The 288,358-nt window shown below is 43.3% G+C and overlaps 3 protein-coding genes across 3 annotated transcripts; 2 read left to right on the forward strand and 1 right to left on the reverse strand.

Annotated features, from left to right (window-relative positions):
- Positions 1–35,236: 35,236 nt before the first annotated feature.
- PEPD (peptidase D) lies at positions 35,237–204,172 on the forward strand (the record flags this gene model as incomplete). Its single annotated transcript, XM_079541307.1, has 16 exons — positions 35,237–35,334; positions 84,959–85,111; positions 88,948–89,131; positions 90,378–90,505; positions 102,360–102,423; positions 104,712–104,759; positions 106,397–106,458; positions 112,645–112,689; positions 118,053–118,128; positions 119,348–119,394; positions 151,311–151,379; positions 157,398–157,475; positions 172,494–172,642; positions 186,209–186,393; positions 196,855–197,046; positions 204,023–204,172. The coding sequence occupies 16 exons, from the start codon at positions 35,237–35,239 to the stop codon at positions 204,170–204,172; spliced, it is 1,728 nt and encodes a 575-aa protein (XP_079397433.1).
- Positions 204,173–209,685: 5,513 nt separating this feature from the next.
- On the reverse strand, positions 209,686–210,138 carry CEBPG (CCAAT enhancer binding protein gamma; the record flags this gene model as incomplete). Its single annotated transcript, XM_079541555.1, has 1 exon — positions 209,686–210,138. The coding sequence occupies one exon, from the start codon at positions 210,136–210,138 to the stop codon at positions 209,686–209,688; it is 453 nt and encodes a 150-aa protein (XP_079397681.1).
- A 17,290-nt stretch (positions 210,139–227,428) lies between these two features.
- CEBPA (CCAAT enhancer binding protein alpha) lies at positions 227,429–228,397 on the forward strand (the record flags this gene model as incomplete). The annotated part of the gene is made up of 1 exon (XM_079541600.1): positions 227,429–228,397. One exon carries the CDS (start codon positions 227,429–227,431, stop codon positions 228,395–228,397), a length of 969 nt encoding a protein of 322 aa, XP_079397726.1.
- Positions 228,398–288,358: the final 59,961 nt, after the last annotated feature.

Below are 288,358 nucleotides of genomic sequence, written 5' to 3' on the forward strand. Positions count from 1 at the left end.
TGTTCTTCTTGTGCAATCACAAAAAGTAAATATTTTGAAGAAGGATAAAGTAAGAATTTTTAAGTTGAATCCAGAAGGCTCTGGTAAATTGTTGGATATCAGGGAAGGGAGGTGGCTCAGCCTTCCAACCTCTGCAACACCAGCTTCTCTATGCGGTCTGATGCTGAGTCCCTGCCCCCATGGCTCTGCTGGGCTCACTCTGAGCAGCCAGCCAGTGCGGCCAGATGCACAGATCCATTTAAGCAGTTTGATTTTAAAGAAAAGAAGGCATAACCTGCCTTGTGTGATTTCATGCAGCATTACTTTAAGCTCTCAGTCTTCCTAAGAACTGCTTGCAGAGGAACTGGTGCTTGGGTGAGTCAGACCTACTGACCTGCCTGATGAGCTGGCTCCAGTTCTTCTCTGCAACTTAATTAGTGTCCCCTGTGTCTCAGCCAGCCGGAATGAGTGCACACACTGAGCTGACCACCTATGTTATGTGCCACCTGGTGCACACCAGTCTTTGTAGGAAATTAGGCAGAAATTATTGACTTTTAACAGCTCTGTTCCCCAGTTACTGATGTCATAATGCGTTCCAGCTTTCAGCATCTCCTCTAATTATGCAGAATGGGGATTTCTTGATACGAAGGGAATCCTGAAAATTGCAGGACCCTTTTTTGCTCACATATGCATGAACCCATATTCTGCAAAAAGTGGGGGAAAGGGAGTTCAGCAGGCTTTCTCTTATTTTAGAGGAAGTGTAGTTTGTCAGGTATTAGTGGGCCAATTTCTGTTCTGTTATGTCTACCAGTTTCGTCCTTAGGATGTGTGCATCACTAGAAGGCATACTATCCCACATAACATGCTAAAACCTGAATTTTGGAAAAATTGCAAAAAGCTGTGAAATTGTTTTATGTCAGAGCAATAGCACGTGACCCTTTTTGCTGATTCACAACCCCCTGGCAAAGCTGCTCTTCTCATCCCCTCCACACACTGCAGTGCGAAGCAAGCAGGTACTTCTGGTTTCCACTTTCATCTACAATTTAAGACCAAAAAAGACAGCGCTCAGTAAACAGCCAAAATAATCCTTTCAAAGTCAAGAAGATTTCATTCCTATCTTTCTGGGTGCAAATCATAGCAGAGTCATGTGTTACTAATCCCCTCAGTACTGCAGTAGGTCTGTAGCAAGATAATACACACCTCTCTAAGGTCCTGGAGGGGTTATAACACTATTCCTAGGCTAAAATATAATCTCCAAAGCAGTTTGATTCGAAATGAAAAAAGTCTTCTTTGCTTTGTTTCAAATTAACATCTCACAGGAGCCATACGGTGGAAGTGCAAATAGTGAGTGTAACTTGTTCAGATCTCTTCTGCACTGGCGTGGAAAGAACACGAGGCAGCAGATCCCCACGCCTAGGGCCCCGTTGTCCCACCTGCAACATTTCATTACAATTCATTACATTATACTTCTACTGAATGCAGTGAACTCGAGTCTAAAATACAGAGGAGAGGTGCCCAGGCTTTCAGATGCCCACTTCGCTCCAGTTACTCTGATCAGAAATGCTTCCCTCTCCCTCTACTAGCCTCTTCTATTTAAAGCAATTGTCACATTAATCAAAAGGTTCCTTTAGATGATCATCATTTAGTTAACTGCACAACTGTATGACAATGATGAGTGCAACTCTCTGATATAATTTTCTTCAGTTGTCCTAAGGTTCCTTCATTTGTCTCTTCCATAGGTTTCCTGGCTACTACAAATAAAAACACCTTCTTTCAGAAGATTCAGAGCAACTGCAGTGAGCTGGACTTCCAGAAGTACCAAACAGGTAACTGCCTGAGCAAATTCCCTCCTTTATGTCAGTGTGAAGCAAATGTATGTTGGATTTTGCATTCATAAATTATTTTTTTCTGTTCGGTTTTAGATGTGTTAAGGAGAGAAAGATGAGCGCTTTAAGCTTAAATATATGCATTTTATATATATGCATTCCTAGCCATTGGGTAAAAATTTTATTCACATGGCAAACGTCAAATTTTAAACACTTTCTACAACAGGGCTTTTGAGTGGTTTTGTGTACAGGTGTGGGGCTGTGTCCTCCAACATCACAGCCTAACTTTGTGCCATATTCAAGGTTCATGTAATGCACTGTGGAGGTTCGTGATTCCTTTATGTTAGTTCCATTTCCTAAAACTATATGAAGATTCTTTGTCTGAGAGTCATAAGGAGGCAAGAAAAACACACAAGCTGTAAAATGGTCCCTGTAAGTTAGGAATTAAAAACTGTAGTTATATGTGAGGGTGGATTTAATTCTGCACTTGAGGAAACAACAGGCAACAAAATTTCTGCAAAAGCAGAAAGAAAACAACCTCCTGGCTTGCTCTGTGTCTAGTTCATTGCAATGCTACTATGCTTATTTCAGGAAGAAGAAAATAGCCTTCATAACCTTGAAACGGAACATTTTGCTGTGGCAATTGAGTGGGTTCCTTTGTTGACTCAAGCAGTTCTCATAAGTGTGTACATCTGATTATTTTCACCCAATACTGGCTCCTTTAATCCTTCTGGCCTTGGTGACTAATTTGTTTCTTATTGCAGTATTACAAATGCTTTCTTTCTAACGAGAGATCACCATCTGTTGAGTCAAGGTACTTTGTCACTTTGCCCGTATGTCACAGATAAGTTATTTCTTGTTGGTTTTGATTTGGGCAGTTGAAACACAACGGCTCATTGAAAGGAGATACTCTGCAAAAAGATGTAGTTAGAAAACTATGTTGTTTTGGTTTTTTTTTTCCTTCTAAAATGCCTGTTACATTTACTTTCCAGTTGCAAATTTTCTCCCAGGATAAATGGTAAACTGAAATATTTGCATTTTATTTTGAAGAGCAAATTTCTAAATGAAATGAAATAGAATTTTTGTTTTGAATTCAACTGTAGTGTTATGGCAGTGTGTAAAGGAAAGCTGTTCTAACTGTTGGTGTGGATGTACAGAGACATTTCACCAAGGCCAGCTTCTCCCCAGGAGTAACAAGAAAGCGAGAGATTTATAAGTTGAACCTTTCTGCTGATGTGGTTTGCCAAATGGCCCCACAATTCCTCAGCCTCACCTGGCCAAGCAGCAATGCAAGGTATGGAGGGCAGGAAGACATGACGGGGCACAGAAATACACATGTGGGTGGTGGGGCTGGGGCTGGGCTTCCCCCCCTACACAAGGAAAGGCTGTTGGAAGCACAAGCTCCTGGGCAGAAAGGGAGAGATGTCCGAACCATCCTGGTCCATAATGTGTGACCAGGAGTTACTGGCATGGCACAGATGCAGCTCTCCTCTGGTGTTGGTTCAGGACGAGCTTTCTGGCAAGGGATGACAGGTCCCTATTTACATAGGGGAGCAGAGGCGTGACAGTTACTGCACAAGTGAGATGTGCCAACATGGGATGCATATCTTCTCTATCTGTATGCTACTGTGCACCAGAATTTCAGACATTCTACATTTCAGAGAGTCAGAGGAAACACGGATTTTAGAGCAACTACTCAGCCTTTGAATCCGGAGAGGATTTTCAATAGTGAACTGTAATGAGAATCCTGAGTGGGCATGAACTCTCTTTAAAATCTGTGATGCTAGTAGAGTGGAAGAGAATATTACTATTTGGTTTGCTGTTATTCAATTATTTTTAAGCACCTTTTGTCAGATTTGTAATAAGAAAAGATAAGGCAACTAGCTGTTAGGCATACTTTGGTGCTGTAAGTATCGGAGATCATTAAATGTCACTGGGAAAGTCCTGTTGTTACACTGATACTCTTAAGGAACGGATATACTCTATTGACAGGATGCATTTCACATCAGATGCAGTTTGTAACTCATCTGCATTCAGTGAGGAGAAGGCAGACAGCCTCCAAACTTCCGTCCTTGTCTTTAAGCTATAATGTAGGTGGGCACAGTGGGGTCTGCTCCAGAAGCAGTAAGTGTTTGTGACACAGAGGAATCTTCCTGGGGAAGAGAAAAGCATATTCTGATATTCCCCTCCACAGCACCAATGCTCTGGCTGTACTGCTGAGACCTCTACCAGCATGTTAGCAATGGTGAATTAGGCTCATCTGAGTAAACACCAAAGATACCATCAGATTTGGCTGTGTGCTGTGCTTACCCTGTATCAGGCAGGGTTATTCTAATGCTGGAGGCCAGCACTGGTGTCTCTCATTCCTTTGCTAAGTGCTGTCTTCTGGCTGCAGGCTGGGGGGTGTTACTGCAAGGCAGCAATATCAGCATTTGTTACTCAAGTTGAGGACTTTGCTTCCAAAGAGCCTGACTGAAGCTCAGAGAAATGAATGCTAGTTTTCCAATGTCACTCACATTTAATGGTGCTGTAAAAAGAATCTGAATTAAGATTTCACTGTTCATCCTGTGGTAAATGTCAAAAGCAATAAAGAAAGGTTGAGGCTAAATAGGTGCAGAGATTACTTGCCTGAATGTTTCTGGGTGAGACTGATTTCAGGGGGATTCTGCATACACCAAAACATAAGTACTTATCCTGATACAGACGATACACAGCAAAGTATATCTTGTTGTCTTGTTGGTTTGTATTTATAGTTCCCTTCAATGTAATATTTGTGTGCCTCACAATCATCAGTGTTTCCCCTTACAACACTTGTTGGAAGGAAAGCAGTAATTGCATTCATTTTTATGTTATTATTTTACACACGGATGCATTTTTGCACAGGGAGGTGTCATGTGATTTGCAAGAAGTCATTCAGGATAGTTCTTATGAAAGCAGTAGTTGGTGCTGGTTTTCTCATGCCAAAGACAAAGATTGTAATAATGAATTCATTAGTGACAGATGAAATTAAACAATAATTTTATGCACTATTTTTTCCCCAAAGAGTTGTTCAAATATTTTGTTTTTTATAGAACCCATATGGAACAAAATGGGTAACTGAGGGGGTATCTCCTACTAGTAATATTACTAGAGTAGTGTCACATATACTCTCAACTCCATAAAGCTTCATGAGACTTGCTTTTAAAATAAAAGGAAAAAGAAATGCCATTTTAGTGCAGAAGGCGACCTGTGAAAAGTCAAGGCTCAAGTCGAGAGACTTCTATATGCTGTAGGTCTTGTTCCACAGCTGCAATCCTCTGAGCACTGCAGCTTTTGTCTGTCTAATTCTTCTCCTTTCTGCACACATAGGCAGAGGTACGGTTCACATTAGTGTGGCTGCTGAGTTTTGGATTTCATTGGCTACATCACTGCAATATCCCTTTTGGTTTTTAATTTTCCAAAGGTAGCACACTGCTAAATGGTTTTCTTGCTCTGTTGTACTCTGTGACTTCACTGAGGTTGCTTAGAGCAACAGCATGGTGTGCAGCCCTACTGCTCTGGGCCTGGAGTTCCTAGGGCTGTACAAGTTTATTGACATACGTGCTCAGTTTGATAGAGAAAAATCAAAAACCTCCCATTCGGTATCTAAGGGGGGCTATAAGAAAGGAAGGGGACTGAATCTTTAGCATGGTCTGCTGGGACAGGACGAGGGGAAATGGTTTCAAAGTGAAAGAGGGCAAGATTTAGCTTGGATATAAGGATGTTTTTTACAATAACGGTGGTGAGGCACTGGAATAAGTTGCCTAGAGAGGTGCTGGATGCCTCATCCCTGGAAATGCTCAAGGTCAGGCTGGACCAGACTGAGCACTCAAAGGAGCTGTAGGTGTCCCTGACCATTGCAGGGGAGTTGGACTAGATGGCTTTCAAAGGTCCCTTCCAACTCAAATGATTCCATGATTCTGTGTTTTCAAGTCTAGGCTTTTGTTAAGCTTTCATTAAAATTAGGTGGCAGCTGTTCATGATTACAAACTGAAGATCATAGAAAATAGTGCCAGAGGGGCTGAGCATTGCTGGTCTGCCTGCAGTGGAAGTTATCCCCAAGATAAACTAAATCAGCTGTGCTTAACCAGTGCTAAAAGATGCTTAGCAAATCTGTCCATAGAAATAGCCAACCATCAAAGCTCCATGGTCTGTCAGGACTTTTAAAAGAAATGACCATTTTTATAATAATTTCTGCTTTTATCACCCTGCAATTTTCTCCTGATGAGGATACCTGGTGTGCCTCAGCCGGGAGCTGAGCAGACCTCTGGGCTGCCCACAGTGCGTCAGCAGCAGCTCTGCCATTCGGAACAGGATGACAGAGGGACAAAGTTTAACTCCTGGTTCCATCACACTCATTTTAATATTAAACTCCATGCATCCGGAAAGCAAACCCAAGCCTGAAGCCTGGCAGCTTCTTCAATCTTTCTCTTTCAAAAAAATTTCCTACAAAACCACAAGCCTGTACATTTACAAGCTGATTACACTCCCCTACCCTCAACTCTGGTGCTGACAAAATCCTCTGAAGCTTAATTCTGATTATTTGCACTTCCTGAGCCATCCGTGAGTGCTCTGTGGTTTCGCTTCACGTGCTCTCAAGAAGCCACAGACACAGTGTTCTGCAGTGAAGCAGATGGGAACGTTTCCATTTGCTGCTCCGAGACTCTCCTTCACTCCAGTTCTTGAGAATTAACCTTGCCTAATCCATGGGAGCACATTTTACTGCGTGCCATCCCACCACTGAGAACCTGTGTAGCCCATGGTGTGTAAATATTTGTATTAAGCTATCCAAATTTAAAATCAAGACCCTAAAAATAAAATAGCTACTGACCTTTCAGCTCATATATAATTAAAACCAGTTCTAATGTTGTGCATATAAATAATAGATAGCTGTTTTCACAGATCAATGCCTTCTCCTGCTTTATAAGGAACATTTTTAAGTATAATTATTGCGGCTTTAAGTTTAATACAAAAATTTGATGTGTTAGCAACTACGGGTTGATCTCTGTACATTTTTCAATTGTAAATTGCACTTTAAAAATGCAAACAATTATTAATATTGATTTGGACTAAAACAATATTGAATTTCAATATATTTCTGGCTCTTTTATGAATTACTGAGCACAGCCGGCATGATTATGATGAAAGAGTATTTGCACGCTCAATTTCCTTTCAGCAAGAAACCTTGAGGAGTGCTAGTTGTGTTCAGGCTAATAATGATACCCATACATTCAAGGAAAATAAGGCTACCTTAAAATCTCAACTGAAGCGTAGTGAGTGAATATTTCATCCTATACATGCATTTCTTGCATCATGCTAGCTGAACTTTTGTTAGGAACAAATATTGATAACACAGAATACAGCTCTGTGCCTGAGCCCTCTGTTTTGGCTGCGCATGGCATGCAGTTACAAAATGATGTCAATCCATCACTACAATTTCCTGTGACTAAGTAAAGAGACGAATATATTCTCATCCCTGAATGCCGTAATACAAAAATGCCAATTTATTTAAGTGTCATTAAAACCACTTTTATTCTGCAGCTGGAACAAACATTTCATAGCTCCGCTGGCCGACGTGCCGAGCTTCTCCTCAGATGCCGGCTGCAGTTTCAGGGCTGTTCTGATTGCATACACAGGGATCCCCATCTCGGGTGCTGCAGCCGAGGTCAGTCCAGCACAGTGCCCTCACTGCAGGCACGGAGCAGTGGGTGGCAGCGCTCCACTGAAAGCCCAGGTATGTGGGCAGTGCTGGGAAACAGAAAGCTGTGCCTCCAGGGACAAGAGGTGTGTACTCAGTCAGAACAAAATGTCAAAGTGAGATCTTTGCAGAAATGGATTTTCAGAAAAATTAATTTATTGGGGTCTTAAGTGAGCTTTGCATCACGCCTGGCTGGATGTTGCGCAGAAGAGCGCTGATCTGCTGAGGGTTTCCAGGCACCCACTGGGCTTCGGTTCTCCCTTCGCAGCCCCCTCCCTCCCCGCAGTGCCCACACACTGGCAGGGTGCGGAGCCGGGGCTCAGCCTCAACAGCTGCCTGCACAGCCGCTCTTCAGTTCACCTTCTGCCAGAAGTGGAATTGAGCAGTGTGAGGTGGGCAGCAGCCGCAGGAGCCATCGCTTTTCATTTCCCAGTGAAAAATGTTTTTTCCCAAACTTTCTGTTTTCACACAGAAAATTTCAGATCTGTGAAAAGGGCATTTTCTTTCTGAAAATCCTTCTGCTGTAGAATTCCCCAACTAGCTCTTTTTCTGGAACTTATTCCCACATAGACTGAAAATAACCCAAACTCGGGCACTTCCCAGTTGTGTTACAAAAGCTGTAGGGTTCTGCTGGAGTCTCTGGGTACAGCTGAGCTGCGCTGCTTCTGTTAGGAAGGGGCAAGGTAGTCAAGCGAGGGCCTGTAGGGCTGTTCTGAGTGCTGCTGGGCCTTAATTCAATTGTCTGTAATGAATGATTAATGACATTAAGGCACTTAACCTTGAATAGAGTTGTAATTATCTTGATTATAAAATAAAATCCAGAAAGCATTTATGGCCTTTGCTAAATTTAGACCTTGTTATTCTGGAAAGCGTGATTCAAGAATTTTGAACGCTTGAAATCAGTACAGCAGAGAAATGAAACGAAGCATGATTTTTCTTTATGGTACCTGGCATAGGTGTTCTCCAGAATGATTTCACCCTTCTATGAGTAGAGTAGTGGCTATGTAACAGCAAATGCCTGTGTTCCTTCATTTCACGGGTAATCTTGTTTCACAGTTTTATGCTCAGGTCCCCATAAAATTATTGTCACCTCTCTCTGCTATTGCAGATTGTAATACCGCTGGAGCTTTGATTAGAACCAGTCAATTTTCTTTGCCAAAATGGCTTTTTAGCAAAACAGTGCCTTGCAGAAAATCTCGTCTCTGGTCATAATCTTGTGATGAAAAAGATGTGTTCCTTGAAAAAGCTTTCTGTGTCCCATATTGCCAATACTAATACTGTGGATATCACTATAATTTTATAACATATACTTGTTGCATGACTTACAGGATATTGATACAAAATCCTCTTAGGGACTCCAGTCTCCAGGACAAAAAAAACAACCGAATCCGTATCAGTTTTATGTGGTAAACACAAGTCCCAGTGCCTGTCAGCAGACAGAAGTCCAGGTTTTAATAAGGAAGGAAATTGTTCTCATTAATTTCTCCTCAGATTAATCCTGGTCCTGCCTGGTCACTACATACTCTTTAGCTAGATGAATTTTGGATAGGCAACAGAGTCTGTACCTTCCAGTCTTAACAACTGTAGCTCACAGCTAATTCTCTGTGGCCTGAGAACAGGCATAATGCAATGGCTACAGAGGATCCGCTGCGGGGTGTCTTCACTGAACAGGAAGAAGCCTGCTAGCTGTCAGGTGAGGGGGACTACTGCACTGTAAGGATGTGCTGCTACTAGCTGTACATTCTGCTTTTGCTATGTTGTATTTCTCAAGAAATTCCTTTCATCTTGATTTTAGACTAGAAATTTTAATATTCTCTATCCTCACTGCTTCGTGTCACCCACGGGACATCTCCTAACATCCTAAGGTCATATCAAAACTCTTACTTAAGTTCAGCAAAAGCAATGTCTGGCTCCTCAGCTCATTTCTGTCCAGACTAATGCCTCTGCTCATCCTACCGGGAGGCAAATATCCAGAGCCTGCATCTACCTGTTAGTTGTTACTGTATGCCCTGCTACCTCATCAGATGGCAACTCATGGTTTATAGTGTGACTCCAATAAAAAAAAAGCACTGTGGGATTTGAGGAAAAAATATTTTTTGAGTGAAATCAGGCTGCACATTATGACTGTTGCACTTGCTATTGGCAGTGCGTGGGCTGATCGCTAGTAGTGAGCTGTGGTTAGAGCTGAGCTGTAGCTTTGCTGCTCTGGGTGTTGCACGTTGCTGTAAAAGTTCAATCTAACGAACTAGAGAAGCTATTAGAGGAACTCCTGTGGTTCAGATAGCAATGTTTCAGCTCTGCAGCCCTCTTCAGGGCTAGCAATGACTGGAGTTTATGTATCTTCACCACAGTGAAAATTATAGCTTAGACCATACGCTAACTTTCTGTGTGGACCACAGCATTAGATCTCCCAAATACCCAGGTATAACAGGGGTTAAGATTTTCCCAGCTTCCAACTAGCCCTCTCAATTACTTTTTTATTATTTATAATTTACTTTTATTTGGTTTTACACATGAATTTTGCATCCCTTTTCAGGAGCTTCATGGCTGTTTGATGACATGTTGCATTGCAACACATAGAGGATCTGAGACCTCTATAAGCCCCGAGCTCTGGTTTAAACGTGCTCCCAGCACACACTGTGTGAAAAAGCACAGCAGATTCTTAACTACATATGTATACTGTAGCTGCTCTAATATCATAATTGTATGCAATTATTAGAGATCAGTAAGACATAATGAACTGATAGCACTAACTCTCATTACCAGCCTGAACACTAACAGATGTAAACTGTGCATCTGATGGTTAAAGGATACGATGTATTTGTGTTTTAGAGACCTACTCAAACATTAAAAAAGCTATTTTGGCTTACTCCACTAATGGAAATTTCTTTGCTGCCTCCATTTATCTTTTTCTCCTTCTTGCTTCATCCTCTTTCTCTATTCTGCTGAAGTATAATGAGCAACTTCCTGTTCAAGTGTTTTAATGTCAAAGACATTAAAGTGGTAACCCAGGGGAGCTGGAGGAAGACACAAACAGTAACCGTAAGCAGAGAACAGTGACTGTGAGGTGGAGGAATTTTCAAGCTGAATGCAAGTGTACTATTTCCAAACTGTTCTGAAAAGTATCTAAGAAAAGCAGCCTTACTGCCATAGACTTATTCTTCTATTCAAGGATTCAGAAAAATCCAAACTGAAGACCTGTCTGAGGTGTGAAATGGCTGAGCCACACCAGCACCATCACCTGACGCTCACTGCCACAGCTCTTCTCAGTTCAGTTACAGAAGATGGTGAAGTTGGGCAAACAGATCCCTGTCTGCTAAATGGGTCTTGTATTATTTACCTGACCAAGACTAGAATGGTAATTCCTATATGATCAACAGTATTTCTTCACTTCATGCTACATTATAAAATTGAAATAATCAGAGAAGAAATTCACAGTACTGCAAATGAGATGCTGAAGCATATGGTGGCAGAGAGTGTAAGTAGAGCACGATCCTCTCTGAGCAGGTGGGCTGTTGCTTGGGTGAGATGCCTTAGAGTAACTAGTGACTGCATCTTGCAGAATTAGCAACTGTTTTTCTCCTACGTTGTGCTGCTAACTGTGGTTCTGCTGCCCTTCAAAATGTTATGACTAATGCATTAAGGGCTGCTCCTCTCCAGACACTCTACTTTTCACTAGCTAGAGACTTAAAAAAAAAAAGAAAAGGAAAAAAGAGGCATGAATCTGTCTTTGGCTGTTGGTCTCCAGGCACGTAACCTTTACTGTATATGCCATGCTGGCATTCATTGTCTCGTCTGCACCGTGTTTGTCAGCTTCACTTCCTTGCTGTGTGCTCTGCAGTCTCATAGATCCTTCTGTATTTACTCTTTACCCTCCTCCTCCATAACTACAGAACTAAATGGGAACAGAATCTCTTGCTGAAACAACCCAAAAGGGTCTAGGCAATATTTTCAGCTGAATTTCTCTCCTTGGACCTTTATATGTCATTGGTGTATCTTTCAAGATGCCTCTGGGGTTTTGAAACTAATTTTCCATCATCATTAGTGAAAAACTTTGTGCTTCCTTTCATTAATGTCTGGTACAGGAAGGAGAAGAGCTGCTGTATATGCACACTCTTTTTAACTTGATGCCATATGCAAATAATTAAACGAGGCATGGAAGCAATGGTTAAAAATTCTGCAAAACTTCCTCATTAAACTAAGCAATTATCTGCAAGAAGAGAGAGATCTGAACTCTCTTGCTCCACATCCATGATAAAATCTCCACATCTTGCAGATTTTGCCCAGGAGGAGAATAATCACATTTAATTACTATGAGGGGTGAGGACAACAAAGTGGGTGCATAGATGGTGACATTCAGTTGGTGTCCGTCAGTGAGGTGGCTGTGATTTGGCACGTGATCTGTTTGGATATGGTATGCAAGGTCACAGCTCCATGCAGAACTGGTGGAAATGTTAATTGAGTTCCAGTGATGTCACATGCTGCAAAAAAAAATAACGATTCGTGAAACTCTAGGGCCATGACTGGCTCATTAGTACAACCCAAGCAGTTCGTACTTCAGCCGTCTCATCCTGCCTGCTGCATTACCTTGGCATAATGTCTGAGCTGGGCTGTGAAGTGAACTGCGGAAACTGATTCAGCTGAGAATTAGTCTGTCAAAAAAGGATGCACTGAAAGAAAGTCATATTCGTGGAGATAAATGTATTTTCAATGCACTAAATCAGAGTAAACCCCTTTGTGTTCTAGTCCTGCACTACAGTTTATCTAGTTAGTCATCTGCACAGTCCTTGTCACTTTAATAGCCGAATCTTCCACAACCTGTAGTTGTGAAAACAGGGTTGTTCCTGTTTTACAAATAAGAAGCAGAGGTAGAGAAAGCTGAAGAACTTGTCTAGAGAAGTGGGAAATCAGGAGACAAAAAGAGGTTGAGTTTGGATTTTCCACAGCTCAGGTTAGTATTCCAACTATTGAATCATCCCTCCTTCTCTTAGTTACTGAAGAATAATGAAAAAAGTAAAATGTTTATTTTTTACATAAGAGGAAATTGAATATGCAGATCTAAAAACGGGAGTAGAATTTGTAAGCTTACAGGCTGAAGTTGTGTAAACCTGCCAAGAACTTCAGTTAAGGAATTGTTTTGCACTAGATAGGATGTAGGTTAGTGGTTTCAGCAAATACACAGATGATTAACTGAAAATTCCTTTGTTCTAGTTGACAGCATAAAAGAAATGCAAAGAAAGAGGAAAAAAATCACTTGGGAGCAGTGTAGCATCCTTCAGGGTTTCCAGTGAGATACACACAGGCTTATATTTGTGAGGTTTTCTAGTGCTAATGAAGAGGTGTCAGACTGGGAACACCAAAATCTAGCAAGTTTGCTGAAAAAGCTCAATACGAAAGGAGTAGCTCCAATCTCCTCCTGGCCCAGCGAAGTGTTGTACAGGGAAGACCACATCCATTTAGTCTTTTTTCCCTTCCATCAGTGGTACAGCAGGCGGCTGCAGAGAGGAGGGTGGGCAGAGAGCAGGTTCTGAGGTGCTGCTAGGCTGTGCCACAGAAAGCAGTTTACCTGTTAGCAAGGGAATCAGGGAACAGTAAAACACTTCTACCACTTCCATCTAGCCAACACGTCACTGCTGCCCCTGTGATGTTTCCATGCAGGTCTCAGTGTGCACAGAGAGCATCTGCTCAGTGAGGACTGTAAGATAAGGGAGTTCCAGGCTCCTCTTCTCCTCACTCCCTCCAACAGATGACAGCAGATTAGCAAGGCACCCTGTTCATTTACATTTATTACAGCAGTGGTTAGTGGGATATGAATTAGTGCAGCATCTCCCAGAAAACAGAAAGTATCTAAACTCAGCTTCTCTCTCTGCTGCATCACATTGCTTTACTAATGAAGTTATTAATTTTAGTTAGCTTTTTTAACGGCAGAGTCAGAAGTATTATTTATATAAGAAAAAGAAGTTTTATAACCAAACAAGCAATGAGCAAGTTCACCAGCTAGATGTGTGGGGTGCTCAGCAACTTTCTTAGATTAGTTCCCAGTAGGTGTTGTATGAAGAGCAAGGTTAGCACTGCAGGATAAATGCAGTGCTGAAGTTTCTGGAGGGAGCTGGGAAGTAGGTGCAAAGTGTGTTTAACTGGCAGCAACAATCACAACACCACCACTGGCAAAAGAACTTGCTGAGGTGTCTGTTGCTGCAGCCTTGTTTGCCAAATTAGTTGTCTGTAAACTCTGCCATCATTAAAATTCTCTGCGGTGATAACAGCACTTTCCCTGGAACATTTTGTTGGAGCTGGCAAATGGAATTATCTGCTATGACTGCTCTTTTGAGCAGTGTACGTCTTCAACAACAGTCCTAAATAAACCTGTGACATACAGTACATGGAACACCTATTTGTATAAATATCTCTGCAGAGGAATGCTAGAGGTAAGAAGAATAAATTGCAAGTGAGAAAATGGCATTGTGAAATGTACTCTAACCCTGTTTGCTCACCATCTCTCCCTGCACTGCTTCACATCAGCTTAGCCCCAGCCTGTAGAAAGGCAAAGGTCACAGCTTTTATTTACATAACACAAAGTTTCTAAATAACAAGCATTAAAGAAGTAAACCTTTGCAGGGGGAAAAAAAGAGGTGTGAACAGGAAATAATAATTTAGCCTCTGTGACCAGACAGGTATCTGTGCTAGGAAATAATATGCCATTTTCACAGAAGTGCACACACCGATGTATGGCAGAAACACCAGCTTCCCTGTTGGGGAAATGATATCCTATTTCAGTGGAGGGGCACCAAATTACTCTCTGTTTCGTTCTGAGTGCTCAGTACTCGGCACCTCACCATGCTCAGAACAATTGTGTTTCTGCTTAGGCTACGACTGCTCCTCTGAAATCTGAAACAACTGCCATGAATTTCTGTGCAATCCCAGGTATGGAGTACTTCTTACTCTAATCCTCAATTACTTTGGCATACAAATGTCCAGAGCTGAATTTAGAAAGAAATGTTCAGGCTTGGTGCTTTCAGCACATCTGTCAGTTTACAGCCCAGCCAGGCAGCAGAGTTCAGGCCATCTAGAAAGAACCAGAAAGCTTCACCACTCCCCACTGCTGTAATTCAAGAGTCTGCTCCACTTTGCAGCAAGTATAGGACCAAAGAGCAGGTGTTACTCTCCTTCGTCCCCTGAGCTCCAATCATCTCTTTCTAGCACTGCTCATTTTGGTCAGTTTTTGGAAGAATGAACCTGGTCAGGCAAAAGCCCCTATAAAGTGGGATAGTGCTGGTTCAGGTGTGTTGTTACAGAGCTGCTAACAAATGTAATAGGTCTTAGCCAGAAGAAACAGTTGCATTATATTGTCCAAACGAGATTCATAACTGCAATGCAGAATGGAAGGTGCAGTGCTGCTGCACCGAGTCAGCCGATAAAACTTGTTATGCTATGCTCTTGTATCTTTAACTAATGCAGAGCAGGTATGATAAATCCAGTCAGGTGTTATGGAGCTTGTATCATTTTCTACCCATTTGGAAGACGACTTTTGTCACCCTTGTGATATAACTCCAGTGAAGCTGTTATGACAGCCACATGCACACCTGGCAGGGGAAAATTTTTTTTAGATATCAGCTATGGTGAAGAATGATTGGGGAGAAATACAAAATTCATTTTCAGGATCATTTTCTACACACAGCAAATGAGAGGTGCAAATGGATGTTCTCATTTTTCACAATATTCTGCAATCCCATGTGGCCCAGGTCTCATTATAGTGTCAATGCAACAGTCTGTTGGCGTTCATTACACCAGAACTAGAGCAAGGAAATCCTGAAGACCTCAAGGAAAACACATTTGGTTTGTCATGCTCAAGAGAAACTTTGCAAAAATCCCAAGCATGGGAAAAAAAAAAAGAAGAATAATTTTTTTTTACTTTCAATGAGCCATATCTGCACATGCACATTTCTGTGGTACCATATTTTAGAAGGGCTTTTGAAACTGATGAGACATGGCCAGTCCCCGTGGTTTCCTAGCAATGTGGTGGAACTCTGTTCCTCTCTCATAATTCGGGGCTATAGAAATAACACTTGCATTATACACACACACCATTAAATTACTCTTCCCAGAGGCAGTACCCTCAACCTGCTCCTGTGGGTCCCAGGGTGCTAAAAATGCTGTCTGTGAGAGAACAGGTGAAGAAGATTCTGGTCCACACAGTCCTTAGAAGTCCCAGCTGGAATCTATCGCTATTATCAAGAACATTCAAACTCTTTGCAATGAGGGTAGCGTTGCTTTCTTGTCTGCGATATAGGTTTCCTATAGCAAGTGTTTCTTGTTTATCTCTGGGGCCCTACGGTGGAGACAGCAGCCCAGAGACCAGGAAGGAGATACAGCTGGGACCAGTGAAACGTGCTGCAGAAGGGACCAACTCATCCTGGAGGAGTTGGGAAGGGCAAGTGGGAGCTGCTGGACAGAGGATGCAGGAGCATTATAGAGAAGAGGCAGCTAAGGACAGGCAATATGAATAGCAAAAACATAAAAGAAGGCTGAGTAGTAAAATGGATGCTGAGTTTGAGAGATAGCTCCTGGATAGTAAAGCCAGTGAGAGCAGCAACAAAGGGAGACGTGGGACTCTTGCAACAGAAGAGGCTCCAGTGGTTTGATGACAAAGGGAGAGAAAACTATGGATTTTGTGTCCTTACTGTGTCCTACTCAGGTAAATCATACTTTTTCCTCTCCATTGCACGTGGTGAGTGATATGGCAGTCTCTGCTCCCTGCTTGTACAGCTCCTGGGAGCTCTGTATTACCAGAACGTTGTTGTATGATGTCTCTAAGGTGCCTGCCTTCCTGTGATGGATGTGATCTCTGCTAACAGGCACACTGCCCTCTTTGGTTCAGAAATGTTTTGCAATCTTTGGGGTTAATAGGTGCAACACTCGTGTATCATTATCTGCTAAAACAATATACCTGAGGAATAATCAATAGTGTAGACCCAGCATGTCACTCCTCACATGGGAAACGCTTGGATTCTGCCCAGTGTTTGTAAAGCATGTGCAAATTAATGAACGTATTCATTATTAATAGTGACATAAACATGTGAAAGCCTTTTAAATAAATACTTTGAAGAGTGCTAAGCCTGCTACTAGAATAAAGGCTAGGGGTTTTCAGCTGCAAAATACAGTAGAAAACTATGGCTGAAAGGATCAGATGTTTAAAATTGATGCTTTCAGATTGGTGAGCTACAGTATAGCTCCCATACCTACAAACAATACATAGACTGACTTTCAATAGCACAACTCTCTAATACAACTATACAAGTAACCTTGTTTTTGATCAGCGAGGCTTATTCTGTTTATTAGATCCATAAGTGTAGAGCCCATAGACTGTTTTAGTTATCAGCTGTTTCCAAATGAATATCCCAAGAATTTCTAATCACAGCCATCTGATTTCCATTATTTTGACTTCCTTCCTCTTTGTCTGGATCAATAATGTCTGATGTAATAATTTATTAACATATACTGGGGAAATAATATTGATTCTACCTGTGCATGTTAGATGGGAGAAAAATATGTCAAGCTCTCTCTTTAGTCCAAATGCCTTTCCAGATTTTAATGAAGCTGTATTTGGTATTTGTACGAAGGATATTAGCACAGTGTGTAAAACAAATGGCTGTAGCTGAAATGGATATTTTACTTGCCCCAGTTCCACTAATACATTTATGGCACCCATCACCACAATATCTGTTTCTCATACTCAATTGCTTTGTGAAATCTCTCGCTCCCCCTCTGCCTCCCACCCCTGTGCATTACACAGCAAACTGCACTGCAGCCCAATGCTTTTCATCTTGTCTCATGGGGAGGCTGAACTTGAGGCCAACTGGTGATTTTATTTAGTTGAGAGCTGTGCTGTATACATAGAAAGCTCTCACATAAATCCTGGGTGTTCACAGAATGATCAAAAGCTTATGTGTCTAATGTGGAATGGGGTAGGATTACTATTGGGCCATGATCACGTTCTGAGGCGTGAGGTTCATTGGTGAAAACAGTATTTGAAAGTAGACAAAAAAGCATGTTACAATGTGTTATATATTCTAACAGTACTATGCCTGAGAACAATGTATCACAATCAATTTGCAGAAATCAAAGACATGGAAATCTGGCTAATTTTGTTTCTTAACAGCTCCGTACTAATAGTACCTTGGGGGAAGGAAAGTCAAATTACAAAAAGAAGTGCTGAGTCATTAAGTGGAACTAACTCGCCCTCCTCCAACTGTAACTTGTCATCAAATTACTTACCATGCATATGTTGTAATAGCTAACTGTAGTTCCTTTTCCATATCCTATTGTTTCGGGAGGAGATGAATCGACTTAAAAATTGCAAATGTTTTTCCCCTTAGATGCAAGAGCATAAATCACTAGTAATACTGAGCTCTCTGCCTCATATTGATTCTTTTGTGAACTAAGCCAGATGGGTTCAGATATGAGCATGATCTAATATTCCCCTTAGCTTGATTTATAGATTTCTTTGTGCATTACCTGACCATAAATGAGTCTTGCATTATTTCTTGTGTGCCTGTCAAATTAAAGAAAAATATTCTTGTTGACCTTTAAACCTGGGAGGGGAAAAAAAAAAGTCAGAGACATTTTACTGCATGTATTACAGTGATCTTAGTGCTTACATGCCAATTAAGGGCGTGTGATTATGAAAGAGGTCTAGTAATTTGTGTTGTGTGTAATGATTTCATTTTCCTGTAAAGCACGCAATAGACATACAGACTGTGGCATAAGCTACATTGCAAATAATCCTGGAAGAGAGAAAAAGAGGAGAACGATTTGGCACAAGTCATTCCTTAATTTACAAAAATGAGCACTGATTGCACGAACCGAAATGTTTTTCTGGAAGAAAATCATTCTTTAAAATGCAGGCACAGCAAGGAGAAATGCAGAATGACTGCCACATGAGGTGTTAATACCATTAAGGGCAATGAGCATCATGAGCCTGCTGACCCCAGAGACCTCTTCTGTCAACAAAATGAGTTTAATATGTATGAAAAATATTGAGCAGTGTATCATAAGCCTATCGTTAGGGCCCAACTCTGTGCTTGGGACTTGCAAACCAGAATCAGGTGGGAGGCACTAAGTTTTTTCTGAGCAAAACGCTCATGCATAAATTGCAGGGACGGATTACAAAACAACCCAGGACCTTCTCTGCCTGTTCTCAAGAATGTCTCCATAGCCTAATGAGCCTACTGTCCCCTCGGTAATTAATGTAATTAATGCTCAGAGGTATCATATACAGGCATTAAAAAGTATAGATTCAATCTTTGCTATTCTTTGGTTTTTTGACCAGATGAAGTAAAGCACATATGCTCTGAAACTGCTTAGTAGACCAGATCCCTGTCACATTTCTTTGCAGGTTGTATCTCTACTCCATCTCTGACAGAAGATGACATTTTCAGCAAGAGCGTAATTTTAGCTTCTGTTTTCTAAGAAAGGTGGTTGTTGTTGTTTGTTTGTTTGTTTTTAATCTTTCCATGGCCTGTGGGCATGCAGCAAATCCTGGCAGATAGCCCTGGCCTGTGCTCTTTTAGGAACAGGCAGACAGACTGATTTGTGTTCTCAGCTCTGTATCCAGAAACACCTCCACATGTCCATATAACTAGAAAAATTCCTTATTAGTTTCTGTCTATCTTGGATATGTTCACACTAGCCAACCCTTTCCTACAACTGAAAAACAGGGGTTTGAGCACATTAAAGCTCTTGATAAGGCCACTGAGCTGTTCAGTACCCATTACATAGACTGCATTCTTTGCTGTTGTGTACCCAAATGGCTCTATTTCAGCAAGAAAGCTGCTTTCTTCTTGTTGGCCAAAGACTAAAGCATATCCAGTGTTTTACACCTGTCCAGGGATGCCCCCAAACAGGCTATCTGTTTTGGGTGCCCATGTATTCATGAGAAAAGGTCCTAAGTACAGATTTCCATTGGTTTGAGCGCTGTATCTTAATTTGAATGACTGACCAAATTTGTTTTGTTATCATTATTATAGTAAGCTTCTAGTTCCTGGCAGTGGGGTTCTGTGGTGCTCAAGATACTTTTATTATATATGAGACTTCAAGTGATAGCCTTTGCCCTGAGGAGCTCACAATAAAAATAGACAGAGAGATAAAGGACATGATTCAGCATCAGATGTAATTTGCTGTATGAAGCTGATTCAATTGTATTCAAAAGATTTATTTTACAGATGAAGAAACTTAGGCACAGTGAAATTAAATGACATGCAGAAAATACCACAGAAGTAGGAACTAAAACTCTGATTGCCCGTAGCTCCCAGGACAGTCCTCTCCTTTGAAGGAGTGGGAACTATTTATACCTTACGTGAACACGACTACACATGCTGTACATCCCAATCTGGAGAAATTATACAGCCCTACATAGTTATGCTACCCAGCAGATTTTTTATTCCTCTACTGTGCATCAGTCTGGCACTATCTCTTCTCTCTTCTGTGAGTAGTTTTACTGAGATGCTCTTTTGACTTCTAGTACAAATGGTACTTTAAGGAGAGATGTTTGCTGCATAAAGAAATAGAAAAGATACCTCATTTCCCTCTTCTGGTCAGTATATTTATATGAAAAGTATTGTGGCAATAAATCAAAATGCAGTGATTGCCGTTCCCCTTCCTGTGGTGATTTATAATTGTGGATTTACATCTGGCTAAAAGACACTGTTCAGATTGCTTAACTTGCATGATAATAACAGCAAGCTCTCTATTTCCTTTTAGTATGGCAATGGACACTGAAAGCCCCTTCATTTTAAACAATTCAATGAACATATAATATGAGAGTCAAAACCTTTTGGAGAATACAAAATTAATAAAGTACGATCAGTGAAACCCTAAATCATGGTGACAATGTGATCCAGTGTCTGCTAGAGACACTCCCTGACTGCAGCAAGGTTTAAGTGAAGCATTTATCTACGTAGTAAACAAAAAAGAAGAATAAAAGAGAAAAGAGGCAGGGAGATATTCAGTAATTTCTTAATAGAATTGAGAGGCTAACTGCAAAGGAAAGCCATTTGCCTGCTGGTACTACGGACTTTTACTTCACGTTTTTTTTTTAAAAAAAAAAAAAAAAAAAAAAAAAAAAAAAAAAAAGGATGCTGTAGGATCGTGACATCTTGTTCCCTTTAACAACATTTCTGTCTGAGCAGTATAAACACCCACGAGTCACCTTCACATTTATAAACTATAAATGTAATTATCTTCAGTCCCTTTTGTTAAACCTTCTCAGAAGTTGTTGTTTTTCTTCAGTTGCCCAGAAAAAGCAGCTACACAAGGCTGGTAGCTTGCTGTCAGTGAGGGCTGGACTTGTACTCTTGTCCGAGAAGCAAAACAACAGATTGACCCGTAAGACCTTTACTATATAATGAATAGGATCTTAATAATAGGCTGTTCAGAGAAGGATTTTTCTGCTGGCATCAGGAGTTCAGCTAACGCCCTTTCCGGAGATCTGCAGAGAGCAGGCTGTGAACATGCCTGAGGCAGCCCTTGGGTTGGAAGGGAAATCCTGCACCCCGTGCTTTTCCCCAAAGCTCTCCTTATTTTAACGCTTACTGAGCCATATGGACAGACAGTGCTAGGGATTCATTCTTGACAGAAACGTCTGACAAAGCCTCAAGATAAGGAATGAAAGACAAAATTACCCTCTGAGTTCACACAGATACCAACACCTCAGCCAACCAAGCCAAGCAGCTTTGCGGGCCCTGACATCCTTCAGGAAAATGCTGTGCTCTATAGATCAGCTGTGCACAGAAGATAAATATCACTATTTTGCTGGGTATGCCAGCCTGCCCCTTACAGGGCTGTGCAGAGATGAACTAAGCTGGGCTCTTTGGTAGTATCTGTCACTACAGTCAAAGTGCTGAATCCCTCTCCTTGTCCTGTGCTTTATTCCATAATAGAAACATAGACAGTGGTGACAGAGAAAATCACTCGGGTCATCTGGTTTATCCCTTGCCTTGAGATTGCTTCTTGCATTTGTTGTCTTTATAGATAGTACCTCACCCAAAATTACCACCTGACCTAGAGTCTGACAGAGAAATAGAATATTACTAAGACAAACCATGCTGGGAAACCTTGTTTATTGTTTGTGTAGCAGCAGACAATGAGATCAAGGCTTGGTTTGCAAGATGAAGAGAAAGGATTGTAAACCTTTCTCCTTCCCAGGGGAGATTCTAAGGGAAGGAACAGGAGGAAATAGTGCTGTGCATCTCTGAGCTGTAGTTTCCTAAGGGAGCAGTAATCTCTGAAAGCTGCTGGGAATCACTGGGAAAGGAATAAATAAATACCGCAGTGGTCTCAGCTGGATCCTGAGGGGCTCTTCTCCCCCAGTCCAGGGGATTCTCTGGGAAAGGACTTTATTTCCCTAATCCTTTCCCCTGTAGGACTCAGGAAAGAAGTCATGCTACAGTATTGATCCCTATTCTCTCAGAAGAGCAGGGAGGAGAGAAAGAGGCAGTTTTGTTCCATAAGGCTCTGTGCAGCAGCTGGAGGACACAGTTGCTCCTTAGCACCAGCCACTGCAAGACTTTGCGATGTCAGCAGCGTTTTTTCAGGGCCTTGTGTACACTCTTAGACCACGGGTTACCATTTGCTTTCCAGCAGGTGTTTGCTTTCACAACATTTGAGAAGACTAGAACAAGGCCTAGGGCAGTGAAAAGAAAAAGCAAGGCTGCAGGATGACGTGGACTTCGTGTTCCTTGTGCAAGATGGGCCTGGGCTGGCCAGTCATTTAAACACTAACTTCAGAAAACAGTGATAGATGCAGCCAAATAGTGTGGAGATAAGAGGTTCTTGTTCTTAGGGATGGACAGGAAATACTGCTTTCTGAACAACTTTACTGATGTTTCCTCTCAGGATCTACCTTCCCTCTCTGAATGCTGTCAGCATTCATGGACTAAAGGCATTTTGGTGTACTGCTGTATTTAGAACAGCCACAGAAAATTAGGATCCAAATCAAATCCAAGGTATTGTGATTGCACAGCAAACTTTCATGGCTAGAAATGCTCGGTGCCACGCTCAGCTCCTGACAGAACTCTCACAAGCACTGAGAGCGATGAGCTGCTATTCGGGAGCTAACAAATTTGTGTGGATCAATGATTATTAAAAAGAAAATGTCATTAAAAAGGACAGTTTAGTGCAGTATCATCCAGGAGCTGTCAATGTCTCTGCTGGGAAAATTAAAATAATGTCATCTTACAATGCATATTTCAAAACATTTTGAATTTAATAATTAACTAAAAGCAGAAGCAGAACTAAATTTCCAGAGTGCATTTTGGTGTCTATTAAAAACATGGGTCCTCCGAGAGGCAGATCGTAGCTTCTTGTCATTCGTACTTAACTCTGCTGAAATCTTTTATTTACAAAAATGAACGAATGAAACTTTTTTTAAACAAGGATGGCTACTAACCATTTTACACATTGCTCTAAACTTAAAAAAAAAAAAAACAAATTATTTTTTGATTATTTGATACTTTTTTTAAAAAATATATACTTTTATCTGAAATGACTTTTAATTTTGAAGACTTTAGCTGCAGGGAAACACTCACTTGTCTTTGGGGCACCCCTGAAGTAATTATTTCCCCCACTAGTTTTGGTTCAATCTCTGAACATAAAAATTAATTATTCAGTTAGGTTGATTCTGGCATGAATGAGCCCTGCAGATGGCTGTAATCTGTCTAATATTGTTGTATGAAGTCTGACTGGGCAGGTGAAATTGTAGTAAAATTGTCACATTGCTAAGAGTAAATGCTTGTACAGCTTGATGATAGAAGATCTTTTAGAAAGCTTGTCATGTCTAATGTGATGGCAGTCCTTGTAGCCGTTGCAGTTAGTTACTGGGGGTTCTTTTTTATCTTTAGTAAACTTAGAACTAAGAACTAGTTATTTTCAACACAATATTATTGGTAAGGTACTTTTCATAATCCTTCAGAATTAAGACACTGTTTGCAATTTAGTAGAAGCCCAGGGCCAAAAGTCAGCTCTATTTCCAAAAGCAGAGCTAAGTGAAAATAGAGGGCTGGTACAGAGGGATGGAAAGTACATGGGAGAAGTGGGAGAGCACTGGTTAGTGTGATAGATCGTTCTGTCCTACAAGGGACATCATGACTGTCAGGTTCTGCAGAGGAATCAGAGTGAATGGAGATGTGCAGAAATCTAATCTGGGCACATGCACACAGGGACACTTGCTATGGTATAGAAGGCTTTTTCTATTTTCCATTACTTTGATTTTCTTAAAAATCTTATAACAGTCTAACTTCACAAACGTAGGTTCAGATTTCTCTCTTCATCTCTCCCCTTCCATTGCACTGGGGGAGCTGTGATTCTTTCCACATACAAAGCTCTTGCTCCCAGGCATAGTTTCCTTTGCCACAACGTGACACAACCTTTTCCTGAGGCTTTTTGCTTTGTGGATTTGTTACAAACTTTTTTGGGGGGGAAAAAGAGACAGTAAGGTGAAAAGAGACTTCTCTGCTTTGTAGGCCCCAGCAGCCAGCTGAGCTGTGGGGTTGGCTGAGGACAGCCTGGGGCTGGATGAGCCAGGAGTGGCTGCTCCTGTGTGGCTCAAGCAGGACCAGCTGAATGCAGGGTTATGGGGGCAGGTCCAGCAGTGCCACCAGGTCAAAGATTCCAGGGGAGATCAAAATCATCAAGACAGAACACTTCTTTCTCAAAATTGCATTTCATTCCCGAGAATTTTGTATTCCATGGCAAGATTTAAAATTGAGGCTTTCAATCTTTAATGCAACCAAAATCAGAATTTTGAATAGGGTGTAATTTCTCTTTCAGCAATAAAGCTGAGGGAACCATGCTCAGTGGAGAAACGGAGTGCCTTGGGCCAGGTAGCTGATGTTACTATGACAGGAAGGTGCAGCCAGTGGGCAAGGCACAGTCCTGAGGGTAACTCTTCCTCCCAGGGGCAGCTGACCAGTGCAGAAGGCTGCACCTCACTCAGGCAAGGTTTTTGCTTCCAACAGAGGCTGACCCCAGGAGTCTTTGCTGTCAGATGCATTCGTTAGCCTTGCTTCTTTCTGCTTACACCTCGGCAGCAGAATGGAGAGTTATACGAAATATTTTCATTTACAAAATTACATTTGGTGAAAAGCAATATTTCATAAAGTCAAGAACATTTAAAAAAATAGTGCTTCTCAGTAACATAATATAGATAATGAGGAACTGTGTATGAATCTTATAAGCAGTGGCTGTGCAAAACCACGATGCTGTGTATTGCTGGTTACCAGCCTTCAAAAGAAGATGAAAACAAAGGAGGGCAATGTTACATGGATTAGAGAACATAACATGCGAAGAGGCTGAGATAGCTAAATTCAGAGTCTGGTGAAAGAGAAGGCTCAGGGGGAACATGATCACAGTCTATAAATACCTTCAAGGTAACAATAGAAACGAAGGGAGGGAATTATTCACAGTCTCAGAAAAATTGTAGGCCAGGGAGCAATGGCCTGAAGCTAAGAAAGAAAAAGTCTAGGTGAGATATTAGGGGGGGAAAGAAGCCCTGACAAAAGAAAGCAACAGAGCAGTTTAATAGCTGAGTAGGGAAGAGTGCCCAGCGTAGCACTGCTGCCAGGTCTGTGTGACAGTGAGATGGCAGATCCCTGGAAAAACGAATAGAAAGGAGGTGGGGGCTTTAATCACGTGCACAAGAGCCAGATGAGATGACAGGAGTGCCTCGTGGTCGGGCAGCCTGCTCTGGCTGTGCTGTACAGCACTAGGTGCAACGCTGGGCAGGGCTGCACCAGCTGCTTCCTCTGCCACACTCCCTTGTGTGCATCCATCGTGTGCACCTCCCATGCAAGTGTGAGCCTCTGCATCTAGTACAGAAACAGTATTGTAGCAGCAACACTGTATATGAATCAATCTCATACAGTTCTGAGAGTTTACATTTGTTATTAGTAAAAGTGAAAAACCTGATGAGCCTATGCTGATATCCTACAGTTGAGGTTCACTGGTGTTAAGACAGCTCCAGGCAGAGATGAATGCTTTGCCAGGGGTGTCTCAGTGATGAGCATCTTGCAGAGGAAGTTTTTTGGACTCACTGGTTTCTTGTTTACAAAAAACTACTTAATGTAATGATTCTCTGATGGCTTCACAATAGAAAAAGCCTTTCAAAAAGGATCTATGTAAAGAATGACTGGATTACAGAGGAGGTCTATTTCTGGTAATGCAAACTGCTGATAATATCAGACACAATACTTGGAAGACAAAGCCAGGACAAGTTTTGCTATTCTATGGTTTTAAAGCTAATTCTGTATTGCTTGCTGTGCAGAAAATCTAGTAATTATTGGTGAATAAACAAATCTAAAATAATTTAAGGTAATTTTAAAAGTTACTTCTTTTTTTAAAGTATTCTCCATCATAAGGAATCTAGATAGAAAAGTACAAGTATTTACAAGTATTTCTCCTTGAAAAATCTGGACAAAGAGAAGCCCAGAAAAGCAGCAGGGGTCTGCCAGACTTTCACCAAAGTTGCCTTCCTTCAGTAATTTTATAAAACAATCTGCAGTTACATACATAAGCTTGAACAATTGTATTCCTGAATAGCTATTTAAATGAGAGAAACTACAGACATTCTCAAGACATATCTCTGTTACATTCTATAATGAATGTAATCTTCAAGGGGCAATAACTTCTCTGAATTACACAATTTTTCTGTTATAAATGTCATATGTTACAATCTCAGTTACCAGCTCCTCTGGCTGTGGGCACGCTTTTCCCAGTAAGGCATCTCAGGCACACACAGCACACTGTAACTACAAAGAGTAATGAGTCAGAACTTTTCTGGAAATCTCATGTTAATAACCTTTCAAGTTATTGTTTCCCACGTGAATACAAAGGGCACAGCGCCTGTTTGGAGATCGGCGATTATCGCTCTCTTCTAGCTATCTATATGGAAAATGTTTTTGGCTAATATAATTTAAGCCTCTTCTGTAAATTCATTTCATGCTTTGAAGTTAGCTAACAATCTCTGTCATTGAAGACCAACGCTCAGCAATCACTGGTATGAGCGGGAGGGATGTTGGCCCAGAGGTGTTACCCACTGCCTGCACTGCGCTCTTCCCTGCTGTGGGGCTGCCGAGGTGCAGGGCAGGGCTGACAGCTCCCACACAGACTGTGAGCAGTGGGGGAGCTTCAGCCACGTGCCCAGGTAGGTCCCAAGGTCACCAGGAATCGGGAAGGAGAGCTATAAATTACAGAGCACTGGGCTGCAGCCAAGCTCCCAGGAAGCTGCATTTAGCATATCATTCTCTGAGCAGCAGGATGAAACCTTAACTCCCTTTCAGACAGAATTTGAATGGAATTTGTTATAAGAACTGATTGAAGTATCACCACCTGACTTTCTGCTATGACTCCAAGACAGATTGCGATCACTGGAGGGAGAAGAGGGGTGTCAGCAAGCCCAAAGTGATGATCAGGATGACGATAGAACTCTATCAAATATTTATGGAAACCAGATTAATTTCTCTGCTAGCAACATGCCAACGTTATAGGAGACTTCAGATAAACTCTTGATGTTAACCTTAGTTTCTTCTCGGTATCAACCAAAGCGCTGATTTCCAGACTGCCATCAGCGCTGCAGATCCCCTATGTAAGGTGCAGGATTAGAAGACCCTCACATGAGATCTCAGCTCCGGCTGCTGGCTCCCATTATGTTACATGCAGTATCTAAAGCTCTGGGGACACACCGACACTCCAGAGTTTGCAGCGTAGAGAAAGCAACATAGCTGTTCTATTGCAAAGCATTAAAAAAATCATTTGTACGAAGAAAGGAGAAAATAGTTATTTTAAGGTTAGGAAAGTTAGTTTAGAACAAAGGTGTTGGGAAAAAAATAAAAAAGAAACAATCCATGTAAATATTCTGTATCATAAACATAAAACCTCTGCATCTAGCTACTGCACCATTAACTCTGAGACTCTGTTTAAGATGTGCTATGTGATTATTGACAGTCTGTGGGCGAAGGGGCAGCTTGAAAGGAAATCCCCTCTCCTCATCCACGAAGGAAGAGCAGATGCATTAGGTGCTGGGCAGCTCCTTCTGTGCTGGCACTGAGCTGGGGGTGGAAGGTGTGGAGAGATGCAAGAGCTGGGTGAGGGCTGGATGTAGGCAAGAGAGAGCAATCATCTGGTAGGCAGCAGCTCACTCAGTTATCTCACATTTGTAACATAACAAGTAGAGGTGAACCATTCTGCTTGTGAGTTATAAGCTTCCTTCAAGTGAAGTGAGTTATAAGGTTATATGTTAAAGGTTATATGTGAGTTATAAGGTTCCTTCAAGCACCATCCCAGGCTAACAGGCAGGGTCTGGTTGGCAGGGAAGGCCAGCAGTGTGGCTGATCAGAATAGCTCATGTGAAGAAAATCTAGAAACAAATTAGCTTTTGTTGGAGAGTTGAGGATTTTTAGATACAGGTGTGCTGAAGTTTACTTTTGGGGAAAGCTGGAGGAATACAAGTCTTTATAAAACATGGTAGAGATGGAAGGGAATGAAGCTTCCTTAGAACAAGACTGTGTTGGATGGAGTAAGTTCTCCCGTGGGAAGACATGAAATAGCATCTGGTCGTGCTCTGTTACCTACCCACATTCCAATACTAGGGTCACCTCCCTGAGTGGCTTTCAGTCACTGCAGACTGGGACAAGACTATCATTTCTCCTATGCGAGAAACCAGACCAATACACTTCTGCCATGAGAAACAAGGGCTGTGTTCTGTGAGCATTCCTTTCTGTGAGCCTTTGGCACCCACTGAAATGAAGAAAATAACTGCTATTTTGAACTGCAAGACAAGGAGGAGATTCATGGCATCCTTCCTTGCATGTGCCTCCAGATTCCACAGTGATACTTTCACAATTTCTTCTTTTATTCCATAGATTTCTTCACAAATGGATTTTGTGATTCCTCAGAAATGAGATGCTCAAAGGATCAGGAACCAGAAATTATTTTGTTCTTTGCCAAATGAAAGAGCAATATTTTTTTAATCCCTTCTTACATACTAGTCTAACTTCTGGTGCAGTCTTAAATTTCTGAAACTATTTTACTAATTCAGCTCATATTGATTTATATTTTTTAAGTAGATCAAGCAGGTCGTGCAAAAAAAAACTTTAGAAGTCTATTATGTAATTAAGTAGCATCTCCCATTAAAGAACTTAAAAGCAACAGAAAAATTAATTCATCTTTAAGTTCAGTAGTATCCCCATTTCAGGATGTAAAAATGAAAGTGTTCAAACATGGCTGTCTGAAGTCAGTGATCCACATCCATGCATTGCTAGCTAACTGCTGCTTTAATTCTCTGAACTCGGAAGGGATCATTTGTGCATTGGAACAGAAAGAAAAGCCAGCATTTCTCAAACTATATATGAGCAGGCTTTAAAGGAATTAAAAGGGACCCAAATTTAAATACCAGGATGTTCTGTAGCCTTTGTCTCAAACTCTGAATTGCTAAAAAATAAAGTGACTTTCACTTAACTCCTACCTATAGGTGGATGTCAGCTTGCAGGCATTCAATTCAGAAACCGCTCTAAAAGTTTATGTAACTGATCCGGCAACCTTCACCAGTGTGAATAATTAGTGCTCTCTCAATGAGTGTCATTGACAGCAGGTAGCTGACTTCCACCAGGTTGGTTCCTGGGGCCAGAAGGTTGGCCCCGCTGAGGGCTGTGGTGGTCACACCGCATTGTGTGCAGCCTCCAGCCCCACTCCCAGGGTGAGGATGGCACCTCCGCGGAGCCAGGCTGCTCTCTGATGAAGAGCAAAAGGCCATTTGTGCATGCTGTGATGTACATCTCAAATTAAGTATTTTAAGGGAGGTGCAATCATTGTCAGGTCTGCATATTTAATGGACCTTGAGCTATAAACATGCTCAGAAAAGTGCCTAGTTAATATCAGTTTGACAGTGAATTGGCACAGTGCTGAGCTCCGATGCATCAAATTAGCATCGATCCACAAAATGTTACTGAAAAGCTTCTTAAATCTGCCAAGTTTAAAAAAAAAATCAATTCCAGAGAAGAGGGCTTCTCCCCATCCCCTGCCTTTTTTTTTTAAAGTCCTTTCTAATTCCTTACCCAGAGTCCAAGGGCATTCCTTTAGAAATGCTAATTCTTTTCAAACTTTGTCTTCCCATCCTTGTTCAATAGTGATCAATTCCTCTTAGGTTGTTTCTTCTGTGTGCAGTTTTAATCCTCCCTCTGGGTCAGGAGCAGTGCAGCTGAGGTACGGCTGGCCACTGCATGCTTGATGCACATACCCTGTTCTGGGATGCAGGTGCTCCTCTGCCTCCTGTGGCTGGGTAATAACTTCCCGGTGGGACTTGAAGGAACTGGCACTGCCCTATTACACTCCTCCATGGCTTTAGTTCTGGCAACTTCAACAGCTTTTGCTCTCCCTGCATGACATTATTACAGCTGCGCTCAGCAGACCTGACTTTGCTGGAATGCCCTCAATAAACACAGGAAAGCTGGCACACACTTCTCTCCAAGGGGTTTGTGGCTCTGCTTCACTTTGAGCTCAGCCTGCCAGCGATGGGGTTTGTTAACCTCCCGGCAGCCTGAGAACCACCCGGCTCCAGGCACTCCAGCAGGGCTGCCCCATGGTCTGCTGGGAAGAGGAAGGTTTTGGTGGAGACTGATGGTGCTTGAGGAGGTGTTCTCTGGTTGGTATTAGCTCACTTTGCTTGCATTTTGCTCTATGGATTTTCAATAACTGTGATAGAAGAGCATATGTTGAAAAAGCAGAATTAAGACACAGTAGTGACATTTTTCTCCATTATTTTTTATCTCGGTCTAAGCAGGGATACAAATGGTAGCAGAAGGTTTTAGTACTTAATAACACAGCTTTCCTTGAAAACGTTCTGTAACAGCTATTGAAATGTTTTGCTAACAGAAGTCATGCAGCAGCACCTGTGAGGCTTCTGACATTAGTCTTCATCCTTTGAAGGAAGGGAAATTGGGTTGGTTTTGGAAGAAAACCATGGCGTGGGCTATTAGAGGGCTGCCTGCTGGGAGGGATATGTGCTGTAGCATCGCTACTGCATGAGAGCACAGGCCAGCACCAAACAGTCCCCAAAGCAGCCTGCCAGCTCTGGAAGGTTGTCCCCAGCATGGCAGCTACTGTCCTGCAAGTGTCCCTCTTGCTCCAGCCTCTCTCAGCTGCCCTCCCACTGTGCTGCTCACCTGCGAGGTCATGGTGTGAAGGCAGGGCTCTTGACATGGCACGTGCCCATTGCTGCACTGGGAGCAGAGGTGGTGCCTGCAGAGCCTCTCCTTACTGAATGGCTGTTGCAGTGCTACTGGGACTGCTGAGCTTGTGCCCCAGTCCAAAATCTCCCAAAAAGATGTACAAAGGACTCTTTCGGAGGTTGTCCTCACCTGATCCCAGTACCATACAAGCAGGAAGAGGCTGAAGGTGTTACTTCCCTGAAGCCAAGGAGAAGTGTCAGGTGCCATGTGATGACTAAGGCTCACACACTCATTACTTCTATCAGTTAGAGCTCTTAATCATTTTGTGCTGTTTCATTTTGTAACGTGAATTCACTTCAAGCTGTGAAATTCACCATTTTTGCCATGACTAATTTGTGAAATCTGCCACCTTCTTTTATGATTTGCTTTGTGCCCTAGTTAGGCATCATCTGTCTGAATAGGGAAATCTGTTATTTGCTTCTTGCAGTCGAGCCAATACAATTTTATTCCCTTCCTTTCTCCTCTCCACTCTCAACTGTGATTTCATCATTTCTGCCTTTCCATGGGAACAGAGCAGCGTGGAAGCCATCTTTGCTGGGATCGCACGTGGTGAGCCTGCCTTTCTTCTTTTGCGTAAGGTGTGGGCTGGGCTCAGTCTTGCATGGACTGAAACCAATCTGAAGATCTACCCTGACTTTGGCTAAAGCCACTTACGTCTATTATTTCATGTTTACTATCTAAAGGCATTTCTTCCCGCCTGGTTAGTGCAATATTTTGGAAGTCATTTCCCACTTGCCTTGCTAGTGCCTTGTTTCACAATGCGTTCATCTGTTACTCTTTATACTGAGCGTTGCTGGCATTACTAAATGCTATAAATATACCCAGTATACCATAAAAATACACAAGCAGCTGACTGGCCCTGCCTGCTAGAGATACTATTAATCTTTCATTTTTCACATGCTCTGGGCAAGATCCAGAGGGTGCTTGAGAAACATTTAACAGAACTGGGTCCTAAATTTTGATTTTCTCAATGATTGGTTAATGTCTAACAATATTTCCCCATGCTCTTAATGTCTTAATTGGTCTTTGAAGAAGTGGACAATCCATTTGTCCTTCTACCCATAATTTACACCCTTTTACAAACCCAGTGAAATGCTATTTTGGTATTTCTATCACTGAACTACAGTGATAAATTGCCTTGGTGTAAGATCAGTAGGAGCAGCGTAACGGATGTGCAGGAGACTGCATTACTGACTTGCTCTTGCCAAAATGGAGCCCTGCCATGAAGTTCAGAGGGATCACGAGCTGCCCGGGATATCCCCATGCTTCCAACAGTCCGTCAGTGCTAACAGGGTTTTGGAACACAGTGCGTCAGGAGATGATGACAGGAGAGAGCAAAAGGAAACTTCCCTCCTTGCTCTGCTCGTTCTCACCACAACTCTCCTTTCCACCCCTCTCTTCCTGTAGTCCACTTTTCTTTGTCCCCACCAGTTCCACACACACTGAGTTAGTCATCTCCCTATCCAAAACGCAGTCATGTAAATAAGATCAGCAGCACCATTTCTGTTAACAGACGTGTAAATGGGAAAGTCTGTGCAAATCCCTGCCGGTAGTTAACCCTTCATTAGAGGCCAGGAGGAGGTTCAGGAAAATTCCAGTGCATGTTCACTACTTCCATCCAGCTATCAGAAAACCTGCGGGCCGGCTCCTGCTCAGCACCCCAAGCTCTCTTCTACACCCACCACACTCAGCGCAGGCGCTCAGCAGCACTGCCAGCCCCAGCTATTTACTCAGCACCACCGTGGACTAATCAGATGGCAGTAAAAGCTTTTACTGTGCCATCCTGTTTGTGATCAGCAGAAACATAAAAAGCATGTTAGCAAATTGATTTTTGGCATTAATTGTGAGCAAAGAGCATTATCCCGGGTACCGATACTTCTTTTTTTCAGGCAGAAAAATTCTATTTTAGTATTTCTGAAGTGCTTCTGGAAGATGCCGAGATAAGCCCAGCGGACACACTTTTCAAATACCATAAGGCAAAGAGTAGTTACTGAATCTCATCAGTATTATTAGCTTACATAAACATAAAAATTTGAATAATGTTGAAAAAGCTAAATTCTCCAGATAATCCGTAATCAGTAAGCGTTCATTACCGAGACGCAGCAGATATGCACGAGATTTCCCCAGTGATGTTCTGCTTACAGGACTTGAACGGGGCAGCAGAGCCGCTCCGCACAGCCCGGGCACAGCGGCTGTGGGCACCTTCCCAGCCCCACTCGGCGCGGGGCACCAGGGCTCACTGCCTCACTGCACAGCTCTGGAGGTTCATAAAGAAATCAGCCCTGTGCAGTGATTGATGGCTCCATATAAATAATTAAGTCTTGACCTTATGTTATGACACTTTTTGGTGCTTGGAAGCAACGCTCAGAAAACATCCCTGATGCTGGATAAATAAGGGTGGGATGAGATTCGGGGGGAGTGGAGATGGATTTTTGTTTGCACTCATTTTGTTCTGTTTGATTCCATCAGCTAATTGACGATGATGATTATTAATCTCTGTTGCTGTCTGCGCTACGGATTTAATTCCTATCGGTGATTGCTGTTGGAAGTTTGCTCCATCAGAGCCACAGTTTGATTAGGTTTCAGCAGCCCCAGTTTCAGAGCTCCACATATTGGGTGCTGTGACCCGGGCACTTGACCCCAATTTTTGTTCCCGATTTACTTCGCCCAGTAGTAGCGCTCCAGCAGCCCCCTGCTGCTGTCCCCATGCTGGAGCAGGGCAGGTAGCAGGTGTCAGCTGAAGTTTCATTTGGAAGCTCACGAATTCAAAAGGAGAGCTTAGCGGTTATCCCCAACACAGAGCTGCTGTGGCCTGCTCCTGGAAAGGAGAAATCCCGGGGACATGGAAGGAATTGAAGAGATGCCAGGCAGCTGGCGGGGTGAAACCTTCCCGGGATGAGCTGAGGACAGCCCTCATCACATGGCAGCACCGTTAACAAACAAAAGGGATTAGAGGCTCTAATTCCCATCTTCACTTATGAGACTGCGCACGTTTCCCATTCATCCCTCTCTGGTACTGTGCCTATTCTCTGAAGAGCTGCAACTTTTAAATCTGGCAATAAAATATGAGCGGTTTGGGGTAAGCTTCTAACATAAACAGAACAAAAAGAGAGCATCTCTGGTTTTTGCAAGCATGTAATCTGCACACAGCACAGATCGGCCGCAGACAAAGCAGTATCCATTGGATAAGGCTTTCCTAACCGCTCCAACCGCGCACACACACGGGGCTCCGGCGGGTCCCGCTGTGTCCCCGGCTGCTCGCGCACTGCGGCCGGGCAGCCCCAACCGCGGATGGGCCGGGACCGCCCCGCCCCGCCCCGCCGGCGGTCGTGCCTCCGGGTGCCCGGTTTTCCAGCGGAGGGGCGCGGGGCCGCCGGGACGCACCGACCGGGACCGGAGACCGACCCGCAGCCCCGTTCCCCTGCGCGGTAACTCCCGGCACAAACAGCGCATCAGTGCCCCTTTCTCTGATGCACAACGTGAACTCCAGGCGAACTGCATTTCCAAGGCACTGAGCTGCCGCCGTTCACAAACTAGTTTCTTTCGCATACCTACGGAAAACGACCCGGACCCGGTCGGAGGAGGCACGTACCCAGAGCAGCACCGGCTCCGGCCCCACCCCGCTCCCACCGCCCCAGGTTGCGCTCCCGGTGCGGCCGCTCCGAGCCCCGAGCCCGCACCCGTCTGGCCGCCGCTCTCCGCGCAGCCCCCGACGTCGTCATCCGCGGCCCCGAGACGGGGGTCCGGGCGACCCCGCCGCAAGTTCGGGCACTTTCCCGAAGTGACGCGGGGAAAAGTTGGGGCGCGGGTGGGGGGGACCCGAGCGGGGAGCGAGCCACTCACCTGCGCCGCCCTCAGCGCATCCTCCGCTCCGCGCGGCCGCGGCTCGGCGCTGCTCCGCGGGCGGGAGGAGGCAGCGCGGCGGGACGAGCTCCCGCAGCTCCGGCAGCCGCCGCCCCGCCCCGCCCCCGCGCCGCCGCGCCCGGCCCCCGCCCCGCCGCGCACCTCGGGAGCCGGGCGGCCGCGCTGCCTCGGCCCTTCTCCGCGGGCGGGGCCGGGCGGGCCCGCGGGTCTGGGGCGAGCTCGGGGCGCCGCGCCCCTGCGGCCGTCAGCGGGGTCTGAAGGGTAAAGCGGGGGTGGGAGGGCTGCGCGCGGTCTCCCCGGAAAGTTACCGGCCGGGGGATCCCGAGCCGGGGAAGCCGCCGGGATGCTGCTTTCCGAGAGGGAGCCGGCGAGGAGGTTCCGCGTAGCTGTGTGTAGGTGCGAGCTGCCTGCCGGTCATGTCCTCCTCCGATCTGCGGTTCAGCGACGGGATTGAAAATAGATGGATTTGCGGAACGGCAGGGGAGAGCGGTCCTGCGCGGGTGGGAGCGCGGCGCCGGGTGGCAGCGGGGCTGGGGCGGCTGGGTGGGCGCCGCGCGGCGGTGCCGGTGGTGGCGATGGCGGTGACCTTGGACGGTGAACCTGAGCTGCTGGGGCAGCTGGGGCGCAGCGGGGCCAAGGTGTCACGTCTGGGAGTTGGGCTGCAAACTGTGCGGTAAGTGCGCAGACGGGGCCTCTTGCACTCTCTGCTGGCTGTCTTCCATCCTAAAATATTGGGAGGCTTTTCCTTCACGAGGGTGCAGTGGAATAAACAGCCTGGTAATGGCAGAACCCGGGTGAGGAGGTAACCCCGGAGCATCCTGTGCAGTGGTAGCTGGCTGTGACCGCGTGGCTGTGAACTGACCTGTAGGAGCCCGGCGGTGGGACCTGGTGATGCCCAGCAGGCCTGACTGTTGTGCTGGCATCCCTGCCATTGTCCTTAACAAAGCGCTGCACGCATACGGTGCTAACTGCGTGTCGTATCTGCCACCCTCTACATAGTTGCAGGCGTGTCTTATAAATAATCTATGACATTTATCCTTTGTCCAGACTAGCAGAAATACATTACGCTTAGTCTGATGCCTGGCAATCAATTATTCCAATTAAGTAGGTGTTATATTAAAGTATTGATTAGGGACCCGATCCTGTAGGTAGTGCTTTGCTGATGAATGGAGTGTTTGGCTGAGAGTTTTGAGATCTGACTTCATGCAGTTCTGTTGTAACAGCAAAATGAAGTGCACACAGTACAGCTTTTTGGGGAACTGCATTCATTCTGCTTGGGAGTTCAGAGGCAGAATAGAACACATTCCTTCCACAAAAACCTTCACTTCAGCTACTGTCATATTCTTCCTGTGATGCAGAATGCATGGGTTGTAACAGCGTGAGGAAGTCAGGCTAACTGGGGCAGGTGTGTTGAGTTACAGACCGGAATTTAAGCTTGTCCTGATGTCTGTGGCTATGGTAGGTGAGCAGGAGAGTGCTGTGGGTTGACTCTGCTCTGCATCAAGACACTTTTCCTGCTGCATTGGCAGAACAGAGTAAGCAAATGGGGATTCTCTTTCTGCCCAGCTCGTGTTATGATAAAGGCATTAAATGGGTGATCTTGGCACCAAGCCCTGAGTCCTGGCTCTAGGTGTGGTGTTGGGGAGTTGTTGCCCCTCACTTTGAAGGGTTTGTGGTCAGGTTTTGTTCGGTTCTGTCTCCATTACTACCAAAGCATTACTGGAAATTTGAAATGGTGTCTTGAAGCTACTATTTCTTGAGTTAATTTTTGTGTTTAGGAGGTTTGTTGTTTTTTTCTTTTTTTTTTTTTTCTTTCCCTTCTTTCTTTGTCTCTAATGAAACAGAAGGTACCATGAATCCCTTTTGTTTACTTCTTTGTTTCTGCTCTTGACTGCCTAATAATGTGAGCAGATACGTGTGTGGCTCTGGATGCAGTCTGGTTTTAGTTAGTGACTATTGTGAAGTTAGGAGGAAGAGCAAAAATCAGACAGCCTTGATTTGAGAGGGTAGATTAAGGAACTGGGGAAAACAAAAATATTCAGGAGTTTGTAAGAAGAGTGCACTTAAGTGCATGAGTTGTAACAGTGAAAGCTTTTCATGTATTTATCGAAAATGAAACTTCTTCTTTCTTTAAGACTAAAACATGCTAAAGCCAATGCAAGGTTTACTGAAGGGAGCCACTGGTCTTAGCAGGTATGCCAACTTGTGCACTGGGTGTGTAAGGAAACACCCGCACACACAGTGCTGGCTCTGGCAGTACTGGCAGCTGCTTGTGGTCGAGCTTGTTGGCTGTCTTGGAGTACAGACTGGCATGTAGTTAATGGGATTATATACAGCATTCTTTAAAATTGGTGGAGTTCCTAACCTTTGTTTAGTCATAAACAGTGTCTGGTTTTGGAATTTTTACTGTGAAAGACTGAAAGGCATTAGGAAGAGAGTGAAATTTAATTATGAAACTGCTTTTGGTGCTCAGATGCATTTAAAATCTTTCCCATATAAATTATTTCTCTCAGTGATTTGGAGCCTGATATTTATAGTAATGTCATCCGAATGCTTTAGAAAAAACAGCATTTCCCCCAATCCTGCCAATTATGTGTAAAAAATCATGTTTTTTTAATATTGTTTATTACTGGAAAGTTCATCTTACACTGAGACTTTATCCCTCTCTCATAAAATAGCACAGAGAAAAATGAAGAGAACATATGGTGTCTTCTATCAGTCAGTCATCATTACTGCTTCTTCACACTGTGTCATCACCCCACAAATAGCAAATGAGTGTGAATTTCTCCCTGCAGAAAGAGAAAGGAGCAAACTGGTTAGTGCAGCCAAGTAAAGAAAAATTAATAAATATTACAATAACCATCAATTGGAAGGTTATATAAAATATTAAAGACAATGAGAATGCAGAGGGGAAAAAAGAAACTAAACTGCCAAACAATCATATCAAACCTGCAAATGTTGATCTGGAGCAGGACTCCTGACTTTCTCTTGATTTGATAACCAAGCTTGAAATATTGATGGGACACAGTCTCTCTTGCCCATTTTTTATGAATGATTCTGTGCTATTTGAGGTGCTCAAATAGACAGTGCTCAGATAAGAACTGTGAGGAGTGTAATGTAATAGTTTGTCTCTGGGGCATCCATAAAATCCTGCATTTCCTCTTTAAGCAGACATCTAGGAAAAATATAATTTTATTTAATTCCCTGATGTTCCTATTACACTTCTGGTGTAAAGGTTGCAATTCAAATCTTTATCTGCAAAGCCTCTCTGCCATGCTTAAATCTCCTGCAAAGAGATATATGACAAAGCAGCCTTGGAGATAGCTGCCATAGGAAATTAATAAGCCCCAATTGCAAACATCCATCCCAGCTTTGAAAGGGATATTTCAGAATCTAACCCCCTAGAAGCAGCAAAGGCAGTTGAGGATTGTGGGTGAAAAAACATGCATATGCAGGCAGGAGAATGGGATGGTGTCTGCTGGGGATTGTGAAAGAGGAAGAAGCACAATGGTAGTAATGCTTGGGTACAAGAAAACAGGGTTAATGTTTGGTCTCTGAGAGTAAGAGTAAATCTGGGGGAATTTCTTATATTTTCGTATTTTTTAATGTTTCCATGCACTCTTCCTCTGGAGGAGAAACACCTGTGTGTGTAGCACCTGAAATGCCCGTGTGGCAAGGCTCACGGGGGAGCCAGTATCTTTATTAGCCTGAGCAATGCCAATTGGGCAAACTGTTGAGTATATAAGGAGTTCTTTGGGAACAAATAAAAATCTCAGGAAAAATTCTGAAAACCTCAGAAAACAGAGTTGAAAGACAAGTATGAGATCATATGGTTCATCCTTTGGTAGCAGCAGCTAATTGTCCTCTAGAGACAGTGGACATCAGATATTTCATAAAATACAGCCAAAAGGCCAAGAAGGATCAGTGTGGTTTAGACAGGGAAGCCTGAGAAGCATTTGATTTAGTCCAAGTGAAAGCAGCCAGACTTACCAGCCTGAAAATCCAAAGATCTTGCTCAAAAGTACTGTTCAGGAGTGGAGTCAATAGGCTGGGGTAACCAGCTGGGCACTGCAGCCTTTGTCACAGCAGGAACATGCTGGGGAGGAGCACAGAGGGGTTCCTTCAGCAGGATGCACAAAGGTGTGTGGAGGCACTTCCCACGAGAGCAGGTAAAAGCAGAAGCATCTGAAGCGTTTTACTGTCCTTGCATTGTTCATCCCGTGTAATTTCCTTTGGCCCTTTGAAAGATTGAATCAAAGGGTTGGTTGTGTAGGATAACAGTGCTCTCCAAGGCATAATTTGTTGTGAGTGGAATGATTTCCTGTTCTAACTTAGATCTCCACTGGCTGTATTCAGATCCCATCCAGTTCTGGCATCGCGAGCTTGGGTCTCCATAGGAATTGTCAGCTGGCCTGGATAGATCTGCTTTGTCATTTCCAGAGACAGTTAGTCAGGGACAGAATTTGTATGCACTTTCTTGTTGTCTGTGTTTGGGCAAGAAATTGAACCCCGATCTATCAGTATGGTGATGGACTTCGCTGTGCAAGCAGATGAGATGACCCTGAGCATATTTTTTCAAGTGGATGAGTGGAATGAATCATACTGGGAAGATAAATTGGAGAAAAACATGCTTAATGCTTGCCAGCAAAAGTGATCCTCTGCACCTACTGGGATCATTCTATCACTGAAGTAAAGCCACCACTCTTTCATAGGTGACACTAACAAGTTCCTTTTTAGGTTGCAAGGAACAGGGGCAGATCTCTTGACACCTGGATTCATTCTTCTTGATTTTTATGTGCTCTGTAAGTCAGTGGAATGAGTCAGCAGAGGAGGCACAGAGCAGGCGTGAGTCTGCTTCTGAAGAAAGTCTGAGGACCGGCCTAAGCAAAATTTATAAACCAGAATACAATAAATAATGCTTTTCCTATCTCAGGTTCAGTTTTGTTCCTGCTTCCCTTACCATCGCCCTTCTCTCCCCTCCGCCTGCCCTGCCTTCTGCTCTTTGCTGGAGGGAAACCCCTCTGCCAGGAGCGTGCCCCTGCACTGTGCCTCCAGCCCATACATGTGCCTCTGCCCAGCTTTCCCTTGTAGCCCTTCTCTTTTCTTTTGTTGCTTCTTTCATTTCTCTCTCATGTTACTAGTACTAGTTCTACTTATGTTGCTGTTGGTTGTTTTTTTTTTTTTCACATATAATTAAGGAATTGATTTTGCACATGGCTCATGTGGGGGGCCGAGTCTGTGAAAGAAGCCAATATTTCTTGTTCTTCCTTCTACCATTCTTTTGCATCTGTCATGCTGTTTTCAATAAACAATTAAAATAAGTACAAGTATTGCAGCCAACTGGGATTTCACCTAGTCTGCTTGCTTGAACGTCTGTTGTGTGAGATGGGAATGTCTTGCTCTGGAACTGTTACACAATATGCAGTTTCATTACATGACACCGTTCCTCATGTACGTTCACTAGCTAAAATAACAAGAGGAGAAAAATGGGGTGAAGTGGAAGCCGTGGATTTAGTTCAGGTTTTGCATCATCTCATTGGCTGGGTTTTGTTTGCAAACCCAACGGTGCTTGAGATTCAGGTCACTTCTCTCAATCCCCCTGCAGTGGTAGGCGTGTGTGTGAATGCATCAGAGAGGAGAGATAAATGACTCACATTATGATCCATCTTTATTTCAAACAGTGCTCAGCAAAAGTGAGAGGGTGGCTTTTGTGTTGCAAACCTCATTGATTTAATTTTTATTTTGCAGAGCCAGGTGTGGTTGGGGTAGAGAAGCTATACAGGCATCTTAACACTGAGATGCTGAGAATGGCACAGACCTGTGGTTTCACTTCGGCCAACTTCTGCAAGCAAAGCTAGCAGATGAATTATGGGGAAAAAAGTAAACTGTCTTAAGCCTCTATGTTTTTCCCTGATTCTTCCCTCAGTTTTCGTTTCTTAACAGGCATCGTCATTTTATCTTGTTATAGGTAATAGAATCTGAAGGATAAGAAGGCAAAAATCCTCACTATTGACATATGTGATTCAAACTAGCTCTCATTTCCTTTGTAAATTGGGGATTGTGGAATACTGCAGCAGATGTCTCGTCAGCTGGGGAAAGTCTGCTGTTGTCCTTTAAAAATCAGCTGCTGTCTAGGTGCACTGGCTTTCTTTACAGCTGAAACAGGGATGCTTCCAGAATCTGGCTTATGATCTTTCCTGAATTTTGAATCACAAGAGGATCTCCAAGGTCACTTTCTAGAATACCTTTGGATTTTCATCACTTCTGGCCATCTGGACTGGATGAGCGAGGTGATAGCAATGAAGTCCTTTGTGAACAACTGCCCTTGTGACAAAGGGAAGAATGCCTTTAAACGTTGTAAAATGGGGAGGCAAAAGCTCAGGGCTGAATCAGGATTTCAGTTTTATTTTCAACTGAGCAATGTAACCTTTCAAATTCACAAAGCATTGTCAGTTCTTGTAATACTTTATTTAGTCTGCTTGGGTTTGATTTCTGTTTGTATTTTTATTATCCATGGAGAAACAGATTCTGGCATCCTTTAGTCTGAACACTGTCAACTCTTACTGTAAGAATAAGGTAAGTAAGAATTACTTTTGTGAGCAAGATTTAATTGTCAGGACACTTAGAGAACAACAACAACAACAGAATACCTGTATATTTTGATTCAAGCACTTGGTCCATTCTGGAAATAAAAGAAAGAGCACAGGCAGCTGCATGGGTATGACTGTACTAAAATAGCAGCTTGTGTTTACATTTTAACTTTCCATTATGAGGCTGCTGTCTGTGTAGCTGGACACGCACATTCAGGAGGTGGGAAATTCCTGTTTTGTGGGCCCTGTTATGGTGACCCAAACACCAAGGCGACCTTCTGCAGCGAGTGCCAGCTTCTGGGGTGAAGGCTTATGACACTGGGAATTTCATTTTGTCATTGTAAGTGCCAGAAGAGAATGCTTAGAAATAAGAGATGCAAACAATATTTTCTCTGCCTCTCTGAGATTGATTTTCCTTACACAGTGAAAGTGGTCAGCAGCTCTTTTAATGTGCCAGCGTTAAGTCTGCTTAGCGTGGACACTTTCTTTATATCATCCAGGGCCAGATCCTGCCCTTACATTCATTTTAGATGGTTTCTTAGTATGCCAAATGTCTCATTAGTCTGCAAGTGCGATATGATGAAGCACGAAGCAATATTTTATAGCATGGCAGACTTGAAGTACTGACTGCAGTGTGAATGCTCTCGGTCTTTTATTTAATTCATTTGCACTGATCCGTAATAAAGGTGATCCCCTGCATGGCTTCCCCAAATGCTGGTGGTGAAAGTACAGTCATGTAGTGGAGATTCAAATGACCTTTTCCTTTTTAATAATTCATATCTAGTTATGAAACTGTACTCAAGGACTGGGGGAGCTCCCCTCCTCCTGCTCCCATTCCTTCCCCCTGATTTTTTAGAGAGACTAAATAAAGATCTTAGCTTAGGTTCTCATTTTGCAAGTCAAGCGGTTTCCTAATCAGCACATCACCCAATTATTTGACCTTTTGCACCTTAAAAAAGCAATGACACAGATCGCTGATAGGAATTCAGTGATGATATGTCAACCCTTCTTCATTAAGCCTGCCAGCTCGCTTTGCAACCTCTCCCGCTGCTGCTGTCAGAATACTGTAAACTTTGTTTGATCCCACTGGGTCCTTGAGGTTTATTTCATTAAGGAGTATAATATCTCCTAATGGAAGCTAGGTAATAGTAATACCGAGAACTAGCAAACAGGAGACTTTGTGTCAAAAGAGAATTCAATTTTAATTAATCTTTTCAAAGTAATTCAATTGAGTCTTTAGGAGGAACCTATTTCTGCTTTTTCCCCATAGTTTCCTGCACTGATTCTGCATATTTAAAATCTGTAACTCAGTATTCTGAGAGAGCATCTAAATAGGAAACAAGAGATGCATGTCAGACCACATCTTTGGAGATCTGCTTGTGCACAACAATTGAATCTTTTTGTATTAGCAGGGCTACTGCATTGTGGTGGCAGTAGGAAGATCTTTGTTTTCTGCTGTGTCTCTTTCTCCCTCTTTCCTTCTCACAGTTTGTGTGTGTATATGTGTGTATCTTTGTGTAGTCAAGTATAAACATTCATAAGTGAAAATATATATTCTTATTCTTGCACTGGGAAGAGGATTTTCCTCTTCTGACTTTCAATTTAAATGTGAGAGACACATTCTATTGTTGCTTTCTCTGCATCCATTTAGCAGTGCAAGAAAGAATTATGTGTCAGTGTGTATGAGTGTGGTATATGTGTGTTTAGTCTCTGTCTATATCTACAGCCTACTGAGCCTGATGTAATAATTCATGCAGAGGTGACAGCCAGATTAGAAATGATCCTCTAGAAAATGGGAAAAGAAAAAAAAAAAACAACCACAAAGAACATATAAACTTGTAGTATTATCCCTTTTTAGTTAGTTCATTTCCACCCTCCCAACCAAGGCTTTCTACATTTTTATTCTGATCATCCTCAGGGATGAGATAATGATCTCTTGGTGTTGCTGATTTATTTTCTGATGTTGCTTTAATTAAAGCCCTTTTATTACACAGACAATATTGTATTGATTATGATGCGAGTGTATAGCACCCTGATGTGCTCTGCCCCTGATCCTCCCCTCACTAGGCATTGGAGAGTGTGTCCTAACTGGAAGGTAGGGCAGGATACCCTTGTGTTAGGTGCGAAAGGCAGGAAGTCAGTAATCTCAGAGCAGCAGCTGTTTATTGACACGTGCTTTGCGGGTGCTGTGAAAGCGAGGGGCTGATCAGCGAAGTGTGCTGGAAAATATGGTCTGGTTTTGGGCAACACATGGCTCTGAACAGGGACCAGAGAACCCCACTCTTGTTATTGTCATCTTTGGAAGAATGGGTAATGTGCAGTCAAGTTGAGATCCCTCTGCAGAGCAGGAGCCTGATGGGAGGTGGGCTGCCCTGCTGGAGAGAGAGCAGCTGAGAGCTCTGCAGTCTGGCATCTAGTGCCCTGTTTGTTTTCCATTTAGTTCTCTCCTTAGTTTTATTTAAGATTGTTTTGAGAACAGGAGGCTTCTGCATTTGGGAATTTAGCAGAGGGAGGAGAGAACACTAAGGTTATGTATTGCTCTTTCTTTAAGTATATATAGTACAACTTGAATTCAGATGCACCGCTTCCCCTCACTGCAGCAGGTAATACATCTAGCTGGAGAGCTTCAGTGGGATGGGGCAGAGCTGATAGGAGAAGTAACGAGTTGAAGGGAAGAGGGAGAAGAGAGAAATGATAGCTAGAAAAGTGGGAAAAAATAGTAAGAGTTAGGAGTAGTGAACAAGAATGAAGGAATAGAGTATATTAGGAAAAAAAAAAAAAGAAGGGGAAACACAAAGTGGCTTGAGAATGGCAGGGAATCTCATCCTTCCCATAAACTATAGTCTCCAGAAACCAAAACAAGAAATGGTGATAGAGCGTTACCTTATGACTGGTCAAAGGAAGGAGCTAGAACAAAAGCCTGGAAGTGAAGGAGGGGGAATAAGGGGAGTGCATCTGAACATGGTGCAGCAGGGAACAGAGATGTGTGGTGCTGTACTGGCACGCAGAGGTGCTGGTAGATATGTCACTGAGCACTGTACTGGATAGAAACGTGGGGCTAGACCATCCATGAGAACTCCCAGTTTTCTGATAGATATGTTAAAAGATCTTGACTATATTGTATTTATGGGCTATTTATTTGACATGATGTAGAAATTTGCTTTTCATTAAGTGAAGAGAGAAAGTGAATCTGAGATAATAGTCTAATTTATAAAACAAAGCATCTTTTCCTTGGCATGCTTAATGAAGAAGTCAAGCTAATGCAGGAAGGCAGCAGAAGGCAGCTGCAATAAGCATCCCAGCAAGCCAGCACCATGCCCTGCACGGGGTAACAGTGGCACTAGGTCAGCAAATGGCTGTCAGTTCTTGTTTTGGGGCATGTTGCAGGGGGTTGTCCCTTCCCCTCCCAAAGGTGGAATGGCAGCAGGAGGCTTTGCATTTAGGGACCGTTGACATCACATTTGTCACATTGCCCTGTCCTCACACAATCCCTCACCCTCTGTCTGCGCACACTGCCATGCCGCACCATGAATTGAGCCACAGAGTGATTAGGGGAAGGCAGAGCTGATGTCTGCCTGAAGCAGCATGAGGGATGGAGCCGTGGTAAGGAGCAGAGGTCAAGAGTTGTCATCTGCTGACAGAGCCATGTCTCTCTGGAAGCAAAACAGATCAATGCTGGTGAGGATCATGTGCTTTAATTCCTGTGAGAATGCTGGGATTTGAAAACTGGAGAAGAAGAATAAAAACTCAGGGAAGTTCATGGATGGTCCTTGGGAAGTGTGCTTAGAAGTATGCTTAGAAAAAAAGACAAACAGTGTAGAACACAAAAGAAAGCTCCCATCCTATTTGTGCAGAATCCCACTGTTTGTCTGTCCGGCTCTGGGCCCAGTACTATGTGACCATCCCAGAGGGCCAGGAGTGCTGGGCATGGTGCCTGGCTGCTGCAGCACAGGAGCGAGGCGACCAGCTGAGGTCTGACACTCAGTAAGTGAATGGAACAACAGATAAAAGGTCTGAAACTAAATGTTCTAGATCAGAACCTGTGACTGGGTGCACCCTTTTCCTGCATCAGCATTAGTTTCTCTCTTGCTCCCTTTTTTTCCTTTCTTCAGCCAGATTTACTGTGAGTTTTCAGTACGTTCTTTAATCTTAGGGGCTGTGATATAAAATGATATAATTTAATTATAAGTACTTAAAATCCCCGCCTCTGTAATTTGCCCTGCATTGACAGTGCCTGACAGATCCCTTGCTGAAGGTGCTGCAGCACAGCCCCATCACCGCACAGCCCCCAGCACATGGCACAGAGCAAACTCCCTGACAGATAGCTGTTGCTGTCCCTGCCATAGCAGTGTGGTATAAGGCTCAGCTGGGGCTCTGCCATTGCAAGCATTCCCCTGTTGCAACCGGCAGAGCTGCTGCCGAAAAGGCGAGTGAGGAAAGGAAATGATGTGAGCTCAAATAACTTACAGGGTTGTATTTGGAAAGTCCAAAGGGACTGACTGTACAGCTGCCAAGAAAAGGTTCGGCCTGGCTCTGCATCTTTTTACCATGCAGGCAGGCAGCATGTGTGAGTGGCTTTGAAGCACGTTTCAAGTGGAAATGTCTTTGCTATTACTTGATAATTGCTGCATCATATCCCGTACTGCATTCAAATCTATGCAGTGCTTTACAGAAGGCTTTGCAAAGCATAGCACTGATGTGATGCAGCTCCATGTGTCTTGTGATAGGGAAGTACAGGGCTGGGGGCTCTTGGGGCCAGCTGCAGCCTAGGGTGATGCTCCCGAGCTTGTGTGTGATGGCTTGTGTTGAGTCATCTGTTGTCTGCTGGATGCAGGAAATAACTGACTCCAGCACAGCTGGCAAGAGAACAGGTCCAGAGAAAGCAGCCTGTGGGGCATTGCTGGAACACACTGGAACAGTCTGCCCAGAGAAAGTGTTCTACTTTGAAGATACTCAAAACCCACCTGGTTTTCCTGTTCCAGGGATCCTGCTTCAGCAGTAGGTTGGACTTGATGACTTCCAGAGGTCCCTTCCCACCCCTGTACAATTCTGTGTTCCTGTGGTTGAATGCAGTGGGCGTGCTGCAGGATGGTTATTGCTGCTGCTGGCTGTGCAACCTACCTGCATGCCATGGGATTATTCAGAGCTTCTGGAGTTTACATTTTCTCTACCCATGTCTGTATTTTACTGAAAAGCAACATGTGAAATGTAGATTAAGATGGATCAAACCCAACCAGTTCAGGGAGCATTGACTTAGATGTGAATGCTTGAATTTTGTCAAGCTTGAGGATATCTCCCTGAGCAAAGGAGAGCTGCCAAGCCAGTGAAGAAGGTTAAGCACAAGGGAGAAATAATTTCTTTGTTCAACTGCTGCCAAACGACAGATACTTAACAAAGTGTGCATCTAAACAAACATCTTTGCTATTTTTCTGGCTGTGTATTAGAGCTATTGCTCTTGAGACTAGTTTTGTTCTGAAGGACAGACGTGCCAAATTCCTTGGTAAACACCATAGGAAACTTCAGGGCTTGAAATGATTCACTAACCTCTCTCCAAGCCCCTCTGTGTCCCCCACCCAAACCCATTCCCCTGTATGTCTTGTCCCCTCAGCCCCCCAGCCACAGGGAAGCAGCAGCTCCTGCCTGTGCTGCACTGCCAGAGGCTCACGTAGATGCAGTGCCTGCGTGGAAGGGATAAATGCACCTGCACAGTCAGTGACACCAAGAGCACACCATACACTGAGTGCTCTGGACAAAAGTAGCTGCAGTGCGTTAGCAAATGACCATATCCTGTGCTAAGTGGGCCCCAGCAAGCAAGCATTAACTTCACCAATGGTAACAGATGCCTTGGGTTTGCATTGGCATCATCACAGGTGGAACTGGGATTTGAGAGGCTGCAATGGAAGCGTACATCTCCTGTTGGGCTGAGGGCACTTGGGCAGCCCAGATCACCGCAGCTGGGCACCATTTTCCTCTTGCTTCATGCTTAATAACTCCGGCTTTTAGCACTTCCACTTGTTATTGCAGTGGCTGACAGGGGACCTAGAGGAAAATCCAGTCTTATTGATACTGAAAAGGTCAGTTTTGTTGAGTGTTTCCATGGTGAAAATAATAAATTAAATATATTCAGACTTTTCAGGCTATTCAAATCTGCGGGTTGAGCTGACCAAGATTTTCCTGTGAGCTGTTTGAATGGTATCTCTTTGCACAGCTTTTATGAGCGAGGTGGGTTTTTTTCACTTAGGAAAAAAAGCTTTTTCTCTTTGTTAAGATGAATTCTTCAGTCACTGCAGTGCTGTCAGTGCACAGACCGTAACTGAGACACCCACAGTGGGGTCTTAACGCAGCAAGGAAGGCATGTGGCAGAGTCACCCTTCCAATGCAGCCATTTCTGTCCCATTGCAAAGTTCTGCTTTGCTTCCACTTCACTCCAGTAGGTGTACTCACATTGCCTGACCCAGTGATACATGTTTTGAACAAATATTCCTTCCTTTCCCTCTGGCACATACCTCTGAGAACTTATCCATCTCCCACTGGTGTCAGTGAGGTCTCTGTGAGTCCCCAGAGGGATTTGTGCTACTAGAACCCCAACCGACGCCGGTTGATTTCTGAGGTATGATCTCTCTCTCATTTCTTAAGCACTGGGTGGTTAAGAGCTGGCCTCCTGTCAGCAGCACATGCCACAGAGAGCTGCAGCCCCAGCCAGCATGTGCTGGAGTGAGGGGCTTGTCTGTGCCCTCGCCTCCTTGTGTGGCTTCTAGGATGCAGCAACCAGTGCGTATCTCATTCACTGGTTGTAGTTAAATGCCCAGTCCTGTTCTATGAATTTTCGAATAATTTCTCATCAGGATCACGTACTTCCTACATTTCTTTTCCTCTCTGCTTGTTACTGGTATGCCATAGACATGAAAGTAAGGTCTTCCCTTTTTCAGAGTTCATCTTCTCCTACTACTCACTGCTAATTGGTTCTTTCTTCCGGTAATTTTGATAAAACTCCCTCAGCCCCAGGCATGGTGGTACCTACCACAGAGTTCCCCGGCTCCTGCAGTGTGTAGTTCCAGAGCTGTGGGGCTGTGCTGCACATTGGTGGAGGTTCCCAGCAAACACCAGCACCAAGGTGATTTTGCTTTAAAATGTATTTGGCATGCAGGTTTGTACCTGGAGATACTCTCTGACTAGGCAAGTGGGTGCTGAGGAATCAGTCTTGGGCATTTTGGCTGCAATATGCTGATCCCACATGTATCTTGGAAAATGCTGCCCTGGCAGGCAAGCTACCAACCAACCTGCTCTCCTAGCATGGGCTGAGCCCAGCCTGTCTCACCCATCAGGGCCCTGAGCATGCATGTTAACTTAAGAGCAGGTTCTGTGCCCTTTGCTGCCTCTTCCTCCAGCCTTCTCCTTCTATCCCAGCTTCTTCTCCTGCTCATGTCTCTGCTTGCCCTTGTGTGACCTTAAGAGCGTGGCTTTTCTCCTGGAATCACAAGGAGCTGGGAATGTCTGAATCTTCTGTTTCGCTTGCAAGACACAACTGTATGTAAATTGAAGGAATTTGCATTGGTTGCTTTTTTCTTCTCTCTTTATTTCTCTCTATCTCTATTTTTTTTTTAATGTGTAATATTGTAATCCTCGTATAATATCCTCACAGTTTTTATAGTTCCCAGTCTTCCCATCTCCTTATACCTGGCAGTTTCTGCTTGCGATACCAGCCTCCATATGGCAGTGTGTGGCTGGCAGGAGGCTGTGCATCACTCCCTGTCTCTCCTGCCCTCCTACCCTCACTAGCTCTGGTGCTTTGCTCTGTAGACCCTCTCTGGTGAGTTTTTCCCACATTGCACAAATATTAAGTACTCCCAGCCTCACAGCTTTTAGCTGTTTTCGCTTCCTTCAGAGACATTCTTCAGTCTGTGCAGCTCAGACCAGTTTCATTTTGCATTCACTGCAGCATGAATTGAAGACCGAGGAACTGGAAAACAAGTAGATTGCAACTTTTGGTTATCCACTGCTGCTCTGAGTTTTTATTCACCTTGTGCTGCACACACATGTGCACATACTTGCTTAGGCATTCACGCGGTTGGGTTGTTCATTTCTCAGCACAGACAGTTTTGCTGTTAACATCTACAGAAATTTTTATTTTTGAAAACAGATGAGCACCTGCTAGCTGGTGTACATGGCTTTGTTCTGTTCCATTTCCCAGTGACTCAGAACAGAAGAGACCAAACATCTTTGTGATCAAAATGAAGACCCAGCAAGTCGCTGTTTTGGTCTTGGTTTCTTAGGGAATAGGGTGAACTCTGCAGAATTATTCATTTACTACCCAAATGAAATAAAACGGGTCCTTGCCCCTTTCTCCTACAGCATAAATCCAATCCGCTATGACAGAATTTTACTGTGATGTATGATATTGTAGGAAGCAATCATGGAAATGGAAAGAAAGAAGAAATGCTCAAAAAAATGTTACTATCAGTCATTGTGCACCTTATTGCTGAACTAGAGGGCCTGCTTTTACTCAGTAAAAATATACATGCTCCCAGGAAAGGCAACACAGCCAATAGGGGGTGGAAGGAATAGGAATTTTCTGCACCACAAGGGTAAAGAAGTGAGGAATGCGGATGGTAGGGAAGTACCACAGCTAGTGCAGGGAATCCATGGCAGAGCTGGATCTCACTGCAGCAGTGTCTTATCTGGAATATCATCTTTCCTCTTATTAATAACGAATACAATCTTTCAATAGGATTTTATGTACGTTTAAATTTAATAACTCATCCTTCAGGAAGAACTCAGTCCTGCCAGGTACTACATCCGATTTGGGTTGGCTTAGGTCTGTTGGGAACTGAGGTTGCTCCTCTTTTCCTGAATCAAGCCCTTAGTGAAGCTGGAGCTATTGACAGATTACCATTCATAGCTCTTTATTGCTTACTGTAGGTTTATTGCAGCCTCCTTTCCCACTTAGCTCTCCTTCCCTGTCTCTGAGCAAACATAATGTACAGCCCATGTAAATATAAAACATTAAGCAATTACTGGGTTATTTCAGATGCAGCGCTAATAATACATCATTTCTGAAAACCACAGCTTCAAATGTAGGGCATGCTGTACCAGTCATCTCACACGATGCTCACTGGAAAGCGAGCTCAGCCATTACTGTTCTATCTCTGAATTATTACTCACTCACCCCAGGAAACAAAGGGGAGTCCCTGAGGTTAATGTGGTTAGTAAAGCAATTTGAGGAAGCTGAGCTTATATCTGCTTACACAGTGTACAGAAGATATTTAAACAGCAGACTTCAATCCCCCACTCTTTTCCGCCAGCTCTTACATCCGTGTCTTTCTTTTCTAATGACTGCGAGTGTTCTGCTGAAATAAGAAATGGTGAATTTGAGAATTTGCTATGTGCAAAGTCCCTAAGGCAAATTGCCTGGCACCAGCTTTCTGAGAAAAATAGGAGTTTCTTGCAGAAAATGAAGACTCCCACATTTGTTTGACCTTCGTGCTTCACATCTCCCCATTTCTGCCCCACTCAGCCCTGGACCGTGTCCTGTAAGTAGCTGGGTGCTGCCGATAGGGATGAGGGGCAGGGACAGTGCCTGGCTCCCACTACCTGGCTCCAGGAGGCCATGTCTCACATTGCCCTTCTGCATCTTGGTGCTTCGCGTCTCAGCATGTGGGAAGGAAATGTCATTGCCTTCCTTAGGACAGGAATGTTGCCCCAGCTGTGGCAGTAGGTCCTTCTCCATGGCAAGGGGCTTGCAGTGCTCTCAGTCTTTGATGCAAAGAACTGCTCTAAGACATTCTTTGGGGCAATGGCATCCCTACACCTCTGCCACTGGCCCTGTGTGCTTATATGAGAGTGGCAGGGCAGTAAGGGCACTTGGGATGTCAGCCTGCAGCTGCTTGGCACTGGTGCAGAGCAGCCCCTGAGATGCAGAGCTGCTGGCTGGGGATGTGGTGCTTTGCCCTAGCTCCCTTTGCAGTGCTTACAAGACGTCTGAGGGTGTTAAATTTTTTAATAAGTGCCAAAGGCACATAGATAGGGCAGTCTCAGAGAAGTTTGTGCTGCCTGTGTTGTGCCTGTTTGGTGGGTAAACAGCAGAACGAATCTCCAGAGCTGTCAATCCGAAGCCTCTACCAGCACTGAAGTCCCTGGAAAAGATGTTTTTAAAGAAAGGTACAGATGCTTTTTGCTTCCTTGGAGTAGAGAGTCAAAGACAGTTAGGATGTGCTCAAAAAAACCTCCTTACTGCTATTTATAGGCGCCCTCCCTGCACCAAATAATCTGTCTTCTGAATTTCATTTGGTAAAACATTAAAATCCCACATTGTAGGTTCTCACTGTGCAGCAGGCTCAGAGTGACTCATAGCACGCTGACCTCCAAGCTCTGCAAATTGCCGTGCTCTGCACTGATTATTTCTGCTTTAATAGAGCTTGTTTTGCACAGAAGCATCGTGGTGGCCAGGCAGAGGCAGGTCTCCATGCACCGCACAGCCCCGGCCCCTTGGGGAAGGTGCACCCAGCCTCATGCACGCTGGCTGGTGTGATAGCTCTGCTCTGTGCTTCAGCTGCAATAAATGAGGTTTTACTGATGGATTTTTGGCTGGCCTCTCCCAGGCATCTGGCTTACAGCTCAGCTAGTTGTCATGGCAGTAATGGGACTGCCCATGATCTTGATAAGGGTCAGCTGGCTGACGGATTATCTTGCCCTTTCTTTTTCACTTTAAATGTGAAAAATGCACTTCTTATGTTTTCTTGAAAATAAGTGATCTGCGATTCCCATTTGGGACCCTTGGTATTTGGATGCTCATGTGGAAATGTTGGTGGGCTATGAGGAGATTAAATCATAGGAGAGGGATGGGATTTCAGTCTTTGAACTGTATTAAATTTAGAGTATTATAGGGCATCTCACTGGTTCAGTGTCCAGATTTAATTTGTGGATGCGTAGGAATAAGCAGTGCTCACTTATCACTGCATCATTTACCAATAACCTAAACAGCATCTGTAATTATGATTCATTTATTTAGGTTTTCTCTTATGGGATTTCTTTGAGGACAGATTTGGAGAGAATGAAAAGAACATGACTTGGTTATCAGCAAGGCTTTATCCAGGCTTGCTCAGACTGCCTGTGATTCCTGTTTGATTTCAGCATGTGAGTGCAGTGGCTACAGTCTAATTCCTTATCAGCACAATAAAAATCCTCAGTTTGGATGGCCCTGGTTGTAATCTATAGCATGTTTGAATGAGGAAAAATAGCTAAACCTGGGGCATTGTGAGGAAGCTTCTTCAAGCCGTGCCTGTAATGCACTTGTCTTGTGAGCGTACAGAAGTTTCCCGTGTCGAGCCTGTGCTTTTGTTAAATTCAGAACTTCAACGCGTTTAAGAAGCACTGATCAATAGTTCTTCACATCTTTCTCTCTTTCTGATGTACAAAATTTGCTGAGCGTGGATGAGAGGCGCAGCTGTGAGTAACAGGCCTGCGATTCATTCCTCTGGGACACGCTGGCCTGGTTTGGTAAAATGAGTGTTTTTTGGAAGAAAAATTCTGATTTCTCATAGAAGCCTTAGGAAGCTGCAAAAATAAATGTTTTCAGTTCAGAACTGGAGAAAATGAAAATGTTTTCAGCTTTTCCATACAAAGGTGGACCTCCTCAGAAAGAGAGAAAAGAAAACACATTTCTAGCATTTCTTGTTCTGTACCTCACCCCTCAAACATCCTCCATGTACAGTCCCCAAGGCATTCATAAAAGAAAATTAGATGGAAAAACTTCCAGCAACCTTGTTATTTACAAAGGGAATTTTTATCAGCTCTCAGTTTGCAGAAGAAAATCTCATTCCTCCAGAAGAAGAATCCCAGATATATCTCTTTTAATGAATTTCAACCACAAGCATCGCTTTGTGATTTATTGGCCAAACTTTAGTTAAGACTCGGATATTGATAACAGTGCAAACAGAGGAGAGATTGGCAGATAACGTTTCTCACATTTTGCAGAATAAATGATAGATTCTTACTATTTATTATCCTTAAATGACTTGCCATGGCCCAAGGCTACCCTGTGCACTTAGCCAAAGCTCACTGTAGCCTACAATAATTTATGGAGTTTGCAATTTAATCTGAGAACTGTGACAGAGCAATGTACTGGTATATGAATACTGAGCATCTATAATTATGGCAGCCTCTTCAACCACAAAATTTTTTGAGACCTTGAGCAAGCTTTTGTTGGTATTTTTTGTATGTAGGACATCTGGACTAATAGCTTGTGAGCAGGGATTTGAATTTGGGTTTCCCAAACCCCAGGGAATGCTGCAGTCACAAGGTTAGTAGCTGTTTGCTTTCTCCCAATCTCTCTTGTCAGAGATATTTGAATTTGCTGCTCTTCTGAATGTGGAGAGCCAGCTGGGGTCACAAAATGGTTAATTATTCCATAAATAGCACACATGGCAAAGTGAAGCTCTGCTGGGAGCTCCCTCAGCTAGGAGAGCCTGGGCACCTCCCAGTGCCACTGCCATCTCAGTGCTGGTGGAGCTCAGGCTCTTCTGTTCTGCCCACAAATGCCGTGCTGGCACTGAGATGCTGCTCAGCCAATGTTTCAGCAGAAGAGAGAAATTCACCCTTCTTGGGAAGGTAGGGGAAGCTGATTAATTGACGTTTTCTGACAAAATATGTTTTGCCAGAAAATCCCTATTCAGTTCTAATTAGGATGCTGTATCTGGCCTGCGTGTTTTAGGCTCATAAGTCTGTTTGGAGATCAGATGGTGAATTTTTACCACTGAGAGCAATTTCCTAAAAATCTGCTTAGTATTCTGGCAGTTTGCAATATAGAAAAAAATAATAAAAAAAATTGCTTGGGGGCAGAATTTCTGCTTGGTGCACAGGGATTTGTAATGCAATAATTGCAGATGGGTGGGTAACTCATTGCACTGGAAATGTACTCCTTAATGTCTCTAGGAAGTAAGGTGAGGTGGTTTTCTATGTAAACCTTGAGTTTTTGCCACTTTAGATGCCAACTTCCTCTTAGTTACAAAGTTGGTGAAGTTTGTGAGGCAAAGAGAGGGGGAATGTGCACTGTTGCTTTAATCAATCCCAGCTGAAACAGCTCAGGTAGATTTCTGCTGGTTGGCAATGTTACTGTTTCTTAAAATTCATGTGGTAATTGAATCTAATGTTTGTGCTGGAAGCTGAATGCATTTCAAATGTGAATTAGACCTATGTAATGTAGAGCAGTGGTGCATAATTAAGGAATTTCATAAGTGAGATTTAGATTTGCATTATATCTGATTTTCAAGATATCTACAACTTTCTTTGCAAAATGAACCTAATTCCATTAGAAAATAGGTGCCATTTCATCACACATAATATTTGCATCGAGGAATTATGAAAATGAATGCAAAAGGGAAAACCTGATTCATACATATTTATGCAAGCCCTATGAAGGAATTTTGCAAGGATTTGAGATGGAGAAGTGGAGAAGGTACAACTTCATCACGAGGGTTGGTGTAGGGGCAGTGCTGTGCCCTGAGGTGAGCCATCTGATTGTCTGGTCTGGTGCTCAGCAGGACACTGGGATCAGAACTTCTCTGTGGGCCTCAAGTTTATTTTTGAGTGTACCAAATAATTTTTCTTTTCAGACCACTTTGATCCCTAGAGGAAAGGAAAAAATTGTTGTAGGTGATCAAGCTAAGTCTAACCCAGATGAAATCCACAATCAACACATGCTGGAGATGTGAGAGGTCTCAGCATCCGCTGCTTTCATCTCCTGTCCCTTTCCAATTGAACTGAATTACTTGCTGTTGGGAATGCTGCCGAAACCATCTGTGTGTCCCTTGATTTTCTGCTTGTTTCACACTGGGTAGGTTTCTTGGTGGGCATAAAACCAGTCTGAAGGCAGCTCTGAATTTCTGTAATGAATAACAGCCTCTAGGAGAGCCCCATGGGCAGCAGAACCCCAACTATTGGGTCTACAAAGCTGAGTGGTGTGACAGCAAAGCCTGTCATACAAAGCAGTGCTGAGAGAAAGTTCAGCTTTTGCTCTGCCAAGGCTAGGAGGAATTAAATTCTGGCTCAGTCTCCAAAATGCTCCTAATTAGAGCCGACTGGAAGATCTGATATACTTTAGAGGTTTTGACAGTGAATGGGACTTGAATAACTTGGGGTGAGATTTTTTGTTAACTTTGACTTTCAGATTGCTCCTGGCAGCACTAGTAAGCATGTGCGATAAGGCATTAATTTTAGTTTCAAATGTTCTCAGTTTTCCACGAGCTTTTATCCTATTTTTAAGTTTCCTCCTGTTCAGCTTGTATTACTGAGAGTATAGATGTATTAATTTTAAAATCTCTCTAGCTCTTAGGATATTTCTTAAACCATCCTCATCTGCCAACCTAAATGCAAACACAAATAATTTGCCAGTACTGCACTCGAAATGTAAAGAAAATGCTAAGAACCCAATTAGCTTTTCCCTATCACCATTAAATTTGCATGAAGGCATAAAAGTCACGCTAAAAAACTTATTATTTAATTGATTGTGTAAGCTGGAGAAGTTCTTCCTAACCAGCACTCACAGAACACAATCCTCTCTTTGCACAGAGAATTATCAAAGAACAGAGAAGCAGAACAAAATGTTACTGAGCGTTCTGTAAAATGCATGTTTCACATTGTAAGGGCTGCTGCAATAATTTTCTTCTGATTCTGACCTTTGGGAGTTTAACATTGCAGTGCTGTGACTGGAGCTTTGGATTCAGCTGGAGACCAAAAAAAAAGACTAAAAATAAACCTAATTTGTTCTAAGACAGAAACCCAAGGACCATGTAACTCTAACATGCAATTACAGGTGTGCTCAGGTTCACTCAGCCAATTCCTATAGAAATTCAGTTGATACACTTGCAGTGTTAATTTAAAGCTAGTAGCAGGAGCTGCCAGAAGGCAAATCAGGCCGGTTTCCTGCAGCTTTGTATTTCTTCAGAAGCCTTCTTCCAAATGAGTAGTTTTCTCTTACTGCTGATTCATTAATGTTGCAGTGTTGTGCATTGCTTTTGGAATAGGATGTGGGACTTTTTCTGTGGTGAATGTTACCATTATGGCTATAAGTGGCAAAAAACAACATGGCTGTGAGACCAATGTCATAAGGTTTCTGCTAGAGATGGATTTGATGCATTGAGATTGGGTCTCTGTGGTTTGGTGTGGCTCCTGACTTGCAAAGGCAGGGCTGGGTGTGAGGCTGTGCTTTGCTGGCTTGGAGCTAGGTCGCAGTGGCTGCGTACTTCAACTAAATAGACAGGATTCTCACAGTGCTTCACCTTGCTGCTAGTTTGCAGGAATTGGCGGGGTTTGGGGTGGTGATGAAGAACTCCCTGCTATTGCCTGGACTTCATGAAATTGTGGGGTAAGCTGAGCTAGCAGAAAGGCTTTGGGCTGAACTGCAATCCTAAGGATGGAAAACTAGATGATAAGAGGTGAGCATTAACTGATAGATCTCCAGGAAGGGAGCATTTTAAGTACAATTGCACAGGACTGTATGACCCTGAAATCTGATTAAGAACAAATAAAATTATATTGCTGGGCAGACAGAACTTCTCTGAGATCACTTTAAGCCCTTGCCTAGGGCAATTTATCAGTATTCAGTATGATGACCTCTCTGATAATATTGCAATCACCCAAATGTACAAAATCATGTTGTGTTTTTTTTTAATCCTTAAAGTAGGATGTTATTCATTATTTTTCCCCTTGATTGATTGGCACACTTTGAACTGAACTCCTCAGGAGTTAGCACTCCCTAATTGTTGTATGCTGATCTTGGCCTTGCCTTTCTTATCACATGGTTGATTATTTGACGTCTGAAGTACTGGCATGAGCACCTGTTAAACTGCTTTCAGATTATATGTGTGTTTTTGGCTTTTTCCTTTAACAAAAAAATCATCTTCACCCTGTCTGTTAACTAGCTCAGCCGTCTCTCTCTCTGTGGTTTCCAGTGGAGGATCTCACTAGGTGCTGCCAATGTCCCCTCTGGAGGAGTTCCCAGCCCAGCCCATGTGGGCACAGGGGCCAGTCTTTAAGACTTCCAGTGTCTCTTTCAGTGTTTAATAGTTCACTGTTCTGAGAGTTAGAACATTTTTTTTTCTGATATCTAACATGAATCACTTTTGCTGCCATTAAAACATACTGCCTCCTATTTTATCTACCATAGACAAAGAAAGCATTTGATTTCTTGTGGCTCGGCAAGAACGCATGAGGCTAAACAAAACTGTTCATTCATAGTGTCCTTGTAGGCCCATTTCCTGGACCTTGACCATTCTTGCTGCTCTCCTTCAGACTCCAGTCAATTGTCCAAGTCTCTCCTGAGAAACTGACTTCGTTTCTCCGACAGAAGCCTTGTCAGCCTTGGGAAGAATTGCTCTGCACAACTTGCAGACTGTCCCTTTATTTACGCATACATGTTTGCCTCTTTCAAAATTGTGGCATTCTTGATTCACACTCTGTAATTTACTATAATTGTTAGATCCTTTTCTAAAGAACTTCTAACTAATCAATTTTTCCTCGCTGTATTTGCGCTGTTGATTATTTTTGCATGCTCTAATTGAAATGCACCCCATTGTTTGTGCTAGGTCTCCAGCCTGTTAGGACCATTTGCAATTCTGATCCTCTCCTTACCGCATATGCAGTTCATTCTATTTGGGGGTCATTTGCAAATGTACAGAGAATACTCTGTATTCTGTCTTCAGAGGACTAATACAGCATTCAACAAAACTGGCTCAGGACAAATCCACAAGGAATACCTTTGTTCTGTGCATCCTTCCACTTTGACAGTAAACAATCGATAACTCCTCCCCAGCTTTAGTCACCTTGTCTGTCGTGCATCCACCTACAGCAGTTGTGTTTACATTGTGTATCTCTGGCACGTATAAAAACATCATGTGAAATGGTGTCAGAGACTCACTAGGTGAAGTATGACATCTGCCCTTCTCCCTTATTCACAAGGTCTGTTGCAAAATTAAATTATATTGTTTTTGACATTACTTTTACGTGACAAATTCATCTGTAGTGCTGTTCATCCCTTTCGTGTCTTCCATGGGCTTACAAATCACTTGTTTATTCATTCCAGTATTCTTGGCTGCCCTTTAATTCCCTAGCTCTGCCTTCCTCTCCTGTGTTAAACATAGTCACTGTCGTTCTCCGATTGTCCTGTGCCTCCTCCATGACTTCTCGAAGGTTAACTCCTTCCCAGGGGCTCCTAATGACGTCCCTGACTGGTTCAGCCTAATAACCTACAGGCTCTATACCTCAAGAACTAATTGGCTGAAGCAGCTAGGAAGATTTAACTTACTGAAGTACCCTTGAGACTTTAAAACATTTTTTTCTTCCGTTAATGTAGATGGTGATAGATACTTCCATCAGAGGTCTTAACTGTTAGTTATCTATACAGAGTTGACCTTTTGATGGAGATTATTGCTGGAAAGAAAGCCTTGCGATCATCAGCATTCATAACTGCAGAGCTGCTTGATGGCACTCTTCCTGGATTTCACCTTGTTATTCAGTTACACTCACAATTTCGTAGTTGTACCATGTTTTATGATTTCTGTTCACTGACTTTGTCCCAGCCAACTCTGCACTTTGTTAATGTCTGCCCTGACAGAGTCAGGAGCTTCATAGAGCCCGTCATGCCAGAGGAGAGGATCCAACCTGTGGTGTGGTCAGCCAGAGGTCTGCTATGAACGGCCCTTCTGCTCACCCGGAGCTGCTCAGTGGCCAAAAAGTGTTCTAAGTCTCTGCTGAGTCAGTGTAGACTAATTAGATCATCTGACCCTCATTCTACCATTTAGAAGACAGAAGCAACTGGTAAATATCACAGACAATCCTTGTCTTCATGTGTAACTACACTATTGCATTTCTGCCTTTCTTGGCTGTGTACAATGGAGCCAAAGAAAAGCAGCCGGGAGGAAACAGCAGACAATGAAAGTCCTCCGGCCCAAGTGCTCATTGTGATGTATGGAAGAATTGTGTTAATTTATATGAAGTGGCTTTTGCTAGGGCTGCTTCTGCTTGAATTTGATTTTGAAAAGAAAAAATTGTTCTTCCTTCTTACTGCAGACTTCATAATGCCTTTTGTATTCTTTGGGCAGGTCACTCGGTACCTGAAGCATCCTGCACCTTCCCTACTGCAGATAAATACTGCCTTTTGTTTTCACTTGCCCAGGCCTGACCCCTGTTTGCCTTGCCATCCTCATCTCTCCCATGTCTCAATTTTCGTGGGCTCAGCTGGTGAACGAGGAAACCGTTGTGGAGAATTTAAAGGAGGCAATCTTGTGTTTGTTGACATTCTCCTCTTTGGACTCTGACAGTGGTTTAGTGTTTCGGTCCAGTTCTGCCCCATTTCAGCCTGATTAATCTTCCTTTCATCGGACTTGCAGTGGGAGTCCTCTCACCCTCAGCATGAGGCCCTTGCATTCCTAGGGGTCCCAGTCCCCATCCTCCCTGAGTACTGATGGTGCTGGGGAAGTTCAGCCTGAAGGACGTGAGCCACCCTCAGGGTTACAGCTGATTCCCACAGGAGTCTGCCCTTTTGTATCCCAAGAGTGCCACGGTCCTTTGGATCAGCTCTTTACAGGACAACCCAGAGCTCAGCACTGGGCCATTGTGACTCAGTACTGATATGAGGCAGGAGGGAGGCTGATCTTGGTCCACCAAGTGTGGCCTCCTTGGGGAGGCTCTGCCTGCAGCAGCTGCCCCTGGTCAGAGTGTGGTTGGCTGCAGCAAGACGTGACTCCTCCCTGGGGCAGTGTCATCTCCTCTCTTTGGGAAATACAATTTTCTTCCTCCTCTGGACTTCCCAGCTCTTTTGACCAAGATCCAACCCCCAGGTCTTGACTTCTGCTTCACTACTTTATTACAACTCGGTACCTAAGTGGAAAAAAAACTAATAAACCCTTCACAGCTAATAAAGCATTGCTGCTCTCACTCTGTGCTTTTCTCCCTGTACCGCTGTTGTATCTTCTTTACTTCTAACCCCTCCACCTCACTTTCTGTATTATTACTCCTCTCATACTTGTCACTCACCCATTTTAAGACTTTTCTGAACCTGACAGATCTGGTAAATGAGAATTGGATTCCTAGTAATTAGATAAAGTTCTGACTCCTGTGTGAAGACGGGGTTAAAAAGGTCAATCCCAGGTAGTTTTGAAGGAAACTCATAGGAGCTAATGTATAAATCAGAGAGATGATAATTTTCTATCTAGTATTTTTTAACATATTATGAGTGCATGAAACACTACTTTTGTATTTGAAATGTGATGTTCATTGGAAAAGGAGTGAGGCATTTATTTATGTGCCTGAAGAGAACTAACAGGGAAGATTTAATAAAGAGAAGGTATTTCTAAGATGTATATTTGAGATAGATTTTTTATATAGACATTTATACAAGCACCCTGAAACATCCCTTCACCTCCAGGTCTGTGCACATGGACACAAATATACCTGCACACATTTACTAAAGAGGCGTTTTCTCCTATTGCTTTGTTTTAATATTGCACATCAATATTTTTGTCACTATTTTGTTTTTCATTACCTCTTTAAAGCTGATGTTAACTAGTAAATTAGATCCAAAACCACCTATAAAAACTGTCAGTGACTGGCGTGGAATAGCTTGGTTATTGAATGGAAATAACCACAACTATTGCAGCAATAGCATTGGCAATAGAGTAATAAAACTAAGCACATCTCTCGAGGGCTCTACATACTGAATGATCTAAGCCTTGTAAATCTTCTGCCATGCAGCAAAATACCAGTATAACTCATCTACAATAGACAAACTAAGGTAGAGAATGTGAGTCAGTCTCCAAGAGTCAAAGCAGACCCTCAGCAGATGTGGAAGACAGCTGAGGGTCAATGGTTGGCTGCATCGCATGGATGCGCAGGGTCTGCACATTGCAGAAGCTTCATCTGAGGTGAATGAGTGCTGCACACTGAGGCAGAGGTGGGAAGTTGCAAAGGGAGGGCTGCTTGGCAGAGCCTCTGCTCCACAGTCTGTGCAGCCTGGCAGCAGAACAGCCAGCCCATCGTGAAACCTAGGCTTTGCCTGCACAGGTATCCGCATCAGTAATGTCAGAGGAATAGATATCATTGTAAGTCTTTGATAGATGACTACAGCAAATAAGGGGCAGATAAGATGCTGTGATAAAAAGATAAATAGGTTACACAAGATGCACTAGAAAGAAAACATGTTAGCTTTATCAATCACACTGAGGAGCTTTGTCGTAGAAAACTTTGCTCTTTGCCAGAGGGGCTAATGGGAGGTATCCCAGATCAGGAGAGCAGGACAGTGGTAAATTAGAAGCTACATTTCAGGAGAGCTGCTAGGATTACAGGACACTGTTATCGTTCCATCAGCACAGCACTTAGAGCTGGCTGGTGTCTATCCTTCCACTCTTGTCAGAGACTTCAGTTTACAGAAGAACAGAAATGTTCACAAAGGACTTGGGGTTCCCAAAAACGCCTCCTGGTGATATTGGTGCTCTGTGGAGTAGATCCGAGATCTTGATTGTTTTCACTGTCAGTGCTGTGTGCTGCTTCATCTCCCTGCACCAGGTATCACACCTCACACTGGAAAAGTAGTGTCGGGGATTTCATCTGCTTCCAGGCAAAAGAGTGCTTTGCACAGCTCCATCCGTAAGGCAGAGGAGTAAGAATGTGGGCAGGATCCTTATCTGCAGGGATGTGGGGGCAGACAAGCCAGGAGCTAAGTGGGGGTGTTGTCAGGATTTCTGCAATTCCCTCTGGTGCTGCTGTGTTTCATCCTGTTTTATAATCTTCTTGAGCTAAATGACACATTGATAAACTGTCGAGGATAAATAGTGTTTTCCAGACATTACCAGACAGTGGGGACTTTTTCAATGATCCTTTGTCACTGGTTAAGATCAAAAAGGTTTGTAACCACTGAAATGGGAGGAAGAAAAAGCTTCTTGATATTGCAGAGAGCATTTAGGTATTGTATTGTTTAGTTAACATGTTTTGACAGATGTGGTTTCAAGATGCATAAAAATCTAAAAAAAATACCTATATAAACCTCATCAGCTGAGGATTGGAATTTAAATTTACTTCTCACTGAATGGCACTATTGTGTTGTTCCATGAAGCCAGTGGAAAGGCATAGCCGTAACAGTGCCTGGATTTAAGACACTGTATACCAGGTGGACTTGCATGGAGTGATCAGAATACTAAGTGTCACCAGTGGTTTACAGTGAGACTGAGAGATTATTTGTTTTAGGAAGAAAGATGAGCAGGTCTGCTGTAAGAACATGAGGAATGTCTGATTGGGGGACATACGGTGTACGGCTATCATATTTCACTATGATTAAACAGTATCAAATGCAAAAGTTGGCTTGCTCATTCTGGTTGTGCTGTTGCTCCTGTGTCTCACAGCAAGTTAATCTATGCCTCTGTCTGAGCAGTAGCTGAAGGTTACATTTTGGCCTTTGGAGCATATTTTATCACTTGTTGCCCTTCTCAGATTCCTTTATTTTAAATAGGGCCAGTGTGTGAAAACAGTCAGTCTGAGCTTTGATCCACATCAGGATTTGATGCACCATCACTGTAATTTCTGCCATGCAGAACTGAAGGCTTTAAAAAGGATGTGGCTCAATCTTCACTAATTTTGGTAAGGTTTGTCCTTTGGTAAGGTTTGTGCTGCTGTTTACTTTGCAGCATCCCCTAAGCTTCTGCTTGTAGTGTCTGAGGTACTTGGCTTCGGGGGTGAATCACTGGGGACTTCACCTGTTGCTGAAGTTTCAGCTTCTGTGCTGATCCTCACCTTCCTCCCTGCAGAGAAAAGGTGATGTGCAGCCATGTGACTTACATAGGAATTCATTGTTTTCAGACTTTCATAAGCAGAGCAGACTTCCTAGCATGCAGCGAACAGAAGCAGTAAAATGAGAGGTTTGGGCTTCCCAGCACATCCCTCCTTATGGGCCAGCAGGGCTCTCCGGAAGGCTGACTGGCCTTGGCTGCAGCTGCATGCTGCTGCTATGTGCTTTTGGCAGAAAACTGCACTTGGAAAAGCAGACACAACTGCTGATTTGGATGTAGTTACACTTCCTTACACTTGCAGTGGTTTGATCCACAACTTTGTAGCATCGTTCAGTTTCCTGCTGCTTTGCTGTGTCTGCTGTGTTCTGAGGCCACCCGCATGCGGGGACCATGCTGCTTCCTCTCGGTGCTTTTGGTAGTCTTGTCAGTTAGGGTTTCCTAGGGTGTTTGTTTTTTCCCCCATGTATACCTCAGCAACTAGTAGCATGATGCTCAGCTTTACCAAGCCAACAGTAAAGGAACTGAGCGCAACAAGAACAGCAGGAAAAATACAGCAAAAATGTTGGGGATTAAGTGAACATGCATCTTATCTCACCAGCAGAGTGTTCACTGACATGTCTTTACAGAATTTTATGGATTCTGATTTTACAGAGTAACATTAAAAATAAACACAAAGTGTTAAGCATCCTAGAATTCCAGTCACTGGAATACTTCAGGCTGTGGCAGTATGAAATTATACCCTTGTTCCCAAGACTGTAGTGGGTAATTTGGTATTCTTAAGGTAAAAGAGCACTGGTCCTGATGGGTGGAGTCAGTGTTGCCACTGGTACTGTAAGTCCTCTCCTTGCTGCTGAGGATGAGGTGCTCGCTGCTGTTGTTCCTAATGGAGAAGGATGAGCTGTCCCTGAGGCTCTGATTCCTGTGCTCCTGGTCCTCTGTAATTCTCAGTGAAGAGGAAAGACTTGAGCAAGAAAACATAAACTGCACTGAGCTGTGTGGTGCAGTTGACATGCCTGAAAGACAGGAGGCCACCCGGAGAGACCTAGACAGGCTCATGCAGTAGGCCCAGGAGAACCTCATGAGGCTCAATAAGGGCAGATGCAAGGTCTTGCACCTGGGTCATGGCAATCCCTGCCATCTGTACAAGCTGGGGGACGTAAGGATGGAGCACAGCCCTGCCAAAAAGGACTTCATAGTACCAGTGGTTGGCAAGCTGGACATGAGCCAGCGATGTGCCCTCACAGTCCACAGAGCCAACTGTATCCTGAGTGCATGAAATGAAGCGTGCTCAGCAGGTCAAGGGAGGCAATCCTGCTCCTCTGCTCTGCACTGGTGAAGCCTCACCTGGAGTAATGCATCCAGATGTGGAGTCCTCAGTACAGGAGAGACATGGAGCTATTGGAGCACATCCAGAAGAGGGCCATAAAAATGACCCAAGGGGTGGAACATCTCTCCTATGAGGACAGGCTGAGAGAGCTGGGGCTGTTCAGCCTGGAGGAGAGAAGGCTTCAGGGAGACCTGAGAGCAGCCTGTCAGTATTCAGAGAGGCTATGCAAAAGAAGGAGACAGACTCTTGAATAAGGTCTGTTGTGATAGGACAAGGGGAAATGGTTTCAAACTAAAACAGGGGAGATTTATATAATGAAAAAAAAATTAAGGGTGGTTAACCACTGGCACAGGTTGCCCAGGGAGCAGGTGGATGCCCCATCCTTGGAGACACCCAAGGTCAGCCGGGACCAGGCTCTGAGCACCTGATGGAGCTGTGGGTGTCCCTGTTCATTGCAGAGGACTGGATGGCCTTCCAACTCAAGCAATTCTATAATTCTATGAAAAATGTAAAAATATTGTTTATACATTATATATATATTCATATATATACATATAATTTTTTAAAAATTGATCTAATACATATTCATTGAGTCTATTCACTAGTCATTTATGCTGCTCTGGAAACTGAAAATAAAGATGGGAAGGAGGAAGGTGAATCATTTTACACCTTATTCCAAATAAATCAAAAGAGTCACATCAGTTTTTTGTCAAATATGAATCAAGCAATTTTTTTGCCCTTTGTGGCAGTGTAGCAGAGCACTACACCTCATTCACATTACCTTGGCTCACCAGCGCATCTTGTCAGGACCTTGAAATTATGTAGGCCAAATTATTAAGCTGCTCAGATTCTTCATGACTTTGTTTGCTCATTTTGAACGTGCGTTGCTAGACATCCAAACAGATGTATGTCACTGCTGGTTTTACTCCTGAAGGGTTTACCTTATGCCCTTGGCAGATCCTTCACAGCAAACTGCTGAACAATAATTTCTGTTAAGATCTTCTCATTTACTTCCATTAACTGTAGATGAAGCCATGAAGATCTCTATTCCTTTACCTACTTGTTGCCCACTTTGGTTTAGTAAATGTTCCTGAGAACTTAAAAATCTTGTCCAGGTTTATCAGTGGCTAATTATTACTAGAAATAGCTTTTCAGAATTCATTTGTATGTTTAGTTGATATGTTCTGCCTTGTTCATAAGAGTTCACGTGTGCTCTAATTTGAGGAAAAGACTGATTCTTCAATCTGTACCCAAATGCTAGCATACTAACTGACAGCATCTCCTTGCTTTTCTTTCCATTTTAATACACAGCATTAAGATCCAAACCAGAGAAAATTACTCATTGACTCCTTAATTATTAGCTTTGGTAAAAGCTTTGCTGAACAAGGATGGAAGGTTTAGGTAGTTATCAGTGGTGATACTGCAGAAATTCTGAAGGATGGCATCTCTTATCTCCAGTGCCTCAGACAAGCATGAGGGAGGGCATTAGATGAAGAGATGCAGATGCCAGGAATCTCAGGAGCAGAGATGGGCAAAGAGGCTGCAGGGTACAGAAAGGGAATATGTACAGATTTGGTGAGGAATACTGGAATATAGAAATAGAAAGGAAAGTTTGAGAAAACAGAGAATTCCTTCTAATACTTTGTACCCACGGTATTATCTTCTTTAGAGACAGTTTCTTTTTTCACTTGACTTTCTCAGAATTTAGACCCATGTACATGTAATATTTGATGACTTAGGCAGAAATAACTCTATTTTAAAAGCTAATCTTTGCATTACACATTGAATCCTTTATAGAGTCTGTTCTACTTTAATGAAAAGCCTTAGTGAATGGATTAAACAAGAACAACTTATATCATAAATTTGACTGAGGCAGTTGCCTAAAAATTAGCATGAACGTGTCGCAGTAAATACTGCCCCAATCAAATAAATAGTAATGCTCAGTAGAACTGTTCAAAGGACTTAGTATGAGTGAAAGTGTACTTTTAGAGACGTAAGTGTATTCTGCATTATATGGCATTTTGTGTGCCATTTTAAGGGACAATATTTCCACAGCACTTAACAGACACTCCGTGTTTTTCTGTGTCATAGGACAGAAGAGTGACTCCTACTTAAGCATCGTACTGAGACCAAGAATTTATGGCTTGTTTTTAAGACAAAAAAATGTAGTTCTTCTATGGAAGAAATATGGAACTAAGACATAAAGTACATCCTCTGTGACTTACACAACTGCATACATGCTTCCAAATATTCCGTCCTCAGAAGGAACTACTAAAGAATGTATCCCCACAGTTTTTGTCGTTGTTGCATGTATAGGAAAAGAAAAAAAAAGGGCATGATCCTATCTTCATGCAGTCTTTGCAGTGTGAAAGAGCAGTAGTTTAGAATGAAGTCCCCTATTGTAAAAGCGAATGACTGTCAAACAGATTGAAATAATTGGGTCAGGGCTGTGATTACAGTGAAGTTCTGCTTTGCTAGTGAAGGTAGTATTTTATTCTCCAAAATTCAAAAATCTTGGACTTGTAAAGAAATGAACAAACTGAACAGCAAGCATAGTAAATCTAAACCTACTCTATGAATCATTTTTCTATTTTATTTTCTTTCCCAGGGTTCACTGGGCTGTACAAATGTTGCCTTGTTGTCACTACTGCAGCCAATACAATTTTCCTGCTTGGTAAGAGAACAAGCCTTTTCACTTGCTTTGAGCATGCTGTTCTCACAGGTGAAGTTTTTATTTATTTATAGGACAAATGGGAAGCTACTTAGGGGAGATCAAGTATGTAGAATGAAATGGCAGGGTTTTCTTTCACATCACAAATGGAAGTGATTCACTGTCATCCCTCATTTGGCAGATCCTCTGTGTTGTGCATGTCCTGACCCATCTATCCCACGCAGTGTATCCTGGCCTGCGCTGTCGCGGGTACCCATGCTTATGCATGAACTCTGTTCAAACAGAGCCTAAGCAATCACGACCATACATAGAGAAAAATTCTCTTTTCATCTCAAGAGCTGAATTTGTGCTCACATTCCTCTTGTTCACTGCAGAAGCTTATTGCTCAAATGCAGTAATATGGAACCAAATATCAAGAGAGCTGCAGCTTTCGAGTTGTGTCGAAAAGACACATTTTTTCCAGAGGAGGGATATCCTGCAGTAGACTGGGTGAATTAAGGAAACAGGGACCCCCAGGCACTTTGGTCCTTCTTCTCGATTGCTCTAACACTCATGACAGTGACCAGAAAATACCGACTTACCATCTATCATCTGGCTGCTGCTACTCTCCTCCTTGCTGAAGTAGAAGCAGCAGATGGGAACTATATCAATACAAAAAAAAAAAAAAAGATTGAAGCTTACTGCTCCCCCACTCCACCTACCCTATAGATGTTTCCCAGCCCATGGCCCGTGGATTCCCAATTTTTGATGGAAAACACAGGCTGATCTTGAAATGTGACAGCGATTCAGAGGGAGGAAAGAGAGACTGCCAGATGGCTCTGCTTTGTACCTTCTTCAGTTTGCAGGATAACACTTTGTGATTTGCCGAACATTTATCATTTTCCCCAGTCTTTGTGCTATGGAATGAAGTTGAACTTATAGCCTCTTGGCCTCATTTGTCCGCAGAAGTAACAAGATGATGGAGCATTGTGGAGGGAGAGTGAAGAAAATGTATGTTTTTTGTATGCACTAGTGCAAAGGAGGAGAGAAAATGGGGGTGGGGGTGTTGTGGAAAAAAAAGAAAGAATCTCATAAAGAGTGTAAGTAGCAGAACTGGAAACACCCCCTCACTGCCCACAGTGAGCATCTCATTCCTCTGAGAGTCTGCCTGGAGGAGTCTTAAATCCATGAGAAACCAGAAGGAAGTATTTATTCTTATGATCATCATCCAAAGCAGAATTATAGCTGGAATTCATGAACATTTGAGGTACAGTGTTTACTAGAATACAAATTCAAATGGTGCTTTCTTCCCTAATTTTCTTTGCTCTCTTCCTCCTATTGCAGTGCAAAACTGCAGAGCAATTCCACTGGGGCATGGTGGGCCACTAATCTTCATGCAGAGAGACAGCAGGATGTGCTGTGCTTTCAGATCTGTGTTTCATCGTCCTCCTCTGTCCTCCTTATGGGATCTCTTCAAAGCTTCCTTGGAGAAAATTGTAACCATGTTGTTACTCACTTTTCACACTCTGAGATGGGGATAACGTCATATCATGAGATTTTTTTTGTGTGTCACTTTACACTTACATAAAGGACTAAACAGTAATAAGACTGTAAACACCTGTTTCGTGACTTTAGTACAAGCTTTCTGGTTTATGGAACTATCAATTTTCTTGCATGATAATCTGTGCAAATATCATACATATAGCAGAATCGGAGTTAGAAATTTGTTGTTGGGAGCTCTAATTTTCCAAATTGAACAGATAGTTCAGCACAGAAAACATGTCAGTAATAGGCTGTTGGAGCATGTGTTGCTTTTGCATAGAAACTCAGTTTTAAGCATGTAATTTACATATTCTGATAGAATTCTCAACTAGGCTTTTAAAATTATAGTCCTAAACTTTGAAGTGATGCTTCAGCATTTCCAAGTTCAAATCTATTTAGCAGAACAGCATGGCTCTATCACCAGCAGGCTGAGAATACAGCTCACTTCAGCTTTGGTTCCCAGCATTGTGTGTTCTTAACAGAAGTCTCTTTGTGTCACTGGCAGAAAGAGAAGTCAGGCTCCAGAGGAATCTGCAGCCCAGTGCTCAGCTCAGATGCTGCCCTGCTGCAGCAGAGTGGATGCTGCACAGGGTCCTACAGCCACATGGTAGTGCCTCAGATTTACCTCCAGCAGCCACCCCTACACCCTGCAGGTCCTCTTGTCTCCCTTATTTGTGCCTTCCCATAATTTTGGTACCTATGCAGCACGACAGCACACAGAATGAAGTGTTCTGTTCCCAAGGACGATGAATTTTTTGCACAGCCCAGTTTTTTGTCCATGTTTCAGAGGGAAAAAAAACCAACATCTATATGCAGTTCTTTAGCCATCACATTCAGGCAAGTTGTGCAGTTGCAGCAAGAGACCAGGGGTTTGATGTTGGCAATTGCCTGAACACTTAACAACACTTAGTATTTTCGATGTGATGCTCTTTATAAATAAATCAAAAACTGCATATCCATTGGCTTAGCATTCTGAAATCTATACAGCTTTTTAATATAACTTTATCTCAGATGGCTTCTTAATGAGAAGACTGCCATAACAACTTGCCCTATAATACAGCATGAGTGCACATAATTCAGTATTTGCTAATGTTTCAGATACAGATGTCTCAAACATGTTTCTTTGTTCAGAACTTTGGCTTAGGCATAGTGGCATTTGCTATATATTTGCAGGCAAATTAGTGTCTAGTCAGGAATGCATCTAAGCACTGCTTTGCAAGCAATTATATGCACAGAATTTTTGTTTTCTCAAGAGAGAAATGTGTGAACATGCAGACTAGGTAAGAATAATTAAATCTTTTATGTCTGTTCCTATTTTAAAAGTTCTCCATGCTGCTGCAGTGGCTACAAGGGCAAAGCTGCTTTTGCTACAGAGCATATCTAAATGGAAATAGAGCTAGTTACAAGGATAGGTACTGTGCTGCAGATGCCAGCTCTGGTCAGAATAATAGCTTTAATATGAGAACGCATGCTTTCTCAACAGCTCCTGCTATGCTTTTGGTAGCTTGACAAGGACTGTAGGCATTGAGAACAAATTCCTTTTCTATCCAGAAACCAATTCAAATGAAAATCACAACAAACACAACAGCTATTATTTAAAATAATTGAGCATGTTTTCAGAGGAGAACCTGACCTTAATAAAGCATTGATCATAGTCACATTTGTCACCTCTAAAACAGTCTTTGTTGCAAAGCAAAAACTGTCTCCAGAAGGTCTGGTTTAGGCAGTAAAACATGATGAGAAAGTTCCCTATTTTCCAGACCTCACATTTTGTGGGGAAAATTCTATTAAGTCTATATTCAAATGGAAATAAAACAGGAAGAGAGCACTGAAAATAAGCATCATTTTCAATCAGCTAAGACTTTTATAATACTTTATTTATTTATTTATTTATTTAACAAGACCTGGAGGTAAATCTGCTAGGACTTGAAATTCACAGTTTTCACAAAAAGAAGCTCTGCTCTTTAAAAACTCATTCTCCAAAGTGTTTTTGGTCCCTGGCGTGAGTTGAAACCTTTTGTTGTTTTTGATTGCATTTGTTATCACTAGGGGCAGCATGTCAGGAGAATCAGTGTGATAGGTGGGCTTAGCTCCCAGCTGACAACTTGCTGCCCCTGCCAGGGCACAGTAGTGAGCTCTTTTCTGGTCAGCGCCTCCTGAAGCCACAGTTGCCAGGTCTTAGAGGTAAATAAAGCACTGCTATCTGTGCACGTGTGCACCCCTTACCTCTCCATCAGTTAATGATGAGAAATGGTGGCAGTGCATAGCCCAGCCATCAGAACGCCCTTATGACACCTGCAAGTTCTCCTGTTCACTTTAACACAGGTGTGTCATGTTACTGCTCAGAATTAACAAGGAATCACTACCAACCGAGATACAGCTGAAATGTTTTTTTTTTTTTTTCCAGATGTGAGGACATTTAGGCAGGGTTTTCAGATACATTGGCTCAAGGTAGGCCCCAGTTAGTGTACGTGGGGACGGGTTGGGCTTGGAGCAGAAGGCCATGTCTGCAAGGAGCTCTGTTGCTACAAGTTGTCCATGTAAAAATGCTGTCCATTTGATTTTTATTTTATTTCCTGTGAAGTGGTGTTGGCCAGAAGGCCAGGGAATGCCTCACCTCAAAAAGGGGTTCAACTTCTCACCTTCTGGCTGAAGCACGTAAGATTGGGGTCTTCTTGTAAGCTGGTGTTTTCCAGTTAGCCACTTCTCAGCAGGTTTCATACTATTTTTGTATTACTATAATAATAGTATTTCATACTATTTTTGAACGTACAAATGCCCTGCTCAAATTCAAGCTCCCAAAGCTAGCATGTGGCAGATAGGTTGTTCTCCATTCCCCACAAAGGCTTGCTCTGGGCTCTGGCACATACTGTGGCAGGAGGGCTCTGCGGACCCCACCACCAATCTGTCAGGAGACTTCTCAGTTTCAACGGATGCTGTTGAATAGCATAAACTTTCCTTTGTTTGCAAATGGCCTAAGTTTGGAAATCACACTCTGTTCTTGTGAAAAACAGATCAACATTTAATTCTTCTTAATCATCTCTGTAAGTGAACAAAAGGATGGCACACTGTAGCTAAAAGAGTCTGGTGAGTGTGATCTTTTTCTTGTTGGCTATGAGAACAGATTTAACATTGCCTTTCATTAAGGTTTCACAGCACAGGCCTGTGACAGTAATGCCCAATCATACTATGACCAATATTGATTGTTCCAGGACAACACAAGGTAGGAGCTGTTGCAAATACTTTGATCATTTTACTTCTCCGCAGCATATACGTGGCTTTTATGGATTTTTTAGAAAATCCACAATAAATAGTTTCAATTGAAGGCACATGGGTGAGAGAGACAGCCATGGCTGTGTGCGTGTAGGCGAGAACAGAAGTTCTGCACCTGGTGTGGGGAGGCTTCTGTGTTCCTATCACCCATCCCGTCTGTTTATCAATATTATGATCACTCAGGAAAAACTTTGCATTTTTAAACCCTCAGTTTTGATTTTCATAGTTTTGTCAGCAATTTATATATGATTGGCAGAACTTTGGATATGAAAGCCTCTTGGAAGCCCAGAAACATTAGATTCAATCATGAGATTTTATAACTGCTGCATCTGGATCTGTTTCGCTTGCTGCCGAATGCTGAGACACTGGGGATTCCCACTTGCATCTTGCTGTGCTAACATGGTGTCTAAAAATATCTTACATAAAGAGCTACACTGTGTTTGGGTACTTCCCCATACACTTTGTGTTAACCTGATTCCACATATGGTCTTCACGAAGAGCACAAATACTGCCAGATGTATAGTCATGAATGCTGCATTTGCAGGGTGGATGCGAACAGCTGAATTAGCACTGCTCAGTGAGGGAGCTGGTCTGCTTGCTTCCATGTGCTCCTGCTTGCTGTCAGTGGGGAGTCATCTGCGGCAGCCTAACCTCCCTGGGTGGAATATCCTGATTTAGTCTTGACTCTTCCATGTGATAGCAGAGGTTTGACACTGTCTGAGGACGCCCTTAATTATATTACTCTTCCACAGCTCACTACTGGAATAATGAAAATATTTTTTCATTTCAGTGATTGAAGTCTGTGACATCTAACCAGTGACTCAGACAATAAAACTGCCGGTCCTTTTATCTTTCCATTATTCCTTAAGCAATCTGATTCTATATTTTTCATTTCGTATGTACATTGGCTGAAAACCTTAACAATATTACAACGGTAAGTTTTATCCATTTTGTGAGGTAGATTGCTCCAGTGCCTTTCCAAATAATAGATATTTCTTCTTCAGGTTCTTTGCTTGAAGACTTTAAGTCTTCATATATCTGCAATTACCATCTGTTAATCCCAGAGTATAATCAATCTAACGCCTCCATTGTATTAGAAATGATTCTTATGCTTCTTCAAATTTAATCTCATCTGCAAAATTTGAATCGTAGCTTCCAACTCCATGTCATTTGTATATATGACAGTACAGTGGAAAGATTGAGTTCAAAAGTTCAGGCAGGTTAACTTCTTTCTAAGTTCTTGCTGGGTTACACGTTACTTATGCTTTCTGCTTAGCTCTTCTCTTAAAAACCCACTTTGAAATTCTGTCCTACTTTTTTTTTTCCCTCTAAAAATGATTTTTAGCAACAGTTTGTGGTCTTTCGTGATTTTGTCTTTTTGTTTTTTGTTTTGTTGTTGTTTTTTTTTGTTTGTTTGTTTGTTTCAGTATTTCTCCCCAGAAGAATAACACAGCGGTTCAGTTCTCAGAAACGTAATCTCTGCTGTGATGCACTGTGTTACTATTTCTTCCCAGGGATGGTGTCTGGTTGCTTTCAAATCAATATTCAGCATGGTTTGACTTCCCGCTCAAGAGAGGGCCGAGCCATTCAGGATTGGGGGAAAGTATCAGAGGTGGGTCTGGAGTGAGCTGGAGCCATCTCAGCCATAGACATAATTCCTGTGGAGCACAAATAATACTGGTTTAATTACTGAACTGGTAGAAAGTGCCCTATTTTAAAGAACAGTCTGAATATTCTTGTGATTGCAGCTTCTGAAATACACAGCAGCATTAGAATTAAAATTGTCATACGTGTATTTCACAGCCTCCTGGTAATGGAAGAAATTCTGATACAAGGATCAGCAAAAACCTTGGGAGTCTTTAAGTGAACTTCAATCATTTTGGGATCGGGTCCTGAAAAAGGTGGATAGAAGTAACCAAGGTGTCAGCTCGGTATTTGGGGGCAAAGAGCCAGGATGGAAGAAAGCAAGACAAAATTCACTAGCTGCTTTTCCTCCAGTGCTGTATGGATAGGTGTATTCATAGAATGTGATTTAAAATACTGCTGTAGCATTTGAAACACTCGGTATCCTTATATTCTGTCATCAAGATATTAATCTCCAATTCAGTAAGCCTAAAATGTTCACTTGGAGATTTTGATAATTAGATTTTTTGAAGAATTTAACATAATTAAATAGCATCTATTGCCTATCTTTTATTTTGGTTTTCTCATCTGAATTAATCTTTCTTTAGCCAGCTCGCTGCTTCCTTTGGAGTCTACACGTTCTTGGGAGGAACCATCTAACCATCTGCTGACACATTTGTTTTAATACAGGGAAATACATGGAACATCCCTGAATCCCTTTCATCTGCAGGTACTGCAGCAGTCTCATACCAGGTGCTTCGCTGGAGGCCTACTGGACACCTACACAGTGCTTACTGCTTTTTCCCAAGTTTGTAAGGAAAGGGTAAAGTCAGATTAAAGTTTGGCTAAGATCATACAGCTTCAGCCAGAAAAGCAATGATATTCGTGTTCCATTTCCTGGGAGCAGCTGGGAATGCCTGTTTGAACAGAAAATACTGTCTGTGCAAAAGCCATCTCCCGCATGGGGTTGGCTGAGAGCTGTTGCTGCCACCAAATGCTCTCCAAGAGGGGAGGATGGGAAGGAGGGAGGCACACTGCCTGTTTGTGGTTTCCCAGCCAGGTGTAAGTGCTGCCTTGTTTGAGGGAGAGGGCTTGGAAAAAGGAAAGATGGAAAGGACTCTCCTAAGCTGCTGAGGAATTGAGACTACATTTGACAACCAAAGGCTATGTCACTCCACATTCCCACTGGTTTTGCTGAAGTCACTGGAACCTCTCAAGGACCCAGCTGGCTGCTCAGGCACAACTAATTGCCTGAACAGGATTGAACCCAGATGGTTATATTTGAAATTGTCTTTAAAATGATTCACACATTTTCTGAATGTCCATCATGTTAGAAGAAATCTACTATCTTTATCAAATCTATTATTTCGTGTGATCCTGGCTTCAGAAGAGAGCTTGTTAAACTTTTATTTGTGCTGCTCGTGCCATCAAGGTTACTTATCATTGTTGCACAAGAAAAGGAAACATATCAAATGAAAAAATCAGTTTTATCTTTGGCAAATGCCTGTATTTTGTCTTTGTGTGATATGTTGTCATTCATCATCTAACCTTGGGGAAATCACGGGCACTCTAACGATGTAAGAGGCCAATAAAAAAAGAAAATGATTTCAGTAAAATTGTAGCTAGGGATATGTAAAAGAGAAAAGCCCCCGGGTAATAAAAATTACCCAGGCATAATGACTGTGACTGCATCGAGAAGACATGCTGTGTACGGCGTGCTGCACCAACTCACATACAGGACGTCCCTATCACCAGGCTCAGATTTACATTGGTGAAGGGAGAAGAAAAAGAAAGTCGGGGTCAGGCCCAAAGGAAAGGGCTAAAAAGCCAAATACCCAGTAACTGCTCCTCTGTCTTTACCTATCTCTTCTGCCTCTTTGTTAGAGCTGTCTCTTTTGATCTTGCCTTTCTCATTATTGCCTCTGCTACAGAATTGGGCTCAGTTCCAAGGTCGAGGTCTGCTCCTGCTGAACGTCTCCCATATCCTTCCTCTGTTAGTCAGGCTGTATCATTAGAGTCTGGAAGGTCTGCACAGTGCCTTTGGCAATGGTATTCCTCATTCTTTCTTCAGTGCACTTTTGTGACTACTTCTCTTCAGTTAACATTTGGATAATATTTTCTACTGTCGTCCCCTTTAGTCTTGGTCGGCACAGCTTTAGGAGGCTTCTTAATGTACAGATCTTTGGTCTTCACTTTACTTTTTTGAAGACCTAGCGCTGATCATGCCTTAGTAATGACCCATGGTCCTAAATACTCTCAAAAAAAGCAGCCTTTTGCAAGAAACTGCTTTCCTCAGCAAGTTCTGTTTTGACAGATTGCTGTCTCAGCAAGCAGTGCTACTTGTGGTAGAGATTTAAAGTGTACTGGGTGTTTTTATTTTATATTTTACATTTTTGTTTATTGCACTTTTTAAACTTGCTGATGCTCATACTGGTGGGAAGAAGGAATCTAAAAATAAATCTGAGATTAGGATTAGGTCATTAGGTTAGTTTGGTGGGGCCGTGTCTTTCCTTGCAGCAAGAAGTTATCACACCGTGAGCACTCTACTGCCTTGGGTGATTTAATTGCCTGTTCTGCTTGTCTGACCAGCTCCTAACAAGCAAGAGTGACATGAATAAAACAAGTAACTGTTGATCAGAAGTTATTACACATAAAGGGTTTTTTTTCTGCCAGCTAGCCTGGCTGATGTCACTGAGGTCTCTGAACTTTGGCTCTGAAGTTAAGAAAGTCTTCCACAAGCAGTCAGGCTGAGCTCTCACAGCACATTAAGTTCTCTGCAGATAAAGAAGTCCAGATATAATATAATCCATCCTTTTCTTCTACTGCACTTCACCCAGTGACTCTTTACTAATAGGAGTCTCCTTCTTTTCCATGTGACATTTTCCATTTGCAGTGACATAAAGGATGCACAGTGAGGGCTGGACCCCTCCCCACAGCCATTGTATTTGCTGGCTCACTGCCTCCCCGTTGTCCACCACTGCAGATTGAAGCTCCCTGTCTCCATCTCTGCAGACTGTCACAGCTCCTATTGTGAGCTACTGTGAGTTTTCTCTATGAATCAAACTGCTGCTGAATCAAGTCCTTTGTATCTCCTTGTTCTGGTTTTAAAAGAGTTTTGCTAATCCTGTTGGCGCAAACATTGAAGCCAAGAAGCTGGGCAAGTGAATCCACGATGATCTGGGTGCTGCTGTAGCTGACTTCCTGTAGTACGAAGCTAGGTGGTTTCAAATCAGTTGGGGTGTCAAAATGCTGCAGCGCAGTCATTTCTGTGCCTGAAGCAGACATGCCCAGAGAGCCTGAATTAGTAACAACTTGGCTGATTTTATTCCAGCTGCACCAGCGGTTTGTTTATGTGGAGAGTCAAACAGCAAACACCCACAGAGCTGTTAACTCTGCAAATCTTCACTAAGTATTTTCTGAACTACTGCTGACAAATTTCTGACGAGGCCTTAATCTCTGCACAATCTATTGGGTGTTGTCAAAGCAGCATTAGTCAGCTGTCATCAGGCAGGCGTTGCGGGTGTGACTCAGGGGTTTGCATTCCTGTACTCACTGCAGAAAAGCCACGTTGGGAAAACCTCCCACACAGCCGGAGCCCCTGCCGAGGTGGGGACCCTGCGTGGGACGTGAAGCTGAGGTCTGTGCCTGGAGAGGTTTCTCCTCCACAGTTTACACCTGGAAACAAGTGAGAATCACCTCTCTTCTCATTCTTGGGACAGCAGCAAATGCTATTGCTTTTCTGCCACTGCTCAGTAGAACGCAAAGGGTGATGCTGTGAAGAGAAATGGCCGCTGCACAGTTAAGGCGTGCAATTAGTAGTAAGTAAAACAGTGAATAAAGTCAGGTCCTAAATTAGCGCTGCTGTGTTTAATACTGGAGCTGTTCCAGTTATCAGGTGCCTGGTACATCTTGCTACTCAGGGTAAGGCCGCAATCCCTTCCTTGGAAGGGGAGAGGGCAGGGAGGAGCGCAGGCTGCGCACCACAGCCTGCCCATGTGCGGGGACAGCGCCTGCACTTTGCTGCTCCTTGGCATCACTTCTCTTCTCAAACTCAGTGAGAACCCATGTTATTTTCTGAAGCCAAATTCTTTATCTCTGACCCTCCTCTGATGCCAGTCAGGACTAGAAGATTTCTTGCTGTCAGTGGTAACGGTAGTAAAAAAATTACCACATCTTTTGAAAAAGAAAAGAAAAGAAAACAAAAAATCACCTCTCCTGCCAGCATAAAAAGCAAGGACACCAGGCAACAGTTCAAACAGAGCCCCTGCATACAAACAAACAAAGATGCCTGTCAGGGCTTAAGGGGAAAAAAAAAGGGCACAGCTGTAGCAGCACATTAATTAAATTGTATGAGCCTTTTTATTTTCAAGGATGCAGACAGATGCCACCTGAAACACGGGATGCTTGGAAGTGACACACACACAATTAAGCCACACACGTTCTTTGAGCTCCCTTTCTGAATCTCCAGAGCACAGATTGAATTAACACTACAAATGCCAAGTGAAAGTGTTCTCACAACAGCTTAAACTTGTACAGAACTAAGGGATAGATGAGTGAAATTTAGTTTTTGAATGAGCAAATTAGTATCTCACCGAAATTACTTCTGTGTTTGAGGCTGTGAAGTTAAAGCCAGGCAATTAAACTTGAAGTTGCAGGCTAGGCAGTAAAGGAAGGTGATTGTGGTTATTATTTTTGATGTCGAATTTTTTTGAGCCTAATTCTCATGCAGCTATTTGTAAATATCCATGCCCAGAATAAGCTGTGCAGGGCGGCTGCCAGCGAGAGCAGCAGCTGTGCCCAGAACCCAGCAGGTACGCCTTCTGGGAAGGGAGGCTGTGTCTCTGAAATAAACACGGTCTTGTGCTCTTATCAAACTGGTGCTCTTTGAAAAATGTCTCTAAATATGACCTGTTTTTTAAATAAATGCTAGTCAGTTGATTCATTAACAGGCAAGGAGGCATAGTGCAGATAGGATGTGCTTTGTACATCTGGCACAGTTTCCAGTGCCTGAGAGAAAGGCTGTATTTTGTCTTTGGGGATAGAGCAGTTGTGTAGAATAGCCATTTTTACAGTTCAAAAGATAATTGAATTCCCTGATTCACAAGCTCTCATTTTTTATCTTCTCTGTCTTCTAGCATATTCTTGCCCAATCTTCATTCCCCCCCAGCTGCCATGTTAAAATGTTCTCATGGGAATGCGGTTGGGGTACTGGGGAGCAAAACTGGGCTCACCAAACTGAATCATTGCTGTAGTCATAGGGCATAAAATACGATTAGATAATCTGATAGGCCAGTCGCTTAGTACTTCGTTCTTAAGTTGAATCCAAGAGCCAAGTGGGTTAAATACTCAGTCTGATGCAGAGGTCATGAGATGAGCAGTTTGCATGGACAGGGAGTCGTAGATCTCTGCGTCAGCGGTTGGCACTGAGGATGAACTCTCGTGTTTCAGTCAGGAAGCTGCAGGAAGCAGTCTGTGTGCTGTGGCAGGTGTGGCCCCAGGACAGCACTGCAGTCCTGCTGTCACAGCCCCGCACAATGGGATGATGTGAGTTGGGCAGAGCTGAAGGATGAATGCGCTGCTCCACCCATCAGAGGGCAGCATCAGCAGAAGCAGGTCTTTCTTTCCTGGCAAGGAGGGTAGGGCTGATTAAAGTAGAAAAAGAAAGTGTTATCCATGCAAAGTCTGAAAGAATGTATTCACTCATTTCAGATTAGCTGCCGCTCTTAGTAGTCAGGTCTAATCTGTCTGTGCAAGAGAGCAATTTCTTCATCATCAACAAAATATACATCTTGATAAGCCAGCGGCTTAAAATTTTAATGCAGTACCTCAGAGTGGAAAACAATTTCCATATAAACAGTAGATAATTAAAGAGAGGATTTTTCTTACAAAAAAAGTGGGAAATGTGACTTAAGTGTGAAGATATGAATCATAATCTGCAAAAACCTGGAGGCATTAATCTCTTGAGAAAATATTTACATAAGCATATTATAAGTTTGTTTCAGGATTTGTTACACATTGGGTGGGGAGTATATTATGCAGACAGTAATGAAAGAAAAATTAAGATTTGTAAACGTGTTCTGTATTATAACTGTGCAATGTATTGCTAGAGTTCAGGTAAATTTGTGGTATCAAAGGGAACTTGTGTGGGAAATGATACCTTCCCCTTGTACAAATGGACAGACATTCATAAATGCTGGCTGACAGTTCTCTGTCACAGCGTGTGGTGACGTCCTCTGCTTCTTCCCACACTTCACTCAGGTGGCAGTGCAAAGCCCCTCTGCCTGCTGACGGTGCCACTTCAGGTTTGCCCCTCAAAGCACGGCCAACTTGCCACTGCTCTGCAGAGAAGGCTGAAAATGAGAAGTGCTGAGAGAATAAATTGTGGGTAATGTGAAGTCATTTTTTATTTAGATGTGTCTACAATAACATTTGTAACACTGTGAGCGTAACAGCTGCAGTAATACTGCATTCACGTCTGACAACCAGTTTTGTAAAATACTTACTTCAGATAAACAAAGATGTCTGCACTAATTGGTAACAAGAAAAAAAAAGAAAGCAGAGGATAGTGGCTTGTGCCTCACACCTGGCCCTTAGCTATTACTGACCCGTGCTGACATCACATAGCACAGTTTCAATGTAGGTAGCATCAGAGAGCACAGCTTAGAAAAACAAAGACAGAGAAAAATCAGGACATACGGTGCTGTGCAAAGGGCACAAAGAGAAATGTAAACAATGTCTTCATGGCTATGGGTCAGCAAAGCCAATATATGAACAGACTGAAAATCATCCAGAAGTCTTCTTTCACTGAAGCAAAACAATATGTTGCAATACCCCAAAACTGATTCTTTCAAGCCGCCAGAGACACTAGAGAAACATTACTGAGATGATCAAGTTGGCCACTGATCCCTAGGAAAACAAAACAAAACAAAACGGCCTAATCAAACCCCCACTTAAAAGAAGTCTTCTGCGCAGTTTTGCTAGTGCTGTTGTAATACGTGCTTTATGAGAGAAGATTGTGGCAGTAACTTACAGACACAGAGAGCAGACTGACTTAAATGGAGTAATTTAAGGAACAGCAAAAAAAAAAAAAAAGTTATCTCCAAATAAAATCATAATAATTTATAAAAATCAGTCAAGGTACTGCAAAGTTACCTTGGACTGGTCAGACCTCAGTGGGCACATTTTGATTATACTGGATTTACTTACAATGAAGTGAAAGTCAACAGGGAGAGTAATGAGGCACTGTAATGCTTTACCTTTCTTGTCTTTTATAATAATTTAGTTCAAGCAGGCTTTGGGAAAATCACGCTTTTATTTCAAGATCCAAAAAATCAATATAGCAGTCTACATTTAGTGCTTGAGGGAAAATTTACTCAAAATTGTTTCATAATGAAAATGCCGAAGGCAGATGCTTTTGTTCAATCTGTTACTTTGAAGGGACCTTGTAATCTTAATTCCAAGTTAAAGACTTATGGCCGTTGTATCAAACAAAGGCAGAGCAAGTACCTCTTCAAGTGAGGAAATGTTAGGGATGTGTGTATAGTAATTCAATTAAAAACAAAATAAAATAAACCAAACAGTATTAGCACACTTTAGCATAGGAAATCATAAATACTTTGGACTAACTGCTGACTGTACAATACATAAAATACTTTCACTAATTTATCTACAAGCTTTATCTGCTCTTCTTTGCTTAACTAGTGCCTTTCCATCTGGACATACAAGGTCATGGAGCATCTCAGCCAGCAATGCTCTAGCTTCCAAAAATTTGGGGGAATAATCAATGGAAAACAGATCAAGCTGATCTATGGAAAAAAATTGTGCACAGATAAATCAACATTTACTTTTAATTTTTGTGATGGCATGTATAAAACTGAATTTCTTCAGATATTTAGAAGGTAGCAGAAACTTGTGCTGAAATAATATATTCAAGTAAGGATCTTAGACCAGTTCATGTCATGACAACGGTGGGTCAGAATCGTAGTAAGCTACAATATGATGTTCTCATTGCTGCCCTGTGCCTCTCATGGCAGCCCCAGATGATCAGGTCTCTCACCAACTACTTTTTCCCAAAGCAGGAGAGAAGCTCAAGCACTATGCAGCAGTCAGAGTGTATTTACCTCTTCCTTTGACACTTGGCCAGAGCTGGAGGGCAGAAAGGAGAGGACATGCTCATGTAGCACATGCTGTCATTACAGGTACGGTGTCCTTTCATTTTTCCCAGTTTGTATCTGGACTGCATCTGCCCTTGCTAAAGTTGAATTTTCATCTACTGTACCATTAAACCAGGGGAAAATTTATAACAACGGTTATATAAATTTCGCATTATGAAAATAAATTTATAAACCTAACACCGTTTCTTTTCATATAGTGCAGTAGAAGCTATGAGTACGCTCAGTGATGCTGCTGAGACACTAAGGTGAGCTCTAAGATCCTGCCTGAACAGCAGAACAAAAATCCTTAGTTAACAGGGATGAACAGCAATGCACAGAAAAGTGAAAAATCCTGGTACCAATATATCAGTGCTTTTTTTTGTCTAAGTGTGAAGTGACCAGTTGTTACAGGAATATTGCCGTTAATATTTCTAAAGACTTTTCTGCCAAGTGTAAAAAAATATGAGACATCTTAAATCATTACAAGAGTAAAAAGAACTTAGAATCATAGAATGGTTTGGGTTGGAAGGGATTCCAAGGATCATCAAGTTCCAACCCCTCCTGCCACAGGCAGGACCACCAACCTCCAGATCTGGTCTAGTATCACGCAGTGTAGTTAGTTTTGGCTATCTGGCAAAGCCTGGGGAGAGGTAAGGTCCTGCGAGATGAAAGAGCTACCAAAGAGTCATTGTTTTAAAACACTTTGAACAAAGTCAGAAATCCACTAGGCTGGGCTGGGCTGGCCAGGCAGAAGAGCTGCATTTGTTGACTCACAGCAGTGCGCTCAGAACAGGCAGTACCTCGTCTGCTGACATTTACTGACGTTGCTGTACTGTTGTTGTTAGGCAAACGCGCTGGGACACAAGGGACCCTCGTGGTTCCTCCTTTCCCGGGAGACCCAAATGTGCTCCTGAGCAGAGGGTGCAGATTGGGCAGAAGGGAAGTGCAGCTCTGCAAACTGGAGCTGGAAGGAGATACACAACTGAGTCCCAGGGCGACGGAAAGGGAATCTTCCTAGGGATCCTCAGGGACTGTCTGCAGCTTGATTCAGAGAGACCCTGCCTGGACTCAGAGCAAGACTGCAGAATGGCTGTTCCTCCTCCACTAGCTCTTCAAGGACACAACAGACTGGGGCATACTTATGTTCAAATCTTTGTTTTGTCTCATTCTGCAGATTATAATTTTCCCTATTTAAGAAGTACGTCATTATTCTCATGTACACCCAAACTGCTGTGGCAATTTCGAAGACACCAAAAATGCAAAATCAGGCCTTCAGTGTGAGAGAGAACATTCTTTACCATGCAGGCGAACCAGTAGTGGGAGGTACGTAACAGTAAAGGTCATTTTAATCTTGTTATAGAGGAAAATGCTCTAAACAAGTCATGGAGATATTAAGGCCTACCATCGCATTATCTCAGTTACAGAGTGAAAAGCAGCAGAAAGAAAAAAATCAGAATTATCTGTTTGCTATAAGGCTGGTCTTGCACCCAGTCTGTTCTCAGTATAATTTCTATGGTTGGCTTTTCAACTGGCTGCCTGTACAACTACCTTGCAAATGAGTTTAATTTGTGCATATAGTGGGAGTTGCATTCTGTCGTGTCATGAGACAGAAAAACAGCATGTTTTAGGTAACAAACAGTATAAAGTAATTTTTCTTTTTCCCTAAGGAATGAAGAAATAGAGTCTTATTTTCCCTGAGATTTAATACGGTACAGGTAACTCTTTTAACTCTTGCAGTTGTTTTGGGAAAGAGAGTAAAGTAACTAAGGGTAAGAGATGAGGGAAATAAGATAAACTGGAGTAAGAGACCTAGAAAACCTGTTTTAGAAAGTAGATACATGAAGGCAGGAGACCTTTTCTGGACAAGAGGACAAGAGGTACCAGAAGCCATTCATTACATTTTTTGGAAGTATAGGGAAACTGCTAGGTTGGGGCTTGAACTGATGATGAAGGACCTGGTGAAGGGCTGTGGCTGGGCATGGGCAAATTGCATGCACCTGTGCTCCCTGCTTGACCAGAAGGGGTGGACCCAAGGTGGAGCCACGCTGGGCTCCAATAAAGGCCAGCCACGGGAGGGAGAACATCTCTCAGATCCAAACTGCTTCCTGAGAAAAAGTGCTGTACTGCCAGAAAACCCCTTCATCAGCTGGGTGAGTTCTATCCTTTTTGTATATGATTGTTGGTCTGCCTGCAAGTAGTTTGCCTGGTATCACCAAGAACCTGTCAGAAGCAATTTTGGTTCTTTGTGAGAACAGGAAAACTATCTTGAGGGCTTTCTTTTTTTTCCCCTTCTATATTTCTGTCAGAAGAAAAGGAGACGGTGAGCTTCCTTGTCTCCTTCCTCTCTGCCTAAGTTTACACAGAAAGGATTCCCTCTAGGGACTCACAATAATGTAATATTTTACTTTAGTTCACATTAAAGATCTTCTTCAGTGTTTACATCAACAGAAGGAAGTTCCTTGCAACTGAACAGCCTATCAATAATAATGTCTAAAATGGGCCTGTCTCTGTTTATCTGAACCAAAAATAAATATTTGTTTCTTGTCAGATGGGAAGTCCATGGAAGAAACTTCATTATATATTTTGTAGTATGGGTCCGTGACCCTTGGGCATAAAACCATAAAGCACTGGAGGATGACTACTTGACTCTTCCAATTTTCTTATTATACACACTCCTCTCCAGACTTCTGCAATCAATCTTTCCCTTTGATTGCTCTGCAGCTTTCAGACTCCACTTCAAAGCCAGCTATGCAGGAATAGCTGTGTTTTTCTCCTCCAACCTGGTGGTCAATTTCACCAACTGAAGAAGGCTTTTAATTATGTACATTTCTTAATAAGAGTGTACGGATCTGTTAAATATGAACTTCAGGCTCTGTGTAAAATATTTTGTGAACCTCTGTACAAGTCTGCAACCTACCTATTTCTCGACTTCTGAAACGTTAAAAATTGCTCGTCAGTAATCGGGTGAAGAGCTGTGACATCCTTGAACCCACTGCTGCAATATTCAGCTTTCCATTTGTTTCTTGTGAATGGAAAAACACAACTATATACATACCAAACGTGTAACATTGAATGTTCACACGTCCGAATAGTTGAGAAGTTTAACTGATCAACTGCGTACTCAGGTTGTGCGTCAGCAGGAGCGGAGTTCGGAGCACCGAACTGAGTTGGCCGAACGCGGCGCGCCGCGTAGGAGCGGCTGTAAATCCCTTGGTTTTAAACACGCTCCTCGTGCCGATGGTCTGGGCACCCCGCGGCCACGTCGGGCACTGAGGGAAGCCCGGCGGGGGCACGAGCGGCGCCCCGGGACCGGAGACCGCGTGCCGCCTGCTTTTAAAAACGATCACGTCCTGTTTGTTTTTGTAGTTTCCGCCGCTTCGCTTCGCCTCGTGCCGCTCAGCTCCCGCCTTCTCGCCCCTCGGAGGAGCCGCCCCGCCCCGCGCCTCCTCGGCGGCCCGCCCGGCCCCGCCGTCACGTGACAGCCGAAGTCCGGCGAGGCAACATGGCCGCGGCGGCGGGGTAAGCGTCGCTGCTCGGCCGCGGGCGCCGCCCGGCACCGTGAGGGGCGGCGCGCGGCAGCCGCGCCGTGCCCGGGCCGGAGGGGCCCGCGGGATTCGGGGTTCTTCGCTGGGCGGCTCGGGCGGGGCCGGCTCCCGCGCCGAGCTGTGGGAGGCCGGGCCCCGCGCGCTGAAGGCGAGCCGCTCCCTGGCGCAACCGCGGCGGGAGTGCTGTGTAGGGCTGCGCGGAGCGGGCGGGCGCCTGGCTGAGGCGGGCGGCGGAGCTGCCGCGGGAAGGCGGCGCTGCGGGTTGCCCAGCGGGGGGCTGCTCTTCGTGCAGGTGAACTCGGCTGGCTTGTCAGCGTTTTGAGACCGTTCCATTAGAGACATCCCAGAACGGGGGGAGGGGGGGACGACGGACTTCTCGTGGTCTCCAGAGGTCCCCGGGGACTGAACTCTTAATTTCGCTGCCCGTTTGTTGTGGGAGCGGCATAAAAACTGGCTGGAGCTCAGGCTGCTGTTCATGGTTGTGTCTTTTGCTCGAGGCAAACAAATAAGGCCCAGTTAAATAAATGTCAACTGCTGGAAAAGTAGTGGTTTCTTACCTGCACTGAGAACTGGATCCTGTCTTTGTGATCTCAGCAGAAAAAAATGTGGCAGGCCCTGGGTTTTATTTTGAACAGGTAGAGAGGATGGAATTCCTGGTTATCAGAATGTTGTGGTTGTCACATCAAAGCAGAACCAAACGTCAAATGGATCATACAGTAACGAAACAGAACTCCTCTGAAAATAATGATAGTAAAACCCTTCTGGAATAAGCTAAAGCCAACAGTTCCAAGCAAAAAAAGAAGTGTCCTTTAAAGAAGCAGATGTACTTTAATGTTTTCAGCTGCCTATTACTTCCAGTATAATAAAATAAAGGAGGTCTTAGATGGTCTTTTGACTAAGTGATCATAAAATGGTGTGTGGCAGGCAGCAGGGCAGCTGCTGTGTGAGGCTTTTACTGGACTGAGGAATGGTTCTGGGGCAGGCTGGTAAAAAATGAGGGAGCTGAGCTTCAGGTGCAAGGAGCCCTGACTGTTGTGTAGTTACAGAAGCTTGCACAGGTTCAAAGATGCGTGTTCCCCAAAGCAGTGCTTACATTAAATACACTGCATTCCTAATTGTCCAGCATGTGGCTCTGCATCACAGCTGGGAGATGAGTTTGTGGCAGTAGGCCCCAGGGCGCCTGTGTCAGTAGAAGAATCGGCCCTTGGAGGAGCAGCCAGGAATCGCGCTAGTTATAGTGGTGTTTGTGTCTTGTGTGTTGCAAGTGAGTGACTGGTCAGAGATCACAAACCAGAACAGAATGCTTGTATCCTCGTAGGGAAGGAACTTTTACATTGTATAGTTAGGTGGCAAATTCGCAGTTTTATGTTGATGTAATTGTATCTGTATTTGATACATGTGTGAGGCAGTTATATATTGGTACACCCAGCTTACTGTGCGTGGTCAGTCCAGAGCATTAACTGATGTATGAACGGAGAACCCAGGGAGCTGAGTGTGATTTGCAAGTAAGCCCAGCCCTACCACTTCCTGCAGATGTGGCCATAGGGTCTGGCACATGAAGCTGTTCTCAGTCTTAACATAGAGACCAAGACTATGCCTATGGAAAAAATGTGCAAATCCTAACCAACTGAATAGAATCAAATGATTAACATTGTGGCATCAAATTCAAGCAGGGAGAGTAGCATCTGTTATATGTAGGAGGAGGAAGAATTTTACAATGGGATTAACTAAAAATTGCAGATAAGTCATTTTAAATTATGATGCCTTTCAACTTGAGTGTTAAGATACAATAAAAAGCACTCCTGAAGTGGTTCATGGAGATTACCAGTGAGAAGTCTTGCCTGAGTTGTTTATTTCTCCTTCGGTCTCCTTTTGCTTGTCAAAAGTTTTAAGTGCAGTAAAAAAATTACCAGTAAAGGTTGTGCTAAAACCTCTATGTTTTTGGTTTTGTTTTCTTATTAGCATACCAAGATTTGAGAGTGACCTGTGGCGTAAGGGTATCTGATTGTTCTCTTTCCTTTTATATGTGCAATAATGTGAGCATGAAGATAGTCAAGGGATGATCTTACTTGGTTTTCAGCTTCTTCAGTAACGCCAAGTTGCTGAGCCACTGCTTTGCACCTGACAAGTCTTGCTCTTAACTTATTGAAGGTTTGGTATCTGATTTAAAACTTGCAGTAGCGTTTGCTAGAGTTGTTTGAAAAAATTGCTGTGTTTTGCTAGAGGCTGGGATACTCCAACACAAATGCTGTGCTTCCACGCTATGATAGTGTTCTGCAACAGGTACTCTGTAGCCCTTGGAATTATTGCTGCTGTACTGCTGGGTTATCAAGGGTGTGTGGGAAGTAATACAGATAAACGCTTTGGTTTTGTGCACCATCAGCTGCAGTCCTGGGCAGATCATATGAAAACTGGATTAGTAGGAGCAATCTTTCACCTTCTAAAATGACTTGCACTGTTAAATCAAGTAGTTATAAACAAGTAAAATAAAATATTTTATTAGCTCTTTTATGCTGTGTGCGCAGTGCAAGATTACAGGGTTTACTTTTCTGATGCTGATAATGCCTTTCAGGAGGTTATTTTATGCAGCTATAAATGAAAGGTTACTTTCCAGATTGCCTGTGAAAACTATGTCATAATTAAGGTGTGGAGCTCTGCTTCTCCAAGGTTAAGCCCATTGGTGGTTTGTTCCTGTCATTTTAGCGCAGTAACAGTTTAATTGTAGCTTTCTGTCATCTCAGCTGGAAGTATATCTGATTTAAAAAGGAAAAAAAGACTCATCAGCCATTCAGAAAAATAGCTTCAATAAGCTGAAAGAAGCTGTGGCTGAGGGGCACTTCCATCCTAGGTCTTATTGGTAAACTAGCATTTCTCTGTCTTACGGAAGCTTTCAAGTATAACTTTGGTGTGTTAAAAACTAAGGGAAATAAGAGGAGGCGTACCCTTAGATTCTTTTTTCCTTATCCAAAAACTTCACACCAAGTCCTCAGTGTTTCTGTAGTTACGCTCCAGAAAACGTGAGTGCAGACCTATGGCAAATGGGACTGAATCAGCAGTATCTTTCTGTAGCATTTTAAGCATTAGAATTTATTAATAACCTTCTTATTTTAACATAAAAGCTCATTACCTCTCTTCCCCGAAGGTAGCTTCTGTTGAGTACAATCCTGTAGAAATGTCTTCAGCTCTTTGCAGTGCTTGTGCTGCCTGAATGTGGTAGGAGGTGGCTGCTGTGCACTGGCTGTGCATCAGCTCAGCCTCTTGCTGAAGCTGCTTCTGTGTGTCCAAGAGTGATGTACATACAGCAGAAACTCACAGACCGTATCCCAGCATGGAGAACTCACTCTGTGCCTGCTGTCTCCCTTCTTTTCTCTGCAATCTGCTTTTGCTACTGCAGCACTTCCCAGGAGGCCACAGTGAAGTTTTGCAGGGCAATGAGGCCTTTCACTTCTGTTTTCAGTAACGCAGGACTTGCTTTCTTTCCTTCTCTTTTACCCTTACTCAGCTGGACGGCAGTGTCATCGCTTTAGCGTCTGCTTTTTGTGTTACTGTGTAATGTGCTGCTCTGTGGCCGTAGCTCCAAGGTACCAGTGTGAGCAATGTCTGCTTGCAGCTAGGACTGCATATACACTGGTGTATACAGCATCTCTTTCCTTTGAGCACTTAGAATCTTGTTTGTTTAGTGGAGAAGAGGAAGTTGAATTAAAGCAACAAGTGCGGTGTGTCCAAATTGTGCTGACTACTCTGCCTTCCATTAACTTTTAATTAAAAAAAAAATATATATATATATATATATATATATGTCTTTTCTAGACCTTCTTTTTGGCTGGGAAATGAGACCTTGAAGGTGCCTGTAGCACTCTTTGCATTGAATAGAAGACGACTGTGTGATCGCCTGCGACAGAATAAGGATGTCCAGAAGAATTCAGTTGTTCTGCTTCAGGGTGGAGAGGAAACCCAGAGATACTGCACTGATACTGGTATTGTGTTTCGCCAGGTGAGAGCTGAATCAAAGCTTCAAATCAAGAAACTGCCTCTTGAGCTGCATGAATTTTAAACTATGCTTCGTTGTTCTTCCCTATCTCAGATGTTTGCATTGCTTTGGCTCACTGAAACAGGCTTCTTTGTAACGTTGCCTCTTCATCTTAGGAACTCTCTCAAGGCTTTGCTATATGGGCTCCTTACGTGACATGGAGGGGCTTAAGCCTGTTCCAGACCCTACTGTCTAATGTTTAGCATGATATTAAAGGCAGTAACTGAATATATCTTTCTTTTTTTGTCTTGTCTGTCACAAAACAACAACAACAAAGAGCTGCCTTCTTTCTGTAATGAAATGTGTTGCAATGGTCTAAACTGAATTAATTCATAGAATAGTGTATTCAGCACATGTTCACTATTTTGCAGGTAGTTTTTTCCACGTACCAGGGTATATCTCAGAATTTACATGTCTTCTCTAATTCGGCTCTTTTCTAAATACCAATGTGTTCTCCTGTTGCTGAGAGGACTTAATGTGTTAATGTCATGCTGAGCACAGTCTTTGGAAAAGTTGCCCTTCCAGTGCTTTGGTGATACATACCACTGGAAAGCTTTCTGCTTTGCATGGCTGCAGCAGTACTTATTCTTTTTGTTTTACTAATTTTAGCAGTTCTATGTTTTAAAGAAACAAAACCACCAAGTTCTAACATAGATAGCATCTTAATTCACTATTAGTCTGCTTTTAGAGGAGTTGCAGTGCAGTTGAGTGTATGCCTGTCGTCATCCAGACTCATCTCTGTATTGTTTGGCATCTTGTTGTTTGATTGTTTTTAAAATAACCCTTGGCTAAGGGCTGTTCCTATTGAAGCTCCATTCCCTTGGAGAGATCGGGTCTTTGCTTCAGGACTCCGTCATTACAGCCCAATGAGTCTGCACTCTGATTTTGCCTGGTGACATGATTATTTCTTCCCAATACTTAATTCTTTAGTTTTAGACTGGAAGACTGTGTTTTATCGTGCCGAGTTAACTGTTGTGTATTTCTTATGGTAGCTTATTAATCTCTGACTGTTTCCAGAGAAAGATTTATTAAAACTTAAAACTAATTGGTCTGAAAAGATTTAAACCTAAACCACTTCCTTCTGCTCCAGAAGTAAAATAGATCTCCCTAAAAATGTGGAAGTACAGATGGGTATGCACTGTGGTGTATTTCTTGTTTGTAGAAGCAAGTACTTTGTTTTTTTTAAAAAATGTATTTTGTCTTAACCTAGGAATCTTACTTTCACTGGACTTTTGGAGTAACTGAAGCAGGCTGCTTTGGAACAGTAGATGTTGATACTGGAAGATCCATGCTTTTTGTTCCTCTGCTCCCTGAAAGTTATGCAGTTTGGATGGGAAAGTAAGGCATACCTTTTAACTGTGTTAAGATGCGTCTGTGTGTTTAATGCAACTGTCTGCAGAGCTCAAATGCTGTCTGGTTTTAATCAGATGGTGTGAACTGCAACGACATGTCTATGTGATACAAAATGTGATCTTTTGATATTGATCACATGATGTCAAATAATCCACCACTGTTCAGGAGAGAGTATATATGGAATTGCAACCCGCAAATCTCGTGGTATCGATGGAAGGAAACTGAACCATAAAGAAGTGTGTAAGTTTTCTCTTAAGACAGAAGAAATTAATTAATGAAGTAGGCTATTTGAGATGCTTTAGCAATATGCAGCCTTGTTAGTTAACGAGGCTTTTTGAATGAGAGGAGATAATTTAGGCTCTTTGGCATTTTGACTCTGAATTTTTCTTTTTTTGATGAACAAACTGACTGGGGAATGTGACTTTTTTTAATGTATGTTTTTCTACCTACATAGTAAATGTGCTCAGTGCTGTAGTAGTGAGAGAATTAATTTACGTGTATGTTCATTTCCTTTCTGAATCTTAATTGTATTTATATTAACAAACTGGAATTTTGTCTGTGTGTGTGTCTGCATGGACTCAGACTATTGGATTACTTCTAATTTAATATTTTGAGCTCAGATTACTTTTAATTGAAGCTATCAGTTACGTTTTAATGCTAATTTTGGGAAGAGGAAAACAATTGTAACCAGTGCCATATGCTGAACTGTGTTAGACCATATGGTAGGGCATGGCTGCTGTCTTCTCAGAGAGTTTCTATGAATATCACTGCCTTAGACCTGCCTTGGAACTTACATTGTTTATGATCATTTTGAAATGCAAATACTACTCCCTGAAATACTTCAGCTAAAAGCTGCACCTGTATGGGAGGGTGAGTTCTGTTTAACTCCCACCTGTGCTCTAAACTCCATTCCCTAGTGGAGGTTGTTCCCATTTGCAGACAAGGCTTTTTCCTCCTCGTCGGTTCTTTGCTGTTAGTTTCATACCCAGCTGTTTCATACCCATGTGCTCTTGAAATTCAATCACGTTATTTTGTATTTCTAAGTAACTTGTGTTGTTTGTATATGGTAACCTTTTTGATTTGTTGCATGGCACTCGTTATTGATTCATTTACGGAATTATTGGTTTGGGTGAAAATGGCTTATTGTCACTGTGTCATTTCTTCTGGATTATAATGATCATTTTCCAGCATCTTTCTAAAGATGCCTGTTCTAAATTCCCCTCTTTGCCTTTCCTGCATCCCTCTGTTTGGATTTCATTTTTCTTTGGTCAGCTGTGACCGTGACATTTTGCTGCTTGTCAGAAGGATGTATGGATAACTCATCTGTGGGGCAGTAGCAGTTCTGCTTTAGAAGTTAGTTGGCAGGGAGCGCTGCACACAGCTTGGGGTTGTGTTCCTTCCCAGAAGAATCAGTTTTAAGTCAAAAGTAGCAGTGGAGGAATAATGTTTGCCTTCCGTGCTCTGTTGATCTACTGCCATTTCCTTACAGGTGCTTTCTCTGTGCATGTGGAAGGTACTGTGTGCCTGTTGAAGAAGCTTTCATTTTTACATCAATGAAGCATGGATCTGTGCAATGCCCTGTATGATATTGGCAAGGCTGCTATTTTAGTGGGGCCTGCAGCTTTCTTCTAATGCAGAGTGGGGTTGATTTGTCCGATGTCTGCGTTGCATTCTGTTTCAGACTGTTGTGGGAATCTGCTACTTGAGTTTAAGCAGAAATACATGGATTCTCTTCATGTGAGCACAGAAAGTGCTGTATTATTGGTACTGTATTACTGAGCGTATTGTGTGGTGTACCCTTGTGTTTTCACTTCTGAAGGATGTACCTTTGGGCTGTGTCACTAAGGTACTGTGACAGTCAGAAAGGTGAACCTTTCTACCACTGAATATTGAAGAAGTGGAGCTTCTTTCAAATTGCAGTGTTAGTTTGGCCAAAACCAATGGAGTGCCAGTGAGAACATTTGGTTGGATGTGAGGTGACTTGTAAACTATAAGTGAAACTGTGAACAATGGAATTATTTTAGCCTCACCAGTTGCTCTAGTTTTTACCAGCGAAGGCAGCTTTGTATGCTGATGTGGTGTCTGAGAACTCTCACCAGCACAGTTGGTGAGGGCAGAGGAGGCAATGGCACTGCTGGGCTGCACTCTGCCAGGGCTCCTGGTGCAGTGCTGAGGGTAACCAGCACTTGGGAGGTGTTGTTCCTCTGTGGGATCTCTTTAGAGCATCTGCAGTCAGATCTGCAAATAGCTGTACAGGTACCTTTAGAAGACCTTCATGCTAAAATTACCTCTGCAGTTTTAAAAGGAAGGAGAGATTTAACTCAACAGTTTGACAGCACATATTCTCAAAAAAAAAAAAAAAAAAAAAAAAATCCAAGCCCAAGCAAATAAATGTCTCTTAAAGTTGCAATTGCAGAATCATTGTGAGGATATGCATTTGACTGATGGCTTACTTTCACGTTTGGAAGGAATAATGAAAGTCAGCTGTTCTTAAATGCTGAGCATGGGCAGTTCTCCTAGTGGCAGACAAGCCCAGTTCTAGTTGCAGAGATTTTCCAGCTAACAACTAAGAGAGGCATTTTGCACGCATACTGATTTTTACTTCTGCACACAATCCTGCCTATTGTTTACAGCAGGCTTTGGCAGGGATGGCTCACAGGATAAGGCTTTGCTGTTCTGAAATATTTTTCTTAATTTTGGAGGAAGAGTTGAAGAAATTAAAGTGGTAAAACGAGGCCATAAAGGCTTCGGAAGCGTAACTGTATTGTGGATGCCCCTTTTTGCACAGCCTTACCTAGCTAGGTTTGTGGTACAAAGCTGTTAGCAGTTGTTTTGATTCCTCGGAAGCACTGAGTTGGTATTACTGCATGTCTTGCACAGAGACTTCAATTTCACTAATTAATGCTGCACCTGCCATTTACCACCTTAATTATAAATGACAGAACTAGTCAGTGTGCTGATTAAAGATATTTTATAAAGTAAAACATACTGTACAGCAGCTGCTTTATGTGGAGTGGATGCCAAAATAACTTAATTGCCCTGCCATGTAAAGAATATTTTTAACAGAAAAATACTTAACACCTTCATGCTCAAACTTTAGAAATACATATTACATAGGACAGGGCAATCTTTGTATGCAGTTTCTTGTGTTTTCTTTGAAGCCCTGCTGGCTAATTGATAAATATAACAACATCAATCTAATGTTGCATTGGTTGTAAGTATAGTTTTCCATACAGTTGATTGGAAACTACCTTTATATGACAAATTGAACCTTGGCACTTTGGGGTTGCAATGAAGCACTATGTAAAGCTTTAACAATGTTAGTATTTCCCCAGTGGCCTCATGAAGATGTTTCTCAAACTTTGTCATCATTTAGGAAGTAGATTATAATCCAAATCAACCCCTTGCTTTTGGTGATTAGACTTGACTGAGTTCAGCAAAGCTGTAAGTTGTGCTGCTTGTTGGAAAAAGTGCTTAAGTGTGCATTTAATTTTTCCTGAGTGTTTTGTAAAAATGTTTTTCAGCTTGCCTGAGCTTTACAGTTTTTTTTCCTGAAGACTGTATGTTATCATGAAATGTTGAAGCTTAGATTTTAAGAAGCTTTCTCCATCTTTTTCTGCATGAGGATGTCTGAAATTTTGTGGTGTCTGTATTTTGAATAACTGTGAGTATGGAATTGTGCAGCATGCCGTGGTTATCTAGCTGTATCATGGTGGCTGGGGCTGATGCATTAATTAGCCCTAGCTTTCACTACAAGAAGCTCGATCTGTGCCAGGTGAAACTCTGGAAAGGTAGAGGGCTGTATGTGGGAGCTGTAGGGACAAACTAACCCACTGTAATGGTGCCTCTAGGTGCAGGTTTTGCAGGAATGAGGGGCATTTGCTGGATGTTTTAATGCTGCTCTGTACACTGACCCCTTTCTCAGTAACGTGCTCTGAAGCTGTGTACTACGTAGTGTACTCTCAGAAGGGTTTTGCATTTTATTCTCTGAACAGCCCTGCCATGTCATCCCGTTTTTTTTTTTTTCTTGCCGTTTTTTCTCTAAATTAAAATATATTTGATGTTTTCATTTTCCATGTCTTATAAGTGTGATCATTCCCCACCTTTTATCCCTTTTCATTACTCATTAAATTTTTATTTTGCAATTTAAAAAACAAAATCCCTCTAGGTCATCTTATTCCCTCTTCACACCAACTAGCAATTGCAATTTACCTGCAGGGTTTGTTGCCACCTGCAAATGCCATCTGTGGATCTCATGAACGCATTCAGTCCTGCTTCTGAGTCCCGTCACAACTGATTTCAGCCTTTGCGGTGTCTCACTGATGAAGACTTGCAGGCTGTTGCTGTTTATTGCTGTAACTTCTGAGAACTTCAGTCTAGATTCATACGACACTTTTCAGTGCTGTAGTTGGAGGGTTTCCTGGCTCATCTTTTTATTTATTTTGATTTAGACATTTCAAGTTTTTAATATAAACAGTCTTTGGCTCTGAGGTCACATTATAGTGCTCCAGCCAAAGCCAATCTGAGTTGATTTTGGAGTGCAAGAGCCTTTAGAGTGACTTTTATCAAATGCGTTGCTGTAATTCAGGCAGTACATCTGGTGCTTTACCTTTCAGTCCTCGCAGAACTCTGTTCAGTAAAGCTGCCTGCTTTTGACTGACAAGCCTAACTTGTGTAATTTCCCATGCTGCTTTTTTTCCGTGGTTCCATTTCTCTCCATAGTATAGTGATTTCCATTTCTTGCCTCCTGTTCATTTATTATGGTATTTCTCTGTGGATAAAAAATTACTTCTGTAGAGTAATTAGTGTCTGGATTGTGCTTGCCACTTCACTGATGATTGTTTTTCTCTAAATAGTGCTGCTCCAGTGCTCTGACTTCTCAAATTATCAGTTTAGCCATTGTCTCAGTGTTCAGTTCTCTACAAGCCTTGTTAGTCCTGGATAAATGTGTCCTGTTTTTAGCACTTTTACTGCAGTAATTATTTTTGAAAAGCTTTGCTATGTAGATGTCTGTGTTTATTTGTATATCTTGCTGAGAATGCCTTAGAAAAGTAACAGTAATTTAAATCAGTCCATTGATGTGCAGTCTTGATCAGGGTGCACCTTTGACTGGGTGCGCAAGATAGTGATGTAGTATTTGTTAAAGTGCTTCTTTGTTTTCTTTTTCGTTTAGGTATACTGAGAAATAGAACAAGCTCTAAGTAAATCTGCTTAAAAAACTGTTCTGGAGATTTTTAGATGTGGCTTTAAACCTCAGCATGAGAGAGTAAAGTCTTGCCTATGCACTTTTCATGCCAGTGGTAAGAGGGAAAATGTCAGTAACCCTCAGCATGCATCTCTTATTTTATATTTCATTAATGCATTAGCAGGAGTATCAAGTTCAGTGGTATAAAGTCATGATAACACTTTGAGATATCAGAGAATTCAAGTTCTCTTTTGATGAGCCATCTATTTTTTCCCCAAGGATTTGGACGCTGCTGGCAGCAAGGTAAACTGCAGGAAAAGAAATGCCCTTAGGGAATGTGCAGCCGTGCTCCAACAAGGCTCTGCAGCTCCACTGCATCTTCTGCTGTGCAGCAGCTCGGTTTGAGCGTGGAGCTCTTGGCTTCTTCTTGGCCAGGATTTGAGGAAGCAAAAAAACCTCAGTTAAAATATCTACAGTGCTGCTTCTATTCCTGCACTTTCAAAATTGTGTTCCCAGCTGTTGCTGTTAATGGTTCTCTGTCTGGTTTGTATGTGCTGCCAGCCTTGATGTGTCTGTCTCTGCAAGCCCGCTCTGTCTTTGAGGCAGAACTTTGGAAGAGCCTCATCTATGTTGAGCTTTGTCAGGAGAAAGGGTACAGAAAGTGAAAAAACCAACCAACCAAACCAACTCTTTTGTAAAATAAGATGGGGGGAAGTGTAATGAACATTGATGTTAAGAGCTAAATGTGAGTGAAAAGAGTTCTATTTGCTCTGTTTTATTTGCTGTGTACCCCTTTTCCTGTGCAGCGTGCTGGAGCTCTGAGTGTCAGAATCCTTGGCCTTGGTGCTGCTGCCGGGGGCATCAGAAACTTCTTTGTTAATTTCTTTTAAATTCCTCTTTTTTTCAAAATCCGTCTTGCTCTGTGCTGTATACAGAGGTAGCAAGGACAAGAAGGCTGCATGTATGCAGATACTTCTGTATTTCAAAGCATAAAACTGAAATGTAGGTAAATGTGGGAAGGGACTAACCGTCACTGCTGCTCTCATTCATACCTCACTTCATGTCTTTTAATCTTCTCGTTTGCAGTAGAGGAATTCCTTTGGCATGTAGAGGTGATTGCATTTTTTTGGACAAAGTCAGGGACATCTGCTTGTATCTTGCAGAGCCTCCTGTGTTCTTTCTAGCAGTTCTTGACACCCTCTTGTTTGGTTAATGTTTTGCCATCTGTTAATGTGATGATATTGTTATGAGGAGGGAACCTGTTGAAATTCTGACAGCATGAAAACACTGCTTTTGTATTCCTTTTCCTCCTTCACCTTTACTTTGTTTACTTTGCTGATGCATTTCTATTTGTCTTAACCTTTTTATGGAGTTTTCTTGAAACTTTCACTTTGTTTTACTTCCTTTCTAGTAAGGACTGAGAAATTGTCTTTAGTCTGACTTGTATTGCTTTGTGTCAGTGTTTACTGACTTCCCCTTTGAGATGCTAAGAGATCCTCACAAAATGGTTACTGACATTAGCATCTTTCTTTTGCATTGGAGCCAACTTTAGTGTATATCTGTTGCTTTCATTTGTGATGTGATGGTGCAGTAAGATGCTGTTCTTTCAGAATAGCTTCAGAACAAAGACAATGCCAGTTGTGAGAAGTAAGGAACTCTGTAAAACCATTCAAATCTTCATATTGAATGTTCATCGTAACTTGTGTAGATGTGAAGCACATAGAAAGGTGGAAGCAATTTTTGTAATTGATAAATAAGCATATAACTTCTAACGCTGATGGTTCTGCTGGTGTAGACAAACTGAAGAAGAGAACAAATAGGGAGCTCTGAATGATCCTGAGTGGGTGAGGTGACAATGGACAGGGCAAGGGATTGATACCGAATGGAAGAGGAAGAACTGGCAGTTGTCATTCAGACATATATTTGTCATTCAGACAATTGCTAATGAATAGAAATGGTGCAGCTGCTGCTTCTGCAGCGTTATGTCTGCAGGTGTTCAGTAAGGTATTTTCTTTCTTTCTGGCTTTGAGAAAAACAAGTGTAGAATCACAAAGCTGTGGTGATTAACTATTTTCTCTTCCACTAATGAAGCCTGAAGAAAGTTGAATTGGTCCTAAAGGTAATGTTTTTGTCCAGGTGTTTTAAAAGAGCTAACTGTGGGGCTCTCCAGCTTGTTATAAGAATGGGAATAGGGAACAGAGAGAAGATCTCGCTGGCACAGTCCAACAGCAGGGTATGTAACAATATCAGATGCCTGAAAATCAAACCTTCTAGAAATCACACTGAAATCAAAAGTGTACTTATTCTGATCTCTCCTGCCTTTTATAGTCTGAGTTGCTTGCAGGCTCATTAGGAAGTGTAAGGTACGTGAAAATAGCCATGGCATTAAGACAGTAGTGTGAAAGGGACCGTACAGTTCAGTGGACTCTGTAGAATGAAAAGAATCAAGTATTTGTGTCAGCCTGTTGTGGTTGCTGTACCCACAAAGGAATTCAGACATAGCCAGATTCTCTATTGGTTTATGCACCATAAATTTGGTTACAGCCTTAATACAAGGAAGAAAACAAAAAACCACCCACATTACTCAGCCTCTATGCACTAAATGTGGTAGAATACAGTTAATATTTTCAGAAAAACAAACATGGATGGTTACAAGTAAAAATTCCTTTGCATCCCAATTTCAAATTTTCTATTCTTTGTAAAATATATGTCTCTGTAGAAAACATTCTGAAGTTGTCCCCAGCTAGAATTTCTCACCTTTTTGCAATGAATGTACTATTTGTCATGGGGAAAAAAGTGTTCTTAATCTCTTGTCCTACTCTCTGAAAAGAGATAATCAGTCTTGAATTAGAATTCCAACTGAAATGATAAGTTAAATTGAGTCACTTCAGAAAAATCTGAATTTCCTTTTGGAGCTGATCTGCTGTAGAAGAGCACTGAAAACATGTCCTAAAGCATGCAAAAAATCTGAATAAAAGCAATCAGTAAGAAAAAGCTGTTGTCTATTAAATATCGTCTGGAAGAATATTTAGATGTGAAAGAGAAGAAATGTGAATGTATAAGTTACAAATCTCTTAGCAGTTGCTTTTTGTGCCGTTCTTTCAGGATCACTTATCAGCCATTACAAATTCTACTCACAGTTTTTGTTTGGTATTTGTGATGTAGATCATCTCATTTGTACCTCTCTTCTGAAGGCAGTTCGGAAAACTAAAACTCTTTTATTGTGTTGGTGTTGTGCTCCCGAGTCATTGGAATCCTAGCAGTGGCATCAAATGTGTAGAGTCTTAACATTTGCTGCCATGAATTACTGTGCAGTGTAATGAACAACAGACGTAAAACAGTTTTAGACAACATGACCGAGTTGTTGTTGGCTGGAAAGACAGTTTGGTTAACAAAACGTTACTAAAAAATTGAGGTTTGAATTTTGTCCAAAAGTATAAAAGGTTAAAAATATATGTTCTGTTTTTATTTATAGATAAGCTGTCAGAGCTGTTTATCTTACTGGTGGATAAACAGAGGAGTCAGTATTTCTTTCCAAAGGATTGTGTTGAAAGGGAGCCAGTCATAACACTGCGGTCTGTCACGCTGGCAGCTCAGCCTGCACTGACGTGATTTGCTGGTGACTGTTTGAGCGTCTTGGTGTTTAAGCCACGGAATCACAGGATGGCCTGGGTTGAAAAGGACCACAACGATCATCTCATTTAAAACCCCCTGCCATGTGCAGGGTTGCCAGCCACCAGACCAGGCTGCCCAGAGCCACATCCAGCCTGACCTTGAATGCCTCCAGGGATTGGGCATCCACAGCCTCCTTGGGCAACCTGTTCCTGTGTGCCACCACCCTCTGTGTGAAACACTTCCTCCTGATATCTAACTAAACCATGTTCCATACTGCTGTGAATGTAGCTGAACCAAATGGCAAAGTTTAGAATAAACTTGAAGTCTCTGAAGTGATTCTTCCTTTCTGACTGTCCCAGGCTATGAGAAGCCAAATTTTTGGGTGGCTCCTTGTGTGGCAGGTACGTGGGCATGGTGTGCTTTGAGAAGTTTGGAATTTTGTATTTCTATGTGACATGAAATGGTGATTTCTGCTGTTCTGGAGGCCAACTATTGAGATTTGTAATGAACATGAGTATTTGGAGGCTGGAGTTATAAAAGTACAGTAAAAATAAATGTTTTTACACACTTTTGTCCCCCAGAATTCTGCAAAAAATAGGGTAGTACTTCAGCTCACGTCACGTTACAAAAGTTAATTTTTTTTTAATAGGCAATGAAATATGTGATTCAGTAATATTTGGGATCGTGTCTTCCACTTGGGTAATTCTTTCTAATTAATTTATGACTTCTGTAGAGTTTTTGCTTGTAGTCTCTGCAGTGATTAATCAGAATTTTGAAAGTGGCAGCCCATAGCAGTGTTACAAAAGACAAAACCAAATGGAAAAATTGTAACAAATTAACTTATCCTACCTGCCTGAAAGTCATTTTTAGAGGCAAGTGCTCCTAATCTTTGTAAAGCATCAAATGTACTTGCAATTATCAAAATTGAGTATACTCTCCAATTTTTCACGAGGCCAGTGGTCATTCTGCGGAAGGTATCATCCCTTGTAACAGTGGTGGTCAGTGATGAACTCAAACCTATTGTGCATTTAAATTGTGTGGAAAAATGAATACTGGACCTTGTCTCTGCTAAGAAGCTGCACCAGTTCATTTTTACGGTGGTGCATAAGGGATTCTCCTAGATTCTTACCCAGCTGGGAACCAACTTGTGTTGCTCATCATTACAGTTACCCTGGTAGAAATTGCCTTTGAGCTGAGCGTGCCTGTGTGCAACGTGAGCTGTGTGTGTGAAGCAAGGAGTGGAGAAGGTTTTAGAAACTAAACTGCAGGAAGAGATAGTAAGGAGTCCCAGTGTTGGGACAGAAAGCAGCAGCACATGAGATGAAATAGAGTGCAGAAAGGGCTCAGTGGAGATCATCTTTGCTCCCCTTTCTCCACAGGCAAAACAAGTCGTCTTCCCCGCTTTTCCGTGTGACAGTGCAGGCTTTTTTTTTTTTTTTTTTTTTCACTTAAACACAAGCTTCCATGTGTATTTGTTTCATTCTGCCAGTCTAATTCTGCAAAAGGTGGCTCTCAGCAAGCTTCCCAGTGACCCATGGGGAGATGTGCCTTCATTGCTGCAGCATGGTGGCTCCCATGGGGTGAGTGGAGGATGGCAGTCTGTGGGAAGTGTATGTGAATTTGTTTTACCATCTAGTCAGAGGTGCTAAATGGGTGAAGAGAGAAGCGAGGCAAAGCCTTAAGTGCTTCAGAGAAGAGCTGAAAAATCTCTGTGGTTCCTACTAAAAGTTTGCTGTCTTCTGCTTTGAGGCAGCAGGAAGACCAGCAAGGGGGTACGTATCTGAGAGAGACTTGGTTGTGTATCAGTAGGTGCAGTGGAGGCATCAGTAGCTGACCTGGTGGATAAACAGAGGCTCAGAGCAGCGTGGGAAGTTGTTGTTTTCTTTGTCTCAAAGTACTGAAAAATTTCTTAGCCTTGAAAGGATGATGAGCTACTTGTGTTCCTTGAAATAATGATGGTGCTCGTAAGAAGAGTCTTTGGAGGGATCACAGCTGGAATGGGATCAATAATGCTTTAATACTAAACATAAGCAAAGAAATAAACTAGTAGCAGTTTACTATAGAGCACATAATTAGAGGAGGCAACAAACTAAGGAAAGGAGTTTTAAAACATTTGGTGAAAAAGGCAGAAGCGTTATTATTGGCATCATGGAAGTGAGACCTATTCTTACACAAACAGCATTAAGTGAAGTGAGTAAAATCTAACACATCTGTGGGCATACTTTTTACTAATACTTGATTGACAAGAAACAGTTCTCAGATTCAGACTTCACAGGTAATTGCAAATAGCACTTCAGAAGTATGTCTCTATAGAACACACAGTACCATAAATTGGCTGTAAATTAGGTGGTTTTACAGTTGGGATCCTTCTGATACCAGATAAATGGGTTGAAACTGAAAGAGAACAAAAATAGGAAGTGCTAAATCTGTTCATGATGTTTCTGGGATATTAAAGTCACACATGCCTGGAGCTCTGGGGTGCTGGGGAGGAAAGGCTGCAGAGCACTTCCTGGTGGTCCTCAGGCTGCCTCGTGCTCATGTTGGTGGGCTTGCAGCAGGGAAGAAGCTCCTGCTCCACCAGAGCAGAAGGTGAATATTTTGTTCATTCTTCAAATATAACACAAGGTGAGCTGGCTTGTTGCTGTTTTTCAGCATCCTTCCACCATCTGGTGGGTTGGAAGACTGCAAACAAATGGCATGGTAAAACTCTTCTAACAAAACTGTCTTCTGTGGAGCAAATAGGTGGATGTAGGGGAGGAAAAAAAGCCCACAGTGTTTACTTCAGGAGGAGATGGTTGGAATATGAGTATCAAGCATGGACAGAGTTAAAGCACAGTGATTTTGTAACTGTGGTAACTTTATCTGCAATCTACTCTTTTGAGAAATTGAATCAAGGATAAGAACATTAAAGTATTCCTTATATGTGATCTAATGTTCTGATAGTAGAGGGCTTTTTTTTTTTTTTTTTTTTTTCCCCATCTGTGGCCTTGAATATTAAATGTAACAAAATGAAATGTTTCTTTCTCTTGTTTCCCAAAGGATTCACCCCACTGAACACTTCAAGGAAAAGTATGCTGTGGATGAAGTCCACTATGTGAATGAGGTGAGTTGTCTGCATCTATGAATACAGAGTTAATATGTGGCAGTGATTTTGCTGCACTGCTTACTGCGTATCTCCTGACCTGTGAGGCTGTGGTGTTTTGGTTTTTTTTTTTTTTTTTTTTTGTGTGTGTGTTTTTTGCTTTTAAATTACTGGGAAGTGTCCTTCATTCTTACGAAGCATTCACACATTTTAAAAGAAAGGGAGAAGGGGCTGCCAATTTGGGCTGAACTCCATGGTCTTAATCCAAAGACTGTCTCACAGACACGTGGGCTTCATGCAAACTGTCAGTTTGTATCTTTATCTAACAGAAACATTTGCTAAGTACACTTTTTTCAATACCTTGAAGGTTTGAAGGAGATTGCTGTTATTAAGATCGTGTGTCCTAACTCTGACTGAGAGCCTCCAAAGAGCTATGAGGAATGGCTGCCAGCTTTGCTCTTAATTTATGTTGAATTATTCTAATATTTGAATAAACAGCTATATTTTTAATTTTAAATGCAAGTGAGGCTCTCTTAATCAGATTTCTCACTTTATTTTTGAGCAGATGTTTATATACTTAGGTACCTGGCCAGGCATCTTTTTTTTTTTTCTGGTAGGCAGGCTCAGCAGGATGAGGGCAGGATGAGGGCGGTATTCCTGCCAGCTCTGTGGTTGATTTTCATGGCGTGTGGCTTGAAAAAGAAGAATCTGATATTTCTGTCCCTGCAGAACACTGACTAACTCACAAGATACAAAACTCTGCTCTAATCAGCTGTGGGGATGCTTCCTTTCATTTTCATAATGATTCTGGTTATGAAGTGAAGTTTGAGGTTGAGGAAGCTGTGCAGAAGTTGCTTTGTGTTGCGAGTTGTAATTGCGTGTAGAGTAGACACCCCTCTGCCATACAGTGAAAATGGCCAGTGGAAAATGCATGTCTTCCTTGAAAAGAAACAAACCCACATCTGCAACATTAATTTTGGGTCACTTCAGTTGTTTTCCATCAACAAATGCTTAGACAGCTTGTTGATGAGAAAAAGAATTCATTATGTGAACAGGTAAGTTAGTAGCTTATAGGCCTTTTTTCACCTGGGCTGTGTGGATTGAAGTTAGAAGCAGCTGAAGCCTGCTTAACTGTTTAGCTACCTAAGGTTCTGTCTTGCTTTTGCCTGATTTGCAAAGGAAATGGTTTTCCACCGTCAGAACACTAGGGACATTTTTAGAGGATGATTTTATGTCAACAAGTAACCCATCTGTGTAAGTATGTAATCCTCACATTCCATTTTGAAAAGAAATAAAATATGGAAATGTTATTTTTATATCTCAATGCAATATGCTTTATTTTATTACTACAATTAGTATGCTGTTCAGCCATTCTAAAGTTAGTGGAACTGTGCTGTATGGAATTATGTCATCTGTTCATTGTCTGAAGAGATGTATAATTCATTGCCCACCTTTCTACAGCAGCTTTGGAAGCCCAGCTCTTCACAATCCCAAGGATTTTAATCCAGAGGATTAGAGCAGGAATCAATTTTTATTTTTCTTTTTTTTAACCTTACAGTTATATATTATATTTTTTTATTTCTATCTAAATGTAGTTGCAACCAAAAGACAAAGTGTTTAAAAATACTGATATTTTTATGAACAAAGAGCCAAGAGCCATTAAGATTAAAGAATTTTAATTTATACTGAGTGTTTATTGGTTTTAAAAATGATAGAACAGCAAACACTGAAGATATCTGCACATCTGTTTAATAGCACTGCTGTACAATATTTCAGATCTTCTTGTGCATTTAAATTTTCTTTCTCCAGAGAAGAGGCCAAGTTAGTTACCTCGTGAGTACTGCACATTCCTCATTAGTTCTCTGACATTTGAGGAGATTAAACTGTTAAAAAAAAGTTCTCTAGCCTTGGAAACAAACCCAAAACTTCAATAAGTACTTTGAAGAGACCAGTTTTTTGTGTTGCTAATGGTGTGGCATGGAATACTGAAGGAGGAAAAATGCTAATTGAATGCAATTGAGTTATTTTCTGATTGGAATAACTTTTTTGATAGAGCAACCTTAAGATACAGTTGTTGTTTATGTATTTGAAGGGCACCAGAAGCATAAGTAACGTCTGTTCTCAAAATATTTTGTCATCTACTGGCTCTTATTGCAAGTGTTGTGTATAAGTACAATATATGAGAAGTATCAAAACAGTTTTGTATTTCCTAATCGTTTAGTCTCACACAGAGAATTTTGATGAAATAGTTAGCAGTGATTGTGAAGAAGAAAAATAAAAAATGACAGCAATCTCAAACTTGCTTTTAGATATCCAGTGTCTTGGCTTCGAAGAAACCTTCTGTGCTGCTTACTTTGGTGAGTAGCAGTATTCTGAAGATTGATTATCATTACCTTCAACAAAGGGGATCACATTAAGTATTTCTTTACTCTGACATTCCCCCTATATGTTTCCTTCCTCATACTTGTGAAATTTGAGGCTGTCCGTCCATTTTAAACTATTCTGGCTCCACCATACCTTGTGGTTTTTTTTGACTTGTGTCTTTCCAGCCTATAGTCTGGAAAGCTTTGCCTGTGTTCTGGTGAAACTTGACAATCTTGCCCAGAGTTGGCCTTGCTATCTTTTAGCCTTTATAGAATGACTCTGAACTCTGTGTCTTTCTGCTGTTGCTCTGGCCGCGTCGGGCTTTTCTGTGGGAATTCTGTAAAAGGGGATTCTTCATGGGATGGTTTGGTAAAAACAAATTCTGCAAGGAGGATGTGATTGAATGCCTGCCAACTGGAGGTTGCTCTGGAAGTAAAATCAGCTTGCAGGCTTTACCTCCGCTTGTTGATTCTTCCCTGTCACCTCTTTCCCAGCTTCTTTTTGTGACAAATATTTTGTAGACCTCTCTCATTGCTAACAGTATCTGCTTTGTTGTCTCCAGTCTATGTAAGAAATGATTTGCAGACATTGAGCTTTCCTTACAGCAAATGCAGTGGCAGCTCCTGGATTTCTTGTTTTCCCATGATAGTTGCCAGATGAGTCTTAAAAAATATTCTTCCTTACACAGTCACATAGCGTGAGATCTCATCTTTTTATCCATTTTGGTCCTAAGTATAATCCTCAGTCTTTCTTTCATTGTTAATATAAATATTAAAAAGATGAAACAATAGCTTTCTTTTATAATGTTTCAGAGGAATGACTGAAAAGGGCTTATTTGTTCATCTTGGACTCTTTATGTGCATTTCCGCACGTCAAGTTGTTAATTAGTTGTCTCTCTGTGAGTAGTCCATTGTAACAGGGAATTTTAACAAATTTTTTGGCTGGGAGAATGGAGCTGTGATGCTTTCACATTCCTCCCACTGCTATGATGAAATTTACAGAGAAGGAAAGAGCACTTCTCTGAATGTTGGCTGAAGGGAGGCTGGGTCCTCTCCTCCTGTGGTTTCATTCTAAATACAGAACTGTAATGCTGCTCCACAGGGTTTCCCATATGCATGTCAGAAATGTTCATCTGCTGTATAGCAGCCAAAATCCTCATGCTTATGCTACTTGCTTGAATGGAAAACTATGGGGAGACAGCAGCATGCTGATTTAAATAGTAAGCATTGCCAAGGCATTGCAGAATCATTTCTTTTAAAATTAAACTACTTTAGAAGAAACCTTGGTTCGTTGTTATTCTCTTGCCCTTTGTTGTTATGTAGGTCTCTCAGCTCCTTTCAAAACTAAAGGGAACTGGAAATCCAGGCCTACCATTTTCCTAAGCAGCAGATCCTAGCCTGAGTTATATGTTGGTCTCCTTTGAAATGAATATATTTCTTATATTGGTCTGCATTTAAACAAATAGGCTATCTTTTTTTTTTTTTTTTTTCCTTTTTTGTAATAGTGATTCAAGTAACCATATATGTTTTCCCAGAGATTTACTGCTGTTAGGCTTCCTGCATGATTTAACTTGTAAATACTTGTATTTGACTGACAATCACAGTCATTTTAATTTTTTTTCCCCTTCCAGCGTGGTGTTAACACTGATAGTGGGAGTATCTCCAAAGAAGCTTCATTTGAGGGAATTAGCCAGTAAGTAAATTTTTTTAGGGTTTTTTTTTTTTTGTTTTTTTTTTTTTTAGGTTATGTTGAATTCATCTTATGTTTCACATTAAATGATATTTTTCATAGTGGCAGGATGTTGAATGGCAAATTGAACTTTTGACATGCTTCTAATGATCTGAAATACAGTTGGGTGGAGGGGGGGAGAGATTGGAGAACTCTTTTGCAACTGAGATGATCCAGTGTTTTCCTTCCTTGATGTTTGGCCTAAGTTACTACAACCACGCAGACTGCGACTTTTATTCCCACTTTCAGAGATGGAATACTCGATTTTCAGATTTCAGAAAATGGGATTTTTATGAGCAGCCTCTTTCTTTTAGTGATTTCCTTCAGGTAGATATTAGGAATTCTGGTATGTACATTTTTCTAGGAAGTTGTAACAAATGCAACATAAAAGATGCCTTGACATGTCCTTGGAGTGTCCCTTGATATTGTATTTTTATGAAGCTTGGTTACTGGTCCATCTACCGAAAGTATTTTGAAAAGGCTGTTAATAAAAATGCGTTACAGACTGCTCTGAGAAGCAGGATGGTAGCCTTAATTTTGAAGGAAATGCAACTGGTGTTTTGTTTTAATGTCCTAAAATGAAATCATTTTCCATTAAATCTCAAGCATATGGTAGGAAAGAAACAAACTTCTCATTGAAAAACCTGCTGAAAGGAGTACATGTGCTGAGATGTTAAGTGGCCTTTCTTGTAGTCCTTGACTCACGGTCACCCTGCTGTATTTTTCTCCATCCACCTCTGCCCACAGCACATTAATTCTGCACAGATAATTGCAGAACACAGAATGTATTACAGTTCTTAGCAGTCATTTGTGTAGTCAGATAGCATGTGTTCTCAAATAGTGCTTTCTCTGTCATGTGAAGTGAAATCTGATCTCACAATTACTTTGTTTTCCCCTCCACAACCTAAATGGAAACTTTCTGATTGTGAAGGTTATTGGAGACCATGCTAGCAGACATTTAAGTATCTTTTGCTGCCCAATCAGTAAAATCCGAACTACTTCAAAACGGAATCGAGTCATTTTGAATTAATATTTGGTGCCCTTTCTTTTCTGTTGCTTTGATCAAGTAGATACTCATTTATCTTATGCTCTCTATGTGCAAATGAACTCCAGAATAGACGTGGAGAGATGCCTTCAGTTTTATTTGAGAAATCTCCATGTGCAATATAAACACTTGATAGCCCTAGAAGTAACTATTTAAGGAATGATGATTAAAGGTCTGCATTCCTTTTTCCTTCTGAATTCTACTGAAACACTGGAGCTTTATTATTAACATGTTGTATTACTATCAGCATTAACACAGAAAGTCATTCAGTTTGATACGTTGTTGATTGACTTGTGATATTGATACAGTGTATGTCCCACAGCACTTGAAGGGATTCATGATATTTTCTCAGTAGTTTGTGGTGAACACATTTGGTTTGCTCTGACTGGAGTGCAGCTACGCTTGTAAGGGAGCCTTCTAGCAGTTCAGCAGAGAATTCCTTAGAGAGAGAGGATATGCTCGCCCTCTCCACCCCTGGGCATCGGTTTTTTCCTTTTGCTGTTTTTGACAGATCTGCTTAATGTCTTTGTCTCTCCTACCATACCCCAGTGTCAAAGAGCACTTGTTGATTTTGTTGTTGAACGTGCTAGAGATGCACTCCTTCTCAACTCTTTTGACATGCTTCGTGCCCTCGAACCACTTGTCTCTCCAGCCTTCTCATCTCCCCAGCTCATAATTCTGGGGGCCGTCAGCTCTGTGGTTACAATGGGCTGTGGGCCCACAGCAGGCAGTGAAGGGAGTCTGGCTGGCGGGGGCAGGGAGGAGGGGTGAGCTGCTGTGTGAAGTCTGATCTCCTTAGAGCTTTGTAATTGTATATAAATCAACCAGTTTTTGTTTGGTTTTGACACAGACTCTAACTTCAGCATTTATTTCTTCCCCTCTCTTGTATCAAGTTTATTCAAACTTGTGTTTTTCTAATACATTGATTTCTTCCAGGTTGAGCTTGTACCAAACTACGTTTTTCTAAGCCGTGCTACTTTGTGTTTGGCAGTGACTACACCTTGCCCACTTCTTTGCTTGGCCAGACTCGGGTTCAGCCATTAAGTTATTTCATTCTTTTGCTAGTTTCCATTTTCTGGTTACCTCCTGAAGATGTATCTGCTTGCTACAGTCTCTGTTTCTCCTGCTCCCATTTGTTTTATTTCTCCTGGACTGAGTGTGTTCCACTGTAGATGCTTTCCCCTCCCCCCCCACTTTTTTTTTTTCCCAGTATGGATAATAATGAAAATAAATGCATCATTTCCTGAACAAGCTGAAGCTTGCTCTGTTTGGAGGCTGTTCTGCTCCTCTCAGAAGCCACCTTTTCCTTGCCCTAATCATGTTGCTACCTTGCCTTACTTTTTGAACCTTTTGAACTTCTTATGGAACATAATTATCCAAACTATTTTGTTATTTTTCCACTATACTGAATAGTCATTTGAGGCAAAATGGCTGCTGTGTGTTATTTGCATGCTTCCTCAGAACATCACCCAAGTTGTTTTTGTTCTGCTGTAAATGATCAATCTGGTTTGTATGCAGATAATAGAACCCATCATAACAAATCATGGTACAGTTGTTTCCGTAGATTACATATAGCTCTCTTTTGGATGGCAAAATGTGTCATACATTTGAGTTCTTAAAGAAAAAAAAATATGCATTTTAAAGTAAAAAGTGGGCATGTTGCTTGCTTCAGATTCAACTGAATGCAGGGCCAAGACCAGTTTGGTTTTGTGTATTGAGGTCAACCGTTATAAGAGATTCTCCATATTAAAGAAAATTTTAACATGTATAAATGTTTTAGATTTGTCATCATATACATATTTTGTAAACTGACAAAAAAGTCTCATTATAGAGGAGCTGTGGATTTCTAGCCTTTTTTTAAACTAATGAAATTTCCTCACATGTTGAAGGACAACTGAGTGTGAAATCAATTTGAACATGCCATTCACTGTAATATTTCTTAGTTCTGTGTTGATTAAATGGGAGCATTAACACATTAGATTGCAACAATAGCAAAATGTCATTTGTTTTCTTCCTTGAGACCACGTATCTCATCAAGTATTGTCAATTTGCAGATTGCAGTGAAACATAGAATTGGATTGCTCTGCATGATCCTCTTAGCATTAGGGCAGTCCATGGTTTTTAAGAGTAAGTTGATTATTGTCTAGCAGGATCTAAACTTGCTTAAAAGATAAGGTAGGGTTATTTAATTAGAAATTCCTGCACAAGTGACATGAATTAATCAGTATTTGTGTGCTCTGTTTAGTGGTGACTAGCTCTTCTTAAGTGTACTGTTTAACCAGTGACTTTTAGAATGTGGCTTGTTTAGCTGCCTTGTTCCTAATTAAATATAATTTGAGTCACTAACTTTGGATGTCCAACAATCATAACTCTGGTCTTGGGGCCACTCACACAGGACCCACAAGCTAAGCAGAATTGAGACAGTTCAATCCTTAATCATTGGCTTCTTTGAAAAAACTATGTAGAGTAGATCAGAATCTCTTCCAAATATGAGTTGATGCTGTGTTCCGGAGCCCCAAGATCTTGTTTCATTCTTAATGATATATCAGAGTCTGCTCTTCAGATGAGAGAGAGAGAACTGCAGTTCTGCTCATGATCTTCTGCCTCCTCTCCATGACCCCAGCACTGCTTTGTTTTACTCTTACAGCCTTTCGTTGTGTTTAATTGGTTTTCTAAACTGACAGCGGTGAGCTGCTGTGTGGTAAGTGGTCACAGCCAGTGTGTAGAACTGGAGTTTCTGGCAACACAAAGGCTGTTCAGGAGGAACTGTTGGGGTTGGAAAAGCACAAGCTGGGGACTGTGAAAGAGGTAATAGTACATCTTTGAAAACTTGTCAGTGCACAGTTGTTCCCCAACCCGTTTTATTTATTTTTAACAGATGGACACAGTCTGCTTATTGTGAGCTTCGTAGTTTTACCATTTGACTTATGATGCACTTTTGGCTTTGTCTGTGCTTGTGATTAAAGAGGTGTGTGAATTATCAGATTGTCAGTCTTCATCTGTATCAGCACCTCCCTGCCCTTAATTTTCTTTTATTACTTTGTGGTGACTACAGTTTATATATTGTATTCACAGAGCTAGCGTTGGAGCGTTCTGCATTGCTGCAGTTTCTCCTTACACTTGGATTCATTGATCTATTTTTTTGTTCTGACATACCGTGACTATTATTGAAAGTCCTTTGTCTGTTGTTGCAGTTGCAGCTTAATTCTTCTCTGTCTAGTCTTTCTGTGGTACTGCTTGCTTGTTTCCAGCCAAGTAGTAGTGGGGAGCTCAGGATTTTGTGGCTTTTCTAGTATTTTTTCTAAATTGATGTGTACTGCATCATTCAAAGGTTTTCCTCTGTATAAACTTGTGTTTAACTGGCTCTTCCATTCCAGAATTATTTCCACATTGAACTAGCTAGATAGTAGCTGTTGGATGGGAATGACTAAATATGAAATGTAGCTTTTCTGGGTATTACAAGACTTTCTTGTTTCCAGGTGACAAACTTTATTGTGCAGTGATGCAGTATTCTGAGACTTTTGGCTTTTGTCTTGTGTTGGTTTTCCTGTGGTTTCTAATTGATACATGTAATATTGAATACTGTACAGCCTGTCCTTGTTAAATGTTCTGATAAATTGTTGTTTTCTATCTTGGAGTAGGAACACAAAGCTTTTAACCTTCACCTCGTTAGGATTTTATATGTTTATGAGCACGTGTCCTTGAAAAAGACATGTTTTTTTTTTTTTTTTCCTCCTATCTAAGGATGCAGGAAGACACTGGTACAATTAGAAGTGGCTTTTAAATATTTTTTTAAATTGAATTTATCCTTTAGTTAGTCCCCTCTGAGATATTGCAAATCACCATTAACCTGAAGTAGATTTATTTTTTTCCTCCCAAAATTGTGAGAAAATTAATTATTGCCTTCCAACATTCTTCTGAAGGTCTGATGGGAGCCTTGGAGCATTTTAATTCTTATACTCCCTAACTGAAGAACCAATGGTTTTGAGCCAGACAAAAGCATCTTTGATGCAGAATACTCCTTAGGCATTTAAATTGTAAGCAAAAAAACCCTTGAACAATGCTTGAAAATCCATTTGTGCTCCACTTAATTACTCGAGTTCTTATTCTATTGGCCACTGTAATGTTATTGTTTAGAGAGCCTCAAAACAGTTCCAAGGAGATGTGAATTGTTAATGCAGAAAATGAATGGAAAGAAGTTTTTGAGGCTGAGGTGGAAGCTTTGCCTTGTCTGTAGATAACAGATGAGAAGTTATCTCTTTTTCAGTCTTCCTCTTAAGTGATCTTGTTTATCATATGCACACAGAAACTGGAATGTGTTAAATAAATAAATAAATTAGAGTTCAAATCGTAAAAACATTTTGGTTGGGAGAAATCTCTGGAGATTGATCTGGTCCACCCCACACTCATAGCAGTGAATTGGCAACTTAAGATTTTACGTTTGTTAGAAGCAAGTTTTGTAAGTGTGTCCTGAATGTGCTCTTACTCTGCTCTCTGCGTGTTCTCAGAATGTGCCTGGTTTAATTTCATGTGTTTTAACATGAACTCCTTGCCTCCCAGTGAAGATGAACGTGTGCTTTCTCTGTTCTGTGATGTACTCTGATCCACACTAACTTCAGATCTTACATTTGGGAGACCTCATTCTGACCTTCCAATATTTAAAGGGAGATTATGAATAGGAGAGAAAATAACTTTTAACATGTAGATACTGATAGGACAAGGGGGATGATTTTAAGTTAATGGAGGGAAGATTAAGATTAGGTAAATTTTTCACTGAGATGGTGAGGTAGAACAGATGGCCCAGGGATGTGGTGGATGCCCCATCCCTGGAGATGTTTAAGGCCAGGTTGGATGGGGTGCTGGGCAGCCTGAGCTGGTGCTTGATTGGTTGGCAGCTTTGCACATAGCAGGGAGTTGGAACTAGATGACCCTTCAGGTCACTTCCAACCTGAGCCATTCTATGATTTGCCTTTGCAAGTTTTCACAGCCACAAGGAAGGCACTTTTTTAAAAAGGAAAAAAAAAAAAAAAAACAAAAAACCCCAAACAAACAGAACAAAATTTGCCTGGCTGCTTGTTGATGTTTGTATTGTTTGCTTTTTGTAGATTTAATGTGAACAACAAAATCCTTCATCCTGAAATTGCAGAATGGTGAGTAGCAAGAAGTCTTTCTATTTTAGTAGTTGAACGTGCCTATATTCTGATCTGTCGCTTCAGAGGCATTCTCTCAGTGGAATGTCCTACTTAGTTAAGGATATGTTTTAATTTTAGGCTGATTTCACGTCATGGGCTGGAAATAAGGCTTGAAGGTAAAAATATGGTTAAGTAACAGCATTGAGAAGTTAAGAATTTATGTAACATTCCTTAAGCCTCAAGTCTGGATAAAAATTGTAATAGGATATGTTTGGAACTAAGTCACGTTTACGTAAATGTGAATTTGTATGAATAACATACAATTCAGGATAATTCATATTCTAGCAATGCAAATCAAAGGTAGGTGAAAACTAAGTCCAAACATATAATATTTAATAAGGTGTTATTACTTTCCTAGGATTTATTTTAACTTACTAATTTTGGCAAATTATTATTCATGTAGCTGCACTTTTTAATTCTAGGAGGATTGTACTGCAGCCTGTCTTGAATAGTAAAAGTTAGTCTGTGTGACTTAGTGTATTAGGAGCTTGTAAAGCTTCTGCATTGATAGGAGAGGTCTAGAAATCTTCACTTGTGCTCTGAAACCCCTGATATCCTACTCTGTTGAAATGGTATAAGCTGTTTAGAAGTTCTTTATGAGGTCTTATTTACCTGCAGTGATATGGCTGTTGTGTTAGCTATCTGGTTTGATGTAGGTTGTGAGCTTTCTGCTGGTCAGACACAGGGAACTTTCAGCCTCGATCCCACGTCATGGTGGTGAGTGTTTCTCCAAGAGACCTGGCAAGCTGGGGAAGGGAGCTACATCTTTGTGTGTCCTGCTGCTTGCTTACCTTCTTGTAGTCTTGTTAGCAGAGAATGATAAGGAACAGGAAAGGGAACGTGAAGAGAGCCATATTTCCAAGCTTAGATTTCTAAGTACAAGTGCACTGCAGGAAGGGAGATAATTTTAACTGCAGAGGGTTTTGCTTTAGAGCTACAAGCTTGTTCCCAAATCAGCTTTCCTGGTAACATTCACCTTATGAAGGTGTCATGCCATGAGCTGCTGTTCTGTGTGGTTTGGCATAGATGAGGGTCTTGATCTTTTTACAGGAAGCTCAGAACGGGCTCACTTGAGGTCTGTGCCCCAAGGTTGTACTGAGATAGACTTAGCAATGAGGCAATACAAAGGCAGCACTTAAGAGTTGTTTGTTTTGGTGAATGCTAATCCAGAACTCTGGTTGTGCCTACTCTGTGATCTTAGGCGGGAAGCAGTACTTGAAATACTTAGTATGCACCTTCTCTGTGCCTGCCTATGAAGAAAACAGCTTTAAGTGAAGCTGAAGTTCATGCTTGCAGTCAAGAGTGTCTTAAAGTATTTAATCAAGTTTGGTGGCTTTTGTTTATGGTTAAAGTATGCTAAAGACCACTTGAATGTTAAGTATCTGGTGAAATTAATATTTGAATGACAGACTCCATATATTAAACCCTCCTAAGTTAGTGTTTCCTTGGAATCTCAGACTATTCCCCAAGAAGCTCTCTTTGGAAAGCTATAACATTTCTAGACTTAAGAACATTTTCATTTTAGGAAGGTGGAACTTTGGATGGTTATTTTAGATATTCTCTAGGGTAGGAAATTCCTTCATTTGCACTGTATACTTCCATTATTTACATAATTTCAAATTCAACAAGCTCTGGACTTTTCTGTCTTACGTTGATAATTGTCAGAAAAATTCTGTTTTCTTAAAAATTTCAATAGGAGGTGAAATGGCTGAGCTTTCTGAACCAGCCAGAATCACAGAATCACAGAATCGCAAGGTTGGAAACGACCTGCAAGATCATCTAGTCCAACCACCCTCCCATTCCTATTAGTACCAGAAGCTACTAACCCATATCTCGTAGCTCCTCATCCAGGTGCCTCTTGAACACTGCCAGGGACGGCAGCTGCACCACCTCCCTGGGCAGCCATTCCAGTGCCTGACCACCCTTTGAGAGAAAAAGATTCTCCTAATGTCCAACCTAAACCTCCTCTGGTATAACTTCTGGCCGTTTCCTCGGGTCCTACTATTTGCCTGGGAGAAGAGGCCAGACCCTTTTGCACCACAGCCTCCCTTCAGGAAGTTGTACAGTGCAATGAGGTCTCCCCTGAGCCTCCTCTTCTGCAGACTGAACAATCCCAGCTCCCTCAGCCGCTCCTCATAAGACTTGTGCTCCAGACCCCTCACCAGTTTCGTTGTCCTTCTCTGGACATGCTCCAGGGCCTCAATGTCTTTCCTGTAGTGAGGGGCCCAAAACTGAGCACAGCACTCAAGGTGCGGCCTCACCAGTGCTGAGTAGAGGGGGATGATCACCTCCCTGCTCCTGCTGGCCACACCATTTCTAATGCAGGCCAGGATGCCGTTGGCCCTCTTGGCCACCTGGGCACACTGCTGGCTCGTGTTCAGCCAAGCATCAACCAACACCCCCAGGTCCCTTTCCTCTTCACAGTCATCCAACCACTCATCCCCAGGCCTGTAACGCTGCATGGGGTTGTTGTGGCCAAAATGCAGAACCCGACACTTGGCCTTGTTAAACCTCACCCATTCACCTCAGCCCAGCGATCCAGCTTATCTAGATCCCTCTGCAGGGCCTCCCTGCCCTCAGGCAGATCGACACCACCTCCCAACTTGGTGCCATCTGCAAACTTACTCAGGGTACACTCAATCCCTTCATCTAAGTCATCAATGAAGATATTAAACAGGATAGGCCCCAGCACCGACCCCTGGGAGACAGCCAGGAAGAACTGTAGGCTGCAAAAGTCATGTTTACTATTCCTTACTCTTGTAATGAAAAAAAAAGAAAAAAAAAAAGTGTTTCAATGCTGAAAGGGGAGAGTGTTTGTGGTTGAGGATCTGTTGCCTCCCTTTTTAAATCCATCCTTTTCCAAGTTCACAGTGTTTCATGACTTACCATGAATCTTGTTTTCATTGAGTGGCTTGCCACTTCTAATCTAAGAACTGTGTTATGTGCTGAATCTGTACATTTTTGCAGTTGCATTAGCTGGAGCCTGCAAGTGATTTGTTCCTGCTGAAATGCTAATGAATATATTCAACATATAACTGGTCCAAGAGCTGTTCTTAGAACATTGAAGTTAATGTTACTAAACAAAGGTGGGACTTTCTTCTAGTGATAACTTGGAAGTGGGGGGAGGGGAAATAATAAAAAACTGAGTCATTCATCACCCATGGGGTTACCGTGTAGTACTAACAAAAGTGCTTGGCTCTCAACATCTCAAGCCCAGTTTGGGAGTCATTGCTTTTTGTTATTGCAATTGAGGAGAAGGTGCTGAAATACCCTTCTGCTGCACAAACATGCTGCTGGGAGCTCCATCAGCAATACCAGTGCAGTCAGCATAGGAGCACAGTGAGTTTTCTTTGGAGATCTGCTTGATCTCCCCTACTAACAGTTGGCTGGTGATTTCTGTTGCTCTTGGAATGAATAAATGCTTTCTGTAAAATGTTTTGGTGCTTGACCTGGTGCAAATGAAGGTGATTAATTCCATAAAAAGGCTAAAGCTAAATATTCATTTGGATATGCAGAAAGATACCAGAGAAGTTATGATCTAGAATAAATACCTTGACCCGGAAGCCTTATGATCTAGTCAAGTAAAAGAGATACTGTTTGCACTTGTAGTTGAGCAGTTATTAACTTGTATTCCTCCCAGATCCCAATAAAGAGATGAGACATCTGAATTATGGAACAGCATATTTTTCAGGCACTTGCAGAGCGTGGATATGTACTATATATTGAAAGTAATATAAAGGCACATCAAACAAGTATTAAATTACCCTGCTAGCACATGCAGTCTTCTGAACAGGATTTAAAACAAAATAATCTTCAAGCCTTTGCTACCTCATTCTAACATGAATATATTGGAGCTGCTGTTGTTTATCTTAGTGAAAAATCAAAAGCAGAAGTTTGTTTCCTCATCCATGGTGAGGAGCTTACGCTACTCCAGTGTAATTTTATCACCTCGGTGTTCATTTTAAAATCTAGTATTTCTCATTCTCAGTGTGCATCATGATTATTGTCATGATATTCCAATTCACTAAGAATGTCTAATTCCTTCCTCTTTGCTATTTTTCTGTTAAAACATTTTGATATCACCGTTTTTTAAAAAGGTATCTTTACTCTGGCCAGAAAAATTCTCTTTGGGTGGGAGTGTCTGTGCCACACAGCAGTACAGCTGCCATCAGAGGCAGTGAGGGCTGAGTAACCCTCGTCTGGACTCATTAAAACAAACTGCAGGAGCAGAAACGTAACAAATAGTTTTCTACAGCAGCATGAGTAGCAGTTGTAATAATAATTAAAAAAAGGTGCCCTGGTGGCAGTTTTGAAATATCTCAGTTATGGTACTTTATACCTGCTGCAAGCTCTGGAATGGAACTGGAAAACACAATTCATGCATTTTCACCAAATTCAATAGATGCAGTTCTGTTCTTTGTAAGCAGTAACTGTGGTGTTTGCGGCATCCTTTGAGGTGGATGTGAGAAATATTAAGAAATCAGTATGTGTAGCAGTAGGAAGAGTAGGTGGTGTTCAATAGAGAGTAGGAACTATCTCCACTTCCTGTTCGTGTTCATAGAAAATAGCTGCTTTTATTTGAACTAGGCAATAGAAAGCAGTGCAAGTAGATAAAAATTTAATGTTAAATTTTTTAGTTGAGTTCAGAACAGAATATCAAGGCTCATGAATAAATGCAAGTTCAGCATTTCATAAGGCATGAAGAATAGGGTGTTATTTTTTATTGTGTTTTCTGAATACAGGAAGGAAAGTGGACGTTGTGGCTGTAATTACTGCCTCTGTGGTTTCTGAACTTCATGGTTTGGATTTTAAATACTAAACAGATGCAGCTTTTGTTCCATCTGTTCCCCCGAGGTATTGCAGATAGGTAGGAGTTGGGATTGTGCTGAATTAGAAATTTTGGAGCTCTGGAAATTTCATTATGTAAACTAGTTTCAAATTGTGTTTAAAAAGTAACTCAAGTATGCCTGTACAAATTTTCCACTGGTACTGTTGAGCAACGACAAATACAGAACTCCACTGCCTTTGTTCCAAATGTGCTGTAAAATGAGTTGAAAAAAGGTTGATTGGACCACTTGTTTATTCATCTCAAAATAATGCAGGCTGATGTTTGGAATGCCTGTGACGTTCTTTTGTAAGATTGATTTGCTAGTGGTGAATCAATGCCAACGGAACTTTGCTGTCACAAATACTTCAATAAGGCTCTGTTCTTGAGGTACTGGTTGTATTTTACTGTAGGCGATACATGTTGTTTTCAGGTTATTTTGTATTCTTAAGCTAAGAAGCAAACCTAACCAAAATCTGTTCTACTTTTCTTTAAGTCGTGTGATTAAGACAGACATGGAATTGGAAGTTCTGCGCTACACCAATAAAATCTCCAGTGAAGCTCATAAAGAGGTAATGGATCCTTTACTGTTAATAATTTTTGCTCTTAGTGTAACAGTAGTACTCAGAAAACGTTCCCAGCAACCCTGAATTGCTTAGTAATAAAATAATGGAAAGGCTGGATAGAAATAAGAGGGTAATATCCCTTCTATTACAGCCCAGTAATATACCTTGTATTGTCCTTGAACTCACTGGTGCATTTGCAGTGTGTGAGAAATGAAGTGTGGTTTTGGATAAAAGCTGGAGCCTCAGCAGAAGGTGACCTGCCTGCAGTCTGTCTGCTCTCTTTGCGCAAATACCTGTACAGCAATGGAGAATGAGATGAAGATTTTTCATCTGGCCCACATCTGTGCAGCTCTAGAAAGTTTTGCTCTGGCAGTTTACTCAAGCCAGTCCCTTATAAACTGTGGGAGTTGTGATATTGGTGATATGGACCTTAGGCGTCAATCCTGTACTCTATAAAGTGACTCAGATGCCGTGAGTTCTGAGCAAAGACCAGGGGGAGCTTAGTGAAAAGCATCTGAAGAAGTTACCAATTAACTGTTGACTTTGCCCCTGTTCTACACATTTCTGAACTGTGAAGCATGAAAATATTGTGAAGTGCATATTGTAGAAAGTCTATGCATTTGCATTCATTCTCCTCAGTCATTTGTAATCCTTAAATAATGTCATCCCATCTGAGGAAACTCTTACTGTTAGGAGCTGCTGTTTAGTAGAACTTCCATAATACAGAAGCAGGCAGAAGAATAACACTGGTGCACATTCTCAGCAAACCTGAGAATGAAATTCAGACATGAGGTGTAACATGGTGTTAACTCTAGCAGTGTTCTGTTGATTCAGATTACAAAGTACAAAAGAGGATCTTCCTTTGTAGCATATTCCAGTTCACAGTTTTGTTTTGCTGGTGTTTCATAAAACAAAAGGACTTGCTGCCAAGTTCACCAGAGCTTTCAAAATTTAGCGTTGGTATTTTGATGAGCTGCAATTCATTAGGATATACTTTGGCAATTAAGCTTGCTTTATTGCTGGAAACTGCAGGCATTTTAAAAGATTAAGATGTTTGATTTCTAATATAGTTTTGAAGTACATATACTGATGTAAATTTAAATGAAGTACAGATTATATTTTTGTAATATAGGTTTCTCTGGAGATGCTCAGTTATAAGTCATAAATTCATAAATATGCGATTCCCTCCTGCTAAGAATGTCCCATGTTAATATGTATCTTACAGGTAATGAAGGCAGTAAAAGCTGGTATGAAAGAATACGAGCTGGAGAGGTAAGAATTATTTCAATAAATGTAATAAAAAAGGAAGGGTCTGTTTGTATTAGGAGTCGATGCAATAGCTGTGGCACAGCAGTAGCATTGATTCAGTAGAGAGCTCTTTTGAAGACTGTTTTAAGCATTATTTTGTTATTTTGAGATAGTGGCACTTCATCAGTTTCAGACGTGTATTTGATGATGGTTGATTATATTTTCCTGATGGTGTAGTGCAGTTTAATTTTTCTGGAGTTGTAGTATTTATAGAAGCTTTAGGAAATAACTGTTCTTGTTTGAAGGCATCCAGTAAAATGGTGTTTATGGATAAACATCGCCCTTAAGCTTGTTATGCTCAGAAGTCTACAGTAGGAGTGTTTAAGAACCTTATAAAAGACAGTGTTCAATTACATCTTGCCTGCAATTACAAGTTGATATTGCCTGTACAAGGAGCTTGTCTCACAAATGTGGTGGGTATTACTACAGCTGTTAAGAAGTCAAAAAGAACACCACACGTTTCTGTTGAAGAAAATGTGCTACACGAACATGTGTAGAAGGGGTTGGCTGCTGGTGATTGATACAGTAAGTGATGTGTCTAGATATGAGGAGAACATTGCTTCCTCTTTTAAATCAGTATTTACATTAGACCGTTTTATAAAACATGGTTTTGATCACCAAGTCCATTTATTTTTATCTCACATACAGAATTCTCAGTTTTTGAAGTATTACACAGTAAAGAAATAGAAAATAGTGGTGATATCTCAGATACTGTTGTTGTTTCTTGACAGTCATTTTTGAAATGTTAGCAAGCAGACTAATTAGATGCCCTGTGTGGAGATGAGAAAAGTGACCCTGGTGTTTGTTATCAGATTTTAAGTTCCAAATGTTCATACAAGAGATTGCTCTGATTTAAATATGTCCCTTTAGAAGATAATTTGGTTAAATCAGTGCAACTTCTGGGTATAGACAAGCCCAATGTAAAAGCCTGTAGTATTAAGTACAGGGGAAAGGGAATGTACTTGTAGGTCCTGCAGAGCAGAGTAGAATTCTATGAAACAAGCATTTATGTTATGCTGGCTTTTACCTTCTCCCAGTTTAACACGGGATCATGCTATGTGCAGTGAGTAATACCTTTAGAACGTGTGCTATACAGAAAAATTGGTGTTACGCTTAAAAGAACTTAGATTTCTACAGACTCTATAGACTCATGCTCAATAGATTACTTCGAAATGTAGTTATATATATCACCAGGCAACAGGGAAAAAGTGTTGCATGCGTTCTCCTATTCTCCCATTAACTTTACTAATGCTCTTTCTATTTGTGTTTGTTTTACTTGCTGCCCATGTTGTGTATGCTGATATTGGCTCTGGAAGTCAATGGTAATAAAAATTGCCATGGAGCAGGGTTTGCTCAGAAAGTGCTTTTGAATGTCAGGAGCCTGGCAGTTTCATGTGAATGTCATGCAACAAATGCATAAGCTCTTCTGTAAGTCTGTGCGGTATGTCATGTAGTTCCAGGACATCCATTCTTCAGTCAGCTTTTGCTGTTCTCAGGAACCTTTTGAAATGATTGTTTGTGTCTTTGGAAAAACAAACAAACAAAAAACAGTGGGCAAGTGTCTGTTAAACCTGTTTAGAATTGCCTTCTGTTCTTCCATATGTCTTGATAGGTTACACTTCTTGACAGAGTCTGAGGTTATTTCACTAATGAAAGAGGTCTCGGCAGACTGTAGCGCCTGCCATTGGGCCTATAAATAGAACCGAAGTTTCAGTTGCTGTGTGAAATTCATCCTTGCACCAGTTTCTGTTGCCTTATTGCTTAAAGGAGAAAGGTCCTAAAATGCAAAACTGCAATTTCCATATCTTGCTGTAAAGTGGGTAGCTGCAATGTTTAAAAATCAATTCAGAAGCAGTCTCAGAAGTGTGTGTTCTGTATACAAATATACACCTATGTAGTCTAAGAAGGAACCTTCAGGAAACTTTCAAAGACCTGAGAAAAGGTAACATCTAAAAACTGACAACTTCTGTTGAAACCATAGTAATTTTTCAGTTGTTTTCTCACTGGCAGGCTAGATAGCTTGCTTTCTGCAGATTTGACATATCTAGAATCTCGGAGTGCAGAGAACTGAAACTCTTAATTTATATTGGTTTATTAAAATATTCCCACTTATCTTTCAGAGATCAATTAAATGTTAACGAAGTTTTTTCTCTTTCTGCTGTTCCACGATTTTCTTGTGAAAGCTTTTGAATTGTGTGCCCCACCTCCCCAGGTGCATCTGCAGTTTCTGCTGCTGTGAAATCATGAATTTTTGAAATGAATGAAGATCTCTTGACATGCAGCCAGTAACACTTGCTTCATATTGCTTTCATTCTCTGACATTCTGCAATATAGCACATGTTTTTGTGTAGAAAGCTGATCTGGCCTTGTTTACTAGGAGGAATAGTGCCAGGGATCCCAAAAGCAATTAAAATATCCATTACCACATTGAGAGCGTGAGAGTTGCCTTTTCTTTGTTCATTTCATTAAGCGGTCTTCCTACAAAAAAACTCGCGTCACTTCAGCCCTATAATGCGGCAAAACCCGTCTAAAGTACTCTTGGAAATACATCCAAGAGCCAACAATACAAAAAGCTGGTTGTATTTCTGGGTTTCTGAGGACTGACTGGAAGGAAATTAGAGAAATCTCTAGATAACAATCTCCTTTGTTTTGAGGTTTGAAAGCTAGCTTCAAAAACTTGTTAGAAGTGTTCTGTATGTGTTAGTGTTCAGTGGTGAACGATTTTGAACCAGTAATGAGTTAATATTGAGGCATATAAAAATGAATGCAATTAACTGCAATCCAATCAATCTTAATGTGTTTTGGGGTTTTTTTGGTTTGGTGTTATTTAATGTGGTCAGTTGACTTTAAGGAGGCAGCCAAACCAGTTATCTACAAACAGTAATTCTCAGCGCCTGTAATTGCATATAAAGTCATTTTGGTAGGTCAGAGTCAGGATTTTCTTTGATGTAGTTTCTTTAGCATTTGTGCTTATCTCATGGTTAATTAATGTTCTGTTTAATTAAAGGCTTTTAATTATGAAACTGCTCCATGGTGAATATACTGTTAAAATACAGCAAAAAGATAAATGTCTTTAGCTTGAGAAGTATGTGGGGGAAAAAAAGCCTTATTTCAGCTGGTTTAGCACGTATATAAAATGCATGTATTTACAAAAGATTTTTGTTTGTGTACATTTGTGAACATGTGTGTGTATTTATGTCCACATGCTCCCTGAAAGTACTAATTAAAGTAGTATCTGTTTTATGATGCTCCACACTGCTGGAAAGATGTCCTCTAAATGAGACATCCTCTAAATCAGTGTCAATTTTTAGAGTGATGTCTTTCATCTGCTCATCATTTACCAAATGAAGTTTTGATTCTTCTGTGCGTTTTCTCACTTGTTCTCTTTTTTATTTGGGAAAATAATGTTAAGGTCGGGATGGCTACTTGTAATTGCTTATGTGTTTGGAGAATGACGGGAAGATGCATATTACAGTGAGAGAAGAAGTGAGAGGAGGGCAGCGTGCTGCAGGTATGGTATTGGGCACTTGGCAGGTTCCTAGTCCTGTCCCTAATAGCACTGGAAGCCCTGTAGTGGGAGTGCGAACATGTTCCAGGATGCACTGAACTATGCAGTACTCCTCTTTGCCCCATGATGCTGGCAGCACAAAGCCTTTGAACAGATGGGAACTTGGCTAGTGTAAGGACAGGCTGCATGGTTGTGGTGTGCTGGGAGTTTGGGGAAGTTGTTCCATGTTGCTCTCTTCAAAAGAGCAACCCCAAATTGCTTTGTGTTGTGATTCCATCGATAAAAGTGGCGAAGAAAAGAGGATCTGACCAGACCTGCTCAGGGAACGTGTAACTCAGTAGCTCCTAGGCGTTGGTCTGGTACTGTTGTTACAATTGACTCGCTGCTTTTTCTTGGTGTATCAGCTTTCCTTTGCCAGAACTGTCTGCGTTTTGGTGGTACATCTTCAGCACTTTGTGCTCTGAGTGGTACAAGTGATGCAGGGCAATGCTCCAGCAGCCCACTGGAGGAGTTCCTGGCTGTGACACTGTTCCCAACTGTTGTGGGGGCCACTCAGAGCGCACCAGCCCCAGCAAGAATTTATCCCATGGGGTGGATGCGACCCCACTTCGCTGCCTGTTACGCAGTGTCTCTCTTAGGTCCATGCAACCATACAGATAATTGGAGTGATTTTGTGATAGTTGATGGTTAACTTTAACTCCTCTGTGCTCTTACAGCAACAACTTAAGGAATAATATGGCAAGAAGGCAGCTACAGTGCTTTTTGCTTCTTGGTTTACAATGTGTGCAGACTATTTTTACTCTTTGCATCTTACCAGCTAAGACTGATAGAAGTTCTTTATCCTTATTCTTCTCAGTGCTGTCCCTGATTCCAAAGCAGAGCTTAGACTGAGATGAGTTCCTGTCATATCTGTCAATGTTAAATTTCACTATCTGTGGAAGCCTAAGAGTGCTCTCATGGATTATGGCTCTCATCTTTCGTTTATCTCTCTCTCCTCTGCTCCAGTGGAACAAACTGCGAATAAAGCATACTTGTTATTTCACTAGAAAATAGCCAGAATCACTTTATTTTCTGTTAGGTATTTCCTTTTAGTGAAATGCTTATTATTTTGGCTAATCTGGATTTGCCACTTCATGTCTCTTGATAGATTTTGCTCTTTGAATGTCCTTGAGAAAGCTGCTGACTGCTGCAGTAAACCATCTTTAAAAAAATGTTTTGGTTTTCTTTTTCATGCTTGATCCACTTTTTGCATTTAGAATTTCAGTTCAAGCATGGTCTTTCTAAGTCCTTTAAGTGTATGTGGATAGCAAATGAAAATGACTGCTGCAACTGACAAAAATGTGCAAGTAGATTCTTCACAGTTACTTTCTGACTTGGGAGTGATGCTGAATTGTTCCACAACTCTCACTAGTGTTTCTGCAGAGCTGCCAAGAGGCTAGCAGTCTCAAACAGTCTGCTCAGTTACCCCAAAACAATTTATTTTACTATAATTTTAATGGTTGGTACCATTGGGTAGCTGAAAGGTGTTTGACTACTTTGTTTACCAAAGCTGCTACACCATTAGACAAGATAAGATTTTTTTGTTGGTTACTGTTATCAAAAGGGTGGAATGAAACCTTTAGAAAATCTGGAGGGGGGAAAAAAAAAAAAAAAAAAACAACCTGAAGAAGAGGATGAAGGTGGCCTTTATCCACATTTGGGGGTGAGAAATCCCAACAAAACAGTTTGGTTTTCCTTTGTTTTTCTTTGCATATGTGTATATACTGTCCGGGCAGTGTTTTCATACTAAGACAATCCCATACCTAGTATTTTTTGTTTGCCTTTGTATCTATATCCTTTATATTTGAAAGTGTTTAAGGAAAAAATGGATCAGCAGCAATTTCTGTTTTACCAACTGCTGGCACTGCACAGTAATCAAAGTGCTCCTGTTCAGAGGGCACTGGGGGGGACCCTGCTGCCTGAGCCAGGTATGAGGTGGCCTCTCAGGTGATCCAGAGCTTCCTAAAAGCAGTGATGTGGAGCCACTTGCAGTGGTCCAGGACCAGGTCAGCACTCCTGGTTGCAGGGAATACCAAAGCTATTTTGAATGGGTAGGGAATGCAAGCAGGTTATTTTAATACAGCATGTTTGTGTGTTTTGTTTTTTTTTTTTTTAATGTGGATGTCTGTAGCTTTTGTTTCAGGTGCCTTTAAGAAAATCTGTACATCTCAGTGGTAATTGCTTGCTTCCACTATCAGTGCCCATAAAGCACAAAGGAAACTCAAGTACCTCTAGCTCAATGCAGAGCTGACAGCATGTGTCAGGCAGCTGCTAATGGCCAGGGTGGTTTAGTCATTGCATTTCAGGAGCCCAGACTCCCAGAGAGGAGTCAAGTGAAATATCATTCCAGAGAACAGCTGGATTCAGAGCAACACCTCCATTCAGTCTTCTATCCAGTCTTGCAGGAAAGCATACTGTGGATCTGCTGGCTGGCTCCAGCAGTAAGCTTACCTCAGCTGCAGTACCATAAGCTTTAGTTCTCATATTGCAGTTGCACAGTGAATTTACTTCCACTCGCTTCCTTCTGTCTTCAGCTTAAGTTCATGGATTTTCAGTTGTTTTGTGTGATGCTTGTTACTCAGTTTTCAGGTCTTAACTTTGCAGTCACTGAACTCAAGATAAGGGATATGAACATCTTTTAAAGCGTAAAACAAAGATTTGATTCTGACCCTGACTCACCCCAAGGCTTGGCTGAACTCAGTGGGATGAGCTGGGAAGCATGTACAGGTATAGCTGCTCTGTTAATGCTTTAAATTAGGTAGGCCCAGTTTCCTAATTCAGATGAATTAGGAATTAATCCTAAAATCTGAATTTAAAAATTGATTTAAAAGAAAAGCCCTGAGCACTGTTCCTGTTCTATGTCACAGAGGCATAAAAGCAGGTGCATGCACACACACATGCACATAATTCAGCAGGAGGGATTACTCTTCAGCATGGAAACCTCTGCCAGGACCTCATCTGCCTTAGGGGAGAGGCTCTTTGCTGTAGTGAAGTCCACTGTGAAAAGCTCCAGCTGCCCCTGCCCTGGCAAATGCTGCTCATTTCCAGTTGCCCTGCTCTCTTCTCCCCAGCTGCTGGGAAAATGTTGGGGGCAGAACCCCCTAAGAAGGGAAGTGTAACTTGCAACAGAACCTCCAGGAGCTGGTTGGGTTGAACTGCTGGGCTGTGTTGGGGAGAATCCTTAAATTGCTGGCGAGGAGCGGAGCAGTTCCAGCGAATTCCCAGCAACCTCTCAGCTTTTCCCCTTTTCAGGAGGTCTTGTTCACTTTCGGTAGAGGACAGCTTGGTTCACCGTCTGGACATCACTTTAATTAGCTCTTTGTATAGAGGAAAGATGTTTAATTGCAGAGGTCTCTTCTGTGACTTGTGATTGAAGTTCCACATAATTGGGTTTTATCTTCTGTGAAAAAATCCTGGAATTGGACCATGTGAGTACTTAAAAATAAAATCTTCTATCAACCCACAAATGACAAAGAACAATTACCATGCTGGTAATTAGCAATTGGCTCCCTCCCTTCAGAGGGAGAGCAGTAGAAGGATGTAGGCAGCATGCATGGAACTGGGTTTGATTGCATGGCAATTTTAAATACTCTGTCATTGTGTGTCCTTACAGAGTTGTTAGCACGGTTTATGCAGTGATAATCCATAATTACCCTTCTGATATTTTTTTTGAAATCAAAAGGTAGTCACAATTCTTATTTACAGTTTCAGTCTGATTTCTGTCAGTGTTTCTTTGAGTGATGATTAGTTACATCAGGGCAAGAACATTTTCTTATCAAATTAGCACTGGTTTCAGTTTTTACTGAATCTAGCACAGTATTGAGATAGTTAACTAATTGTCATTACTAATGACAAGCTTGGGTTGCAGAGAAGTGAAATGGAACTCATAAAAGACAGTAGGCTGAACTGATTGTTATTTGCTGTTCATGCTTGTTCAGACAAGTGAAAAGTAAAGGTTCTACCGTATGTGAGGCTTCGATGAACTTTTATTCAGTAATTTTTGCTAATTGCTGTAGAAGCAGGGAGATCAGGATTTGGTTAGTTGTTCTCTTCTGATAACCACGACAGCAATGTAATTGTACTCAGATTGGAAGCCCAAGAATTTGAAGGAAATGTACAAAATGCTGAGATGATCCATTAATAACAGGATGTCACATATTGACCTTCTGAAAATCAAAAACATTTTAGACAGATGAAAAGAAAATGAGCAGATTCTGTTCTGTGCTGCCACCATACCCTCTGTATAAATTCTCTTCCAAATGGGTTCTTAGAGAATCCTCATTGCTGTTGTGTGCCAGTGCTGCCTTCCAGTGTCTGTCACAGTGGTTCTTTTGCGTTTATTAGTTGTGTTGGGTTTTTTTTTCCCGATCTCTCTAGGGGCAGAATTGAGTAAATCTGTGTCCTGTTTTGGCAGCATGTAGTGGTTTAGTGTACCTGTTACCAATGGCATTGAAAAACACATGATCAAGATTGTAATTACACATGAAAGTTGGTGTTAGTTTGCTTTTCTGTGCATGTGAGCTTGGTCTTCTTTACAGGTTGTTTTTTCTTCCCCTCGGCTGTTGTAATTTTTCTTTTCCTTAGGTCTTGGTCACAGAGCTTTCAGTATCGCTCAGAGGTGGTGGACTTAGGTGGCTCAGTCTGCAACTAATCTGTTGTTTTGTTTGGAAATGAAAATAATATTCAAAAGTTGGCTTCCTAATCTTTGGAAAGTTTGGGTGGTTTTTAGAGATATTTGTGCTCTTTTCTGAAAGTAAAGAGATTCTGCTTCAAATCAGCCTCAGCCCCGTGGTTTGAGCACTCATGTATTGCCATGCTGGGAAGACAGGTTGGAGTCTGCATGTACGTGACTCAGGGCTGAGATCTCTTGAGTCCTGGAGGGAGCTGCTGTTGGTGAGGGGGAAGACGTCTGGTTTTGATCAGAAGCTGTCCTTGCAAAAATGTAAGCAGTGTTATATAGCAGGAGACACCAGAGGAAGGACCTGACCAACAGAGGTTCATCTGCTGCTGCAGGTCAAAGAGGCTTGTATTCATAAGGACTTCATACGAGGTCAAGGATTTACTTGGTCAGGATTTTCCAAACTCAAGGAATATGAGTGGGGTTGGTAACTTGGGGCTGCTGGGGCAAGGAGGACTGTTATTTGGGAGAATTCCTGCATGAGTTTAGGGAATTCTTGCTGATATTGTCTGTACCACTTTGTGCTTCATTTCCACCTGCTTCTAACACTTGGGATCAGCATGGTGACTTTACTTGCTTGGGGCTAGAATTGGCAGCTTCAGAAAGACTGTCTGCTGTTCTCTGGTACCCTCATGTACTTCAGGATGCGTATTGGAAGTTAATTGATTCTTACATTTCAGCCCATTAGTCTGCCATTATCTGCTCATTTCCACTGATGGTATTGAGTCTCTCTGCCCTTCCCTTCAGCCAGTTTGGCTGTTGGTAGGAAGCTCTGGAGGGAAAAGGAGTAGCAGAGCTGGAGTCTGAAAGCTGAGGCCAGTGAGCAGAGTGATGGAGCCACTGCTTGTTCCTGAATCGCCTGGGGACATGCAGGTTTTGTGACTTGCCTACAGGGCACCTGTGCACTTGTGTTGTCCCTGCATTAGGAAAGAAGGGTTGAAATGCTCTCAGTAATTAGGTGTCATAGGTACACGTAGTTGCAAAAATGATCCTGCATCTTCACTCAGAGGATGGAGTCTTGCTGCTTCAGGTTGTTGTCCCAGAAAAATTCTGAATTCTGCAGCTTACTAAGTCTGTTTCAGACCTTGGCATCAGAAATTGAGTGTTGTAATCTTTTAGTATCCTCAAGGCAGTAGGCTTACATACCCCATATAACAAATTATGGCATTATTGTCTAAGAATAGCTCAAGTATTCAAAAAAGCACTGAGAGCAAATTAAGCTCTACAGTGGGACCTCAGCCTATTTTAATCTCAGCCCTTACTGTGCTCCTGCTTATACCGTGTTGTTGAACTGAAATTCAAACTTCAAATATTCAATTTGAAACTGAAAGGAAGATGGTGAAGCAGTGGTGGTTGTTTGCGTTCTGTGCCACTGAATAGCACTTGTGTGTTACGTGCTGTGTGGGTGGCTGTGTATTTGCTAAGAAGCATAACTGAAGATGAAAGTTTAATTATTTCTTCAAGGCAAATCCTCTCTCCCATGGACTTAAGCTTGCATAAGAAAAATGAAAATTCATAACAAGTGTAAAAATTGGCTAAAATTAAAAACCATTTATTTTTACCCTATTTATTCTTCTGAATAATAAAACTTCCCCGTGGGTTTTTGGAACATGTGTGGAATAATTACACTGCAGAAGTGGCACTTTAGTTCAGCTTCTAGAGCTAGGGCAAACATTGTGATTACGCTTCAAGCTTAAGTCTAGGTTTTATAGAAAATCTCATTCTTGAAGCTCTGTTGCCGTCAAGTGTGAAAAACTGTGACCCATGGATTGGTCCCTGTGGGAGCAATTATTCTTTGCAGAGATTTTTTTTTTCCAGCACTGAATATTATAGATGTCAGAAAAAAGTTTAACCCCCAGTAACTCTGAAAGAATGTTTCCATACCTGCTGGCAAAGGATATCTATTTCCGCTTGTATTTGCAAGCAATTTATATCTAAGCCAGGATTTAATAAAAAAAAAAGAACAAGTTTATTATCAACTCTGAAGTATCAGTGCTCTTAGTTGCACTTTGCATGTCTCAGTGAAGAGAAACAGCTGAGGCTGCTGATGCTGCCTAATACAGTGCTGCACCTGAGACGTATGATGCTCTCACATTGGACACAGCAGGAGCTGATGGTGAGAGTTTGTGTTACTGCTGGCAGACGGGAGAATGTGGAGAGAGAGTGGTGTTGCTTAGGAACGTGGGTTGGCACCTGATACTCGGTGTGGATGAGAGAATTGTTTTGTTTGACAAGTAGAATGTGTTCACCTCACAGCCATTGGTCACCGGGAGGCAGTGGGTAGAACAGAGAGTAAAGTCTAATGCTTGCCTTCAGCAGAATCTTTCTTTTTGAAGAGTGCATTTTATGTGCTTAATTTGGCTTTTTTGTCTTTATTTTAATACACATCAATCATCTCTCAAAGTATATGCATTACTCCCTCCAATTAAAATAATGCACTTCTATTACTGGTTTGGGATCAGCTATTTTAAGTAAGTTTCCTGTCCCTAGCCCTCTCTGTTTTCTCTTGTATCTTCTTAGGTGCTGCGCACGGTTTGGTCATTAACTATGACAAAGCTGTGATGAAATCCGTGGAACTTGAATAGTGTTGAAAGGCTTTTGCAAAGTGGAGCTTGTTCTGAGATGCTAGGAGGGATGTTGCAGTATCTGTCTGCAACTCATCAGAGGTGGGCTGGAGCATCTTTATTTCACTGTAATTACTGCACTGAGACATAAGAGAAAAAACAATCCCAAATGCATCAGCCTTAGGACTGGCTTTTCTCTAGCAAGAACCTGAGTGAAAGGCTGAGTGCTGTTGCCTGTTGAAGGAAGGAGTGGGAAAGAGAAGTGGCCTGTTTGAGCAATACCCTCCAGCAAAAATGTGAAGAACAGGCTTGATCTTTACTGGTATTTGAGAGATTCAGAAAAAAGAAAGAAAACTTCCCATGCCATCTTTCTTACATGATGATGAAATTTAAAGGCTGATGGGGATGAGCAGGGAGCATATCTTTTATGTATTTTGCCTTGCTGGAGAATGGTAGTTGCAGCAATAACTAAATGATCTTTAATTTTCAGTAGAAAAAAAGAACACTGCATCTCTTATTTCATTAGATGGAACACAGGCCATCACAGCTGTGCATGGTGGTCTACTGATGTAGACCATGCACTCCATTTTCTTGTAAGCAGGAGTTACTCCTACATGGTTCTACATATATTTTATTTCTACCAGTCAACTATTTTGAGGCTGTGAATCACTTATCTTAGCAGTACTCTTTGGAACCAGGAGAAGTAGAAATTCATCTAGCTGCTGAAAAGGGAGCTGGAAAAAAAACCAATCTGCTGCCATGATCAGTAGTGTGCTTGTAGACATTGCCAGTGGCTTGGAGATCAAAGAGCAGAGAAATAGCTTCACAGTAAGAGCCCAGGAAATCCGAAGTAGGGAATGAGTAGTGCCTTTTCTTTATTTATGGCATGGGGTGGCTTTGCAATCAATCTATGAAGCTTTGAAGAGAAAAAAATAAAGCTCTGAGGGAAAGGGAAGGACTGTACAATTAGTTGCTACTGTCTGCTGACTTGTCTTCTCTAATTCCAAGGATGTGTGCTGAAAATGAGTGATAGTGTGCAAAATCTAAACTACTGCCCAATTCCTTTGTAGATGCTCGCTGGCTCTTGGAGGATATTCGGTTTCATCTTAACTGTAGATTATGTGTAGGCTGCTGTAGCTGGTAGAATTTAACAAGGGTCGTAACTTTCAGCTCTTGTACATCAAATTCCTGCTCTGATCTCCTCTTCTTTCATCTCTGCTGTGTGTCTTTCATTAAAGAATTGGCTGGTGAAGCCTGTGATAGTTCAGAGTGTTTTCAGAACCACGTGTAGGAGTATCTTTTTACTCAAGTAAATCAGTATGATTTAGAAAATTTAGGAATGCTGCACCGGAATTTGGATTTGGAAATTCAGTTTGTAATTGTAGAGACAGTATTTGGGTTGAGACTGATTGTCCATTAACTTATGTGAGATGGACATTTGACCTGAAAGGCTGATAACTGCCTCTGGGCATTGCTCAGTTTTAAATCGATCTGTTTCAGAGTTTGGGCGTACTGTGACTGTGGATGCACTGCGTTACTTTTTTGGTTAGTGGGCAGTGCTGTTGTGTGGGGATCTGGGGATTTACTGCCCACGTGCATTAGTAATAACTTGGACATAATGAAGAGTAGATTTTTCTGATCTCAAAGTTTTAGCCTGTTTTATGGCAGCACATTGTACTGTACAAAACCATTTATTTACTATTAAAATCCAGGAAACTTGTGTTTTAGTGATGTGAGAAATCAAAAGAATTGTTCAGAAGTACAAGTTTAATTCTTGTAGTGCATGCAGAGTGCTGTCAGTGTCATTGCTGCTCTATTAACATGCACATCATCTCAGGTTTTTGATTTCTGATAGGAAACAGATGTGACTTAACTTAGGATCTGTGGAGGACTTTTTACAGTGTGGCTGCTGACGTTATATATATGGTGTTTATTTCCAGAAGTAGTAATTTGCAAACTCATGCAAGGTTTTCATCGTAACAATCTAGCTAGTGTTACTTTTCATATTTCCTACTTCAAACTCATCAATTCTGATTTATTCATAAAATTGTTTCTCAATGTACATAGGAATATTAACTTTAATGTAAAAGGTAGAGTAGGCACAAATGAATCTATTTCTGCATTGTTGTTTGTTTTCAATGCTTCCTTGCTTCTATCCATTCATTATTTCACTATCAGGACTACATGAAACTTGGTGCATAAACAGTGAAATGTTTGTGCTCCATCTTTTACACAGTTAATAAACGTATCAGATCCCCAAAGTGTAAATCAAATTACGTAGCCTCTTATGCTTTACATAGGAGAAACAAAATATGAAATATTTCACAATACAGAAAACTGTGTGTGAATCAAACTTCTTTATTGTTCCTAAGAGATACAATTTTGACAATATTACAAGTTTGCAATTTATTTGCAGAGGGAGTTGGCACATGGTTTCGATGAAAGTAATATTCCTCCAATATTCTGCTTATAAGAACACTTTAAAAGTTGCTGTTGCTGATTTGTGCTGCTATAAGAGAGTATCTGTTCAAGCTCTCTGTAAGTGTGCCTCTCCACCTCGCACCCTGTGCTAATGCTTACAGACTCTGTGTGGTAATGCTGGCTTGAGTTTGTACTTCAGTCTATGCTGAGGAAAATTCTTAGAGAATACATTTAAAAAGAAAAAAGCTATTAAGGACTGAGAAGGAAAAGAAAGTATTTTTTTCAATACAGACCTGATCTTGACTTGCAAAAAACGTTGGCCTTGATGTCCTTATGCTATCTCTTGCTTTAAAAGAATGGCCTTATGTGACTGTCCAATGAGTTTTGTTGTTAGGAATTAGATTCTCTTAAGTAAACCCTTCAAAATACTGTTCTGTGAGACATTGTTCTAAAAATGTTAAATAACATAGCACACAAGTCAGAATATATTTTATTCAAAATTAATGTGAGAAATATAATTCAATATGGCTTTGGATGTACATGCTACATGCTGCTGCTTTTCAGAATGGGTTTTACAGAAGAGGTAATGGAATTCTGCCCCAATTATGATTGTGTTTCCAACTGCTGACCTTGGGTTTGAAGCAGAGTGTAGAGCTCTTCTACAAGTACGCAGCAAAGAATTGTGGCTGAAGTAACAGGTTTTTTTGCTTTCCAGACTTAAAGTGGCATTAAACATCATTCCAAGTTTTCATTTGCATTTTTAACATTTGTTTTTAGTATCTTGTTTCTCTAGCCAGGTTTGATGTATGTATAATTAAAATACCATTTATATGTACTTTGTTTTATGGAGCATGTATGTACATATGTGTGCACGCTTAATGTAACTGTACGTACGCTGTGCTGGAGCACAAGGTGTTGGGCATTGAGAGTTTGAGGAGGTGCAATTACAGGTAAGAAACATGTTTCTTCTAGAAGGCTGTTGGAGTGGCAGTGCCCTTTGGATTTACTGATGGCTTCTGACAGTCCTTGCAGTCCCTGTCCTACACTTGCAGTTTTGAGGAGGACACATGAACTTTGCCAATTTTTTCCTCAACAAGATCCATTGGTTCTTATTTATCCCTCCTGATCTACATTCAAGCTGGCAAAGGGCTAAGCAAAATCTTAAACACCTGCAGTTTATCTGCAGAGATGAGGAGGAAAATACCAATCTGTCTTGCCTTTATGATCACTGGTTAAAATTCAACTCAGCCTGCTCTTTCTAGAAGCTAACTTGGCTTTTCCTCTTTGTTAGAGCAAAGCATTGACTTGAAGCAGTGTTTCACCAGCACTTTCCCTCTTCTCAGCTGAATGGTGACATCTGAGAGGAGGGAGGAGGCTTGTCCTTCTAACAGCAGTCCTGGGTTCACAGAATCATAGAATCATTTGAGTTGGAAGGGGCCTGTAAAGGTTATCTAGTCCAGCTCCCCTGCAATGAAAAGAGACATCTACAGCTCGATGGGTTGCTCAGAGCCTGGTCGAGCCTGACCTTGAATGTCTCCAGGGATGGGATGTCCACCACATCTCTGATACATATTGCAGTTTTCTAGGGATTACTAATTGCATTAAGAATTACCTAGATTTCCTGATGCCTCAATTAATTTTAATGTTCCCCACAAGGTTTAGATAGTCTGAATTGCAGCCTGTGAAGCTTAAATTTGTACTGTGAAATAGAGCAGCATTGATTCCTGTTAGTTTGTTCAAAGCTGGGAGAAACAATGCCAAAAGTGACATTATAAAGGTTGCTCTTGTTGTCTTAAATTGCATAAGTAGCTATCAGAAGGCAAGCCATGGCTGCTAATTGCATGCTGCTACAAGGAAGCAGAAGCCGGTACCGTGGAAATGGTGACATGGGCATTTTATAAGCGTGTCCCTGGATGTTAGCTAATTATATTATTTGTAGGTACGTTGGGAATTGAATGAGATATTAAAAGGCCTTTGCCACGGTACTGCAGTCTCACCCTAGAATTTGTTACATATGCCTTTAGTCTGCAAAAAAAAAAACACTTATGCCACCTACAGCCCATGGTCACTGAGTTATAGCACAATGGTTATGGCTGCTGCAGTGACGAAAAGCAGACATCATGGCCTTGTTCAGGAGAAACAAATACAAATGGGAACAGTATATGGCAGGAAAATGCCTTGGCAGCATGTAAAGATTTAGTGGGGATTTGGTGTGCGTGGTGCTCATCTGTTGAATTAGAAATCTAGGCAATAAAGAAAACAGAATCTGTAATGACATTCAGAGGTCTTGATTTTCAGAGTGATTAGAGGGAGTGAATGCTCGGCGAAGTTGGAGTGAAGAATTAAGAAGAGGCTTTGCTTGAATGATACAGAAGCCCAAAGGGATTAGGGGAGAGAGATGCTTACAAGATTACTAAACCTAGTAGCTAGTAGGAGAAAATATAGACATGATCTTTAGCCTGCAAAAAATCTTTATAAATTCCACATGAATTCAGATACTGGAAAGCTTCAGTGGAGCATAAATCAAGAAGCTGTAAAAACAAACCCAAATCCCTCACGTTAATGGGGTTCTTGGGAGCGGAGAGTGAGGAATGGGAAGCACAAAAGTGACTTCTTGTTTCTGACAGTGGGAAGCAGCTAAGATTTTGTGGGGTTTGTACACAGTTATTTGCTTGTTTACTCCTCAGTAGTCAAAGAAGGTTCACAGAGAAGTGATTTGGTAGTTGTAGGTAGCAAACTCAGAAGCTGGACATGCCTGATCTTATGGATAGATTATATTTATTCTGATAAAAATAGGTAGCTTGTAGAATATTTTATACTTTATCTTTTTGCAAGTAAGAACAGTATCTGATTTTTTTTTTGTGTGGGCTGTAGTGGTATTCCTGTTTAAGGATTCACTGCACTCAAGAGTCCCCAGTAAATGAACTGTACCTTGGCCTAAACACATGCTTTCCTCTGAGGCTAAGGGCTGTTCTGTGATGAGTGTGTCAGGACATTGGTGCTGCTGTGACACGTTGCCTTATGGAGGCTATATCCTTCCATATACATCCTGTGGCATGAAAATAAGCATTTATTAATAGTTAATTCATTAATGGCAGTAGATGAACCTGCACAGCTGTATTGTTTCCAGTGAAGACTGGTAGAAACCAGTTGTTGGAAGAAGCGTGGAGGAGCAGGGTTTTCTCAAGGACAGCTGGGTGAGCGCTGGCAGCTGTGAGCTCACCTGGTGCACGAGGAGCTGTGAGAGAAATAGATCCATCTGTTCTCATTGTCCAGGCTAGCAGGGAAGGGAAAGAGTGGCTAGAGAGCAGAAAGTATATTGGATTTCTTTCAGCTTAAATTATCAGAGTGCTGCTGCTAATGTAAGGAAAGACACTGGTTTCAATTTTCAAAAGCGCTGTAGTCCCACTTCTGTAGTGCCTTTTCAGAAGAATTTAAACTTTTAAGGCCAGGTTTTTGAGGGCAGCTCTGTCCTATTGGATGCTCTAGGAATTAGTGCTTTGGTATTTTGGAAATGTGGGCTTAAATTTCCAGGATTTTTAGATACTTTCTGAAATGACCTTGAATATTCTAAGCCGATCTTGATTTAAAAGCTTGTCTAATAATCCAGGAGGGGCAGGAAGAGATTCCACCTCTCAGAAATGAGTGGCAGCAGCCTGTGCAATCTGTTTGCCATCCTCTGAGCAGCCCTGCAGTGCCCCCATGCAGGTTCATCATGCAAGCTGCTGTTCTGCAGTGTGATGGAGAAGCTGCTCCGGCCTCCTGTCCTGTGCAAGCTCTGTGCCTAGAAGGACACTGCATAAAATAGTATCTGTTGAAGTTCACAGAGGTAATTAAGATAAGAGTCTGAAATACTTGAGTAAAAGTGCTCCCATTGCTTGTACTTGTTAAACAAAATTGAGACTGATGCATAACATCTTGGTTGTAAAGTTTTGCTTTGGTTCCATTCTTGATATGAATAATAATGGCGTTGTCTTTGGTTTGTGAAAACTAGGTATGTACCCTTCGTGCTTTATCTGTCATGAAACTGGGTTATCTGTCCGGTTTAAAAAAAAAAAAAAAAAAAAGTTTCAACTACTGGTCCATTTTATATGCGATGGCATAAAAATGAAGATCAATTTTGTAGGACAGGGAGCAAGCAGAAATTGTGATTTAAAAGCCAGCACTGTCTGTTGCAAAATGTTCCCGTACGTTCTTATTTCCTGTAGTGATTTTCTGATTAGTTCTATGTCAAGCAATCTCCTTTCCCTCACTCATTCTTGTAGACCTTTGCTCAAGTACCTGTATTAAGTAATTTGAATTTGTTATGATAAGCTATATACACTTAGCAGTTCAGCAGAATGCTTGTCACTTTGCTCAGAGCATCTCTTGTGCTGTGACCTAACCAGTTCTGACAGCAGAGAGAGTTCAACTGCAGCATAGAGTTCTAAAGGTACTTACAGTGCTAGGAGGTCTGCCTGCCTGCAGTATGCACTTAATGCGGCCTAAATCCAGGAGCTGTCTGCTGCTCCTGCCACTCTCTCTAATGGCTGTTAATAACAGTTGTTCTGGTCACCCTTCTTCTGACTGAAAATCTATCTGGTGCTCTTGCATCTCATGAGGCAGATCAAAATTGACATTTTTATTGATGTGACTGGTTTCTGCTGGATACTTGCAGACAAATAAAAGTAACTGAACTCGAAAAGAAGGAGAAAGATCATTTGTTTGGTGGAATTGCCAGCAAGCTGACATAGGTAGTTAAATAAGTAGTCCTTCAAAAATAAAATTTGAAATACATTTGAAAAATGAAGAATTAGGATGAGCTTTTTAGCTGTCAATTGTTTTAATATTCTACACTTACGGTGAATATAAAAATTGTTTCATTATCAACTTTATTATATGAATCCATGTGCAGACAAATCTTGCTTAACACTTCTGTTTCTTTTCCAGTGGATGTAGTATCTAAAGTGAAGAACTACAGATTTGATTCAAAATAAAGTGAATTCTCTTTGTTAACTGTTGCTGATTCCTAGCTATTTTGATGCAACAGAGGATCCAAATAGCAGTGTAAATTTTAGTCGATCATCCAGTACTGATTTACACGGGATGGGAAAAAGGAGACTGGTAGGTTCAGAGTATGGCTGTGGAAGACACCCAGTTGAGCTCCTGGCGAGGGAAGCTGATCTGTCAACAATAACAATGCAGTTTTCCAGCAGTGGAGGTCAAGTGTTAAATTCATTTGAGTTAATGTAGTTTTATGGAGGACATTTTATTAAAGAAACCTGGATTTAGTTTTTTAATTAGATTACATTTTGTAGATAAACTTAACTCCGTGACTGTAATATACTTAGCCTTTGGTAATGCGTTTAACTTATTATCACACAGCATTATAATTGTATGCAATACTAATAAGGTACACATTAAGTAGCTGTAAACTGGCTAACTGACAGTTGTCAGGGTCAAGTAATTTTTTTAATAAAGTGTCATTTTTTTCATGACCAGGGCTACAGAGGAGTTGATATTAAGGCTGTTGGTATTTGACTTATTAGACATAATTCCTAGATCCCAATAAATTGTATAGATGTGTATCTTTGAGAGCTACTAGATCATCAGAGGATGACATGGGAAGGATGTTGAGTTTTTGGAGAGTGTCCAGAGGAGGCACACAAAGATGATCAGGTAGGCTGAAGGAGATGGGCTTGTTCAGTCTGGAGAAGAGACAAGTGGGGAATCAATTCTTTACACTGATAGACAGTGGTAGGACAAGAAGGAGTGGTTTTAAGCTAAAGGAGAGAAGATTTAGATGTCAGGGGGAAGCTTTTACTGGGAGCATGGTGAGGTGCTGGGAAAGGTTGCTCAGTGAGGATGTGGATGGCCTGTCCCTGAAGGTGTTTATGGCCAGGTTGGATGGGGAACTGGGCAGCCTGAGCTGGTGCTTGATCTACTGGTTGGCAGCCCAGCCTGTGGCACAGGAGTTGGATCTAGATAATCCTTGAGGTCCCTTTCAATTCAAACCATTCTATGATTAAAATGATGGAAGGTTAAGTTGTATGATCTGGGTCATTTGGTCAGCTGAGCTTATTATTTTGTATTATTAGTACAAAATGTTTTTGTATAGACAAGAGAGAGGTCAAATTTAAGAAAGATTTAGATGAAAGTTACAGAATACTGATTGCAAGATCTGGAAATAATTTAGAAATGGGAGCCTGTAAACAACAGAACACGTCCTCTGTGTAGTGAAACTCTCAGAAAGAACTACTGAGACTTCTAAATCTGCATGAGAACAAAGGCTTAATTACCTCAGGGAACAAATCTAGTCCAAGTTAACTTCTTTTTTAATTCTTTGTCTATAATACTTGTGTTTGATGTCTGTGTAGAAAGCAGTATTATAATGTCAGCTCCATCTTAAAAATGATGCGAAAAGGTTTTCACGAGAAGTAAGAGTGCCTTTACGCAGAATTCTGTGGGCATAGTAATTTTGGTACGTGCTTAAAAGAGCATCCTTTGAACACTGTACTTTAAAAAGCGTGTGTTCCACTTCAGTAAGATTAAAGTGATCTAAGCAGTGTATGGGTACTGCTGGAGCTACTTGAACAGGTGAACAGAAAGGCCCATGCAGTTATTAGCAGCTACCAGCACATACTGCCTGTTTCCCTGTCTTCCTGCATGCCTTCATCCTCTCCTAAGGGGAAGGAGCCATGTTTGGTAGGTCACAGATACGCATAAAGAGAACAGATGATGTCGCTTTGGTCCAAAAGCATGACTCTGCTTTCTGCAGATGCAACCTTGCTATGAAGTTTTACATCTTGACACAAGCAGTTTCAAGCCTGGAGTGTATATGCAGCTTTTTTTTTTTTTTTTTTTTTTTGCTTGGATGGATACAAAAATCACACAGCTGGCCAAGTAGTGGGATTCCTTTTGTTTACTGTTCTGGAGCCTCTGCAGCACCAGGAGTGGAGTAACTGAAACATCCTCAAAATGTTTAGACAAGTAGTAAGGTGTTGTGCTATTATAGCTGGTTGATGTCATCTTCAATTCTGCGTGGTGTTAATTCTTTCTAATGAAAGCAGGGGATGTGCAGAAACTGATGAGCACTGAGCTAGGCAATTTCCTGTATGTCATTTATGAGCCTTGCCTGACAACTTAAATCGTTGGAAGTTCTGCAGAGGCTGTTCTTCCTCTCCACTTTCATCTGAATGACAGTTCCTAATAGGCAATGTGGACCAAAGGAACCACAGTCAGTATTACGGTTTGTTCATAGGTCTGAGAGAAGAGCAGCAAGTGCTGGAGAGTTTTTGAGTTACCTTTACTGAGTGCATTTCATTTTATTCCCCATATGTACATGGTAACAGTATTTATTTTACAGGCTGTATGTATGTGAAAAATTCTCATGAGCTTTAGTTTTTAAAGCTTTATTCTCCTGAATGCGGCTCTGTAAAATTCCCCACACATGAGCAGAATAGCAGGAGTGTTGACAGTCCCAGGCCAGCTTGTAGCAGAGTATGTCCTCCCGTGTCCTTTGAAATACTTTCTGGTGCTGTTACATCAGACCAACTTGAATTTAGCTTTCTAGTCTGCTGGGACAGAAGATTGCTGGATGCTCAACAGATTAATCTGGACATTTCTAGCTATATAATGTTAAGCTGTTGATACATGTTTTCTTTACTCTGAGTCTTTTCCAAAGACTTACAAGTCCTCTCTGGATTTTTATAACGGATACTTCATTGCCCCAGGAGTAGATCCTTGGAGTCATCTATCTCAGACTTGGCTCTCAAAAGAGTAATTCCATGGGATTGAAGAGGCAAGTGTTTGAAATTCAGGAGGCTATAAAATTGATTTTTCCATAAAGAAGTAATTTGTGGTAAATGTTGTGGTCCTCTGGGCAGCTATTCACTCATTTTATATAACCAGGACCCTTGAAACATGGGCAGAAAGATTAGAGAAGGACATCTCTGATCTGTCATTTATCTGCACAAGCCAAGGAAACTTTTCCTTTCTTTTGGCCACACAGTATCTGGAATCAGATCCAGCCAAACACACCTCTTACAGTAGGCTCCTTGGGGGTCAATTTCTTGGTCTAGGAATGAAAACTGATTTTAAGAAAAATGTGGATAATATCCTGTAGTCAATTAGATGAAATGTTTGACTGAATTTTCCATATTTAGTTGCTCAGTCTTTGCTAGCAAAGCAGCAGTGTGTTTTGTTACACTGTGTGGAGAACAAGGAGATGTTGCACAGGTTTACCTTCTGGGAACTAAAGCTCAGTCCTCCAGAGGAAATGAGAGTCCCTCCTTTACCGTGTTTGTGGTGTGCTGGGGTACTCAGCATGGATGTTGTACATTCTGTCCTTGCCTCAGTGGAAGGTCTTTTTAGACAGAGAAGGAAGTCAACACATACTGGACAAAGTGCCATTTTCAAACACTTAGCACTTAAATAGGAGAATTAACCTGTGAATAAGACAAGCAGTTGCTTTCAGCCATATATCTCTGATTATCTTCTAAAATAATGTTCTGTTTCTGGTATTGGACTTATTACTGTCCTTCCTGAGCGCTTCTCTGACAAATAGAATATTTCTTCTTGAATATTGCTCACTTAATATGATCGTGTGTGCTGTCATTAAGTATACATGTCCACGGCCACCTACTGGGAGGTGCTGTAGGAGACAGTAAGGACAGTATCCTCGTTAGGAGGCCAGGTAATGTGATGTGGTGGAACAGCAATTATGTACTGTAACAAATATGAGTATTCTTTCTTTCGAGTACATCTTTTGTAGTCTTTTTATAAAGTATGGAGTACTCTTGATCAACCTTGATAAAGCATGTGGCCACAACAGCATTTATCCTTAACATCTATTAAGTTTGAATACTAAATATTCAAAATATCTTTCCAGGCACGTTCTGCTCAGGAGATAGTTGTGTGCTCTTCATTATGTCCTGTTGTTTCTGTTTAATCAGGATATAAATGTGCAGCCTGCTTCATAAAATGTTTTTGTTCCATATGCAGAGATGGACAAAAAGGGAAATGAGAAGGTTTATATGAATCAAATTGTGCAGAACCTTGTCTTGTGTATTTCATATTCTTATGTACGATGACTTCACCATAACTGCCTGTGATGTGAAAGTGTCTTACTGCCAGCATTTGTTAAATAATTGATATTTTTAAAGAAAACTTAAACCTAGCAATTTCATTTCCAATCCAAACTGAAAAAAAAAATGAGCTTATGAAAATTAAATTTGAAATCTGAGCCAATAAAAATAGCATATACTTTGGGTTGTTTGTCAAGTACAATTTATTAGGAAACTTAACTACATTTCTCATTTAAGCTTATTAGTTTCCTTGCGCCCAATTCAGATCACTGAAAGTACTGAAATACTAAGGCTGGGCTTACTCCTACCTAAATCATTCTAAACAGAATTTAAAAACATTTAATAGATTTAATTTATTGCCTATGAAGTTATCTCAACGAAAAGTGTTTATGATGCTAACATGCAGTGGTAAAGGCTGGATTACTACAGGATGTCAGATGTTGCTGACCAGCTATCTCTGCACTGCATGATTTGGAAAGAAATTACTGTCCATGTATTTGCATTGAAAACTGGATTAGCTGTAGCAAAGAATAGCTTACATCCAATCATTTTTATGTCTTAGCCTTCCATTAGTGCAGATGACGAGAAGCTGGGTGCCATGGTCATGTTATGTTCATCTACCACCCTCCCCTCCAAGATGGAGGAAAAGGGATTTCCTAGCTAAACAAAGTTGGTGGCTCCTGCAGTACGCAGAGCATTTTGTGGCTAATGTTTATTTTAGGAAACAAACATCATTTATATTTTTTCCTTATCTAGCAGGTTTTAAGTAGCGTTATGTTTTGAGTTCAAGAATTTTGTGGACGTACATGAGTAATGATAAGGATAAAGTATTTATCTTTATTATGGTCACTTACAGCTAATTTCTTTTTAGCTCTTTAACAGGGATCTGCAGGGAGTCATTTGGATTTTAGGTTTGGAGATAATTGAGTACCTTTCTGCTGCAGAGAAGAAATGCAGAGAGAATTGGCTCAAAGCTAAAGCAAGATTCCTGAACTAGCACATATATTAAACTTCCTTTTATTTGGTTGTCACCCCAATAGGAATGATTAGTGGGTTGTGAAGAAAGAAAATGTATTGCGTTACATCTATTAAAGCATGTTTTATATGTAACAGTAATTAAAATATAATTGAAATCATGAGTTCTCCTAATTATTGGCTTTACATAATGCATAGTTAAAGAGTGAGCGTCTATAAATGTGTCCTTTTTACACATCCAGAAATGGTTTGCTGGCAGCATTTTAATTAAAGATGGATTAGTTAAAATGCAGTTTAATCATTCTGTCATCAAAGGATTTAGACCTCATTAATTAGCTGTTGATAAATAGGTTTAAACTGCAAAAAAAATTAATTTAAAATATGCCAGTTGAGATCTAGAATTCTTAGAGTTGGAAATGGAGCAATGAGTCTAAGAAAATTTCATGCCTTCTCTTTCTGTCATGTGAGATTAAGTATGAAATCTAGACTGCCACAGAACTTAGTTTTGTATTGTTTCTAATGGACGTGGCTACAAGAATGCTTCAGAACTGTTGAAGAAATAAAGAGATCCTTCTTAATGACCATTATTGCTTTGCAGTGTGGTGATGGGCATCTGTTTTTGTATTTGATGAGGACTGTAAACCTATTTAAAAATCCCTGTGCTGCATAAAGGGATTGTGCTGCCTTGTTAACAGTCTGAATGTAGTGGATGGGAAGTTTCAGACATGCAAGCAGGAATGTGAGTCAAAATGCAGAAACCACTGATAGCGTAGTGTTGGAGGATAAATTTTACAACTTGTAACATGCGCTCTACTGCTGTGATCTCCCTTGACATCAGTACTGAACCACCCAGCCAAAGGGCAGCTGAAGACAGCATGTTTTACTTGATGTTACAGTGGACTCCAGAATTGCACTCATGGTCTGTTAGCTCTATTAACTGCAGGGACAATTGCTTAACTTAATTTCATGGCATGAAGTGAACTAATCATATCTGAAGCTTTACTGATAGCACAGTTTTGTACCACTTGTCCTTCTTCTGTAACCAGAAGTAATGGTGGTCCTTTAGCTCACTAAAGCCCTTATGAAATCCGTTGTAGTAACTTGTTTGTCTCCATAGCAGTCCCATTGCAGACTTTGCAAATATGGAAGAGCCAAGTGCTGTAGGTTGAGCTTGTATGTATGAAAGAAGAGTCAGGTAGACCTTGACTCTGAATCATTAAGGTTGGAGAAGACTTTTCATCTAGTCCAGCCATCAGCCCATCATTACCATGTGAGTTTTTGAGAATTAATATTAAAATATTTTCAGGTTTGTACTATAAATATCCTAATCAGCCTAATTTCTATCAGTAACTATAGGGATATAAATAGTTGTCATAATATTTGAATCCATAAGTCAACTGATTTTTAGGCAGGTTAATCAATTCTGACAAGTGATAAATGCATTTTCCATGTAGATTTAAATGAGTTTCAGGAAAGTACTAATTTAACAGCCATATTGAAGACTTTCTTTAAATACTTCTCGAATGCAAGTTCAAGATCAAGGGATTGATTTATTGAAGAGGTGTGTTTGCAGCGCACTCCGGCAGCTGCTTGTCTCTGTGCAGGGAAGAAAGGGACACAATGCCACAGATGTTATTAAACAACTGCATGGTATTGTGGTGTTTATTTGTTTTCTGCCCCAAAATCTATTCTTAATTTTTAAGTTTGCAAAGTGATGGGGGAAAACCTGCTTTGTGTGAAATAGTTAGCTCTTGTGATACAGGGATGGCCGTGAGATTTAAAAACAACAAAGAAAACGTGGGAGAGAGAGAATGCAATTTCGGTTTTTGTAAAATCACAAACCTCTGTAGCTGAACCAGAAAACACGAAAGGTATCAACTAATGTCATATAGTTTCCTCAGTTATCTGTTATGTAAGACAGGCAGTTTATAATTCCCAATTATAATACTAAAATGCACTTTAGTGCTCTGGTCTTGAACTGAGATTGTGAATTACCTTCAATCACTGCAGATCATATATGACACTTGTGACAATGCTGGGCTTTGTATTATTTATGGGCTTCCTGTTTCATGTGTCTCTGGTTTCCAGGTAGCACTGACAACTGGTGAAATGGCTTTGCCTTCATGGGCTTTGTTTCCTGAAGGAATGCATCCCTTCTGGTCCGTGTACTTTTTTATGATTAAAATATATCTGCATGTGGGCTAGGCTTGCCCTCTGCTCCTGCCTGAGTTCTGGCTTGTCATCCGTCTTAGTACAGAGAAATAGCACATTTAGAAATACCAACATGAATTTTTGATTACCAAGGTGAGACCATTCACGTCTACTCTGCTTCTACACAGCTTTTCCTTATTCCATAATAGATGTTCTGCACTGTTGCATTAATATTCAACTAGTTTCGTGTCACACCTGCTTACTAAAGTTCTGCTCCTTCTGAACTCAAACAACATTTTTCTCTTCTAAGCACCTATTATCATTATCTGGAATTTGCTGCAAATAAGTGAAAATAACTGAGTTGAAGAGAGCAAAAAAAGGGAACAGAATTTAGAATGATCAACTTTTTCCGAAAAATGACACATTTCTGCCTCTTACATGGTACAAATTAGGATGATACTAAGTAGAGATGCCTAACAATACAGCAACTTGCAGTATTTCTGGCTAATATTACACTTCAGCTGCTGCGCTCCATGGCAGAGCAGCCCAGCCATCAGGATGTCAGCAGCAGTAGCCTCAACAGTTGAGTTTAAGAGGTCGGTGCATAGAAGTGTTTTTCTTTCCTGATGTTTCTGGAGAGTAAGCTCTAATCTAAGCAATTTCTTCTCATGTGGAACACCTAGATGATAATAATGCCTTTATGAAATCATTAATGATGTCTCTTGAGACATAGGTCTGAAATGTAGGAGAAACTTTTGTTCATCTGCTCAGAGTTTAATTCTGCTTGATCTGATGGAAGTTTTAATCTACCATTTGTTCATGAATAGGAATCTTCTCTACTCCCCTTTATTCTCTCACAATGAGGTTTTGACTTTTTTGTATTGAAACAACCTTGGACATGTTTTGCAGTACTGTACTGTTGTGTTGTGAACTGAATGAAATTGGGATTAGATAAACTAAACCTTAAAGCATGTAGTTGCCCATGGGAAAGGAGCAGCATTATGAAAGTAGCATAACAAAGAAAGTGCTGTGTGTTTAAGAACTTCCTTGTGGCTTCTGAACAAAGCATTGCTTGCCTCCCTTCTGTGTCCCTTGCTCAGCTGTTACTCCTAGATCAGAGAGCCTTCCCCTTTCTGTCTGGTGTATTTCAGGTACCAAATTGTATTTACTGTGGCTTAAACAATTACATGTTATTTGGGCTTTATAGTTTCTTTGTGAAATACTTACGTGTCTAGATGATCGAAACAGTGGCTGTGAGTCCTGCTATAAATAGATCAACTTTGGAAAACTTGGTCTTTTGTGAATTCTTTGGGAAAAAAGAAGCTTTGGTTTTTAGCCTGTGTTATGTTTTGTTAGCCTGAACACTACAAAAGCATAAGGGCACAATGTTGTAATACAAAAGTAATTCAATTCTCAGCTATTCACCTATGTCTTGCAACTATACTTGTAAAATAAAATAAAAAAAAAAAATCCTCTGAGTGCTGTACCAAATTCTCTCAAGCTACTGTAGTTTCAATTCATGGTTTCATAGTTCAAAAACCACCTGCTTGCATTTCAAGGCAAGTCTCATGGGCTTTGTTCAAAGAACATTATTTTTGAAGTGTGTAAAGATTTCTTTTTATTAGGAGGCAACTTTCTTAAAAGTGCACTGAGGAAATGATTGTGAATCTGAAACATCCTCAAGCCGGTGAGTGATTCTTTGTGGGGGGAAAACAAATTAAATTTATTTTCAGTTCAGGCACCTTAATGGGTCACTGACCCAAGAGTATCCTTGACCCTTCCATGGATTGTGTGCTTCACAAGGGCAGTTCTGATAGGCAGTCTGTGACAGTCTGAAAAACTGGAGTTGGAGCAAGCAGTAGGCAGCAGGTGTGTGGTGTGTTCCTGAAGAGGCTCCCTTATCTGGCAGTAACGCCTGGGTGGTTTAATGCGTTTGGTTGCCTGGCCTAGGCAAACTTGGGGTAGATGGGTAGTTGTTCCTCCACTGCAAAGTCCTGCAGCCTGGGTTACTGAAGATGCATAAGTGGGTGGAGGGGTCACGGGAAGCTGCCCCTGAGGATGTGTTGGATAATGTTACAGAAACTTGGCTTAAATGGATTTAATTTTATTTGTATTTAGAAGTTGAAGCCTTCTGATCTAGAGTATCTTAGTTTTGGAAGTGAATAGCTGTGAAGTAGAAAATGTGGCTGTCTTCTGAATATTTGTTATGTCTCAGAGCAAATGAAGGGAATTAAAATAGAGATTACTTGTTTACTACTACTGGGAACTAAAAACCCCACTCAGCAGAGTGCATGAGCACACTTTATTTTGGTGACATGGAAGACCTGAAAAGAAGTGTGAGGGAAGTCATTGCTAGTTGCTACTGTCCCTCTTTCCTTAAGTACCTGTGTTCCACAAATCCATTTGAGCTAGGAGAATGGTTGATATTAAGCTATTGGTTTCAGTTTGCGTTCCTGGCGTGGATCTGGTTGGAATCCTTAGACTGCATTAATCAGCTGTAGGAACTGGACTGAAGATGAGCTTAAGATGCAGGCCTTGTTGTCAGAGTGGCTCACACTACTGGTCAGACCATCCGTAGCAGGTGTTACTTTAGGACCTTTCGAAGTTGTGACTTTTCAAACACTTTGGAGTTTTCTTTGAATGTATGCAGTACTTCTTAAAAATACCAAGTGTATGTGTTTTTCTGTTACTTCTGATTACAAAGAACCCATGCAGTCAAGACTTGGCAGAGCAATGGGGATAATGTTAATGTGTGCCTCAGCAAATCCCCGAGAATTAGGTGGGGTGGGAGCGAGTTTTACTTGAGTTAATGGAGGTTAGTGTTTTCTTTCAGTTAATGGGGAAAAAAACACTGAATTTTTTTTAAAGTTACAATTAAATTCTATTAAAATATTGCCGATCAGTTAAAGATGATGTTTTTGGCACCAAAACCAGAATGCATCTCTGTATTTATTTTTAAAAGAAGAAAGAAAAAGAAGGAAAAAAGGTGTTGTTTCAAAGCAGTGAGTATGCATTTAAAACATAACATCTCACATGCAAGTACACCAATGGCTGATCTGTATACATGACTGAGATGGTATGTGCATGATAAGTAATACATACACCCTCCAGGGAAATACTGCATAAAACATGATAGAAAAGCTTTGAAACACATGAAAGAGTAAAGAAAGAGATGCTTAACTCTTGCATCTGTTGGTTGCATTAAATGCTCATGGAGAGCCATCCGGCATCAGCGTGGAGCTGCCTATGCATACGTGTATCCTCTGCTCATAAAGAGTAGGGAGAGGTCAAGATGCAGTGTTTGCAGTATACATGGAGCACCAGATTAAATGATATTCTATCCAGCTTTCTCAGACTTCTCACCTGTGCATCCCACTCTTTGATAAAGACTATTCTAGCATATATTCTATATAGCATATATTCTAGCATATATATTTCTCTGGCTGGGTGGACGGGGGGAGAGCAGTGGATGTAGTCTACCTTGATTTCAGCAAGGCATTTGATACTGTCCCCCATGACGTCCTTATAACAAAGCTGAGGAAGTGTGGGATAGATGAGTGGACAGTGAGGTGGGTTGAGAACTGGCTGACTGGCAGAGCACAGAGGGTCGTTGTTGGTGGTGCAGAGTCTGGTTGGAGGCCTGTAACTAGCGGTGTTCCTCAGGGGTCTGTGCTGGGTCCGGTCTTGTTCAACATCTTCATCAATGACCTTGATGAGGGGATAATGGCCACCCTCAGCAAGTTTGCCAATGATACGAAGTTGGGAGGATTGGCTGACACGCCTGAAGGCTGTGTTGCCATTCAGCAAGACCTGGATAGGCTGGAGAGCTGGGCAGAAAAAAACCGGATGAGGTTTAACAAAAGCAAGTGTAGAGTCTTGCATCTGGGGAGGAATAATTCCATGCACCAGTACAGGTTGGGGGATGAGCTGCTGGAGGGGAGCTCTGCGGAAAGGGACCTGGGTGTCCTGGTGGATGACAGGTTGGCCATGAGCCAGCAGTGTGCCCTTGTGGCCAAAAAGGCCAATGGCATCCTGGGGTGCATTAAAAAGAGCGTGTCCAGCAGGTCAAAGGAGGTGATCCTCCCCCTCTACTCTGCCCTGGTAAGACCTCATCTGGAGTACTGCGTCCAGTTCTGGGCTCCCCAGTACAAAAAAGACAGGGATCTCTTGGAAAGAGTCCAGCGGAGGGCCACGAAGATGGTGAAGGGCCTGCAGCATCTCCCCTATGAGGAAAGGCTGAGTGAACTGGGTCTGTTCAGCCTTGAGAAAAGGAGACTGAGAGGGGACCTGATCCAGGTCTATAAATATCTAAGGTGTGGGGGGCAGAATAGCGAGGCCGGACTCTTTTCAGTGGTGAGTGGAGACAGGACAAGGGGAAATGGCTAGAAACTGGAGCATAGGAAGTTCCGCACAAACATGCGCAAGAACTTCTTTACAGTGAGGGTGACAGAGCACTGGAACAGGCTGCCCAGGGAGGTGGTGGAGTCTCCTTCTCTGGAGATGTTCAAGACCTGCCTGGATGCCTACCTGTGCTACCTGGTGTAGGGAACCTGCTTTGGCAGGGGGGTTGGACTCGATGATCTCTGGAGGTCCCTTCCAACCCCTACAGTTCTGTGATTCTGTGATTCTGTGATATAGAAGTGAAACCCTGGTGTGATGGGGTTTAGTGGCAGGATCTGCTTTGTCTCCAGTGGAGCCAGGATTTTTTCTACAAATACTGGCAGCTTCTGTAATTCTGTATCTATGCTTTTTTTGGCTTTGAGAAGCCAACTTTTTACCATCAAAAGGATATGCGATCCTTCCCTTATTTTGGACAGGCTGTACAAAGCTGTCTGTGATAGCAGTGCTGAATTTCTTGCCAACCAACTGAATGTGTTTCTGATGAGTCATAGTCTGAAAAAGTAAATTCACAGCGATGTGAGTAGTTTTACTGCTTGTACTGGAAAACTCATTACCTGGCAAAGTTATGTTCTCTTCAGCTCAGTCACATAAGCAGCTCCTCACTTTTGAAAGAAAGTCCATAATGTTTGATGAAATAATCAGATTTCCTTTTTTAGAAAAAAGAAACAAAGTTCAAGCAGCAGATGGATAATATGAAGCCTGTCTTAATTTATTTACTGCTTTTTACTGCTAATCTGGCAGTACTGCAAAAGGTGACTGCTGTTACTGTGCTGCACAGTTTCATATAAATTCCAACCATGAATATGTGATCAGTTGTCATATGCAAAAACAAGCCCTGCTATCCCTGCATCAGTGATGATGGAAGGATGTTTACAACCTTTGTTATTTCATTTTTAAAGCTCTTTAGAAGGTTACTTAAAGTTTCTGACTAGAGGAAATACTTCATCCAATAATTTAGCAGGAAGGGTCTATAAAACACAATAAAAGTTGATTCCTGGGACATAACTATACGTATATAACAGTATAAAATATTGTTTTGCAAAATGTTTGTTCAGCGCTGTGTCCTGTAGAATAAACCTTGCCTGCAAGCATGCTGGGAGGAGCACGTCCATAACTTTGCTTCCATGTGAAGTGTCCATTTAGTAAAGAACCCACTGCACCAGACCAAATGATGGCTTCAGTTATTAATATTCATTAGCCAAATGCAGTGCTCTTTCTGCTGTGCTCTCGCTACATCAGTTCCTCCTTGGCTTCTCTTTCATTTGACCTATTCTTTGCGGTTACTGGTCTCTGGGGCAGTAAAAAAATCAGTATTTCTGCCTTGTAAAGCCACAATGTTTTGAGAAGAAACTAAATCTCATAAAATGTGTCTCCCTACTAACTCCCTAAATGTAGGCTTTTTTTGTCCTTTTGTGATCAGTTTGTATGGTTTGCTTTGTTTCTCTTTAAATACTGTAATTTTGTGTAATTTTAAAATCTAGTTTGGATTTACAAGCATGTAATAGCTTTAATATCCTTCAAAGAACTTGAATTGTGTTCTGTGGATTGTTTCTGCAGGATAAAATCACAACATCTCTATTCTTTGAATAGCACCATTATCACTCTGTGTTAATGAAATGATTTCAGTATTACAACAAATGAGTTTTTGAATCCATTCAGTATTAAAGGGAATTGGATTGTAATTAGAACATATTTCAAAAAGAGTAAAAGGATTCGTGATATGTGCTTAGCTCTTAAAACACCTAATCCTATATTAATTGTGCTTTGGGCACATCTGCCCTCCCATGAAGGGGACATTGACAGTAAAGATGAAAATTAATGCTTTTGAGGCTGAAGAGCTCCACCAACAGGGTGTCATTGCAACGGGGGGCAGCATTCAGGGGCACTGTGCTGCACTTACATGAGGGGTGAGGTGACCACAGAGCTTGGAGCACAAGATGAGAGCTCATCTGGGCAGGGAACCCAGTAGTGAGCCAGGATTGGAAGCAGCACAGCTGTGCTGAGGCAAGACTTGCTTTCCTCTGTGTCTTGTGGTGCTGCTGAATGCATTAATAATGACCAGCTGTCTTTCTTTGCAGCCTTTTCCAGCACTATTGCTACACCCGAGGCGGCATGCGCCATACTTCCTACACTTGCATCTGTGGCAGGTAAGTTGATGGCTTCTATTGAATTGCTGAATTTATTGTCAGTTTCCCACTGGATAATTGTAAAATTGTTCCTTTGGTGCATGCGATGTGTTTGTGAGTGCCACCAGAGTAATTTTTGAACTATTTCCTCTGAAAAAGCCAAGAAAGTGTGGCAAGTGTTGGATCTTAAAGAAATGGCTCAGTTACCGGTTCTGCTGTGCTCAAGAGATTCCGCAATGGCTGCTGCTGCTGCCAAGATAGTGTTGGTACTCACATCTCTGCCGTAGTTGGCTCTTTTATTAATTGGAGTTATGAAGAAGGGCTGTAGAGCTATTTTTTGTTGTATTCCAAAAAAAGTGTTTGTGAACATCTGAAGTATTTCATAGCATTCTCAAAGTTCTTTGAGGTTAGGCTGCATAAGAATTGATTTGGGAAGGTGAGTTTTGAAAACATCTTGTTCTCCCTCTTTTCTTGCTCAGCAGCTGGTGTTGGAGCTTTAGTGTTTGAGAAAATACAACTTCTTGTAAAACGTTCTCTCTTCAGTTGTAGAAATGCATGGTTTTAATTCAAAGAGTTTCAGGAGAATGGTGTAGGATACACGTGAAGGACAGCTGTGTGCTTTGTGCAGGGGTTAATCTCAGTTAATGGATACATATATCTCTGGTCAGATCTATGTGACAGATGAGGTGTATCTGTTAACACATAAACTCTGCTGGTAGATCCAATGATACTCACAGGCATTTGCCTGAGTTCACATAGGTTGGTTTTTTTTTTTTATTAAAAAATAAAATTTAAGTTAATGACGATGATGTTATTTTGCTTCAGGGGTAATGAAAACGATGTGTATCTCTGCTTTTTTCTGCTGTTTACTCAATTCATTATTTGCAAATGCAGTTTTCCAGTTTATATGCCAAATTGCAGTAGGAGCATGAGCAGTTTTATGGCAAATTGTGCATCTAAATTGTCGGGAAATTTTCCTGTTTTAAGTACCATCATATAACTTGAGAATTAACATCCCATTGCAATGAGACTTCATCTCTGGTATCATTATAAGTGAAAAAGGTAAAATCTTGTTGTCTCTGTGCATGGTGTTCCACTGCCATGAAGATTACACACAGTGCATCAGAACCCATGCTGCAGAACTGGATTTGGGTACAGAAGCTAGAAACAGGCATGCCATAGCTAACCCTATAGAAACTCCTACTGAAATAGGAATGTAGTGTGAAGCATAGTGGGTCCTTGTCACAGTGCAAGATCCGGGAACACCCTGACATGTGATTTTAGCTGGGAGTTGGCAGTGTATCCTCCCGCTGCTACTGAAAATGGAGACAAACTTGATTTAAAAATAAAACAACAAAAAAGAAAAATAAGAAAGCCTTTGTAAACGAATAGCTACATTCTGGTTGTGCACAATGAAATAAGAACAAATAGAATTAACCATTTTAAGCTAGGTCCTAATAAAATGGGTGTAAGTAGATCTATTTAATGAACTCGATCAACATAATAATGGTAAAAGTAGTAGGTGTTTTTAATTACCTTGGAAACGTGATTGTAAATGCTATGCTTAACTACATTTAAGATTAAAAATAGCTTTTACAATTAGGGTTTTGAACAGTTAGGTATGATTCTGTTCATGCTGAGTCCTGTTGTTTTTCCAAAACTTCAAACAATGATACTTGACATGTTCTTTCCTTTTCAGTCATTGGCCTGATAATAATTTCCATACAAGAGAATCATGTTTTTAATTAAAATATATTTTCTATTCAGATTTTAAAAAGGTGCTCATTAAACCAGAGAACAAGAGTTATCAGTGCTATATTTCATATAGAAGTCATTTGCTGCAGTGGATGCATTTGTTGCTGTCCCTGTCCGGTAGCGACACTGTTCAGGAGATGGTGAATGAATATTTGATGCAACTTGATATGTGTCATGTATTCACTTCTATGCATTCACTCTAAGCAGCTGAGAATGATAACACAGATTAGTGTTACAGCTCATCACACAGCTGGCTTAGTGCTGTAGTTAGCAAAGCTTTCAGAGGTTGTCAACTTATTGATGGTTTGAAGCACCAGCTGATGTCATGTAAGTGCAAATAAAGGAGAATAGTGGTACCTGATAAACGGACTTAGATATATTCAACATGAATTTCTGAAGTATTGATTTTAGAGGAATGTGCAAATACTGTGCAGTGCCTTGAAATTCAAACTGCTCCTTACAGTGCCTTAGTGTACCTAGTTGTCATTTTGCAGGGGAGGAAGGTGAAGGGTAAGGCTAGAGTACTTATAATATCCATCTTTTTTTTCCTTTTCAATACTGCATTTTAAAGTTTTAACTCTTATTTAATTCTTCCTTCTGGTTTGATTTCATTATTTAAATCGTGATGGAAATAGCTTGCTAGTGCAGTTCATGGCCTGTTGAATTTTCTTCAGATCTTACTACAATACTAATAGCTGCTCTTTTTCTTATGTTTGATACTCAACTTAATCCTTTTCTTAAAATATTACTAACATGCCTCCTCTTTCTTCTGCTCATTTCTTTTCATAGTGTTTCCTGATTTGATGTGTATTTTGGGGCCCTTTTTCCCTTCCTAATAACCTGAATCCTTTCCTGCTGTTTGCATTCTCAGTGGTGTTAATTTGCTGCTTTTCTGCTGCTCCATGTAGTTCCTTCTGTAACAAACATGTCTTTGGCACCAGTTAGAGGCAAATTATTAAAGGGGTGGAAATAGGCCCACAGACATCTGTTGGAGGATGTTTCAGCTGTGCTGCCCAGAGGCAGACTTGGGCACCCCTGGTGCTGACCTGTAGAGGCCTGGAGCCACCTGGCCGGCGCCTCCTCACAGCACTGGTGTGGAACTCTGGCTCTGTGTGAAAATGTTTTGGCTGCTGCTCTTTGGGGGAAAGAAGGAGCTTCTCCAGGAAGGCTCGTTTGCTTTCCAGTGGCTGGGTGGCCGGGGGTTGTTTAATTTGATCTTAAAGCCACCTTGAAAGTCTCACAAATCATTAGGAACAATTCCTGGTTAGCTGTAACATTCACCTCGTGGGTACATGTCACTTTGGGGAAGCTTCTTAGTGTTGCTCCTAAAGCATCTCCCTGCCTTCATGCGCGAAGATGCTTCTAACAAGGAGGGGCTGACTCCCACCTCCTGGAAGCAGGGTGGAGATGTGTCCCCACCAGTGCTCAGTGTGGGTGAGCGGTGTGTTTCTGAAGCAAGTCATCCCCATCCCTGGCTTTGGGCTGTGCTGAGACAGGGCAGGCTCGGAGTGCTCACTTTTCATTTCTTCTGAGTGAGGGCTTTCAGGAGCAGGGCTGCTGTGCCACAGGTGCTCAGCTTGAGGGCCCTGCCTGAAGCCGCTGCGGGGAGATGGGCCTCTCTCCTGACAGAAGCCACCCAAGTGCGTATGGAGTGGGGATCTGGTCTTCTGCACCAGCTGCTCCTCTCCGTGTTACAGAGCCGGAGTTGGAGTGAAAGACAGGGTGTCTCAAATGCCAAGAAAGACTGTGTGCTGCTTAACACCTAAGTAATGGTGGTGGAAAACAGAGTTCTGTGCATCTTCTGTAACAGTTGGTGCCAAATTTTACAGAAATATCTTGTAAACTAAAACCTTTACATTAAACTGTGCAAAGGAAATCCCTCGTCTTTGCATTTGGAACATCTATTGTTGAAAACATTTGTGCAGTGTCCATATTTGAACATAGGACTTGTTTATGCAGCTGGCATGATGCATAATACTGAGTGCCAGCATAAACAAGTTATCTGCAAACATTAGCATGAAGTCATGCCCTTAAGCTTCGTGATAAATTTTTTGATAGTTGATCATAAGTAACATGTTATTTGCTTCTTGTTTATCCCTGTTTCTAGAAAGAGATAAGAAACAGTGTCTGCAGCTAAAATCCTGGCAGAGTGCTGTGGACAGTCTCTGTGCATGCCACTTGTGGGGTGCTGCCATTGGCGCTGCATCATGGAGAAAATCACTTGCAGCCTTAATTCTGTGTTTATTTTAACTCTTGATTTAACAACTTTAATCTATCCCTTGCGTTTTGTATAATTATAAGGAATACATTTTCTGTCAGAAAATTATTCCTATTATTCTGAAATGGTGCCCCCCGCTCCATTGGTGCATACTGATTCCTACATGCTGAAACAGCAACACAGTGGTCTTGCTTTGTTTTAACGTGACCCAGCCCTTTAAATTGAGCATCTTCTGAAAATTAAGAAGGCCTCTGCTTTCTCATCTGTAATCCTTGCTTATGGAGTTGTTATATTTGAATAAGTAAATAATTAAGTATCTAAACGTTCCCAATTACTGCCTGTATCTTGACTGTAACATTTTTGGGGGGATACAGTGCATAATTACTGCTTTTGCAATTGCACTTAGCAGAAGTTTAACATGAGAAGTACGCCAAGTTCCACATCTACTTCAGGAACAGCAAAACATTAATGGAAATTGAGCCTCAAGTTCCTTTCACCTAAAATATGAAGCTGTTCTACTGAAAGAACAGGGTGACCAAAATGATGTTTGTAAAGGGTAGACTGGAGAGGTCAAAGAGATACCAAAGTAACCCTGTTCCAACGCTATATTTTTAGTTATAGCTCTTATGGCTGATGGAAGAGAGAGAGCATCTGTCCAAGGAGAAGAGTAGAAGGGAAATAGGTAGAAGTTGAGCTCTTTGCCAGTATTTTAACTGATGTTTGCTAGACCTGGAGGAATAACAGTAGACAAGAGGGGAATGCCAGGACCAAATAGAGGTTACTGAATGCCTTGTGGCGCTTTAGAAGCGTACAACAAAAGTCTGTCTTTCTTTGGAGGTGTGTTATTCCTGTAAATCAGCAGTTTAAAGCATTTCCAGGAATTACAATCTTTTCTTTATAATGTGATTTTAATAAGAGGTAAAAACAAAGTGATGGTTATTGTGCCTGGTATTAACTCCTGACTCATACAGGATGGATGTTCCCCTAGCAGTGCGCAGTGTATCCATTCCAGCAGAGATCACATGTAGCCATGCCAGGGGTCAACTGGCACTCATGGGCTGCTGATTTTTTTCTAGATTCAGTAACTCCTAAAGCATTTCAAGCATGTCAGATTTTACTTGAGTGGAAATCTCTCTTTTATGCATCAAATAGTTAATCTTAAATAGGGGAATGTATCACTTAAGTATTTTTAAAAATCCATAATAAATGGTACATATTGAAAAATTACTTAATTGCATCCTTGACACTTTCATGGATATGGGAAGTATTTCTGTGAGCTGTACTGGGTCCCTTCTGCAGAAGGGTCACATCTTGCAGTCAGAATATCAAAATGCCCATTTTGTAACCATTTCTGGTGAATGAGATAGCAAAATATGCTATTGCAGCCCATGCGTGGAAAGATTCTATGGCAGTTCTCACAGACTGCAAAATTCCATGCTCAATATATCAAGACACTGATGTTTGCATCCAGGTGTTGAGTCCTCAGTACAGGAGAGACATAAACCTGTTGGATCATGTCCAGAAGAGGGCCACAAAAATGACCCAGGGGATGGAACACCTCTCCTGCAAGGCCAGGCTGAGGGAGCCTTGGGCTCTTTAGCCTGGAGAAGAGAAGGCAGTGAGGTGACCTGATTGCAGCCTTTCAGTATCTAAAGAGGAGCTACAGCAAAGAAGAGGACAGACTCTTTAGCAGGGACTGTGGTGATAGGACAAAGGGAAATGGCTTCAAGCTTAAAGAGGGTAGGTTTATTTTGGATATAAGGAAAAAGTATTCTGCAATGAGGGTGGTGAGGCGCTGAAACAAGTTGTCTAGGATGTGGTTGATGCTCTGTCCCTGGAGCCTTCCAAGATGAGGCTGGATCAGGCCTTGGGCAGCTGTTTGAACTGTGGTGTCCCTGTTCATTGCAGAGGAGTTGAACTAAATGCCCTTTGAAGGTGCCTTCCAACTGCAACGATTCTATGGTTACATCTTTACAATGTTGTACTTACAGTGTTCCTTCTTATGTTGTGTGTTTTAGTATTTTTTTCTTTCATTAATTGTGGTAAATTTTCTTTTTGCCCCTCAGTGGGGAGAACTCATCTGTTCTGCACTATGGGCATGCTGGAGCCCCAAATGATAAGACTATTGAAGATGGAGACTTGTGGTAAGTAAGAATTAGAGTTTACTTGATGTTTTTTGTTACAATACTGGCTGTGTTTCAATATTTATGTCATATGCACTCTTGGAAAGTCTAAATCTTTAAAATAGCATGTAATTTTGCATGCCAAGATATTCTGATTTCTTCCAGAAGTCCTGCTATACCTCCATCCCCAGCTGAATAGGAAATTTGAAAGAAGAAAAATACAGTTCCTTAGAGTTTAGCATTGTAGTAATATGACTGCAAGTATCGTACATTTTTCTCCACTTGTATTACATTGCACATGTTTTGCAGTATCACTGCAGATAAAAGCAGTATGAATAAAATTACCAAAGACATTACCATAAATTTAAAGACAAACCTAATAGAGTGGCATTTAACAGCGGAGTACAGCTTTTGTACTTCACCTCTGAGAACTTTGATCAGAAAGCCTGCATTTGTGAAAGGATGGGACTAGTTCTGGAGGAGTTAATTGTGGATGTTTAGTGGAGGTTTTGTATTAGGTTGCTTTTGTAGCACGTGCAGTGAAGGTACAGGTAGGTGTTTTCTCAGTGGGATGTAAAGATGTGGAGGAAAGCAACTGAGTATTGTTATAGGACCAAAAGCCCTAACAGAAAACAAATTGATTTTTCAAAAGTAATAAAAAGCCTTGTTAGCTGACAGTCTTGGTACCTCTGCAAGGACTGCGGAATGCACTTAATTACAGATATGTGATTTCTTTTTAATAGTGTAGGAACTTCTTTAGAAGCTTTGTGTGCAGTGGTTTATGTATTAACTTTGTCTGTGGTGAATAGTTTACTAAGCCAGACAAACAGTACTGTTTGTTGCAGTACAATGGCTTTGACTTACGATCACATTGTGTTTGGGTAGATGATATTCTGTGAGGTTTTTTTGATCAGTTAGGGCACACCGACGTGGTACCATACTGACTGCGGTTGATCAAGTTCTCAGAAAATCACAGCTTATGTTACTGAGACAGAATACAAGGTATTATGTCGTCCTGTACTTTAATATTAAAATGAACGCATTTAAACAGTGAAGGGAATTGCATCATTGGGAAAACGCAGGATTGAAGAATATAAGTAGGATCTCTGCAAGCAGCAGCCCCACAATTTTTTAGCTGTCTCAACAGTAAGAACAAGGATTAACTTGATTGTTTGAAATACCTTCTTCCTGAGATGGTCCAGTTTCATGTCTTAATTACATGAACTTTGCCAAGTGTAGATTGGCTTTTAGCAAATAGTTGCTCAGATCACCTTGACCAAAGCCTGTTTTCCTAGTAGAACAGGCTGATGTGGTTAGCTTGGTTGTGCTCATTGGGGGGCAGGCTGACCCTCCTGCTCATAAAGATAAAGCAGTTGCAAGGAAGTGTAATTGCATTTGTGTGAAGGTGATTTAGAACTATACTCATTTTCTGCAGTTTTGGAGAGGAAAAAAAAGTGAGCTTCAGAATACAAATTATAACAAGAAACCTCCTATGTGGTTTTACTGTATGCTATTACAGATTTCTAATTTGGATGTAGATGTGCCTGTGTGCATACAGAATATGTTGTTTAAAATGACAGCATGCTGATTTGTTTATGTATGTTAAAGAGTTCATGCATTTGACTCCCAATTAAGCTCTTTAATAGCTATTGGGAGCCCTCTGTTGGATACTCCTAGCAAGCCATGAATACAGACAAAAAAGTGGCTTTGCTTTTGGTGAAAAAGAGGTGGAATTATTTTGGATTCTGCCAGTAATTTTGGTATGAATCTACTGTGGTAACTTCCCAGAATAATGGAATACAGTAGAATCAGAAGATTGGGTGCTTGGTGTGATTTTTATTAAATTATTCAATAGAGTTTCACATATTTTTCATGAAGTTATGTAATTCATAGGAATAACATTCAGTCATTTTGCAGAACTGTGCTGCTCGGGTGCCTTATGTTCTAAGCAGTGAGATGAAGTGACTACCAGCAAATAAGTCAACAAAATACCCAGAAAAAAATATAGAAAACAATAGTTTAGTAAGACTAATGCTTTACTTCCTTGAAATACTGAAGTGCTCTTTGAGGAATATCAGTTACAAGGATTTGCAGGTATCAACAAGAAGTCTTAGTCAAAAATATTGTGCTGTTGCATAATTTAATACTGTTACTCTGACTTCTCCTTTAAAAACTGTGTTGCATTTAGAGCAGTCTGGTTTTATGAATTTCATTTTTGAAAATTACATCAAGTGGATTTATTGCTTCTGGAAGAAACTGCTATTGAATTAAATCTCCAATATTGCATCTTAATCCACATCTTTACAGGTCCAGCTTCTGTGCTGGAAGATCTCAGTGCAAGACAAGGACTGTAAGGAGAATTCCTGGCATTTCTTGTAACACAAAGCATTGCTATTGACAGAAGTTGTACTTTTAGGGTTTCAGTATTCAACATGTTCGTGCAAAGCACTGTACTGATATTGATATCAAGTATAAATATTACAACTATAGCAAGTCAGTATTTTATAAATAATTCACGTATGCTAACACCTTTGTGGTAGGCATGTACATGAGTATGGATGGCACGGTTTAAAACAAACACTTTTCCTGCACAAGAATGTTATCTCCATGGTCAGAAAGGTGATGCAGACAAATGGCTGGGCCAAGCACCCTTGTGAATCACAGTTCTGTGCTCTCTGCCCATTCATTTTGTGTTAACATTTAAATAAAATCTGCTCAGAATGTTGAAAATCACTATTGCAAGTGCTTACAGTGGTGTTGTATCTTAGCCTGGCTGTACAAATACTAATTTTCTTCTGTCATCGTAAACCTGTGACAGCTTAGAAGAAACTGAGCCCGAGTCTGAGGTTTACTGCATTATCTTGAGGTATTGCATTATTCACTGTGTGCTGAGATGCCTGCTGGTTCTGTAGCAAGGCTGTGACTTGGCTTTTGGGAATTGGAGTCCTAAGCAGTTCTAGTTCAGTATCTCCTGCCCTGCACACAAGAGGCCTCAAAGAGTTATAAGATAACCACAACCCATTTTCCAGTGGGTTTGGAGCCCCACCGCCACCTCCAACCCAGTTTGGATAACAAAAGGTCTTTCAGTGTTTAGAGGGAGATTAAATGGGAAGTTACTACTTAGGGAGAAGGAAAGTGGATTGAAGGGGCACAGATTTAACTCCCTGTGGAGTCCAGCATGGAGCAACAGCCGTGTCTGGAGGGAGAAGGGAAAAGTGGCCATCAAAATACATGGGGGAAAATGTGGGGCCTTTGTGATTTGGTGTGTTGTGTAGGAGCTCTTGCAGGTGCTGAACCTGCAACATGTACTTTACATTTTGATTTTGAGAAGGTATTGAAGAAAATGGTAGCTTATTGCATTCAGCTCGCTGCCTTTGTTGTGTCTGGCATTGCTGCAGTGTTGTTTTATTGCAATTGACCTGGTGAGGTTTGACAAATGGATTGTGCTTCTATGATTTTAAAATAAAGATTGATTCTTAAATACAGAAATAAAAGAAAATAAGCCTGACCACAGATATCACAGAAATAGATACGGGTATTATTACTACCTGAGATGGTTTTCTGTGTGTTAGTTGTAGGTCTTTGTCTTTTATGGTTTCTGACAAATGTGTCTCAGTGAAAGTTCAGCACTTATTAACCAACCTTCATTGGCAGGCTTAGCGATCCTTACATTTTTCTTTGTTACTCAGTCTGCTCTGGCTTTGCAAAATGCTGCAAGTAACACTATTCTGCTGAAGTGCATGGCATTCTTACCACGTCAAAGCGTCCTATGTCACGCCAGTGAGGAAGGCCTCTGGCTGTGTGGCATGTCCCCCCATCCCAGCACAGCCCCAGGGTCAGGGCTGCAGCGCTGTGACCTCCCTGCAGGGAGTCCCACAGTGTGATTCAGCGAGAGAGCTCGGGTAGAATCGCAACAAACAGGAGGACAGCATCAACTGCAGCAGCCCTTGGAGAGATGTTATTAACCTTGTGTTCACAGTGGGCCTATCTATTGTTTATAACGTTAAATTATGATGTATTTTAAAAGTTTCAGTGAAGCAGGTTGGGTCATTGGATGATGACTTGCATTTTATGTGGCTGTTCCTCTGAATGCTGTGATGTAAGCATACTGGTTCTAATGAGGCCAATGAAAGCGTGCAGTAGCTGTGGAGCAGGCTGCTTCCTGCTGGGAAGGTTCTTGCCTGTTTTGGCATATAGTTTTATTGCATTTTGGTGCCAGAATTTAAACACTGGAAAAGTCTTATTAATGCCACAAAATCAAATGCAGCATGTTAGGAAAGTGCCATCTTAGCATAATGCATCTATGTTGAATGTTTTAAATGAGTCTTGGCTGTATTAACACGTATTGTTATTTGCTTAGTCAATTAGTAGACTTGGGCATATGAAAGCAATCCAGTGTTGCAAAATGATTTTATTGGGCTAACTTAACTCTGAGGAATATTTTCATACTGATTTCTTTCCTTAATATTCAAAAGCCAATTTGAGGCACCAGGATTACGTTGACACCAGGGGGCACTCAGAGAAGCGCTCCCTGGAACTGGGGAGCTTTGTGCTTTGATGCTGAAGGCGCAGCACAGCGAGGCGCAGCGCCTGCCCCGGAGCATTGCCTTTGCACGTAAAGCACATTCCACTCGTGTTGTGCTAGGTTTGAATTTGCTTCCATCTGTTTGGCAGTGATACGTGCCTTTTTGTAAATGTTTTATTACAACTTCTGGTGCTCTTGAAATACACTGATGTAACTTCTAGTGCTCCTCCTCTTGGCATTTCAGAAGCTTTGTCAATCTCAGGGAGTTTTTCTGGACTGCATGTACAGGTAGTTGAGACAGTTGTTCAGTGTGAAACGGAGGGAAGATGCTGCATTGCAGGGCTCTTTATTGCTCCAGTTACCCTAATGAGATGAAGGACCTCTTGTAGGTGTCGTGGTGCTGTTGGTCACCCGGAGTTGTGCAGAGAATATTGCAGAAGAAAGTTGCTTGTTACATTTTCATGTTTATTCTTAAAGGGGAGATCTTCTGTTCAGTAAAACATTACTTTTCTAACTTTCCTCTTTTTATCTAAAAGCATAGTAGAGAACTTTCTATAATCAGAATTGTCATTATCTACATAAGATGCTTGCATTTGTCTTCTACGTATACTCACTATATGCATATATGATGTGTATTGCATTGAAACTGTGTATTTCTCTTAATATTACTCGGTGTCATTTGTAGAAAATTGCATTATTCCCTTCTCTGCAGGAATAAATAAGCGTGTAGTATAAAAGCATTTTCATGAGTACTGAGAAACTATCGTTTATTTCAGGAGAATATTGCTAAGACTTTCAACTGTTCAACTAAAAGACTTAGGTGTGCTTGAAGAAGGTGTGCTGCTAAGGAAGAGGTTTGTTGTGCTGCTTTTCCAAGCTCTGTTTTGGAATTTGCACTGTGTTTTACAGAGTTCTCTGGTATTAATGCCAACCTGCACACCGAACTGCATTTGTCCAGGTGGGGGCAATGTTGCATTAAAAAGCAGGATCTGACCAATCTTTTTGCATCAGGTAATAGAAGTCTGCCCTCTTCCACCCAAAGTATTTCATTGACTGCTATTAAAACAATTTATCCTACGGAACAAAATATTGTATTTATTACTTCTTGAAAGCACTGCCTTTAAGATCCCAGGATATTAATGTGTCAGATGTAAATGCTCCTCTATTTTATGTGGGTGAGAGTAATATTTTCATTTGGCCCTGTGCGTTTTTACACGTTTTGAAGTTTGATGCTATAATAATATGCAAAAATTATGGTTAGCTTTAACCTTTCAGTCTGCAGTTTTGAAACAACTTGTTGTTAGTTATGGTTTTGTTTCTAATAATAATAATACCAAGTACATTGCTACTACTTACAGGCTGATTGCAAAATCAACTGGCTATCCATTTTTGAAATAATTCCTTTGGCTCAGTGCCTCTGGTTTGATTAAAATTTGTTATTTTCATAAAGTAGGCATATTTTTCTCCTTATTGTGCCTATAGAGGATATTATTTTTAAGTTAAGCTCCAAAAAAAAAAAAAAAAGATTTGATTAAAAATATATTTTCTAGAATTGGCAGTAGTTTTCCCTGAACTGCTTGGGTTGTGTTAGTGCTGGATAATTCAGGCTCTGAGCATGCCCACTGTCACAGTAGGCAAAGCGGAGGTCTTTAAGTAGTGACACTTGTGCTGTAACAAATTTTAGCTTTCTTTAAGTGCTGAGTTCTGTTTTGGTTCTTAATTTGATGTTCTTCATGCCTTGCAGCACGTAAGATTTTTTTGCTGCCTCTTAATGAGATGTATCTTTCATATTTTTAGATTAGTATTTCCACCATGATTCAAAACACCTGAGAGCATGCAATTGTCTTGGCTTCTTTTGTGTTGATTTGACTAGGGGTGTTTAAATAAAACAAGTGGGATAAAGCCTAGTATTTTTAATAGCTGTTGATTTAATATTGAACATTCACAGATGCCTTTCAGTTTAATGCACTTTTGGTGGCAGTCTTTGTTGGCGTGAGTAAACGTAAAGTATTTTAGAATTGCCCTAGATACTGCTTATCTTGGATAGCTGTCGATAGCAAAGCCTTTCTTGGTTTGAGGAACTCCATCAAAAAGCTCAAAATAGAATTCTAGAGGGATCTGGCTCTTACACTGCTGTATGGCTCAAAGTGGAGGTGTCAGTAGGCTCCAGCACACCCTGTGGGTACCACCTAGGAACCAGGTGTAATTCCCAGTCCCTGTGTTCGGAACAGCCTTAGGTCTGCTCAGGGCCCCTTGCTGTGCCCATGATGGACACGTGGCTCTCAAGGTAGGGTCATGAGGAGCCCTCCTGGTGTAGGCTGAGTGTGTACTGCTCTGTGCAGGCTGACTCACTGTAGGTCTTTAAGGAAGAATATTTCTGATTTCAGTTGCACGTTGCCATGTTGTATGTACAGCTTGAGGTGCTGCTCTGCAGAGTAGGTCTTGTTTCTGAAAAAGAAAAAAATGTTCTTCCTGGCAAAATAGCAGGTGTGGCTGGGAAGGGCAGCCTCAAGCTCCTTTTCTGAAGAACCAGTTGCTGCCTTCATTACTGCACAAGTGATTTGAATGTTTGGACTGATTTTCCATGAAAAAGCTAGCACTTTTTTTTTTTTTTTCATTCAGTTGTCTTGCTCTGTACAGTATTCTGAAACCCCTTTGTGGTGAATTCTTTTTGAAAACTGATCTTTTGGAGGTTGATGGAACAATCCTAAGAACAATTACAGTATCTCAAAAAAAAAACAAAACAAAAATATTACATGAGTGTGTACCACTGGTCTCTATCTCAGTTTTCATCAAGAAAAAAATCAGAAGCATTAACTATTTGCTTACAGGAATGTATGTGTGAGCGTGTACATGTAATAAGAGTATTTACATTGAAAATCAATGAGTAAAGGTCTGACACTTCACCTACTCCTGCAATCTGCAGCAGTTGTTTGTCCAGGTCAGAGTGCCCAGGATGGGCTGAAAGTTAAGACTCTCAAGTCCAAATGTTAGCACATGAGAATGGTGGCCTGAATCAGAAATATCGGCCAGATGCTGTTCAGCTTACACAGAACCTCTGGTTCTCGGTGTAGGCATCTAGAGTTACTTGAAAAGGTAGCTGCGTTGTTCATGTTCTATGCTGGTATCTCTCACTCCTGGTGAGGAGCTGATGTGGTTTGCTCTCTGCAGTGTGACTGTGTGCAGCAGTCAATGCAAGCCTTTCCTTGCACGTTTTCTCCTCCTCCCTGCAGCTCTGACATCCCACTCCTTGTTGGAGCTCGCAGCAGGTGGCAGCGGGCCAGAGCGTCGTGTTCACTGCCATCTCTGCTACGTCGACTTTTCTAAATAGAGTGCTGTTGCTTATTAAATATGCCAATTAAAAATGGATAATAAAACCAGGGGGAAAAAAAGCATCCATTCAGCAGAAAAGGCAATCTGTCGGAACTTCACCTGGGAGTTAGCCTCACTTGGCATATTGCCCGCATGGGTCCAGTAGAAGTGTGAAGTTTGCAGCACCGACACTTTGCCTTCTGCGTCTCGTAAAGTCTCGGCTGTTGCCTCATCCTTCTCCCAGCCTGGCAATACCAGCTCAGTATGCCCAGTCTTTATTTGTACCCAAGCCTTCTTTACTGAGGACATCCCTCTGCTTAGCAGAAACGTGGGGAGATGGCTGTCAGGGTGAATTCAGCTGTGAACCAAGAAGGTTCTTGACTCTTTGTGCTGTCAAACATTACATTTTTAATACAACATTGATACAGACTACGTGAGGGTGAAGGAAGGGTGATGCTTGATTATGGAAATTGATTTTTTTAGTTCAGGAGCTTAAGGTTGTTGTCTTCAATTTCTTCAGTACACAAATCTTGTAAGCAAGGGATTCCTTCTCACCCTGTATGTGAAAAGAATCAGAAATAACACAGAAAATCTTACAGGGTTACTTACAGAGCCGGCGCTTACATCCAGCTGGCTTGGTGAATTCATTGGGATTTAGATTTCGTATCATGCGAGATAAATGGATCTGAAGTTCTGCTTGGCTCAAATTACTGAGGGAGAGAGCTGGCACTCCCACACATTGCTGTTGGTTTAGGAAACCATTTTCCCAGAGGCAGAGCAGAAGGGCACACCTTCCCCAGCAACCTGGGGGTATGGCCACGCACACCTACGCACGCTGCACACCTGTGCCAGGCAGAGAGCCACGGTGTGAGCCACGGCTTCTGTGGGTGTGAGAGGGAGGGGAGTTCTTGGCTGGTGCAGGACAGGAGCACCCAGGGAAGGTTGGTTGGTTGGTTACTGGTTTTTTACTTTTTGGTAACCCAGTCAGCCCAAACTTGTGCATGTTCTTGCTACAGCTACTGAGCATCTTATAGTTGGCAGTGTAGAAGTTTTGGGCACTCAGTCTGCTCTCATTCAAAATTCAGTGAAGACTGTTGTTGTTTTTCAGCCTCTCCTTTTTGAAGCAAAGCTTAGCCATCTCTGCGTGAAAAGTTGAAACAAGCTTCCTAGTAGCTGTAATAATCTGGGAGAGCCTGTCGTGAGACAATGCTGCAGAAGGAGCAGATTTGGGAAGGTAGTGGAGAAGGTGAACATGAGGACACAGAGCTGAGGACAAACACAAAAATATGAGCCCACATGTAAATCGTAGACCAATGTGTGTAACAACAGTCACATCATCATTTGCTGTCTCTGTGATTGTGTTACCTGTGTGCGATGCAGGAACTTTTATTGAATGTGAGACTTAAGAAAGCATTAGGCTTTATAGTTTTTACTTTCTGGAACCCAATTTCCTACACATAAAATACTATAATATTTCTCTGAAGTTGCTCTAAACTGCAAGGGTGTTGATAACAACAGCTGGTCCTACAGTCAGCAGGCCAAGGCTGACTGCATCTTGCACGGAGCCATCTTGGCTAAGCCCTCCCTCTATCATGTCAGATAGAAGCTAGTCAGAGCAGAGCACCTCTTCCAAAGCAGTTTCCTGAGTATGCAGGACTTTATGCTGTTCTGTTCCAGGTCTCTGTTGGGCTCTGTGATGTTATCTTACTTGAGGTTGCTTTTTTAGATGATAATTCTTGGCTGGTCAGGAGACGAGTGAATAAAAAAAGTATGTCGCTAGAATCTCTATTTTATTTTGATATCATTTACTGTAATTTATGTTTGTGGTTGGCTATTAAGCCACTCTATTTCCAAATCACCTGGCACATTTCCAAAGATGCGTCTCATAGAAATCCTGATACCTGATTCCCTCAAGCTTGAAATTGCCTTGAAGTGTTTAACCAAACAAATAGTCAACTTGTGTTGGTGTGTGGCTGCTTCAAGATTTAATTGCTGCATGGAGTCTTAAGCACAGAGTGTGTTCTTGGCAGACCTGGAGCAGAATACAGTGAGTTTACAGAGAACAAAATCTCCAGCTGCGGGTGACTTGCTCTTTTTGCCATAAGAGGAGGGAAAGGTTTTGTGTACCTTGATTCCTGCTGTCCTGGGACTGGACTGGCACCGGTTCATCTCTGTGGGTGCTTATAAGTATGTTAGCTAATAATGACTCAGATCCCTAAAACCTCAGTAAATGTAACTGAGTAAAGTGCACCAGTACTCGTACCTGCGCACCTTTAACCCGAGGTACAGGGAGGACACGTGTCCTGGTGATAGCAGCTTTCTCGTGGCTGGCCCTGCAATCCCTGGGGGAAGGGAAGGCTTTGTTCTGAGAGTAGGCAGGGGCTGCAGGAGCTGGGGTTTGGCGGCCCCATGCCCAGCACGCACTGCACCCAGGGTCTTGTGGGACTCATGGCAACAGCAGCTCTGCAGCATTTGCTGAAAACGACAATTTTACTTTTGTAACTGCCGAGGAGACCCAGCTCTGACTGTGCATGCAGAGCAGCTCTGCAGAGCAGCAAGGTGACAGCTTTTACATATGAGCTCATGGGAGTAGCTGTAGGCTTCCCAAGAAGTGCTTGCGAGAGCTTGTCTTTGGGTTGGGTTGGTGGTTGGATCACAAGCGATTCATACACATGGCTCAGATATCCCAAATAAAGTATTCCTTCCCATTGTGATATTGGCCATAATTTGCCTCATTGCTTGGCAGTTTCAAATTATTTGACAATAAAAATGTCAGCAAGCCTATAAAAGTTAAAAACATGCTTAGAGGAGGAGGATGCTTTACTTTGGAAAAAAAAATAGTATACGATGACTTTACGCAGAAAAGAACCACAATTTTTCTAACTGAAGTGTTGGAAAAAGAGATTTGTGATGCTTTGCAATCAAAGGTTAAGAAAGCTAAAAGTGGTATTAAAACACCTATTATTTTTCAGGATTTTAAAGCCAAAGGTGTAAGCAGAAATTTGCATTTCGTGGTGCCGATATTCTGTGCAGGTGGCAGGGCCACCTTCCAACTCAGCTGTGTTGTGCCAGAGCAGCTGCCAGGGAAGGTAAAGAGAGCTTTCGTGCATAGCATCACGTAGCATTTCCAGTACAGCAGTGCCTTAGAATCCTGAATGCTCCTTAAAATCAACAGGACTCAAGCATCCTTGAAATATTTCTTCCCGACTGCCCCGCTGGGTTGCTGCAGCAGGGCGCTGGACCCAGGTCCTGGGGCTGAGGAGGAGTTGGTGACCCAGGACCTCCAGGGACAACTGGAGAGGTCCCTGCTGGAGCTGTGAGATTGCAGTGTGTGCTTCTGCTGCTTCTCAGCTGGGAACTGCATTATGTACAGTGTGATCTTAAGCTGTGTCAGGCTTCTTGCCTGTGAGGGGAATGAAATGCAACTTGTTAGTTTTGAAGGTTAATTCTAAAATAGATGCAGAAGGCAACTTTTATTGACTCTACTGGCTAACATTGTAATACTGTCAGTAGAGTAACTGACAGGTTATCTGATTTTTGTAGTACTTTGCACTGCTCAGTTTTAGTTAAGCATATGAAGTATTTTGCAATATGTGTGGGAGAAAAAATAATAATAAATATACGTATCTCCCTTAGGAGATCTATGGCCATTTAATATTTTTTGTGTATCTGTTACATGTAGTATAGCTTCTTACTAGTTTTAGAAAACAAAACAGTAATGTGGAGTTTTTAGAACAGCTTAGGTCTTCCTCCTGTTAAATGTTTTATATACCATGCACTTTTCACCCTGAAATGAAGCTAGGTAGCTTTTCATTGCTTTTGCTCCTGACAAAACAATGCAAAGAAAGATTAGATTCTCTCTGCAATGCTTTTAAAAGAGATTCATCTGTGCAATGAAAGGCTCTGTCATGTTCAGGCTCCATCAGTGAGCACACCGACATGTAACCATGCTCTCTGATCACTGACAGTTCTTTTCTGGCCACTCTCTCATCTGAGGCTCCTCAGAAGCAGGACATCCTCAGACTCCTTACCTCTGGGTACATCTAAACCCACACTTCACCACTGCACTCTTCCTGAAAAGCAGAGAAGGGTCTCCTGGGATGAAATTTGTTGTTGTTCAACAGTGACTAGAATTCTGGAGTTTTGTATAGAATAGAAAACATACGTAGTCCCTTAGACATGTAACATTCCTATTTCCTTTTTTAGATGAATGAATAATGTTTGGAGATACTTATATTATTGCGTATGTTACTTGACTTTAAATGATCCTTAAAAGGTAAAGCATAGATTAAGATGTTTGAGGCCTGTTCTTATTTGTGTGTTTAATTAGTTTATATTGCTGCTGTAGTTGATAGTAGTCCAGATAACGTGAAGTAGTTGTTTCTGCACATGACCCTTATAGGATTGCATTATCAGTTCATTTTTAACATGCAGTTGAGTATGTATTTAGTTATTAGTTTATCCTACTACCTAGCAGTTACTATCTAATTTCAGGGTAAAATAATGTATTTTATCTAAGGAACCAAGAGTTAAGCAACCTGCTTTTAGGAGCTTTTTTCAGTTAGGAACAGGAGAAGATAGCAGCTTAGACTTCAAGTATGCTTCACCACATATTTTGCCTGGCAAGCGAGGATACAAAACTGGGATCATCTCAGGCTCCCATTATTTCTTCAGCTACAATAGCAACATTATTTGGTCTATTTCCATGTCTTGGGAAACATTTTAACTAATGGATGTGTTCCCAACTGAAGTTAAATGGAAGAGAATTCCACTAAGAGGCCAAAGTATCTCCCAAATGTGGAGTTTGTTTTGAATGCTTTTTCACTGAAGCATGTGGTCTGGAAGGTGGGTTATTGCTCTGTGGTGGAATTTGAAAGATCATCTTCCCTCATCTCTGCTCTTCTCTGGAAGCAAGGAAACCTGAACAAATGGTGCTTCCTGGCTTGCGAGCCTTCTTTAGTGTGCCAGCAGCTTTGTGATAGTTTTTTTTCCCCATTACTTAGTGCTTCAGTAGTTCTAACAACTATTTAACAGCCACTAAATAATGAATCAGTTTGAGAAAATACTGATTCTTGTAATTTTTCAAGAAATAGTGTGACCCCTGCGGTAAGTTCAGGTTAACCACTCTCTAGGTAAAGTGTAGAAACAACAGTAACTTCTAGTAGATTTGGACAGGGATTTCACAAGTTGCAGGTCTGAGCTTTACTGCAGTCATGCTGAATTGACACAGAATGGAAGAGTTGGGACACAAAAATCCCACCAAGCACCACGAGACTTTGTGACTTTTGAAAGAGTTCCATTTGGGATTGGTTGAAAGATGAACTGCCATTCTAAGTGTGTCAGGTTGGTCTGTTAGAGAACCCAGCAGCTTCTTATATAATTCTTAGTTGCTGCAGCTACTTTTCTGTAGCCTTAGATGTGATTTTCTGTATACAACACTAATTTTTATACAAAGGAGTCTAACCATAAAATCAGAACTTAGGGTTGATGGGGTTTCTGATGATGAGGTTTGGCTAAGCTTGTTTGCAGTTGCTATATTGGTGTCAAATCCTGCTTTTTCACCTTGTGGGTCTGATGTTTGCTGTCTGGTGCGTATCTTTTTTCAATTAGTGACTTTCTCTTTCAAAATACCATATTTCATCTTTAAACAAACATCAACAGTACTTGCATTGACTCTGCCTTTACATGTGTATCTTTGCAATAGTCTCTGTAACCTCCTAGAGTGTTGCTGTAGCTTTAAACTTCCAACGCTTCTGCATCTGTAAAGCACAGGGTTTATTCCTGCAGTTCCAGTCCTGCAAGTCTCTGCAGTGAACCTTGCCCGCTGTGGGGAGGCTGGTGATGACTTCAGCAGGGCCTGCACTGAGTGCAAAGATTTCATTCACAGAGGAAATTGCTGGGTGGATTTTAAAATTTGAGTAAATCTTCATGAGTACGTGTCTGTCTGTGTATGCAGTGGAGCAAGAGGAGTCTCAGCACTGCTGAAGTACAATCTTTGCTTTATCACAGGTGCGTTAGTTTGCTCACTGTCTGCTGCTTTCAGTGGCAGTTAGGTTAGAAATGGTGAATGTTTACAGCCAAGTGCCACAGTTCCTGTTGCAGTTGCTTACACTTATCTGTACCTGGCCATGTTTGCTGGCTGGGGGCAGAGCTGTGCTGCATGGTTTTGCTAATTACTGCTGTGATTGGGACTTGGTAGCAGAGGGGGCCGCAGCAGTGCCTACTGTGTGTCAAAACCAAAGTCTTACATGTAAAATGTGCCTCCTTGTAATCGAGACGTGATGAACTTGGAAGCTATTTGCTAACTATTTATTAAATAGTTTTTTGGTAATTTGCTGATTTTTTTGAGCCTGCTGAAACAAGTGCAATGCTTTATCAGATGGGCCCAGGAGGCACTACTGTTGCAGATGTCTAACCAACTTGTCACAGAAGTGTGGGGACCCACTAGCTGCTCTTATAGATTGTGTTCTTGCAGCTGAGCATTTGGTGGTGAGTTATTGGTTGGTGTGTAGAATGATTCTCAAAGGATAAGAGGTTTTATTCCCATAAAAGAAAACTTTTTTTTTTTTTCTAACCTTTGATGCAGAAAACTGTACTAAATTTTCTGGTTGGATCTTCCCCTAATGTGTGTTTCTTTAAGCCCTGTTAGGTAAGTTTGTCTTAAAGGAAAGTTGGTATTATGAGCAGAGGCAGTCAACCTTTATTGGGGACATTTTATTTAAACCATCAAATGTGTTTTGACACTTCAATACAAAAGGCCATGATTTAATTAAAATTTCTCTGTTAAGTTTTGAAGTTACAGCCTTTACATGGTGCTGGCATTTCTTAGGAAAGAAACAAAAGACATTTCATTTTCTGAGAAAAGGTCCCAGCAACTGGACCTGAACACCTGGAAGAAGATTCTTTGTGTGATTTTTTTTTTTTTTTATCTTGCTTCATCAGCTCCTGCAGTGTTTTCCTTCCAGGGCCAGCGCAGCTGGTGGAAGTGTCCATTTAAGCTCTAGGTAACATAGCAAATGCCCTTCTGCTAGCAGGTTGCTATCCTCCCATTTTACTTAGGAACAACATTCAGATGGGGATTATGTGGCCAACTACCAAGATATGGATAATTCTTAAGAGCAGAACAAGAAAAAAAATATCTTTATTCTTACAATTTCTTTGAAATTAAAATTTCAATTTCTCCCCTCTGTATTCCTTTTTAGCCTGTTTGATATGGGAGGAGAGTATTACTGCTATGGTTCTGACATCACCTGCACCTTCCCTGCAAATGGAAAGTTCACTCCTGACCAGAGGGCTATCTACGAAGCAGTGTTGAAGTCATCACGTGCTGTCATGAAAGCAGTCAAACCAGGTAAAAGATCAGTACGTGTCAACAAGAATTGAGAAGCTTGATGGTGGTATTCAGGCTGTCAGGGCAATTATGGTTGGATTTTAGAAACCACTGGAAAGGAAGAAGATGGCAAAACTCGTTTCCATGTTTAAACAGCTCTTTATAGCAGAAGATACACAACATTTTCTATGTAACACTTAAATAAAACATAGGCAACTATTAACAGTATTTAAAACGTATTTTGGTCTCCCACTTTTTTTAAAAAAAAAAAAAAAACCCTTTTTTTAGAAGATGAGTACAGCTGTGACAGTTGTTATTCTGCTGTTTGCACTGGCAGCCATGCATTGTATAAGCTCGTGCCAAAGAATGAAGTCAGAGTTTGAGCTGAACATGTCATGCTTCAATTTTATTTCATCTGTATTTGTCACATAAACTTGATAGAAATCTTCTGATGAAGAAGAGGATGATGTGTGTATCTTTGAGAATGGTGCTCAGTTAGCCTTAAGAAGCTTTAGATAGCTCTGGCTATCAGATATTTCATATATGCATTTAAATTGCAGGTGAGCTAATTCATCAAGTGTATGCCTGGCTTGACGACAATCTTATTTTTTCCAATTCTACTTTAAGAGCAGCAAATAAATGCTTTTAGAGCTAAATGCTGCTGTGATCCTGAGTATTTCACTGATGAAGGTACTTGAGCGTTTCTCAGTAAAACTGATAGAACAGGTTTGAGAAAAATGTACTTAATGTTCAGAGTGCACTTGTCCTTTATATTTACCACATTAGGTTTCAGACATCAGACACTGAGAGCGTGGGCTTTCTGGATTGCCAGTCAGAGGACATGTAATTTTGCTGTTTTACAAGCTGGCAGCAGCACTGTTCATTTGAGCAACTTGAAATGGAGCAATAACACTTGAAGCTTTTCTGAAAACCGAGACCAGATATTTTGCCATTTTAATAGCAGTGTGCATATTCAATCACCTGCTGTTTCTCCCCCAAAGATTCCTGTTCATATTTTACTTTACATTTCAGTGCCACATTTCATGCAGTATTTTAGCAGTTTTTCACACTAATAAGTTTCGGAACTTAAGAACTTAAGAGCTAATACAATTATTTACTCAGAATTACGTGAAGAATTGCTCAGTGAACTTATCCATTTGTTTACAGAATCAAAAAAATAAGGGCATACTAATCCTAATATTTCTGCATATTGGTTGCAAGAATCCTTAACTAGCCATGTGAGTTGGAGATTTGTAGACAGGTGTTCAAGGCCAGGTTGGATTGGGCCCATGGGCAGCCTGATCTGGTGGCTGGCAACCCTGCCTATGGCAGAGGCTTGGAACTAGGAGTTCTTTAAGCTGTCTTCCAACCCAAGCCATTCTATGAATAAGAAAGACAGAAAAAGTGCCATGTCATGTACTTCTGGACTACTGGGTTGAATGAGGAGTGTTATCTCCTGGTAGGCCAGTATTTGGCTGTAGAATAAACAGAGCAAATTGAGTTTCCTAGCGTGGTTGGTGACTCTTACTGTTCAGGCTGCTGAGGATGCAGCAAGGGGTGAATGTAACTGGACGTGTCACTGCTGCTCTACAGGAGAGGCCGTTCCTATGGTAGAGGCTGCAGCTTTCTTAGCCTGCTTGAACAAACCTAATTGGTTAGCTCTTGTACAAAAGCACCAGGATCACTCCTGAGGGAGTCTGTTACTGTCACAAAGGGGAGCAGCACGGGTGGTGTGGCTGCAGCTTTCAGCATCTATCCTCTCTGTCAAAAAGAAAGTAAATACTTCAGGTATATTAGAAAAGAGGAAAAGAAGCTTGTGGGGTTTGAAGTCAGTAAGTGTAAAATCCAGCCCATCGTATTTTTGTCAGATTTTCTGAATTATGGAGTCCTTGCTCGTTTTGCTGTTATTTTTGTTTGTCTTTATTTTCTGGGGTTCCTGAGATCAAAGGAGGGGAAAAAGACAGTCAAGTGACTTGGCTCACATGACAGTAACCATTAATGTGGCAGGCTGAGTAAAAAGAATTTACGCAGCAGAGTCAGCAACTGTAGAAAATGTTACTTCTCTCCAGCTGCAGAACTGGGCCTTAATTATGCCTTGTGGCAAAGGGTCACAGGGGACATCTAGTTGTTGTCTTCAGAAGGTTAATCATTCCCAGAGTCTTTCTCATTGCGAGATAGAAAGCAAGTGCTGCAGAGAGTCACTAACCAAATACTGCATTATATAACTGGTTTTGGAAGGACACACATTTGCTAATCACCCTAAATGGTTTATGTAGATGTGTATCAATCAGAAGAGGGAATTTCTTTTTTTTCCTCAATTTGGTTCTCATGTAGAACCAACTGTCAAGTGAAGTTTCTTTCTGAGACGTAGACTCCCTGCTATTTTTGTTTATACTTGTTATTATCAGTCATCATAACTTTTAAAATACTCTAAGACATCCTACTTTATTGTAGAAAGGTATTCATCTGGCTAAGTCGTATGTGTGGTCCAAAAATGCACACAGCTCAAATCACATCTGTGGATCTTCATACCTTCCATCAAAGAGGACAGAGCTCCTTCTGCAAGCCAGATAACATACTCTGAAAGCTAAAGGCTCTCTGTGGGATCATAGTCCAAGTTCAGTGCAGTCATCACAACTCCTGCCGCAAACTGAATCTGTATAAAATAAAAGAGGAGAAGGACATATTCTGTTCTATTGCGTAAGCAGCAATTTGGAAACTATTGAATGTGGATAGTGTACAAAAGCAGCAGTTCTAAGTCTCTGAAGTGAAAGAGTCAAAACAGTGAGCTTGTGTGGCAGTGGGATAATTGCTTCTTTCCTACAAAGTCAGATTCGTGATCCAAAATGCCAGAGAAGAATGCTGCATTTCTGCTTAGGGGATATTCTTAATGTGTTGAGTCCATCTGGGTTAGATTTACTCTTCCACAAAGCTGAAATACAGGGGCAGATGTGCAAAATACTGACACTTCCATTCCCTTCACTATGAGAGAGCATCTACTTCTTACTCAGAACAATGATTTGAGTAACAATTCATTTTTATATAGACGTTGTACAGAGTTATTAAAAACAGTGAAACTGTAAAGCTAAGTGTCCCAGATTTATTCCAGAAGTTAGTGTCTTGATTTGTTTCTCTTGTTTGTTGTTTTTGATCTCATTAGATTTGCTAGAGTGTTTGAGGCACACTAGGTGTGCTCGTGGAGCACATCACCCGTGGAAATGATCTGAAAAGAATGCAGCTCACACCCTTTAAAACTCCACTGTGAAAACTAAAATACAGAAAGTGAGCAAGATGGAGAGATTTCACATTTTAGGATGATGGGGACTTCAGCACCACTGCAGATATATGCAGTTTCCCTCTCTGCTGTCTTCATGCAATGCATGTACCAGAAGGCTGGCTAATGAGCAGCTATTCATTTATTTATTTTAACCTTTTGTGTCATGCTTGGCCCACAGTCTGTTTATTGACTGTTCTAAACCTGCTCTGAATCCAGAATTATTAATGTCCTCACTAGTTTTTCTGAGAGTGCTCACAGTAACAGTACGGGTATCTCTGACAGGTAGCATCTCCTCTTGCCCTTCATCATGGTCACGTGGAAGTGTGCAGCAGTTCCCCTTCCACAAAGCTGCTTTAAAAGCTACTGACTCATTTTGGATTCCAGGATTGGAATTCACCAGACTAGAGATTTAAGAGTGTTTAACATAGTGCTCTTGCTCGAAACACAGCTGTTTGACCTCTGTTACAGCTGTGAGCATCCAGCCTTTCGGAAAATCAGACTGCAAAACTGTTAAGCCAGGCACTGGCTGAAGGAAGGAAAATGATTATTGAACATGCATATAAATAAAAAAAAAAAAAGTAAAAATAAAGATGCCTGAAGCAAGTTGCCAAGCATCTTGATGGGAATCTGAGACCAAGGCAAGAGTAGTTGTGAAATCCCAGCGGTGACATTATCAGATTCTCAATTTGCCACTGAAAATAGGTGTCTGAAGTTTTTCCTCTTAAGACAGCAGTAACCACTCTGCTCTGTCCCTTCACTAAATCCTGGCTCCTGCCTCATTCTGTTTATCATGTTAGTTAGATCCAATGCTGATGTAATAGCTTTATTAAATAAGAAAATAATTTGTTACAAGTTATACCTGGGAGACGAGTATTGTTGATGATCAATATAAATCTGTTGGAATAAGTGCGTAAAATAATTGGCTTTGCTGAAAGTCCCTCCTTAGAACTTCTAGAAAATGTGTGTTGAACCAGGGCTTGCACAAGATAACCCTCCTGGCGTCCCTTCTAACCTCTCATGATTCTCAATACATGCTGAAATGTACAAAAGAAAATGTCAGTCCTCAACCAAGAGTTGTTGATGAGAATCGATGACAGTTTCTGGCTCTAGCTCTTAGCAAGGGAGGAGTTGTTTTGCAAGCATAAGGGTAACTCAATGTTTCTGTGAATGAAGAACATCCAGATGTAACCCAGCTTTGAGTATCACTCTTGTCCAGTGGATCCCTTACTGTTAGTGGTGCGTAGGGTCCGATAGTGATTGCAAAGTTGCTGTGGAATGGCTTCTTTTTCGTCCTGTAACAAGTTGCAGTGTTTTCACGTTGTCCCCAGTCTCTCAGCTGACTTCTGATGATTATTTTTTGGATTATTACCTCAAGCATTTCAGGAATGTTAGGAATTAGAGTTCTGTAACTCAGACTTGATGAGGACAGGATAGTGGCAGCACTGAAATTTCTCAGACACGTTCAATCTGCTACTGTGCTGATAAAAAATAAAAAGGAATATGCTTATATTTAGTTTTGCAATTAAAGCTATTCTGGATGAATGTACAAGGTCACAAACACGATCTTTGAGATTGATGAGCTAAATATTGAAGTAATCATGAACTTTCCGTTTACGTCCCTTTGCACACTGGGATCGCTGCGCATTCCTGCCTATTCTGGAGAGTAATGGAAAGTCACAGGAGAAGGGGAAGGAAAGGAGCTTGTTGTACTTAACATTCCTAGTACTGTACAGAACTTGTGCATGTTTTACAAAAAAAGAAGCTGAAAAACATTCTCCATCTCTGCTATGCATCTTAGTAATGGTTTTTGGGAGAGAGTGAATGAATTGAAACACCTCAACCAGTAAGTTCTGTCATCCTAAATTCTGATTAAAAAAAGGCTTTTTTGTATTGCAAACCGTTCCCAAGGAACAGTTGAGGAAGGCCAGGTTGGCAACCACTCAATTCCCTATCTCTATACTTACATGATTTAAAACACTTGTATATCCAAAGTCCGCACTGAACCAAAATTGCATTCAAACCTTAGGAGGGCAGCTGGGAACATTTGCTGATTGATGCTTGTTTTGTTTATTTGCTTCAATAAAATTAAAAAGAAAAAAAAAGGTTCCAAATCTGCACAGAAGTTGTTCACCAATGCAGTGTGAAACCTTTCCTCCACAGGGTGCTGGCACTGCTATAGGGCTTCCCTCTAGGACTTGTAGCTCTGGTTGGTTGGTTTGTTTTCCAAAGTTCTTAGGTAAATATGCTTACCCTACCTTCTGCGTTTTACTATTCAAGATGGTGAGTATCATGTTGCCTCTGGCTTCTAGGTTATGCCTTTCTGATAAATGCTGTTGGTCTCTTGGTCTTGATCTTCTCCTGGACAGCTGTAACTCTACATGTGGTGAGCTGCTGTGTGAAACTCTGTCCACTTTTTGTGCCTTTTCTCATGATTTCTACAATTTCTGTTCGTTGGTGTAGCTTCCTAGGCTTGTTATAATAGAGAGGCCTTTTTTCACTGGTTTCCTCCATGTACATCTTTCCAAGGGCTGTTGTAAATTAGGACAAATCAAAAGCAGCCTATTCATTTTCCAGTGCTTTGTCTCCTTCCCGTTTGTTTCCTGCTGAGAGACTCAAATGGTAAAGCTCGTGAAGGTAGATATAAACCTAGGGGATGTACTTTGCACAGCAGAATATGAAATTTTGAGTGGTGTATTGACAACATTTTAATATGTAAATGTTCAGGTCTTGTTTCTTCTGTGTGATGATCGCATAAAGAGTAATGTTCAGTGACTGTGTTAACACTTTCATAAATAATCCACTTCATACAACAGAAAACAGTACAATTTGAATTCAAAGTAGTAGTGTGATTCTTTGTTCTCTGACCTAGTCACGTTCTAGCAATTCTTCAAAGAATAGTGGAGGGTAGGGTAGTACTAAGAACAGAGATCAGAATAACCCAAAAAACTATTTAATAGGAAACTAATAGCTAGTGGATTAGACACTGCAGATTATACTATTGGCAGTTGTTTCTGTTACTAAATTGAGCAGAACTATGCTTAGGAACATCTGCAAATTCAAAATTGCATTACAGATTACTTCTTCAGCATTTTGGTCTATCTCTGGTAAAGAGCTGAGGTTTATTTTTTGTCTGCTGCTATTTCGAATGCTGCTTTAGAGTAATTGTCGCTGTATTCAACTGAGATTAAAACACATTGCTCCTCAAAAAAATAATTGAAACTGCTATTAATATGTACTCCTCTCAGTGAATAAATAAGGTTCTCTTTCACATACAGTGGATGTCTTTTGCATTCAAGTCATTTGTTTTTTATTTTAAGTAGCCCAGAGATGTACTTATGTACTCAGTAGAACACCATGCAAGTGCGCTTGTGTGTTTTGCTGCAGAAAACCAGTAGCTAATTTAGATGATGTTTTAGAAAGAAAGGGGACTGTAAACCAGACCTTTGACAATAGCACAATAGGGAAGGGTGTGGGAGCACAATCTAGTTTATAGTTTGTGTAATTTCAGAAAGTCCATATGAATTATTCCTGTGTCCATTTGAATTATTCCCATTCAGATGGTCATATTTTAGGGGAAAGTGCTGCTGGTGGTTATTAATTTGCTGTAATATCTGAAACAAAACAATTATTCTCAGACAAAAATGTAATAGCAGAAGTTGAAGATTTCATACAAACTCTCCTGAAGAGCAAATGCTTTCAGGGCATGCTATAACCAATACTTAATATTCACAAGTCCTACGGAATGACACTGTGGTATTTTTTTCCTCTCACACTTCAGACCGTGTTATTGTGTTAAAGACAGATTTGAGAATAAATCTTGTCAATCTGTGCTATAAAAAGATACTTGTAGTCTGCTGTCTATCTTCTCTATTGAATGGACTTTGCTCTGTTTTTCTTGCTATCGTTAATGTTCATAAATAAGCTTCCCTTTGAGTACTTGCTTTCTGAAATTGACACATAGAGGTACTACAGCTTTCTGTGGGTAATTCCGTTGTTCTCAGTGTAAAAGCCTAAACAATCAGTCACCACCTAGGAAATAAAGGCTGAAAGAATGAAGGATGCACAAACAGTGCAGACAGTCAAGGAGCAATCCTTGATTCTTGTGAGGTACCATAACATAAAGATGGTGCCATTGGTTACCGGAGAGTTTGTTGCTTGACTTGTAACCAAACCTTGTCCAGAACAACATTAACTGCAGCAAGAGGGAACAGAAAAAGTCGAATTCAGCAGATTCTCAGTCCCTCTGTGCACGCTGATCTGCTGAAATGCGGGATTTCAGACTACAAGTCTCACTGCAAACCTTCTGGGAGCCATTCCTTGCTGCTTGTGACTAATAACAGGAGCTGACCCATGCATACAGTGACCACTGCAACGTTAGGAAGACAAAAATAACGCTGAGCAATTTCCAAGTGCATAAAACCAGCACTTCCCGACAGTTAGGCTGTTCCACTGGGAGCTGGAGCTGAGTGTGTGCCGCTCACAGTGCTGTCCTGGGCAGCTGCTCGGAGTCACAGCCCAGCCACAGCTTTCCAGCTGGGCTCTGCACCTGGACTTCTCTACCTTCTGTGAGTCTTCAAAGATGCTCCACGTACAGAGCAATGAAAACTCTTAGAGCCTACACTGGCAGCAGTTTTCTGTCTTTTTTCAAGGAAATATTTTTACAATTTTTTTAATATATCCTTTTGTTCTAATTGTGGCAGATTGTACCAGCATAACATTGTACAGTCCTGATGTTAGCAGTGGCTTTGTTGGCATAGCCCACTGCAGTGTGGTGTTGTGCACTAATTTTCCTCCAGTTCAGTGTTCAGGAAATGTACATGTTACATGCTGTAATTTCAGTTGGAGTGCAAAGTTCATGAGTCGTTCGATCTTGACGCTACATCAGCTGTAGCTGGCAGAGTGCAAACCTGCTAGACAAAGATTATTCTGTTTGCCCTAAATCTTATCTAAACAGTCTTCTAAAGCTTCAAAGATTGATAAGTTTCCACACCGTAATTACTCCCTCCGTGCACTTCCCTCTGTCCCCCAGTCTTTTTCCTCTTCTTTGCAGCACACCCCTATGCGGAAGGAATGTGAAAGAATTCATAGTATCTGACAGTGCAGTCAGTTCGGTCCAAACACTGCATTTCTCCAGACATGGAAAAAATTCCTTCTCTTGCTCCACGTCTGCATCTATTCAAATTGGTTAAGTTCTGAATGTTGCTTAGGATGTGTTGTAGAGCATCATATGCTGTTTCTGTAAATGAGTAGGATGGGTCTTACTGCTTATAACTTTTGAGAATACTGGTTGAAAAGAAATTCCATTATATGAGTAAAGAGCACAAGGCTTCTCAAGTCCTTTGCACAGGGCTCAGTGTGTTGGAGGTGGGGGGGAGGGGGGAGGTCTCTGCTGGTTCTATTTGATAGCTCCTAATGCTCTGGGGGAAGTTTCTGGAAGAATTAGTGTTTAATGCTGGCTGTGATTCATTCAGGTAACGGCCCCCCTCACAGCATACAGAGCTGTGATCAGCCTCACTGTTGCCCAAATGCTGTCGTTGCTCAAGTATGGAATTTTGGTGGCCCAGAGTCACCTTACCTGGCTGGAAGGCTGAGCAACTGCTTGGTATTCCATCTAGGTTGCCATAATGAAAGCATAAAAAACAGAAATGTAGCAAATTATTCTCTAGCACTCAAATGAAAAGGGAATAAATCATTTTATAACTTAAACAGTATTTGCTTTGGTTTTTCAACTGGACTTGATTCAAACTTTGAAGGACCTATTGTTTTATTTCTGATATGGTTATTGCTCGTTGGCAGATGTTGGGCTGTCCCAGTGGCTGGCTGGCCAGGGATTGCATCTTCTGTCTGTGTTTTAGTGGGACTGCCAGAGGATGCCAGGCCTTTTGCCCTTGTCTGTAGACTCTAAAAAATAAGTGTAATTTAACCTTAGCACAATTTGGGGAGAAGTTCCTACAACCTTGCCATGCTATTTTTTTTTAGTAGGATTGTGACATTTGTGCTGGCAAAAAAAAAAAAAAACCAGCCCACCCTAGAACAACAAAAAAGCTCTGCTAAATCATTTGTGGTTTAATCATTGTCACATTACAACCACAAAGTACCCTAAGTAGCAGCCAAAAAAATCCTGTTAGGCCTTTTCAGAGCACTTTCCGACCAAAGTGGCTAAATACCATGCAGTAATTCTAAATTACTTGTGTGTGCTGCTTTGACTTTATGTTCTGGAATAGCCTGTAATAAAACTTTGGAAAATAATCACTTGGATAAAAATAGCAGCTAGGTAACAACAACTGACGAACAGCTGTGGTGTGATATGTCAACTCTTACTTGTCATTCTGCTATTGAAAAAGTTATGGGCTGTTCATGAGAAGATAGATATGCTTTTAATTGCTGGTTTCACTGGAAGCGTTTCTCTCTCTTTTTTTTGGAACAAAAATCTTTGCTGTCAGTAGAAGGATCAAAAAGATCTCCTTATGGGGTAGATCCTCCTCTGTTCTGCAGCATAGTGTTTTATCTGAAATTCAATGGTTTTGGCAAAGAGAAAATTAGAGGGGAAATAGCTCTGGAGAAGTAAGACAATACACGTGTTATCTTTCTCTTTACTGTCCCATCTAAGAACATTGGGTAACATTCAGGTTTAGTTTGCTGTTCTTTTAACTCAACACCTCACACTTCTGTGGAGCTCTGTCATACTGTTAGCAGAAAATTAATAACCTTTGTAGTTTAAATGCTTTAATCACAATTTATCACATTTCATTATTGTACATATCCCTGCTGTATAGCTCGCTTTGTAACCTGGGAGTCTCACAGCCTTGGGCTGCATGTGGGGCTGGAAGAGCTGCCTTTTGCCCTGCTCTCCTACCCAAGCATATACTGTGCAGCAGGTAACAAATCACAGCCTAACGAGCCCTGCTAACGAGCTATCCTGGGGAGCCAACTGTTGGTTCAGTGACCTGTATTACCCAGTATCTCATTTGGCAGAGAATGAAGGATGGAACAGACACTTCATCAGCAGATTTTCCTGAGTGCAGACTCATTTTGGTACAAGCTAAAGTCCAAGGACCCTCCAATCTACCTTTCTAAACCTCATCTGTCGGTGGAGTATAATTAGTGTATAAATTGGCCTAAAGATAATTGTTACTAACCTTTTTACACAAAAGCATATCTGCAACTATGATAAACTTCTTCAAAGCTTAAAAATAATAGTGCTGAATAATAAAGCAGTAAAACATCCTCTGGGGTGACTGGTGGTGTGAGGATGCAGAGTGGTGTTGCAACACCATCAGCTGTTGCAGTGACACATAACTGGTGTTAGATCCACTAGTGCTGAGGGGTTTTTGGATCTTAGTTGTTTTTAACCATTTCATCTTGCTGCAGGAATGTTAATATGATGTTTGCCTTCTGCTGTGTCAGCTTGCAGCAACTGACAGCTCTCTACTAGACCATGGCTAATCCTGAAAGCTGATGTGTGTGAACATCATGTAACGTTTGTAAAATAGGCTAAAAATAGATATTTAGGAAGAGTTCTTTATTGATTAGGATGGCTTCCTTTCTTCAGCTTATTGCTGATAATAAATTGTTGTAGTTGTTTCTCTTAAAGCTTTTGAGGCCGTAAGAGTACTAGAAAATGTTTGAGGAGAACTTGGCATTCTGATCCTCTTTGCTTATCAAATCTGATCTTTAAAAAAAAAAAAAAAAAAGGTGGAAAATCTGTTTCTACTCAATTATCAAAAGTTTATTCCTAGCATGCTGGGAATCTGTTCACCGCAAACAAGACTGGGATGGCACCATTGGTTTAGCTGAAGCACAGAAGGGTCACTCTGTGTTTGTGTGACTGCTGTACAGTACATGGTTACATGGTTTGGAGCAGAGTGGAGTAATAATACTCCAAAAATGCCAAACAGTACAGTAGAAATATCATTCATAAAAACATGCTTTCTTTAACATCCTTGAACTCCCACTTACTTGAAGACCCACTGGCTTACCGAAGGAGCTCAGATCTAGTCAGCAGGGCACCTCTGGGCAGCGCCATCCCAGTGCTCAGTGCAACTGCAGAGGGCTCTGAATGCTGCCTGCATCCAGCAGAGCTGGTGGCACCAGCTGGGAGGGAGAGGAGTGGTCCCAAGTCCTTCTGCAGGGCTCTGTTCAGAGCACTGCCCTTGATCTAAGAGAGCCCAGAGCTGCAGGGTTTCCATCCCTCTCCGTAATTTATTTTGCAGTGGAGCTTTTTGCTGTTCTCAGTCTCTAATGAAAAGATAAGATGAAAAAAATCCACAACAGATGCAGAACGCAGAGCTCCAGGGGGAGAGGGAAAATTGTTGTGCTTTTTCTCAGTGAGGGAAAAAGAAAAAAGCAGAAAGCGTGGGAAGAATGGGCTGTGTTGGATTTATTCGGAGATACCCGGGATTTACAGCCATAGCAGCCTTTTTAGTTGAGTAGTATCATTAGTCTGTTCTGTTAAACTTCTGCAGAAAAATGAATGTGTGCTTTGGCTGTTTGCATCTATGATCAGCTTACCCTTCTATCTCCTGTTAGTTGCGTCTCTCCTGAGTTTGGTAAAGGGTGCCATATGTCTCTAAGTGGAGTCTGTAGGTTTGCATTGACACACATGGTGCTGTGCAGTTGTGGAGGGAAGCCTTACAGCAAGCGGCAGACAGCTCCTCTCCCAGGCACCTTGTTTTACGTTTATTCAGAGCATCTGGGGTACAGTTGTGCTTTGTCTTATAGCAGCAGAGTTCTGACCTTTGTATATATCCTAAGGGGAGGGAGGCTTCAATATTTGACCATGGTCAAATATTGTATGTGGTTTTGCAGCCGTGGGGATGAAAATAATACAGTAGTGTTCACCTGGGACACCATGGGAGGGCTCCCAAACGAGCATGTTATTTGCCCAGAAAGAATATTAAGGATGACTTCTAGAACAGTCTGCATTGATTGCAAATGACAGAAGCTGAACTGGCAGATACATGCAGAAATTCTGTATTCCTGTTTCCAATGACTAGGAAAACAGCTGGGACTTGGTAATACCTGGAGTTTGATGTCAGTAATAGTTGAGTGATGGATTGTAATTGTTTCAGTTTTATTGGGTAATAGATTGGGGTCTATCGTGACAGAGCTGTGAAATAACTTTGTATTCGAATTCTCACTTCTTTAGATTCACTCAATATTCAAAAAAGAGAATATTTAAAGTCTTGTCAAATAAAATTGCATTCAGCACTGGTCAAAAGACAACTGATTATAGGTGAATTTATTCTTAGTAAAGAAAAGACCTGTGCAGAGCCCTGAGGTGTGTGGGATCTGTGGGTATGGGATGCGGGATGGAGCATTTGGTGACCTTTGTATCAGAGCTCTTTAAGACAACTGGATTTTATTGAAGCCCTCCCAAAGGATGATTTTATTTCAACCTCTGAGGCCTCAGTACTGTTAGCAAAGAGTGCTAATATGATTTTGATATGGCATTTATGTTCACAAGACCTTAAAGCCATGTATTTAACTGGATTAAAGCGATGGAACTTGATGGGGCTTTGGCCTTAAAAATTGCTTGTTTATTTATTTATTTAATCATGCCAAAATTGAACAAGGAAAACATTCTTTTACTGTACCTTAGACCTAGTTGTCTTGACTCTGCAACTGCTCTGTATGACTCAAAGCCATGGTGAACTAATTAAGACAGTGCTGTTACTAACAAAAGAACTGCTTTTTTCCTCACTCCTCCCCCCAGCAGTTTGTCAAACAAAATTGTATCCTATACCAAAATAATAGAAGTCTAATGTATCCTGGCACTCTATCTGCAATCAACCAGCAGTATTTTGTAATGCTGTTGCAGTATGTGTATTAGAGGACTTGTATTTTACGCAGCTCGTTAACACAAGGGAATCATTAATTTCTGTAGAGTGTCTTTGCCAGAAAAATATGGGCTTTAAATCTTCTACATCCATACAAAAGTACCGTCCTTCTCAAGTGTCCTAAGTAAGTATAATCATTATAGAAAATAATTCTAAATGACTGCTTTTTGCAGCTGATGCTCCTTTGAAAAACTCGCTGATAAATCTGCATCTCTGTAGACATAGATGCAGTGTCTTAATCTTTTTCATGTGGACCTGGATTATAGCATGCTGCTGTGTCTTGTCTGTAGTATTCTGGGCTTTGCTGCATGCCAAGATAGCTTTGTCTTGTTTGAAATATTTCTGTGCTAATGTGCTCTTTCCACCTTTGTTTTTTATACAAAGGGCACATCTGTTGCATCTGCCTTTTGAAAGCTGTCTCTAAAAACTTGTAGCAATAGTTAACTCAGCTGCCTGTTTCTGCTCTCTGAGGGGTCGCCTGGCCTGATATGCACCGTCTGGCTGACCGAGTCCATCTGGAGGAGCTGACTAAAATTGGCATTCTGAAAGGCAACGTAGATGACATGGTGAAGGTTCATCTGGGTGCAATATTTATGCCACACGGACTTGGACATCTACTTGGAATCGATGTGCATGACGTTGGAGGCTACCCAGAGGTTAGTGTTTGTGCTCAACAGCCTTGTTGGTTAACCCTCTGCAATAGCTCAGCTTTTCTCTTGGCTGTTGCAGTTTAGATGGCTGTATTTTCTCAGAGGCACAACAGTGGTGTGCTTAAGTCTGTCTTTCTCCGAATGCAATGCTTTATACAGCTTGCTTAAGAGGAATCTATTATTTCATTAAAATGTATATTGTTGTGGAGAGTGGTCAATTGATGCTACTCCAAGCATCCTTAATCTGTTCAATTTCTGTGCACTTTGTGCTGTTCTTCAGTGATTCATCTCTGTGATGCATATCACTCAGGTGTAGGTATGCCGTGGCAGAGAGCTCTGCAGTGTATCTGAGCTACATGAGACCTGGAGTGAGAAGTCTTGCTCCATTCCAGATGTGTGAGACAGCTGTGGGAGCCCACTGCTGTACGTGGGCTGGTAAATCCTGGTGGCTGTGGCATGTGGAAATCAGCTGGATTATATTTCTCCCTTGAACTTTGGTCTCCACTGTCAACTTAGGCACCAATATAGATGTGTTGTTTTGGAATGAGGATAGAATAAAAAGTCCGTAGTGTCTTTGTGAAGGTGAAAACACAATTTCTTGTATTCTGAGTTTCTGCAGAAAGCACAAAATGATTGCCTTTTTCCTTGTGTTAATGCGGTGATTTGTGACTCCAGTCTGAAAGCAGAAATGTTTTTGTTAAAAAACAAAGCAAAACAAACAAAAAAGCCTTCTTTAAAGAGATTGAATTTAACATTTGAATACAGAAAAGAAGTTCACAGTAGCTTTAGAAAGTTTAGAAGGATTTTCTGCGTTACATTTTGGTTATTTGAGACTGTAAGGGTTTTCATTCATATAATATGAAGGTGCATCAGTGGACTTCTTTCTTAGGTAAGATTATTCTCCTACATAAACCATAAAAAGGAAGTGAAAACTCCTTGGGTAGGGCTTAAACACAGTTAGGAACTTGTTCATGTTGGATGTGCAGGCTGCGTAACAGCTGCTGCTGCTGATTTTACTTTTGCAGAGTGAAGAAACAGGATATAATATTTAAGAGTGCTTGTTTTTTTTAAACACCACGAGGTAATTATTGTTGACACACAATACTGTGATGACAATGAATTGGCATCAGCTATTAAACTTAGTTGTAATAAAAATGAAACAAAATCAAAAGTCACCCTATTCTGATTTTAAGGTTTTATCACTAGTGGTAGAAAGGATGGATGTTTTCCCCTCTTTTCTCCCAAGTTCATTCCATCTGTGTGCAAATGGAAGCATTTAGCAAAGCACGGGAGATGTGGTGGACTTCAAAACCAGGATCCCAGTGTTGCATGCCTTTGCTTCAGTTGTTTTCATTATGTTGTGAATAACCTTGCTGAATTTGGTGGAGTTGCTGAAGCTTGAGTATGTGTTCAAGAGCTGATAGGATAGAGAGACAGCTACATTTTAAGAATTAGGGAGAAGAACTGAGAGAGTGAAAAGTCCCATGTTTGCTTTTTATTTGGAAATTGTTAATGTAATTTAAGGGACATTGTCTCTGAGAGAAGAATGATCTATCCAGAGTTCTGTAAGAGCAACCTCTTACAGATAAAACTGGCTTCAGGGACTGAATTTTCACAGGAGTTGCACTCTTTCGTATTTGGAGGTGTGTATACAAAACAAACAAACAAACAAAAAAACCCACCAGAGCTGTATGCAGATGGAAAGCTTTATACTTGCAAATGTTAAAATCATTTGGTTGCTAGACATGCAACTACATTCTTAAATTCACAACATATACATGGCTCCTGTACTTTCAAAATGCGATCCTAAATAACAAATTTCCTGAACAGGGGGAAAGCATGGAGTGAACTCAAGTGAATAGCTGAAGACCTGTATTCGCATACAAACATACATGTAGATAGATGGATGGATGGATGGCATCACCTTAGTTGGAAAAATTTGGGGTTTTGTAGAGGGGCAGCCCCATTAAACTCTCATTGCACCATTAATTTCACCTCTGATAGAGCCATCTCTTTTCTCCCAGCCTAAAACATGAGGTTCCTTAAACTGGACCATTTGACCGAGGTGAGGTGCCCACGTCAGAGCTGCACTGGTGGTGGAGTCTCTGGGCCCGAGGCTCCAGTGGGAGCACAGTGCTGCAGCAGTGGGAGCTGAAGGGTCCTTGAGCAAAGCTGTGTGAGCAATGGGGGTTCTTCTTGCTGGTATGATACGTGTCTGAGTTAAATAGCACAAGGTTCTTTGCTGTGTCTCAGTGCTTCATGAGAAAATGTATTTTGAAGATACCAAGTAGATTTGGGTGATTTTTTGTGCATCTTAAACATTTACCAGCCAGCAAGATTTTGACAAGGAATCTCAGAAAGCTGTGTTTATTGAAGACTGTGCCTGTAGTGTCGTGTTACTTTTTCTAACTGGTTAAGAAGCAAGTTATTTGCTTTTGGGGCCGAGGGATTTTTGGGAGTATTACAAAGGATTTTTTTTTAAATAAAAACTTTTTCCAAGTGGATATTATTCCATTATTTTTCCTCAAGTGTAAACAGTTACATTTGGAATAGTACAATAAGCTTTAATTTCCTAATTTTTATCCGTCACAAAGTTTTGCGTGTTCCAAAAAAACTATTTCCAGACATTGTTAGCTTAGATTAGTTATTCATTAGTAGCCAAAGTTTTTTTTTCAAAATTGGCAATAATAAGTTTTCATCTTTTCCAGTAAACTGCTTTCACATGCAGCATCGAACGAGCGCTTTCTTCCTCTTTGATGAACACTGAAAAGTTTGCACGTTTTCTGTATAGGATATTCTTGAACATTAGAAAATCAAACATTTCCTATCTTTTATTGCCATAATAAGGAGTTATGGGTGTTGGCCAGCCATAAATGGAACTCAGTGACTGTGTTTAGGACAGAATTTTCAGAAGAATGTAATCATCGGCGTCTTCCATAGAAGCCAGTAAGAAAACATCCTGATTTTGAGAAGTGCTCAGCAGTCAAGAGCTCCTTGGAGGATCCAGCCTCCTGTAGCGTGCTGCTGTATTCCTAGCGGGGGAGCGGAGCGCTGAATGCTACTTTGAAAACTGCTTTACTGCTTCTTTTAAGGGTCTGACTAAACGTGAGCAGCTCTGGCAGTGCGGCCCCAGTGGTACTAATCATTTCTGAAGATCTGGCCTTCAGTCAGGCAGAGCTAGCTTCAAAGGGTGCAAAGCCCACTGGGCTTAGCTTCCACTGTAAAATTTAATCATGGAGGTGGTTTTCCCACACTTTCATTTGTTTCTGGGTAAATACGATATGGGATATAAATGAGGGTTTGTGCGTGATGCAATTGAGAAAATGGGGTAGGTGATCTCAAATTTTCAGACCCTGAGGTGGATGCGGCTGAAGTTTTCATTTAAATCTAGGTTTTGTGTCTCTAGATGCTTGAGTTGATTCAATTTCATGTTATATTAATTGACTGTCGGGCTCTAAAGAATGCTAAGTACATTTGATGACTTTCTATAATAATAAGCAGTTAATTTAAGTTAGGTTAATAACTGCTGTGATTTTACCATCTTGTGAATAAAGAGTTTCATTTCATTTTGTCTTTTAAAATTATAAGATTTACCTTAGTTTTAAATTTTAATTCACTTCTCTATTCTTATGAAAAGCCGATCCTTTCATTACTGTCATGCATCAGCAAATTCAGGTTAGTGGTTTGGTTTGATCCTGGAGTGATCCGTGCCCGCTGTTCCCGTGCATGCTTGGGAGCACCCTTGCTGCTCAGAGAGGTGTGTGAGCTCTGCCTGGCTCAAGCAGGAGGCTTTCTGCCTGCTCCCAGGTCACCAGCTGGGGATTTAGGTCTCCAGAACTTCTGGGGAACACAGGAGTAACCTTGTTCCCTTTCTCGTTCCTAACGTATCTATACGTTCCTAATGTAACCTGCTTTACGCTGAAGCAGATTTCATTCTTTTGTGGTTAGCACTGCAAATGATGCATTACTGTTTTTACCTTTAAGAAGCAGGAGATGAGGTGCATTTACCACAGAGCTAAAGCTGTTATGGAGAACTCCAGCAATGTGAAGTGCCTCCCTTGGTCATTACCCTGTAACGCCTTGCTGGAGCGTAGTGTATCCAGGACCTGCAAATGGGATTCAGTCTGCATGGTAGGACATAAATGAGCAAGGAGAAGAAGGGCTTTTTACCTGTTACAGTGAAAGGGGTTTTTTGTGTTTTCTTTTTTCAGGTAATTGATTGTCTACACCTTCAGAAAATCTCTGAGAAACATTTTTCTTTGGGGGTCCCCCTTGAATCACTTGTGCTCCTTCACAGCAAGGCCCTGTGGCTGTGTGTGCTGCTGAGCAGCAGGGCGCAGGCACACACCAAGCCAGAAAGGCTTTCAGTTCTGCAGCACAGTGCAGAACAGCACAGGGAACCCTGCTGCTTCTTGGTGGTGTTGGGTAAAACGACTGTTAGAAGTTCCTGTGGCGCAAAAGGTTCTTCTGTGGGATCTTAAAGCCCCACAGAGTTAGGTTCATGGCTCTTCTTATCCCTGCTGTGGCATCTTCCATGTGCTCAGAAAAGGTGTACTCCGGTCCCAGCAGCTTGTCCCTGCCAGAACTGGTGCTGGAGTCTGGGTGTTCATGGAAACCAAGGACTTACTGGGGGCAGAGTGGGGGCAGGCTCAGGTGCAGTGCTGTGCTGCACACCCTGCTGTCATCCCACAGGATTCTCTTTTCCTCTGAGAAAGTGTCACAGGCTTGGGTTTTCTGTTGCTTGGACTGGATTTCATTCAATTTGGTTAGATTTTTTTTTTTTAAGGAAATACTTGGTTATGTTTGTTGTACTTACTGGAGTTTGTTGCAAAATATTCTGTCTGCTAACAGAGTTTTTATCTGATATTTATTGTCCAGATCTTTCTGAAAGTGTAGCAGAGACCAACGGAGATGGTGGCTTTTTTTGAACAGTTCATTCTAGGCGCAGTAGGAGTACAAAACCAAGATAATATAGTTCTGGTTTCAACTATATGTAAAAGGAAGGTAGAAAACGTGCCATATATTTCAGGCTTTTGTGCTATGCAATTTCTATTAATATCCAAGTATTCCAAGTATCCAAAGATTCATGAAAGAAAAAGACCTTCCAGTTAAGGCTATAGCCTGTATGTATTTTGCGTGTCATAGGAAAACCTGTCCAAAACAGTGCTTGCCTTTGGTCTCATCCTAAAACAATATTGCTGGTGACTTTTGCAGTTCTTTATCTCATTTCCTATGAGTTATCTGTCCAAACATTCTGCTCATCTTCCAGATTTATGTTGTAGTTGTCAACTTGGTGATTTTCTATCTCTATTATTCTCTTAGATTTTAAGAAAAGAAAAAAGTATAATCTGTATGTTGTATTATTTCCATTATGATCGCAACGGAGCTTGGTGACATCTGAGGATCAAGCAGTAAAAATGAGAGGTGAGGTTATGCACAGAACGATGCTACAGCAGTGGACTGAAATTCAGAGCAGGCAGAGTTACCTCAAGTAAATGACAAGTGCTTCTTCCTCATTGCTTGCAGTAGCAGGAGATTTGTTAGGCAGTTTAAACCTGATACCACAGTTAATACCTAGAAAAAGAACAAAAAAAATTCCAAATGGAAATAGCCAGTTGATACCATTTGCCTTCCATTCCCCCAATATTAACTTTGAGCTGTGTCCCCATACTCCAGCTGGTAATTTGATTCTCCTGCAGAAGTGGAAGCTTCGACTTGCAAATGTCACAAGTGGTTTGTGATGCTTGGGGCGCATTTTGGTGTAACCTGCTGCTGATTTCAAAGGCACAACTGACTAGCAGTTCCTTCAGGTGGCTGTAGGCAGCTGGGGCTGCTGGGGAAAAGCAGGATAGGCTGCATAAAGTAACCTTCATTAGCATCACTCATCTAGAGAAACAAGGGCAGAGAGGGAAGGGACCAGGAGACAAATGAAATGGAATTCAGGACATAGGACTCCATTCTTTTTACAAGAATGAGCTAATTAGAATTTGGGTATACACAGTGGGAGAGTGGGGAAGAGCGAAAGAGCTGAGATTTTGCCTCAGTGTTGATTTTATATAATCTCAATACGAGATCTGTATTCTGTCAAATTTGAATACTTGATTGAATTTAAGTTGGTGAAATGGTTAGGACTTAGCTGTTTCAGACGTGGTCCAAATAGGACAGTCTGATTGTTAAGCTCTGAGTTCTGTGATGATTTAACTGGAGAAAAGCACCAGAAAATAGTTTTGTGCTGTTCAGTATTTGTAGTTATGAGCAGCTGTGGGGGTCTCTGCTGCAGCCATATTTGGCTGCTATAGCCGGCAAGGGAAAGCTTCTGGTTATGCCAACCAAGCATTGCAGCCCTGGTTTCGGGAGGCAGGGTGATAGCATCTCTGTGCTTGCATGTCCCCAGTGGTGTGTTGGCTCCATGGGCGATGACCATCCAGCAGAGACATCATCACATTTTCCTTCTGACCCGATCTGAATACAGATCCAAGGTCGGTCTCACCCAAAAGGGCCTCGAGCTTCCAGCATCCCACTGTGCCTGGAAGCCAGTGCCTGTGGGACCAGACCCAGAATGGTGCACATTGCACTTCTCCCATGGAAGGAGCAACACGTACCACCAAGTTGCTTAAAAGCCAGCAGTTATTCATCTGGGGATGTTACAACTTCTGGTCTTCCATAACCACTTTCCTGAGGGACAGGCATGCTCATGTACTTCCTGGTTCTCTCCTTATTCCAAAAATAGATCTATATTTTATATTTCTCAGCACTTAACTTAATTTGAACTTTTATTTGCTTACATAGTAATGAAATCAGTTTACATAATAATTCTCTTGTTCCCTTGACAGTCCTTATTGCCTAGACATGCTGTTCTTTGTTACCTTATATGAACCATTAATTGGAATCTGATGTTCTTGGCAGGAGTACAGTCACAAATGACAGTGTCATACATCTGTGCTTACTGTGGGAGTGTCTCAATTTTAAAATATGAACAGAACCTCCAAATAATATCACTCTTAGACAACGGTTTTGGATATAGTTTGTTGTTGGAATATACAGGAAAATAGTTCTTTGAAAAGCAGTTTTTCCCAAAATATCACTAGAAGTCTCTTTTTAGATGCCTCGGTGTTACTATTTTCTAGTTTTCTCTGATTATTTTCTCTGCTATGAGCACATAAGTGTACAACACTGGGTTCTGATGCATAGCTGGACTTCGAGGACAGAGCAGTGGCAGAGCCAGGGAGCCTCTCTGCAGCTACACCAGTGTTCAGGCCTTTACTCTTCTCTTCATCTAAATCCAAAACAACACCATAGTTATTGTTGGAAACAAGACATTGGTTGTCTAGTTGCAAAATAAAGGGATGTTTTCTCCTTACACAGAAGAAAATCAGCTCATGGCAGAGGATTGATATTGACGGATGGGAGTGCAAGGCTTCCCAGCTCTTTTGCTTACACAGGAATAGAAAGCGATGATGTCCTTGTTCCAGACCTGTCACCTTCAGTTTGGGGAGAAATGGATCGCAGTCCTTCAACGAATCCTCAGATGTCTTGGTTTTAGAAACTGACAAAGCCGACACGATGGAGTTATACCTATTGAGATAGTTATGAGTGCCTCCAACATTAGATGTCACAGGGGATGCTGCAGCCTTAGCTCAATGTATATTTTAATCATCAGAAGAAGGATGTTGCCATCCCTTCCGCTTGTGAACCCTCCCCATCCTGCTCTTGCCCCTTCGCAGTGTGGGTTTTCATTCAGCCTCACTACGAGGCATTCTGGGGCTGCTCTCTGCTCCTCTTCCATTTTGTACCTGAGCAAGCACCATGCAGGCCTCTGCTAAGAGAGAGAGAGAGAGAGAGAGCCATGAGCCCACCCATCCGTGTCCTGCCTTCGGAGCAGTCATCTTTTCCCAAAGACTTTTCAAGATGCTTTCATGGGAGTATTATAGCTGGTGCTATTCACAGAATGACTTCAGTGCCCACAAAATTCAAGGATATGGAGATGAAACCAGGAGTTTGACACCACATGGCGTTGCTTGCATTGAAAGAATATCAGAACAAGCTTGTGGATTCTAGAGAAGTTGAAATTGTGTTTTTGGGTGAACAGGGCCGGGGCTACTTCCCCTGCTACTGCCGGCCCAGGCAGCCTGTTCCTCTGGGGCTGCCCACGCTGCTGCCCTGGCACTGCTCAGAGGCAGTAAGTGTGCTGTTGGCTTCCTGCAGGATGACACTGTGGGCAGCATGGACACATCTGCACATTGCTTCAGTCAGTAGTCATGGAGGTATCTGAAGACATCCAGGTTTGACCACCATACCTGGTGGTAAGCCTCATTTGTTTTAAGAAAAGGTCAAAAATGCACACGCCATGCCAGCAGTGGCTTCATATGGTGTTTGCAATTTTTTTTCTCACTGTGCATTCATCCTTCTAGCATCTGTCTTAGATTGACTGCCTAAGAAAAGGCATTTACAGGCAGAATGGAAGGGAAGTACAGTTAAAAGCCAAATACGAGCTGTTTGTTGTAAAGCAGCTGATAGATAGTTGGCAACGCACCAAAAGGTCCAGACACTAATCTAATTGTTTATAGCTCATGGAGAGATTAATCCACAAGATTAGATGCCCTCATTTCCTTTATGCATTACAATGAATGTGTGAGGTGCCAAACCCCATGGGGCAGCAGCAAGAAAAAAATGGCTCTGCTTCTGTACAGTGATTGTTTCAAGTTCAGAAATATATTAATTCTCTTTGATTTCTGGTAAGAACCCAAAAGCAAAGTTCTGTGCTTAATATCTGAGTATTTTTGTTTCCTCAGTACAACAAAATCATACTTTCTTATTTTAATGTAAAAAGCAAAATGCAGATCAAGCATATGAAATGCATGAAATAGCCAGTGAAAACTGTTAGAATACATTTGTTGATTTGCATGGGCCTGGCTTGCAAGGGCACTGAGAATTGCATGTGCTCTGTATCTCTCAAGGGGGGGCACGTGCAGACATCCCTGCTGGTTAGCGCTGAAAGTCTTGGCTCCTCTGAGATGCCATGCATTGGGACAGAATAAGCTCTGCTAAGGGAAAAAAGGAACCTCGTTATTGCTTGGGCAACCGGTGAGAACAAAACAAACACTGCTGAGTGGCTATTGCAAGTGGTATTTCTCTGAAAGTGGAGCTCAGGAGCAAACAGTGCTTTGGGGTTATATGCACCTTGAAGAGGTGATTCAGAAAGATTAAAACCTGGCTAATACTCAGGACCCTGCCTCTCCTGTGTCCCCACGGAACTTTTGCCATTGATGTGGAAGAGACATGGGAGCACAGCCATGCCAGGAGCAGAGGGCAGAGCCCAGGCAGCGTTCTTAGCCTCCCAGCAAGGGGATGTTCCTTCCCACTGGTACCAGGTGCTGTGCTGGTGCTTCTGGAAAGAGACACTTTCCTACCAACAAGGAAAATGGCCATGACCAGGTCATGGCTGAAAATGGCCAGGTAACGGACATGAGAAAGCCACCTGGAGATTAAATAAATATAGCCTTTGTCTAGCAAAGCCATTAACTTCTGCCTGGCTAATCTGGAAAAAGTTCCAGGAGTGGAGGTCAGCATGTGTACATTTTTGTGAGCTGCAGGCCTGTGGACTATCTATTGGTCATCATATTTGTTGATTTTGCTTCGGTTGCAAAGGATTTTCAAAAAACTAGTGGGATTGAGATGTATTTTTTTTTTTTTTCAGATGTTGCAATAGCTGGCACATTCACATTTGGGGGAAGAAAATTAATATCCTGAACTAGTCCTTGCAGTGTTTCTAATTCCTTGACTAGCACGTCCTCATATATCATTTTACTTTACCAGCTTTGGGGAAGAAGAAAATGTTTTGCTAGTTGGGACTTGTTTTAACTTGGTGCTGAATGATATTATTAAAAACTACATTGCCTGAAAGTTTCAATCTGACAAAAGTGTAGTTTTAAATGGGCTGCTTTTATGAGGTCATGTGTAGACTCATTGCTCCTGAATCAAGATCATAAATGTATAATTTTAGTAGCATACAGTGAGAATAAACATTTGCATTTTCTTGGGGAAACTGCTCTCTGTTACATAGTTCAGCTGTTTCAGCCACGATATGGAGGGTGCATTTTAAGAATTGCATTTTGCTCAAAATATATTTTTCAAGGTCAGGTATAGAAAGAAATTACTTTGTAATTAGCAAAGTAAGTAATTACTTAGTCTTCTAAAGTGGTACTTTTCCAAAGATAGTGTGACAGTACCAAGCAGATCATGAAGCCAGAACCTCTGCATTGCAAAAGCAGTTTGGTTCGTTGAGTTGATAATCACTGTCTACGAAAGCAAAATGAGTGAATTATGAGAGTTGATTGTGTAGCACAATTTCAATCCCCCAAAACTTTTATTTTGGATGTCTGACAGAATAGTCAGCATAGGAGGGTCTCGATAAGAGGTCACCCACAGTCAGTATTTCTGTCCATTGAGATGGGCTTCTTTCTACAGGGGGTGGAACGCATTGACCTGCCAGGGCTGCGAAGCTTGCGCACTGCCCGGAACCTGGAGCAGGGCATGGTGCTGACCATCGAGCCAGGGATCTACTTCATCAACCACCTCTTGGACCAAGCACTCCGTGATCCCGCACAGTCCTGCTTCATCAACAGTGATGTCCTGCAGCGTTTCAGAGGATTTGGTGGGGTGAGTAATGTTCAACCGGATGGTTTTCTGTTTGTCTTTGCTATGTACTTGAGAAGAAATCTTTTGGAATTTATAATGTATTTTATGGGACGGCTGTACCTGAAACAGCACCTCAGGCCATTTTGCCCTGTAGACAAACCAGTCTTTTTTTGCTATTTTAAAATGAAGTTTTATACTTGTGATATCTAATGAACAAGAGACCTTGTATTTTTCCATTGGCTGAAATACCTTCAGTCAACACTGTGAAGTTGCATACCAGGTAAGTGTTTTGCCTTGGGAAATGTGTATGTTATAAAGTGTGACTGAGATTCGTATTCCAGAGTTAGCTTCCTGCAACAATGGTTGGGTGCTCCCTCGCAGGGCTGGAGAGCCTTGTGCTGTTCTAGTCAGGGAGGTGTTAGAGAAAAAGAGCAATAATTGCTATTTCTGAGTTATTGCCAGAATGGCCTGAAACTAATGAATTTAAAACCTCTTCTGTTTTCCAACAGAATGGCCAGTGGTCTTCACTAGGTCTCTTGCTCAAGGTATCACATTGCAGGACTTACGTAGCAGCGTGTGCACAGAAAAGGTTGGCTGACTCAGGGGTTAGCTGTGATCTGAAGATTGTTTCCACTCAGACAGCTGCTGTGTAAATAAAAAGGCCTTGTTTCTCCATGCTCTCTGGGGCATTTCCCATTCAAAGCCACCACCCTAGCAGAATATGTAGCAGTTGCAGTGCTTCCAGTAGGTTTTCATTTTAGCAGAGCAAGCATTTGAAGGGTGCTGCATTGTTCTCTGAGCTTCCGTATTCATGCACAGGGAAGATAAAGCAGGCAGCTGCAATGCCCCATCCTTCTCTTGGCTTTTCTGCTAAGTCTCAACACAGCTAACAATCACTGGCAACGGCGGTGATTTTCTGGAATGAGAAGTCACTCATTAGGAATTGTCTGTTGCTGCCATCAACTAATTTATCACTGTATACCATCCATGAGAGGGTAATTACTGTACTGTTCTTGGTCTGAGCTGGCTTTAAACCACCAGCCCAGACCGAAAAGTTGTGTGTGCCATTACCAGCCGCATGAGTCAGCCAGGGCCTGGGCAACCATCTCTGGAAGCTCACTATCTGGTGTGTGCAATCTTATCAAGACACCTGGGACTTTACCCTGTCTGCTGTTTAATTCATTGCTGAGGTTTGGGACGTTATCTGTCTCTATGTTGTTTCTTTATCAAGACTTGCCCGCCAGCCAACTGAGATTCTGATGAATGAAAAGTAGTTAACTCTGCCTTTTCTAACTTTGAACACATTGTATGTGGCACCACACACTGAAGCATATTCTCAAGGAATACTGTAGTGCACTCATGTAGCTTAACACCACAAGGAAACAGGTTTAGCTGTTTTCACTGTTCTTGCGAACACTCTGAGGGAGATCTGGGGGCAGTTCAATTCACTCCTGGTGACCTTTCTCTGGAAATGTTCAGTGAAGCCCATGTTCTCCCATGGTTTGCTGTGAATGCCTCCTCCAGCTCTGCTGGCTTGAGGCATGCACGTGGTTCACCTGCTGTGTGTTTGCATGCAGCAGGAATGGCAGCACAGGGTCTCTACCTTGGCATGAGTTGCTGAATTGGGCACTTCTATTCCAGAGATTCCAAACAAAGCCTAACTTTCTTCCCTGTTTTTGCTTAGCTTCCTGTAATGTTGACTTGTGAGGAGAGTGAGCCAACAAACTTTGCTACAAGGGGGAGCTGCCCAAAAACGATTGAGCAAAAATCTAAATCTCCGATCCCCTGTGAACAATACATTTTACTTAGAGAGAGAAAGAAATAATACACACATCCCTGAGCCAGATGTTGTCACTTGATTTTGTCCAGGAGAAGAATGGAAATAAAATCTGAGACAGAAACATATCCTAATATTTCTAAATTCTAACTAAAGCTGAACTGTAATGCAGTCAAAATGCAATTTGCTGTTCAGAGTGCTTAGTTATCCATGTGCAGGTTCATTCTGGCTTATCCAGAATGAGTATTTCTCTCTCAAGCACATCAGAAAATTTTCTCTCTGCATGATTAAAGAAGATCTCATGAGTCCCAGTGTTACTGACATAGCAGAACTGGGGGTAACACTGGTATCAGTTCTAGCTAAAGAGCTCGCTACAGCCATGTCCAGTCTTCCTTTAGGTTTAAAAAACCTACATTCTAAAAAAAGGAAATAACTAGTCTGCTTTCCTCTGCAGAGCTCAGCACTAATTAAAGCGTTCTTAATTTGGCTTGATTTAATTCACTTCAAAAATGAACTTATATGAACCAAAGTAACACCATTGTAATTCTGAGTAAGAATACCCGCACAGGGATTTGAGGAGTTTAATGAATTCACCTTGAATTCATGTCTTTTTGGTTTGGGATAATTTTCTTGAGTGTGACAAGTCTCTGCACAGAGAAGACTGCAGCCATTTATTGTAATTTGGGCTGTCCAATGCTGGAGGTAAGAAGGTTATGAAACCTTCAAGAGCAAGAAAGAATGGAGAAAGTGAGAGGTTTTTCTTCTGAACCTGGATTCCCGGTGGTACCAGCGTGGTGACACCAGCTCAACTGCACACAGTCAGCACAGGTTGTGCCCAGCCCCATGCCTGCATGCAGCACAGATGCCCACACTACACAACTGTAACTGCTACTTGGCAGTCTTGCAGCCTGCCCTCATCCCAGACTAGAGCTGTTCTGTTTTGGGAACCCACTGTAGGGAATCTGCTTTAGCAGGGGGGTTTCAACCCCTACAATCCTGTGATCCTGTGAAGTCTCTCTGTCACATATCCACCAGTTCTCAATCTGTAAAACCAAGTCCAGTTCACCAAGGTCATGAGTGCCGTGGGGCTGCACCGGGGCTCTGTGAGCTTTGCTCTGCTGAGAACACAGAGCCTTGCAAGACAAGGTATTTGCATGTGGCTTTGCTTATGGCTCAGGGAAAGCGTGTGGGTCCTGAGGGAAGGGGAAGCACCAGCTCTAAACACAGCTCTTTGGGGTTTGAAATGTCCACTCTTCATAAGCTGATTACTGATTCGTGCAGTCCATATGATGTTTTCTCAAAGACCCAGTGAAAATGTGCAGTGCTTGGCCCTAAATATTCAGCCTCTTTTCAGGCTTTATTTTTTTCCCTAGGATTTGTAGAACCAGCACTACACCTTATTTGTGAAAACTTTATGGGACTTAGAGAAAATGCTCACTGACTGCTAAGCATGCTCATCTACTTTTTAACATCTCACATCACGCAGCAGTAGTAACACAACTCAACATATCCTGGAAAGGTTTTCACAGGAAAGCAGTTGTCCTAATGGAACATGTCACTTTCTTTAAAGTTCTGAGAAGTAATGGTTGTAGGCTGCCCCAAAACAGTGACTGGTTGCTTGTAAATCTTCTTTAACCCTTTTTGCTTCAGTTGCCTAATTAACATAATCAGGTTAAACTAAGAGCAATTGTTACTAACCTGTATTTAGCTTATATTTTATTGGTTCTTTTTGAGGCTTGATGAAGGGAATGTGTGCCTGAAGCTTCTTTTTCCATTAACATCAGTTGATCTAATGAAATGCATAGCCTCACCCTACAAATCTTGATCCTCTTTTATAAAATGTTTATACATAGAGCTTTAAAGTAAAGTGTTCCTGACATGAGAATTTGCTTGTAAGAGGAAGGAGACTGGCAGCGTGGGGTAAGAAAGAGTCCCTGCACAGCACAGAGCCCATCAGCCCCTGTAGGAAGGCTTTGTATAATGTGGGAAGAGGAAAGTGGCAGATGCTTTTTCCCAGTCCTGCAGGGTACCCACCTCTCTCTGATTTTAGTGTAAGAACAGATCTATTTCCTAATCAGTCCCATGAAGCATGGAAGTCAAATTCTGCTTGTCCTAAGTTTGCTTATTAAAAATTATTGGTGAGTTGATGGCTGAGTCAAAGTCAGTCCCCTTTGTCCGCATGCATCTGCCCCAGTAGTAAAGCAGCTATAAAAACTGATGTATGGATGCTCCAGTTGGCCTATGTAAATCATGTGCTGATTTACCTTGTGTGGCACACATCCTGTCCTGCTTTCCCATAGGTTTCCTGCTCCAGGATTTTGTAGCAATTCTGTTGCTGCTTTCCACAGCCGTAATCAAACAAATGCTCAATAGATTAAAAATTGGAGACGTGTCACCAGTGGTCTTTTTTAATCACATCTGGGATCTGTCATCGACCAAATCTGGGCTGTTTAATTGGCCAAAATCTTTTCTTGAATCTCAAAAGCCTTTTTTATATATCATCATCCAAAAGAAATGAATGAGTGCTACAACCCCCTTTGCTTGGAAGATAACACAAAAGGCTCTGGGGAGCATGAGTGTATCAGTTAGTCAGGACAAAGTGCGAGGCTGTGTATGCAGCTGACAGCAGTGCGGTGTTAACTCGTGTGCTGTCCTTGGCCATGCCTTTACAGCCCTGCTTTGGGACCAATTTGGGTCCATTGAGTCAAGCCACATGATGATCTGCTGCTGGCGTTCAGTGGTTGTGCAATCAAATCTATCTAAATAGGTCGTGCCACTGCCCATGATAAGATAAAGGCATTTGAGGGTCCTGATGTTCCTGGGCACTTGGCCTGTGCGGGATAGCTTTGTGAAATTGCCATCTCGCACTGCTAAAGCCATGTGTGGGGGGAAAAGCTTGCGAGGAGCCCCTGGGAGCTGCAGTGCAGCGTGGTCTCACACCTCCGCTCGCTGCTCCTTTAAGCCACGTCTGGTTCCAGGCCTTGCTGTAGCCCTGAACCAAGCAGCACTGTGGAACAAAGAGCCTGAAAACAAGGACAGCTCTGAGAGCAAGTTTCATAACCATCCCTTGCTGGGAAAGGCAATCCCAAGTTGGTAAACTCTGCCAGCCAGAGCCAGCATCTTTTGTCCATTTGGACCAAGGACAAGAGCAAGCCAGGCTCTCCTGGAGGGAAGGTATCACAGGTCCTCTGATGCTGCTGCTTGCTGCAGCTGAATTTAAGCTCAGTGTGATGTACAGAGTGTGAACAAAAGGAGCAGATGCACACATTTTTTCCCCTCTTGGGAGCCTGTGTTCCTCTGCACTTCTGTTGTCTTTAACTAGAGAGATAATGCGCACTGAGGCTGGGCAGTCTTTCTTCACTGTTAGTGTAAGCATACACCTTACGTTGGATTCCTGCATGCAGAGGGCAGCTGGGTCCTGGAGTTCTGAGAGTGAAGAGGGGTTGTGTGGGAATGGCTCTGCTGCCCTGGCCCTCTGCAGCAGCATTCAGTGGGCTCCTGACAGCTTTCCATACTCTGAATGGTGCTGGTGCCACTCACTGGCTTTAGATGCATCTGGCCCCAGCACTCGTCATTCTTCGCTCATTCAGGATCTTTCACCTCTGACAGAATCCCTCTCTCTGTGCTCCTGAGCCTGCCTCATCCCATTTTGCTCCATTTTCCTCTAATAGAATTGCCCATTTCCAGGTTCCAACTGTTCCAAACTCTACCTCTGCAGCCATTATCTGTCCGCCCTGTCTCTCCTGACCGTATCTTGCCTTCCCCAGCTCCTTTCCTCACCCTCATTCCATTTTCCAGCTCATTTCCATCCCAATTTTCTCACTGCACACACAGGGCACTACTGGCAGTCCAGTTGTCCGCAGGCTGTTCCCTGTGCTCTCTGGCTCCTGTCTTCTCTGTTCTCAGGGCAGTCACTGCTCCCGAGGAGTGCCCAAGTCCAGCTGAAAGAATAAGATGCTCAACTGCAAAAAAAAAAAAAAAAGAGTAACACCGGGTTTTTTGTTAATCTCAGTTGCAAAGCAGACAAACTGTGGTTGAAATGTCTCTATAGCAGATTCAAGGGGGAATTCCATCTCTAAGAGGCAAAATCACCCACGTAAAAGCTGTTGAAGTGCCCGGATCTGTTTGCTGTGTGGCTTGCATCCCCTGTAACACCCAGCATGGGCCCGTCAGACACAGCACGTGCAGCTTCCAGATGTACAGCTGTCCAAACCCAGTGTGTGAACTTGGAGTTGATTTATTTAATTCTGCTTTATAATACACTTAACTTGATACCAGCTAAAAGAAATAATTTGGCAACGACATCATTAAACAGTTTAATAAGGAGTAGATGACTCATTCTGTTTGAACAAATGGATTATTTTGCAATCAGAAGTACAAATGTTATCCAACTTTATTTTTAGTTGGAAATGTCAAGAGGTCAGAAACAATTAAAACAACTGTAAGATGGGAGTCCCCGGAGTGTGTGTTCTCTTGGATTTACACCTTACTAAAATTGCTTTTATTGCAGCTTAGTGACTTAGCAACATTTTTCTGATAAGATAATGGGAAATGACTATGTAGGCACATTTACTGGCTAAGGGAGATTAGAGTCAAACAGAAATGGAACATACTTTTCATTTCAACAGAACAAGAGCTGGAAAACTGAGAGGATCTGCTTTTTCCTTGCATGATTTAAACAGTGATTGTCCTTTAAAAGGAATTCTGACCTGTGCAGGAATTTCTTATCAGCTCAAAATTCAGTGTTTGAATATCAGCTACAAGCTACTTCGTGTTGCAGTTCCTCCTTTGAAAGTGTACTGTATCTAGAGAAGATGTGATTTGTCTGCACACAGCAGCAAACTGCAGCTCAGCACCAGGACTGCTGCAAGAGCGGGCACCTCAGGCGTCAGCAGGCACGGCTGTCCCAGCAAGCTGGGCACTGGCAAGGGTACAGGCAAAGCCTGGGGCAACGTGCCTTTTCCTGCTCCTGGTATCAGAGGGGGGGGATGCACAGGGACTGTGCAGCCTCACTCACCCACTCCTGGGCACCTGCAGGAGCACCACCAAACTCACTTGCAGGCCACTGCCTCCTGAGGTTCTGCTGCTTGCTCTGTGTTCTGCTCTCGTATCAGCAACTCAGTTGGAAACACGCCAGTTGCTCCATGGCCATCGCTGCCCGAAGTGCTGCTCGTCTCCAGCTGGAATACCTCATTGGTAACTGCATGTTCTCTGTGACAGGTCCGGATTGAAGATGATATTGCGGTGACAGCCAGCGGGATGGAGTTGCTGACGTGCGTCCCACGTACTGTGGAAGAAATAGAGGCTTTCATGGCAGAAGGCCAAGGCAGTGCCAAGTCATTTGGCTCCTTGTCCAGCCAAAAGGAGTAAGCTTCAGGTGATGCTGAATGTCCCACGCTGATCAGTCATCGTTCTGATTTAATACTGCAGCATATAAGATAACATCCAATTCTTCATAGCAAGAAGAGGGCAGGCTATTAGCCAGATTGATTAATTAATTAAAAATGAAAGTAGAAGGCTTCAGCACTGGATATCCATATACCTCCGACGTCGCTGCTTTGCAGGCAGCAGTTGACAAACAAGTGCCACCTGAATAACCTTGCTACAGCAGTGATTTCTTCCAGTTAGATCTGAATTTTGATGATAGAGACTCTTTAAAATATAGGTGATCTGAATGCTGCCAGCAGTTTTAACAACCTAAGTCATTTATTAAGCTTTATCACAAGTATTGCAAAAAAGAGAAAAAAATCAGCTCTTTTCAGTGGACAAAATGACACTTATATTTTTCTTATGGATCTTGTATCAGTGACAATGGAGTAAGCAGAATGAAATTTGTATTAAAATTCATCCTTGGCATCATTTTTGTTTACAACTTGTGTTCATTAGATTCTTCTGCTGCCATTTCTACTTCTTTACCTGACTTTCTGCCAATTTGTGCTCTGGAAACACTGACTCTTTGTTAGCCTGACTTCTGTTCTGGTTACAGGGTACATTGATCCTGCACACAGCCTTATTAAATTTGTTCATCTATTTGTTCCTTAAAATTGTAGATTGCTGCGGTGTTCAGAAGCCTTAAAACCTGCAAGAAGGAAACGTCTTCATTCCAGAGCTCTGGGTCAGTCAGAGCTGTGCTCTGCCAAACGATGGAGTTGCTTCAAACCATCTGTTGTTAGCAGCTTCAGAATTAAATCATTAAGTTTTATATGGACAGACCACAAACGTATTAATAATGATCACAAAATGACTTTATATTCATGCAGGATTTAAATTACCCACAGAATCCTTTCTTTTACTGTAGGTGAAGCCTGCAGGAGAACAAATGCTCTGCTTGCATCATAAAATAGTCCTGGTTGCTCTGACTCCATAGAAGTAGTGTTGTTTACTGAACACGTCATGTTTATGTCTGTTGCCGATGAACACATCAAAAGCACCGTGTTGTGGCCTTATGCCCCTTGGCTGTGACCAGCTGGAGATCTGGAGTTCTTTCAGAAATGGTGAATGGTTGCTCTTTCTGCTGACCACACTGAGCTGTGCGACACAAACCCGCTCTTCCTTTCTAGCCACTTGGTGAGCCATTGCCAAATAGGGAACTTCAAGTGGTGAAGACCAAGGAATTCGTTGTGAAATAATCCAGGGGCTTCACTCCTTCTGTTCAGTGTCACTTTGCTGAGTGATGAACCTATGTGCATTTTTTTTTAAAGGTTGCTGGCCACGGTCTGCAGGAGGTGAATGCGGGAGGTCTTGAGATGGGAAGGGATGTGAAGGAGCAGATGTGAGGTCAGTAGCTGTGATGTGCAGCAGTGCTCCTGCTGAGCTTCAGGGTGCAAAGGCTCCTGCTCCTGAATGCACAGCGTGTGCAGAGGTGCCATGCTGTGTGTTGGCAGCTGTGCAGGTGCCAAGCACCACAACCTGCAAGCACACTCCAGACTTATCTGTCTCTGAACCCAGTGATGTTTTCTAGCGCTGGGCTGTGCCTGCAGCCTCAGCCCACTACCCTCTGAGTCCAAGCACAGCTGAAGCATGCTGTGAACACACTCAGACCACTGGCTGGTCTGGCCACTGAAACCTGCTGTCCCTTAGGTTCAATAGCAGTTATTGTGTTACAGTAACACTTCACAGATTGAAATAAAAAAAAACAGTTTTGGAGTTGTTTCAACTAAGCTGTAGTCCTAGCGCAGTTAATAGGCCTTTCCCTGCTATGATTAATGCTGGCGCACGGCGGCAGTGCTCCTGCAGAACAGGTCTGGCTCTGGGTGCTGTGCAGGCAGGCTGTGTCCCAGCACGCAGTGTGGGGGGGAGCGCTGCCTGCTGTGCTGCTGGGGGTTCTGCGGGGCCGGGAGCGCTGCCCTCCACAGCCAGGGACTGAACTCAACTGCTGCGGATTGTACCCTTCCTTCCAGTGCTCCGTTCTGCAGTTCTGGATAATTTCTACCCACTTATGCAAAAAGCAAGTTAGTTTTGTTGTGTTTTTTTTTTTTTAATTAGCATCTGAGGGAGGGGAGTAAGTGTTTTAAAATGGCAGAATGATATTTAATATGCTTTAAATGTGTGCGTTGGGGAGGGAATACAGGTTGTGACAAACTTTCCTTATGACTAAATTAGTATTTCTTAGGCTGTTAGCTATATTTTCCCAAATGCCTTTCTTTCCCCTCGGTGCAAACAGACTCAAATAGAGCCGCACCAAAATAACAGGAGTGCCCAGTGTTGAGCAAGCTTACATGTTTAAAAAGGTCCAAGTTCTGAATTGATAGATTTAAACCTTCAGCGCCCCAGGCTGGATGCACGTGGGGTGTACCTCTGTGCAGTGATGCTGCTGCAGTTACAGGTGTGGTGAGTGGGGCAGAGCCTCCTGGCTGCTCGGGGAAGTCGGAGTGGGAGAGTTCTTTCACTGTTGTAAGAAAATGGGCATAATGTTTTGTGGTGAAACGTATGGCGCTTTTTCTTGTGACAGGCTCTGTGTTCTGTCACAGACTATAGCTGCTATTAAAAAGAAATGGACCAAAAGGAAAACTTTCACAGACCAACACTGAATTTTTTGAGGTGTTCATTCCAGTTTTTCCTTAGGAAGAAGAGGGATATTCCAAGTTCACCATGAGAGCTCTCCTGTGCAGAATGTGAGCAAAGCCCCCATGCCTCTGCTCCCTGGGGCCAAGCTGCTCTTCTGGCAGGAGGCTCAGAATAAGCAGTTGCAAGGAAGGTGTGAACCTAACTCACACTGAGGATAGATAGAAAATAACAACTTGTCAGTCGCACACAGTCTGCACGCAAACAAAGCAGCTGCTAAGCTGGAAAAGTCATTGCACAAACAAGTAAGTTGTAACTTTGTGGTTTTGTTTCACGCAAGAAGGAAGTGGCATTGGTGCTGTCAGGTGGAGAAGTGACCTGCTGGAGCACCAGGAGTTCCTGAGTCTCCATCAGACAGTTCTACTTGCATTCAAGAGACTAAAGAAATCATTCTCCAGGAGCCAGCCTGTGTACAGCAAGGTTGGAAAAAACATCATAGATTTGGGGCCCTTCTTTGGATTATCAGGAGAGGAACGCACACTGTGCTGTCAAACCATCAGCAGGGCAACAAGGCCATGTAGTTCCAACACAGAGCAAACAGAGGGGAGGGATGGGGCTCCTGCCAGAGCTGGCACCCATCTAAGAAATGAGATGCAGTCTGGTCATCTTCATCCTTATACAACAGCCCTTGTACAAGGATTGTCCCCCACCAGCCCCTCCCTCATTACCTCATTACCTTTTAATTGCAGTATACATTCAGGAAAGGATTCTTACATTTCTTTTTTTTCTTTTTTTTTTTGTGTGTGTGTGTATGTGTGTGTGTGTGAGAGAGAGAGAGAGAAATGGGGAATTTAACCCAAATTAACTAGTTTCTTATTCTCTTCCCACTGAATAGAAACTTAAGTGGAGAACAAGAATTTGTTAAAGAATAAGCTGAAGGAGGGAAAATTTACATTGGATATCAGGGGGAAGTTCTTTAGTATGAGAGTGGTGAGGTGCTGGAACAGGCTGCCCAGAGAGGCTATGGTTGCTCCATCCCTAGAGGTGTTCAAGGCCAGATTGGATGAGGCCCTGGGCAGCCTGGTCTAGTATTAGATATGGAGGTTGGGGCCCTGCCTACAGCAGGGGGGTTGGAGCTTGATGATCCTTGGCGTCCCTTCCAACCCAAGCCGTTCTGTGATTCCAGGAATGAAAACTGCTGTACTGATTTCTCAGACAGCTGCTTGAAGTGGTCACTCGTATCTGAAGAAAAGAGAAAATGGACAGGAAAAATAAGGCCAGCACTGGAGGCAAAATGTTTTTATTAGTTTCTGATATTTCAATCTTACCTAATTAAGCTGCAGCTAGAACCAAAAAACCATATATCTGTAAAAAGACTATCATAGTCCAAAACAATCCATAAAAAACTGCACCTAATTGCCTTTGTATTAAAAATTGAAATTCAGAAAGAACTTTTAAAGGCTTTATTTTCTAACAGCATCTTCATAGAGATAATATCCAAGGTTTTTCTTTTCCTAAGTACAGGTACAAGGCAAACAAGCATCCTACAAAATATGGGGAAAAGGTAGTGTAGGAGGGAAATTAAGACAGTGTAATAATCCACTAGCCAGACACACAGGTTAAATGTAACACAACCATACCATCAATGAAATACTTAAAAATGAAAATAAATTAAGGATACGCCAAAGTTCCTGCTTTACTTTTGCTGTTAAAATCCTCAATATATAGTACATACCACTGCATTATGGATCATGGCAAAAACTTATCACTAGCATTTAAAAAAACTGCTATAGAAGAACTTCTATGGAAATAAGACTGAAGATACTCCTTCACACAGCTGTGATGGCTATAGAAATTCTGCTGAATCGGGTGTTCAAATGAGGGCCATTAGTTTTAAAATCACTGTGCATTTCTGTACAGGCTTGGCTGCAAATCTGAATGGCTGTGAGAATGGAAATGAACATAAGTGAGCTGAGATCCACACATTCTTGCTGTTCATATGCTGCCCTACCCCTTTTGTTTCTCAGCCAAGCTGTGTATTTTGTTCTCCCTGATACCCGCACCCAGCAGGAATGCAGTTTTGCAGAGCATAGGTTGTTGGTAGCATTTTTACATTTTCTGGAAACCAAAACATTGTTCTGCTAACGCCCCACAGTCACTGTGCAAGCCAGGAAAACATGAACACGGGCATAAAAAAAAAGCAGCCCGTGTGCTGCTTTACCTCTCATACTTGGTTCAGACCACCACTTACCCTGTGGAAGCCAATTGCCTGTAAAGATCATTATAGAATGTTGCTGTTTATTTAGAAAACATTTTGAAGTACCCCAGCTTACTATTACTGTGCCCTGCCCAGTAACCAGATAGGAAAAGCCTAAGTGGTGCTTTGCAGGAATTGCTCTGTAGGTAGAAAAGCAGTTCACCAAACAGGACAACAAACTCTCTACAGCCTCTGCAGTTTGTAACATGTAACGGAGAAAAGAAAGGGCTTAAATGCACTAAAAGGTATTTAAAGGAATTCACCCAAATATGACTTTCTGATACTACAGTGAACCACCCTGATGAACTTCTCCCATTGTGCTAAATGTAAGAAGGTAAGTGTACATCTGTGAAATGCTATTTCCGTAATGGTAAGCTCCTTGCTGACTAAGGATTTAGATCTGCACTTATTAGACAAATCTTCTAGAAGAGAAAAATATTTAACGCCTTTAAAGAAATACCCTAAGCAGTTTCTGGTTTAATTGTATCAAATCTTCAGTGTTAAACCTAAAAAGATCCGCACACAATGATGGTTAAAAGAACCCCTCATTTGCTCAGTTACTGCAGGGGTGGTGCAGACAGGCTGCACCTCCAGAGTTCATCCCGTCAGGCTGTGGCAGTGACTACTGCCCACTGTTTTCTGGATTTGTTGTGGTGCTCTCAGTGCCGACAGGTTGCACATTGTCTGCGAGACTGTGTGCGTGCTCGAGGAATAAGTCTTTCAGTACGCTCAGCTCCTTGGTCAGGAGCTTAATTTTCGCCTCTAAACGTTCATTTTCTTCTTTGAGCTGGGTGACCCTTTGCAGTGTGTCTTGTGCTTTCTGTTTGCTTTTTAACCGGCTCTTTTTCACTGCCATGTTGTTTCGCTCTCTGCGCTGACGATACTCATCGCTGTTTCTATCCACAAAGGAATTTTTCTTTCCCTGCTTGCTCGGAGGCACAGCTTTGCCTCCACCACCAGGACTAACGGGAACCAGCTGGGGAACCTGCTGCAAACCACTGCTGTGTGCCTGGGTGTGAATCACGCTTACTCCGTTCGCATCTGTAGCGGTGTTCTGCGGGGATGTCTTGCTCATTTGGACGGGCTCTTCTTTGACACAACAGAGTATTAGAAGACTAAAAACTCTTTTCTAGATCGTGTTTCCAGCAAGTCTTCACATGGGTTAAGGGCAAGGTGAACCCTGAAGGAAAAACAAATGCTGTTAAAGGTGCTATGTTCGGCTACAGTCTTACACATCACTGCCTTTGGCAGAAGGTACCAATGGCACATCTGGCAGCAACACACCAAAACTATGCTGGAAGTGGAAAAGCTGCCAATTGCTGGGACATTTCAGAAGCCTCTCGAACATATTTGGATTGGAAGGGACTGTTACTGGGTCATCCAGTCAAGCTGTTTGCATTGTTCACTGGATTTACTCAGTTATTCCAAGCCATCCCTGATGGATGGGTGTCTAGCCTAGCCTTGAAAAATCTCGTTTCACAACCTCTGTCTTGGCAACTAGTTCCACTGTCTAACTTTTCTCCCAGTTATATAATTTTCTTAATTTCAGACCAAATTCTTTCTTCTGCAGCTTAAACCCATTAACAGCCTGACTCCTGACCAACAGGAGCGCTTGATCCTTGTCCTCTCCAAACCATCCTTCTGGGTGTATGCACATTCCTTGGTGGTCTCTGCTTTATTCTAGAGACAGTCCACCTTCCCTTGAACATCTCACAACATCTTCCAGTGCTTTCACCAGCTTTAAGATTGTTTTACTTGTTTTTGAAGATGGAGCCCAAACTGATGGTTGTTTAAAGTCTCAGCAGTACTCAGTGCAAAAATGTACAAGAAGAGGTAGTGCATGCTGTGAAGGCTGTGACTGAACAACGCAAAAGGAAACCCTCAGCCACAAACAAGGTAAGACCAGACAAGCCTTTACCAGTGCTGTGAGGGCAGGTGGGACAGGAAAGCAGGGTGAGAACCACTGCACTTAAAAGACAGGGGACTGTTGCCACCAACAAGGAGACATGGGCCACAGCTGACCTGCCCACAGCACGCTTTCCGCTGTGGCTCTCAAAGCACTCACTGTCTATGCTTCTCCCCAGCAGGCTGAGGCAGACAGCCTGAGGCAGGGACATCCTCCCACCTGGCGCTCAGTCTGCTCCCAACCCTGCTGGTGGTACAAGACTTCACTGCTGCCACTCTCCCAGGAGGACCCGTTTGGAAAGACCAGCTGAGGCCAGCAGAACACAAGGTGAGCTGCGCAGTGCCTAGCCCAGCCTTACATCTGACAGCACAGGAGGCAGCAGTCCTGTGTGGCAATGCTCAGCAAAATTCAGGGGCTCCTCAGCTGCATGCTGCTCCTGTATAAGTTTTCCACCACAGCTCAAGTGCCATTTTACATTCTGCTGGGTTATCATTAATGAGATTAAAATGTTAACTGCCAATTGCACATTTTCTTTCACAGTCTGAGGAAGCCTGAACTAGGTGCAGCTGTACAGTATGGCTCAGTAAGATTCACAGCAAAGACCCGTCATGTGGCTTCAGTGTTATTCAAAATTAACATTCTGTTGCCAAGAACTCTTTTCCCTTAAAGCAAGTGAAAGAGGTGTGTGAGTCGTGTGAGTACAACCACACCCCTCAATAAATTGTCATATTTCATATTTTCAGATTTCGGGACAGAGAGATGTCAGAGCAGACGCTGGATAGCATGGCCTTCAGTCCCCTCCATTTCAGCATGGCAATGCTCTCCCAGGCAGCCCAGCTAAGGTCAGCACTGGGGAAATGCCACATCTACCAGCTGTGTTGTGTCCACTGCAGAAGAGCAGGCAGAACTGCCCTGAAAGCATCACCAACATCTGACAAGTTCCTTCACAGCACCAGGTTCCACTTGCTATTCTCTCTATGCTATCAAAAGTATTTAATATTGTTCTAACATATGCATAAGATCTCTATCTGATGCCCCCACAATTCAAAGGAAAAAATTATGTGCTCTATTAAACTGAAATGTAATGGGATAGTTCTCAGTGAAAGAGAATGTGGGTTGAGCAGAGAAACAGAATCCAAGCGTCACATCTCCAGGCTGCTGTTAGTCCTGACACACAGAGCACTTTGCAACAGGTCTTCCCCAGTTCCTGACCCCTGGAACTGCCCTATGCTGTGTCAACTGTTTCTTCAATGGGAAACACACTCATCCAGCACTCACGTGGGAGATGTGACACACGGCTCCTGTCCTGCTCCAATACTGGGTACCGTGGGGCTCCTTCACGGCTGCCACCAGGAGATTTGAGGGTATGGGAAGGGGAGGATATTGAGAAGGGGCTGTGGCAAAGCGCTGTGCACCTGGGGAAGGCTGTGAGCAGATGGCTGCCAAGGCTCACTGCTCAGGTTTGTGCCACACTGACACGTTAGCTGAGGGAGGGTGACAGCATGACACGACAGGCAGCAGCTCCATGGCATCCCTTCCCACGCAGCTTCTAGCTGGCACGGGGCAGCTCCGGGCTGGTTCTGCTCAGCACTGCTGCTGCTCTAGCGGCCAGAGCTGCCCGGTTCCACTGCAGCCGCCGGCTGCCACCCACCTCCACCCAGTGCACACAATAGTGGCACTTGGGGGCTCCGCCGGCTGCAGCTCCCTGGGGATTTGGAGTCTCAGGCACGTCAGGCCCTTTATTAGCTTTGCTTTCTTCCCCAAATTTGAAACTTCCAAACGTTTGCCTTGGCAAAAAGAAAAAAAAAAGTTTTAATTTGTTAAATAAATCCGGTTGGTTGGTTGCTCCACAACTCGCTTTGGGCTGCACGGCTGCTCCGTCACTGCTGCCACAGCCGGCAGCGGGACGCCGCTGGCCTTCCCTCGGAGCGCCCGCGGCCCGCGCACGTTCCTGGCGGGACGCGGCCCGACAGCGCCAGCAGCGCACGCGCTCAGGACAGCCGCCGAACCGCGCTGCCACGACGCCCGGCCAGCGCTGTCGGGACGCGGAGCATCCGCGGCTACGGCGGCCGCTATAAAGATGAACGACTCCTAATGCAAACTTTTCGGATCTCGACGCGTTCGGCGCTCGGCCTCGGGGCGCCGCGACGGCCGCGTTCCGTCGGGGCTCCGCAGCTCCCGGCACAGCCTTACGGGGCCGCCCCTCCGCGCTGACATCAGCGCCGCCGCCCCGCCCGTTCTCCCCCCCCCCCGCCCCTCCCGCCTCGGCGCCCGCTGCCCCGGGGCGGCTCCCGGCCCTCCCCCGCCGCCCCGCGGGGCCCGCAGCCCGGGGGGCCGCCCGGCCGCGCTCCTCCCCCGCCCGCGCGGGGCGCCCGGCAGCGCCAAGCCGTGACTTCACCGGGGGGGAGGAGAGGCACGGGCCGGGGCCGCCCGCCGATTGCATCATGCGCTCCCACGCGCGGGGCCGCCGCGCCACCGGCGGACGGGCGCGCGGCGGGGGCGGCCCCTACGGCCCGGCACGGCGCCCCCCGCGCGGCGGCGCTTACCTGTGGCGGCGCGGGCGGCGGCGGAGGGGAGGGGCGCGGCCGGGCCCGAGCCTCCTCGTTCACGCGCGGAGCGCGGCCGAGCGGCGATTGCGAAACCCGCCCCGCGCCGCCCCGCCCCGCACGCCGATCGCCGCCCGCCCTCCCGCCGGGGTGATGCAACGCCCGCTCTGATTGGCAGTCTCCGCGGCCAATCGCGCGCCCTCGCGCTTAAAGGGCGCGGCTGCGTTTGTATGGGGACTCTGTGGGGCCCTCGGCGGCCTCGGGGCGCTGCCTCGGAGCGTTCTGTGCTCTGCCCCGCCCCGCCGTTGGGGGGCGCTCGTGCGGCCCGGCCCCGGGCGCCATTTTCTCGCCTCGGGTGTAAGGCGGTGGCCGAGGCCTCCGGGGCGGGCGACGCGGCCTTCCTGCGTACCTCGGGTCGAGGGGACGGAGCTGAAAGTACGGCGGCCCCCTTGGATGTCTGAGATTACGGGTTACGTTTCTTTGCAAATATCGCAAAATGATGAAAGCTGTGAGCAGGCCGTTGGTGCTTTCCTGCCGCCCTGGCTCGCACCCCGAGCTCGGACCAGGCGCGTGCCGGGATGTAACGTCACCGGCTCTGAAGGTCCGCGTGTGTAAAACGCCCTCAGCAGCCGCGTGCGTGCCGGGCGTGCAGCGGTGTGCCGGCGGTGCGCACCTCCCCTGTAACGCCCCGTGGAAAATGAGCCCCATTTGCGGAACAATTCTGAGGGTTACTCTGGGCAAACGGCTCAGCACCGCTCATTGCTATTGGGTGCTGCTTCCTTGTCAGTCTCTGATATTTAATATCTCACATGTTTTTCTGTTTCCCAGTCGAAACGGTTTTCTCTGGCAATGATTCATCCATCTGTAACTAGAGCAAAAAATTCCAGGTAAGCATTAAGCATTATCCTGTCCTTACATAGTTCCCTGTGTGCTTGTAAAGTGCTCCCGTGGGGTTTCCGAGTGCTTCATGGCTATTCGATCATTCTTCTTCTTTGAAGGAAGATGAAGAAAATAAAATACAGACAAACTCATTCTTGTGTAGCCTGCTTGTTCTAAACATTAAAGTCCATATGTAATTCTGGGAGCTCCGGTGCTTGGCTGGCATCATGTCCTGGGAAAACTCACACAATGTGCTTTAAGTGTTTGCAGGAGAAATCCCCCCAGAGCAGATGGGATGTGAGGGAAGTAGTCTAGAAAGTAATCACAAAAACATAAGCAGTGCTGTTGTAAAGGCATGGTACTGAACTACACACCTTATCTGCTGGCCGTCAATTAGGTCACATGAGCCGTGTGTTGGCTCTGGAGCTCAGTGTGAGGAGCAGGGCTGTAGCCCTCTGCACACCAATTCCAGGTGTGTGCCTGTAGCAACAGTCCACCATAAGACTGTCTAATTTTGTGATGGTGGTATGGTGGTATTCTTTCGCACGCATAGCCCAGTTTTGAAGGACTGGTCTCTAAAAAATGACACCACCACCAACAATAAAACCACAAGTTTCAGCGTCTTCAAGTAATACACAGTAAATCACAGCTCAAGACAGAAGGACTACTGAAGAAACAGAAACTAACTGTGGGAACTGGAGGCAAACATGTAGGGGGCAAAGGAACCTGTTGGGGTAAATGTTCCTGTTTGGTGCTTGGTCAGTATATTCACTTAATGCTTACCAAAAAGGTTTTCTGCAGCCTTATGCTTAGAGTGTGAAAACTGCTTTATTTCTCCATCTATTTCTCCATCTTATTTATTGTCCTATTCCAGTATTTATGGTTGTTACCTCTGTGTTCATAGACAGTTATTTCTTTCTCCAAAAATAAAAACAATATGAATGTACTGGACTACAACCTATACTTCTTTCTCCTGTTAACATTCAGTTACCTGCCTTCCCTTCCCTTGTGGATAGCCTTCACTGGACTTTTTACTTCAAATTTGCACATTTCTATTAAACATCTACCTTTCACACGTGGTTTGGCTGTAGTTTTTTCCTCTATCATGTCTTTAGAATTCTTGGTGATATTTCACTTTGTTGAGTTTTAGAAGAGAGGAAATTGTTTATACTTTTAAAATATATATGCCTATAAATTGGTCTCTTGGACTATTTGTAAAGCGTGTCTGTGGGCAGGTACACTAAATGGTTTTGAAGCTTTCTGTCCTGTCTGTACAGGTAATCCAGAAGCTGAAAAGATGCAGCTCTGTAGTCCACCCCTGCCAGCCATTTATTGTTCTGGTTTAATCATTCAAAGAGTGCTAAGCCATGACAGAAGAGTGAACAAACAGTTAAGAAGCAGCAGTAGCAGTCTCTTGCTGCCTGTTTTGACATGGAAAAAAAAGAAAAGAGAAGTTTCTAACCTTGTCATTGTCGGTCTTCTGAGAAGCTTTTTTCTTACTAACTGCTACTCCCATTCTCGCAACTTAGATTTGTTTGAAGCTGGACAGAAAGACTCTGGAATACGATTGTATTCTTTATGATCACAAAGCAGATGGCATTGCTTTTGGGAAAATCCCAGTAATACAAAGTCTGTAGTAGGAGTTTTTCCTATTATTTTTTATTATTTCTTAATAGCTCTTGCATTTTCATGTTACAATGTTTGTTTTTTGCCTTCAGGACTGACCTCCACCAAGATCAAAATGCTACTGTTAGAAATGTCACCCAATCCAATTTGATAATTTAACTATGGTAGAAACTTGACTATTAATAGTTGACTTGTCAAAGGTAGCCTTTTTGAATAGATGAAGAGAAAGGAGAGGAAGCATTGCTTAGTAGTGGTGATCACTATTTCAGGACTGCACTGCTAATTCGAGCACTGACTCACTGTAGCCTTGGAAAGTTACAGTGCTTTTGTTCTAGAAAATACGAAGCAAAGAAAGCAGCCATTCTATTCTAATAGCAAACATCCATTTTATTGTAACACTGCCTGGAGAGGAAGAATCCAATGCTTTTGTTCTTTCTCTCTATGCTGCTAATAATTCTTACAAGAAAGTATTTCCAGTTGCTAGTTCAGCATCTTCCAACACTGCTTCCTCTATGTCTGGTTATCAAAATACCAAGAATGCAAAGGCTGCTTTTAGGCTGCCACTAAACGTATTGTTTTCTACCTTCATGTATGTGCAGAATGTTAGAAAAAGCAAAGCTATGTAGCTGAAGGTGAGTAAAAACGAAGTGGAAAAATAGACTGAAAGGGAAATACTATGTATCAAGTGTACGTGTACATATAAAATCTGGTTCCAAAGAGGCTTGTTAGAACTAAACAAGTCTGAGCGAGAATTAATAGCCCACACCTGGGAAAAAGAGGTGAATACTCAGGCATCCAGGTTTAGTAACTGCCACACCTGTCCTATATTCCCAAAAGCATAAATGAGTTCTGCAAGGATTTAGATAGCTTAGCTTTTGAATGCACAGTGCCATGGCTCTTTTCCAAGGCATCATCAGTCACCGCATGAAAATCCCCACCCTTAATTACCAGGGCATTATTTGTCATGGGGCATGCTCTAATGAAGAACTTCACTTCATCTGTATGATATCAAGAAGAGTAAATAGTTTGGGGGATGACTTCTACCCTGACTTTAAAATGGTTCTTTGCAACAAAACCATAAAGCAGCTTTCCAGAAAAATCACTACAATGAGAGAGGCATAATGCAGTGTTATCTTCAGTCCCGTGGTATTGGGTGAAGGAGGACCAAACTTCTTTCTTATCTATGGTTTTATTATTCCCTGCAACCTATATGATCTCTATGCCATAAAAAGCACAATGAGCAGCTGCCTGGAAAGAAAAAAGAAACTGAGAGTTTGGCACCTGGACAGGGAGAAGGGGTATGGTTCACCTGATTGCTCACCCTGTGTCACTTCTGCTCATTTAGATGAATAGACAGCTACTTACCTGTGCCTGTATGACAGAAAGTATGCAAGAGGGAGAAAAAATGAGAAAGTGAACTGCCGAGTACAGAATGTCTGTCATTGAGCTGCTGCTGCTGATATCTAGGAGAATTATGTGCTAGATTATCAGTGACTGGTATTTTTGTCAGGCAGGTCCAGCGTATCTCATATCCCCAGGAGAAAATAAAGAAAGTATGCAGTGTCACCATCCTTCCAGAAAGTCACTTCTCCCAGTTTGGTGAGTTAGCTGGCCTTTTCTTTTCCTATATCTTAAAAAGGAAGCAAATTCAACTGAAACAGTGGGGCACAGCTCCCCACTCTTTGGCTGTGCAAACTAAGAAACCATTCTTAGAGAAACAAAGCAATTACATTTACACGTGCAGGCACCTGGATATCTCTGTCACTCTGAATTTACCAGATACAATCCAGCATTAGGTTTCTATTTAATATAAACACTGCAGCCAAAACTGTAGAAAAATCCCTCTTGGGTAACATGTCCCAGAACAACAATGTTGTTGGAGAAGGGCTCATCTGAGTTCTCTCCTCTTGACTGTAAGTAGATCAGATTTCCTTCTGATAGGCAGGAGAAGTTTTACATCCCTCCGTCACTGGCCTGTCCATCAAGGTCTGGTTTCTGTACCTCATCAGCCATGAAAACAAACTCAGCAAATCTTTATATAGGGAATAGTTCTTGATCTGATTTGTTTAAACATCATGTGGCGTTTTCCTACGTGATTTTTTTGGTCAGAGGACTTATACAGTTAAGATACTAATGGAAATTATTGGGAATCTTGCATGAGGAAAGAATTCAGGATCGACAATATTGCAATGGTGTTGGTGATTCGTAGGGGAATATCCTATGTGTGAAAAAAGTAGCGTGCAAAGAGGAGTAGATGGAAATACAAAACACTTCAAAATACATTGAACCATATCTTGCAGATGTCCAGTGGTGCACGTGCACTGGCAGTTGACACTTAAATGCCAATAGTCACTTGGCAGAGGCTGAAGCTTAAACCCTAAAGGGTCCCTGGAGACTATTTCCAAACATGCCCAGTTAGTTGCTGAATGGATGCATCATAAGGAGGACTTTACCAAAGTGTGCACAGTCACAGAATCACAGAATTGTAGGGGCTAGAAAGGACCTCGAGAGGTCATCGAGTCCAACCCCCTGCAAAGCAGGCAGCCTACAGCAGGCTGCACAGGTAGGCGTCCAGGCGGGTCTTGAATATCTCCAGAAAAGGAGACTCCACAGCTCCTGTGGGCAGCCTGTCCCAGTGCTCTGTCACCCTGACCATGAAGAAAGTCACAGAAATCTTTACAGCTCAGCAGAGAATGTGATAACACTCATAATCATTTGCCCGGGCTTTTGAGGCCCTTCTTCAGAGTACAGGCATTACTTTGAAGTCACATACAGTTCCGATGGAAATGTGATTTGGCAGTTGGAGAAAAGGACTTTGTCTACCAGGAAATGAAATTGAAAAGTGCATTGTTTATGTGTACTTTTACCTTACATCATCTTTTTCCTCTTGCTACAAGCCATTTGACATTGGGGGACTCTGCAGGTGGGACAGTACTAAGGATTGCAAAGCACATGCTCATGCTTTCCTTCCATTAAAAAAAAGTGAGGACAGGCTGAGAGCGTATGTGTACTCCTAGGAGGGACACAAGCATGGGCAGTCAGTCCAAGAGAGCTCCAGGCAGAAGAGACTGCCCTGCTTTGAACAAGTGGGATGTTGTGCTGTGCTGGTGCTGTAAATTACAGGAAAGTCTTGGGCACAAATTTCAATGCTTGGAGCACAACAGGCTTATAACAAAGTATTTAATTTGCCTAAAAATTGTCCTGATGGGGGGACATTTATCAGTCAGTACTTTTTGACATCAACAGAGAATACAGCAGCACATTGTGAAGCAGTCTTTATGTCTCTGGATTTCATCATGTGAAGGGGCACCAGCTGTGGATATAAGTTGAATGGGGAATTACAGGCAGCTCTGAGATGCTTCACATAATAGCAGCACTGGAGCTGAGCTGGGGGAAAGCTAAAAAGTATGCAAGCTTTTATTTAGTATTTGAGTGCTTTTAAAAAGATTTCTAGGTGGATTTTCAGTAGGCTTAAAATTTGATATGTGCCGCATATTCTGCTACTCCATCAGCAGATGGATTTCCTGGCCTTGACCAAAATATGTAGACCCAAGGATTTACAAGTGTTTCAGTCCTACAAGGGAGACTGAATAGCTCCAAGCTCGTTGAGAAAAAGAGGCCAAGGGGCACTGGGGCAAAGTCTGGTTTCCTGAAGACTGAGTTTTCAGTTGATTTGTCAGGAGATTAGAGCTCCACCTCAAGCATTTCCCACCATTTGCAGAGTTAGCTTTTCTCACAAAATAGGCACCTATATTTGTCTTTCATGAAATGCAGGCACTGTGGAATCAGCTGCTGAGCCTGCAGCTCTGTGCAAGGGGCAGTTCTGGTGAGGACACCTATGGCATTCTCTACTTAAATAAATGCAATCAAGCACCTCAAACTTTTATCAGTGACATGCTGAGCTGGGTATCCAACATTTGTTTCAGTTTATTAGTAAGGGAAAAAACTCATTCCGTGTAGTGAGGAGTCTGGAGACACTGCTGAAGATGCACACGATCTCTTGATGACTAAGTTGAACATGTGTGATTCATAAGGCTGACAGGGCTCTGCAGACATTGCGAGCGGGCAGAAACACAGTTCTGTACAGTGAAATCCAGTACTGTAGCACCTGACACACTTGGACATGTTGCATGAATTCTTTTTAGAACAACACAGTTCATATGGTGAATGTTTACCTGCTTTTAGAGAATATAGGACTTTTCTAAAATTGTATTATAAGGAATGTACAATTTATTGCAATAGTTATATATATAGTTTGCAACAAATTAGCATCTAGCTTAATTGCTTAGGCCTGAAAGAAGAATTCAGAGTGAATAATTTGGATTCCAAACACTTTTGCCCATTTTCTATGTTTAATTACAGCAGTAAAAGGGAAAAAAGTCATACATTTTTTGCAATACGGGGGACCTGTTTGGAAAACTGTTTTCTTTTCACTTAAACACAGGTAGTTTGTAAGGTCTTTCTGTCTGGAATTAGGTAGCTCTCAGCCCTGGCCTCTTGCTAAATTAATGCTTTTGATTATACTTAGCTCCACTATTAAGTGTATGAATCAGTTGCACATGTAAGACACGTGGCATTGCTGGTGCTCCTAGTTGAAAAGCAGTGCCTTTTCAGCATTGTTTTATGGGCATTTAGATATGAAAACTTCTTGCAAACAGCACCGTCACTATGTTTTTACTTTCTGAAATACTTTCACTAACAGTAAAAACCATTTTTATGCTTCCTTAAAATGAATGAAAAACATGATGGCTTCCATCAGAAAGCCTCTATTCATATGAATTTTGTTAGTATTTATTTATTTAATAGCTACTTGAAGCACTCGGTATCTTGATGGATAATCACAAGGATTTGTTCGAAGCATTTTGAGGTAGCTAGCCTTGTTTTCCCTAAAATGCCCTTGCTGCCTCCTGAGTTCAGTTTCCAGATTTTTATGGGACTGTGACCCACTCAGGAGCAACCTACTGATCTTGGGACTGACCTGGCTTGTGATTAACTCTTATTGCACTTAAGATAAAGACATGTTTTGCATAAAGCATAAGATTCCCATTTGAACAGAAAATGTCAGCATAAGGGTCTTGTGGAATTCGTGCAGTTGTGAGTAGTGTCTCATTTTGATTAAAGGGATTGCTCTGGTGAACGTGATTGTGTGTAACCTATCTTTCTGCAAAGGCTTGGAAGGCAGGGTAGATGTTATCTTAGCAGGTAGGAGTGCCAGCTCCTTTCACTGGATGCTTCAAGTGACCTTTGGAATCCCCGCAGGGAATGAAGGGCCATATCTCACATTGCCTTGCTGGCTGTCCCACCAGCATGCTGCATGGACAGTACTGAGGTGAAATCACTTTGCAGCAGGCTCTGCATGCCACACATGGGAAATTGAGCACCATATTTCAGCCTGTAAGTTAAAGCTGCCTCTTCAGTCACATCTTTGTGACTGAAGTCAACAAGTGCAACGAGTCAAAGAAGTTCTGATCCAGAAGTATCTCTGTTACTAGTTTGGAACCGATAACAGAACTGCAGCGATTGTCAAGCTGAGATTGCCTCTGCTTGCTTCCTTCCTCCATGCCCGTTGTTTCCTGTGTGCTTAGTGTTCCTTTGATCATGGTTAGGACTCATTTGTGATGTCACCACGACACTCTTGGAACTTTGTGAAGCTTCCTTGTGGGTCCCTCCCCTCTCAGTGCCTTTGACATTTTTCATTTAGTGGGGCAGCTCCTGCTTAGATTACTCATGCTTAGATTACTCATTAATCCCTGGGCTGCGGCAATATAATTGGAGAAGGCTGAGTGTAGCTCAACAGGGAGGTCAGACTTTCAGACAGCATCCACACTGAGCAGTAAAGCTGCTTTCTGCTAGTATGGTCTCAAAGCTTTTTTAAACATCACATTTTAAAATCTGAGTCAAATGTGGTTCCAATCCTTTCTACCACTGAAGTCAGAGCTTCACAATATTAATGGCAGAAGGTTGCACGCACCAAAGGTGTGTGTTATATCCAATCCTCGTGCTGCTCTCATCCATCTGAAATCTGCCACAGTCAGCAATGTGTCTGTCCATGGCAGGACAACATGGGTCTTTCATATCCATTCTACACTACAGAATTTAAGTTTGTGCCAGATCATTCCTCCAATTTAATTTATATTCCTGTAACAGTGTCACCTAGAAGGGAACAAAGTTGATTTAAAGAGCAAGAACACAGACAAGTCAGCGTGTGTCAGGGACTCCATTCTGTAACAATGTCTCTCATACTAAAGTACATAATTAAGAAATGGCACAACTTTTTTTGAGCCAAAGTTCTGTACGTAGCTCATGCGGGCACTTGACATCTAAGTTAAATGCCTGAAGTTGGTGTCCTGTGTACAGAGAGAGGAGGAAGCTGGGTTCTGTTTGTCTGGGTTTGTCAGGAGTTTAAATCTCCTTTTTTTATTATTATGTCCCAGACAATGCAATGTACTAACAGTTAAAATCTTCAGAGAGATTTTGAGAACTTTCTGCCCCTTAAAGCAGAGCTGGGATCTGAGTTTGGATGATGGCACTCATTGCCCTGTTACTGTTCTGCTGCAGCATGTGTCTGTTAGCTCAGGTCCATGCCAGTTCTGACTCAGGGCTATGAGGCTTCCATTCAGTGCACAGGAGCTAGGAAAGGTAGGAGCCATATTTCCTATATGCTCCATTAAGCATTCAATGGAAAAAATAAGAAAGAAAAGAATGACATTTTCTTGGCAATTTACTTCAACATAATAGTGTTAATTTTTTTTTTTAATTTTACTTTTTAAAGAAAAAAATAGCAGGAAAATATGTGAAAAAGAAAGCATTTCATGTGAGGGAAGTGGTGGTCAAATTTTTGCATGCTCACTGTTTGTGATGTTAGCACAGGACATGTGGGAGAAGATATGCTGAGCTTGACTACTCATTTCTTGTGTGGCCTTGGCAAATCGTTCCCTCTTCCAGCTCTGTAGCTGAGAAATAGAGCAACAGTGCTGCTCCACCTCCCAGTGAGATGTAACCATGGATGAATAAAGGATCCTGAGCTATCGATGATAGAAACCACTGAAGTTTGTAAGGTAGACAAAAGATTAGAAAGTTAAATTCAGGAGGGAAAGGAAGGAAGGATGTTGTTTAGTGTGAGGTAGAAGAGTAGAGAGAGAATGAGCGACTTGTGGGTAGGCCAAGTACTGAGTAATGTGGTAACTGATGTGTATCAGTAAGAGAACTGTAAATGTGATTTGGTGAATTCTTGAGATAAAGGTGGTGCTGTGGTAATGCAGAAGAGACCACTGCAGTGAGATGAGGTGCATCATCCTCCTTTTCTGTGTCTGTGGCATTTGAGCTGTATTCTGGAGGGGACAGAACTAAATCTGGTATCTGCAAAGCATTCAGAATATTCTTGGGCACCACAAATGTGGTCACTGAAATACAATCCTGATTGTAAAAGGGAAACTAACCATTTAATGGCTCACTAACTGGGTACAAAATATGAGCAGGTTTCACAGCCCGGCTGTACATGGTTACAGGTGACAGGTAGGAAAGGACAGGCTATGAGCCACAAGTGGATGGAAGCAGGCAGCAGGCAGGCTGATTGAGTGAAGAGATGCTCCCAGGCATCTAGCATGGTAATTGCAGCGGTGCTCTTGGGAGAGGAGCTAGAAGTTAGCTGAGCACAAGGACAGCAAGGGTTGAGGACACTGTCACAGAGACTGTGAGGATATGATATGGAAAGGGAAATGACATGGAAAGGGAACAGGAAGGTTAGCATGGATTTGATTTCATCCACCTTGCAGTTGCAAATGCTCTTCCTCCAAAGAAGAAGAGCTGTAGTAATTAAACCACCTGGCATTGAACCAAACTCTGCACATACAATGGTCATCAGTCCCCAGCTGCTGTTGCCAGGTGAAAGGAAGGCCCTGGCTGACTTGTTGTGCTGCATACTTCTCTACCAACCTGCGAGGCTTCAGCATGTACAGCCTTCTCCTTTGAAAATTGTCATGCGTGGCAGCCTTTCCATGTGCAGGTCATGTTTTCCCTCTCTAGGGCAGAAAACAGAGGAGAAGGATGAAGTTTGTGTTTCATTGCACCTCGAGAAGTAAAGGCAGTAAATTGGCAGCTCCTCATCACATACAAAAGTGCTGCCCATCCCTGCCTGCTCCCCTGGTGCACCTGTGGCACAGCGCTGTCTCCAGCTGAGGACTGTGCCCCATTCCTGCCCTGCTGCCCCCAGTGCACACCCTGGCCCTGCTTTTTTTCCTCTGTCAGGAACAGAGGAGGGGCTGGCACTGGTGCCAGGAGGAGGTTTGCATGCCGTCAGGACATTCTGGAGCTTTGTCAGTAGCAGTGACATGTTCTCAGTTAACAAAGTAGTAAAATAAACTTAAAGAGACCTTTTGGTTCCTTACTGGGCTGCCACATGCCAGGTTCTGTGTGCAGTTCCATGCTGATGGATCAGAGCAGAGCACTGTGCCTGCACCCTGCAGACGGTGCAGGGGCTGATGTCGGGAAACATTCAGAGCAGCCACTTTTGTGGTGCAATTAAAAACAGTCCCAAAATTCACTTCAAAATTCAGCAAGGATATTTAATTCCTCCATTGCTGTGATTTTCTCTTGTTTCCTTCCCTACCAACAGAAACCAGTACGGCCAACTTTGTGTGATGGCTCTCAGCAGTGCTCAGGGTTTTGGAGTGCTTTCCCAGCCCTCCCTGGTGCGATCTGCTGTGCGATGGAAGAACAGCACCCTCAAGAGTTGACGGCCGTGCTGCTCCAGGGCTCCACAGCACTGGGCGGGCACCCTTCCTCCTTTTGTTAACAAACACACTGGCACATGTGGCCGAGGCAACGAGACATAAACGTTTCTTTTGCCATCACATGTGAAGTGTTTGGCATCGGTCGGTTTGGGTGTGGAAATCTGTGCCTGTCCGAGGGATGGCAGCTGCTCAGCATGGCATCTGCCTTAGGAGAAGAGGCATTCAAAAAAGTATTGCCCTACTTATTTAAGTCTGGGAAGCTTGTTTTATACCATCTTAAAAGAATTTGAACAGGAATTAATATTTTTGTGCAAAAAGAGATTATTTAAAAGTACTTCAGTGAGATAAAAGGGGTCTGTGTAAAAAATACTGAGCAAACCAGTCCTTAAATTGCGGGGACTTGTTCGTTAATTACAGTAATTAGGAATGGAATCTGATCCTAAACTTTCTGATTTGCTTTGAATTTCTCTTAATGTGTGGTTAGACCTTAATTTTCAGAACGATTCTAAAATGTGAGACTACAGAGGCATCAGTATTGTTGCTCAGTGTCAAGGTGAGTTCTGTTCTCCCACTGCTGCTGCAGTTCGGACCTTTTGCTGTGCATGGCCGGTTCCTGCCCACCGCCTTCAGAGCGCGACGTGGCTGCAGGAAGCTCAGCATTGCCAGCACTGGCTGCTGGGCCAGCTGGGTCCTATGGCATCAGCAAGCCTGGGTTGGCATCTGCCCCTCTCCTGCAAATGGGTTTGCTGGGACAGAGCCTGCAAGATCTGCACAGCCAGATGTGGCAGGGTTGCCCAGAGAAGATGTTGGGTCTTTGCCTTCTTCCATAGAGATATTCAAAACCCCGTGGACACCGAGCAGTGTGACCTGCTGTACGGAACCTGTGTAGCAGGGGTTGGACTCCATGATCTCTTCAGGTCCCTCCCAGCCTCTGTGGTTCTGTGATTCTGTGATTTCTGCCCACGCTGAAGCATTTCTGACACAGGATAGGGGATTTTCCTCTCTATCATAACTTTGGAGTTCTTCTTCCATATGGGTGCTTTGCTTGATCAGGCAGTGCATATCCTTTCTACCCAATGTTACGTGCTGAAACCAATGTATATCATAATTTCAGAAGACACCATATATAAAAAGCAGTTAGGATTTTTTTTTTTTTCTGTTGACACTGAAAGATGAAAGGTACGCTCACAGAATCATAGAATCTGTGTGTTCTGCGTTCTTTATGAACATCTCCCACCAAACACGCTCTCCTGTAAGGACAGCTCAGTGCAGAAGGCTGTGCTGGCTGCTGGCCTCGTGTCTGCATGGAGAGCAGAGGTTCACGTGTGTGACCCCAGACGTGGCTTTTGGTTCATGGTGGGTTTGTTCCTAAGGTTTGCCAGTCACTATGAATCGCAAGGAATTCTGAGCAAGCAATTTGATATCATTAGCTTCTGGTTCATTCAGCCATCCAGCACTAAAAAATGCAGCAATTCTTTCTGTAGCCATAGATACATTGGGGTTTTGTCTGCCGATCTCCCTCTCGCCATTGTCTGCACCTGCTTCACCGGCCGCGGTGCGTCCTTCCATCCCCTGTGCTGCTTTCTGAGCAACCGGGGCAAGCGGCTCTAGGCGCCGGCAGGTACGGCCGGGTGGGGAGGCGGCAGTTCCGTGCCCCTAATCCGTCCCGGGCAGGGAACGCGGGCTCCTCGGGCAGCGGCTCTCCCACCGGCTGCCCAGAGGGGACTCGGAGCTGAGCCCGGCGTTTCGCCTTCCGAGCGGCACGCTGCCGCACTCCCGGGGTTTATTTCGGGAGCCGGTCCGTGCTCGACACAGCCCGAGATTGCGGTGTTTGCATTTGGGGAAATCCGTCATTAAATTTACCTGCTCGATTCGCGTCCCGGGACGGGACGGGACGGAGGGACAGCCCCGCGCGTTCATCCCCTCCACCGCCAGCGTACGGTGGAAGCCGTGGATCAGCGGCAGCGCGTCCCGGCCCGGCACTGCCCACGGCCCCGTCCCGCAGCGCGGAGCCCCGCAGCCCCGCCCCACCGGGCGCGCTCCCGGCCGGGTCCTAGCGCCGCTCGGGGCCGCGCTCCGCGGGTCCCCACGGGGCTCAGCTGATGAACCTCGCGCGTCGAACCGGGCCAAGCTCCGGTAGCTCCGCTGGGACGGTGCCTCGGGCCACAGGGGCGGGCCCAGCGTCCCGTCCGGCCCAGCGTCCGCGAGTTCGCGCGCGATGGTAAACTTCGGGGCCATTCCCGGTGGCACGGGACCGGGCGCTCCGGGCTCCGAGCCCCCAGAGCTCAGCGGGCGGAGCGCAGGGCCCCGCACGGGGCTCGGTGAGAGCAGAGCTCCCGGGGGAGGGCGGACGGCCGGGCCGGGGCGCTAAGACCCGGGGCGCGGTGGTCAGAGGTTCCCAGCAGGACACTAGAGGGCGATCCCCGGCCCTGCTGCGGGGGTGTATATATACGGCACGCAGGACCGAGGCAACCCACTAGGAACAGGGCAAGGCAGGCAGGCGGCGAGCGGGGCTCGGGCGGGCTGGGGCGGGGGACGGGCTCCGGGCGCGCCGAGCGGAGCCGCGCCGAGCCGGGGGAGCGCGGGGTGCTGCGGGCTTGGCAGAGCCGCCGCCGCCCCGTCCGAACCCTGGATTGCCGGAGCCCTTCACCATGCCCGGCAGGCTGTAGGTGCTTCATGGAGCAAGCCAACTTCTACGAGGTCGATTCCCGGCCCCCGATGAGCAGCGGCCAGCACCACCAGCTCCAGACTCCCCTGCCCGGCAGCGCCTACGGCTACAGAGAGGCTCCCTCGGCGGCGGCACCTGCTGCGGGCGGCGCGGAGCTCGGCGACATCTGCGAGAACGAGCACTCCATCGACATCAGCGCCTACATCGACCCCGCCGCCTTCAACGACGAGTTCCTGGCCGACCTCTTCCAGCACAGCAAGCAGCAGGAGAAGCACAAGGCCGTCCTGGCCGGGGATTTCGATTTCCACGGCATGCACGGGGCCGGCGCGGCCGCCTCGGCGCCGGGGCACCACCCGCAGCAGCAGCCGCTGTTCGGCTGCGCGGCCGGCTACATGGACGGCAAGCTCGACCCGCTCTACGAGCGCATCGCCGCGCCGGGGCTGCGGCCGCTGGTCATCAAGCAGGAGCCCCGCGAGGAGGAGGAGGTGAAGGCAGCGGCCCTGGCGGCCCTCTACCCGCACCCGCAGCAGCACCCATCCCACCTGCAGTACCAGATCGCCCACTGCGCGCAGACCACCGTGCACCTGCAGCCCGGGCACCCCACGCCGCCCCCCACACCCGTGCCCAGCCCGCACCACCCGCACCATCCGCACCCCCCGGGCGCGCTGCCCGCCGCCCCCGGCGCCCTCAAGATGATGCCCGCCGACCACCGCGGCAAATCCAAAAAGACAGTGGACAAGAACAGCAACGAGTACCGCGTGCGCCGGGAGCGCAACAACATCGCGGTGCGCAAGAGCCGGGACAAGGCCAAGCAGCGCAACGTGGAGACGCAGCAGAAGGTGCTGGAGCTCACCACCGATAACGAGCGGCTGCGGAAGCGGGTGGAGCAGCTCAGCCGGGAGCTGGAGACTCTTCGGGGCATCTTCAGGCAGCTGCCCGAAAGCTCGCTGGTGAAGGCCATGGGCAGCTGTGCCTAGCCGGGCCCTTCCGCTGCTCCGTGCGCTCCGAGCGGTGCCGGAGCGGGCTCAGATTGCGGGGGGTGGGCTTTTTTTTTTTCTTTTTTTTTTCTTTTTTTTTCCCCAACAATAATGACCAATAACAGAAGCCAGGCAGCTGTAGTATTACCAGGTCGGTGCCTTAGGGTTGACACACGAATAAGCTGAAAAACGTGGTGGGTTTTGTAAGGAGAAAGGCGAAGGGAAGGAAGAGATAAAAAAAAACCCACGTGTCTACACAGGGTAAATGACAATAATAATAGTAATAGTAATAAAGCACATAGAGCAGCCCAGATGTGCCTTAAAGCTGCCTGTAGGAGCTCTGTGCCCGCAGCCTGCCGAGGAAGGAGCGCGGGGACGTGCGGGCTGCGGGGCAGGCACGGGGACGGTGGCGGGTGCGGAGCGGCAGCGGCGCCGGACCGCCCCGGGCGGCAGAGGGACAGGACAGCCCGAGAGACGGACATCGGGACCGGCGGACAGCGCGGCCCGCGGACAGCCCGGCCTGGCAGCCGGACAGTAGGGCCGGGGGCGGCCCGGCGGAGCTCCCCGCGCCGGCGGAAGGAGCGGCGGCGACTTGTACTGTATGTCACGACATGGCGAAGCACAAGTGAATAAATACCTATCGATGCGGGTATTTACTACGAACTCTCAGCGTATTTTGCTTTCTCCCAGGACATTCAGCTCTTTTCCGTGTCTCTGTCTGCCCAAGCTGTGCCTCATGTAATGTGAAAGCCTTTCCGTGTATACTAGCTACACTATTTTTATTGCGTTACTTAGATCTTTGCCATCACACCACTTTCTTATCTGGTGACAGAGACTATGCCCTCGTGCTGCAACGTTATTTTATTATTTGTGTGGGTGGGTGGGTGAGTGCGAGCTGCGCTGCTGCGGGCGGCCAAGGCCCCGCTCCGGGCCCGGGGACAGAGCCGGGGGCAGCGGGAGGGCAGCGCGGGTGCGTGCGGGGCGCGTGTGCGGCGTGCGTGTGGGGTGGGAACGTGGATGTATATGCACACACATCGGTGTTTTGTTTTTGTTTTTTTTTTCTAATTTGGGAGGGGACAGCATATACAGTTTTGTCGGATAGTCCTGGTTACATTCATAATAAACAGCATATACTCTGCCATCACCGCCCGCTGAGTGTTCCACTGCTTGTCCCGGGGCCGGGCAGCTCCGAGCCCCTCTCGGCACCGCGGGCCGTTCGCCACGTTCTCGCGGCGCCTTCCGGAGGCGGCGGTCCGCCCCGTGCCGCGTGCAGGTGCGATCCCGCTCGGAGCTGCGGGGCCGGGGCGGAGGGAGCGCCCGGGTGGGACGCGAATGGCGTCGGGACACGCGGAGACGCCGCGCGGCCGCTCGCGGTGCCGGGCCCCGCCCCTCCCCCGGGGAGTTTCGCCCCGGCCGGGCAAGCAGACGCCGCTCTGGGGCTCGGCACGACACGATCCCCCCGTGGGGCCACGGCTACCGCGAGGCGCGGGGCCAGCCGCGACCGCCGGCCCGAGAGGGCGGCTCCGCCACGCCTCGGTGCGCCCGGGGTCGGGTTCGGGGCCGCAGCGCGAGGGGAGGCGGCGCGAGCAGCGGCTGCGATAGGGCGCCAGGGCCCCGCCCGGCGGCGGCCATCGGAGGGAGTGCGGCCGGCTAGGGCCGCGGGGCCGCGCCAGGCACGGGGGAGCCCGGGGCGGAAGGCCGTTCCCGAAGCAGAGCGATGCCGGAGCAACACCCAACGGCATGGAGCGCGGGGTCGCGGGCGGAGACATCCCGCCGCCCCGGCGGTTCTCGGCTGCCTCGGCTGCGAGGAGCGGCGCCTCACGTGGGCGGGGCGCGCGCCGTAGCGGGGCGGAGAAGCGCTCCGCGGGGACGCGCCGAGGCGCACGCGGCACGCCAGGCGCGAGGCGGGGGGGAGGCGGCCGGGAGCGCGGGCAGCGCCGAGCCCGCCGTGTTGCGGGGCGGCCGTCATCGAGCCGTGCGGGACGAGCGCTCGGGCTCCTCTCGGCGGGACGCGCTGCGGGTTCGCTCCGACTGCGCTAAGAGAAGGTAAGGCCCGGCCTACTCCGAGCATCGTGGCGGCGCTGAGCGCGGGAGGGAGTGCGGCAGGATGAAGGATTTTTACTTCTCGGTTAGATTCACGTTGCTGTGAGGGAAGAGCTGCGCTCTGCGGGTGCCGGGCAAAAACACGGACGTTTGGTCGCGTTCCTCCCCCCGCCCCGCAGAGCCGTGCCGGCCACGTGCTGCGCTGCGCGGTGCCGTGCGCGTGGCACGGAGTGCCGTGAAGGCTCCGTTACCCGCAGCAGAAGGCGCTGGAGACTCCCGCCTTAACACCGCGCCAGGGCGAGCGGTGCTTTCCCAGTAGGGCTGTCGGCCCGCGCCCTTCCCGGCGCGCGTGTCTCAGTGTGGCTGTGCAGGCCTTCCTCGCCCGGCCCGCGTCACGACGCCAGAGGCTGGGCTGGGACACGAGGGCCGGGACGGAGGGCGGGCGGTGAGGTGGAGCGGGGCGGGGGGAGGGAGGGAGAGAAAGAGCAGCTGTGTGCTCACACTGTGCGCGGGGGTGAGAGGTTGCTTGTGGCCGCAGTGAGGTCTGGGCCAGGGTGGGGGTGGAACGACAAGATTTTTCAGTGATTTGTTTTCTTCCACTGCAACAGGGGAATTACCCCAGTCGAACTTGCCTTCTCTGCCTGCTTTGAGTGATTATAGGTCGGGAGGCAGTTTTTGGAGCACCCTGCAGTAATTTCCCTGCTGGCAGGGGGGCAGCGGGAGTTGCTTTGCTGTTAGGTGGAAGCAGGTGCTTCTCCACGCTGTGTGCTTGCCAAGTGTGACCCAGTTCAGAGGTGAAAACGATGAAAATTTAATTGAGTAAAAGGTTGTGGGACAGACCCACTCTCGGTGTAATAGATTATGCCAAAATAATGTTTCTTACATTGGTGTCCCTGGTTCTGGGCTTCTCTTCCTTCCCCGGTAGTGAAATCCTCATTTATACAGGTGAAGTTGTGTACAAATGCACACCATGCATGGAAGTATCTGTGTTCGTGTGCTTTGCTGCGCCCTATCTGAAATATGGCATTTTAAAGCCACCACAACGCTTAATAATAGTTATTCCACAGGAAACTTCAGAAGAATGCAAATGTCTGTCCAGATAATTCTTGTAGTCCCTGCATCATTTGGGGTAGTCCTTGGTACCTCAGATGTTGACTGGATCTGAGAAGTCAGTCCTTACCCCAAAGGTGTTACAGTTTTGGTGGAAAATCAGCACGTGTTCGTAGTTTACTGAGCACGTCCAGAGTGGCCTGCTTCTCTGTAGGGGGCCCGATATAAAAAGCAACTCTTTGGAACAGGGATTTTTATAAGGCTGGCTCCACAGTCTGTTTTTTTCCTTGAGCTGGATAAAGGCAGCATGTCCACAGCACACCGCTTGCCCGTGCTTTGCTGGAGGCTTGGTGACCTCGCCCTCTGTACAGGAGCAATGGGCTGGTGTCCTCAGGAGCGTGTGGCTGGGAGTCTGTAATTGGAAGGGAATCCTCACAAAAGGAAATCTGATTCATTTACTCTAAATATTTAACTGCAATTTTCTTACTTTAACACCATCCTATTTTACTGCACTATTGCATCTTGCCTCCAAAATTAATAGTTAACCACTGAGAAAGACAGGTCTGGCAGAATGGAAATCAGGCATTATATTATCCCATGAGTCATGTGCATACAGAGAACCAAACAAGTGTCAGCCAATGGCTTTGAGCCCAAAATATGTCAAAGAGGAGATGTGTATCTTCATTTATATTAAGTAGATAGAAAGCGTGTTGCTGTTCCCATTAAGCTGGTTGGAGCCCTGCCACTGGCTGCGGTGGGAACAGGATGGGCCCATGCAGCAGGAGCTGGCTCTGGCTACCTGCACTCACCGTTGTTTCTGTGCAGTAAGGGCAGCTTCTATTCTAACAGTTGTTCTTAGTTAGCAAGGAGTTTGGAGACCTGCCCTGGTCTAGATGTGATTCCTTTCTTTGTCAGATGAATTGATTTCTCCTTTGAAGTATGAGGATGCACCGCAGTGAGCAGCAGCACGGCCTTTCAGAGTGCAGAGCGCGGAGAGTGGGGAGAGAGTGACTGACGGGAGGATCAGCACAGCTCATTTCCTCAGCAGGGTTTTTGTGATTTGTAACTATTTACATTTTTGAAAGCTGCATTTAGCAATTGACCCTGCTTTATGCATTCAGACCACTTTATTTGGCAGAATTTCAGTGGAATCAGGGGAAGTCTTTACTGAGTAAATGTCTCCAAGATGTGACTTGTCCCTCAGGAAGAGGGGATGATACGAATAGCAGTGATACACCCCAACCAGGGACTGGGACATCAGGGCTGCTGCTGAGCCGCTGCTGGTCAGTGGGTATCACATGCCTGAGCTTTCACATACAGCCATACGCTCATCTGTTGCATGCATGTTTTGTTTTTGTTGTGTTGTCATTGTATGTTAAGTCTTAATTCTCCTTTGTGGGGCAGAATTCAGTTTCATGTGGGGATTGGAGGCCTGGAAACGTATACTCACTGACTTCAGAAAAATCATTTTCACGTTTTTATTGATGTGCCAGTTCAGTTAAAATACTGTTGGTAAAGTTGGGCTGAAATGAGTATTTGTTGTTGACTCATAATTGTACAAATTAGGATTAAGCCTTCTCATAAAGTAGTATAAAATCTGGAAGTCTGTGTGCAAGTGCTGCTTGCTTTGTTCCAGTCAGCAGCCCTCCTCTGTTTACTGGAACTCAGGCTCAGTACCAAAAAAATGGGACTGCTGGTGTTCTCATACAGGCATCCTCAGCAGTTTTTGACCTGCAGTTGGTTACGGGATTGACTTGTTTGCAGTGAAACAGGTGAGGGGGGATTGCTTCTGTGTGCAGTGGAAGTAAGGTTTAGAGTCCCTAGTTTTGATTTTAAGAACGGGTTATTTGGCTCACTAAGTGAGGCAGGGATATAGCAAAAGTATTGGCAGTATTTATTTCAAAAAGTCATAGTGCAATTACCACATGAAAGCACCAAGTTTTTATTGTAAGTGGACATGTAGGTCATGTAAATACAGCTCTGGCTGTACTGCTTTTTGTTTACATTGTGGGCAACAACATTTGCAAATATCGCATCAAGAATTCTGAGCCGATACAACTAATTTAAAAACAGCCTTTGCTAAGGCAGATTCCAAGTGAATCCAAGTGAAGAGCTGTAACAACGTGTGGGTCACTCCATAATCTGCGGGTGCCATTTGTGCTTTTGGTTATCTTTTGTAATTTGATGGTTGAATGGCGTTGGAAATTGGAATTTTTACCTACCAGTAACGTAACTAGCTTTTTAATGCTTGTTTGTGTGTGAACGATCTCCTTAACATTATAAGCAGTGACAGAAGTTTGGTGATCTTGTTGGTGTAGGCAGTGCTATGCAGGAGCTGGGCATGTCTGCAGTGCTCCGTCTGTGACCTGAGTTAGCCCTGCAAGAGCTCGTGGGCCACGCTGAGGGTTTTTGTATGCTTTTTGCAGCAGGTGATATTTGCTCTTCTCTTTCTGCAGCTGTAGGAAAAAATTCAAATAATGAGAATGTTTTAGGGCTCGTGTGAGCAGTAGGTATTTTGGTACTTGTGTTCCCTGCTTGTCACTGAGGGTGTTCCTTGAAGGCTTGCACACTGCAGTGCCGGACGCCTTCCCTGTGGATTGCAGTTGTCCCCTCGTGCCGTCACTACGCGCTGCTGGTTACTGAGGGAGCGCTCCCTGGGCGTGCTGCTGCTGGGGAGGAGCTCTTGGTGCTCTTGGTGCTGCTGGCTCTGTGGGCCGTGGTGGGACTGAGGTGGGAGCTGTGCTGCCGGCTCTGGCCTGCGACCTGCAGTGTTCAGAAGAAAATGGGATATACTGAGGGGAGGTTAGAAAAGAGAAAAGGCAGACAGCAGCCGTTGAGGTGTAGGGGCGAGAAGATTCAGAGTTGATGCTGCTGGCAGCAGACCTAGCTGGAGTGGGAGCAAGGCTCCAAAGGAGGGGGATCCAGGCCAGGGGACAGCGAGAGGTATGACAGCTTTTGTTTGAAGACCCAACACTTGCATAGGGCTCCAGCCAGAGCCTGATGGGTGCAGTGTGATGGCAGGCAGGCAGTAGGCATGCTGAGGTTGCTATTTTGTTAGCTTTCATGCTATATAACATCATCTGTTTATTTAGAAAAGCGTGTTTTTCGCCCCAGTCCGAGTCATTTCCCGTGAAAAGCAAAGCTCTGTTGCTGGGAGGACTGCTGGGTTCTGTGAAACACTAGAGCGACCAGAAAAGTTACAGAAAATTTTGAAACATAGGGGAATCCTTCCCTGCATTTCTTCTGTCACCCACATACCTCCCAGAATGCCAGTGTGATAGGAGAGCAGGGCAAGGATACAGTTCATGTCTGGGCTGTGTGCACGTCCTGGGCAGGTGTTTGTGATGTCCAGTGTGGGCTGTACCCCCACCAGCATGTGCAGCTGCTGGCACGTACCACCAAAGTGTGGCACATCAGCTTTTATAGACTATTTGTTAGTTAGAGTTGAAAATGCAAAGCTACTTCTGATCTTAGAGTAGCAAACTTGCCCTGTAAGCAACTTTCTAGATTTCACGTATGACTGCATTAGTAGAGTCTATAATCTGTTGGCAGTTACGGCTGCTAGAGCTTTGCAATTTCGTTAATTTTATGTGCTAATAAATGGCTCATGGGCAGCTCGCTCTTACCAACCAAGGCACTAGTACTGACTAAAGAATCAGGAGACTTAATGAAAGAGAATGAAATGTGGAGATCTTTTTGTTCAACTTCATCTTTTGCTCTTCTAGCTTAGTGCACTTGAGTGAGGTTTTCAAGTTTTTCATTATGTTCGTGCTTTTTAATAAAAACATACTGATTCTCATGAGGCTGGGGGGACATCGTTTGCCTTGAGAACTGTAGTCAGGTTGTAAGTTGTCGATACTGCTGCGTATCATCCTGCTAGCAGGGCTGAGCTGATGGCTGTGAATTGGGCAGCATGCATCTCGGTGCAGTGCTGCGGATACCCTGGGGCTCCAGCCTCCAGCTGGTCAGCATCACACAATTGCTACTAGTGGGTGGTGAGAAACACCTGTGAGGGGAGCACTCTCATCCCAGGTGTGCTGGGTGCTGGCAGGCAGGGGCTGGTTGTGTGTGCCAGGCACCAAACAGTCACAGAGGGCAACAAGCCCAGGCTGCCTTAACTGCAAACGAGTGACTCAGCTGTTTCTGCAAAGTTTGGAGTTTCAGCAGAATATTTCTTTTTCCGCTATGCTGACAGCTTTTCCACCCACGTATTGCAAACGTGGCTTTGTGCCATGGAGGTATTTTAGGATTATAAAGCGTAGTGTAAATTTTTAGAGTTACATATGAAAAAAGGTGCCTTCTGGATCTCGAAATATGTAGGTTGTATGTAGACTGGGGGAGTAGGGGAGTTCTTTCTAAACCCTAAGGCTTGGAGGAGATAGATCCCCATCTGTCAATCATCCGTTTTTATTTAATCCACTGAAAACCAGGCAGTGTGTTCAGATGTCCTGTATCTACAGAAATAGAATGCTCTGAAATCCCCCAGAGTTTTGGCAGAGCTTTTATTGTGGGCAGTTACTCATTCACACACCTGGTACGTACTGTTGGTCCTGTTATTGTAAGGCATTCCCAAACAGTCCTGCAGGGAAAATAAACTGCAGAGAGATATACAGGAAATTAACCATAATAAAACGCAAAAGGTTTCTTAATCTGTCAAGTGTATTGCAGTATTCAGTGAGTTACCGTACTCAGCTGAAGATAAAATTGGATGGAGTATGTCTGTGATGTTACTGCAGCTCATTGAGACACATGCAGATACTGCCAGTGTACTCCAAGCCGGTCCTTTGCCTGTCCTTGCTGTGAAGCCGTGCTCCCTGCTGTCAGTCTGGGACCTCTGCGTGGATCAGGCATGGCAGGACTGATTGTGGGGGAGGACAGCCAGGAGCTGGGGTCGTGCTCGGTCATTTCTGTGCTCAGGCAGCCAGCTGTGGAATCCAAAGGTTTGCTCTGTTGTCACAAATTTTTTATGCCACAAATGCTGATGAGGCAGCAAAAGCCGCTATCAAGGGCCTCACCACATCATGGGAATGGAGAAGAGAAAGAGCAGAAATCCAGGGAAGTGCTGTTAGTGACCAGTAACCGCCAGGGCATGGCAGATGGCTCTTGTGAAGCTGGCAAGGCCACGGCTTCTCTAGACTCTCTGTCAGCTGGAGGGGCAGTAATTCATCGGTGATGTCTGCAGCAGTCCTCAGCTCGCTTTGCTTGTTGGATTTTGGGGTTTGGGTCTCTGTTTTGTTTTGGTCTATTATGAAGTTACTTCCAAAGAAAAGATATAATAGAATATGACAGCATATATATTAAGCATAAAAGCATTATGTTCCTCTGGGAGCTGTTGGAGGAGAAGCAGCCGAGCCACTGAAATGCAACCCCACCGCTGCCATGAGTGCCTGTCGGCAGGTCAGATCTCTGCGGTCATGCTGGGTGGGTCTTGGGGAACCAAAGGGACAAGTGACTTTTGTCCCTGGCCAGCAGGAAGCCACCAGGCACAGAGACAAGCTCTCCCTGTTTCACCCTCAGGCTGCCAGCAGGCCAGGAAACAAGTCCTCCCAGCACCTTGCGCTGTGTGCTGTCACGCTGTCCGCGTCACAGCAGGGCAGCCTGGCTCCACCACTGCTCCTTCAGGGTCACAAGGAGGGGAAACAGTCCTGCTCCATTGCTGGAGCACTGGCTTGGCAGCCTTTATCTGTAGGCTGAGAATGGGGATTTGTGAGCCTGAAATTCAAAGTGAGACTGGTGGATGTGAGTGCCATGGGAACCAGAGCAAGCTGGAGGTTTACACGGATCCCCGCAGGGTTAGGGCTGCTGAGTTTCATATGGTGCTAGAAAAAAACAGTGTCTCTGGAATAAAAATCTGTCTGTGTCTCGAGGCAGCTGTGGGCACCTCCAGCCAGCACCTGATTCACTCGCGAACAGTTACCTGCGAGGCATCTCAGCTGGCAGACACTTGTCCGAGGCGCCGGAGGCTGCATGGGCTGTTTTCAGTTTAATCTATTTTTAATGTGGCGCCTTATTCCAAACTGCTGAGTTCTCACATTTCCAAGCCGTCGTGGTAATAGGATTGTGCAGCCTTATTGGCTAGAGTTTTCCACCCCCAGTGCCAAAAGTTAGGCTCCTAAATCCATATTTAAATGCCTAAATGAGGCTGACGAATCCTGCAGGAGTCAGTAGGAACTGGACGTGGTCTGCACCTTGGAAAATAACCAGGCTATTGGGTGTGTGAGCAACGCCTTGCTGTAGGCACCCAGATGTTGTGTTTTTATCCAGAATGACTGTGTGTGTCAGTGTGAAGGAGGGAGGTGAGATTAGTGCAAACAGGAGCTTTGTTGGGAATTCGGAAACGGGATACACTGAGAATCATAGCAGGTGCCCATCTCTTGCATTGGCTTCATGTCTGCACTACTTCCGTACCCACGATCTAGCACTGCATATTTTTACTCTGCTACCTTCTTCTGCTATTTCTATTTGTAGCACCCTGCTAGACTTGTTTCCAAGCCAATCCAAAATTCTTCTGAAACTCCCTTTGCTAACAGCAGCATGAAAGCAGAACTCCGCAGTGGCTGCAGCAATGGTAGGGGTTTGCTTTTAGCTGAGTGGTATTGGTCACTTCAGCCTTTTGAGTTGAACTGAGAATGGCAATGCTATCTGCCAAGAGAAGCAGCTTGTAAAAGTTGTATGATGTTGCTTTTTTCATGGCAGACCTGAAAAATTCTGTACATGAAACTTCCAGCCAATGCTTGAAATACATTTCTCTGATTGCTTTGTGTGAAAGGCTTGTTTTCGTGTTAGTACTGCAGGGTAACACATAAGACCATGGAAGTACAATGCGCTTTCATCCAGATGAGGCAGAATTTATTTAGCTTGAAAGAGTGTTTTATTGCAGTATGAAAGTGTCACTTCAGGTTTTTATCGTGTTTTCTACAGAGGAGGAATAAACTGTTTCCAGAGTCTCACCAGAAGATAAAATTCCCGTGGCTAGTCAATGGCAATGTGCTGGAGACTTGGAAAGCTTCAGCAAACCACATCCTTTCACCCAGAGAGCATGGATAGAGCAGAGGAACCTCGGTCTGGTGGCTTTGCGTACCCCATTACCCTGACCCATCATAGTGCTAGCTGACTGCTGGCCCAGGAGCACCAGGGATGTGAACGCTGGGCGCAGTGCTGTGCAGCCTTAAGAGCCACACCCTGAAGCCAAGAGCAGAGCTGATGTGCTGAGGCTTCCCAAACAGTGTTTGATGTCTAGAGGACACCCTGAAAATGCGGCTGTTTCTGCAATCTCCTTCCATTCTCAGCTCCCTTGCCATCTCATCTGAAAACAGAAACTTCATGCATGCTTCATGCTTGTGTCCTCTGAGGGCTTCCAGGGTCTCCCCAGGGACAGAGCCAGCAATCCTGCCGAAATAAGAGAGTGCTACTCCCTCCTTCTGGCTGGTATCAGTCTTCTAAGTCACTATCATTTATTTTAGAGCATTCACTGGGGAAGTGAGTGACCTGAGTTCAGTGCGTTCCTCAATCTGCTCATCTCTCACTTCCCATGAGACAGTCTAAAAGCCAGCCCCCAGTTATTCTGGGTGAAACCCTTTGGCATGAAACCATGCCTCCCGGTAATGGGGTGTTTCTGCTTCCTGTCCCACTGTTGGTCAGCAGGTTGTTTCAGAGTGAAGTGATCAGGGTTTCGTGTTGTGAGGAACCCAGGGTACAGTTGTCTCACTGGAAGCTGGATTGCCAGACCCCACTCCTCTGGGCATTCAGAGAAGACATCCCTCTGTCTCTGTGTGCCTGTGAATGAGAATGGAAAAATGCAGCTCCTTGGAGATGCTGTGCTGGGCTGGTGGGGGAGCAGAAAGTTTGCATGTGAATCAGAGATAGACCAGAGAGTGCAGGTGACTGAGGGGGAGGGACCTTGCTGAAACTGGAATTCAGTTCCTAAGTCAGGTTTATGAACTGTCCAGTTTTAGGTATTTGATTGGTGGTAACTCCTTGAAGCTTGTCTCTGCTTTTGGATCTGCATCCAGGGATCCTAGTGGATCAGCCAGGATCTCTACTGCTGCTCTGATAAACGTTTCCAACGTTTATTAAATGTGCTCTGTGATGTTCTTTTGTGGAGACAGTAATTTGACAGTCATCACGTGAGAAACTCTGAATTTGCCATCTGGCCTGGCAAGACTTAGTTCTTCTCACCATTAATTAAACTGACGTTACTGCACGCTTTTATGATGGTGGTTATGATCTGTCCTGCGATAACACCAGGGCTGGTTCTGAGGCATGCACAGCACCTTCCACTCTCATGACGTTTGTGGGTGGTGCAGCTGAGCACCTCTGGACTTCAGTGTCAGCTCTAATAACTGAGTTTCAGGGCCCCACTCAGGCACCTTCCTCTGGAGCGGGTTCTTCTGGTTCTGAGGGGATGGTTTCACAAGTAGGAAGACATAGCTGGGGGGAAAAAGGGGGCAGCTGCTTGGCTGTAATAGAGTTCTATAACATGCCCTGACAGGAGACCTTACTGACCACAGCTTCGCCCTGCTTGGTGAGACCGTGACCATTAATGGGAAAGTGGATTGGCAGCAACAGATAGAGCAGGGAGCAAAAAGAGAGGAAGGAAGTGAAATAGGACAACAGCCGAAGACAGCTGCGAAAAGCAGGCAGGTACATCGTGGTGGCGACTGGAGTGTGGAAGAAGGAAACTAAGCTTCTTTGGTGCTGAGGCAAGGTGTCTGTATCCTATCTGGAATGGACATGTGTGGCGGTGCCCAGCAACTTAACATGTTTGTAATCCCCCTTCAGACCCAGCTCCAGGTGCTGGATGGCAGTGTTTCCTGTCTTCGGTGGTCTCCAAACTGTGACTTGGCAAATGAGACTGGTAGGTTTGAAAAAAATGCTGGAGTACGAGGCTTGGGAGAAGTCATTCCCAGAACTAACTCTTGCCATTTTTCTCTTCCCTGTCAGAGCCTTGAATGCTCAACTGCTCAGAGTTAACTCAGCAGCTTCAAGAGATTCAATAATATTTGTTTTTACCCAAATCCCTCGAAGTCTGAGGGAATGGAGACAGAATCAGTTTACTGAGATGAAAAGCCAAGAAAAGTAAATCATCCTTGGGTCAGGGTGAGCTCTCATTTGAAGAGGCCACAGATGGCAGAGATGTTCATGAATCAGCAGTTTCACAGACCTCTGCCCATTCAGGGAGTAATGCGTGTAAACAAACATGAAAATGGCACAGAGCCGCAGAGCTTTCCAGATCCTTCCTGTTCCCTCCATGCAGTCGAGGGGGCCCTCCTCAGAGGAACCAGATAGAAGAAAAGAGCTGCTGCCCTTGACTGTGGGCTTGTCCCAGGATGGTCATCCTATACCTGCTTCAGCTGTGTGAGAGCCAAAGGCTAGAGTGACAGCGGGGTGTCCCCTCTTCTCCCGTAGTGCAGCCAGGTATGCTCTTGAGAACAGGAGGCAGCTGCTGACTGGCCTGGTGGCAGGCGTTTGGAGTTATCTGAGGTGGAGGGAAGGAAGGAGAGGTGAGGTGAGGACGTGAGCTATTACACCATTGCACTGCTGCAGGTGCAGGACAGCTCCTGTACATGTGGGCTTTGGGAGGTGGGCCTGCCCCTGGTGTGCTCCTGCTCTTTGATATATGCCCTGGATCCACGCACTGATGAGGCTGGGACCTTGGAAGCCCCACAGAGCTCTAGCCTGTCTGGTGTTAGGGACATTCTTCCCACAATTATCTGATGTTTGTCAACTGTTGTGCCAGAAAATGCAACTAGAGGGCTGTGCTGATAGCCCCCACTTTGGTAGATCTGTGTTCGTATTCTAGGGCCTGCTGGCCAAGAGATGCAGTGCTACTTCCATGCTGCCCAAGTGTCAGCCTGGGTGGTGCTTCTACAAGAAGATAACATGTAAGTGATGAGAACTGGCCAAGTCAGTGACTGTGCCTGAATCGTAGTTGAGACTTTGTCATGGTTTGAACCATGACAGGCTTTTTGTGAATAGTCTGTTCGGGATGAAACACAGCCTGAATCTTCAAACCGTTATGTGTGATGACAGCTGTGAGACTTCTGTTGAAGTCGCTAGGCATCACATAACCATAAACTTCGGAGTGTGCTTCTGCTGAGGAGATGCTGCCACTGAGGCTCTGAGACAAAGGGAAGTGAGAGGAAAATGGACTCTGCCGTTCTTCCAGGAGCAACACCTCACGACGCGCCAAACCTAGCAATTGTATGTGAGGAGCAATTACAGTGGGTGTCACAGGAGATGTACTGGGACATCTAAGGCATTGGGATTTATTATCAGTAAACCATGTACTTCAAGTTCACTGTGAAGTTGGAGAACATCTAACTGTGTAAATGATCTGAGGGAATTGGATGAAGTGAATTTTGTGACTGTGAAGTTAGACAATTAAGTTATCAGCCATGTTTCCAGACAATAGAGAAGATCCTGAGAAAGACATTTCCTGAGAAGTAACTAACTTGTATAGTAATGAATAGTCAAGAAAGCAGCTGTTTTTAAAAAACATACATCCACCAAATGATTACAGGTTGGTATGCTTAAGGAGTGAAGAAATGTGCAAATTTTTTGGTGTTGCTCTTCTGAGGGTTTCTTGTGCTGGTGTCCAGACTCTGGCAACATTATCTTAACCTACTTTGACTGTCAGTGGTAGAAGGTAGTAGCTGGGGGTGGCCGAGTGCGCAGTGAGAACTGGCACTGCACGGTGACAGTGCAGACGTGCTGGGGGTGGCTGTGACCTGGGACCCAGCAGCTGGGGGCGAGCGCCTGGAAGAGGATGTTTCTGACTGGTGCTACCTAGAGAAAAAGCAGCCTGCTGATGAGATCACCTTAGGGCATCAGGGTTTAGAAAGGGGTAGAAGAATGTGGGACAGAAATGAGCAGTACAGAGCAATGACATGCTTGATGAGAAGCCAGCCTTACTGAGTGAGCACAGTCACAGAATGAAAAGCTGCCCACTGGGCAGATACCAGTGATCATAGCATAAGCAGGAAAATGGCATCAATCTAGACACAGTGCTTTTTGTGACTCTTAAGGCATTGATGGATGAAGACTCAGTGAAGAGAAGCTTCCTTTTTCTTATGTTTTGACATCTTTCAGGCTTAAACATGAACTAACTACCATTATCCTAATTTTACAGATGGGGACAGACAGGTTATGTGACATGCTCCAGGTCACATGAGCAGTGTGTGTCAGAGTGAGAAACAGCACCTGGATCTCTCAATTGTGAAGCTGTTGCTCTTGGCGCTGCGTCATCCTGACTGCAAACAAAACACTGAGGTTGACTTTGCCTGTGTCCTTATGCCTACAAATGGTAAGGTTTTTGAACAAATCAAAGAAAGCAAAAAGAGTCACTCCTCCAATTTGTATGTCCAGTCCTCTCTATGCAGTGGCATGATGTACCCTAGAGGAGCCTGTAATTAATGCAAGTAATTACCCCTTGCTGCAAAGACTCTGCAACATCATTGGTTAAGAATCTAGTTGAAACTTTCACCTTGTTTACTGAGTTCTTCATGTTGTGTGATTCAAGGTGGATTGGGATGATATCTGCAGGAAAAATTAACTTAAAACCAAGATGAACACTGCAAATGTCTTGGTGCCATTGTCTTGACTTGGCCACCACTAGAGCTTTAATAGAAATGGAGAGAAGGCAGGGAAATGATTAGGTAGGAAATAGAGTTACCTGTTGCAAAGGAGTACTTGTCACAGTTTGCCTTCTTCACTCAAAAAGTTTTAATATAAAAGGATTGGATGTCGATGGCTTGTTGGCATAAGAACACGTGTAGGTTCTAGGCGTGTTCTTGGTCTTCAACTACACTGAAGATTGTCAGGTCTGGAATTTTCCAAAGAGCCCGAGGGATCATTATTCCTAATGCAAAAGATGCCTGGAGTACATCCCAGACTAAGGCCAAGTCTCAGTGGCGGAACTATCCTTTGGATTCCAGTTCCCAAACCTGCTACTGCTCCAGATACGTACTGTGGGCTTCTGCTTTTAACCTGGTAGTGTTGCCAGAGGCACTGGGCACCTAACATTTCATGACACCAAAGAAACACCCATTAATTGAAACTCCTCAGGCAAACAGCTGCTTCTGCTTGCCGTGGCTCTATTTTCAGCTCTTAGCTCTGAAGTGAAGCTGACAATTTTTGCTGGTTTCTCAGACCTCCTATTGAGTTTTTCTAATTAATATTTTTGAACTACTTAGATGTTCTCAAGTCTACGGTGATCCAGAGAATTATTATTACTGCTGGTATTATTAAGGCTAATAATGCTGCTAATAACCTTAGTGAGCTTGGCAGAATTCAGTTTGAACTCCTTGCCGCAGATGAAGAAAGCTAACTTTGGTAATGTGAGGGGTACGTGACTGAGTTACCAGTACCTGCTGTTTACAGGGGGCAGGAGGAGTATATTTGCTCAAATGAAAAAGGTCAAGGCAGAGGCCCATTTGCTGTTTGTTAATAAGTAATCTGAAGTACAACACAGCTTTACTGTAACAAATCGGCCTAGCTTAGCTGTCCTTCCATCACCATTATATCCAACACAATTCTAGATGAAAATGCCAGTTTAGAAATAATCCATGTTCTCACAGATTATTTTCAACATCTGTGCAGAGGATTTGTAGCTGGGGATCCGCAGCAGCAGCAGCAAAAGAACCTTCCATATTTTGCCAGTGCTTGCCTCGGAAACTGAGCAAAGGATGAAATACTAGATAGAGCATGATTTGTCTCCTGGGCAGTTCTCCCCTAGACTCAATCAGACCTGTGCATCTTCCCTACGGAAGTATGCCAGTCCAGAGCTGTGGTGGTAGCTGGCCCGCTTACTGCACCCTGCGGAGGTGCTGATGTAACCTACGAAACCACCTATGTCATCTCAGAGCCTGGCCCATAGTCAACAGTTAAAATTCAGACATGGGTGTCTGAGAGTATCCTTCCAAGGGACTGAGCATATGTGCATTGCAACCTCTGCCTTTCATGGGCTTTTGCGCAAAAAGATGGTTGTTGTCCAAGCGACAGTTGTCCTGATTATTTCCCAAAGTACCAAGTAGTATGGTGGCTGGGTTCTGTCCTTTGTGGTTCACTTACTGAGCGCAGGCAGGATTCATTAGGAAAGGTTTTCCTATTCATGAGACACTTGAAGTGCTTATCAAAAAAAAGCAGCATTTGTGCCAGCTGCCAGCTAACCACAGATTCTCATTTGTAACTCTTAATGTTCGTGTCCTTCAGCTGCACCAGCCTGAGGCACGTTAGATGTCACACAGCTATTCCCTGAAGTAGAGCTTGTGATGTGCACACTGCAAGAGCAGGCACCACCAACACGCAGACAGCGTGGCAGTCACCACACACCCACAGCACAGGTTTGTGAGGGGCTTTGCCACGTACACAGGTATTTCTTGAAGGAAGGTAGCTGGGGTGCACACACAAGTGCACATACACATGAGGTCACCTTTGGAAACAGGAACCACGCAGATTGCAAACTGCAATTTCTGGCTTCCTGAAATGTGATTTCAGGAGGCAGTGATCCTTTAACAGATCAACAGCCCGGTTCCAAATGCCTGTTAACCGAGGTGGGAGGGAACGAGCTTGGTGAGGGAAGACTTTCTCTACTGAGCAGGTCACATCTGGCTGTGAGCTCAGCATCTGTCCGATACCAGAGCCGTACCAAAGTCATCTTCAGCTCCTGGGCCTGCCTCACAGGAGGCAGTGGCAGAGGAATGGTGAGGAGGGGCTTTCTGCAGAGTCGTTTGCTGTCTGGCAGTGAGCAGAGCACTGAGGCTGTGTAGCAACTGTGGAAGTGAGGAAGATGAGGAGCGTACAGGGAAGAACACTTGGGAGACTGTAGGGTCTTTGTAGCAGGATGGAAAAAGGATTTCTGCAACTTCAGTGTTCACATACATCGGGAAACAGGGTCAGTGGCTGTTGGCTGCCAGGAAAGGGGTATTTTGGATGCCCCTTCTGTTTGCCTGACTGTTCTGAGATACTGAGAAAAGGGAAGGAAGAAGGGGAGAACACACACTGCCCAGGAAGCTGGCATGGCTGGTGCTGCCCTGTGTGTCTGTACCTGTGTGACTGGCTGCAGCTGAATGGTTGGCAAGTAGTACAGTTAGCAGAGATTCTTGAATTGATCCGATGTGCTGAGGATGTTTATCCCAGAACACCTGGTGTGGGCAGCAGGGATTGTAATGGTGGAATTGATACCTACTTCTGTGAAGTCTGGTTGAGCTGAGAATCCGAGCAAATACCTTCTAGCTAAAGCAAGGCTATGAGGAAGGTGACATGAAGTCCTAGATCTCGTGCTGCAACACTGCTCTGAAGGAACATGTGGCCATGCTGTATGTCACATGTCCTGGCAGGGAGAGCAGCAAGAATTACTAACTGGCAGCCCTTACAGAATGGTGATGCCACATGAAAATACACGTGTTCATTACTCATGAGATACATATTTGTTGCCTATCCCCACCTTCCCACAGAATTATACACCCAGGGTTGTAAAGCTTTCTGTGCCTGTCCCTGGATGTGTTGCTGTTTCCTCTTGCTGCTCTTTGTTTGGGGTAACATCTGTTGTTTCTGTTGTAGTGAGTTTCAGGAGTCATTAGCAACAGTGATACACTGCACTATTCCTCCGAAGACCAGTCAGGATTTGCTTCTTCCCCTAATATCAATAGGAAAGCTAGTGTATCTGGTACCTGAAGTAATGTGATTAGCTAGAAAACGTTAAGTGTTCCCTGAACCTAATCCTGAGCATTAGTTACCAACCCCCATCAGTCTTTATGATATCACGATGGTGAATTTCTGGACTATGCAGTCTTTCATGGACACATGGGCGCATAATGGAAAGCAAGCTTAGTGCTGCAAACAGCACTGCAGTCACACTCTGTTCCAACCAGCAACCAGCCACGATGCCTGGGAAATTGTGCAGGTGGTTTCAGAAAATGGTAAGTAGTCTATTATCATTGAGAAGGAGGGGAAAAAAACAACAACCCTTGGGAGATTTCCCCCATGACCATCTGTTAATTTTCTCCTGAAGCCATTAGTGATTTCCATAGAATAGCGTGTTTAGTGCCCTGCAAACAGTGCAGTGGATCAGAGCACTGCATCGCTGCTGCTGGACCATGCAGCCTTCCTTGTCAGGAATTAGCACACCAACATGCTTCCTCAGCATGCACCTCAGCACTTCACATGCCTGGCAGTCATCAGCCTTAGTTCTCCAATAAGCCCTGGGCTTTGTTGCACCTCTGACAGGGGAGCGCCCTTCATTCACCTGCCAGCCTTCTTCCATGCAGCTCCTGTAGCCTTTTCTGTCCTAACACAGGCCTTGCTCAAAAGCTACCATATCTGCATTCATTTAGAGGTGCTCAGGTGCTTAGCTACAGCCCCAGGTCACTGTGGTATTTCATGCTGTCTTAGAGATGAATGCTGAAAGTGCTCGTTGTCTGCAGTCCTCTTTACACTTGTATTTTGACCAATAGACACATGCTGCACAGTAAAAATAACCACCAACCTGTATGACAACTGTCAGCACACTGTGTGTGCCCTGCAGCATCCATAGGCTCTGTAGCTAATGGTGGTCCTGGGGCTGGACCCAGCAGGGAAAGCATCTCTACCTCTGCCTTGTGCCAAGCTGTGGAGGACATGAGATTGTTAGAGCAGTGGTCATACAGCATGGCTGGCAGCTGCTTCTGCTTTTAGCTGGGAGTTTCTGGTGTTGCCCAGGGTAGGGAATGCAGGGACAATCCAAAGGTGAGTGGTAGTGGAAACCCAGTGGATTAGTTTGGACCAAATTACACAGTTGAGAAGAGTTTTCAAAGCTACCTCTTTCTTTCCAGGTTCTTCTGTGATACCAGAAGATGTTGCCCCCAGATCATGCCCTGGGGACAATGTGAGCAGCTCTGTTCTTTATGCTGGTACCTGAGAGCAATTGCTAGAAGTAACTTGGCTCTTCCCTATGTTTCATGTGTGTGTGCTTGGTGTGCTGAGTGGTCTCCAAAGGAACTTCCTGAGCATTGAAGCAAATGGGGAAACTGGCTGTGAAGCAGTTGCTACAGTAAGTGAAACTTAGGAACAGCTTTTGCTTTCTGTGCAAGATAGGGTGTTTTCCAGGCATTTTTTGTGCATTTGGGTTCGTGTGATATTTCTTCAAAGAAATGTTATCATTTGTGCATTTTTGCTTTAATAATAATGTAAATAGTCCTTGAAAAATTGTTTCGTGGAGCAATGCAAATGGGCACAGAGAGCATTTTGCTATTTAACAATTACCTGAATACAGTTCTTTGCTTTTTGGAAGAAGCCAAGCTTTTTCCCTCCTCCTAAATTAAAAGACATGACAAAGTGTGTCAGGGACAGAGCCTTCCCCAGGCTGGAGTTAGTGCAGTGCTGGGGTAAGTAGGACTTGCTTCTGAAGCAATAGCAGCAGTACAGATTTTCTCAGTGGTGTTTATGCCTTACCACATGCTACCTCACCAACCTCCTCATTTGTTGCTCCGAGACCTGAGTGCCCAGGCTGAGTAACTTCCTGGTGTAACCGTTTGCAGATAGAGACTTTTGAAGTTATACCCAGGAGTGCTTTGATGTCTCATTATTAAGCTTTATGCTTTTTGACTTGTAGTGCCCACCTGCCAGCTTTAGAGCCAGCAGTCCACGCCATGTACCCAAGGCAAGCCTGATGCTTCTGCACAACGTCCAAAACTGTCAGTGTTGGGACCAGAGAGACTAATAGGAAAATTTTAAGTTTTTAAGTCTGCAGACACCCCAGCACAACAGCTCCTCTGGAAGGTGAGTACAGACAGCCTTTTTGTCACAGCAAACATATTTAATCTGAAACATCGATTGCTGGCAGCCAGGAAGTGACAAACTGGGTTGCTGTTGTCCTTGGGGTCGTTGTTCCCACCTTCCATCTCTTGCAGAGCATCCAGACGACACAGCGGGGAGCTAGGCACTGCTTGCTTGCACTCAGCAACGTGCTGTTGAATCACTGGGCCACAAAGCAAGTGCATGCGAGGGAGCGTGGCTGCCTTTCCTACTGGTTTGAGCATTCACATGGGAGTTTGAGAGTCCGGATTCTGCTCCCAGGACTGTTTATGCATTTTACGTGGAACAGTCACCGGGTAACGTATAATCCCCAATCAAAGCCCTCAGGGGGTTCAGGCAAAGCAACGCCCAGTTTCTGGATCCTGATCAGAGTTAGGTGTGAAATGGGCTGAGCTGCTTGGCCCTGTCAAGACTGGGGCAGTTCTGGGCATGCATGAAGGTGGAACTCTAGATAGCTGAAGAACTTGAGAGTATTAAAAAAAAGCTGGAGATTGAAAGGGACAGACAGTGGGAAGAATCTGGGAGCTGCAGTGGGCAGACCCACTGTGGGCATTTCAAAGTGCAGATCTAGGATAAAGCCTCATGTGCTCCAATGATGAAGCCCTCTTACAGGGAAACAATTGTTCTCACAGATTTCTGAAGTAGAAACTTATTTACATAACCATTTTTTTTAATGTCCTATCCTAGTCACTACATTTGCTTAGATTTCTTTCCACTAGGCTGCATGTGCTGAGCTGCACAATGGTGGCTGCCATATGAATAGCTTGTTATTCTTACCAAGCGTGACAACTGCTGTAGCAAAATCAAGAGCAACCTGCTCTAATGTAAACTGATTTCAGATTGCCCCTGGCGGTCCCAGCTACCTCATCTAACCTCTTTTTTTGCCAGTTTTTTTTCTTCCTTTTTTTTTTTTTAACTTCTCCCCACTGAAGACACACCCAGTGCTTTCTTGTAAGGTGTTTTATCACACTGGCTTTTCCACCAGCATCCGTAACACATGGAGAAACTTCTCTGGTATTGTCCTTGATATGTCCAAAGCCGCTTGGATTCTCCAGCAGATGCAGAATGCAGCTGCCAGCTGTCTCCTGGGGAGAGCTCTGCAGCAGTCTCTCCTTGTACCCAAGAGTACTTAGCTGCAGAGCACCATAGATGTGTGCCTGGCTCTTGAGACTGTTGCATCTTTGATGCCCAGCTGTGTTTGGAACACATAGAGCTCAATTAGTTCAAACAAAGGCTTATTCAGAGGGACGGCCATGTCAGGTGGGAAGCAGTTGTTTTGCTAAGAGAGTGTGGGCAGTGAGGTGGGCTCTGGGCAGGGGGTACTGGGGAAGAAGCAGTCTGATTTGACAATCATAGCTGCCAGATTGGTGTGTACAATGGGTGTGATATAAATTGCTACCTATAAATGAATACCACAACAGCATTTTAATGAAGTGTTTTCTAGTAGCGCTTGTCCAGGCTGGTTGTGTTATGCTAAGGCTGGAGAGGTATCTCCAAGCAAGCTTCTTGGCTAAACCTTCATAAACATGGTCTCACCCAAGATCTAACTATGATTTGTTTGGATAAGAGGTTTTGCTTGTTTGTTTCTGGACGTGCTTTCAAATACATATGGGTTTTTACTTTTATTTATTTATTTTTTGCTTCTTGGTCCGGGTTTTGTGTTGGTATCACAGACCCCAACTGGTGCAGAGATTAGGGCTAAATCTGTTGCTTTTTCTGGGCATTCATTGTGGTTCTGACAGCAAGTGCCTGGGTCAGCTGTGGTTTTTCAAGGGACATCTGGGGCTGTGACTCACTGTGGTGACCTGTGTCTGTGCTGAGCCTGGGAGGTAAAAATACCCTTGCACACCAGTGTCTTTTGGGGAGTTCTCTGTCCTTAGCTTCTCCTGGCGTGCCGGTACACCTGGCACTGCAGCCCATGCTGCTGGAAGGCATAGCCTCACGGATCCACACCTCACATTTGCAGTGTGATTCTGCAAAGACCAAGCAACCATTTCTCATGGTAGCTAGCAGATTTTCTGTGCCTTTGGCAGCCTGGATTGCTGCATATAAATGTGCATGTACGTATGGTAGGATACAGATGTTGAAGTAGGTGTTGCATTTGGAGGACATCTGTTGTACACTGCTTTTACAACATTTCAGGCCAAAACAATTGTTTTATTAGAAGGTCTCACAACGTGTCCAGTTGCCACCACAAGCTGCATAAATCTAAAATAAAGCCCAGAAATAGTCTTTCTCATGCTGCCTCTGAAGTGAGGAGGTTTTGACAGTGCATTAAAGACAGGCCTCTTTTTTTGCTCAGGTTGAAGATCAGGGAGAGAAAGTTCAGTTCTTTGATCCTCAAAGATAAAATCTCAGACCTGAAGTCTCTTGACTGTCTGGACTTGTGATGTATGCACTGAATTCATTCATATTACAAATAAGTAATAACTGGCAGGTGATGCTGTGGAGATAACAGCTTCGTTCTTTTCGAGGAATCTGTAACTAACTCCAGCCAGGTCTCCCGGATCAACAGCTGTTTAAAAAAAAAAAATTAAAAAATAATCAAATAATTTTGGTTGGAAAGAGCATCTAGAGGGCTGCAACCAACCTCCTCAAAGCAGGGCTAACTTCAGCACGAGCCTAGGCTACTTAGGGCTTTGTTGTTAAATGTTGGAAGTCTCCATGGGTGGAGATTTTACAGACCTCTTTGGGCACCCATTTCAGTGCATGTCAGCTTTCATTTTGAAACATTTCTCCAGTTATATTCAATGGAATTTCTCCTGCTTCAGCTTGCGGTCGTTGCCCTCGTACTGTGCACTGCTGATGAGCGTCTGGTTCCGTTACCTCCTGTGCAGCGAGGGTGCAATTGGCCGTCACCACTGCACAGGCTCCCAGCTGACTCATGATGAGCATTTTGTCCACTGGGACCCCAGCTTCTTTTTTCAGTGAAGCTCCTTGCTAACCACTCAGCTCCCATCCTCTGCTGTTGCACAGATTAATTCTGTATCGTGTGCAGATTTTGTCTTTCTCTTTGATATATTTGAGGAGATTTCTGTCAGGTTAGCCTGCTGAAGAGCATGTGAATGGCTGTCCTGTCCTCCAGCATAATGATCTACACCCTAAATGCAGTGTCATGTGCAAACATGCAGAGCACGCGTTGCACCCTTTCATCCAGGATGCTAGTGAAGACAGGCTCTAGTTTTGTCCCTTGAAAAATGCCATTTCTTAATGCAATTAATTAGAAGTCTAGTTGTTGACCATTATTACCTTTTGAGCTTCATGTGCTTTTTCCAGGCGTGCTGTGGACCATCCATGAAGTCTGTACCACCCCAGTTTGTTTTGGAGAGGAGACAATGTTACAGGCTATTCTAAAACCAAAGTAAGTGACATCCACAACATCCCTAACTTGTTTATCCAGCACGTCATTTCAGCACAGAAGACAACCATGTTGGCCAGGTACAGTTTGACCTTAGTAAATCCATGCTGCCTGTTCTGAGTTGCATTCTTGTCAATGTGTTTGGAAATGGCTTCCAAATGGATTTGCTTGGTAATGTTCCCGGATAAAAAATGTACTGATACCTTAAAAATGATATCTAGCTCTTTGCTAATGCTTAGGCTAATCCCTTTCAGAAGAAGCCAGTTGATTACATGTGTGGAGTTTGTGACACCTACAGCATGAGCCTGCTGTGCTGGTTGAGGGAATTTTTGGTAGGGAGCGGCTGAGCAGGTCAAATTCAGAAGCAACCTAAGCAGGACACGCCTACTACTCCTCTGTTGGGATTCCCTTTCTTCCCAGCCTGGCCACCAAGAGTGACCATCCTAATGTTGTTGCTATGGCTTTCGTGTTACCATGAAGCAGTTCTAAACAGAAGAAACAAGGAGGAACCAGATCAACGGATGGTAGAGTGTGGTATTGTCTGACCCTGGCACCCAGCAGGGATTTGACTGGTTTTGAAAGAGGAAGAAATAAGAAAGAAGGTTAGCTGTTTGGAGAGTTGGGTGCAGGCCTGGTCATTTCTAGAGAGCATGAGTATTTCAGTCAACAGGAAGGGTCAGGCACTTGCCAAAATACACATTAGCACAATGGCCTATAGCAGGTTGAATTCACAGAAGACAGTTGAGTTTCACTAGGTATGGCTCTGGCAAAGCCTTTTTCCTGCTCTGGCCCTGCAGTCCGACCTGGTGACTTTTCAACCATTTTCTTTCTTACTTTCTATCAGCATACTTATCTAGCTATTGTAGTTCAGGCCCTTGTGAACCGATCTGGTATGCCCTTGGGTGACTTGAAGCTCTCTCCTTGTGACAGATAACAGCACTTGTTCCCAGCCAAGGCGACACCTCTGAAGTCTTCTGAATCACTCCTTTTGTATGGAAAACTCTTGGTAATGCGAGTCAGAACAGTGGAGGGCTGGCAGGAGTCACTGGTGTGTTCACAGCTGGAAAGTTTGGCAGACCAGATATGTCCCCTGGAACTGGAACTAGAGCAGGTAGTTGCAACTGAGGAAAGAGGCAGGAAGGTGCAGTGGTGGGAGGCAATGAGCCTGAGTGCATGAACACTTGGGCAGGCAGCATTGCACATGGCTTGCTAATTAGACAAAATATATTTAATCCTGTCATCTTTTACTGTACCCATATTAATGTGATTGAGCAGCTGAATTTCTGCCTCATTTGCGATCTTCTTACCTAGCGCATTAGAAAACTTTCAACAGTGGCACACAGAAAAGCAAATAGGACATCGGTGTAGTGATAAGCCTGCTGTGCATGTGCAAATCCATGTACATCTCTGAAGGAGACGCAGTCTCAGGCGTGTTTGGCTAAGGTTTATATTGCTCTGCACGGCAGGCTGAGGTTTGAAGGTCTGAAGGTAAGTGTGTGTGTACCTGCATGCTGGAGTGCAGTCCCTCATGCGCTAATGAAATCTGACTTGCTGGGTCACCCTCCTGCTTCATTTGCAGTGACACAATATCATTTAAAGTTGTTTGCTTATTACAGAGATAATATCACAAGGTGTGGTGCCCTGATGGGAGCCTAGCAAGAAAGTAACACTCATTCACCCACCCACCTTTGGCAGATTGTCTGAGGGTCCCTCATTGGCTTCGTGACGGAAAGTGGTTGATTCACCTCCACCCAGCAGTAATTAGGTGTTGCTGCCTATGGAAGTTCCCATGTTTGGCATTGGACTGGTAAGCCTAGAACTCATTGTTGAGATTCACTGCAAAGTAAAACCATCACTCTTTGTTTTATATTCAGCCTAGTAAGTTACTTAGTACATTATATCATTTACTTGTGAATTTTATATCATCATTAAAATGCTCCTAGGTGCTGTTACCCTGGTATATTTCACAGCAGCTATTTACATGCAGCCTTCCCATCAAACAGGGAAGCAGTTCTGGTAGCAAAAATTTAATTATGTTCTTTCAGAACAGCGTCTTTTTTTTTTTTTTTTTTTTTTTTTTTTTTCTTTTACTGTAGCTCCTACTGCATACAGAACAGCTCCTTCCAGAAGGGCTTTGCCAGCCCCCAAAATCTGATCGTTTCAGCCCCTGAGCTTTAAGACACAATTGCTCCCTTGTCAGTGCAGTTCTTACCGAAGTAGGCTGGCTTGGCAGGTCTCCACTTCTTCTTTGTTTAAGTTTATATATTTTTATATCAGAAAGGTAGTAAATTTGACAAAAGAGGTTTATTCAGACTGTAACTGTACAGTTTACCACACACACAAAATAAGATATCCAGCACACTTTGTTTTAATTTATAGCATCGATGCCAAGCTGTTAAAATACTGGAGTTAGTCCACTTCTCCCTGACTTGACCTTTTGAAACCTTTTCTGCATCACTGTGCCATGCTGAGTTTTCTGTTCTGCATCCTCCATCTTTTCAGGACATTGTTGCTATAAAGTGGGAAGACTTGAACTGAAGTGAGCCCAAGCTCATAGGGTCCCAGTCCCCAGCATGCGGGGCTTTCCCTGGGACAGAGGTGTGGGACTCTGGGCACCTTTGGCAGCTTGGCTGATGGGGCCTCTGTGAGGTGGAGTCCTCTGAATGGTTCAGGTGTCTCCTCACTCAGGTTCTGAGTGTCCTGTCACTATGGGGAGAATTTCCCAAATGGCATCAGAACCCACGTTAGCTCTTTGGGGTCAGGCTTCCATTTGGCTGAGCCCTGTGTCCTGGGGCACCCAGAGCTGCTGTGCTGGGTAACCTGTTTCATGGAGCGAGCACTAAATCCAGAGACCTTACTCAACCAGTGGGTTCTCATTTATGTATTAGATTTAGTATCCAAATGATCCTATAAACACAGCCATGGAACAGGAGCTGCAATCTATTTAGCAAGGTCTGTTTCCATGTATGTTCATCAGTGAGTTGGGATCAGAGTGGGTGTAGGTCCTGGGGATAGGTGACTGGAGTTAGCAAAGAAGAAAGAGGTGTGGGTGGATGGAGTAACATTTCAAAAGAGAAGGTGAATTCACAACTCCGCTTTTTCTACCTGGTCTACAACAGTACTCCCGCTGCAGTGATACATGGGGTCTGGAAAATTGCCTCCTAAAGCTCAGTTTAGTGGAGGGAATAGAACAGCAACTGCAATGCAGGCAGGAGGAGTCGATTCACTCAGTATTATTTGTTAACATATGAGCTTCCCTACCTCTGTAGGCATTGTAATAGCAGTCATCTGATACAGGCCTGCAGCATATCAACTAATGGGCACACTGCTGCTGGGAGGTTCTCAGACAAGGTCAGCAACAGCCAGATGATATACTGAAATCCTTGCTATAAGAGCAGCTTTATTTCTGACCTGTATGCTGGGACTGTCCAGCTTCCAGCCCCATGTTTGTCTTTTGGTGCCTGCCTTCCAATTGTGAGGCTCTGCTTTTCCCCTGGGCAGTACCCAGGCCAGAGTGTGCTCTGTGAAAGGGTAGTCAAGTTGCTACACTCTGCTGACAAGAGTCACTTAGCAGCGTCACACAGCAGGCTGGGATCCACAGGTTTGTCTAAGAGCCCGTCATGTTCAGCACTATGAAAGCCAGTGGGATGGGCTGCCTGAATCCCTTTGGTTCTGATGCAACTTGTTTAGTTTTCTTCAGCCACGTCTGCATGTGTCCAGCACCAGCATTGCTGAGTGTCTGTGCCTGTGCGTTCTGAAGCGCCTTCCCTTAGAAACAGCGGAAGGACATCACCTCCTGCACCTGATGGGATGCACAGTCTGTGCTCAGCAGTGGGCGCAACCAGAAAACGGGCTTTGGGAACTCTCGTTTTGACTGGCACAGTCTGGTTTGAGTCCTGTACATGACTGCCCAGTTCTGCTGCTTACCCTTCTTTGGGTGAAGTGACCCTGGTTTGGCGGGTCACACACCCACACCTCCAAGCTGTCCCAAAACTAAGTGGTGTGTCATCACATTTGTGCTCCTCCCAGCTGAGCAGAGATTGGACTTCACCTCCCCTTCTTGTATCAGAATTGTCAGTCTCAGCACAGACTTACGTATATTTTTTTTAATTTGTACATTAGGAGGATTTTGCATCATAAAATGCTGTAATATAACAGCCATGTAATTGATGACTGGAAGTACTGAGATCACTGGCTGTCAGTGCAGTAAATAGAAAGCAGCAAGGTTCTGCTGTTCATTTCCAAACAGGTGAGTGGGAACTCTGAGAGCAGGAGCGATTAGTGTGTCTGCAGGTCTGGTTTCTCCTTTCCCTGAAGTGAAGGTGGGCGTTAGTCTGAAATGTGCAACATCCACATCATGCCTGATCTAAGATTTGCCAATGTGTGCTCATTGCTTTCTACTCTTTAGCAATCAAACAGAAACTTTTCAGCTGGTACCTGCTGGGTGACAGACAAGGTTTGAGAAATAACCTTTCGGTCACTATTGCAATATTGTGAAAATGTTCTTTGGTGATAAGACAGCTGCATCATATGAGTAGAGCCCATTATCTCAGCACAACCTGGATTCCCCAGTATGGCTCATAGATTTTGTTACTAAAAATGTGCAGAGGTGCACTGGGTGGTCATGTATAACTTGCATGAGAAATGTATCAGATGGATGTGAAACTTACATTAGCATGTTTCCCTGTTATAGAACCCTTTAAGCTTAGTCCTGCTTAAACAGCCTTGATGATAAAGGCCGCACTGCTTGTTGTGGGAGGGGGACTGGATCATTAATGCTATTTGATAAAAAGGCCTTGTGTTACCAGTGCTGTGATTGCTCAGGACGCAGCTGGCACTCTAGTTATTTTAAGTTTCAGAATTTGTATTATTTGCCATATAAACCATTGTAAAAATGAACGTAGCGATGTGTAACAGACAGAGGTATCTTCCCATTGAAGCAGTGTTGAGTCATTATGCATTACCACCAAAGGAACAAGCGAAGTTTTATCAACAACAGTTGGCAGTATTTCTATTACATGGCATTAACCAATAATTTCTAAAAAATGCCTGTTAATTATGGTATTTAGCCCTTGCAGGCAGTTGTATCGTACAAGTGCAATCCAGTATCCAGCCACCAGCTGAAGACTGTAGCCTTTCATTGTCGCCAAACAGTCGTAGAATCATAGGATGGCTTAGGTCGGAGGAGACCTTAAAGTCCCAACCCAGTTGGCATGGGCAGAACTGCACCCATCAGATCAGGCTGCTCAGGGCCCCATCCAACCTGGCCTTGAATGCCTCCAGTGATGGCACATGCACAGCTTCTCCAGGCAGCCTGTGCCAGTGCCACAGAATCACAGAATCGTAGGGGTTGGAAGGGACCTCCAGAGATCATAGAGTCCAACCCTCCTGCCAAAGCAGGTTCCCTACACCAGGTCACACAGGTAGATGTCCAGGCAGGTCTTGAATATCTCCAGAGAAGGAGACTCCACCACCTCCCTGGGCAGCCTGTCCCAGTGCTCCGTCACCTCACCGTAAAGAAGTTCTTGTGCACATTTGTGCGGAACTTCCTATGCTGCACTTTCTGCCGTTTCCCCTTGTCCTGTCTCCACACACTGCTGAAAAGAGGCTGGCCTCGCCACTCTACCCCCCACACTTGAGTAAAGATTTTCTTCCTAACATCTAACCTAAATCTCCCCTCTTTTAGATTAAAGCTGTTCTCCTTTGCCCTGTCTGTCAGACCGTCTAAAATGTCAATCCCCCTCCTGCTTGCGAGCTCCCTTCTGGAAGGCCCAAGTGAGCTTTTTCTTAAGGTAAGACCATTTCTTAACCTGATTCCTTTCTGAGGAAGTCACTGTTATCACTGTTGTGTTTTTTTTTTTAATTTTTATTTTTGTTTTTGTTGGTTGGACACTGTCAAGTAACATTCAGAAGAGATGCTTTACTCACCGCTACCTCTGGGCAGCTCGTCTGGCTGGCACACAGCCTGCCAGCTTGGGGCAGCTGCTGAGCTCCAATATGGCACGAAATCTGTGGCTGGGCTGCTGGGCAGCCAGCCTGGCTCCAGAGGCTGGTGAGCTGCCATCCTCACCGCAGCCCTAACAGCAGCAGCAAACTGCAGGTCCTGGGGCACAGAGGTTGCACAGTGCTGTGTCTGCGCTGCAGCACCCAGCGCCATCAGCCCAGGCTTCTGAGCTGCACTGTGCATCCCTTGAATACTGAACCCCCATGATGCATAGGGCAGTGGGGCTGGTGCGTTGCATGCTGCTGCAGCCATCTGCTGCTGCTCTTCAGCTGCTCTCGGGAGGTGTCTGCTGGGCTCGCAGTACATCTGAAAGACGTCACATTGTGCCACGAAGCTTTATCTTCTGGCTACACAAACATGTCCTAGAATGCACAGAGCAGGAGCAGATAAGGGTAAATCTTCTGTCGGTAACGGTAACAGTGACTGAAAAAAGTGACGTTTGTTTTGTACTTATCACTTTGTCTAGTGGTAATTATTATTGCTATTGTTAGTGCTTCAATTGCAATATCACCTGAGGCTGCCTAGCTAGCCTGGGCTCCATTGTATTTGGCACAAACACATCCAAACTTCTCCAAAAAACTCTCAGATCAGAATACAAGTGACTTAGGATGGCAGAGAGGAGGGATAAAACCAAATGAATACAATTAGGCTGGGCACAACTTAGTCATTCTCTTGGTATAATTATGAAATGGACAAAGGTAGTGCCAAATAACCTCAAATGCCCTTCTAGCTATAATTAATTATATTGCATAATAATAGTGTCAGTTTAAACATTGTTTAAAAGCGATGCTTTGCTCAAAATTACAGCCACACTTAGATCTTGCACAACAGACAAACACATAGCAGTGTCTTGACTTCCATTTTCTATTTCATTGTGTCATCAGTGCATAGGAAAAGCTCTTGACCAAAGAGCAGTCAGTGATACAGCGGTAAATAGAAGTGGGCAGATAGATCTGTCTGTGGTATATGAGGAGCAGGTAAATATTAGAAGTGCCCAGAGTAGAAGCAGGTACAAAGGGAGTGCCCTTTGCCTGCATTTACCCTTGACTACACCACTTAGAAGAGTTGCATAATTGATACAATTGAACCACATCAGGCTCTTACTTATAGAACATAATGAAATGGTTTTCAGCATTGTGGATCATGCTACATGGATGATTGCAATATATGCATCCAGGCAGAATAAATAAAACCATTTCCCTAAGGTATTATGTCTCTTCACCTTCTCTGGTTGCACCAGGACTTAATTCTGAGAGCAGTTCTTTGGCGCAGCACGTAACCCTGTGCTGCTGCTGCACGCACTGGTGCAGAGCAGAGGGCCTTCCCTAATGCTGAGGGTTTGCAGTTCCCATGCAGTACATGAAGTGCTGTCAGAAACTGGTGGAGTTTAGGGGGCACACATACACACACCGCAGGCTATGCAGCACAGACCCCTGCATCATACTTAAGTTTTTCCTGTTTTCAAACACCTGTTAACCTGTACGTGACAGAAATGTGGCTCGCATGTAGGAAGTACAGCGTCACAGGCAGCATTATTTGATAGCTGCTGAGTGATGGAAGTGGGAGTGAGGCACAGAGTGGTTCCTGGATAAACAACACAGGGGAGCTTTCCCCCCTCCTCCCTTTCTTTCCCCCTCCCCCACTCTGCAATAATCACTCATTACTAGGTCTTACTCTGTGGCTGTGTCATCCAGGGATGACTGTGGGCTACAACAGAAGCACGAGCATCAGGTGGCACTGGGAAAGAATTACCATAGAAGTTACATAGAATATAGTGCTGTGCTATTATTTTCTCTCTTTTTTTGTTGTTGTTGTTGCTTTGACGGCAAAACTATAGCTCATTTAGAAGTATTCCTCTTGCTGGATGCTTTGCCCATTGTTACATGGTGTTCTACTACTCCTATTGCATCATTTGAACTTGGCCTTTACTTATGATGCTACATTGTTTTCTGTATACACTTTATAATTAGAATTACTAATTGCAAGCTTGCCTGTTGCCTTTAGTTGCTTTTCAAGAGCATTACTTGCAAAAAAATCACAGTTACACAGTTCTTTTCAATTGTTCAGCAAGTATTTTCATAAATAGAAGAGAAACCAGGACTGTGTTTTTAACTTAGCAGTTTCTGAGCTTTAGCTGGTGTGCAGAAATACACGAACCACAAAATGGAGTCTTTTCAGAAGCTGAAGTTCACCTCATCCTCCTTTTTCTGCTGAATGATAATAAAGAAAACACATTAGGTATGGTGATGTTTTTCCACCAGCTGTTACTTTTGACGTTAATTGGTGGGGTTTTTCTGATATGTAGAACTGCTGCATAAATGTCATATTGTCACCTTTGTGATACGTTTGGGAAACAGCACACAGAAAGTGTCCATGCAGTGTAATTGTTCTGCAAGAAAGCTAGTCATTTCCATACACATGCTGCAGACTTAAACACAACGATCTCATTTTATCATTTGTTATTTGATGATGATTCAGTGGTGTTATTCTGGTGAAAATTGGAGTACAGCAGTGAATCAGCTCACTGGCTCTGCTTCACGCTATCTAAAAAGAGGATCCACCTACAGGTAAAGTATGATCACTCCACGAGTATCTCACGGACTGCAATCTGTCCTGGCTTGTCAGGTCTTCATCGGAAAAGGATTGCATGGGTTGAAAACCAAAGCACACGCTGACTGCCACTTTAGTCAGTGGGAGCACTCGTGAACAAGGTGAGCTGGTTTTTGCTTTTCTAATGACAAATCACTCAATAGTGGAGCATAGGGTTACTCTTTTTTTTTAATTGCTGATGCTTTCATTACCTGTGGCTGCCATGGATGGAGAGAGCAGCACCTCCACTGCTTTTCGCCACTTCCCCAGGAGGGCTGCAGGGTGTAGGGCAGTGCTGTGCTGGGAGCGGAGGAGCCGGGCAGCAGTGATGCTCTCCTGGCACGGCGCAGCGCTGGCGGTGGCTGCAGGGAGACACCTCCCACTGTGTTTGTGCAGCATTGGTGGTTAGATCTGCTGCTACAGCTGTTTCGTTGGCAGCCACCAGCTCAGCTTCACTATTACGCTTCAGTAAAGACTCAGTGGAAATAATACTGGAAAGCATATGTAGGTGAACTCAGCATGTTCTTTCAGTGTGAGCATGTCACGATTTACTAACCAGCCTCTATTCAAACTGCCAAGTAACTTCCCTCTTCCTTATGTCATTCCAGTTGGTTCCTTTCCCAGAGTTGTTCTTAAAGGACATCCCACAGAAATCTGCTCTCAGCCAGTGCCTGCAGATGTAGCCCTCTCCCACTTGCATGAATGCAGTGCACTTACCTCTCCTGCACCCCGTTAATGGATCGATTACTGGACTGAGCCCAGCTGTGTGATGGTGCTGGCACACTCAGCAGGAAGCAGCAGTTCTTGCTTTGAGCATCAGCCATCACAGAGGACCTGAGCAATGAACTGAGTGTGTAGATTTATTTGCAGGGTGAGGGATGATTAAGGTAGGCGCCTTTGACACATGGATGGACTGGGAGAAGGGGCTTTGCTGGATGCCTTATGACTGCCCATGGGAGACAGCTGGAAAAGGTCTTCTGTTTCCACCACGCGGTAAGAGCATCACCTCAGGAGTGTCCGTGCTGCTGCCCACACCCAGCAAAGCCTCGGGCCCAGCCTGGCTCAGAGCTCTGCTCCCAAACTCACAGTGCAAGCAGTGTCACACAGACTGCAGTCCTCAGTGTGACATCGGCACTGATGGCCACCACGGATTAGGCATGAGCTTTTTCACCCTGCCAAAGGTGCCTTTGGGGTCTTCAACCCAGGTGACAGCAGGTGAAGGCTGACAGCGCCTGCTGCTGTTCAGCTGGAAGGAGCTGATGGTGCCAGGCTGCAGGGGCAGCTGGGTGACACCACGTAAAGAGCAGCAAGTTGCTGGCCATCTCAGCAGAGGGGGGAGGGAGGCCATGACCTGCTGCTCCCCATTGCAGGCACAGCCTTGGTGGCAAAATTTGGCTGCAGCAGATGAGAGATAAGCCCTGCGTGTAATCACACCACACAGCCTCCAGGAGAGAAGCGAAGGCTGCATTCTGCTGTAGGCAGAATGGCACCCAGCCCCTACCTGCACAGTTGTCATTGCCAAGGAGACACCAGGTGAACTCAGGAAAAGTGAAACATCATGAGAAAAAATGGGGAATGAACCAGAGAGACAGAATCTTACAATAACACCAATGTAAACACAGGCCTAGTTTTTATCTTATGCAGAGAGATTGTTTTTGAGAACAAATGCAGAGTGAAATGAATTCATAGACCTCTGTACCAGGTGCAATCATTAGTCAGTAAATGAATTACACATAATTATCTGCTTTGTATTTAATTCACTTGGCTTCCAGTTTCTTACTCTTCGTACAGTGAAACTCTCTATCTCTCTCACACAAACACACTCTCCATGGGCAAGGAGGTTTTGGAGGGCTGCCATCATCCTGACTCATGAATCAGACTCCATGATTTGAATGATATTTATCTAAGCCTGCAAACAAAGAAGATGGCTATGTGTCCAATGAGAGAATAATTATTGTTATTATGTTTATAGAGCAACAAAGTTGGGAGTTAGGACCCCGGGGGAAAGGTGGCAGGAAGGGCGAGCTGGGCAGAGGCAGGAGGCTATAGGCAGTGTTTCAGTGCAGGGATGTGCCAGGGCCTTAGCAGGGCTCCCCGCTTCTGAGTCACCTCTGCCAGGCATCGCTCAGCGGCCACGGCAGGCAGTGAGGTGATGCCTGCTTCCGTGGGATGCTGCCAGGGCTTTGGCAGCGGCTGAAAACTTGGGGTTGGCTCAGAGCATCCTGCACAGGTCCATCACCAAGGGGACAGAGGACATGGATATGCCTGTGTGGCACATCCAGGAAGGGAAAGAAACCTATAACAGGGAAAAGTGTCCTTTGCAGCTAGCACAGCTGCTGCCACAGCAGGTTGCTGAGACGCAAAAATGTCCCTTGGCATGGCAGCGGGCTCACCTTGCTCAGTGCGAGCGTGGGCAGAGGAGGGCTGCTCACTGCATGGGAGAGCTCTGGGTGCTGTGACAGTGCCATGTGTGAGCGAGGTCAGTGCTCTGTGCATCTGTGGCATTGCTGGAGGAGACTGCCTGTTGGGGCCATCTGTGGCAGGCAGTAAGCTCGGGAGAACAGATAACTTGAATCCCGTATTTCTAAAGTGCCACTAAAGCTTCATCGTGCCCTGTGACACCGCTGAGGTTACAGGGACCCACCCCTGCCAGGATGGGCATCTGATGTGTGTGTGCCTGCACAAAGCTCACTCCTCTCTGTTGGGCCCATGGAGCAGGCCTGGTCCCACCTGTGTTCACAGCTGATCACAGGTGATGGTGACGGGGCTCTCCTTCGGCTTGGCACCACCAAGCAGCCCCTGCCCAGCACAGCCATGGCTCTTTCTGCAGAGCCCAGAGATGAATACCAGACTGGAAGTGCCTTGGTTTGTGATAAAGTGCCAGCCATCATAAAGGCAAGTGGCCCTTCTGTTGAGAGAATCAGAAATCGAAGTACCGTTTACCTCTGTTAACACAGCTTTAGATGGTAAAGGTGGAGACACCTTGCAGCCATCTCTAATCCCCTTTAAGTTACAATACAAAGTCAGGGAGACAGCAGCACAGACAGCCAGGTGAGAACACCCAGCAAGGCAGCAAATGTAGAACAAATCCCACATGGGGAACGGGCCATCCTGCTCTTGTTCTGCAAGTATTGGTGTTAAATGCTTCCAAATTTCGCCCCGGTTATTGAGAAGGGGATGAAACCAATAACTACTTGATAATCAGTGCTGCAAAAAATGCCACTAAAAATGGAAACTAACTCGATGCTACTCCGATCAAACCACTTGTGGAAACAAGTTTCATCTTGCTGGATGTTTTAACTGATAAATTCGTGTTAATATCCCAGGAAGAAACACGGAAAGGCTTTGACCAATGAAGTACTGCCAGTGCAATGGTACGAAATGATCCTCTGGATCACAGAGCATTCCTTGGGGGACATGTCTTGCAAGCGCTGGCTTTTTTAAACTGCAGTAAATCTTCCTTACTTAATTCCCTTTTCAGAATAACTTAAATTTTCTGGAGTAGGTTGATAGAAAATATCTGTGTGGTAACATTAACAGCCCAGAGGGAAAAAAAAAAAGAGTTTTTATAGGAGAGCAATCAAAATATTGCTGAGACAGGACTGGCCACGAGAGGAGAAACAGTGGTTTCTGGACTTTTGGTAAAGCCCAGGAGTCCTGCACCAGGACTTCCTCCATCTCACAGAACTGCTGCATGGCCTTGGGAACGGCTCCCAAAATATGTTTGTTTATCAGTTGGCCTAGTAAAAATATTACTGCTCTCCACACATTCTGTCTACAAAGCATCTGAATGCCCTTGAGTGGAGGAGGTGAAGGAGGAGGAGAAATAGTCCAGCACTGGTCTCCGTAAATAATACTGCATAGGCAGCAGTTCCTGCATCTCTCACCCTCTCTCACTGATGCACAAAGGCTTTATATTATTGTTAGGAGGAAAACATCAGGCAGTACCCAGCCTGAGATGGCAAGCAGTCCCCCTGCTTATGGTCTCAGAGAAATAATGCCATGACGCACGGGACCAACAACGCCACAAATCCTTCTCTCTGAGCGGGTTGACAAAAGCAGCAGTGTGAGGCCATAGCTGCTGCTTCGTCACAGACACCACATCCAGCACACCTGCTCCTGCACACCTTGGGGCTGTTGCTGGACATAATATGCCTTCAACCTTTCTTAACATTGCAACACAGATGGCAGCTGGCTTTGTACATCCGAACAGTCGTACTGTCGTGCACCACAAGACCACAGAGCAGCCATGTTCCTCACTGTCAAACCCAAGGAGGTTTCTGAAAAACATCACTCTGCAGATGGCAGAGCGCAGCCGTGGGGCCAGCAGTGGCCTAAACATTGCACAGTGTGGGCAAAGCAAGTTCAGGGCTGCCTACAGCTGCCTGCACAGATGCACTTTTTCAGCACGCTATGTGCACTGACCATCAGGTCCCTTCTCAGTGTGAGTACTGTCTATTATGGATCGCTAAGGAAATATAAATTTCAAATTCCTAGAGGAATTTTTCCCAACTCACAAGCTGTTCAGTGTTAACAAAGTTATACATTGGAGTCGGTGACAAAAGAGCACAGGTTCAGCAGCAGAGATGTGAGATAAGCCCTACAGCTGCTGGACTTGTTGAGTTACTCCAGTGAAGCCAGACAAGTAATTTACAGAGTATTTTAATAGTCTGTACTTGTGGGGATTGTACTAATTTTTCACGAAGATACTGAAGTAATTTACAATAGCAATATTGTTTACCAGCCCAGGGAAGGTTGCATCACAGAGCCATGTGTGCTTTGGATGGCTTAGAAGGGGATGGAGCGAAGGAGTGGAAAGAACCACATCCTTCTCTTGATCACAAATCACTCGTGTTTGTACCTGAAAGACCATAAATGTGTCTGTTTGCAGTGTCCTGGCACACAGCCTGGGAACTTCCATTAAAAGATGTAGCTTCACCGCACTGCAGCTCCCAGTGCCAGAAATGGCATCTTCAGCATGCAGAGAAAAGCTTTGACATTGTGACTGTGGCAAAAAAAAAAAGCCTGATTAATCTGGCAGTAGAGTTCACCATTGCTTTCCCATAGGGCTGCCGGGGTATTTCTCCTCTGACCTTGCAGCACGCCCTGGCTCCCAGCTGTTACATTATTCCATTTTGTCCTGTTGCACCAGCCTCGCTTTAGGACAAATACATGAATTTGTGTTTTGGTGATGTGAGGCAATCTAACACTGACCTTGTGTGGTGCTTCACACAGACGTAACGCATCCTCTGAAGCCAGGGGGAGCATGACTTAACAGCTAATGGCAGGGCAGGTCATGTCCTCCACGTCCCGGGCACAGGAGGCACCTGTTTGCTCTCAGCCCGACCTTCGCAACCTCCTGTCTGCAGTGAAGGAGTCAGGACCTGGGCTCCCACTGCAGTGGGACCAGCCTCTCTGAGGTCATACAATCCCCCAGCACCGCTCATGAGCACAGCTGTGAAATCCAAGCTTTTCTGAAGAACCCACTCCTGCTCGTGCTTTCTGCTATCCCGTGCCAAAGGAATGCCAACTAAGCCCATTTACAATTGTTTTGCTTGACATGTGGGTCCCAGATACGGAGAAATTGCCAAAAGAAGTCCCTTTCTGTTGGGTGTGGGTATACGCTTTTGAGCTTGGCTCTACAGGAGGGAAAGGACAAAAGGACAACCGAAGAGAAGAGAAAAGCTGGGCTGGGAGGGAGAGGCAGAGGAAGATTTTGCGTGCGCCTGGGAAGGAAACAATGGGACAAGGGGAAGGAATTAAAAGAACCACATCCTTCTCTGCATCACACCCCTGCAGTTTGAGTTACTCATGCTGGACCAACCCATAGCGCCTAACATCGCTCCCCTGTGAGTGCTGTGGTAAGCTCTGTCCTGTCAGATGTGCCCATGCACCATGAGGGGAGCAGCACTCATGGCACAGCAGATCAAGCCTCTCTCCTTCACAATGACAGTCTGACATGACTTCATTCTCATTAGCCCATCCCAAGTGCGTGCACCTAATCCAGCCCCACAATCTGGAACATAAGCCAAAGCATGTTCCTCCCTCCCCTCCACCTCTGACCCCATGGCCAAGCCAACCCTGACCCCACAGACAAGCTCCTCAAAGCTCTCAGCAGATCTTCCAGCTGGGATGTCCTTCTCACCCACTCCACTGCCCTGCAGCTCCTCTTAGGGAAGAGGTACACAAGGGAGGGACAAAGAGAAAGTGGTATTTTCTTGTACCCTCTTATTGCTCTCTCAGCCCTGCCTGCTCCTCAAAGCTCAACACTCTGCTCATGAACTGCACATCTAATTAGTGACAATCTCGGTGTTTCTTCATTATTCCTATATTCCATAATACAGTCATACTATTTGCAACTTAAATGCAACTACAATTGCTGCTTAAGTACAGTTACCACTTACAGAAGCAGTGCAAAGTAAAGGGGGGGGATGTCAAACCTGCCTCCCAGATGGACCCATCAATACAGAGAGAACAAGGATTATCAGCAGCACCGTCAGCATTTGAATGCCCAGTATCAAGTCTTTTGTTCTGAACAACCCAGAAATAGGCCTCAATTTGCCATTCCCTTCAATTAAAGGGTATCTGAAAGCGAAAGGCTCCAGCCCTCTTCTCATTTCTGTGTCCCTCCTTTGGACCTGCTCTAACAGCTGTGTCTCCTGAGGCACATAATTCATCACAGATCTCCTGGACACTGAGCCACTGAGCCACTGACCACTGCTCCCCGGATGTGGCCATCCAGTCAATTCCTTTTCCACAAAACAGTCCATTCAAACCCCTGTCTCCAATACAGAGACAAGGACGTTATGTGGGCCATGTCTAAAGCCTTACAGAAGTTCCTGAAGACGACATGAATTGCTGCTCCCCTTTTTGGAGAGAGAACTGTACATGCTTCCAACTCCAGCTATTCTATGATTCTCTGCCCAATTTTCCTGCCTCCAGAGACTGCAGAGGAGTTTTATTCCTCACTCATGGCACTCACAAAAGCCATGGATTGATATTTTAGGATAAGCCTAAGTCAAGCTGAAGCCACCATTCTCTCAGCTCTCAAAGTCCTACGGCTCCAAGATCACACCTTAATAAATAGCACTGCTACTTCAAGAGCTTTTGTTGCTGAAAACAGGACCAGTAGAAGGGGACAGGTTACACACTTGGAAGCATGCAGAGTCCTTCAGGATTTATTTGTTCACTCCAGAGAGAAAGTGAGTCATGAGAAACCTTAAGGTGGAGCGCTCAAAACAAGGAGTGTATAAATGATTAGCAAGGGAAGGTCAGCACCAGTCCTTCAAGTCTGAGCATGTCCCACTGTCGATGGTGCATAAATAATAGCAGCTGGATGCTCGTGGCTGTAGGAGAACAGCTATCGCACTTCCAGTCCCTTACACGACTCTGGCTCTTATAATCTGTGAAGCCGATCTCAGTTTTCTTATAAAAATAAAGTGGCTGATAAATGGAATTCAATCAACAGATCTAGTTTCAAGACAAAACTGCATGCTTGACAAAAGCCAAGATTAAAAAATTCTAAAAAAGTTTTTACTACGTGGAGATTCAAACACAGTGACAGGAGATGGACCTGAGTTCCCCTTGCTCTCATGCAGCAATACAATTAATCATCTTGACAGATAAAATCCGATTGCAAAACCTGCATTAGCACATTGATGCAAATGAATGAAAAAACATTCTCTTTTCTTCAGACCACAGACTGAATTTAAAGCATTTGCAGAGAAGAAAATGATCAGTCACCTCCGGTGAGCGTAAGTGATGGTGATTCACTCAGAGATATCTGACAAGGCCACTGGCATCTTTTGTTTTTTCCTAAGACAAACTGTTACCTTACAGAAACGCTCTGTGGGATACACACAAACACTGAATATGTTATCTCTAGATCCACTGATACAATGCGGCACTGCATGACGCAGCACCTAACTACTGAGTGCAGCTGAAAGCTTGGAGGAGCTGGTACTTTCACCACTAACACCTGTACATCACAATGGGGGAATCCTGGCCAGTTTTGTATTTTATTATCCAACTGTGACAGAATCTCTTATGGAGATTATGAGCACCTTTTCCACTGAGCTTTTCTTCAGATCCTCTCTATGAAGTTGCTAACCAAGGATTGAAGTTGGACAGGTGAGCTGCAGCATAGGGACTGGCCAAGTCCTGAGTGGTGCAGAGCAACAGAAGCTTCTATGGAGTATAAAGGTATAAAACCACATACCTTTATCTGGTCTTGCGCTAAAACACAGAGGTAACTTCACAGACATCTGCATCAGGTGCACAGCATCAGGTGAAAAAGTAGTATTTTTTACCTTATTTCTATGTAGAAATTCAAGAGCACAACCCTACCATAACCCAGCAGTTAGCAATGCCAAGAAAAGCTGTCTATTTACAAACAACAGACAACATGGTTACCAGCCTGTCCTTCCTCATGGAACTTATCTTGTTCATTTTGCTTTCACCCGTATTCTAAGACCCCTTGACCCTACATGCAGGTAGATACTTGGCTGAAAATAAAGGATGTGACAAAGAGAAAAGAGACCGCAGAGATGTAACTGAACCCAGCAGCCTGCGGGGATCAAGGCAGGCCCCACACTGTGGGATGGAGACGCCAGCTTGAACAGGGTAGAAATGAACATGGACGTGTTTGTACTGCATGAAGCCATGTACAAAACTTGAATGCTGACCAGTGTCTCCTCAGCCCTGCTTTGCCCCCAGGCAGAGGATGGCAGGACAGGGGACACTCCTGCTTTTCAACTCCTGAAACAGAGGACGAGAAGGATGTAGTTCCCATGTGTTCAGGTAAAGGAGCATATTTGGGCCAAGTTTCAAACATGCATGCTTCCCAGCCTGAGTGCCATCTCCTTACCAACAGTATCTTGCACCACCGCTTGCTTTCTGGGGCAGTTCACAGCTCCTCTGGTGACTCTCTGGTGCTGGCACAGCGTGCCTCGCTGCTGGGTCACTGACCTGAAGAATTAAAACAAGATTTTGAAGTTTAACAAAGTTTAACATCAGTCCAGAACTGTACAAAGTTCAGTGAGGTCAATCTGCATTTTTTTTCTGTCTGCATAGATTTATAGATGTGCATCTCAACATAACACATTTGTGGGTGTGGTCCATACATCACTTTAACTTGAGAATCTTACAACATTTGACAAATATTAACAGTGGAGTATAGAATCCTTACTCTGAGCCATTCTTACCCCTCAGGATAGCTGCAGGGCAGATGTACTTTGTTCTGCACAGAAGAACAAGTGCTCACATAAATGCATTTTGCCTAGAACTGTGATTCTTGTGCATTCATTTCTCTAGAGACGGTGAGTGCTGATACGGGCAGGCAGGAATGAAGGAATGACATGCAGTCTGTCTGTGTCTTTTCTTCTTTGGGAGGTGTTACAGAGGCTGCCCTTTTCAAAGTGTTTGCCAGTGGAATTAAGTCTGCATCCATCCTATGTAACAAAAGAATGAAACGACGCAGTAAAAGCTACAAACTAATCAGAGGTTTGGCAGTCACTTCAGATCACAGAAAAAATGTCGATTCACATACACTTAAATGAATAAATAACCAAATTAACTACTTAAGCGGTGCTATCATTCTTTGCCAGTGTGATCCTCAGGCTTATGCAAAGTGTGTGAATGCTCTCTATGCAAAGCAGACAAGCATTTCAGAGGGAAGATGCATTACTCAGGTTTCTTTGCAATGAACTGTACCGAAAAAGGATGTTAAGCCTGTAAGCTCAGAATTGCTTTGCCTTCATCATGCAAGCACATTGCTGAGACATGGCTAGCTGACAGCACCAAGCTTATTCTGAGAAAGTCATAACAAAAAACATGTATTTATTCTTTTTAAAAGAAATGAGGAATAACCCTGAAAGCTGACCAAGCTCTTTCCTTCTGTCCTCTTTGTTATTTTCCAGTATCTCTGGGCCTGAGTCAAAACCACAGCTGTCCATCTAGCTTTCCCACTAACTTCTGTGGGGCTGGGATGGGGCTTGCATGTTATCTGGCCTCAGTGCTGTCCAGAATTTGTCATCTTATATCGCAGGCTCCCAGAAAGACAGAGCAGCAGACCCCAGACAGTGCGAGGTAAGAATACAGATTAAGGCCGCCTGGCACAGGTAACTGTTTTGACACAAACAGCGGTGAGGCATGGCTTCAAATCCAAATAAAGGAGTGATGCCTAAGCATGATATCCTGTGTTTGAAGAGCACCAAGCACAACAGATGTGGAGGCTTTGGGCAGTGTGATTTAATAATAGTATGAAGAAGAAATAGAACTATGGCTGAATTTGATGTTTGACCGTAGTTCCTGTCCTCTCAACTTTGCTAATATACATTACAACTCTGTTTTCTTCTGGGAAAATAAGGACATACGTGGGAGGTATCTCGCTCCTTTCTACTTGGACATGCAGTCTTTTGAGGTGTTGTCTATTAGGGTTTAGGCACAAATTTTGTGTTATCCAGGATGGCACACAGATCATCACTGTCATTCCTAAGCTTGCTGGTAGAGCTAGCTGAGCTTGCTGTATTCTGGACCAGGTGACATCGTTGGTCTTTGCAGACCAGCAGACTTCTGTTCTGTCCCGTGTTCCCTCCTAACCCATACAAAGTATGTGAAGCACAAGGGAGAAAAGTCAACATTTGTTCAGTTCAACCCTGCACGTGGGATGGAACAGCACATGGCACCCGAGTACATCAAAACAGAGTTCTCCTTACACAGAGTGGGTTTTGACTAAAGAAGTAAAACCAGGAAGGAAATAGTTAAAATCAAAGGAAAAAGGCACAGTTTAATAACCACAATAAACAGCTACTGAGCATGCAGTAAAGCAGTGATTTCCATAAGCCCAGGCGCTTTGCAGAGGTTGGCCCCATCCACTGCTATCTTCTTGAGCACGCAAGCATGAAATATGTTCATTTAGGAAAATATAGGTACTCCTTTATTCACACCTAGGAAGAAAATTTCTTCTGCTGGTGATAAACCCCATCAAACACCAAAAGCCTCACCTCAACCACAGCATGCAGGCCTGCAGTTATGGAGGAGAGTGCTCCCACAGCTGAGCATCCCACTCCTCCACGTATTATGAGGATCACTCTCCCACTTTGAAGATTTCTCTGCTGTTTCTGAAGGGCTGCTTCAGGGAAAGAGTAAAATTTCCAAAAAATCACATTTTTCAGGCTAGTCCATTACTCTGGGTGATAATTTTCATCATCATTTTTAAAGGGATGGTTCAGTGATCCTTGGAGAATTTGAGTGTCCGTTGTTTTCTCTGTTTGGACAACAGCATATAGGCTATAACCGTGGGCTTTAAAAATAAATAAGTTGGTAACACCCTGCTGGCTTTAAATAGAGGTTTTGGCATATGCACCTTCCCTTTGGGATTTTGATTTCTCAGACCTGAGTTTCATCACTTGGCAGCACCGCAAAGCGTGCCACATTTTCCCTTCGCACAAACCCTCACATGATTTTTCTGGAGTGCAGTAAAGGTGTAACAAAACTCTAACTGGACATACTGAGGCTCTGAGAAACAAAGCCACCAAAAGAGCGGCTCCATAAGGGAAATAACTATTGTCACAAGTGGACATGAGCATCACCACAGGTAGGATGATGAACCTGAGGGCTCAGCTGCCTGTTGGGACAGTGGAATAAACGCACTGCATGAGTTTTCAATTCAAAGAGCAATAAATCTTTTTCCAGTCAACCCCAGCATGCACCTAACTACTTATCCTGCATATTGATAATTAATCAGCTATGTTATCCTCATAACCTTCCTGTTTTGGCTGTTTTCTCTTTTGTTTTGTAAACTCAGATCTGGTAAATAATGCAATCAGACTTCTCCTCTCCAATCACTGTCATTTTGTCCTACAATGCTCAGTGTCACTTAATAAAGTGACAAGAAATAACGCACTGACTGCGATGTATATTGCTTGTGTTCGTCTTCATCGCAACAATGAGTCATTATTCAGAGTATGTTTATGTAATATCATAAATACCAATCTCTGGTATTTATGCAGCATAGTATTTACTTGGGCAAGTTGCCACATGCACTAAAGAAGTAAACAAAGAGCCATTCTTTGGAGGGTTAAAAAAGTCTTAAAACGAATCCAATTTTCCTTCATAAGGCACTCCTTGTTATTTTACCTAAAGTGGCTCTTTAAGATACACAGTATGATAAAACACACAATTCCTGGGAGACGTAATTATGGTTCCTAAGAGACTGGTGAATAAACAATCAGGAAAAGAGTGTTTGTTTTCCCTAGGTTTTTCTTAACTATTAATGGAAGGCATTAAAAAAAAATGGGGAGGAATGTGTTGGGTCGATAAACGGTAAGAAAAGCTGAGGAGGACACTTCACTGAACACACAGGGTTTCTGCCTTAAAAGCAGTACTATTTCATTGGATTGTAAATAATCCTATTTTGCAAACGTGTTTGCGGTGGGTGTAAATACCACAGTGCGCTCTTTGTTATATTTACTGTACTGCGTACATCAATGGCTCAGCGCGTGTTCCAAAGTAAAGAGCTCGCCTTGTCTCACGTTACCTTTAAGCATTAACACAAACAACTTCCTTCGAATCAAGGTGACAGAACCTTCTGCATCGTACGAAATGTTCTATCTGACACAAATTCCTCAGAGCGGCGGGGGCCCCGTCTGGCACAGCGCTGAGCCATGGCAAATACTTCTCTAGCAAATCAGGGAGTGCAGTGAGCCCAACACAGACACGGACACTGTCAACATGGAAGATGGCTAAAGCAGAATCAGCAGTTCAAGAAAACCTTGCAACCTACGTATCTCAGAACACAATCAAACAGGACAGTATTGAGTAACATTGGTCTACATGAAGTCACTCGGTGATCTATCACTTAAAAACACACGCTCCCAATGGCACTGCTCATTTCTCCACATCAGTTCCCTCTCCTGTAAATCAGATTGATGGAACCAAGTCATTCTGTTAGTGAAGAGCAATGGGCTATGGAGTGCCCTCGCTGAAGCACAGCTTCTCACCGCAGGACCTGGGCATGCCCCAGCTCCTGTCACTGCAGCCTTCTAACCTCATGTTAGAAATATCACATTCCTTTAGCAGAGACAAACGGAGACCTTACCTTCCTCCTGTGGCAAGTAGGTGTCAGAGCAATAGATTGCACTGCTGTAGTTAATGTTCATTTCTGATCCACTTGTTTCCTTTAAAAAAAAAAAAAAAAAAGACTGCAGAAGTCACAAAATAGCCTATTTTCCTCAAGAAGATCTGAAGTAAATGCTGATGCCATTGGCAGGCTGAAGAGCATACATGGGCTACAGGCTAGTACCTACATGATGGGAGATATTTCGTCTCTTTATCTATCCTGCTCGTATAGATTTGCAAAAATGGTGACAGAAGAAATGTATGCACAAGATGAATCTGGTCAAGCTAGTACTTGTTTCTGTCCTTAGGATTTATTAGAGAATTGAATAAACATACTTGTTGTGGTAATTAACCCCACATAAATCACAAATCCTGTCTTTATAGGGTTTTGTTTGTGCTGCTGTCATTAAGAGCTATTCAGTGTTTCCAAACTGGAGGCAGGCCTGAGGTGAAACCTCAGCAAGCAAAGGGAGAGGATGCACAAAATGGGGGACAAAGCAGGGAGACCCCTCATCACTGGGCTGCTTCCTTGAGGCTCCAGCAATAAAACCCACCAAGCCTGAGCACCTCTGGGCAGTCTCAGCTTGGTAACTATGTTTTTGTCATCTAAGAAAAATAGACTGACCACCAGGCTCTCAACCACCAGGCCCTGATCGTGTGAGGCCCTTTCCCCTCACCCACGCAGAGCTCAGGATCTGTCCAGCCCAGTGTGTGGCACATGTGGATACTGCAGTACAAATTGTTCGTGCCAGGCTGGGCTGTTAGCTGTTCCTCAGCCTCTCGATGGTCCCTTCAACGGTCTGCAGAAATCCTGTCATTGATTTCAGCAGGCACGGGATCAGGGTTTGACCTCCCAGATACCTGCATGGATGCATGGTGGCAGTGCTAACTGCCCTCAGGAACAGCCCTTTATCTTCTCCTTTGCTAGGACCGTCCTGCCCTGCGCCTTCCTGCAAACACCACTGGTAAGAGAAGCCTCTCTCCGTAAGGAAATGCCTTCCCTTCTGTAACAAAGCCCTCAAATTAATTAGCGGTGTTGTGATGCCTTCGAAGAAGGTCTGAAGTGACACTGTAATGCTGACTGAGTGGAGTCTGGCAAGTTGCTAGACCTCTTGCTGACATCTGCCATACAGAGCATGCAAATGATCGAGGTTAAGTAATAGCAATGAGGAACAAGACAGTTTCTACGCACAGTTTTGATCACTTTGGTAAGGAGTGGTTGATCAAAGATGCCTCTCAGTTCAGGACACTTCTTACTGGAGGAAGATTACCCAGTGAATAATCTGGAGCCGCCCAGCTAGGAGCCTGCTGGAGGATGAAAATATAATGAGCTCTTGATAGGTCAGTACTGCTTGTGAGACAACAACGCTTTTGCACTCGTGCTATGAACCCATCCTGTCTTCAGGCTACACTGGTGAAAAAACGCTCACCCAACAAAGACAGCACAACACAGCAAAATTGAAAACACATTTAGCAATTTGCATACCTTGCATGCCATAGAACACCCCCAAATCCTGGTGGAAATGTGCATAATGTGCCAGACATCTTGAACCCAGGAACTCCCCTCCCCATAATCCCCTGGGACTAAAAAGTTTCTGATTGTACTCCAGCTTCCCCATAAAAGCTTCATTGTTACAGCAGCCCAGCCTTTACCAGGAGTCATGGCATCGGGCCACAGCCTCCAGGGACACTCTCAAGCTGCACAAAACAAGTTTTTCCAAACAGTTTAAGTATTTCCCAGCCCAGACTCTCACATTCTAGTTGTTTGTGCAGGGACAGTAACCCACCAAGCCCTGCCTAAAATACTGGTTGTTTAAACTCCACAGAGACATTTTTACTAACATTCCTTACTGCCGTAACCTCTTGACCACTTTAAACTACTATTAACGGGCAGACTCCATATGCCTAATGTCAAGGAGTCATCCCTGCTTCAAAAAAAAGCAGCAATTGGACAATAGATACGATTGCTGCTTCCTTAGCGCCACTGCTGCCGCTGGAAATGTCTTTGTTCAACTGGACTTTGCAGCAGAGACAGCGTCAGTGAGGCACCGCTCGGTTGCAATAAGGGTTTGTGATGAAAGTGGGGACATTGACTGGGTGAAAGATGGTGGGCATGGGGAGGTGATGTGGTTAAGGGGAGCTGTGCCTGCTGGAGCCCTGTGTGTCCCTGCAGGGCTGAGGCTTTGCTCTGGTCAGAGCTTTGATATCCCGTATCTTCCCCTCTGTTCCTGCTCTAACCAAGCTAATCAGGGCACTCGTTTGCTAAATTAGTACTAATTAATGAAATGCTAATTAAAAAAAGGTCTGACTAATTCACAGCTTCTGTTTGTCATGGACTCTCAGTACTTTGGAGGCACCAGCGTGTGCCCAACATGCAGCCAGAGCCAGGCATGGGTCAGAGCCCCGCTATCCTCATGGGAGTGAAGCACCGCTCTGAGTCACCGCTCAGCCATGCAGTGTTTGGTGGGTTTTAACACAGAGCCCTTCAGAAGGTGACTTTTAGGTGGCTCACTCTGCAAAGACAACAAAAACAAACTGAAGAGGAATTTTTGGAGTGCCAGCACCAGGCCCTGTATCTGCCAGAAGCCCAGCAGCTCTCAGTGAGTTGCTGCAGGCCAGTGAGTGCCAAGGGACAAAGCTGTTGTACAGGTATGAACACACTTCTGTTTGAGAAAATAAAAGGCTTTAAATATGCTCATAAATTCAGCTAGTGGTGTGGCCAAGGGCCCCCAGTCCATCAGCACATTATCCCCTTAGGCTATGGGCAGGGATAAAAGCTACATGGACAGACAGCTGCCCTCATGTCCTCTCCAACAGGGCAGCTTCAGCCAGCAAGCATGTAGCACAGCGTCACCCAATACCTTGGTAAGGCCTTTGGCTCAGTTTGGTCTAATTTGCTAACACATGCACCATAATTACAGGGCTTGTGTTTAGGCATATCTCAAGAGTTCCTTGTACATGTAATAAGAGAAGCTCATTCATCTGGATCCCATGAGGGAAGACCAGCCCTACACCATCCAGGGCCAGAGCCCTTCACACAGGTGCCATTGAAAGCTATTGGGAATCAGTTGCAGATCAAACCTGATGTTTTGCAAAGTTCTGCCTTTGTTCCTTGCACTTGCTTTCTGGCAGCCCTTATGGTGCCTGCTGGCAAGGCAGGGACACAGGCAGGCTCCTCAAAGTGCCCTATGTTGCTCCAGCTTCCCAGTGCAGTCCTTCTCTGCTTGCCCCAGCTGGGGACACTTCAGTGAGCCTGAAGGTACCAAATTGGGGGGTGCTCCTGAATGACAATCACTGCTCTGCTCACAACAGAAGGAAGGAGATTTGATTGTTTACACATGGCTCCTTGCCAGTATAACTACATTGCTTAGAGCTGTACTGCCTTTCTTTAGCTTTAATAGCTATGGACCAGCATAGCTTTCTCTGGAAGAATTTAAATGGAGGCCAAGTCCAAGTGTGGAAGTTGATCCTTTGCCTTCTGTGTGCCCAATGGCAACATCCTGTGTTGTTTAATGAGCTCCATCTTGCATATTGCATGGAATAGGTTGAGCCTCAGAAGTGCTTCCTGGTGTTGTATCAATCCTTGGCCAGGTAACACAGCTGGGCAGTTTCTCTTGGCACTGCCCTCAGCTTGGGATGAAGCTTTTCTCTCACTCCATGGCAGTTCTTCACTGAAGCTGTCCTTGCTCCATCTTCAGCAACACTCACTGCTTCTCAACACTGACCATCAGAGCTGCTTTTCATGCTTGAGATGATACAGGGTCAGATGACACAACTAACTGATAGAAAAAGAAGTTCACAGCATTTATTTGCCCTAGAAATATGTCTCACATTAATGAAATATTCTAAGAGAAAGCCTCTGGGTCTGCTCCCTAAACAGAGCTGCACCTGATGGAGCAGGACAGTGGGACTGTGTCATGCAATTACAGCTTAGCAGGCTGTAGGAGTAAGTCAGAGTCCGTGCAAGGCTGTGAGGGCTCATCACCAGGGGGCTAGGTTGGAACAAGCGCTGCAATGGCTCCTTTTGGTAATACGGTGAATTCCTGCTGTGGAGGAAACTGGAGCTGTGGTATAGGGCACAGAGTGATGGTACAAACTCTGCAGTGGTTAGTCCTTGTTGAAGCTGAAGGGCTGCAGCATTACCAGGAAGGTTGGTGCCTTTTTCTGGATGCTTTTGTAGAGTTTCTGACAATGGCTTAAGACATGAAATGCATTAATTTCTCAAGAGAAATTTTTAGTTCCCAAAGAACTGAAACATTTTGAGCTCTTGCACTGAATTGTTGGCTCTGTTGGAAAACGAAACCATGCAGCTGCCCAGACCACCATGTTGCCACCAGAGGATAGACATGGCTATGAGTGCAGGCCCTGCCAAAGCCCATCTCCATGCTCCACTGATAGATCCCAGCTACAGTTCTGCACTGGGGGAGCCCTTCCACTGAAGTGCTACAACAGCAGTTGCTAAAGCTACATTTGGCCTTACATCTGATTTTCTTTGATTTTTTTTTTTTGTGCAACCTCTGGCAGGTCTTCAGTGCATTCAGTTCTTTATATTAGAGCAATCTATCCCACATGCAACCAATTAGGTTTAGACATATTTTGGTGACCATAATATTGTACACACATTATATCAACTTTTCAACAACAGAGGGTGGCTCCTACATGTCACTTTCTAGTGGGGAGCATGCTGACTGCAGTTCAGAAATATCCCAAAGAGAAAAACATATTCTAGAATTATACTGAGCCCAAATGTGCCACTTGTAGACAACATTCTGGCTTTGTGTACCTACAACAGGGACCCAAACACTGTCCCTCCTCAGTGCAGCACACAGGGCAAAAATCTCACTAGACCTGCATGACCAGGTTTGCCATCCAATAACCTCATCGCCTGCCACTGTCATTGCTTGTGACACACACCAAGTATGTTTTGATTCTCAGAAGCAAAGAGGCAAGAGCATTCACAAAGCCTTTTAGTCCCTTTCCCTTATTCTGTGCCCCTAAGGAGGGATAGGAGACAGTACGGGTGGGCATTTGCCCTCACCGCCTCTGCGCTGAATGCGGTTTGGTCCTCATGGCTCCTCAATCCCTGGCTGCTATGCTGACATATCATACTCCAGCCATTATTTATCATATTATCTGAAACTCTTCCTTGGGAAATCTTCAGCTGGAGACACATCTTCCTGTCACTCATGGTGGAAAAGGCCTATTGATCTGCATTATTAACATAGACAAGGATTCTGGATGTGTACTGACAATTTACCCTGCCAGACATAAGGCTCTAAAGGAATAACCATAAATAATTACTTGGCATGGGTTCCATAAGGCAGGCTGGATGCCTGGCCCAAATCTGGGTTAGCACATGGGCTGTGGGGCTCCCTGACCAAATGAAAAACAGCAAGATGAGGCAAGATACAGGTAATCAAGGTGGATTGGCAAGTATCACATCTGTTATCCCTAGGAATGTACTCACAACTTTGTTTCCCTGAGCAGGGTGAGAGACTGAGTCCCTGAGATCACCCCCAGAAAGAAGCACCTTTTTCACTTGCTGTGCATGTCCAGCACCTCACAGCACCAAGCCTGCAGTTATCAATTAACTCACCAAAGCCAAAAGAAATCACAAAGAAAAACAGCATAGAATGAAAATGCAAGAAATAGCTTCTACTTGGGCATGGATGAAAACTGAAACACAGTTCTCTTCAGATAACACTGGAACAATAAAAACGTTCCAAAATTGAGCACAGACACTGAAAGCACATCACTAGTGCCTCCTTTGAGCTCTGATAGAGGCTATTGACACTGGTATTTGTTAAAGAATCCTAGAATCTCTTCACCATGGACTTTGCCCCGCTAAGGACTGACAAGGAGCTCAATTCCTCATGTGGGTCATTTCCATTCAATGGAAAGAGCCAGTGCTGATGCCACTGAGCAGCTGGTTTCTTTGCTCTGCTGCCAGGGAGAAGACTTCTAGTGCCAGGGGCCTGGTGGCATCAAGAGCAGCTTCATGTCAACTGTCCCATGGCTTCAGAGCTCTCCTCAGAAACTGAGTTCTTCTCTCACATAAGTGGGGACTTTCTGGTCCTCACCACAGCACAAACACGTAACGAGAAGCCCACATGCGGCATACTGTAGATCATGGTTCTGGAGCTAGAATATTTGCAGAGCTTTTGCTTTACACTTGTTGTAGTGCAAGACGTCTGGATACCACGGCAATAGGAAGTCTAATGGACTTCAGACAGGAAATTAATGGAGCATCTTTCCTTCAAAATTGTATTTCTGTCAGAATCACAACGCTTTGAGGAATTATTACTGTTACCCAGAGCATTTGGAGGAAGATACGCCAACAATTTTTGGAATAAAGCATTTAGATTTTTGATTTTACATAATATATGCATTTTTAAAAGTTGTAATAATCCAAATAAGCCAAAACTATTTATTTTTGTGGAATTTTCCTTTGTGGAGAATTTCAACATTTTGAGGTTTTGTTCTGAATTGGAATGAAAACAAATTTCAAAATCTCAAAATTGTCTGTGAAACACAATTTCCATTCTCTGGCCAGCTCAAGTTTCAGGCTAGAACATGTATAATAGCTCCCCTGCAGGGAATCCCTTTAGGAAAAAAAGTCTCTGAATGAATTCAGTGGTGCAAACATACCATTTTCAGGATCTGCCTATTTTTCCAAGTAGGTAGTGGTACCACTGAGAGCTTCCCGAAGTCACTACACGAGAAGCCTGCACACATTCCTGAAAAACCTATTTTTGAAAGACACTGCTAACTTTGCAGAATTGATGGTGGCTGTTTCCTGGTAGTGCTATTAGTGATTCAGTCATAGCTGTCACATAGATCACAGAACGGACCTCGTAATTATGTTTTTGTCCTACCTTTGTTGGACTGTCTTGAACAGCTTTATATTACATTTTCAAGGTAGATGCCGTGTATTCAGATTAAAATATTTAATAGAACAGGGTTATGTTCTAGGATAACTAATGGATTTAAATATTTATAGCCTCAGCAAACACTGCTGCCCCAAAATAAAACTAAAAAAAAAAAAATCAGACATTACAAACATTCAGATTTGCACCTGCACATGGAAAGATCAAAAACCCACATTAGGACAAATTAATTATTAGAGACTTTGATGGAGATGTACTCCAAATGCTATTATCAGGACAGTTACTTCAGATTTAGAATGACATAAATGAGATTTTAGGCTGTTCACAGCAGCTTTATCACAAAAGTATGAAGAAGTTTAATACCTATATGAATTAACACAGTAAAGTTAATCATGCACTCTAGTAAAAACAAACCCTGCATGCCATGTTTGTGTTTGCTGCCTTTCTCTAGCCATGTTTTACTGCAAGGGAGTTCATGCTTGCTGTTCTTGGTGTGTGCTCAGCGCTGTGCTGATGTGCTCTGGAGAGTGTCTCTGCTCCTCCAGAAAACAAAGGCTCTGCGTCAAGGTGAAATCCGAACTAAACACACATTTGCAGTCAAAGTTTGTTTATAACTCTGGACTCTGCTGGGGCAGTTACACGGCAGTTTCACTAAACAAACAAGTAGAAAGCAGGGCAATGTCCAAACATTGGAGTGCAGCTTATTTAAATTGCATGAATAGTTGTCAGAGGAGCAAAGCTGTGAGTGAAACACATTGTCTCTGCAATAAATATAAAAGTGCATGAAAGGCAGATCAGACTCATGCCTAGATATGACTGTAGGCTGGCCTTGTCTTTCACCAAGGTGCCTCCAACCAACTATCTCAGCATAACACAGGAAGTCATTGAGCTGCTTGTGGAACTTGACATATTTGTTGCAGTATCAGCAACATAAATCTTTCAATCCACCTTGAGTTGCTTTATTGTAAGGTGTGTGTTAAATCACACACAGCAGGATGCACCATCTGAAGAGCTAGCTACAAAAGGGAGAACAAACCAGAACGGCATGGTAAATCCATCAAGGAAGGCCACAGAGAAGCCCTACTGGTTGGATTGGTATCATAGCTGTCCCTTTCCCATGCCTCACTTCAGCAAGATATTCTCTGCCATTGCATCCTGTTGAGCCGTCTGATCATCTTCTGTATACAAACCAGCTCCTCTGCTGAACTGCCCATGCATCTCTTAATGCAGTCAACCTTAGAAACCTTGCTGAGATGTAGAAGTGCCTCTATCTCCCATTATATATAGGCAATTAAGATCTAACAGACTGCCAGAATTCAAGTAGACTTGTCTTCAGCTTACACTTCCCTTTCAAATTTTCTTCTAGAAAGACTTGTTTGGATTCAGAGAATAATATTTCCATCCACTTATCTTTCAAACTCCTGCATATCCTTTACTGAACATACGCACTGAACATATGACATGCTCATACAAAATGAGCAGTCATCTGATGCAGATAAATTCATCATGACACACAGAAGTTCATAAATTTGTTATAGGCCCCTGTGATGTAACCACAGCCTTTTGACGTAGTACCCCATCTTTCCTTCCATTCTGGAAAGTGTGTGAAAAATGTGCCCATCTGATTAGATACTTAATTTCAATGTTAAATGATCCCAATATTAATATACTCCCTCCTTGATTGTATTGCCCAAGAACTGTGGCAGCATGCTTCATGCTCAGAGCCCAGCTTTGCCGTGGCACTGCCCCATCACACCCCGGGTACCTGTACTGCTGCCACTGCTCAGCTCAGCTCTTGCCCTTCTGGAAGGGGAAAACATGTTTCACTTGGAAGTGGAGAGGAAAGGGTTTATCAGGTAGTCAGCTCCCTGCCAAGTATGTCCATGCAGCAGTTCTCACATATCTGATAGTAATTCACCAGCAAATTCATTACTTAAAGTCTTAGTTGCTTTCCTCAGTAAAGTACATCCATTTTAGAATCATTAACTCTTACTCACGAAGGCTCTTCTCTTTCCAGTATGCCCCTTCTCCTGTGCTTGGAAAACTTCCCTTTAGATGCTGCAGTTGTTCTTTTGCATTTTCGCCCTCCATCACTATCTGTGAAGCACTCTGTTGGTTTCGGTCTGCTCTGTCTGTAGCATGCAGTGCCTTTGACACGAGCAAATGTAAACCAGGGTCATCTGCCTTCGAACATGCCAAACTGAAACAAAAATAAAGATTTGCAAAATTAACACCATTGCGCAGATTTATTCTAAGGGAAGTGGGCAGAGAATTGGTCCCAGGAAGACTGTAATACAGGAATCGCTAGATTCCTAGACAAAACCTGTCTAAGTGAGTTTGTGGTCAACACTTGAAACAAACAATTGGCCCTCCCATCAGCTCTTACAACATGGCAGAGCTCCATGCGGCCAGCACCAAGCGCTCCTCTGCGGCTGCTGCTGGCAGGGCGGCATGGGAAGGTGCGGTAACGTATTAATGCACACCACAAGGCAGAAACCACTGCTGCTTGTGATTCCACCTCAAATACTTCTTTTTTTTTTTTTTTCAATTCAGTATGTAAACATGGGAGCAAAGAGGCTGAATGGTTTAAAAAGCAGCAATTATGGCCGAAACACTAGAAAGGAGAAGAAGATATTGTAAGCCTGAGCAGAAGTGAGAGAGAGGCAGCTCTCCAGCTTGGAGGGACAAGGGATTTGTGCAGGGAGCCACAGAAATATTTGTCTAGATGCCACAGAAGAAAATGAAGAAAAGCATGCTTTATAATTAATATCACAACGATCTTGTATCACTAAGATCTAGCAAGCTGGGAAATATTTCCTTCAGGGAAGTTCTGGACTTTAAAATCTAGCAGAGATTTTCTCATAGCTAAAGGATAAACACACAGAGAGTAATTAAAATAGTACTGGATTCCCCTCACACAAAATGTATACATGAAAAAGCAACAGCACTTTTACAGCAGCAAGGATTATACAGAACTGAGAATGCAGTGAGAAAAACCTGAATGCAGTCCCACAGGCAGCCAGCTGCAGGTTGACACAGCACACCGTCAGTGGGAAATAATGGCAGAAGTTAAATGGGTCACTGCAGAAGCAATAAGGAAGTAAAAGAAACACAAAATCAGTAATGTTTATCACTTTCTGCCATCCAGTTCCTTTTACAATGTGGAAATGGCTGGTTTGCAGCACCACAGTGCAAGAAGAACCTACCAGAAGCTTTAATGCACCTTTCTAAGCAGATGATCACAATCACAACATTAACAGATCTGTTTTATTGGTAGTAGCTGCAGCAGCAATGGTTGCTGTGTTACAGTAGCACTGAGTGTCACAAACTGCCTGCCCAGGCCCAGGGCACATTGCACCCTACAAGTGCACAGTCACAGATGGAAGAGTTTAAAACCTTGATCTTATTTCTTCGTGAAAATTTGATTTGATTTAAAACTTGCTCCATTCCAGCAAAGATTTATGTGTGTGCTTTTCTTTACCACTACCACTTTCTTTACCACTGTGAGGAACGTGACAGGTCACCATGTGGAAAGCTAAGCAGATGCAGGATAAGAATCAGAAAGCAAATGGACGAGATGGCCAACAGAGAATATTAGCATCCCTGAAGTTCTTATTTTCCTTCACCTCTTTGTAAAGAGAAGCTTTATTTAATGCCAAGCTCCTCTGTTCTCTGAAAACATGAGCAAAGACCCAGATTGCCTTAAAACTTCAGAGATTCAAAAATGGCAATCCAGTTTGGCTTCTCATCATTTGGCATCTGGTTTCTGAGCCTTGCAGTGCATTTGGATAACATTTTCAGGCTTTTCCCTGCAACTGAAGAATTAGAAATTTATTGTTTAAAAAAAAAAAAAAAAAAAAAAAAAAAGTGAGCTAGTCATGTGATCATGTGCTTCCAGGAGCTGAGACTTGAAGAAAAAGCCCACCCCAGACTCACAATAAAACCATGAGAATTGAAAACACCAGCCTTAAGAAGCTCATCCAAGATTTCTGCTGTGCATGTGGAAAACCAGGGTGTTGTCAGGACTAGTTAGCTAATGTTATAAAGCCTTCAGAAGAAAAACGTTAGTTATTATTTAGGAGGAAACCGAAGTGCAAAGTGTTTTGCATATAAATCTGCACTTTAGAAGGACAGCATTAGAACGCAAGATTGAGCTCCGGATTACTGAAGGATAATAGAGAGGTTTTAAACACAGCCATAACTCATTCTGCATGAAAATGACTCAGCAGTGCCTCGACCGAGCTGAAAACAGGACCTCTGGAAGCGATCAGGAGTGGGCTGCCTCCCCTCCTGCCTCTCACCCCATCTGCTCGGGACAGCAGCAGTGCCGAGCAGACCAGGCAGGGAAGCTCTGTGCCCAGCCAACTGCTCACCTCCTCCTAGGAGCAGAGCAAAGGATGGTGGCACAGCTCTGCTAGCCCTGGCAGGTAATGCTGTGCAGAGCAGAACGATATGAAATGCATGGTGTGAGAATCCCTGTATTCACATCATTGTTATTTTGGGGGTGTCAGACCAGCTGTACCTGGCTGTGTGCACTGAAGCCACCCACTGGCAGTCAGAGCCTATTTGGAGCACCTGGTTTCAGGCAGAGCAATCCAGTTTGCTCAGCATAGACCACGTTACTGTGCAGCAGAACTGGGGGAGAAGGACAACAGGGAGATTTACTTTAAAGATGACTCCTGAACCAAGCCAACCCACCCCCACCAGCTCATCCACCGCTCCATGTGACAGCTCTTGGCCTTCTGAGAACTATTAATTTTAGGCCAGGTATTTTTCTACTTAATCCACTTGTGGGTCCATAAACAGATATTGCTAAGGGGGTGAGGACTCCATTAAATCACATGCAAGCCTGTTGAGAAAGGGTTTTGCCTTTCCTTTGCACCTTTTACAGTCAAAATCCCACCCTTCTGCATGCATCCAGAGCTGAGAATCACTAGTTTCAGTTTTTTGGACCAGATCTGTGAGCGGCTGAGCTCTGTTCAGTTTGGTGGCAATAGAATAATTCACACATGTTGAAACATTCATCTCCTGGCTTTAGCTGCTTGGAGATGGACCTGTCTTACACGCTACAAGCTGCTTGGAACCCACTGGTCTCCCCTCCCACAGATGAGATGAAGGGAGTGCTGTTACTTTGTTAGGAGAACTTAAAACAAACAAGCCGCCACCAACTGCAGTCCATGTATATGGTTATGATTTTAAATTGCAAACAGGAGGCTACTTGGCTTTGCATGGTAAGCATTGTCTGGCAGCGGATGGGCTCCTCTGATCTCCCTGAGCCTTGGATTGCTGCTGTGAGATTGTGTCACAACCAGTCATTAATTATTTCACCAAAAGCTTATTTTTCTCATTTCCTCATCATTATTTCCACCTAGTTTCTTATGAATTGAATCCAGCTATTGGCAAGGCTTGTTTCTCCCAAGCAGAGAAAAGTATTGACCTTAGAAAAAATGTTCTGTTGATAAATGTCACTCACGTGCACATGTATACACACACCAAGCAGAAATTACTGTATATGAGTACAAATGCTGCTCTGCCCTCCTTGCCCTTTCAATTGCTCTGGACACAGATTCCCCTTATTCCTACTTGTTAATAGATGGAAACAGAGCCTTTCTCTGAGGAAAAGCAGAAAGGAGGTGAGCAGTATTGTTACCTCCTCAGGAGACAATTATTTTTTAAAAGTGTCAGAGTATTCTTGGAAAAATTGAGATCCCTCCTGATAGACAAAACAGGATAGCTCCGGCACTACTCATGGGAGATAATTACAGCCTCAAGAGAGTCATGAAGACCAAGCCCAAGGAAGCAGGGAGGAGCGAGGCAGCCAGAACGGCTGGAGCAGGGGCTCAGCAAGATGTCGCCAGCCACCGAGATGCGAGCCAAGGGAGAGGAACAACAGCTCCACCAAGGTCTCCATGCCCCCAGAGACAAGAGCAGTCTCACAAGAACGCTGTGGCTGACAGCCCAAAGTGAGGAGGTTCCAGGGCTGCAGTGGGCCAGGGGTGAGGGCAGTGCCCCAGGAGAAGTCCCTAGGCAGCCACGCAGCCCAGTTGCTCAGCTCAAACAGCAACAGCAGCTGTGAGATGGAGAGCTGTGCTGCCATCCTACAGAAGCCTGGGCAGGCAGCGACCTGCTGAACCTCTGTACAGCCATCTTGGTGAAGAGCCCAGGTGTTTTGGGGATACACAGAGTGTTCTCCTCATGAGATGTTCAGTATGTAATGCACAAAGCATTGAGGAATGCCAGCAAGGTCCCTCCTGTTCCTGACTCAGCAACATGCTGTACTAAGCGCAGTTTGTCCTACAGCTTCTGCTAACGAACGACTCACCACAAGGACTCCAACTCTTTCACAACACGAGGGGCACAAGAACATGACAGTCACCACACTGAGCTAGGCCAAAGGTCCATCTATCTCCTGTCTCCAATAGTGGCAAAAGCAAAATGCCTGGGGAGAAGTATGAACACAGGGTAAGCACATACAGCTTTTCCCCTGAGTATTCTCCAGCCCCCAGCCATCTCCAGATTAGGAATTTCTGCAGCCAAGGATGGGTTTTGTGTGCTTAGAGCTCTGTAAACTGCTCTGAGTCGCATCGTTCAAAAGTCTTTGTGTTTCCCCAAATCTCTGTGCTCTTTCAAGATGTATTCTTTCTGATCTCTTATTATTTGTCCTTCCGATAGCTGGACATTTGCCTGTCTACACCATCCATCTAAATTTTCCACTCTTTGCCTTATGTTCTCCCCTCTTTCCGCCCCTCAAACTTTACCACATTAGCCAAAGATGTCTAAAGTTCAACTAACCTGCAGGGCCTGTCCATCACTGGAAAGTTGACTCTTCCACGCTACAATCTGCTGCAGAACCTTTTGGTCCCAGGATTCACATACTGTCCTCTGTCTCCCTACCTGCACTTTTTCTTCCTGACTCATCTTTTTGCAGTTCTCTGTCCAGTGCTGGTGACAAGTTTTCCAGTGGTTGCTCCAAAATCTTACAGTGGATTACTGTAATTTCCCCCTCAAAATTGGGTCATTTGTATCAGCCTTGTATATGAGAAGTGATTAATCTATTAAAAAACAGCACCAAAAGGTGCTATCACCTTGTGTAACCAAGGTTGGGCCATGCACTCCTGGACTATGTGGATCAAATGTACACCTGATTTCTGGAAAAAATGTGCAAAAGACAAAAACCTTAGCTCTTTCTGGAAATTCCCATGCAGTATTTTTTTTGTCTCCTGAGAAAGACTCATTAAACTGTTTGCAAGCCTTCACCGGAGAAAGACCTCCATCTAAGGGGCCCAGTTTTAGTAACTCAGCACTGACAGCACAGAGGCATGTCCACAAGATCTGCACCACGTAGCTCATTCCCAGAAGCAGCAAGTCATCCTTAGTGCTACGACAATCAGGGAGGAGTCCATGTAAGAGATCGCAGCTGTCCCTTTTGAGAAGGCAGTGTCCAGACTTCATCCTGGACTTCCCCAGAGATGAATCACCTCTCCAAGAAAACTGTTCCCATGAGTGCAGTGGGTTCAAAGAACAGCTCTTGCACTCATGCCAATGAGTCAAGTTTCTGCTCCCTATGCTTTCTGTTGGATTGTCAACAACGTGGACAGAGAGACTGCTGCTTTTCTATCTGAGAGTAAAACCAGCAGATCTTCCTTACTTGCAATATAGAGACTGTGATTTCTTAGAGGCAGGGGCCACAGTTTTTTCTGGAACATCTAACACAACGAGGTTGTGTCCTGGCTAATAGCCAAGACATCTGTTCCCATATGAATATTAATGCTATACCTCAGCATGCACCCTCTCATAGTTGTCAAGGCTGTAATTCACAACACACGTCTCACCAAGAGATTTTCCTGCACAGCGCTCCAAAGCCCTAACAAGCTTTGAGCAGATGACGGAACAGTCTGGCAAGCTGGCAGTCATGACAAAAAATGGACATTACTGCAGAAAAAAAACCCAGTGATTTATACAATGTCTTCTGGAACAGCAATACATTATGGAAAATCTACATAATTGCACTCTACATGGTGCCATCTACTTTGTACAGCCCACTGTGCTGGAACATGTGCGCTGATCACCTAAGGTACACTGGGCTCCATTTAAAACACATTAGTACTACTTGGTGC

Source organism: Tetrao urogallus (assembly GCF_951394365.1).
Source record: "Tetrao urogallus genome assembly, chromosome: 12".
Lineage (NCBI taxonomy): Eukaryota > Metazoa > Chordata > Aves > Galliformes > Phasianidae > Tetrao > Tetrao urogallus.